At 43.4% G+C, this 288,358-nt stretch overlaps 2 protein-coding genes across 7 annotated transcripts; both read left to right on the forward strand.

The window, feature by feature from the left end:
• The first annotated feature begins 938 nt into the window (after positions 1–938).
• fam221a (family with sequence similarity 221 member A) lies at positions 939–58,344 on the forward strand. Of its 4 annotated transcripts, none has more exons than XM_078538909.1 (7): positions 939–1,136; positions 6,086–6,259; positions 22,248–22,438; positions 29,139–29,345; positions 50,072–50,182; positions 52,845–52,930; positions 58,028–58,344. In XM_078538909.1, the coding sequence occupies exons 1-7, from the start codon at positions 1,072–1,074 to the stop codon at positions 58,124–58,126; spliced, it is 933 nt and encodes a 310-aa protein (XP_078395035.1). In that variant the 5' UTR covers positions 939–1,071; the 3' UTR covers positions 58,127–58,344. The 4 variants fall into 4 exon arrangements, with proteins under 4 accessions (XP_078395035.1, XP_078395034.1, XP_078395037.1 ...); XM_078538908.1 differs by lacking the exon at positions 939–1,136 and adding an exon at positions 1,303–1,440; XM_078538911.1 differs by lacking the exons at positions 939–1,136; positions 50,072–50,182 and adding an exon at positions 1,303–1,440.
• Positions 58,345–74,276: 15,932 nt separating this feature from the next.
• stk31 (serine/threonine kinase 31) lies at positions 74,277–204,660 on the forward strand. 3 transcript variants are annotated; one of them, XM_078538899.1, is made up of 23 exons: positions 74,277–74,350; positions 76,126–76,177; positions 80,475–80,536; positions 84,420–84,518; positions 87,103–87,177; positions 92,248–92,406; positions 108,139–108,524; positions 112,065–112,242; positions 122,710–122,834; positions 130,955–131,114; positions 142,647–142,769; positions 166,545–166,661; positions 169,601–169,720; positions 170,303–170,434; positions 171,496–171,597; positions 177,841–177,921; positions 178,623–178,748; positions 178,985–179,110; positions 181,171–181,257; positions 184,090–184,239; positions 198,434–198,559; positions 199,740–199,808; positions 204,249–204,660. In XM_078538899.1, the coding sequence occupies exons 2-23, from the start codon at positions 76,138–76,140 to the stop codon at positions 204,465–204,467; spliced, it is 2,862 nt and encodes a 953-aa protein (XP_078395025.1). In that variant the 5' UTR covers positions 74,277–74,350; positions 76,126–76,137; the 3' UTR covers positions 204,468–204,660. The 3 variants fall into 3 exon arrangements, with proteins under 3 accessions (XP_078395025.1, XP_078395026.1, XP_078395027.1); XM_078538900.1 differs by lacking the exon at positions 178,985–179,110; XM_078538901.1 differs by lacking the exons at positions 198,434–198,559; positions 199,740–199,808; positions 204,249–204,660 and adding an exon at positions 197,900–198,106.
• The last annotated feature ends 83,698 nt before the right edge of the window (positions 204,661–288,358 follow it).

Here is a 288,358-nt window from a genome sequence, read left to right on the forward strand (position 1 = left end):
TGTATAGTATTTTACTGTATTCTCTGTAGAATATGCACTCTGTATAATATATTTACTGTGTACTCTAAAGAGTATATTTATTGTGTACTCTGTATATTTACTGTATACTCTTGTTTTCATTTCATGGGATGCGGGTGTCACTGGTAAGTCCAGCATTTGTTGCTCCAGCCTAATAGCCCTTGAACTGAGTGGCTCGCTAGGCCATTTGCTCGAGTCAACCACATTGTTGTTGGTCTGGAGTCACATGTAGACCAGACCAGGTAAAACAGCAGATTTCCTTCCCTAAAGGGCATTGGTGAAGCAGATGGGTTTTTACAACAATTGATGATAGTTATCATGGTCGCCATTTTTCTTTGGAAAAATATACTTTATTCATAAAATATCTGAAAGAACATTACAAAACATTTCTAAATGGCCATCACAAAAAGTGCAATCATATTCAACTTTTACCCGTGGGTCACGAGATACTTCAATATAATCAATGGATATTACAGTCATTTCAATATAATCATTACAGATAGTAAGGCAGTGCAATGATTTTGGAGTTATCGACATACATTATGTTGCACTCTGAGGGGCATCAATACAATTATGATACATTTAGTATTCACTACATACAATCATTGTGAGTTGTACAGCCTATACAACTGGGTCTATACAATTCCCAGCCCCTCGGTGCACTGTGGCAGATAGGACTCAGACAACGACCTTTCCCCATTGCGCCTTTGCAGTGCCTGCCCCAAGCTTTAGTGCGTCCCTCAGCACGTAGTCCAGACCTTGGAATGTGCCAGTCTGCAACACTCGGTCATGGTCACCATGGCTGAGTGTAGTGTACTCAGTATGTTTACTGTGTACTCGATACTCACTGTGTACTTTGTAGAGTATATTTGCTGCGTATTCGTTATAGTTATTGCGTACTCTGTATATTTACTGTATGCTCTACATTTACTGTGTACTCTTTATAGTTATGGTGTACTCTATATTTATTGTGTACTCTGCACCCTCATTTACTCGCTTCACCTCCGCGTCCCGCTGTGGTTGCTGGGCGCTCCGTCGCTTAGCAACAGGCGGATGGAGCGGATCAGACTGGACAAGGAGGCGGTGGCCGCCGTTGACTCTTATATCGAATATCGGAGGTTAGAAACCGCTCCATAACCGCCACCAGCTGACTGGGTCAGAGTGTGGGCCTGTCTTTCCCCGTGTTGGAGGCTGGGCTGGGGGTGGGTGCAGAGAGCGGTCAGGAGCGGCCCACACAGACCCCGGTGACACAGAGCGAGATCCCGGAACGGAGGCTGCCATTTACGCTGGCTCATTTTGTGGAGCCACAGTTAGGCTCTCCATGAGCAAACACATTCCGGATTTCTTGGCACAGTGGACAGTAGCTGACCTGGGTCTGTCTGGGACCGGAGTCTATCTGGACCGGGGTCTGTCTCAGCCGGGGTTAGTCTGGGATCAGGGTCTGTCTGGCATTTGGCTTTGTCTCTGACGAGGTTTGTCTGGGATTGGTGTCTGCCTGGGACCAGGGCTAGTCTTGGTTTGGAGTCTGTCTAGGATGGGGATCTGTGTGGGATCAGTCTGCTCTGTGTCGAAACCATTGTTGCCTTCATTCTGTTGGTTTTTGTGACAAGATGACATTTCAGTTCATAGACAGCGTTGTTTCACTAGGACAAAATGCCATTGATGGGAAACTAGTTCTGATGAGGCAGCAGACAGTGGGATTATTTTCACTGGAACATAAGAAGCTAAGTGTAGATTTCATGGAAGATTTTCAAATTATGAAGGTTTTAATAGTGAATAAGGACAACCTATTGTTTTGGAAGTAATTAATGAGGTATTAATTTTAAATAATCACTGAGAATGGGAGAATGGTTACTACAAATTTAGTTATGTAGAGGGCTGTTGGAATACAGGCAGTAATGGAAATATTACTTAAAATGGTGAGGTCTGGGAACTTGATATATAAGGATATATAAGGTGTTCAGAAAAGATAGAGAAGGAAGAAAGGGAGGTGGGGTGGTAGTAATAATTAGGGAAGACATTGTAGTATTGAAAAGAGAGGATTTTCTTGGGGGGAGGGCAAGGACAGAGTCTATTTGGTTAGAGTTAAGAAGCAAATAAGGTAACTTCACATTATTTGGGGTATTCTATATGCCTCCAAATAGTGAGAGAGAGACAGAGGAACAAATCTTCAGGAAAATTAAAGATGTGCAAGAACTGTAGAGTGGTGATATTGTGCACATTTAGTTACCCAAATATTGATTGGGATAATGTTAGAGTAAAGGAGGGGGGAAAATTTCTGAATTGTGTTCAGAACTTCCTTGATCAGTAGGTTCTCGGGCCAACTAGAAAGGAGGCATTGCTGGATCTCGTGCTGGGAAATGAGGAAGAAGCTAAGTATAGATTTCTTGTAGACAACTTCCACTACATTGCCTTAATCAACCTTCAGTTACTTCATCAAAAAATTCAATTTAGATTAGTCAAGCATGATCTGCCTTTTATAGATCTGTGCTGCCTCTCCTTAATTAACTCAAACCTCGCTAAGTGGACCAAATATCTGTGGGGAAGCATTTGTGTAAGAGTGATCATCGTATCATAAGGTTTAGATTAGTAATGAAGAAGAGCAAGGAACAATCTAATATAGAACTTCTAAATTGGAAGAGGGCTAAGTTCAATGCGATGAGAAGGGATCTAGCCAGGGTAAAATGGAACTGGAGATTGACAGGCAAAACTGTAACAGAACAATGGATGATCTTTACGGAAGAGATGCTTCAGGTAGAGGCTAGGTACATTCCAACAAGGGTGAAAGATAAGGAAACCAAAAGCATGTAAATAGAAAGCAGGTAGTAAGAGGTGGAGTGGGTTCGATTAGGGACAAAGAGAGTGATATATGCTTAGAGGTGCAGGGCAAGGCTAGAATACTTAATGAGTTCTTTGTATCGGTGTTTACTAAGGAAGAGGAATCTAACAAAGTATTGGTAAAAGTTGAGATAGTGGAGGCAATGGATTGTGTGAAAATTGAAAAGGAAGATTTACTGAAAGACTGGCTATACTTAGGGTAAATAATCACCTGGTCTGGATGGCTTGCATCTGCCTAAGGAAGTGGGAGTGAAGATAGCAGAAAGGCATGCCTTAATCTTTCAAATCTTCCCTAGATGTAGGGGAGGAGCCAGAGGATTGAAGCGTGGTCAATGTGGCACCTTTATTCAAGAAAGGATGCAAGGACAGTCCTAGCAACTACAGGCCAGGTAGTTTAACATCAGTGGTGGGTAAGGTTTTAAAATCCTTAATCTGGGAAAAAAATCAACAGGCGCTTGGAGAGGTTTGAGTTAATTAAGGAGAGCCAGCACAGATTTGTAAAAGGCAGATCATGCTTGACTAATCTAATTGAATTTTTTGATGAAGTAACAGAAGGTTGATTAAGGGAATGTAGTGGAAGTTGTCTATATGGATTTTAAGAAAGCGTTTGACAAAGAACCACATAAAAGGCTGGTTATCAAAGTTGAGGCTTATGGAATAGGAGGGCCAGTGTGCAATTGGATAAAACATTGGCTTAAGGACAGAAAACAGCGATTTGTGGTAGATGGTTGTCTTTTGGACTGGAGGGTGGTAGACAATGGTGTTCCCCAAATGCTAGGACCACTGTTCTTATTGCTATATAAAAACGACTTGGATCTTGAAATACAGAGTAAAACTTCAAAATTTTCTTGATGATACCAAACTTGGAGAAATGGCAAACAGTGAGGATGATACCAATCAACTGCAACAAGTTAGATAGGCTAACTAATAGGGCAGGCAAGTGGCAGATGGAATTTAATACAGAGAAGTGTGAGGCGATGCATTTTGGCAGAAGGGATGGGGAGAGGCAATGTAGACTTCATGACACAATTCTGAAAAAGCATACAGGAACAGGAGGACCTCGGAGTGCATCGACCAAGATGGCAGGACATATTGAGAGAGTGGTTATCAAAGCATATGAGATCTTCAACTTACTAAATAGGAGTACAAAAACAGGGAAGTTATGCTGAACCTTTATAAAGCTCTGATTCGGCCCCTACTAGAATATTGTGGCCAGTTCTGGTCACTGCACTTTAGGAAAGATGTGGAGGTCCTGGAGAGGAGGCAGAGAAGATTTACCAGGATGGTTTCAAGGCTGATGCTTTTAGTTACAAGGAAAGGCTGTGGTTGCTCTCCTTGGAATAAAGGAGATAGAGGGAAGATTTGATAGAGCTGTACACAATTATGACAGCCTTGGATAAGATACACAAGGTAAAGCATTTCCAATTAGCTGATTGTACAGGGGAAAGGTGAGGAAGAACATTTTTAGGCAGCAAGTGGTAATGACCTGGAACTCACTGCCCACAAGGGTGGTGGATGTGGAAACACTCAACGATTTCAAAAGGAAATTTGACGGGCACTTGACGGAAATAAACTTGCAGGGCAATGGATTGACTGGATTGCTCCACGGGAAGCTGGCATGAACTCAATGGGCTGAATGACCTCCTACTGTGCTGTAAATGACTCTCTGTCTCTATGCTTTGACACAGGTAATTAAATGATTACTATTGCATCTTATATGGCATCATTGGACAAATACCTGAAGCACAAAACTATGGGAAGAGGAGTGGGATTAGTTTTGGATTGCTCCACCAAAGAGCCAATGGGGTGAATGGCCCCCTAAGCTGTTAATATCTATTGTTTCAGTTACAAGTGGTTACAAATAGTTTATGAAAGAGGTTGCATCTGCATGGAAAAATTAACTTTTGTTCCAGACAGCCTGTCCTTTTCCAATTGAGCAAGGACTTTCTCAGTGAAAATGATGAAATGAACTGTGTTTCTGTTTAAAGTTTAGTCAACCTATCCTTTCTACAAGAAGTAGAATAGACCAAAATGATCAAGCATTTCACAAGAAATTATAATTCTATCCTGAGTGGAAGGAACACAGTTTTCAAACATAATATGTCAAGGGCAATAGAGCGGAGTTAAATTAAGCAGTTGGGTTCTAGAGTTTTTATCTTTATAATGTAAAACTCTCTACACTAGATTAAATAAATGGTAAAGTGCATGAAAGAACTGGTTGTAGGAAGAACAGCTTTAGGCTGCCAAATGACTTCTCTATTCCAAGCTTTCAAGAAAGCCATTCTCTCTTATTAGTGCGAGTCAAATGTAACATTTTTCATTCTTCCTTTTGAGTGTATGGTTTTTCCCTGCGTATCCTGTAGAAATGCAATATCTTGTATGAGGGGAATCATTAACTGCTGCACTGGAAAAGCATTCCCAACACATTCAAACATGGGAAGCAATGCTTTGGTACACCCTAATGTATTTCATAGCTTGGTGGATTCCATATTATTTCCTTAGCAGATAAGTTACCTTTTTACATTCTTTTTCAGTAATTCAATGAAATTTTAGAAAAAAAAATTGATCTCCCTTTCAGTCATCATTACAATTTGTTGTGAGGATCAAAAAAGAACTAAGTTGCAACCTGCCTCCGCAACATTACCAGCACTTTCCTGGTCACATTGTCAACAACACCCCCCCCGCCACCCCAAAACTTTTTCAGATATCCCACTGGCATATATCACCTCTGTTTATCAGTAATCTGTCTGATAAGCCTCAGGCCTTGACTGACTCTCCATTTCTGTTTTGTCTCATTCCTGTTTTTCTACTCACCCTTGAGCTCTACTCCTCAGCATGTAAGGAACTCTGCACAAGATAAACAAGTAAAGTAATAAGATTCATAGCCAGTCCCAACTGAATCTTCTTAGGAGGCCGGATGTATAAATCAAAATCATGATTAGCAACTTTTTTATGGTATTAGCAAAAGTTGAAAAAAATTGTGCAACCCTTTAGGGTGGGTCCACTATAAAGTTTATTAAAATAATGAAAGAGGAAGAAAATGGGGTTGATCTTTTCAATACATTTTGAAACAAATACACTTCCTGAATATTGCAAAAAAGAAATCAATAGTTTTTGTCTTCACCTTATTTAAAAATATAATAGCCTTTGAATCCATATACATTGCCAATTATTTGTTCATGAATTGAATTGGTGATTGTAGATTTAATTTAGTTATTTTTGTTCATAGAATTGTTGGTGAGGATGATGGTGGCACCCTCTTCACACCAGAGGAGTATGAAAGGTACAAGAAGGAAGTATTGTCAACACGATTACGAAATCGATTGTTTGTCAGCTGGACATCGCCCAATGGCATTGACTGCAAATTAATTGGTCCCGAATCACAATGTTTTTGTCGGCACAGGTAGTTTTTAAGATAGATAGTTTTTGTTTTTGTTGTTTATATTTTAAAAAAATTTTAGTATATCTTGTTTCCCTTTTGGGCGAACAGATGGTTTCAGCTATCAATCAAATCTCTCAGCATGCCAGTCAAGCATAAATGACCAAAATCAACAACTAACAGAAATTTCTTATGTTGGATTCTGCATAAAACTCTTCATGGTGACCTCCAGGGTATTTATGGTGGAGAATTTGGAGATGGTAATGTCGCTGACTATCAGGGTGGTGGTGGTTATACTCTCTTGTTGGATATGGTCATTAACTGGCACTTGCAGTCACGAATGTTACTTGCCTGGTCAAAGTAATAGTTCCATGCTCCAAAGACGATGATAAAAAAAGTGGTGCTGTAACCTCAAAGCACTTTTACTGTTTTTATTTTCATATTTTTTTCTTGCTTTGTTTTTCATTTGTTTATTTATTATTCATGTTATTTCTTTTTCATTTTGATATATTTACTTATGTGTTATGTTTTATATTTTTGCCTATGTCTTCCTTCTCACTCATACCTTCTACCTTTTATATGTATTGGGTGACTGAGTAGGGTTTTTTTATCACGGGATGTGTGTGTCACTGGCAAGGCCAGCATTTGTTGCCCACCCCTAATTGCCCTTAAGAAGACAGTGATGAGTCACCTGGAACTGCAACAGTACATGTGGTGTAAGATGGTCTAATGGTTATGTTACTGGTTTAGTAATCTGGAGGCCTGAACTCCAGGGATTGTGAGTCTGAGAATTTGAATTCATTTTAATATCTGGAAGTAAAAAGCTGGGTAATGTAAAAGTGACCATGAATCTGGCACATTGTTATAAAAACCCAACTGATTTACTAATGTCCTTTAGGGAAGGAGACCTACTGTTGTTACTCAGTATAGCCTACATGTGGCTTCAGTCCCACACAGACTGGTTGTTCACCACTTCAGAAGGCAATTAAGAGTCAACTATGGTGGTGTAGGACTGGAGTCACAGATAGACTAGTTGAGGTAAAGATAGTAGATTTGCTCCCTACCAGTGAACCAGTTGGGTTTTTACAACAATCTGACAGTTTCATGGGCACTTTTACTGATATCAGCTATTTATTTTCAAGTTTTAAGAAGAGTGGAGTTAAAATTCTCAAACTGGCATGGTGTGATTTGAATGTGTTTTCTTTAAATTATTGTTGATGTTATTCCTATACGAAGAGGGAGATAGTTCCCAGGTTCCCTTCTATAAACCAGTCAGCCTAATGTCAATTCTGAAAATATACTGGAATCTATACTAAAAGAAGTGTTAGAAGAGCATCTAGAGACAGAAAATATAATGCAAAAAAGTAGTCAGCATGAATTCCAAAAGACTAAGGGTGGACTCGTCCGGTCCCGTTGAGGTTGGACAGACGAGGAGAGACAATTCGGCGTGAGGAGCAGAAATCGGTTTCACGCCAGCGCGAAAGCACAGCGGGATCATCTGATGGGGTCTGCCATGGTGGAACGTGAATCTCGCTGGAGGCCAACGTGAACCCGATTTGCATCCCAGTAATTGGATGCAAAGTAAGGCCTGACCAGAATCGCCCCGCCATGGCAGATTTACTGTTACTCCGGCGGGAAAACACGCCAGCCCAGAACATGTCTGGACAAGTGTGACATGCAGAAGTTCCTTTCTCAGACCGTGGACATCCGAGGTGACGATGCTGGAGCCCTACAGCTATTGGACCCTGAGGAACACATGCATTGCATGCTGGGTGGATTCTCCTGGACTCTGGTGCGAAGCAGCTCATGGAAGGTGGGCGATCTCGTTGAAGGTTTCGGTTTGCTGGCCTAGCCAATGGCGCCCACATCCCATAAATGAATTTTAAAAAGCATAACAAAAGTACCATAGAATAGTACAGCTCAGAAGAAGGCCTTTTGACCAAACATGTCTGCACTGGCTGGAACCACTCCCCTGCTTTTCTTCCCCATATTCCTACAATTTTTCTTCTTCAAATATTTATCCAATTTCATTTTGAATCTGTATTCACAACCCTATCCTCAGAATGTTTTAAAGTTAAAAAGTTTTCCTCATGTCGCCTTTGATTCTTTTGGCAATCACTTCAAATCTGTGCCCCCTGGATAGCGACCCTTCAGCCACTGGAAATTGTTTCTCTTTATTTACTCTAAGCCCTTCAAATTTTTAAACACCACTATCAATTTTCCGCTTAGCTTTTTTTGCTCTAAGAAGAACAACTCTCTCTTCTCCGGTCTTCCACAGAACTATAATCCCTCATCCCTGGAAGCAATCCAGCAAATCTCTTCTGTACTGTCTTCAAAGCCTTCATATCCTTCCTCAGGTGTGGTGCCCAGAAGTGGACACTGTATTCCAACTACGGCCACAAAACATTTCAATCTATGTAACATCCAGGTTGGTCACAGCTGGGTGAGGAAATATTTCCTGTATTTAGTTATGTATAAATGAAGTACTAAGTGTCAAAAATGGAATTCAAACCCACGTATCCAGGGGAGGCTGTGACCGGATCACAGCACCTTAGACCACTCAACCATCCTGACATTAGAAAGCTTGCAGATTGGGCATTGCAGTGGCAATTTAATTTTAACACAGATAAGTTTCTTAAATGTGAGGTGATGTACTTTGATAAGAAAAATATTAACATCACCCTCACTGTAAAAAGTAAAAACAATTGGGGTAGGAAAGCAAAGGGAACTAGAGATACAGGCAAACAAATCGTTAAAAGCAGCATCACAACCTTGTAAAGCAATGAAAAATGTTAACAGATAACTCATTTATATCCAGGGATTTAGAATTCAAGGACATGAACTTCCACGGAGTGGCAATCAGAATTGGATTGCCACTCCGCTCCTAGTTACTTGCCTGGAAATCCAGTCGCTCCTTTATCACCTGAGCCGGGTGAGAACTGTATAGTGCAGCTCGCTCCTGAGGCCGTCAGTCGAGGACTGCAGACTCAGAGGTAAGGAAGTCATGCCCCCTTTTTTATGGAACCAGCTGGCGTAAAGCAGGTAAGATTAAAGAACTAGTCACTTTCAGAAGCCAGGAGAAGGTAAGTGGGAAGGTTTGGTGGGGGTGGGAGGGGGCATCAGTTGGTCAGGGGGCAATCGGTTGGTTGGTCGAGGGGGGGGTAGGGGGTGTCTGTTGGTCAGGGGTGTGGTCAGCTGGTCAGGGGGAGGTCGGTTGGTCAGTGTGGGGAGGTGGAGTTTTGGTGGTTATGGGGGGTTGACAATATGAACTATCCAAAGTTTGTGATTTAAATCGGATGGTTCTGATTGCAGGGCAGCTGCCCAATGGAAGTTTGAACTTCCCAGGCAATTGCTGGGCAATCCTTAGCTGAGGACTTCCAGGGGGTGGGGGCTGGCGCAGTTCACCAGTACATCTTTGGGGTCCCTGCCAGTTATGACTCCCGGAAGCTCGGAAGTTAATGGCTCAAAAGTACTAAAGTTATGTTAAACTTAGTCAAGCTGCACTGAGCTCAACTCTCCACAGATGCTGTCAGACCTGCTGAGTTTTTCCAGCATTTTTTGTCTTTGCACTGAGCTCAATTCTGGTTTCCGTACTACAAAAAGTACATTGAAGCATTGGTGAAAGTGCAAAAAGGATTTACAAGGATACTATTAGAACTAAAATGTTACATCTATTAGGAAGGATTGATAAGGTTGGGGCTTTTTCCTTTAGACAAGAGAGATGTAGATTTGAGCTGTTGGATGTCTTTAAATTATGATTGGGTTAGACATGGCAGAATGGAGGCAATGTTTCTACAAGCGAGAGAATCCAAAACTAGGAGCCATGTGTACAACATAGTTACTGATAAATACAATAAGAAAATAAGGGGAGATTTCTTTACTCAGAGTGTGGTTAGAATGTGGAAACTCACTACCCACAGGAAGTGGTTGAGGCAATTAGCTTACTTTCAGGAGAGAAAAAGGAACAGAAAGACGGGCTTTTATTTAATTCATTCATGGGATGTGGGTGTCACTGGGTAGGGCAGCATTTAGTGCCCATCCCTGATTGCCCTTGAGAAGGTGGTGATGAGGTGCCTTCTTGAAACACTGCAGCCCATGTGGTGTTGGTACACCCACGGTGCTGTTAGGGAGGGAGTTCCAGGATTTTGACCCAGCTAAGATAAAGGTAGATGGATCGGAAGGAGACTGGTTTTTGTTCTGTATGTCCTATCTAATATTCTATATTATTATTTCTGCAGTAACATTGCTACTGCATTACTGTAACCGTAGTCTACTGCTTGGCAAAAGTTTGAATTTGGGTTGTTGGTGACTGTTGTCTGATTCTGTTGGTTCAATTGTGATGGTAGATCAGAGTAGATTGTACTTTATGAGTAGATAAGCCCACTTACCTGTCTTGGCGTTGCATTGTTATAACATTCTCTATTTATTTTTTACTTGTCCATGGTATGTGGGTATTTCTGCCAAGGCCAGCATTTATTTATTGACCATCCCTAATTGCTCTTGAGAAGGTGGTTGTGAGTGGACATCTTGAGCTGTTATAGTCTGTGTGGTGAAGGTACTCCCACACTACTGTTTGATAGGGAGTGCCAGATTTCAGGGTTTTGAACCGGTGCTAAAGAAGGAACTGCAAAATTTTGTCCAAATCAAGGTAAGGTGTGACTAGGAGGGGAACTTGCAGGTGATGGTGCTGCCCTTGTCCTTTTAGGGAATAGAGGTCGCAGGTTTGGAATGTGCTGTTCTAGAAGCCTTGATTAGTTGCTGCAGAATGTAGATGGTACACACTGGAACCATGGTATACCAGTATTGGAGGGAGTGAAAGTTTAAGGTGGTGGATGGGGTGCCGACCAATGAGGTTGTTTTGTCCTGGATAGTGCTGAGCTTCTTAAGTATTGTTGGAGCCACACTCATCCAGGCAAGTGGAAATGGTATTTAACACCCTCCTGACTTGTTCTTGTATTTGATGGTAAGGCTTTTTGGGTCAAGATGTGAGTCACTTGCTGTATAATACACAGCCTCTGATCTGTTCTTGCAGCCATAGTGTTAATATGGCTGATCCAGTTAAGTCTCTGGTCAATAGTGACTTACAGGTTGCTGATGATTGGGGATTTGGAGATGGTGAATGATGTTGTTGAATGTCATGGTGATGTTAGACTCTCTGTCTTTGTTGTACGTGGTCATTGCCTGCCCTTTGTGCCACAAATATTATTTAACACATAACAGCCTAAGTCTGAATGTTGTCCTGGTCTTGCTGGATGTGGACATGCACTGCTTCATTATCTGATGAGTTGTAAAGAGAACTGAATTGCGTATTCACACCTCCACTTCTGATCTTATGACAGAGGGAAGAGCATTGATGGAGCAGCTGAAGATGGTTGGGCCTATGACACTGCTCTTAGTAACACCTGTAGTGATGCCCTGGGTCTGAAATGATTGGCTTTCAACAATCACAACCATCTTCCTTTCAGCTAGGTATGACTCCAGCCACTGGAGAGTTTTCCCCCTGATTCCCATTGATTTCAGTTTTGTTAGGGCTCATTGATACCACATGGTCAAATGCTGCCCTGATGTCAAGGACAGACACTCTCACCTAATCTCTGGAATTTAGGTTTTTTGTCCATGTTTGGACCAAGGCTGTAATGAGGTCAGGAGCCGAGTGATCTTGGCAGAACTCAACGAGGATCCATGAGCAAGTTATTGATGAATAAATGCCTCTTGTCAAAGACACCTTCCATCACTTTGCTGATAATTGAGTAGACAGATGGGGCGGTAATCGGGCAGATTGGACTTGTCCTGCTTTTTGTAGAGAGGATAAACCTGGGCAATTTTCCACGTTGTCAGCATTGTAATTGTGCTGGAACAGCTCGGCTAAAGGCATGGCTAGTTCTGAAACACATCTTCAGCACTAAAGCTGGATGTTGTTGGTGTCTGTAACTTTTGTTGCATCCAGTGCACTCAGCCTTTTATTGATATCACAGTGGAATGAATCGAACTGGTTGAAACCTGGCCTCTGTGATGGTTGGGATCTCAGGAAGAGGCCGAAATGGCAGTTCTGGCTGAAGATACTTGCAAATGCTTCAGTCGTGTCTTCTGCACTCACGTGCTAGAATCTGCCATCATTGAGAATGGGGATGTTCATGGATTTTCCTCCAACTGTTAGTTGTTTAATTGTACAGCATCATTCATGGCTGGATGTGGCAGGACTGCAGAATTTGATCTGTTTGTAGTGGGATCACTTAGCTCTGCCTATAGCATACAGTATCTGCCATCTAGCATGCATATATTGCAGCTCCACCAGGTTGGCACCTCATTTTGCTGCTACTGACATGCTTTTCTACACTCCTTATTCAATGGTGTTTGTTCCCTGGCTTGATAGTAATGGTGGAATGAAGGATAAACTGAGTCATGAGGTTACAACTTGGGGTGGTACAATTCTGCTGCTGTTGATGCCCAGTGGTTCCTCATGGATGCCCACTTTTGAACTGTCGTACCAATTCTGAATCTATCCAATTTAGCACAGTGAACATTCCACATATCACAATAGAGGTTGCCATCAATGTGAAGACAGGAATTTGTCCCCAAAAGGACTGTGCAGTGTCCACTCCTACCAATACTCATAAGGACAGATGCATCCACAGCAGTTAGATTGGTGAGGGTCAAGTAGGTTTTTTTCCCACATGTTGATTCTCTCACCACCTGCTGCATACCCAGTCCTGCAGCCAAGTCCTTTAAGACTTGGCCAGTTTGGTTTGTAGCTATCCTACCAAGGCACTCTTGGTGATGGACATTGAAATCCCCCACTGAGAGTACAATCAGTGCCCTTGCTATCCTCAGTGCTTCTTCCAACTGGTGTTCAACATGAAGGAGAACTGATTTATCTGATGAGGAAGAGTGGTAATCAGCAGGAGGTTTCCTTGGCCATGTTTGACCTGATGCCATGAAACTTCATGAGATACAGAGGCAATGTTGAGGATGCCAAGAGTGACTCCCTCTTGACTGTATACTTCTGTGGCGCCACCTCTGGTCAGTTTGACTTGTCAATGGGACAGGGCATATCCAGGGTTGGTGATGGAGTAGGCTGCGATGTTGGATTAAAGGTATGATTCTGTGGGTATGAATATTTCAGGCTGTTGCTTAACTCGTGGGTGGGACAGCTTTCCCAATTTTGGCACAGCCCAGATGTTAGTAAGGAGGGCTTTTCAGGGTTGATTGGGGTGTGTGTGCCTTTGTCATGTCCAATGCCAAGGTAGCTGCTGGATGGTCTGTCTGGCTTTATTCTTATTGTTCCTTGCAGCAATTTGACACAACTGAGTGGCTTGGTGGGCCATTTCAAAGGACAATTAAGAGTCAATTACATTGCTGTGGGTCTGGAGTCACATATAGGCCAAACCAGCAGATTTCCTTCCTTGAAGGACATTGGTGAAACAAACGGATTTTTACAGCATCCATTAGTTTTATGGTCTCCGTTACTTACACTAGCTCTTTGTTCCAAATTTTATTTTTTAATTAACTGGATTTAAATTCACCAGTTGACGTGTTGGAGTATGAACTTGTGTTTCTGGATCAGTAGTCTAGGCCTTTGGATTACTACTCCAGTAACATAACTATTGTGTACTTAATCACAATGTGTGGACATGTTCCTTTAACATAATCGTGCAAATTATACCTGAATATTGTGGTGCCTAGTATGAACTCTGTGCTATTCCTTACCCTCTGAAGAATGTCCTGCTTAAGTATCAATTGGACATTCCTCAGGTTTCTTTTGTGGGGTTAGCATCTTGTGGACTTTATATCTTGCTAATGTATGCCAGTTTTGCCTTTCAACAGAAGAATAATGACAATGAGACTGAATGGTGATTTAGCTTATTAAAAGTAATCTTTGCTGTACGTTCTGTCAGTCGCCATATGTTTAACATAATTTGTTCCTTTAACTTTTTTTTACCTTATTGCTACATTCCTGGTAACATTTTTTGTGTCAGTATAACTTTTTGGGTATCATTTATTTAAAAGTGTAAAATTGAGTTAGGTGTTTATTTTTCATCTGCTGCAAGTTACAGTAATATATTGACCTTGATCTTGGTGTTTTTCCTTCAGTCATGCAATATTTTCCCTCACTTCCTGCAATGTCCTTTAAGACCTGAAGTCTTTATTTACTGTCTAAGTGGCATTCTCCAACAAATGTCTTAATATCTGCTTATTTGTTTTCTTTGTTTAATTATTTTCTCTGCTTATTTATAACTCTTCCTTGCATGCCAAGTTTGTCATCGTGATACTCTTTACAGCACCATCAGAGATCTCTTGCTGTTTTCAACTGATGTTCGGTCACTTTCTTTGACAGCTCCAAATTTGGACACATTAATAAAGTTAGGAGGCTTATATTGGTTAAGGAGCTATGAATGATAATGTAAGGCTTCCATTCCTTCACTGCTTAGAAATTCGACTTTCTCCACTTATTAATGACAAAGATGCTCCAAAATAGCTACAGTATTTTATTTAAGGATATTCAGCAATTAACATGTTAAGTGAGTGCAGAGCAGCAATCCGTGAAGCAGCTATAATGCTGAATCATGTTACAAATGCACAGGAGTCTGGTTACACCACATTTTGTCCTGTAGACATTTTGATTACTGGAAACATTCGTTGCCTGGCGGTAGTGGGACTCATCACTAATGTTAAAGGATTAAGTCAGGAGAATTTTGGAATTCTTTCGTCTTGAAAGAAAGGAACAGAAAATAAACTTCAATGGAATAATAAAAATAAAGTAAACCATATCGAAAAGAGAAATCTGAGCATTATTTCAAGTAAACCTTGACAGAACAAAGTGACAAAGCATTTACAAATTATCTTATGTTTTTGAGACATTCCAAAATGCTTAATAAGCAATGAATTACTGTTAAAGTGTAGTCACTGCTATATGGACAAATTTGTGTGTGGCTAATTTAGAATTGTCAAGAAGTTCTTCTTTATGCAAAGAATGATTAACACTTCTGGGTAAGGTAATTGAGTAATTTAAGAGATAGATGAGTACTTTGGGGGGAGAGACAAGATGAATCACAGGTTAATAGCTAAAATGGATCAAACAACTTTCCTTATCTGGTTACGATATGTTTACACTTGACATTACTGCTTTTTAGCCTGAATGTTAGCATGTTACTGCCTAAGAGGATATTTAACAAAAATTGCAAATAAAAAAAAAGACAAGTAAGCAGATGTATCTCTAATGGCCAGATTTTAAAGTGATGTGGTGGGAATGTAGAGGCAGGACTGGAAGTGGGTGGCAAAGGTCCTCTTGCTCTGACCTCCATTCGCAGAGCAATCTCTGGCTGGGCAAGTAATGCTGGAAGGCAGAGCCGCTGACCACTCTGCTTCTGGAGGCAGGCCTTGAGGCAGCGACCGTGATGTCACCAGATGTGGAAGGAAGTACTGGTGACTTCTTTAAAGGGTCATCAACACCTGCACCCTGAATTGAGCTTTGGCTGGCAGGAAGCCTGTCACCAGCAACCAGCCCCCTTTGGCCTGAGAGCAGCCCCCTTCGGTCTGAAATCAACCCCCTTCAGCCTGACAATGCCTGATCCTGCGCAAGGGCAGTCCAGATTGGCCCAGTGCCACTTGAATGCCATTGCCTGGGGCACTTCAGCAATTGTGCAAAATGTTTAGACATTGTATTTGCTCTAGTGCGGCCACTAACATAATTCTCCTGTGTTTTTGGAAGAGAAAAGGTCCAAGAATACCAGGGAACAGGCTTGGATTGGTGGGGGCATGCTGATCATCACAATCCTGACTCCAGTGGAGAAGGAGGCTCTTCAGCTGGCAGGTTATCAGGGCAGCCTCTCCATTGTGGATGGTGAGACCGGAGTTCAATCACAGGAGGGCGAGTCACCTCCGAGCTGTGTACAAGGGAAGCATTAGACAAACATGAGGGCTGGTTGCGTCTTCCAGTGTACAGGCATGAATTTGAGCTGCAGACGACTCTGTGTATCCTGTCTGGTGGAGTGAGTGGCCCTGATCATTCTGTTTTCCCACAGAGGTCAATCGTAAGAGCATCAAGCCACCATCTCCTGGGGACATTTCTCCACTTCTGAGGAGAAAGGAGGGACCTTGAAGAGTGCAGAGACATATTCCCCCATAACGTCCAACAATGCAGATACTGTCACCACTCGCAAGTAGATTTGGGGTCACAAACTGATTCGAACAACACACATGCACCTGACCAGCTGTTGGAGGCTGTGACAGCTGAGGCTACTGACATTCTGAGGAGTGTGGAAGGCCAGGCCTATGCTGAGCCCCAGTATGAAGATGTGCCTTGGAGTTGTCTGTGAGGCGGTAGATGTTGGAAATACAGTGTGAGGTGTGTAAAGATCTGGAGGAGATTTGAGAGGATGTGCGCGGCCAGGCTGGAACATTGTTGGAGTCCATCCAGGCCATGAGTGCTGCGATAACATTCTCGTCTGTATGCTTGGCCTCATCCAATGAGAGATTGGCAACACTCAGGGAAGCCACATACAACAAACCAGTCAGTGGGTGCCGGGCACACACATCTGCATATCATCACCTTGTCCATGAGCTCAAGGGAGCAGTGGCAAGGCAAGAGGAGGATGAAGTATTTGGAATGTTCACCAGGTCTTCGTCCTTCTCAGGTCAGGAGGAGGTACAAGTGTGCCTTGCAAGGCAGGAGGAGGGCTGTGTTTGAATCTGGGGGCTTCTCTCAGTGTGCTCCAGATGTGGATAGTGGCTCTTTAGCCCCTCTGACAGTGATGCCAGTCTCTTAAGTTGCTGTAATGATAGAGGAGGTTCTTGTGCAGGACCCCTTCAGCTTGCAGGGGCCCACCAGACTTCAGGCAGCCAGATGACAGCCACCAAGGTCATCCTAGGTCACAGGGCAGCAAGGTCATCAGCCTTCCTCCACTGCAGCTGGCAGTGAAGGGGGAATACCATGTAGGAGCACACAAGAAATTTAAGAAAACATAGTAGGTGCACTTGGGCCTCACAGGGTTCATATAAGTACTGAATCACCACTTGTGTGCTGTGATTATTGTAATAAATGATTAATTTGATTTATAAACATCTCCCTGCAGAGTTGGTGGCCATTCAGCAGTGCAAGAATGGCATGTGTCGACCTAGGGGCTGGCTAGGGTTGACCATGGTGCGTGTGCTCATCATTTGCATGTTGCAAGATGCTGGTGAATGAGGGGGTCTGGCTTTTCCAACAGAGATGAGTGGCTTCTGTATGCTTGGAGCGTGGATCTTTATTTGTTTGGATGGCTGAAATAGTAAAGATCAGGCAAAAGGTGTGAGTTTATGCCTTGTGCCTGGATCTTGGAGCCCTCCAGCTGGTCCCTCATGTCTATCAGGATGCTGCCTCATCAGCTTCTTCATCTTCCTCTTTGTCTCGCGCCTCGTGCTTCACAATGTCTTCGGCACCATGGTCTCCCCCCTGCAGCACCAGCTTGTGCAAAGTGCAGCAAATCGCCATAATCCGGGAGACCCTTGCCTGGGCCATCTGATCAGTCCAAACACCTAATCTCATTTTGACGAGACCAGTGGTCTGCTCAATGGTTGCTCTCATCGCATTCTGGCTCATATTATAGTGCTCTGAGCATTCCTCTGCCTCAGTCCTTGGGTTCCTCACGAGTGTCAACAGCTACCTTTTCAATGGTAGCCCTTGTCGGCAAGTGGATGTCGGCAGGTGCATGGGGGATGAAAAACTGTGGCACCTGGAGTGTCAAGAATGTAGCATTGTAGCTGATCTCAGGATAATGAGCATATATCTGCAAGATCTATCAGCGGTGGTCACAGACCAGTTTGAGGGAATGAAATCCCTTCTGGTTAATGATGCCCACTGGCTAGCCTATGGAAACATTGATGGCCACATGCATGCAGTCTATGAGGGCTTGCACCAAGGGGAATCCAGTTGTGGTGCCAAAACCTCTGGCTCTTTTTCCCTGACTGTCTGTGTCACTTTGGAAATGGATGTACTGGTTGGCCCTGCTGAAGAGGGCATCGATCACTACCTTGATACAGTGACGTGTGGCTGATTGGGAGATGCGCAAATATTTCCACTGGAGCCCTGGAATGAAACTGAGGCATAAGAATTCAGGGCCATAGTAACCTTGAGAACCACTGGCATTGGATGCCCACCAATACAATCGGAACTCATCCCCTCTACTATTATGGCGCACATATCAGCCATGGCCTCTCAGGATAGGGGCAGTCTTTGGTGACACTGCTGATCCGATATCTGGAGGTAGCTCATCTGTTGTCTGTACACTCTGGTCTTTGGTACCCTCATCTTTGCACTGGTCTCTGTGTGTGGTTCCCTCTGTGGCCTTCTGCTGCTTCCCCATCATGAAGTTGCCCTTGCAAGTGGCCAGGACATTGCTGCTGTCCGGATCCATTTTCCCTCTCCTCTCTCCTCCTTAGGTTCTACTCCTTGCTGGAGGAACCTCTTCCATAATGCTAAATTCCCATGCAAGGTGGGCACTGTTGCTAGAATGGGGGCACCCTTCTGCTACCCTGACCACCACCCCCTCTCAAGTCTCTCTGCACTGAACTTCCTGCTAGGAGGAATAGCTACTCAAGGAGGCCCTGACTCCAAACAAATGGTTGCCCTACTCCTTCCCTGCAATGAAACGGAAATGCCTCGATGAAGCGCTGCCGAGTACAGCATCAGCTGCCAGCCTGTTGTTGGCCTTTAAAAGCTGCCAAGGCTCCGGCCCCCCACTTCCTCTGTTTCCCATGCACGACTTGCAAAATTCTGAGGCACCTGTAAAATCGGTTTCAGCTGCCTCCTGAGTCAACTTAATTACTTTTTAATTGCTTGTTTTGGAAATGCGAGCAAAGTCTCCATGTGGCTTGCCATCTGCCACTCGTGAAATTGCGACCTGGCGTGATTACGTTGGGGGCCTGACCCAATACCGTCTCCTGCAATTTCATGGCTCCCCTGCATCCATCACCATCCATTTTTGCCCCTGTAAAATCCCGAACATTGTTTCATTGTATTTTTATTTATTGTATCCGTTTCTGTGTGATTTATAGAACTATTTATTTGTTTCAGACCATTCTGCTTCCTGCCATGTTCAGTTTCTTTCCCAGCTTGCAGTTTTATCCTACAAAGGCTATAACCACGAACTGTCCTACTCCTATTTACATACCTTTGTGATCCTGGGTAATTTTGGGTCTCTAAGTAGCATTAATATTCACTTGCCAACCTGACCATGGGCATTCCTGTTGCCCTCAGATTTCAAGTGCACGTTTACATGCAAACCTGTCAGATGGCTGTGGAGAATTGGAGGGCATGGTGGAAAGAAGACAAGCAGCTGGGCTGTTAAATAGCAGGTCCCAGCCATGTGGCAATATTTATAAAACATATTGTTTATGTTATCATAGAATCATAGAGTACAAAAGGAAGCCATTGACCCCATAGTGTCTATGGTAGGTAGTTGAAAGAGCTATTCACTTTGTCCCACTGCTCTGCCCTTTCGATATAGACCTTGCAAATTTTACCTTTTAAAGTATATATTCATTTCCCCTTTGAAAGTTAGTATTTGACCTGCCTTTTCCATCCATTTAACAAAGCATTCCAAATCATAACTTGCTATGTAAACAAAATTCTCCTCTCCTTTTTTTGCCAATTACCTTATATATGTTACTGACCCTCCCACTAGTAGAAACAGTTTCTTCCGATCTGCAGTTTGTAGGTTTGATATATGGAGGGATTTTAATATATACTTTTATAGCAATATTTCACTATATATAACATCAGAGGGTCCTTGTTTTCCTTACCCACTTACAGTCCACTTTGATGGCTCACTTGGCCTTCCCTGTATGAATGCAGCTTGACTTAAAAACTGCGCAGGCTGTTCATTAATCACAAGCGAACCCACTGTCTGCTATTTCTCCATTCTCCAACTGCCACATCAGTGCCATTTATCCCCGACTTTAACCAGCTGTCTCTGCTCTGAATAATGTTTTCCTCCTCCTGGCTTCATGCCCAAGTTTCCACTTTCTTCGCAGATACTTTTCCACCTTTAACTAGAAACCTACAGCTTCCTGAATTAGCTCCATATCTCCATTGCCATGCTTTTATTATTGATATTTTTTCTTCACTATTCCAACTTCACTGCTCTAATGCTTCTCAGTCCTGTAAGTGACTCATTGAGTCATATAATCATAGAATTGTTACAGCACGGGAGGAAACCATTCAGCCCATCAAGTCCATACCGGTTCTCTGCAAGAGTAATCTAGCTTGTCCCAATCACCACCTGCCCCCGCTCCCCCACCTCTCTTTCCTGTGGCCCTGCAAGTTTTTTCTGTTCAGTTGTTTATCCAATTTCCTTTTGAAAGCCACTATTGAATCTGCCTCCACTACCCTTTCAGGCAGTCAGCAGTGAATTCCAGATCGTAATCACTCATGGCGTAAAAAGGTATTTTCTCATGTCACCTTTGGTCTTTTTGCCAGTTGCCTTAAATTTGTATCCTCTGGTTCTCAACCCTTCCACCAATTGTAACAATTTCTATCTACTCTGTCTAGAGACCCCTCTTGATTTTGAATATCTCTATCAAATCTCCTCTCAAATTTCTCAAAGAAGAACAAGCCTGACTTCTCCAATCTATCCACATAACCAAAGTCCCTTGTCCCTGAAACCATTCTTGTAAATCTTTTTTGCACTCTCTCTAAAGTCTTCAAATTCTTCCTGAACTATGGTGTCCAGAACTGGATACAATACTCCAGTTGAGGCCAAACCAGTGTTTTATAAAGGTTCATCATAACTTCCTTGCTTTTGTACACTATACTTCTATTTATTAAGCTAGGATTCGCTATGGCTTTTTAACTGCTTTCTCAACCTGCCCTGCCACATTCAATGATTTGTGTACATATGCCCCCAGATCTCCACTGGTATGCTAGAGGCCTTCCGCGATTGGTGGGCACCGTGGGGGCTGGGGTGCATCATCACCCAGGAAATGACATTTTGATTTGATTTTGTAAGTTTCCTTTTGCGCTTTTCTTTTAGTTGCAGTGCCCCACCAGGGGCTGTCACCCCCTCTCATTTATAGATATTTAGTTTCATTTATTGATTTTTGTTTCTCAAAAAGAGTCTATAAATAAAGATAGCTGGAACACTGGGTTGTGTAGGAGAGCTGTGAGACTGAACAAGTCAGTCGTTCCAGAGAGAGGGAGAGAGGAGAGAGAGAAGGATTTGCAGACTTAGTTCACAGTTCTGTCCTACATTGCCTGTGATTTCAGCCCATTGGGTGGGTTGAGAAAACTTTTTTTTTCAACTTAAATCCAACTGCGGAAAGCAGTTTTCTTTTTTTCTTTATGGAATGGATCCAGGAGCACTGTGAATCCACCAAAAGGCCTTCCAGCTACCCCTGAAGCCTGAGGCCTAGGGCCTAGAACCAGCAAGAGGAGGAGAGAGCGAGAGGGAGAGACAACAGACTGCCCCAGATCCCTCCATTCTTGAACCCCCTTTAGAATTGTGCCCTTTAATTTATCTTGCCTTTCCCCATTATTCCTATCAAAAGGTATCACTTCACAGTTCTCTGCATTGAATTTCATTTGCCATGTGTCGCCCATTCCACCAGACTAAGTCCTTTTGAAATCTATGACTATGCTCCTCACAATTCACAATCCCATTATCCCCTATTGAAAGTCATACAATTTAACCTTATTTTTATATTACCATTGTAAATTCTTATGTCCACGTTTGTTTGGACATTGCTTATGTAATTTGTACACCCTACCACCACTGCTAGTACTGCACATTCAGGAAGGTAAAAATAATACAGTACCAAGACTGCACAGGCAGTTTCTATTAGAAATTACTGCCTGCACTTATAATGGAAGAATTGACAGAAAATATGTAAATTTTTTATTATGTTGATAGATAGTGGGATATGTGAGCATATAATGTATGATGGTAAAAGTGTAGATCTGAGCTGCTTAATCCACATTTTTAAACCATTTAATTACTTAGACAACATTGTTGAAATGTGCCCCATTTTGTTCCCACAGATATAAACAGCACAAAACCGATTACAAAGAAATTCCAATAGAGCGTCCAATTTTGCTCCCCTGCAGAGTAACAGGTTGCCGGTGTATTTCCTTTAGTTATGTACCACTGAATGGAACTCATCCAATTCGTTGCAGGTGCAAACATTTTGCAGATGATCATAATGAAATGGCACCATATAAATGCAAAAACTGTGAGTTTTTTGTGTTATAGTTCAATATCAATAATAATTTTGTAATTGGGTAAAGACGTTTCTTTTAAACTCCCCTTTAGTACTTATCTTCCCTTTAATTCTAATCTTCTCTTTAATTCTTATCTCTTTAATTCTAATCTCTCCTTTGAGGTAACTGATCTCTTTTAACAATCTTGCTTGTTATTGGAAATAATCTATCATAAGCCTTCATAATCGTTAAGACCCCAACCATTGGTCTTCTCCATTCTCGTGAAAAAAGCCTTGACTTCTCTAGTCTTACTTCGTAATTGTAACCCCCATCCCTCACAACAAGTAATGAATTACTGGGCCAGAATTTGCTGTCAAAATAATGGTGTTGACATTTTTATGCATAAACACCATAGCAACTTTAGGTGAGGGGCAGATGTGCAGTTAAACATGAATGACCAAAGATTGCTGTCTAAGTTGCACCACTTCAATGTTAGCTGCACTGAAACAACATTTTGTTGCCTGCCTCACCATTGAAATGCATTGAATACTGTAAATAATAATCCTGGGTAATTTTAACTTTCATATCAATTGTTTAAATTGAATTGGCAAAGGAGTAGCCTTGAGGATGAGTCGATAGAGTGTATTTGGGTGCGTGGAGATTCTTAGAACATTATGTTGTGGAACCAACCAGGGAGCAGGCTATTTTCAACCTGGCAATGTGTAATGAGACAGCACTAATTATTGATCTCATTGTAAAGGATCCTTGAGGGAAGAATGATCATAAATGATAGTGTGTTACATTCAATTTGAGGGTGAGAAACCTGAGTTCGAAATAAGTGTAATAAACTGAAATAAAGGCAATTACAAAGGTATGAAAACAGAGTTGAGTAAAGTAGACTTGGAATAAAAGTTGAAGTAAAGGCAATTGCAAAGGTATAAAAACAGAATTGGGTGAAGTAGACATGGAAAATAGGTTAAAAGGTAAAATGGTAGATGAACAGTGGCAGAAGTTTAAGAAGGCATTTCATGACTCTCAATAAAGATATAATCCATTGAGAAAGAAAAACTCCACGATATGAATGACCTCAAGTTTGCGGAGGGTAGAATGTCAATGTGGACCAGGAGTGCAGTGGAATAGTCAAGCCTAGAGGTAGCAAAGACAGAGATAAGATTTTCAGCATCTGATGACTGGAGGCACTGAAAGAGTCAGGAGATGTTATAGAGATGGAAATAGGTGGTCTAAGTGATGGCATGGATATGTAGTCTGAAACTCATCCCGAGGTCATGTATGACATGTCTGTATCCCTTGGACTTGAGGCAGCAAAGATGAGAGCTGTACTGGGGGAATGGCCAGGGTGAGGGGGAGTAATAGTTTTAGTGGGGACTCTGGCATCACAGATGGAGGTGAGGTTGAGGTTGAGCAAATCAGTAGCTGCTGAAATGTTGAGGGGAATGGAGGGCTAAAGGCTAGACAGCTAGAATTTTGAAAATGCAGTTGTAAGTAAATTGGGGATTTTTTCCCCCAGGGTCAAGTACATATGGAAGTAGGGCTGGGAAATTGATAGGGATTGTGGGTGGAGAGTGATGCAAAGAAGTGATCAGGGATGGCCTTATCTGTGATTGAAGTTGCTGCATTTGCTTCGTAGATATAAACTAAACTTGCCACAGAAAGTTAAGTCTTGTCATTTCAAGTGTAGATACCCATTTAATAATGCGATATGAGTTATTTACTACTAATCGGCTTCTGGCACTGAAAATTAACCATTGGAAGTATGGAGTCTCATTCCTTCAGGTATTAATTGTTGGAATTTTTGAAAATGTAAAATTTTAAATGATTTTTTTTTACTTTTCCCTTTGGCCTCTTCTCTTAATATAATTTTTGTTTCCCTCTCTTTAGTTTTGTTTCTGTACTTGATTTTACCTTGAATTCACCCACTCTGATTTACATTTCCTTCTCAGCCCTTGCAATGTTTATTTCTCAATCCTTCAAACTGTTTTCCCTATTCACTCAGAACCCTCACTGCAATACTTTCAGTTCACACTTAGAGTAACTTGCCAGAGAGAAATAAAAAAAAACTGAATGTGCAAGGGAAAGGCAACTAGTTGCAAATGTTGTTGGATGCTCTGCCACAGCAAAATCCATCCCTATGTTGCACCTTTTCTGTTATGTTTATATCCTTTCTATATTGAGTTGATCAAAACATAGTATTTTCTAAATATGGTTTTGCAAAAGTTCAACATTACCTTCTTAATTTCTGCATCATGAGCCAATTTTAATCTCCATTACACTTGGAAACAGGTGCAGGCAGTTGTAATAATGCATAAGAATGGACAGAGATCAGTCCTGATGGACCGTCTGTACTAGCTTTGAGTGCTACAGAAACCTGTAAAACACATTTTTCTGTCCCGACACAGGGATGCGGGTTTTAAGAATAGTGGGGGTCCCAATTCCGGGATTCCCGCTCCCGTTCCTGTCACCAGCAATTTTGATCAGCCTTTGATAAGGGGATGGGTCGCCAGCCCGCATCTAGCTGTCCTGACATGCCGGCTCTATTGTGGAAGTGGGCATTTTAAACCCAATGGAGTCGGGCCGGTTTTGAAGGCAACCTGGTTCACACCAGCTCAGAGGTCTCATACACCACGGGGGAACCATGATTTAGAGTTGGGAACTGTGTGACAGGTAAGTTCAAAAGGTGCTGCCAGCTTTACATATCATAATGATATTCAATGTTATAAGTTATATATATTGTTAATTCAGTGATTGATGACATGGCTTTGTTTTGAAAAGATGTGACCATTAAATTAAGTAGCATTGTGAAAGTGGAATGTCTTCAGATTCATTAGAGTACATTATCTACTGAAGAAAATGTTATTTTGTATTGCACAAAAGTGAAATTCCGAATTGACTGTGTCAGTTGTCCTCTTTGCGTTGATGTTTTCCTTAAATTTCAGCTCAGCCATCCGCTAGGTTGTTTCAAAGCTTTGGCAGATAGCTGAGCCTCTGGCTGATTTCAAAGGCTTTGGTAAATTCAGCTCTGGCGGTTTTGTTGACATGGTTGTTGAATGGAGTTTCATTGAGTGCTTGGCTGAGTTCCAGACCCACACCTGGATTCAGCTCAACAGAGGCTGTTGACACAGTTCTTAAGGGACTTGGTTATATTGGTTATATTGACAGATTTATGAGCAGTTAAGAAGATAATGTTTCTAAAGTGCATTTGAAGTATTCTTTGTTTTTTTGGATAGATTTATGAGCTTCTCAAATACTTTATGATGTTATTATAGAGCTCACGAGTTCTGTATAGAGTGGATACTGGGCGAGTGGTGTGGGGGTGGTGAGGGTGTTATGGAGAGTATAGGAGTGATGAAATTTGGGGGTGAGAGTTATGGTAGGTATGAGAGGGTATGGGAGGTAGGCAGTGAATGTTCAGGGGCTCACACTCATCTCCAGAACTGGGCCATGTCCCTTGCTGCCTCAACATCCATCTGCATCCGTCTCCACCTTGGGCCTGCTGTCGGAGGCAATGTCCTCAATTTCAGCCCACACCCACCACAACGCCATGGTCGGGCACTGCCAGTCAGGAGGCAGGATCGGGACGTTGACAAAGCTCCCAACTTCTGATTCCCACTTCCAAGATGAAAATCTGGCCGTAAAGTATTAAAATGTTAACTATCAGTGCATCACAAATTGAGACCTCTGGTGGTGAAACCATGCAGTGATTTCAGCCAATGCTATCTGACTGAATTGGCTGTGCAATGTCTTTCTGTATAAAAGGCAAGATAGGATTCCAATTTTCTTGTGGAGAACTGAAGCAGGAGAGATTTATTGACATTGTTGTAGGCAGTTCATACAAATAAATTGCTGATGGAGTTCTTACCAGTTCCACCATCGAGACCAATGAGGTAACATTTTCCCAGATGTATGGGTGAATTATGGGTTGCTGTCAGTTCTGTTTCAGGTCATAAGAGTCTCTATCTGAGCAAGTGCCCCTCCACCTTCCTTTCCTCCCTGCCTCATGTGCATTGTTCTTTCATTCTTCTTTCCTTTATCTACTAGTATCTCTCTCTCTCTCTCCCTTTCTCTCTCTCTCTCTCTCTCACTCTCTGTGTGCTGGTGTCTCTCTGAACTAAAAAAAAACACCTGTTAGTTTTCCTATTAAACTTCACTTCAAAAAGATTCCAAAATTGATCTGCCAGCTTGTTTTCAAATCATTTGGAAGGATAATCCCTGATAATAGCCGGACAGGCTTTGAGTTTTATACCAATAAAAATGTATAAATATTTATGTAAACAATTGTTTTCCAATTCTGATTATAAAGAAGATGAAGCACAGGTGCATTAATCATCATCATATACTCATCTTTTTTCTTTGTCTGTCTCCTTTACCAGTCATTCAATCTCCAAAATAAATACTTCTAAATTGATACCTTAAAAAAGGTTCTAAAATTAATGGATCAGCTTGTTTTAAAATTATTCTGGGAAATTCTCCACACTGCATTTGTACAGACTGCAGCATCCTGGAAATTGCTGGCACAGGTATAGTTGGTAACTTTTCGGCTGAAAAAATTAGAGCTCCAGAAGAATATCAATTCCAAGCTTGGGTTTATGAAAGAGACTAAAGAATCAGAGTTAACATAAATAAAAGTAGTCAAAAGTTTTTTTAAAATTTGTTTCTCAGGTTGTGGGTAATGGTGGCAAAGCTGTACTTATTACCCATCCCTAGTTGTATTGGGAATGTGGTGGTTAGCCTACTGTTTGAACCACTGCACTTCTTGTGCTGGTTCTCCTGTGCTGGTGTTAGGTAGAGATTTTCAGCATCTTGATCCAGTCATGATGGAGGTACAATGGCATTTGCCCACGTCGGGGTGTTGTTTGACTTGGGAGAGAATTTAAAGGTGATTGTGTTCCCATGATTTTGCTGCTTTGTCTTTCTCACTGATGAAATTTGTTGGGTCAGTATTGTTGTAATGCTTGGTGAGTTGCTGCAGTGCTTCTGATAATTACAACATACTCCAGCCACAGTGTGCTGGTGGAAAGGGTGGATATTGAGTCCAGGGGCAAAGATGCCAATTAAATGAACTTCTTTCTCTCAAATGGTGTTGAGCTTGAGCTTTGTTGCAACTACACCCATCCAGCTGAATAGTGAAATTCCTGATCCCTGGGATGGCAGGATTGTCTTATGAGGAGAGATCGGGTCGAATAGGCCTATATTCACCAAAGTTTAGAAGAATGAGAGGGGATCTCATTGAAACATATAAAATTCTGACAGGGCTGGACAGACTGGATGCAGGGATGATGTTTCCTCTGGCTGGGGGGTCTAGAACAATGGGGTTACAGTCTCAGGATATAGGATAGGCCATTTAGGACTGAGATGAGGAGAAACTTCTTCACTCAGAGGGTGGTGAACCTGTGGAATTCTCTACCACGGAGGTCAAGTCATTCAATATATTTAAGAAGGAAATAGATTTCTAGACTCTAAAGGAATCAAGGAGTATGGGGAGAGAACGTGAGTATGGCATTGAGATAGAGGATCAGCCATGATCATATTGAATGGAGGAGCAGGCTCGAAGGGCTGAATGACCTACTCCTGCTACTGTTTTCTATGTTTCTATCATGTTTCTGACTTAATAGCTGGGATTTTACAGGGGTCCAAAAAGTGTGCTAGAAGGCAGTGGGAGGAGGGTGTAAAATTGGCTGGGATGGCATGTGGTAGCATGACTACAACTTTCCCACCACTGCTGTCATTTTACCAGGAAATGTGGCAGGTGGCATGCCCACCTTTAGGCCAATTGAGGCCCTTCGTGGCCTCACTGCTCTTCTCACTGCTGTTGGTATTTTATCCTGGGAAATGCAGGCCAAAGTTGCAGATCATGGAGAGGTTTTGATGGGTCAGAACGTAAGCCGCTCATCACTAAGTGTACAGCAGTCATAAAGGCAAGGGCATGAAATTTCTATGCTGCTGCTCTGCCACTGCAGCATCACAGGAAATGTGGTTAACACTCCATTAGATGCGTAAATGGGAATACCCGAATACCATCAACAAAGTAACTGCGGTGAGTGGAAGCAGTTCCAAGGAAATTCCGGGCCCTTCCCATTATGTCTCTCAGACTGAGATTTCCATGCCATAAATTACTGCCCAAAGTCAGTTTTAGTGCTTCCTTAGAATTGGTCTAAAGTGGAAAATATATTTTAATCCTCTTAAATGTACTCTATGGAGTACATTTTCAACTTGGTCTTGATTTGAAAGAACAGGTTCAATGGAATTAATCAGTCACATCTGCCATTCATAATAATTATTTATTCAAATTTATTTTAATCCACCAACACATGTTCCCAGGCCAGGCTATTGATCCGCTGCTAAGTCTAAGATGATGATGTCAAGTAACTGAGTGATAAAGTACAAGTAAGATGGATTTTCTTTTGATGCATCTGGAAGAAGTCTTCAATCGTATTTTCCATGAAGGTCTGGCTGAAATTGGAAACCTGATCACGTGTCTAAAAATCATTAATACAGCACATCATTATACCTACATGTTGATTGCTTCTATATCTTCATTTGTTAGATAACTAATGTGTTCCTTTGCTCAATGGAAGGATGCGGGGTTGAAATGTAATGCAGTTACTTTTTTAACTGCAGAAATGCCTAGTTGTACGTTTTTGCAAGTTCTGGATTTGTTCCGATATGTTTTTACAATTGACATTGCCTGCAGAACTTAAGGTTTGTTTCTTATAGGTGCAGGATGTGCTGGGTTTCACAGCTCCTTCACCTGTGGCTGTAGCCACCCAACATATGCTCATACAATGATTGTCGAAACCAAAGAAGAACGCTTGGCTAGAGGAAGACCTGTGGGACCAGATGTTCCCTATGCTGCCATGGGAGGACTGACTGGATTTAATGCATTGGCAGAAGGATATATGCGGCTAGACTCGAGTGGAATAGGTTTGTGGTTTCAGTGTTTTGCATATAGTAAATACAGGAAAGTGGATGGAGAGAACTGCAAGATTATACTTCTGATACAGCTGACTGATTCTGAGAGTCTTGTGTGCAGTGAGGGTTAACGTCCTAAGTTCTTGCTAGTTATTTACTATACTGAGTAGCTCAGTGAATACTGAAAAGAAACACAGCCATCTGATTGCTTGCTTGTTAAATTAAGAGCACTTATAGTTCTGAGCTGTACAGATCAGAAAAGCCCCAGGTTTGATCCTTAATCTGTTCTGGGTTAGTTGGAATAACAGTTGGCACATGATGTTTGACCATCGTTGTTCTAAACTAAGAAATAATCTGTTGGAGTTATCATTTCCAATGTTGCTCATTGGCAAGTAAACTTGCATGTAGATCAGATCAGGACAGGATTAGGATTGACTTTAAAACACCCTGTGATGAAGTAACCTGTCTAGACCCACTTGTGGACAGTACTGAATGGCATTGACATCTGTGGAGCTATACTTAGGCATAAAGAAAGGTTTTCAGGATAGGAGAGGAACTATGAGGTAGGTTAAAGCTCACAAAAAATCTAGGGGCAGAATCTTGTGAAGCTCCAGAAGCAGGAGATGTGGCGGGTGGGAGCACTTAATTGAGCCGGAGAGAAAATGTCAGCTTCCCGATGGTGGGATAAAAGTTGGTTATTAATTTAGCCACAGATTGAAGGTGAATCATGCTCCCTAATGGCAAGCTGCAGGAACCTATTTTTAATATATTAGCATTTCATGCATGCTCATTCAAAACTTTGCCCAATTAAATTGTACCTTTGGAATTAAGAATGCAGCAAACAAGAAACATGTATCATCATATTCATGACTGCTTAAAGGTGGCATACAGCAGGCAAGATTGTCTTCCTAGTGGATTTGGACTTGAGTAGGAACTGTTTTCTTGTATAGGAGCTTCATTGAAGCACAAGCAAGGAGGCATTAATGCATTGAGATCAGATGGTGGCTGTGAAAGGGGAAAGGGGCATGACTGACTGAGAGAGGGAGGGAGATGGCAGCCCTGCAAAGGCTTGTGGAGGACAGACACTTGACTACACGGGGAAGGTCAATATCTTCAGAGGGTAGTGAAGCATGATTGTGGGGAAATCAAGGAACATACAGGGGAAGTGAATGGTAAGGTCCTGAGAGTTGAAGGTAACAGAGAGGAGGTCAATGATGATAGAGGGAGGGTTAGGGATCATGGGTGGCAGGTTGAGGGTAATGGGGGGTAGTTCCAGTGTGCTTGGGAGTTGACTGATGGTGACAAGGGGAAGCTGTAGGGTGAATGATAGTTGCTTAAGAGTGATGGGGGTGGATTAAGGATTACCGAATGTAGGGCAAGGGTGATGGAGCAACAAGCCAGACAGGCCCATGACACTTTTGTTACTTCCAGATTCCAGCCAGAATGAGGTCCCTGCAAGATCTCTTGATCTCCTCATGAATTGTCACTGTGTAAGTGCCAGCAGATCCAGGGATTATAAACTCCTCAACAACAGCCTGAGTGATACTGCTGGATGGCAAGGAGTGGATGCCTGTCAGGTTGCTGTTCAAATATGGCACCCGAACCTTCGACCCTGTGATGCAACGGTGGGGTTGGCCAGGATCCTCACCTCTGCGTAGCTAATTTGCTGGCTGCCATGTGATTACATGTGGCCAGCTGCTTCCCACTCTGAGTGGAAGTTTTGTGCACTACTGGTTCCATTGTTGGCACTTTCAACGTGAGAAAATTTCCCCCTCTATCTTGGAATTAAAACTGAAAAATATAGCAAAGGGTCAGGCTCCTCATCAACATCCAGTGACTCATGGTGGGATCACATAACAACAAGAGTCACTTAGATGAGCAGGCTTCCTTTCAGCTGTACCCCAGAGTGTGTGTCCGCCTTTTGGAGAAAAGCAAATAAATATACCTGTTACGCAACTAGTGCAATTAAAGATTGACTAAGTTACTTGATAAATGTCATTCACACAATAGTAATGTGTTTTAAAATGTAACTGAAGTTTGTTAGGTATTTAATTATCAGAAACTGAAGTGCTGAATACTTTGCACAGCAAAAATGGGAAAATTGTTGCATGTTGAATTATTTTGAGTCTTTGTTATCAAACAGTTTAGAATATTATCTTTTAAAGCCATTATAGCTGATAATGTTGTAACACATTAATTAACCTTTTGCCAATTTAAAGAAGGTTCAACTTGCAAAATGCATACATCCTGTAAAATTTTCTAATGCTGGATAGGCAAATAAAGAATAGATTGGCCTAACTTTTCTGGATTGTCGAAATCTGGACTTAAGTCGGGACATGCGCGCCAAGATCCTGTGGAAGTTCTGATGCACATATGTGCTGAAATTATCCGGGAAGTTTAAACTTCTGATGGGCTGATTTCCACTCTGCAAACCTCTCCGATACTGAGCTCAGTGTCAGAGACTTGGTCCAGATACATGGGACTTACCCTCATACATAGTCTGGAAATGTTACACTGGTTAATGTGTTAGGAAATAGAAACAGTTTAAGTAAGTTATATTTGTGTTTGTGGGTGTTAGGAATGAGTTTTAGCTTTAATGTTTAAGTTTGATTTGTATCTCTGTATTTGTGTGTTAAGAAAAGGTCAAGTTAAGTTTTAGTTTCATTTTAAAAGGTGAAACCTGTGAATTAGTTTCATTTTTGAGGGAGACAGCAGGTTTAAAACTGTATACCTGCATTTCTGATGAGTTTGTTAAAGCAAATACCATAGGGAGACACACACACATGCGCACACACACACACTTCAAGCTTAAGGATTAAAGCAATATAGAGGCTTGTAAGAAGTCAGATGATCCAAAGAGACAACTGAAGGTCTGCAACTCTTTGCTATGGGCATGTGAAGCAGTGGTGTACTGTTGGCAGCTGAGTCAGTGAGAGAGAGTGTGCGGGAGACAGCTTGAATACCCGTCGTGACCTGGGGAGAGGAACATTGGAAGGAGAGTTCGAAACCCTGGAGGTCGACCCTTGCGGAAGGTGCCTGAGAGAAAGCGTTGCTTTGGGAAGCTAGGATCTATCAAGCCAGGTTCCACCCTGGGATCAGGCTTGTCGAGTTGTAACATCAGCTGGGATCATAACACAATTGAGCACCACAATTGATCCCCTGACCTCATCAACCCCCAACCCAATCCATCTATTCCCCCACCCGAAACCCCCTGACCATCCGACAACCCTCCGGCCCTGCACAATACCCCCCCCACCCAACTACCACCCAAGTACCCTCCCAACCCAACCCAACCCGATTGCCTCTCAACTACCTGATTACTGACTCAACTATACCCCTGACCTAACTACCCCCCAACTCCTTGCACCTGATTACCCAGCCCCCCTCCGAATACCCCCATGATCCTACCCAATCCGGCTACCACCCATCCCACCAACCCCCCTGACCTGCCCCAACTACCACCCCCACCCCACTACCCCCTCTGACCTGATCTGACTATCCATTCACTCATTCATTACCCCATTAACTCATTCATTAACCCACTCACTCACTCACCCACTCACTCACTCCCCCATTCCACCCACTCACCATTCACCGTCCCACTCACTTACTGAAAGACTTGAGACCTTTAAAAACTTACCTGAATATAGCAGGAAATATGTCATGAAAATGGGATGTGTTCTCTCTTCATCCATCTTTTCTTGTGCTTGACGGTCTTCTCCATAGATGCCTGTTCTGACCCATCAATGCTTTGGCTGACATCAGAAGTCCCGGCTGAAAAATTGCAAAAAGGTTGGGTCACAAAAATCTTTGTGGGCAGCATTATTGTGTGCAGCGTTGCCACTGACCAGAAGACCTGGCCCTTTATCTTTTACAGCTGCAATGTCTCATAGTTGAGTAATTTTTGTTGGAATTTAGATTATTTTCAGAGGATTTCAAAGCATCATTTGGTTTCTTTTTCTGGAAGCTGGCTGTAAAATACAAAGACTGTAATGCAGTTTCCACAGTGTATGGATCTAAACTGTGAAGTTAATCTTAATAGGTCAAACTGTGATAGGTGCATAATTTGTTTTTTAAACAAAATTAAGACAGTTGAAAATGTATTATCAATTGTAACCGAAAATTTGTTTGCAGATTGTATTGGCCACAATTCTGAGGTCATTTGAAAGCTTCTCTAATTTGATGTCTCTAATGGTTTATGATGCCACTCAATTAAGTTATAGCCTATTGTTAAAAAAGCATGATACAGTACTTATTTTGGAATAATTTTCCTTCCTTACTCTGATCAAATTCCATTTTATTTATCTACTTACAAATAATTAATTACAAACACAGCTGAATTTAATTTGGCTGGTTTGATTAAACCTTCTAAATATTTAGTAAAGTTTTTCTGGGGGTTATTTTGAGATTTGAAGTTGTATATAAAGAGCATTCAAAACAGGTTTGCAGAATTGGAAACTTATTGAAGGAAAGGTGCAAAGTGAGCTGAATAACTGAAACTTTACTAAACCAGGATATTACATTCTCAGAAAGAAATAAGGCTTGCTTAATGCAGCAAATGCAGATCAGGAAAAAAAGTCATTCTTTGACTGTTATTACAGACATCCCTTGTAGATAAGGGATGCCTGTAAAATGTGATAACAATGTTTTGGAGGATTTCAGTTATCCAGGTGTTGATTGAGAAAAGAGGAGATGAAAACCTAATGGAATAACACATGTTTGGTAAATGCTAACTGCTTAGTTGTTAAGCAGTGAATGTGGTTGAAGGTTATTCTGGATCTTATCTTTAAGCATTGTAAGTAAGGCACAAATGGAGGAGAATTAAGATCCAGTAATCATAATATCATTTGAAATTAACTGCTCAGAAGAGTATGAATAAAGCACATAGATGCACAAATGTTAAAATTAAACTTTAAAAAGAGACAGCTTTGAAGGAAGGAGTTTGAACAGGTTCATTGCGATACCATAATGGCTGGATAATCTACAGTAGAGGAGTGTGAATTATTTAAGGAACTGTTGTTGATCCTTCAATCACATTTCATCGGCAAATCAGTATAAAGGTCAATGGAGGCCAATGCAATTAAGGAGCAATGTAAAGAAACAGATTGAAGATAAACAGCTGACTTTTAAAACATATGTAGAACCTTATAGATAAGTTTTGGGTAGATTATAGAAACAAGCAAAACTAGTGATAACATTATAATTATATAAGTTAAGAGGAACATAGAACTTAAGACTGTTCAGAAGATCCAAAGTAACAATCCAGGCTTACTTTCCCAAAAAGCATTTACATATTTAATACAGGACCAAATAAAATACTGATCTACTAACAATGATGAAAGCTGCAGCATCTGTCTTTACCCAAGATAAGGAGGGAACATTGCCTATGTCACAAATCAAATTTCCATGAATGGTACATTTTACAATTAACAGTGGATATGTTTTTTAAAAAAGAACATTAGTTTGAAATGTGCAAAGCCCCATATCTAGACCACATTGATGTAATCTCAATTAATTAGAAATTGGCTAATAGAACTCTATTTTTAAAAAGGTCATGAGGCAAACTGGAATAATAGCCCCAATTTGGTGTGACTGGAAAAATTGGGGCTGTGCTTGTTTGTGATCTGGGCTGAACTATACTACCAGCAGGGAACACTGGTCTTGTTGAATTTTGCAAAGTGAGTCTCTCCTCGTCAGTTCCATGTGCTGCAATGTTTCCCTGTGCAGGCTAGGGCAGCTGCATATTGTTTGGCTTTGAGCCACAAGTTTGGGCAAGCCAGCAGCTCTTTCAGAGTCACTGCTGGTCATTATAAAAAGGTACTGTGCTCCTTCTCAGTATCACCAATGTCAGGAAGATATAATGATTCTGATAACGTTATTGGAATTTATTTTAAAGCAGATGAATAATGGGGTCTGTGTCTATTGGTCTGCGTCTGTGTGGGCATGTGACTTAATTGAATTAAAGGCAACTGGTCTGAAGGCTTTGATGTATTAGAAGATAAGGTAGGTTTGAAATGTTAAGTAGGTAAACATAGGGGTAAAGGCAACATTTGCATTTTTAAATAAACCAGACTAGATTGATTTCAAAGGAGGGGTGAAATGTGTCACCTAGCCAGGAGAAGTAAGAAACAGTGTGTTTATTTTTCCCAAAGATTACTGGTAAAATTGGAACTATAAGAGATTTTTATTGTCAGAGAGGTGAAGCCCAAAGACCTAGTGAAACAATGGGAATTTGCATTCAAAGGGGAAAATATGTATAAAGGAACGAGGGCTGTGTGTAAGGGTAGGCATTCTAAGATCTAACATGTGAAAAGCCTCCAGCATCTACACCTCAAGCTGCTGTCTACAAAGAACTGAAGTTAAGAAAACTCACATTGAATTGGATTGTTTAGGATATCATGTTTCTTTGCCTGGGTCTTTTAAAATCTGTGTCCTGCCTTAATGAAAGTGTAACTGGGATTTAGACTATTTAGGGGATTTAGAAGATATAGTAGTAATTTGCAGATCTACGTATGTACTTAAAATGATTTCTTCTATTAATAAAGGTTTAATTTAGTTTTGTAAGAAACCTATAAGTCTTGGTGGTCTTATTACTGCTGAATTCAAGGCATGCATCTCAAAATTTATACAAATTGCAAAACAGTTGTGGCAGATGTTTTAAGTTTCCCTTTGGGATTTGAGCAGTTCAGCATTTACCACTGGCTGTGCCATAATACCATTAAGGGGTGTAGTGGCTATGAAATGTTGTATCAGTGCAATATTGAATAGGCAAGATGAGTGTGACAAAGGCAGTGGAAGACCCAGGCATGTAGTATAGACTTCTTAGGGATCTTGTTGCATAATATGCAGCAAAGGATTGTAGCACTCTTTGGTGTTGAAGTCCAATTACCTGTTAAAGCAGAGGTGCAACGTAAATGAGGATGGATCTAGAGAGATAAATGCTCACTTAACTACATTCATTCATCATTCCTTGGATCAAAGACACAAAATTTAATAGCACATTGAGAAACACCAAGATAAATGTCTCTACCTTTGGGTAAATGCTTTCTCCTTGTCCATAGGAAATATAAATGTTTGTCTTCTACACCTACAAGAAGATAGAATGCACAACATAGGAACAGGAGCCTGTTCTGCCATTCAATGAGATCATGGCTGATTTGCGACCTAACTCCATTTGGGCCTTTACCCCTTATCTCTTAATACCTATAATTAGCAAAAATCTATCAATCTCAGTTTTAAAATTAACAATTGATCGAGCACCAATTGCCATTTGCAGAAGAGAGTTCCAAACTTTTAGCACCCTTTGTGTGTAGAAATATTTCCTAATTTTGCTCCTGAAAAGTCTGGATCTAATCTTCAGGCAATGCCCCCAGTCCTATAGTAGTGGACTGAAAACTTTAATCAAATCATCTTTTATCATATAAACTCCAGGGAATACAATCTTAGTTTGTGTAATCACTCCTTATAATTTAATCTTTGGAGTCCAGGTACCATGCTGGCAAATCTATACTGCACTATCTCCAAAGCCAGCATATGCTTCCCAAGGTGTGGTGACCAAAACTGCTCACAGGACTGCAGGTGTGATCTAATCAGGGATTTCTGAAGCTGAAGCATGACTTTTACCCCTTCGTATTCTACTGCATTTCAATAGCGCGTTTTCGTTTTAGTGTGGTTTTTAAATAACAGAACTTAGCCAAATAGGGCTGCCTCCATTTTCATTTTAGCGCAGCTACTGCGCATGTACAAAGAAACATATTGTAACAGCACATCCTCAGTCTGTTTTTTTTAAACCCACCACCGCTTTCCTCGCTGCCTCTCCCAACTCTCATTCCCTCCCACTCACCGTCTCTCCCTCCCCGTTGTTTCCTCCTGCTCACTGCATCACCCCCTCACTCCCTCTTGCTCACTACCTATCTTGCTGCTTCCCTCTCCCAACTCCTTCGCTGATTCCCACTCACTGCCCCTCTCCTGAGTGGGAAGCAACAAGAAGATCAGAAAGGGAAGCTCCAAGATGGGTAGCGAATGGGAGGGAATTGAGGGGTCAGGAGAGGGGCGGCGAGGGGGAGGGAGTGAGGGGATTGGGAGAGAGAAGTGGTCAGTGGGAGGGAGCGAGGGGGTTTGAAGAGGGAAGCAGTGAGTCAAAGGGAATGAGGGGATTAGGAGAGGGGCGGCGAGTGGGAGGCCATGAGGGGGTTGGAAAAGGGAAGCAGCGAGTGGGATGGAGTGAGGGGGTTTGAAGAGGGAAGTGGTGAGTGGGAGGGAATCGGGGGGTCAGAAGAGGGGCAGCGAGGGGGAGATAGCAAGAGGTTCAGGAAAGAAAAGCGATGAGTGGAAGGGAGCGACAGAGGTGGCGAGCAGGAGGCTGGGAGCAGCTTGGAGGAGGTAAATACAATAGTAATAGTAAGCTTATAAGAGGATTTTTGGGCCAGTTAGGTTCAAGGCAGCCATTAGGCTTTTAATGTAAACATTACAGGTCAGGAAGGTAACCCGCCCTTATTAACTGTTTTCTTATGGAAAAATGATTTTTCATTTCACACATTTTCATTTAGCATGCCCTTTTTAGGAACGCATTAGGAATGCTAAATGAGGCATAATTGTATTCCTCTAGATATAAAGGTAGCATTCCATTAGCATTTTTGATTATTTTCCTGTACTTCTTAATGACATTTTGATTAAATATGTACGTAGACCCCGAAGTCTCTTTGGATCTTCACTGGTTTTAGCTTTTCACCATTTAGTAAATGCCCATCTCTATCTTTTTTAGATTCAAAATGGATCACCTCACTTTACCTACATTGAAATTCATTTGACGCAGTTTTGCCCATTAATTTAACCCATCGATATCTCTTTGTAATGTTATGCTCCCATCTACACTGCTTTGTAAAGCTGCCTAATTTTGTGTCATCATGGATTTGGATTTGTGGCTTTCCATCCTATCCACTAAGTTATTCATAAATACAGTGAATATTTGCGGGCCCACCATGATTCTTGGTAGGACACCACTATTCACATTCTGCCAATTAGAGTACCTGCCCATTATTCCTACTCCGTCTCCTGTCTCTCAGCCAATTACCGGACTAGTTAATAATTTGCCTTCAATTCCGACACTCCTATGCACAACAGAAGCTGCAGGATCCCATTGCTGACAGATCCAGTAATTCTCACATGGGAGTTTAAAGTTCAGGTTGCAAAAACTACTGCCAAGCTGAACACAATTCTAGTTAATTTGCAATGTCCTGGCACCAGGCGGTTAAATTTTAGTGAACAGGGATGCTGTTTAGGATGCTTGGGTAGTTGCTATCATTTTCCTAAATGTGTTATGTTTACAGGTCAAGGCAGCACACAACCACCAAGAAAGGATAGTTAGCCATGCTTAGTAGCTCATTTACTATAAGGAAATGGCATTGGCCTTTTTTCGTGCAATTTTTTTGAGGATTGCCAAAGGTAATTTTAAAGCATGATGGCACCATTCAGCTGGCCTTTTATTGTTAACCTTCCTCTCTCGATCCTTACGGCAGTAGCTAAACTGCTAAGCAGATACATGATGCACAAAATACCTTACCCCTGTTTGAAGACATTGTCTTGGGGATGCATTGTTAATTGACTTTCTTTACTGTAAGTTCTTCCCCAGACAAGGAAAGAACAAGTGGCATTGTGGATCCTGGCACATCATAGCAGCTTGTGTCAAGCTCCCCACTACCTGGCATTTTGCACCATCACAGATACCAGCGCATTGGAAAATGTAGAGACTGTGTTTGAGAAAGTTGCACTGAGTGATTTTGGTCCACTCTCAAATTCTGCTCCTTATTCAATTGATGTAGCACCACATGAGCAATCAAAGGGATTCCCATCTTCCTGCTTTGTTCGCTGCAACTTATATTGTAGCAGCAATTGATGGTACTTCAGGAATTTCTTGATAACCAAACTGAAGGCTTAAGCATGAAGTCCTAAGTACACAAGGGAAAAAAATGTCAGTTTTTTTTGTAGAAGCATGCTCACTGAGGGGGTAAAAGCCTACAGATCAGCACTAACAGAAACACAAGTAACTTGTTTTAAGGATTAGTCCAAAAGAGATCGGTCTCACTGAGATGTTAGTTCCTCACTATCTCTGCCACTGAAGGTGGGCAAAGGTAATGTTTTTGCAGTCTGCCTGTAAACATATATCTCAAAAACTAATGGACACTTTTAGCGAAGCTTGAAACACAAATATGGTATGGCCTAAGGAAGAACTGATTAAGTTTGGTGAAGCTGTGGATCCGGATCTAGATCCTGGAATTTTTTAAAAGACCTGTTACTTTGGGAGATAGAGCGAATTGACTTTTTTTAAAAGAATGTTGTGGGTTTTATTTAGAATTTTGTTGATTGGTTTAGACTGCTGTGGTGCAATTTGTCACAGCTATCAAAACGTGAGCAGATTTTTCAGAGTAGGTTTCTTGATGTGGATTGGCCTGAAGCCTCGTTTAGATGGAGGCTCTTAATAAAAAGATTTCTTTCTTCAGCTTTGAAGTTACAAAGCATCAACTAGGCAGGGAAAATCCTTAAGGAAGAGATGTGTCATTGTAATAACTTTGAGTTAGCACAGCGTGCCGGAGGTATGAGCTCTACTGAGTGTCCTCTTCACTTGTTTCAATATGGATTAAGCAGAAACTTGCACAAGGTCATTAATAAGCATGGAATCTCATTTTAATAATTATTAAATGTGTTTTTTTAAATGTATTTATGGGATGTGGGTGTCACTGGCTGGACCAGCATTTATTGCCCATCCCTAATTGTCCTTGAAAAGGTGATGGTGAGCTGCCTTCTTGAACCGCTGCAGTCCCTGTGAGTAGGTAAATTCATGGTGCTGCTGGGGAGGGAGTTCCACGATTTTGACCCAGTGACAGTGAAGGAACGGCGATATATTTCCAAGTCAGGATGATGTATGGCTTGGAGGGGAACTTCCAGGTGGTGGTGTTTTCATGCATCTGCTGCCCTTGCTCCTCTAGATGGTAGTGGTCATGAGTTTGGAAGGCCTAAGGAACCTTGGTGAGTCCTGCAGTGCATCTTGTAGATGGTACACACTGTGCATCCTGTAGATGGTACACACTGTGCATCCGTGATGGAGGGAACGAATGTTTGTGGATGGGGTGCTAATCAAGAGTGCTGCTGTGTCCTGGATGGTGTTGAGTTTCTTGAGCATTGTTGGAGCTGCACTCATCCAGACAAGTGGAGAGTATTCCATCACACTCCTGACTTGTGCCTTGTAAATAGTGGATAGGCTTTGGGATATCAGGAGATGAGTTACTTGCCACAGGATTCCTAGCCTCTGACATGCTCTTGTAGCCACAGTATTTATGTGGCTAATCCAGTTCAGTTTCTGGTCAAGGGTAATTCCCAGGATGTTGATAGTGGGGGATTCAGCGATGGTAATGCCATTGAATGTCAAAGGGTGATGGTTAGATTCTCTCTTGTTGGAGATGGTCAATGCCCAGCACTTGTGTGGTGCAAATGTTACTTGCCACTTGTCAATCCAAGCCTGGATATTGTCCAGACCTTGCAGCATTTGGACATGGACCGCTTCAGTTTCTGAAGGGTTGCGCATGGTGCTGAACATTGTGTAACCATCAGCAAACATCCCCACTTCTGACCTTATGTTGGAAAGAAGGTTATTGATGAAGGAGCTGAAGATGGTTGGGCTTAGGACACTACCCTGAGGAACTCCTGCAGTGATGCCCTGGAGCTGAGATGACTGACTTCCAATAACAACAACCATCTTCCTTTGTGCTAGGTATGACTCCAACCAGTGGAGAGTTTCCCCCCTGATTCCTATTAACTCCAGTTTTGCTGGGGCTCCTTGATGCCTCACTCTGTCAAATGCTGCATTGATGTCAAGGGCAGTCGTTCTCACCTCACCCCTGGAGTTCCGCTCTTTTCTCCATGTTTGAACCGAGGCTGCAATGAGGTCAGGAGCTGAGTGGTTCTGGCAGAACCCAAACTGAGCAACAGTAAACAGCTTATTTCTAAGCAAATGCCACTTGATAGCACTGTTGATGACCCCTTCTGTCACTTTACTGATGATTGACAGTAGACTGTTGAGATGATAATTGGCCAGGCTAGATTTGTCCTGGTTTTTGTGGATGGGACATACCTGGCAATTTTCCACATTTCCGGGTAGATGCCAGTGTTGTAGCTGTATTGGAACAATTTGGCTAGCATCGCGGCAAGTTTTGGAGCACAGGCCTTCAGCACTATTGCCAGAATGTTGTCAGGGCCCATAGTCTTTGCAATATCAGAGCCTTCAGCCATTTCTTGATATCATGTGGAATGAATCGAATTGGTTGAAGACTGGCATCTGTGATGCTGGGGACCTCTAGAAGATGGATTATCCACTTGGCACTTCAGCTGAAGATTGTTGCAAATGCTTCGGCCTTGACTTTGGCATTGAAGACAGAAAATTGGCAAGTGACTCTGAAAACAGAAGAAGCAAAGATTAAAAAGTTTACAGCACAGGAATTTGGTAATGCTAAAAGATATTTATTTAAATGCAAGGAGTATAGCAAACAAAGCCAATGAGCTGAGGGCACAGATACATAGCAGCATGACATCATTGCTATAACGGAAATATGGCTTAAGGAGGGACAAAAATGGCAGCTCAACATCCCTGGATATAGGGTTTTCTGCCAGGATAGAAAGGGGGCTAAAAAGGTATGGGTGTAGCATTATTGGTTAAAGACTCAATTACAGTTGTTGAGAAGGGATGATATACTAAATGAATCACCAAATGAGGCCATATGGGTTGAGCTCAGAAATAAAAAAAGGACAGTCAAACTACTAGGAGTGTACTGTAGACCTCCAAATAGTGAGGGGGGGGATAGAAGAGCCAATGTGTAGGCAAATTTTTAAGTGCAAAAACGATAGGGCAAATAATAGTTGGGGACTTCAACTACCCTAATATCAACGGGGAAACGAACAGTGTAATAGGCACAGACGGCACAAATTCTTGAACTGCATTCAACAGAACCTTTTCAGCCAACATGTAGCAAGCCCAATGAGAGAGGGTGCAATTTTAGATTTAGTCTTAACAAATGAAGTTGGGCAACTGGATGAGGTAGCAGTGGGTGACCATTTTGGAGATAGTGACTATAATACAGTTGGGTTTAGCATAATTATGGAAAAGAATAAAGAAAACAGGAGTAAAAATCCTAAATTGGGGAAAGACAAATTTTACAAAGCTGAGAGGTGATCTGGTGAAAGTGGACTGGTTACAGGTACTTGAAGGGAAATCGGCGACAGACCAGTGGGAGGCATTCAAAAGAGAGATTCTATGGGCATAGTGTGGACATGTCCTCACAAAGAGAAAAGGCAGTAGAGCCCTCTGGTTAACTAGAAGCATACAGCGTAAGATAAAGCAGGAAAAGAAATCTTATGACAGTCACAAAAAACTTAACCCTGCAGAATGCCTAGAGGAGTATAGAAAGTACAGAGGTGAAGTAAAAAAGGTGATTAGGAAGGTAAAGAGAGGATATGAATAAATATTGTCAGGTAAAATCAAAGAAAACCCAAAAATGTTTTACCAGTACATTAAGAGCAAGAGAATAGCTAAGAAAAGGTAAGGGCCTAGCAGAGATGTACATGGCAACTTGTGCACTGATGCTGAAGATGTGGGCAGTATTCTCAATGAGTACTTTCTCTCTGTCTTCACTAAGGAGAGGGATGATGCCGACATTCTGGTTAAAGAGGAGGAGTGTAAAGTATTAGATACAATAAGCATAGTGAGAGGGGATGTACTGGAGGGACTGACATCCTTGAAGGTGGATAAAGCACCAGGGCTGAATGGATTGTATCCCAGGCTGTTAAAGGAAGACAGGGAGGAAATAGTGGATGCTTCAAGGATCATTTTCCAATCCTCACTAGTTACAGGTGAGGTATCAGAGGACTGGAGGTCTGCGAACGTTGTACCATTATTTAAAAAGGGTGTAAGAGATAGGCCAAATAATTATAGACCGGTCAGCCTGACTTCGTTGGTTAGCAAATTATTAGAATCAATTCTGAGAGGCAGGATAAACTGTCACTTAGAAAGGAACAGATTAATCAGGGATAGTCAGCATGATTTTGTTAGGGGAAGATCGTGTCTTACCAATGTAATCAAATTTTTTTAGGAATTAACAAGGAGGATTGATGATGGTAGTGCAGTGGATGTTGTCTACATGGATTTTAGTAAGATATTTGACAGGGTCCCACATGGCGGACTGGTCAGAAAAGTAAAAGCCCATGCGATACAGGGGAATGTGGTGAGTTGGATCCAAAATTGGTTCTGCAACAGGGAACAAAGGGTGATGGTTGATGGATGTTTTTGCGAATGGAAAACGGTTTCCAGTGGCGTTCCACGGGGCTCAGTGGAGTCCCTTAGTGTCTGTTTTATATATTAATGATTTAGACTTAAATGTGGGTGGCATGATTGTGAGATTTGCAGATGACACAGAAATTGGCTGTGTAGCTGATAGTGAAAAGGATAGACGTTGCCTCCAGGATTATATCAATGGTTTGGCTGAGTGGACGGCAGATGGAATTCAATCCAGAGAATCCAGAGAAGTGTGAGGTAATGCATTTGAGGAGGGCAAACAAAGCTAGGGAATACACAACAAATGGGAGGATTTTGGGAAGGGTAGAGGAAGTGAGAGACCTTGGCATGCATGTCCACAGGTTCCTGAAGGTGGCAGGACAGGTGGATAAGGTATAGAATACAAAAACAGGAATGTAATAATGGAACTGTATAAAATGCTGGTTAGGCTTTAGCTGGAATTTTGTGTACAGTTCTGGTTGTTCATTACAGGAAGGACATAATAGCTCTGGAGAGAATGGTGCAGAGGAAATTTATAAGAATGTTGCGAGGGCTTGAAAATTGCAGCTATGAGGTAAGATTGGATAGGCTGGGGTTGTTTTCCTTGGAACTGAGGAGGCTGAGGAGTGATCTGATTGAGGTGTACAAGATTATATGGAGCTTGGATAGAGTAGACTGTTTTCCCTAGCGGAGAGGACAAATACCAGCGGGCACAGATTTAAGGCGATTGGAAGAAGGGTTAGAGGGGACATAAGAAAATCTTCTTCAGCTAGAGGGTGGGGGGTGCTTGAAATTCGCTGCCTGGTTTGATGGTGGACGCAGAAATCCTCAACTTACTTAGAAGATACCTGGATCTGCATCTAAAGTGCTGTAACCTGCAAGGCTACGGACCGGGTGCTGGAAGGTGGGATTAGAACGGGAAGCTAGTTTTTTATTCTTTCCTTTTTGGCTGACGCAGACACAATGGCCTCTTTCTGTGCCATAACTTTTCTATGGTTCTATGGTTCTCTGATCACTGGTTGTTGGATCGCTTAGCTCTGTCTATCACATGCTGCTTATGCTCTTTGGCACGCAAGTGCCCTGTGTTGTGGCTTCACCAGGTTGACACCTCATTTCTAGATATGCTTGGTGCTGCTCCTGGCATGCCTCCTGCACTCTTCATTGTACAAGAGTTGATTCCCTTGGCCTGGTGGTAATGGTAGAGTGGGGGATATGCCAGGCCATGAGCTTACAGGTTGTGGTCGAGTACAATTCTGCTGCTCCTGATGACCCACAGCACCTCATGGATGCCCAGTCTTGAGTTGCTAGATCTGTTTGAAATCTATCCCATTTAGCACAGCGGTAGTGCCACACAACATGATGGAGGGTATCCTCAGTGTGAAGATGGGACTTTGTCTCCAAAAGGACTATGCGGTCATTACTTCTACCGATAGTGTCATGGACAGATGCATCTGTGGCAGGCAGATGGTGAGGATGAGGTCAAGTATGATTTTCCCTCTTGTTGGTTCCCTCACTACCTCCCGCAGAACCAGTCTAGCAGCTACGTCCTTTAGGACTCGGCCAGCAGTGGTGCTACCAAGCTATTCTCGGTGTTGGCCATTGAAGTCCCCCACCCATAGTACATTCTGTGCCCTTGCCACCCTCGGTGCTTCCTCCAAGTGGTGTATGACATGGAGGAGTTCTGGTTCATCAGGTGAGTGGGAAAGTGGTGGTGGGGAGGGCAATACATGGTAATCAGCAGTAGGTTTGGCTTGCTTCCTGTGCAATTTTCTCCCTTAACATCCAACCTCTCCACTGCCCACCTCTCAAAAAAAAAAATCAGATGTACAGAATTGTGCATGCAAAGCTGGGAATGTAATTTCCTGACCAATGCCTGACAGTAGCAAGACTTCATGGCAAAGGTGGAGCCTTATAAAATCTGGCCTTACAAATCAGAATGGTCACCATCAGGTGTAACCAAAATCTTCAAAACCAATTTGATAGATTTTATAAGTGAAAATGTAGAAAAATAGCTCTACTTAAAGACAGCTGCTAGCATTCAAGAAGAAGAAAGGAAATCTACTATCCTTATCCTGTCTGGTCTTCATGCAACTCCAGACCTACAGAAAAGTGGTTGACTCTTAACTGCCCTTTGAAATGACCTAATAAGTGGTATCAAGCACTTACAAAAAAGTCAAGAATAGAATAAACTATATGGACTGCTGGCAGTGTCCCATGGACCTTGCAAAGGCATTCTCACTAGCATTTGGGGATTTGCCTCAAAATTAGGAGAGCTGTCCCACAGACTAATCAAGCAACATCCATATATAGTCATATCCACCAAATTATACCTTACAGCCAATGTCCCAGACTCATCCATTAGCAACCCAGGGTATGTCCTGTCCCTCCGTAGGACAGACCACCAGATATGGTGGCACAGTGGTATACAACCAGGAGAGAATGGCTGCGAGACTCCTTAACTTTGATTCTGGATCCTATGAAGTTCCGTGGCATCAGGTCAATCGAGGGCAAGGGAACGTCTTGCTGATTACTGTGTACCACTCTAACTCAGCTGGTGAATCACTAATCCTTCATGTTGGACACCACTAGCAAGAAGCAGGGGATGGCTGGGGTGCAGAATGTACACTGCCGAGGGTTGGGGGGGACTTCAATGGCAATCAGCAAGATTGGCTTTGTAGCATTTCTACTGACTGAGTCCTGAAGGAGCTATCTGCCAAACTGGGCCTGAGTCAGGTGTGAGAGAATCATCAAGAGAGAAAAAGCTAATACACCTTGCCCTCACCAAGCTACCCATCGTAGATGCATCCATCCGTGACACTACTGGTAGGAGTGACCACCACACAGTCCTTGTGGAAACAAAGTCTTCACACAGAGGATACCCTTCATCGTGTGTGGCACTATCACCGTGATAAATGGGTTAGATTTAGAACGGAGCTAGCAGCTCAAAACTGGGCATCCACAAAGCACTATGGGCCATCAGCAGCAGCAGAATTGTATTCAATCACCATCTGTAATCTCTTGACCTGGCACATCCCTCACTCACCATCACCATCAAGCTAAGGAATCAACCCTGGTTCAATGAGGATTGCAGGAGAGCATAAAAGCAAAAAACTGCGGATGCTGGAAATCCAAAACAAAAACAAAAATAAAAATACCTGGAAAAACTCAGCAGGTCTGACAGCATCTGCGGAGAGGAATACAGTTAACGTTTCGAGTCCGTATGACTCGTCAACAGAACTAAGGAAAAAAAAAAATTGGGGAAACCCAGTACACCCATGCAAAAGACAAAGCTGAAGCTTTTGCAACCATCTTCAGCCAAATGTACCATCACAAATGTCAGTCTTTAGTAAACTCCATTCACTCCACATGATATCAAGAAATGGGTTCAGGCATTGGACACAGCAAAGGCTATGGGCCCTGACAACATCCTGGCTGAAGCACTGAAGATGACTTGTGATCCAGAACTAATCGCACCCACTAGCCAAGCTGTTCCAGTTGTGTTGGTCCGAGTTGAGTGCAATGCCTGACTTGGCGGCTGCGACGAAGGGCGGTGCGTCCTGCAAGGCGTCGAAACAGTCACTGATTAAAGTCACCAAGAAGCCGCCAAAGAAGCGGAGAAAATCTTGCAAGCAGAGCTCTTCCATTTACGTGTACAAGATGCTGACCCAGGTCCACCCTTCCACCAGGATCTCGTCCAAGGCCATGAGCGTTATGAATTCCTTCATTGTCGACATTTTCGAGCGCATCGCCTCTGAGGCGTCGCACCTCATTCACTACAACAACCGCCGCCCCATCTCGGCCCAGGAGATCCAGAGCGCCGTCCGCCTCATGCTGCCAGGGGAACTGGCCAAACACGCCGTCTCCGAAGGCACCAAAGCGGTCACCAAATACACCAACTCCGTTTAGGAAGACAATTCTAAAGATTATAAAAAAAAAATAACAGCTACAATGCTGGCATCTACCTGACACTGTGGAATATTGCCGAGGTATGTCCTGACCACAAAAAGCAGGACAAATCTAATCCAACCAATTACTGCCCCATCAGCCTACTCTCAATCATCATCAAAGTGATGGAAGGTGTCATTGACAGTACAATCAAGTGGCGCTGACTGAAATGTGATGATGGCTTTTTTACCTCTACTACCCTTTCACACAATGTGTTCCAGACCCCTGCAACCCTCTGGGTGAAAAAAATCCTCCTTAACTCCCCTTTAATCCTTTTGCCAATTATTTTAAACCTATGGCCCCTGGTTATTGACCTCTGCACTAAGGAAACTAAGTCCTTCCTATCCACTCTATCTTGGTCCCTCATAATTTTATACACCTCAATTAAATTTCCCCTCAGCCTCCCTGTTCCAAAGAAAACAACTCTAGCCTATCAAATCTTTCCTCACTGCTACATTCTCCATTCCTGACGTTATTCTTGTAAACCTCCTTTGTACCCATCTAATTTGATTACACCCTTTCTGTAATGCAGTGACCAGGACTGTACACTGTACTCTATCTGTGGACCAAATAGTGTTTTATACAGTTCTAGCACAACCTCCCTGCTCTCATGTTCTATGCCAACTCATAAAGGAAACTGTTCCTTAGGCCCTCTTAACCACTTTACCCACTTATCCCACCTAGGTGGATATGCACTCCAAGGTCCCTCTGCTCTTCTCCTACCATTTATGATGCATTCCTTTGCTTGGCTTGACCTCTCTGAATGTATTACCTCATACTTCTTCAGACTGAATTCCATTTGTCACTTCCATGCTAACTTGACCAGTCCATTGATATCTTCCTGGAGTCTAAAACTTCCTTCTTCTCTATCAACCACACAACCAATTTTGATCATCTACAAACATTTTAATCATATCCCCTACATTTAAGTCTAAATCATTGGTAAATACTACGAAAAGCAAGGGACCGAGCACTGAATGACATGGAACCCCAATAGAAACAGCCTTTCAGCTGCATAAACATCAGCCGACCATTACTCTTTGCTTCCTGCCACTGAGCCAATTTTGGATTCAAATTTTCACCTGCCCTTGGATGCAATGAGTTCCTACTTATCTGATCAGATGGCCATGTGGGACCTTGTCACAAGACCAGCTAAAATCCATGTAGACTACATCAAATGCATTACCCTCATCAACCCTCCTTTTTACCTTAAAAAATTCAATCAGATTAGCTAGACATGACCTTCCCTTAACAAATCTATGCTGACTGTTCTTGAATAATCTGTGACTTTCTATATGACAATTAATACAGTCCCTCAGAATCTTTTCCAACAATTTGCTCACCATTAAGGTTAGGCTAACTGGCTTGTAATTATTCAGTCTATCCTTCCTCCATTTTTGAACAATGATACAACATTATCAGTCCTCCAGTTCTTTCTTTTGCGTCACCGCAAAGCTCCTGATCTTGAACATCTACATTGAGAAAGAGCCAAGTTTTGGATTGTCATGAGGAGAGAGGAGAAAGTAATAAGTGGGTACATACAACATCCGCAGCTTCTAAGTCAGAAGAGATTGACGGAAAAGGGAGAAGTGGGATGAGTGAAGGTGGATTAAGTATACGGATACACTCATCACCGATCACATTCACCCAGCCGATGTACAGGGCCTCAGTGATGTTGCTTCCCATGATGGCCAGAACTGTTTCCTCCATGGGGGTAAAGTTTGCAAGTGTGCTTGTGCACCTCTAGTTCTTTGGTGCTTCCTGCTGTCATTTGCCACATTTTCCTACAAGAAAGACCAATGTGTGTCAGTGAATGTCCAGCAATATGTTTCGGCAATGGGATAGTCAGGGTAGAATAGCTAGCTGCCAGTGTGTACGAGCTGTGAGTTGTGGTGTGAGACTTGTAATAGTGTTATGTATGTGTGAAGGTGAAGTAAAGCATATGAATGTTCGGGTTGACTAAGGATTGATAGAGATTTTTGGTAGATGGGTGATGCGGGTGTAGTAAGTTGAGCAGTGGATCAGACAAGTAGTGCAGCTTGACATCTCATATGAGATCATTTAACCTTCTTCCCGTACTACATTCAGATTCTAGGAGCAACATCCTGTGTGGAAGGCCTTCTCCAGGATACTTTTCTTGTTTTCCATCTCTTCTATCAAGGCCCCCAGAGCCATTCCAACCACTTCTTGAAACCATAACGTACCTCCCCTTCAAGAGGTGCAGGCTACCTAAAGTAGCACTTTCTACTCACGATGTCAAGCCCCTTGGTGATCGGTGCAGCCAAGACAAACCCCCACTGTTCATTGGCTGCATGCAGCAGTCACGTAAAACAACAGGCAAGCCTGCAACACAATTGGGCATGGGTTAATTCCACAGCATAACTTCAGTGCCTGTTTTCAGGTCTTATCCAATTTAACTCCCTAGATGCTTATTCAAGTCTTTGTTCATAAAGTGAAGTATTCATTCTTTCAGGGGCACCAAGCAATGAAATTCTTGATGCACCTTCTACTTCAATGGACCACCCTTTTCTGAGAGCTTATGGACCACAAATGGATGCAGTAAATGCTGGACAGTCTCCAGATGGTAAGAAATAAAATAAAAGACAATTGCACAATTTCAAATTATTTTAATTATTGAAAATTGTGTATTTTTTGTGAGGTTACATGAAATTACCTTTTTTATACACTACAGGATTTCACGTGCATTAGTGAACAGAATTAATCTAAATGTAACTTATAGCTTTGCACACTTCATATTGATGTTGTCATAATGAATGTTTCAATAAATTAATAAATACTGTTTACGACAGCCTGTATTATTTTAATTTTCTTTCATACAAGTAAGAATTGTAGCTCAGTTAAATTATATGTTCTTACCGGTTTGTGCAAAATCTCTCGTGAAATCTGCTTAAAGTGGAACTCAAGCAGTTCAAAGCTCTCTATTCCAGAATTCTATTTTCAGATAGACAAAATTTGATGTTGATATAATTACTGAATTGCAAGAATGGCACACTTGAAACTTTAGCCAGGAAGAGAGGACTGAAGAGAGGAAATAGAGTGGGAGGAGAAGGTATGGAGAAAACAATAAGTGGGGAGAAAGGCGGAGAGGGAGGCAAGAAGAGGTGATGCAGGAAAATAAAAAAAGGATGTGGGGAGAGAGGGGAGGCAAGAGGAAGAGGTAGGGAGTGTCATGGGATCTTTTACATCAACCTCTGATAATGCAACACTCCTTCAATAATGGTCTTAATGTGTCAGCCTGGCATATGTGCTCAGATCCAAAATGGGGTTTGAACCACAACTTATGACTAAAAGACAAGAGTGCTGTCAGGCCTCTATGGAAAAGGAGGAAGCAGTGCTGAAAATAGCAGTATTTCCCCTCAGAAAATTTTCACTTTTAATATATAAAATACTCCTCCTTGACTCTTATTTAAGTGGAAAGACATTTTTAAAAATCCAAAAGGTACAGAGTTTAACAACTTGCTTTTATATAGTGCAAAAAAAAATTAACATAACAAAACTTCCCAAAAACCTAACAAGAGTGTTCATAATAAAAACGTTCTTGACATTGAGTAACAAGCTAGATTTTAAAGGAGGTGAGGTGGAGAGAGCAAAAGACTTAGGGAGGGAATTTCAGAGTTTAGGGCCAAGGCAGCTGAAAGCTGAAGGCAGCCAATGATGGAGTGATTAAATCAGGGATGTGCAAGAGGCCAGAACTGAAGGGTTATAAGGCTGCAGGAGGTTGAAGAGGGCATGGAGGATTTTGAAAACAAGGATCACCGAGGCATGGATGATGATTTCAGCAGAATATGAGTTGAGGCAGGGTCAGAGTCAGGCAATGTTACAGAGGTGGAAGTAAGCAGTCTTGGCGATGGAGTGCATATGTGGTCGGATGTTCATCTCAGGATCAAAGACAACACCTAGGTTGCAATTAGCACCTAGGTCTGGCTCAGCTTCTTAGAGTTTCCAGGATGGAAACAGTAGTCAGGGAATGGCAGGGACCAATGACAGTGGCTTCACTCTTCCTGATATTTGCTGGAGGATATTTCAGGTCATTCAATATTGGGTGTTGGAGAAGCAGCGTGACACATCAGAGACAGTGGAGGAATCAAGAGAGTGGTGGTGAGATAGAGCGGAGTGCGGTCAGTATATATGGAATTTGATGTTGCATTTTCAGATGATATCACCAAGGAGTAGCATGTAGATGGAGAATGGAAGGGGGCCAAGGATAGTTCCCTGTGCGACTGCAGAGGTAATGGTGCAGCTGTGGGAAGGGTTACAAGGTGATTCAATAGATCAGATTGGAGCCAGGCAAGGGCAGTCCCATCTTGCTGGATGACGGCATTGGAGAAGGATGGTGTGGTCAGCTGCATCGAAGATTGCAGGTGGGTTGAAAAAAGGTGAGGAGGGAGAGTTTACCATAGTCACAGTCACACAGAATGTCATTTGTGACTTTGATAAGGGCCATTTCAGTATTTTGGCAGGTGTGGACCCCATCATTGGAGGGTATCAAACTTGCCACCCTCCCATCCCTTACCTTGTCCCAGGACCTGATCCAGAGTGCTCCCCACCCAGTTGGAAGCCAAGCCTGTCAATCAGGCTGACTTCCGGACAGGGGACCTATCAGGGCCAAAAGACAAGTAAAACTTTATGAATGAGGGGAAATCTGGAGTTTCTGTTCAAAATTTCATCTCCCCCATCAACACCCCACCCCACCCCCCCCACCCCAACTCTGCCTACGTAAGCCAGAGGCTTGCCAGGCCCACTTGTGTTCTTGTGGAGCATGAGCATAATAAATTGCTAGGTGACATGTTTAAAAAAAAGAAAAAAGCACACGGACAAAATTTACATTATGTCAATATAAATATTTATTTGTAAAAAGAAATAAAGATCTTTTAATACATAAAATATAATAGAACATACTTGGGGGAAAAATATTGTTCTACTCTGCTCACAGTCAATCCACAGCAAATTCCTGGTTCTTCCAAATACTAAATTACACTGCCGCAAATAGTAATAATCTATAACAAACATTTCTGAACAGCTATAATTGTATCACTTCTTTTCCCTTCTTTTCTCAAATCTTCTTAGTGTTGAAAGATGTATGCAGCTTTCAACTTAACATAATTTTGCACCAAAGATACTCAAATATTTATACCCAATATAAAATCTCTACAAATTAAACTATTCATGTTGTTGAATATGTGAATGAATAACTTTATTTCATAAACTTTCTGGTATCTCTGCAGATGTTTATGGTTTAAGTCGATTCGCTCACCTTCCCACAGCTGAGGAACGAGACATGGCTTACTTTGAAAGCCGTTACCAAGAACGGGTATGGTCACATCAGTCTAGTAAATACAAAAAGAACCTATGAAGTATTTCATTGAGTAGCAATATCATTTTTTTGAATAGCTTTTCTAAAATGCAAATTTATTCTTTTATTGGAGACAAAGAGCAGCTAAGGGTGACAAACAGTAGTGGCTACAAAAGAGGGGTATGAAAAGAAACTTGCAAAGGAAATGAAAATTAACACAGCTTTTACAATTAGGAAAAAAGATAGTGGTTAAGAGCAATGTGGGTCCTTTAAAAACTGACAATGATGATATAAATTAAAATAAGGAACTGGGGAACATATTAAATAATTACTCTGCATCAGTATTTACAGTAGAGTAAAAGGACAACATGGTGGACATTGTAAGGAAACTGGTGTTGAAACAGGAATTCACTAAAATTTAACAAGTTAATCAAATTAACAGTAATTAAGTAAATAATGCCATTAAAGGTGACAAATCCCCAGGACCAGATGGTTTTCATTTGGGTATGTTAAAGGAGGTAGGTGAGAACATTGCAAAAGCCCTAACTATAAACTTCCAAAGTTCTCTCCATTCAGGAACCATTCTTTTAGATTGGAAAGTTGCATATCAGTTCGTTATTTAAGAAAGGTGAGAACGTGAAATCAGGGAATTCTAGTACAGCCTGTTGTTGGGAAATTCCTAGAATCTATAATTAAAGCTAGAGTGATTGAACAGTATGAAAATTTTCAGCTGGTCAGGGAAAGCCTGCATGGACTTGTACAGGATAGGTCAAATCTGATTCAATTTTTTAAAGAGGTGACTGAGGTATCAGACAGGGGAATGTCTATGAGTGTTATTATGGACTTCCAGAAGGTATTTGATAAAGTCCCGACTGTTAGCTAAAGTTGAAGCTTATGGAATTGAGGGCAAATTATTAGCCTGGTTATGCAATTGGCTGAGTTCCAGGAGAAGAGAAATAGTGGCCAAGTACTCTAATTGGCTGGATGTGACAAGTGACATCCTACAGGGATCTATGCTGGGACTTTAACTATGCATTTTATTTATTAACAACATAGATGACAGGATAGAGTGCTATATATTTAAGATTGCTGATGATGCAAAGATAGGCAGCATTGTAAGCAGTGTAGATCGTACAAAACAATACCAATAGATTCAGCAAATGGATTTCGATATGGGAAATTGGGAAGTCTTCCACCATGGACCTAAAAAGGATAGATCGTAGTACTTTCTAAATGGTGAAAAGTTAGAAGCACTTGAGGTCCAAAGAAACTTAGATGTCCATACACCGATTTTAAAAAAATGGACAGGTGCAAAAAATAATCAAAAGGCTAAGGAAATGCTGGCCTTTATAGCTAGAGACTAGTATACAAAGAGGTAGAAGTCATGCTGCAACTATATAAAGACCACACCTGGAGTATTGTGTTCAATTCTGGGCAGCACACCTTAGGAAGTATATATTGGCCTTGGAGAAAATACAATGTAGATTTACCAGAATGTTATCTGGGCTCTAAGAGTTAAACTACAAGCAGAGACTACACAAACTACAGTTGTATTTCCTGGAATTTAGAAGATTTAAAGGTATTCTGATCAAAGTGTTCAAGCTATTAAGGGGAACTGATAGGATATATAGAGAGAAACTATTTCCGCTGGCTGGGGAATCTAAGACAAGGGAACATAGCCTAAAAATTAAAGTTAGGCTTTTCGGAGTGAAATTAGGAAACACTTTCACATGCAAAGGATGGTAGAAATTTGGAACTTCCTTCCGAAAAAAGTAATTGATGTTGGATCAAATGTTAATTTTAAATACGAGGTTGATCGATTTTTTGTTAATTGAAGGAATTGAGGGATATGGGGCAAAGGTTGGAGTTAGGTTGCAGTTCAGCCATCATCTCCTTGAATGAAGGAACAACCTGAGGGACTAAATGGTCTACTCCTGTTCTTAGAATCTGATTTTTGAGAGACATGAAGGGACTTTGCCAAGAAGTCGGAACAATTCCATCCAATCTTGCATCTAAGGGCCCTGAAACATGAAAAAGATTATCTGAGTTCATATTTTTAAAGCTTTGAAGGATTTGCTGACAACCACGGATCTAAAAGATGCTTCATTACCATCCGGAAGCGCCATTGAGAGTGCAGTTTCAGAGTACTCCTTGTCATCTAGAGCTTTCATTGATGACTTGTCTATAGTGCAGGGCAACTTAGGTTGCAATATCTTTGTTTATTCTTACTTGAACAACTAGGTAATCGGAGATTATGATCAGCAGTCCTATGCTTCTTAATTACCTACAGAAATATCAGTTTAAAACTGGAGTGCTATTCTGACCCTCAATGGTCAGTTTAGGGCTCACAAGGATGGCATATACTATCAAGAAAGAAAGAAATCTTCCTGATCAAGCCTTATAGAATCATAGAAACTTACAGCACAGAAGGAGACCATTTGGTCTGTTGTACTTGTGCTGGCTTTTTAAAAGAACAGTTGTGCTTAGCCACACACCCCTTTTTTCAAATCTATAATCCTGTAAGTTTCTCATCCTCAAGTACAATCATCTCTGTCCTTTCTTGAATTTGTATATATAAATTAGATACATATAGTTGGACTAATGGGTACCACATATTTTTAAAGAGGTGGAGCTGTGTGTTCTCAGTGTCATTGTGTAAGCTCACCCAATGTCTATGGATCATATTGGCAAAGGCCTACAAGGAGACAAGGAAGAGCAGGAAACCAAGGGTCTTGGCGTGGTGGTGCTAAGCTGTGAAGAGAATATATTACAGGATATGCTAAGGTGATGATTTGATAGAAAAGATTGGAGCTAAGTGAGGGCTGTTCCAAAAAGCTAGACAATGGAGGAGAGGTATGGAGGAGGATGGTGTGCTTAATTGTGCGAAAGACTGTAGAACAATCAAGTGGAGATAATGCATCATAATTGTAGTACTAATAATTTCGTTTGTGACTTTGGTTGGGGCTGTTTCGGTGCTGTGGGAAGGAAAACTGATTGAAGGAGTTCAAATAGACAGTTGTGGAATAGATAGTTATTGAACCACCAGATAACAAGAAGAAAGAGAGGTGAGGGGGAAGTGGCAGTTTGTAAGTACAGAGGAGTTGAGGGTGAGCATGTGGTGTTGATTGATTTTGAAAAGAAGAAGGGGCAACAGCTAGCATGGAGGCCAGAAAGGAATGTTGGATGCTCAGGAGTTTCTTGGAAATGGGATCAAAGAAGAAGGTGGCTCTTATGGATAAGATGAGCTCAGAGAGGACATGGAGAGAGATGAGAGAGAAACCAGGGGAAGGATTTTTTGAATGCCAAGGTTTCCCTCCCCACCACCTGAAGAGTCAGTGGGGAATGCATCCCTGCCAATCACAGCAGCCCCACAGCATTGGAAATGGGACTTTCACACCTCATGGTGGCAGCAATGGCCAGGGCTACAAGCAGTCCCTGGATTCTAAGTTCCAGAGTCCAGGACTAGGTAAGTGTGGGGGATCTCAGGGCAGGGATAGGAGGTGAGCCCCAAGGGGAGAGGGAACACACCTTGTTGGGGGGCGGGGGGGTGGTGGCACATGTGTTGCCCGATGTGGAAAGGGGGCTGTTGAGAGAGGTGCCTTTCCCCTTTCCTGCCCAAGAGCCCTGCAGAGCTTCTCCCCTGCTCCTGAGCTCCTCCCACCAGCTTGTGGGCTTTAAGTGGCCAATAATTGGCCCTAGGCCTCGCCTACCCCGCGTAAAATTGCAGACATGTCGGGGGTCGGTGGGAGGGCGGCAAAAAGGCCACTGTCAACCTGCTGGTGGGGGACCGTAAAATTCCGCTGCAGGGAAAAATTGTAGAGAAATAGCCTATTCAATGCCAGCAACAGTTAACTTTGGTAACATATGTTGGAATCGGGTGCAGTGAGGCAGTGGTGCTCACCTATAGGGAGAGTGAATGCATGGTAAATAGAGACTGGCCAAGTTCATCTGATGTATTAAGCATCTCTACCTGTAGAGTAGTAATATTAACCTTAGAATACTTCCAACCGCATATTCAAAGAAGCTCAATGTGCATATGGCCAGACACCAAATGGTAGTGTACTCCATAAACCAGCAGAGATTTGCTCACTTTTCTGTCTGACTGTGGTCCATCTAGCTCATTGCTGAAATAAAAATATCACTTCCTTGCTAGTACAGTATCTCACAGAAATAAGCAATAAGATGACAATGATCTCAGTCACCTGACCACTACCTGCACAAATGGAAAATCCACCAGGAGGTGATCCACCATATATTTCCAGCCTGCAGATTCCAGGGACAGACCTATTTAGCTTTCTGGACAATGATCAACATCTATATTTATGCTTCAGAATGAAAGCTTGAGACTGAAAGGTCCTCCTTTTGTGGACAAAAGTTTATGCCCACTTTAATTTCCCCTACAAATACTTTTGAATTTCACCTAGTGTGGTGAAAATCATCCTGTTAAGCCCCTATTAGCTCAACTTTTAAGATGTTCTTACATCCGTGTTCTGCCCAAGAATACTGTTCCACTACCCCACAAGAGTCACTTATTTCTTGGCTGGCGAATCAGATATTTCATCCGAATCCAGGCACTTGGCCATCGACAATATTATGCATTACATATTTTAACAGTTTTTATTATGCACTACATATTTTGAATACACTATTTTATATAACTTATTTCACTTTACATAGTAACTAAACAGTATTTCAATATACTCTAAACAATTTCTAGTTGTGTATAATTTATGTCTAATTAAAGCCATGCAGTTATCACTAAAAAGGAATTTTGTGCCATTTGGAGCTAAACTAGAAAAGCACAGGTATTATAATATGTCAGAAGGTATCATGAAAATGAGTATAGATGTTGCACCTACAACTTTACGCTAAGTAGAAAGTGCTAAAAAGTTGCTTCTAGGTGCATGACAGGTCCAAGTCAAACAACAAAGTTTGCAAAGTGAAGATAATCTATAATGCCCTGTCAGAATGTGGATATGAGAATAGTTAATATTCAATCATATGACTAGATTTTAGTTGATTGTGGGTGTAATGCATTCATGCAAATTAGTTTTACCCATGGTTGTTGCAGTATTACATTTATTATGATAGATAATGCACAATCCTATATTTCAGCTCAAGATGGAAAAGGCTGCTGCTAAGCGACAGAAAAAAATTCCTGCATCTAAAGGTGAAACTTCACAAGTGCCGAAACCTTCAAGAGGACCAAAATAATGAAAGTCTTAAGAACGTACATGCATTTGAATTTGCCTTCTTACTTGCCATGTATGTAAGAACATCATTGATGTCCTTAACCCATTCTACTCCACACTGCAAACTTTCATTGTTGTCAATTTCAGAGTTGAAAATAGTTAACTGGGCCTCATCAACACATGTACCTTTGACGTTGTCATTCTGATACAAATAAACATCTTGGACGTGAAAAATGTAAATTGTTTAGAAACTTCTGCAAAGTCATTTCTGAGAAACAGATCTTTTTAGGCATTTTTACGATATTCATATATTCAGGACAAAAAATGTGCCAAAAGAATTGCTAAGTTGCTGTTTTTCATAGGTATTTGAACAATGGGCCTCATTCACATTCAATAAGAGAGGCACATCCTCATCAGTTAATAGCAGCGGGAGGATCACCCTTTTTCTTACGGCTGGAGAAGTTATGGGTAAGAAATAATGGGAAAATTTTTGGACAAAATTCAAAGATAAAATAGAAGGAAGCGTTTTGAAGCAGGATCTGCACCTGAACCATTAACTGATCTCTTCTCTCCAGTTCCCAGCTGACCTGCTGAAGGTTCTCAGCATTTTCTGTTTTTGTTTCTTAGTTCCTTTCTCAACCCAGGAGGTTCCAAATGAATTAATTTTCCACTGTAGGCATCATTATTTTGAGATACACATGGCAGCCAATTTGCACACAGCAAAATCCTACAAACTGCAATGAGATACATGACCAGATAATCTGTTTTGGTGACGTTGGTTAAGAGATAAATGTTGACCAAGATACTAGAACTCACCTGCTCTTCTTTGAACTGTTTTTTTTAGCATCAACAACAACCACGTGCAAATATGTAGCACCTTCAAAGGAGAAAAACTGTAGCAAGGCACTTCACAGAGCTGTGATAAAAAAATTGACAATTCAAGGAAGCAGATATGTGGAGGGGTGACAAAAAGCTTGTTTAAAAATAGGTGTTTTAAGAAGGACCTAAAAGGAGGGGAGAGGCAGGGAATTGCAGGGCATGGGATCTGTGCAGCAGAAGCTACCACTAATAAATGATGGGACAAATGGGTGGCGGTTGGAGAGTTGCACAAGAGGTCAGTGTCAGAAGACTGGAGCGTCTGAGGGGAGGGTGGGAGTTGTTGGGCTCGAGGGTAGGGTCAGCTATGTCTATGAAGGGATTTAGCCATGAACATTTTAAATTTAAGACATTGAGGGACTGGGAACCAATGTAGGTCAAAAGAACATGGGGATGAGTGGGATTTGTGTAGTATGAACTATAGATAGTAGAGTTTTGGATGAATTGAAATTCATGGAGGATGGAGCAGCAGGCAGAGAGCATTGGAAAAGAGATCCACCTGAGCAGAAAGATTGGCTTAACATCTTGCCAAAAATGGCACCTAAGACAATGCAGAACTTCTGCAGTTGTAAATGGAAGTCTGGATTATGTGTTTTGAGACATAGGGCCAGATTTTCATGTTCCCAGTCAGGATCAAATGGAGGTGGGACTGGAAAAAAACTGGCTGCTGAGTGAGGTGGCCAGAGCTCCCACCTCCATCCCAGCCCTCAGTTATTTTTGCAAGGGCAGGGAAAGAGGAAGCCCTGGAACCTGCCCCTCGTATGAAGAATACTTGAGAGCCCACCGCAGGTAAGTTATTTAATTTTCATGGAGGCGGCTGGACTTCCACCAGTTGCATGGAGGCGTGAACCATGGATTTGAGGTAGAAAGAGTTTAAAGGGAAAATAAAATGCTTTTGCCTCCTTTACAGTTCATTGTGAAATGTTGTAGCATGAGTTATATCTGTGTTCAGTATGGTGAATTATGATAGTCCTGTGATTAGAAGATGTAGCTATCCCTTAAACAATGTACTTGCCAAATTGTTACTTCTGCCAACTGGCCAGCTGTCAAATAAAAGGTCAACATTTTAAATATGGTAAAGTCTTCAGCTGAGTTAAAGTTCATCTAATAGATAAAAAGGTAGAGTACTTTTGAAAGGGTAGCCTCATGTGATAAGCAAGTGTAAATGTTTAATCTTTTCCCATTACTTTTATGTATTCCATTTAAATATCTATTGAGATAACAGTTGTGAATTCTGTTTGTTTATTCAAGAGTTTCATGGGCTCTTGGCTGCAATCCTTGACATTATTTAAGTAGCTTGTTTGAAGAGTCTGTTTGTTTACTCGGGAGCTAGTCGATGGCTTCCAACTGTTACAATAGGGCTTATGAATTCTGTTCATAAAGTGGATAATGGGTGAGGGGGGTGAAGGTGAGGAGATGAGGTGGGTCAGGGGGTTTTAAAGTGATCAGAAGGTTTCAATTGGACATAGATGTGCCACTGATTGCCTCAGAAACACTGAGCCAAGGATTTTTGGGCATGGAGGCAGGCCTTTTAACCTGCCTGCTTTGGACTTGGCCCACCTTGAGACTGATACCTGCCTCCAAGCCACTTACGGCCTGGACCCTGAAAGATCCCGCCTGCCAGCAGTCTCAAGACGGAGGCAGGATTGCGATGGCTGTATTAGTCCCGTCTCCTGATGCCCGCCTCCAACATGAAAATCCGGCCACTGGAGTACAATTTGAACCCAGTACCTTTGACTCCGAGATAAATGTACTATCTTTGAGCCAAGCTGACATCTACCAGGAAAATACATTCTTTAGTAATAAAAGGTATTATTCCAAAGATATCTAGTTTCAAGTACTCTAGCATATTCACACATTTGTTTGCTAGTCAGTAAATGTCAAGCACAAAAACCCATTATCATGCTTTTGAAGCAAAGCTACAGAAACAGCCACACATTTAACAATTAACTTGCACTTTGTGGAGTGTAAGCGCTCTCCCTTATGGTCATAATTTAGGGGAGAGGCGGTGGCATAGTGGCAATGTCACTGGACTAGTAATCCAGAGGCCCAGGCTAATGGTCTGGGGACACAGGTTCAGAGTACCAGGCAATGACCATCTCCAACAAGAGGATATCTAACCATTTCCCTTTGACATTCAATGGCATTACCATTGCTGAATCCTCCACTATCAACACCCTCAGGGGTTACCAATGACCAAAAACTGAACTGGACCAGCCATATAAACACTGCGGCTACAACAGCAGGTCAGAGGCTGGGAATTCTGCAGCAAGTAACTCACCTCCTGACTCTCCAAAGCCTGTCCACCATCTATAAAGTACAAGTTAGGAGTCAGATGGAATACTATTCACTTGCCTAGACGAGTGCAGCTCCAACAACACTTAAGGAGCTTGACACCATCCAAGACAAAGCAGCCCGCTTGATTGGCCCCCCGACTACCACAATAAACATTCACTCCCTCCATCACCGGTAAACGATGGCAGCAGTGTGTACCATCTATAAGATGCACTGCAGCAACTCAACAAGACTTCTTTGACAGTATCCTTCAAGCTTGCAACTTCTACCACCTAGCAGGACAAGGACAGCAGATGCATGGGAACACCACCACCTGCAAGTTCCCCATCAATTCTTACCTCCAACCCTGACTTGGAACAATATCGCCGTTCCTTCACTGTTGCTGGGTCAAAATCCTGGAACTCCCTTCTTTAACAGCACTGCGGGTGTACCTACACCACTTGGACTGTTCAAGAAGGAAGCTCAGCACCACTTTCTCAAGGGCAATTAGGGATGGGCAATAAATGCTGGCCTAGCCAGCGACTCCCACATACCATGAACACATTTAGAAAAAAATCACATATCAGCTTGGAGAGCTTAGGTGCAGGTTGGCAAGAGCCAATGCTTAAGGATCTCCAGTTGAGGCCAGAATCACGAATAGAGCTTAACCATCAACAATCAGTTTACCATCTGTGTAGAGATAGCAAAAGGCACATTGCTGGACTTAGTCATTCCAAAAGACACTTTAAATTATTTCAGAAAGTTTCAATATGCGCTGATGTAGGGTCATGAATATTTTTCCTGTATATCCAATGACTACATAAACTACTTCCAGATCAGTTGTGGTTTGCTGAGAGCTATCTGACAATGAACAAAAAAAAACATTTTTACCTGTAATATGTACTTTTTAAAATTCTTTCACAGGATGTAAGAATCGCTGGCTAGGCCAGCATTTATTGCCCAACCCTAATTGCCCTTGAGAAGATGGTACTGAGTCGCCTTCTTGAACTACTGCAGCCTATGTGATATAGCTACATCCACAGTGCTTTTAGGAAGGGATACTTCTCTGAATCTGACTGTAGACTGTGAATGAACCCTCACTGGAATGGATTTAATCTTCCTGAAACTAATATCTGCCATCAATGATTGCCAGAAAGTTGCCACCTTTATTCACTCCGGGTTAGAAGGATTGAATACAGGTTTGGGAGGTGAATACACCATACATTTGCTAAGAATATTTTCATGGCAACTAGACTAAGGATTTCCGCTTATGATGTTGAAAATCATGTAAGTTCTTTTGAGAGCCATCATATTAAGATGCAATAAGTTTATTGATGCAAACATTTATCTTTGTGAAAATATGCAGTGTTGCTTGATTAACCCTGAATGTAGATAGACTATAACTGTACAAGTAATATAAATCCTGAGTTTTGTACATTTTTGGCTTGCAACCAAACTACCAAGCTACTGCTGGAAGTACACAGCATCTCTCTCAGGATCTGTACATAGATTGTGACAGACCTACTCTGTTTATCCAGTGGTTGCTATTATTTCAGAGTCAGCAATTGAAGGTTTTTAACCTATGAATAAACTGCTGTGATAGAAATGTTATAGTAAGCAATTTATATTTATGTTAAGCAGCTTTTGACCCCTCCATTGCTTCTGATTTGTCACATTACTTGTCCATTAGGGAATATGCAGAAATTTTTTCCAGTTAAATATTAGGAAGATTGAAGCCATTGTCTTTGGATTTGGCAGCCTCTGTGGGGAGAGAAACAGAGTTAATGTTTCAGGACTGTGACCTTTCATAGAACGCAGACTTTAAATATTACCTCTTTCTCTTTAACATTCAAGGCTATGGGCCAAGTGCTGGTAAATGGGATTAGGTAGGTAGGTAAGGTGTTTCTCATGTGTCGGTGCAGACTCGATGGGCCAAAGGACCTCTTCTGCACTGTGATTCTGTGATGCTGTGATACTGGTAAGATTCTTGCTGCTTGTCCAAATAGTACTATTCTATCATTGGGGCAATGTCTTGCAGTATTAGATGAAGCCAAATAGAATGAATCTCAGTTCCTAGCAACAGAAGTATCCCTCCAGATTTTATTATTGAGCCAAGTTAGTTGACTCCTGTATCTGATTAGTAACTGCCATAGATGATTAACTCATTGAAAAACTTCATTGCCAACAATATCATCTTGGAACAAACCCACCCCAAAAATAACTATATTCCTCCTGCTTAAGATGATAGTCATTAATCACTATTTTGCCATTAGAAAATCAACAAGTACAAGTTTGAGTTCTTGCTTGGTAGATAACATACCAGAAACATCTCATGGTGAGCAGCATAATTCACTATAAAACTTGAATATATTATCATCATCCTCTTGATCACAGTATGAACACAAACAATATCATCAACTGCTAGTTTTGTTATTTGAAAATGTGGAGTTTGGGAACAACTGCTTGCTTCTCTTCAGCCTAGTGATTGTCAGCACTGAACCTTGGTTATATGAGTTTGTGTACTCATACGATGCCTTCAAACAGCTATTATCCCAAGATACAGACATTACCAAGCTGCTCTGCAAAAAAATTCTGCTTGATAGTGTTACAAATATAAGGTTGATAAGATTGTTATGTTTTGGGACTATGTCTTTAATTTAGGATATAAGGAAGGGGATCATTTGACCTGTTCTGAAGCCTGCCTCACAACAAGTCTAGGTGACATAGCTAATAGGGACTAAAGAGAGGCATGGGTTGTTTTGCTGAAAAGGTGTAAGGTGTTCATGTTTGGAGACACAGCATCTGTGTTTACAGTCATTAGACTGCTAGGCTCCAAAATCACAGGAAGGTGTTGAGAATGTTGGGTGAGAACAGCTATGCTTTAAACAGTCTGTTTACTCACAGATAAAAGAGAAATGGGGTCTCAAGGATAGCCAATCAGCATTTCTACAAGGATACAAAGCCCATTTGATTCATGTTACCATGAAGATAGGCTTTGAGAAGGCAAAAGTTTCTAAGATAAAACTTACAGACACAGGCAATCTGCCAGGATCTGGGAGAGAGCAACTAGAGGCCAAAAGTCTCTGTGGTTCACCGCACAGGAATGTGGGTGGGAGCTCGCACTCAGATTAAAAAGACCAAATTCGTGAGGAGTTAAAATGAGGTTGGAAAATTCACCTAGGTTGTACCAGAGAGAGAATCTCCAGGAAAATTCTCAATATGAAGGGCAGTTCTGGAGTTACAAATTACCAGGCTGTGAGAGGAAAAGAACAGAAGTAAACCCTCAGAAGATAAGGATCATTTGCACTGGTTCCAGGAGAATTGAATGTCTACTTAAAGGACAATGTAATGTGTACCTGTAAAGTTGGGTTTTTTGGTTGTGTTAACAGTAAAAGGGGAAAATTCCGTTCTGTAGTTTGCAACTCTCAGAAGTTATTGTGCTGTGACTATTGCTATATAGCTAAAAGCAGCATCTAATTTGTACACATGATCAGACAACAACCATTGAGTTAGTTTTTTGAGAGAAATGTTGGCCAGAGAACATCTTGCTCTTCTTCCAAAGATGGGAGTGTTAACATCCACATAACTTAACAGAATAGATAGATGGAAATTCAAATTAGTGTCTCAGCTAAAGGATTTTGATAAAGCAGAATTCCGTAAGTACTACACAAGAGTGTCAACCTAGATTTGTGCTCAAATTCCACAGTGCTTTATTAGTTTTCATCATTATGATCCTGGATCTCACTATCATTTACATAGATATTGGGCAGAAAAATGTGCATTTTTTTATCATAGAGGACATGTTGTCTGCTTATGGAAGTGGCTTGTGACACCGAATCTGAGAAAATATCATGCATAGAAAACATTAAATACTGCCAGAGAGGGGTCATGCCACAAGCACTACATCTTACCATGCCTCTTAATTTTACAGAAAAAACAGAAACAAATAGAAGAAATGTCCCAAATCACTCAAGTCAGCAAACCAGGGTTGCTCAAACAACACTTTTTCAAAAAAATGATAATTTATAAGATACAGGCTTTGCTGGCAAGGCCAGCGTTTACTGCCCAGGATTTTGATCCAGTACTAATGAAGAAATGGCAATAGATTTCAAAATCAGGATGGTGTATGACTGAGGGAAATTTGGAGCTGGTGGTGTTCCCTCGTGCTTGCTGCCTTTGTTCTTATAGGCAGTCGAGGGTGTAAGGGTGGGGTAGCACCTCTTACAGCTGGGCTCACTGCACCCTTTGGAGTGTCTCATCCTGTACTGGCCCTCACCCAGCTCTCAATTGCGGCTTCAAGTAGTTGTTAGGATGCAACAGTGGCGAAACCCTGATGAACTGCTTTGACAGGTGGGCCAAGCAGGTGAGGGTAGAAGTCAGGTCTCCTATCCTTGGCGACTTAGAAATTTGTCTACCCTAGCATGTGAAGACTGATTCAGGCAGACTAGGCGAATAAGACCACAGGAATATAGGAGCATGGGTAGGCCATTCAGCCTGTCAAGTCTCCTCTACCGTTCAATTAGATCATGGCTGATCATATCTACCTCAACGCCACTTTCCTGTGCTATCCCCATATCTCTTGATGTCATTAGTATCCAGAAATCTGTCTTGAACATGCTCAATGACTGAGCTTCCACAGCCCTCTGGGGTAGAGAATTCCAAAGATTTACCACCCTCTGAGTGAATAAATTCCTCCTCATCTCAGTCTGAAATGGCCTGCTCTTATTCTGATACTGTGACCTCTACTTCTAGACTTACCAACCATCCTATCTACATCTACCCTGTCATGCCCTGTAAGAATTTTATAAGTTTCAATGAGATCACCTCTCATTCTTCGAAACTCTAGAGAATACAGGCTCGGTTTCCGCAATCTCTCCTCACAGGACAATCCTGCCATCCCAGGGATTAGTCTGGTGAACCTCCATTTCACTCCCTTCATGTCAAGTATATCCTTCCAATCTAAGGTCCAACAGTCTTGAAGGCAGTTCAGCACCATGTTGTGGAACATATAGAGCTCGACAAGGCACAGCGGATGTCCTAGTCACCTCCTGAATCCAGATTCTGGATTATTACCTGAGCCACGTGCAAATTGGCATAGGACAAATAGGATTAGAGAATTGAATGCGTGGCTCAAAGACTGGTGTAGGAGAAGTGGGTTCCGGTTTGTGGGGCACTGACACCAGTGTTGGGGAAAGTGGGGTGTATACCGTTGGGATGGTCTACACCTGAACCATGTTGGGGCTGGTGTCCTCGCGAGCTGCATAACTAGGGAAGTAGAGAGAGTTTTAAACTGAATAGTGGGGGCAAGGGGTCAAGTATGGGAAGATGTAGTAAACCAAAGAATAGAGTCAAGGCAAGAGAGAAAGGTATTAATATGGGAAATGATAAACAGACAGTAACAGGAAGGGACAGAGAGTACAATTCTAAGAGTAAATCAGCAGATAAAGTTAGATGCTACAAAAATAATAAAAGGACAACACTAAAGCTCAGCATCTATACGCACATAGCATTCGAAACAGAACAGATGAACTGATCGCACAAATAGAAATAAATATGATCTGATAACCATTACAAAGACATGGCTACAGGATGACATAGATTGGGACCTAAATGTTGAAGGGTATGTGACATTTAGGAAGGACAGGAAGTTAGGAAAAGGTGGAAGAGTGGCTGTGTTAATTAATGATGGTATTAGCACATTAGAGAGGGATGACCTAAGTTCAGGAAACCAGGTTGTAGAAGCAGTTTGGGTTGAGATGAGAAATGATAAAGGCAAGAAGTCACTTGGGGGAGTGGTGTACAGGCTCCCAAATTGTAACTACACGGTAGGACAGAGTATAAAAGAGATAATGGGAGCTTGCCAGAAAGGTACAGTAATAATCATGGAGGATTTTAATCTACATATGGACATGAAAAATCAGATGGGAAAAGGTAGTGTAGATGAGAAGTTCATAGAATGTTTTCAGGATACTTTCTTAGAACCGCATGTTCTTGAGCCAACCAGAGAGCTGGCTAGACTTGGTATTGAGCTAGGCCAGCGATCATAATACGATTGAATTTTACATTCATTTTGGGGGAGAAACGAGTGCGTCCAAAACTAGTATTTTAAACTTAACAAAGGGTAATTATGAGGGCAAGAAAGCAGAGCTAGCTAAAGTGAACTGGCAAATGAGGTTAAGGGATAGGCCAATAGAGGTTCTTAAAAAAAAATCAGGTGGCAGGTCAGAAGATTGGAAAGAATATAAAGAACTGCAAAGAATGACAAAAAGATTAATAAGGAGGGAAAGAAAACTAGCTAGTAATATAAAGATGGATGTTGAGAGTTTCTGTAGATACTTAAATAAGAAAAGTTAACAAACTTTTGTCCTATAGAAAGTACGTCTGGGGAATTGATAATGGAAAGTAGGGAGATGGAAGAAGAATTAAACAGGTATTTTGCTTCAGTCTTCACAATAGAGGACACAAGTAACATCCCGGAAATCGTTGTAAATCAGGAAATGGAAGGGAAGGAGGAACTCAGGAAAATTACAATCATCAGGGAAGTGATATTAAGCAAACTGTTGGGGCTGTGCGCTGACAAATTCCCAGGTCTGGATTGACCTCACCCTAAGGTCTTTAAAGAAGTGGCTAATGAGTATTGGTTTTAATTTTCCAAAATTCCCTAGATTCGGGGTAGGGTCCAGTAGATTGCAAAATAGCAAATATAACTCCTTTATTCAAAAAGGGAGATAGTAAGCAGGAAACTATAGGCCAGTTAGCCTAACATCTGTCATTTGGAAAATGTTAAGACGCTATTATTAAAGATGTTATAGCAGCGCACTTATAAAAATTCAAGGCAATCAGGCAGAGTCAACATGGTTTTGTGATAGGGAAATCATGTTTAACCAATTTATTAAAGTTCTTTGAAGCAGTCACATGTGCTGTGGATAAAGAGGAACTGGTGGATGTGCTGCACTTAGACTTCCAGAAGGCATTTGATAAAGTGCCACATCAAAGGTTATTGCAGTGGGTAACATATTGGCATGGATAGAAGATTGGCTAGCTAACAGGAAGCAGAGAGTTAATATAAATGGGTCTTTTTCTGTTTGGCATGATATGACGAGTGGTGTGCCACAGGGATCAGTGCTGGGGCCTCAACGTTTTACAATTTATATAAATGACTTGAATGAAGGGACCGAAGGAATGGTTGCTAAATTTGCTGACGACACAAAGATACGTAGGAAAGTTAATTGTGAAGAGGACTTAAGGAGGTTAGAAAGTGACATAGATTAGTTGAGTGGGCAAAGATCTGGCAAATGGAGAATAATGTGGGCAAATATGAAATTGTTCATTTTGGAAGGAAAAAAGAGAAGCTTATTATCTAAATGGTGGGAGACTGCAGAGCTCTGAGATTCAGAGGGATCTGGGAGTCCTAGTGCATGAATCACAAAAAGTTAGTATGCAGGTGCAGCAGGTAATTAGGAAAGATAATACAATGTTATCATTTATTGTGAGGGGAATTGATTACAAAAGTAGGGAGGTTATGCTTCTGTTGTACAGGGCATTGGTGAGGCCACATCTCGAGTATTGTGTACAGTACCAGTCTCCTTATTTAAAGAAAGCTGTAAATGCGTTAGAAACAGTTCAGAAAAGGTTTACTAGACTAATACCAGGCATGGGCGGGTTATTTTACGGGACAGATTAGGCTTGTATCCACTGGAATTTAGAAGAGTAAGAGGTGACTTAATTGAAACCTTTAAGATCCTGAGGGGACTTAACAGGGTGGATGTGGAGAGAATGTTTCCTCTTATGGGCGAATCTAGAACTAGGAGTCATTGTTTAAAAATAAGGGGTCGCTCATTTAAGACAGAGATGAGGAGAATTTTTTTCTCTCGGAGGGTTGTGAGTCTTTGAAACTCTCTTCCTCAAAAGGCGATGGAAGCAGTCTTTGAATATTTTTAAGGCAGAACTAGATAGATTCTTGATTAACAAGGGGGTGAAAGGTTATCAGGGGTAGGCAGGAATGTGGGATTGAGGTTACATTCAGATCAGCCATGATTTTATTAAATGGCGCAGCAGGCTTGAGGGACCGAGTGGCTGACTCCTGCTCCCAATTCGTATGTACATATGTATCTATCTCCAGCTGTCTAGATTTGTGTTGCTAGTGAACCAAGATAGATCAGAACGAGAGACTGAGGCTAAAGATGCGCAACTCTGCTTCACTATAATCCAATTCACAGGTTCATCATCTTTCTATCATCTGTCATTCATCATCTATCTGTCACAAGTCCTGTGGTGATTGGGGTGTGCGACGTAGCAGCAGGTGTGGATTCACTGGGAGCTGTAGCTGCGAACCTTCACACAGCCGGCTCCAGCCATGAGATTTTTCTGGAAGCAGAATTGGAACTCGGCAGCCCCTTGAGCCACTGAGCGGCTCTTTTCAGGATCACACCGCTCACCTCCTTAGGATGAGGAAGGGGCCAGAAAAGATGCTCTAAACAATGTCTACTTCACCTCCCTGACCAGCAGGCTGTAGTTGGCAGGGATCCCTTCAATGTGGTTGTAAGTCAATCTCAAAAAAAAAGTAAAGGTGACACCGATCATCATTGGCGCATGGAACATGCACCCCTTCATGGACAACGCCACAGCTGACAGACCTGAGAGAAGAACTGCTCTTGTCGGTACAGGGCTGGCTAAGTACAATGTCCAGGCGGCTGCCCTCAGTGAGACTAGTCTACCTGAGGAGGGTCAGCTCAAGGAAATCGATGCAGTTTACACATTCTTTTAGTATGTCCATGGAAAAAGAGAATAACACGAAGCTGGCATAGGCTTAGCTGTCATGAACCACTTCATCAGTAAGTTGACTTGCCTTTCCAAGGGTGCTTAAACTCTGCTGCATGGCAACAGGCAAGCAACTCTCATCCGTGTGCACACCCCTACCATAGCCAACCCTGATGAAGTCAAGGTATATGATGACCTCCACTCCTTAATTGCTACTGTGCCAAAGCCAGGAAAGCTAATTATTCTTGAGGACTTCAATGCAAGAGTTGGTGCAGATCACTAGGCATGGGAAAGAATCATCGGAAGAAATGGACTTCTCTTGCTGAAGATATGTGCTGAGCATGAGCTCTTATATCACCAATACCGTTTTCCACCTCCCTAATCACTCAATGTCTTGGATGCACCATCCGTTTTATGCATTGGCATCTAATTGACTCTCATCACCAGGCAGAGGGACAGACAGGATGTGCATGTAACGAAAACCATGTGCAATGCTGACTGCTGAACTGACCACCATCTTATCATTTCAAGCTAAACATCAAGATCTATCCCCTAGATGCCCCCAAAGCATGAAGGTCCATAAGCATCTCAATATCTCAAGGCTCAAACAGGCAGCCATGAAGGAACCTGTCTCAGAGAAACTCAAGAGTCACCTGTGTACAGCAAAAATGGACACCCACTGCATTGAGGATGATTGGATGACCTTCAGGGATATAGTGTACTCCACTGGTCTAGATCTTGACCCTACCTCTCATAAGCACTAAGATTGGTTTGATGAAAACAATAAGGTAATCCAGAAATTACTGGGGGAAAACATCACCTCTACAGGGTTTTCTTCAATGACAAGTCATCACTATCCGAGCACGATGCCCACCAAAACATCGGCAGGCCTATCCAACGCAAACTCAGAGAGATGCAAGACAACTAGGCTGAATCAAAAAGCAGATGAACTTTAGTCGTATGCAGACCTTAAAGAGGAAGAGATTCTACGAAATCTGTCTATGGAGCCTAGTCTACTGCTTCATCATCAATCTTTGGTGCCAATCGGTCAACAGAAAAGGCCCAAATTCTAGAAAGGTGGGCAGAGCACTTTAACCGCATCCTCAATTGGCCTTCATCCATCAACAGGTTCCACACGTTGCCATCAACTGCTCTCTTGATGACCCTCCCACTCTGTTAGAATGACAAATGCAATCAAATTCTTGTCTGGTGGCAAAGCTCCAGGAGCTGATGCTATTCCAGCTGAGGTCAACGTCTGTCAGAAAGCTCAATGAACTGTTTCACTCTATATGGGAGCAAGGAATCATCCTGCAAGAATACAAAGATGCCTACATTGTCCACTTGTACAAGCAGAAAGGAACTCGACAATCTTGTGGCAATCATGGAAGAATCTCACTCCTCTCCATCGCCCACAAAATCTTTGCCAGCATCCTTCTGAACCACTTAGTGCAACATTTCAGTTCCATGGGTCCATCCTCGACAACTTTGGCCTTACGATTAGCGTGAAGAACACTGAAGTAATTTACCAGCCTGCTCAAGGAAAGCCCTATCTCAAGCTCAAGGCTTCAGTCCATGACCAGAAACTATCAGCAGTGGATAAGTTCACTTATCTCGGCTGCATACGCTCTTGACGGTCTACATTGATGACGAGATACACGCAAGAATTGTCAAAGCAAGTGTAGATTTCCAACATCAGTGTGGAAATGAAGAGGAATAAGTCTGCCTACCAGATTGAAAGTCTATAGGGCAATGGTCCTTCTTACTTTGCTCTATGCATGTGAGACTTGGACTGTGTATCAGTACCATGCCAAGTAGCTCAACCACTTTCGCTTGAGCTGCCTTCAGAAGCTTCTGAAGATCAGATGGAAGGACAAAATAACAAACATTGAGATGTTCACCTGAGCTGGCATGCCAACACCCGCACCATATTGAGACAGTCACAACTGAGTTGGGCTGGTCATGTGGCCAGAATGCCTGACACTCGGTTACCAAAGTGAATCTTCTATGAAGAGCTTGACTCTGGGGTGTGCTTTCATAGCGGTCAAAGGAGGCACTTCAAGGGCGCTCTGTCGGCTGCACTTAGGAGTTTTGATATTGACTTCAAGTCCTGGGAGAAGCTCATCAAGGATCACTGCAAGTGGCGCAACCAAATAAAAACTGTGCGGCCTCCTTCATAAGCAAACTCATATCAGAAGCGGAGAGAAAGCGCAGAAGAAATTCCAAGCCAGCAACTCATCCAAAACTCAATTGTCTGTGGTATCCTGTCCTATTTGCAGCAGAGCCTTCTGGGTGCAGATCAGCCTTAGCAGTTGCCCACATACCCAACAGAACCTTACCAAACACTCCAGATGATGAACAAAATCACCTTCGTTTCAAAGGACAAGGAGGCAGTCGTGGTCGTAGGTTGGGAAGTGCTGTTGAGTTTCAGGAGTGCATCTTGGACAGCTTCTTAGTCTATTAAAAATATAAACAATATCATTATACTGACTTGATTTCCACTTGCACTGTCGATCCCAGTACTAGATTTGTTAAGTGACCATCAGTCAAACTAACTGAGCAATCCCCACCCGTTAGTTATGTGACAGGATTATAGAGATGGTCTGATCCATAGTCAAACCATGTAGGCACATCAAGTCATGTAATTTTTACATATGCTGTGTTGTAATTTAGCGAAAATACTATGAGATTGTCTCTGAAGTAATCTTGAAAACAGTCTTCAAGCTACAATCGAAGTTCAATCAAAAGCTTAAGTGAATTAATTACTGCAGTACCAAGGGAACTTGCCCAAAATTGACAGCTTTAGATGATTAACCTCGCATTGGATTTGTGACAAGGGTATTTACAGCACATCTAATGGTAGGTTATAACTCAATAAAACATGCTCAAAATTCCCATGAGAAATTGTTGAATGTAAGGTAGGCTCTTCACCACCAGATTACTCTGTTGCAGGGTTTTCCTATCATTTGTAACTTTCTGATACTGCAATTTAAGGCAGAAGTTGAGAGGGGATTTGAGGAAAATATTTTCACCCAGAGGGTGGTGGGGGGAGGGTAATCTGGAACTCACTGCTTGAAAGAGTGGTAGAGGCAGGAACCCTCACAACATTTAAGAAGTATTTAGATGAACACTTCAAACACCATAGCATACAAGGCTACGGGCCAAGTGCTGGAAAATGGGATTAGAGTAGATAAAGGCTTCACGACTGGCGCGGACACGATAGACCGAAAGGCCTCTTCCCGCGCTGTAAAGTTCTAATGGCAACGTTGCAAATTTTTCACCTTGCAGTGCGTTCAACGCGTGGGAAGCCCTTTTTCCACCAACCAGGTTGACGTCAGAAACGGCTGCGCGTGCGCATTTGGCCTGCACGGCAGCCGCCGGCGCATGCACAACTGATCCTAAAGCCTTTTCACTTGGTGGCTCGAGCATCAGTGTTACCCAAATCCAATTTTTGCACAGTCTGATGGTGAATAGGGCTCTTAATCCCAGAGTCATTGTATTGAGCCCCACATTAGGCAATTATTATTATTTTTAATATTTTCTATTTATATTTTATTCAAAACCTGAAAAATGAATGAAGGAGGCAGCTGCAAGAATTATAAGCAGTGAACTGCCGGGAGCTTCCCGGGAGAACCAAGCTACCAAAGAATACATTCATTTATAGAAAATAGTGAATGTTAATAAATAATGCAAGATATTATTTTGCATTAATATCTGCACGTAAGGCTGCACGTTCTGATGCCTTTCAATGTCTTTTTGATAGCTTCCGCAAAAAGTCCAATTAAAAATGCAATACCCTGATGTATTTCCGGTGAGAACTTTAATAATAATAATGACTGACAAACGAACAGAACATTTTGGGGAACAGTCAATCCAAACGTGATTCTGTTTCAATTTGCTCCCGAATGCCAGGTTTCAGTTTGCATCTGAAAACTTAATTTAGGATGTCTGTCTAGTTCCGAATCATAAATCAGTTATAAGACACCAGTTGCATTTAAAAGCAAAAAACTGCGGATGCTGGAAATCCAAAACAAAAATAAAAAATACCTGGAAAAACTCAGCAGGTCTGACCTCCCTCCGCAGATGCTGTCAGACCTGCTGAGTTTTTCCAGGCATTTAAAAGCATGTCTCATTCCCTGATAGGCGCACTGCCTCTGCGCATGTGCAGGAAGTGCTCCCCCTAGTGTTGCGGCGGCCCGGGTTGTTTCCCTCCACATTTGGGGGAAGGGGGTGTTTTGGCGGAGTGTCTGAGGACGGGATGTAAGGCGGGGAAGAGCGGTGCACTCGTCGGTTTATCCAGCTTTCCACGAGGGATCACAGCCTGGAGGGAGCAGCGCAGGTTTAAACTTGTTATTTGCTAGTTTTTTTTTAAATTTACTATTATGCTAGCAAGAAACACAGAACTTTCTGCTGTTGGGGGATGTGCTCGGGTTTGAATTTAAATCTTATTTAAAAAAAAAACGCTGTGTTTTGAACATTATGTCGGACTTGATTGTCGGTATTTTTAAACACGGCCTTGCAGCTCGCGGCGACAGTAAATTTTAGCACGTGCTCTACATTATATTCACACCCCCGGTACGTGTTGGTAAGATGATGTCTGAGAGAATTATAATGGTGTAGTCAGGGTTCGTGGCATGATTGTGCCTATACTGGGAGCAACGCGAGTCGAAGAATTGCAGCAATTTGTTTTTTGATTCTGAGGGGCAGTCAGATAGGGAAAAGAGTAGAGGAAGGAGGTCCTGCTTTAGCAGAAGTCAGTTTGGGGGTGCTGTGGGCCTTTTATCAATTAGCTATTTGCTGTACTGAGTGGGGAGGGAGAGAGCCGGAGCCTGGACCTCCAGGTGAGGTTGTATTTCTCAAATTCTAGGCAGAGGTTGAACATTGCTCGCTGTCCCGATTATTTTTAAGTTCTGCTTTTTAGTAGATCTGTAGAGGACCCCACGGGCAGAAGCATCTTGCAATTGGTTGTGCTAGCCTGTTGCAGGTAGCCTTTACTGACCTTGCTTGGGTCATCGAGATGTGCAATCACAGTGGTTGAGGGAAGGGGGCTGAGGGGGTGGTTGGGGAAACTGGAACAAGATTTAACCTAAAGAAAAGTATTTCAATTTTGTTTTAAAAACAAGTATTTTCCCATTTGCTTTGCACTTAGACTGGTGATCTACCTTGCTTCAAAGCTTTATATCTTTTTCAGCTAATGTATTACATGACACTGATCTGGTTACTAGGATTAGCATGTAACTTTTGAGTTAAACTAAGAGAAGTAGAATAGGCTGAAAATGTTATGAGGTGAGGGGGTTGTGATAGAGAAGAGCTTTTAATGGTATCTATCTCAGAACTATTTGAGGACAATTGAGTTTTCTATGCTGGTTTCAGTTATTCCATCAGTAGTCTGTTTTTAAACAAAAGTGTTCTTAAAAAAATTGTTTACAGTTCCTTTTATGAAGAGACCTTTCTAATGGTGGATGTATGGTTTAGTGACAAAATAGATTCCAACCAGGCTGTACGTTGACTCAAATTAAAATTTTCTTAGGCATGAGAGAGCTATTCACTCATGCTTTACATGTACATTGTCTGCTCCTTGTAGCTATTAAAGAAATGTTTTGAAAGTACTGGTGGGAATTTCCATCCCATGAGTACATAAATCCTTGGATAAGCTTTACAAAACATTCAGGTTCTCAGCCCTAGATATATTTTGACCTAGTTTGACTCTGCACCGTAGTTACATCATTACATGGCTATGTGGCAACTTCAGCATTGAAGTGAATCAGTATTTGGTAATTAATGCTGTGGAATAAAACACACCCTGAGATATCCAGAATGACAAATGGAAGTGTGTTTTTCCCCTCAGAAAAATGTTTTAATGCTCCTTTTTATTTTGAAGGATACTTTGAGATTCTTGATCTAATGTTGATGCTGTGAGGCAGTGCTAAGTACTAGGTATTCCTCACAAAGAGGAAACTGTACCGCCTCTTGCATACCTCCTGATACCTATAGAGTGGTAGTGATATAACTCTTCAACTGTCAGGACTTGGATAAGTTTATTTCATGCAGAAAGCTTGGGGGAATAAATATCTTTATGTATACATATAATATACTTTTCCACCTTTCTTCCAGCAAATTGTCAAGATGGATGACGGAAAGGAAATGAATGTTTCTGAAGCAATAGGTTCAGGTTTATTTACTTATTTATACATTTACTCTGTAATTTTCTATGTTTCCAAAATGGTAATAATAAATTGTACATAACTATTACATTGTTTAACAGAGGTAGGTGGGAGAGGAGAACAAAGACAAGAGCCGTTGTTGGGTTATGCCCTACATTTTTTGCTCAGCATTGGTAAATGTTTGGAAGCAAGTCAGTTGCCAAAACACTGACTGTGTATTTTGAAGAAACTAAGGAGTGTCGCCCACTGAGAAAAATTTCACATTCTCAAGAAAAAGTTGTAAAACCATACATGTTAAATAAATTATATACTGTTATATAAGAATGCTTAGTGACCAATGTGTGTTATAGTTTTAAAGGGGGCATTTACTTATGTTGTGGATGCTGGACTAGTGCTACTTCCCCACACTGTTATCTTGAATTTTTGTTACTGGAAAAACATCCAGCTGGTAGAATTGGAAATTCCAGTAGTACCAGGACAAGTGCACAGTCTTTTGCCAATTGCCTTGAGTAATGTAGTCATTTAATGTGTATAACTTTCCTTTCATTTGTCATGTCACCATCATATTATCGGTTTAATTAAACAGAAAATTAAAAATAGTTTATTTATTTTAAATTGCTAAATGTTTGTCCATTAGGATAATTGGATATTCTTTTCCTATTTAGAACAAATAATTGGGCATTGAGATGCGGTTTGGAGCCATTGATAGCATGGTGGGGGCATGCAAAATGAATATGCACCCAGGGCACCTATTATAGTGAGTCCAGTCATCCTTAAAGCCATGCATATAGCTCTTAATGGCTGTTGTTTCATTTGTTGCTGTTCCTGCTTCCTGCCTTGAACAAGCATTTGTCTCTTCAGCTCATGATCACATACCATTAATTGCAGTGTTGGCCAATGAAAATGACATTCCTAGTCAACAAGCATTGAACCAAAATGATGCAAGGAATCAGCTGAAACTGTCTTTCTCTTTCCAGTGCCAACTGGCTTCTTGTCCATTTCCAGCATTTTCTGTTCTAATTTTGTATGTTGTTTAGTGTAACTTTCAGGCTTTGTTTTTGATTGTAGATAACACCATCAGAATAAAAAGATACTTGGTCTCTTCCACTAAGAGAAAAATGATTGCATTATACAGAGAGTTTTGTATATGGAATGTCAGTTTTCAGGTTGTGGAAATGTTTTTATCAATTCAGGTACTTGGTGTGCCACTTGATTCTTCCATGTTCACCTTGTATATAGGAGGATTTCAAAGAATGGAATTTACTTGAATTTCCACTTCAAAAACAGAGCAGTAGCTATAGTAACAGTTGTAGATCTTATTCTTCCAAATTTTTATTGTCTAGATAAAACATTTCAAATTGTGGAACATTCAGGTGGGTCATTCCTGGGAAAGGAACCATTTCTTCCTTTTTAATTCCATATATGTGAAGGACTGAGTGCCAGAAGTGGGATTTAAACTCATGCCTCCAAGGGATACAGAATGTAGTACCTTAGATTGTTTGGCCATTTTCAAACTATCACTGAATTTCCCCACTCAGGTCATTGAAGAGACAGTACTGAGTACTAAGATAAAAGCAAAATACTGCGGATGTTGGAAATCTGAAATAAAAACAGAAAATTTTGAAAAATCTCAGCAGGTCTGACAGTATCTGTGGAGAGAGAAACCGAGTTAACGTCTGTATGACACGAAATGTTAACTCTGTTTCTCTCTCCACAGATGCTGTCAGACCTGAGTTTTTCCAGAATTTTCTGTTTTTATTTCAGTACTGAGTACTATTGGGACAAATATGGTCAAAACTAGAGTAGACTTTTTTTCAACTGTAGATCTTACATGAGCTCACCAAAAAAAATTCACTAAAATAACATTGGGATTTTTCCAGGTCCCATAGCAGCCTGCATAGCAGCAACCATTGTAGCCTGAGTGGGCTGAGAAATTTTTTGCTCAAGTGGTTGTGAACCTTTGAAATTCTTTACCCAAAAGAGCTGTGGATGCTCAATTATTGAGTGCGTTCAAGTCAGAGATTGATAGGTTTTTGGTCCTAAGGGATATGGAGATAACATAGAAGATTAACCATGATCTTATTGAATGGCGGAGCAGGCTTAAAGAGCCTAATGGCCTACTCCAGCTCCTACTGCTTACATTCTTACTAAGCCAGAGATTTCTGGAAATTATTTCTTGATCAATCAGCAGCTAAAAGACAAAGGTAGTTTGACATTTCCTGTATTATATTTTGAAAAATTGAAAGCTAGGTGGCTTGTCAGCAAAGTTGAAGCTCATAGAATAAAAAGGACAGTGGCAAAATGGATCCAGAGTTGGCTGAGTGATAACTAAAAATAGTGGTGAACTGATGTTTTGGATTGGGGGAAGGTATACAGTGGGATTCTTCAGGGATTGGTATTAGGACCATTGCTTTTCTTGACTTGGGTGTCTAGGGCACAATTTCATTGTGGATGACCCACAACTTGGAAGTTTTGTGAATTATGAGGGGGATAGTGATAGACTTCGAAGACATAGAAAAGTTGGTGGAATGTATGGACACATGGCCAATAAAACTCAATGCAGAGAAGTTTGAAGTTATACATTTTGGTAGGAAGAACAAGGAAAGGCAGTAAAAAAATAAAGAAATAATGGATACAATTCCAAAGAGGTTGCAAGAGCTGAGGGACCTTGGGGTATATGTGCAAAAATCGTTGATGATAGTGGGGAAGTTTGAGAAAGTGGTTAATGGTTTGAGATCCTGGGTTTTATAAATAGAGGCATAGAGTATAAAAGCAAATAAGTTATAAAACAATGGTTTGACCTCAACTGGAGTATTGTGTCTAGTTCTGGTCACTGCACTTTAGAAAGGATATGAAGGCATTAGAGAGGGTGCAAAAAAGATTTACGAGAATGTTTCCATTGATGAGGATCTTCAGTTATAAGGATAGATTGGAGAAACTGGGGTTGTTCTCCTTGGAGAATAGAAGGTTGAGAGGAGATTTGATCAAGGTGCTCGATCATGAGGGCTGTAGACCGAGGGAGAGACTGTTTGCATCAGCGGAAGGGTCGAGAATTAGAGGACACTGATTTAAGGTGAATGGCAAAAGGACCTTGGCTTACATGAGGGTAAACTTTTACCCAGCGAGTGGTAATGATCTGGAATGCACTGAGAGCGGCAGATGAAGATTCAATTGTGACTTTCAAAAGGGAATTGGATAATTATCTGAAGAAAAATAATGCAGGGCAATGGGGAAAAGGTGGTGGAGTGGGACTCACTGATTTGCTCTTGCAGCGACACAGCCTGGGCCTCTTTGTGACCTGTAATAATTCTTTCTCTTCTTTGATTCTAAAAGATAAGTAAGCTGCTTATTAGGAAGGGGAAGAAACGGTAGATACTTTAATTAGAAAGGAAGTTAATGGGTTAAAAAACTCCACAGCACTTAAGAAAATCTTGGATGATTAAATGAAAACAACAGCTGTGGAGAGACAAACTGAGTTAATGTTTCCCTTAACTATTTTTCTCTCTACACAGATGCTGCCAGACCTGCTGAGTTTCTCCAGCACTTTGTTTTCATTTCAGATCTCCAGCATCTGCAGTATTTTGCTTTTAATCTTAGGTGATTATTTAATCGAGGCAGTGGAAGTTCTTAAAATAATAAGAGAATGTAAAAACCAAGGGGGAAGTGAAACAAGATGAAAGGTGCATGCAAGATATTGGAGATATCATAATAAAAATCTGGAGAACTGAAGGAAGATGGAAAATGCTGAAAATACAGTAGGCCACTGGTACCAAAAGTGAAAAAGACAGACCCACCCCCTGAGCACAGACTTTTTTCTAACTAAAATTGTGATCTGTTAATCTAAACCTGAAATGTTAAATCAGCTCCCACTCCCCAAATGATGACTGTCATCCATATTGCCATGCCGCAAAGAAAATGGTAGATATAACTAAGGTCTGTGGTTATTAAAGTTAATGATCAGAGGCTGCAGGGAAAGTTGAGGCACTGGTCCTGATGTTGCAATGAAGAAACTTGTATCCCATTAAGATGTATTGGATTTAAACTTGGGAACTAGCACTGGAATGACAAGGTATCACCTAGTGCCTCAAATAACCTGAAAGCTGTGCAAGTTGAGTTCATTCAAAATTATCAAGTTTTCATGCTATACTAAAACATAAAGGTCAGCAGCAAAGCTCCTTAATTGAATGAATTTATTTCATAGTCTGTATTTCACTATTTTTATGTTTGTTTCACACTGTGTAAGTTTTGAATATTGAAGAATTATGCTTTTTGGTAATGTCAAATGTTTATAATTTCTAGTATTAAAAGTTGAAGATGTAATGGGAAGTCACATTGAAGACCCAGTTACCTTTTGGGGTCAGGTAATTCAAGTTCAATTCCCTTTATGTACAACAAATGCAGTTTTCTGTTATAGATTATGGAAAGAGTTTGTGCATGTATAGTTTAAGGATACTATGAGGAATTTATCTAACTCAAAAGCTCCACTTCATATAAATTATACAATGTTCCTTCACAGGTCTACGTTAACATTTTTATTCACAAGCTGCTTAGTCTAATCTCACTCTTGTTTGTTGCCCATTGTCTTTTATTATGCACCATTTTATGCATCATTTTCCCCAAGCATGATTTTTTGAAAAAATGTTATGGATTTTACAGGTTGTGGCTGATAATTCCACATTATGCCTATCCTCTACGTAAAAGCAAAAATTAATGGTGAGGTTAGAGAATTTATGATGTGATTATCTTAAATTTGTGCTCTCTTGTTATCATGTGGCTGACAAACAGAAGCAAATTATTGCCATTTGTTTTACCAGATCATCTATTAACATTTGCAGCTCTAGTGGGAAAAAGAACCTGTCAAGGCTCCTCTTCATAGCTGTAGCCCTTCATTCCTGATAATTTTCTAGTGAATCTATGCTATCCTGTTTCCATTGGTTTATTATGTCTACTGTAATGCGCTGCTCAGAACTGCACATAATCAGCAGTAGCCTAATTAACGTCTTGTACAAGTTCAGCACTACCTCTTTGCTCTTGTATTTTATGAAATCAAGGATTCCACTTTATGCAGTCACTTATGCTGCCAAATTTACTTACCCATGCATCTGCCCACCTAGGTTCCTTTATTTTAAAACCTTACTACCTGTTGGTGGATTTCCTGTCGTTACAGTCACAATAGAGGGTTGTTAACCCTGCAATAATAACTTCCATGTGATTCAGGGTTGAGTGGTATTAAACAAGTTTTTATGTACGTTAATATTCTTCTTATACAACTATTCTATTGTATTAATTAAATTACAAGCAGTTATTGCGGCTTGTTTTCACTGAAGTTCAAGATGATCAGACTGATCCTTCTCATGCTATTATTCAAAGCAAATAGACTTCCATCCATCGCAAGAGCTCTATCTTAAGGAGGAAAGAGGCTCTATGTTTATACTGTTCAGCTAACTAGGGCTGCACACAAGTATCTGTCCTTATCTCTCAGTCATTAATTCTAATAATTTGACTGACAAAACATTTTGAACACACTGCAAAAAAAGACTTCCTATTTCTCACCGAACACATTTTCTCTCTGTCCATTTTAGATCATTAAGTCTTCTACAGTTACAATTCTATTGTTAAAACACATTTGTCTAACTTTGTTTCAAATTTCATCCTTAATTTCTTTTGAACTGTTCAACAGTACACAGTCCCAATGACGTATTAGTTCCTTGCTAGTCTTCAATTTAATCCAAAGAGATTCTGCTTCGACTAGTTTTATATTTAAATCCTTGTGTGTCAGTGAGATTATATTGTTATTAACTAATACAGCTACCCACTTCCTTTTCTTTCTTCCTTTTAATATTGTACTTTTTGGTTTATGCTAACAGTACTCTCATCCACAGGGTAGCTCAACTAAATACATTTTAAAAAGTGAATCTTCAATTTGCTCACTAAGTAAAAGAAAGAATTTGCATTTCTATAGCACCTTCCTCAGGATGCCCCCAAAAAAGCCAAAGAAGTTCCTTTGAAGCACTTTTTGACAGGTAGACAGGGCACTCATTTTAACATCTCATGCAACAAATGACACTTCCAACAGTGCAGCACACCTTCATTACAACACTGATTATGTGCTCAAATCTTTGGAGTGGGACTTGAACCCATAATCTTTTGACTCGGATGAGAATGCAACTACGGAAGCAAGGTGATATGCCCTTTTTATAATGGCTAGAGTATTATGCTATGTAACATTTGATTTGTATTATAATTGATCTACCTTTTGCTCATAGCTTTCCTATTATAAAATATTTGTATATGTGCATGAAGCAATGGGTATTTGAGCTGTCAGGTATGTATGATGAACAGTTGACACATGGAAGACTTCTTGAGGTGTGGTATTTTATCAAGTGCATTATCTCCTGAAACATTAACTTTTTCTTTTTGTTACTGATGCTGTGTGACTTGCTGAGGGCTTCCAGCTTTTTTTCTCAAGTTTCCAGTATCTGCAATATTGTTTGTGTATCTCCCAACTGTTCAGTTGTATTTGATGTAGTTGTATTCTCCCTGCTAAGTTGGAAATTGAGAGTTTGAGGCTCATGTAAGAAAACTTTAAACTTCACACTCTAGTGCAGTGGTAAGAAATTTGGATTGTCAAAGATGCTGACTTTTGGATGAGATTTTAAAATGGGCCTTTCACTTCTGGTTGATATTGAACTCATTACACTGAAAAAAAGCTGGGTGTCCCAACTGCACTTTAAAAACAAAATCATGTTATGAAGTCCTTTTCAATGTTTTTTTCATGTGAAAGACATTATATAAATGCAAGTAGTATTGTTGGTTTACACCTTTGCTGGGAAGTACTTAAAACTGGTCCATTAGAAGATTCCATCTCCAATATGGCCTACCTAGTTTATAGGAAACTCTTGAGACACTAAATTGGAAGCAGGTAACCTCCTGGGTGCCATTTTTAACTAATTGCTTGACAGTATTTTAGTAGTTGTACTCATTTGTATTAGTGTTGAGCTCTAATCTCTTTCTGTCATAAATATTAGTGGATGATAGCTTAATGAGTTCTTCTGACGTTGAGCTCTTAATGCATGCACAAAAGGATTAATGGGTCCAATAAAATAACTGACTGTAAAATGTAAATTAATACATTGGGTGAAATTTAGTGATCCCGCCCACTGGTGGGAGACCCACATCACTTTTCCAGGAATCAGGTACTTACCTGGATGGCGTCAGGCCTCCCATTGAGTTAAGCCTGGTGCCAGGTGGAAATCCCTCCGCTGAGAGCTGCTGCCAATCAGGGAGTGATGTGGTGGATCCTCCCAATTTGTGGTGGGCTTCTCAAAGAGGGGGTGTGGCTTTGAGGCAGGGAGGGGGTCAACAGCAAGGGCAGGGGGATGGCTTCCTGTGGGGCCCCTCCTTCCCAATGCTGGGTCCCTTGATCAGGCACAGAGTTCCTTTGAACCCCCAAGAAGGCCACAGGCAAACCTGACAGGTTGGTTGAATATCAGCTGTTTGAATACCAGTGGCAGTGGGTGAGGCCCTTGGCCATTTATGGATCTTGAGAGGTTTTGGTGAGCACTCTTACACTTCCCTGGCTCAGAAGCAATGCTCTTAAAAAGCATGGACCTTGTGCAGCCATTTAATCCCCATGTAGCTGCTGAGCTTCCCAAGGCCTGAGAAACCTGGCTGGCAACCATTAAATTTAAATCAGGCTCCCAATTGCAATGGGCCCCTGATTTTAATATTATTATAATAAGGTGTCCCACTTCTCCAAGACGGGATGCAGGCACACCACTAAACCTGGTGCCATTAAAATGGCAATAGGTGCGAATACAGCAAATTGAGGCTGCATTATTCAATTTAAAAGAAAAAAATTCCCAGCTACTTGTCACGAGTTGGGGTTCATATCGACCCTATGCCGTTCTGTTAAAGGGTCATGAGGACTCGAAACATCAACTGTGCTCTTCTCCGGCGATGCTGCCAGACATGCTGAGTTTCTCCAGGTATTTCTGTTTCTGTTTTTGCCATGCCTTTCAGCCCCAGGCCCCCTTAGTAATGGAGTTCGCCATGGGCATTGAGGTTACCTTTAGAAATAGTAGATATTAGATGGCAGGAGGTATTATGCGTGATCTAGTTTTCAAACACTTCTCTATTATGTATTGAGCTCTATAGTTGAATCAAGTGCACAACGCAGCCTTCAACCTGAATTCTAAACTGCTAAAATTTTAAGTTTTAATTTTGTGTATTTTTCATACCCAGACTATTGAGTTAATTGAAGACCTCCTTAAGCTATCTACTGCTTTGACAGAAATTTGCCCATTCGCTGCCAAAGTATTTGGAGATCCTGCTCCTGAAAAGGTATTTTATTTATTAAGATAAATTGAATGAAGGAGCTGTTAAAGACTGTGAACTTATCTCCCCTCCCTACACTTTGTGCTTTCCTCACCTGCATCATCCTCTAACAGAGTAGCTTATAAATTCTTGGTGCAACAGCATGGTACTGAATTTACCTCCATTTTGGTATAAATGTAGCACAGGTTTCTGGGTTTGAGTGTACTGATTGATCTAGGCAGACAATTGGTATTAATGGCCTTTGTTCTGCATGGGGTCTGGTTACTAATGGATCAGTGTTAAAGCCTTTGCTCTTCATTCTATCAGTGATCTGGATGAAGTTGTCATGGGAACAGTTTGCAAGTTTGCAGACTATACAAAGATTTGTGCAGGTGATCAGACTTTAAGGGAGAAAAATAAATTATCAGCAGATCTGTATTAATTACAGGCATATAACTTAATACGGATAAATGTCATGTTATGCATGTGCGTGGGAATACTGCAGGACATGTGTTGACATGCAGGGTGGTGATCTTGAGGATGTTGAATGAGGAGAAAGACTTAACTTTCATAGTACATGAATCTCTGAAGGTTCATTACCAGTACTGTCAAGCTGTTGCAAAAACAGATATGGAGCATTAAGGTGTATGTCTCGGACAATCAAATACAAAAACTATACTGTCCTTGTATAAAACTTTGGTTATGCTTCACCTGGAATACTGTGTCTAATTTTTTGGTCCTTTCACTTGGTGGGTAATATAGAGCAGGAATTCTCAATAGGGGCCACTCAAACCTTTCAAAGGGCCCAGCAATGTGTAGGCAAAGGTAATATATTTTTCACCTAAATGAAATGTGACAGTACTCATTCTCATATCAGCCCAACCCAGCCTGTGGTACAGTGAGGTCACTGGAAAGAGGTCAGTGATTGGAAGCTATCAGCAGCAGTGCGATGTTTGAGAAAGGTGAATTGTTATAAAGCAGCATATGGAGGTGAAGGATGCACCAGGAGACAGACAGTGCTGTTTAGGAATAGTCCTAGCAACTTGCCTGGAAACAGTAAGGCCATGACTTCTAGATAAGTCCCATCTTCCCTTGGGTGAGGAAGGTGTGGGTGGTTGATGTTATTGATGGTTGACACCCTCCCTGCTTCCCTGAACCCCACACCCAGATCCAGTCTTTACCACAGACTCTGCCTTCCCCTGGCCAAACTCTGGCTGTGTTGATGTTGTGATTTAGTCATTTTCTCTGCCTTTTTGTGGAACGTGGAATATTCATTATTCCGGTCCTACTCAGGCCCCCTCCCTCATCTTTCTCCAGTACATTGATGACTGTATTGGTACCACCTCCTGCTCTCGCTATGAGCTGGAAAACTTAATTGATTTTGCTTTCAATTTCCACCCTTCCCTTACCTTCGCCTGGTCCATCTCACTCTTCTCTTCCCTTCCTTAACTTCTCTAGCTCTATTTCTGGAGATAGGCTATCTACTAATGTTCACTATAAACCCATGGACTCCCACATCTACCTCGACGACATTTCCTCACACCCTGCCCCATGTAAGGACTCCTTTCCATTCCCCCAGTTTGTCCGTCTCCATTGTACCTGTTTGCAACCTTCCACATCAGCAGTTCCAATATGTCTTCCTCTTTCCTCAATCAAGGATTCCCATCCAACGTGGTTGACTGGGCCCTCCACCATGTCCAATCCATTTCAAGCAATTCTGCTCTCACCCCTTCCCCTTCCTCCTGAAGCGTTCCCTTGTCCTCACCTGCATATCACCAGCCTCTGTATTCAATGGATCATCCTCCTCCAATTCTGCCAGCTCCAGTGTGATGCCATCACCAAATACATCTTCCCCTTTCAGCATTCCGAAGGGACTGTTTGCTCTGCGATACGTTGGTCCACTGCTCAGTTTGGTATTTGAATTTCAGTTTGTGGTGTTCTTTGTAATCCGTTAGACAGCATCAAATTGAACAGAAGTATGTACTTGGTTTCTGTTATGTATTGAATGTCTTGTTTGGCTTGCCATACTTTGTAAGCCAGTGCATTATGGGATCGCAGAATCCATGTTGTTTGGTTAGTTCTGTTACTGTAATAGAATAATGAGAGCTGCAATGTTCAGTCACCCCCATGCCTCTGAGTATTGATTAGTCCTTAAAAAGCTATCGGCTGTACCAGTTTGAAACAGTTTCAAAACCAGATTTCCGAGTAATGCATTTCTTCATCGGAATGTTCAAATTAGCTCTCAGGAGGTGTGTTTGCACCTCTCCTAAATCTCACAGCTGAAAAATTGGTATGTGGGAAATCAAGATCAAATTTGTACCCTGCTTGTACAGCAGTGATTAATGCTCCCCTGGATGAAGTGTTCTCTGAAAGTTTGTCTAAGCTCACATCTTGTGCTATCTGAAATTTTTGAGGAGATCTGAAATTTATTTTATTTTATACTTAAATTTAACCATGCAACCTATAAACCCAACTGCAATTTTTAAAGTTAATGATATTGGGTATTAGTTTAAATCTTGTCCTGGACAGAACACATTTATGTTACTTCCATATGTATGATGTAATAGTTATTTTAGAGGGATCCAAAACACAAATGTTTTTATTCTTGCAGATTTATGGTGGATTATATTCTGAAGACCAGTGTTGGTATAGATGCAAGCTGAAAAAAATGATGACTAATGAAAAGGTATTGCATACATGGAAATACTGCTCCTCTTCAAAAATAGAGGTTTAATTAACCCAATCATCCAACCAGTCTTGCAACATGGCTGATTTTGCTTTGGAAGGTGGCGGTTGTCTCAGGTGACCCAGAGGAAGTGACTTTGAGATGTTCATTTAATTATTTAGATATAACAAAGTATTTTAAAATGCTCAGAAGTAATTTTGCGGACCTGGGTGGAAAAAATATTCAGTTCCCAAGCCTTGACATTGTTGGAAATATCTATCGTTTGCCTTTTCCTTGATCATAACAAGGCTAAAACCCATAAAATATCAAAGTCTAGCAATTTCCAGTTATCAACTTGACAACATTGTGCATGAGTCAACCCTGGATTTCTGAATATTGTAACCTGAATGTGTATTAACTGGCACCAATGACATTCAGTGGGTTAAATGAATACTAGCCCATCTTTCTTGAAGCAGCATAATTTATGATTCAAAAGCTAGTGATGGCCATTACTGTTTGTTTTATACATAATAAGATGCACCTTTGCATTTCCTAACTTCCATGTTTGAAGCCTCTGTCCCCAAAAATACCTGCACTCTTTCACGTGTCAGTTATTTCTCATGTTATGACCCCATATTCACTCCATGTCCAGGGCACAGACTTCACCGTATCTGGCACACAATTGCTCTCGTGATTTATTATCAGATTGGCTATACAGGGTCAAGCGCTACTTGCTCCTTCTGCCAAAATCATTCACTACTCCAGGATTATCTTGGAGTGCAAAAATAACCCTCAGCTTCTTTACTCTACTGCCAGCTGTCTCATTATATGCCTCTTGAACTCCCTTCATGCTCAACAACATTTGACAGCAGTTCATGGACTTTTTAAACTTTAAGATTGAGACCATCTGTTCAACTGTCTCTACTCGTTCCTCCCACTCTCTTGCTCACGAAGCTGTTAGGCAATAGAGATAGTTTAAGTAAATTACATTTGTACTTGTGGGTGTTAGGAGTGAGTTTTAGCTTTAATGTTTAAGTTTGATTTGTATTTCTGTATGTGTGTGTTAAGAAAAGATCAAGTTGAGTTTTAGTTTTACTTTAAAAGGTGCCTGCATTTCTAATGAGAGTTTATGACTGAGAAGCTAAGCAAACACAAGAGTAGAAAAACGGGGCTGTTGCCTAGCGACGGATCCAGACAGGCAGGTCCCTCCCGCAGGCGTGCGTACAAGAAACCAGGACAGCAGTTTTTGAGTTCAGTTTTGAAGACAGCTGTCAGGCAGAAGCAGCCTAGAAGGCACAGATAGCCAGTTCCAAGCTAAAGTTAGTTGAAAGTAGCTGCCAGGGACAGACTGGAGCAAACGGGACAGATAGCCAGTCTCAAGCTAAAGAAGAAAACCCCCAAGAATCCAGGGGAGTGGAACAGGTGAAAGTCCCAATCAGATCTTCTAGCCAAAGGAAGGACAGGAACCTGGAAAAGGTTCTGTTAAGTGAAGTTAAGAGTGAGGGGCAGAGAAAGGCACCAAGTTTCAAGCTTAAAGCTCCAGGCTGCAGGAAGCAGAGTCAAAATGATATGCAAATGGTCCAAAGAGGCAAGTGAAGGTCTTTGCTATGGGCACGTGAAGCAGTGGTGTACTGTTGACAGCTGAGTCGGTGAGAGAGTGTGCATGGAAGAAAGCTTGAATGCATGTGGTGACCTAGGGCAGAGGCAGTTCGGAAGGAGAGATCGAAACCCTGGAGGTGAACTCTTGCGGAAGGCATCTGAGAGAAAGCATCGGTTTGGGAGAAGATTCCAAGGTGGGTTCTTTGAGCGTTAAGATTGGAAACCCTCGTGTGAAAGACAGAGTGCAGTGAGACTGGTTGGCTCACGGTGTAACAACCATCTGTGGGGGGAGTTGAGGAGAGATCCATAGCATCTGTCTGGGGTGACATCTGTCGCTTGGTTTCAGAATGTGGTGTGTCTGACCACAGGTTGCTAATTAGCTTACATGGATTGTACTTACTGTGAACATAAAGTATAAGATAGCTTTTGTAGCTTGTGTTATCCTTACAAATCTGTATATATCTGTAAAGGTATAGTTGTGGGTGAAGAAGTATTGTAATGTAGTTAAAACATTTATTAAACAAGAAAAGATTAGGCTTTTGTTAAAAGTTCATTAGCTGGCTCCGGTGTCTGTTCAGTAGCTCCGCTCCATGTATCTAAACAAATATAAGTTAGGATCTATCAAGCTGAGTTCCACCCTGGGGTCAGGTTTGTCCAGTGATAACCTCAGCTGGCAATCATCATAAAGCCAAAATTATCTCCAGGCTCCCTTCAAAAACATTGATTGCCACCTTCTTATATTGGTTCCAATGTTAGCTAATGTTACCAGTTCATTCTCCTTCAGTACTGCTCTCCTAAACAAAACTGCTGTCATCATACTCCCTCAAATAACACCCCCCCCCCCCCCCCCCCCCCCCCCCCACCCCCCCCACCCCCGAGCCTTGTAAGCCACCATCATATCTTCAATCACCTTTCCTTTCAAATCCATGACTGTGTTGTCCCCTTCTGGGTCTTTGTGCATCTTCTCCACAACTCTGTGTTTGAATCTGTCCGGTTAGATTTCCATTCGTTCTATAGCATTGCATCCACTTTAACTGAAATACAGAACAAATTCAGTAAGATGATACTGGGAATGAGATATTGGTTATGATGAGAGTCTAGAGAAATTGGGCCACATTTCATTACAGCAGAAATTAAGAGCAGATCTGATCAGGTGCTTAAAACTTTTTTTTAATTATTCATTCTTGAGATGTGGTTGGGCCAGCATTAAGTGCCCATCCCTAATTGCCCTTGGGAAGGTGGTGGTGAGCTGCCTTCTTGAACCACTGCAGTCCATGTGTAGGTACACCAAGTCAGGGTGGTGAACTATGAAGGGTTTGATAAAAATGAAATGACTATATCTGCTGACTGGTATCTAGGTACCATAAATTGAAGATCATCACTAAAAGAAATAATTAGGAGAGTCCTTTACCACGCCCCCCACCCCCACACCCCAACAGAGGGTTGTGATTGTAAAGACTTAGGGCGGAATCATCCCAGAGTTGCACAATGTGTGCTAGCGGGCGTGAGAAACAACGTTTTATCCACTGGACACAATGGCAGGTTTTTGCGCCATAACGCCTGCTTCCCGACCCATTAATTATGCAGCCACAGGAAATGTGCCATTTCCCTCTGAATTGCCCGTCATGCCATTAGCTCACTGTTTCCTCACTCTGGGTGCCATATCTAAATTAGCCACATACACAGTTCTTAATGCTTGCAGCCAGGACTGCTCCAGTGAATACATGGCCATGAAAATCAAGAAGAGTCCAGTGACCCATCACTGGAAAGTTTTTGAGGCCCACCATGATGTCCTACCTATGTTCTGGCTGCAGGAGGTCCAGCAATCTCTCTCCACTCCCGCTTGGAAGGCAGTGGCAGTGGTGGTCAGTGCCAAAGATGCACAGAAGAGGTTGGCCATCCTGTGCAGAAAGAGGCTGAATGATCTCATCTGTGCGCCAGGGTAAGGCAACCATCTCAGTACTCTAAACTCTCACTCAAGGCCATTACACATTCACTGGCATCTCACTCACTGCTAGCTCAAGGGACATCACTACCCATTCTCACTCACATACTCCCACATTCCCATCTGGCCTCATTTCGTCTCAAGACTGCCTCCTCAGCCCTCACCATCTTGAGGCCACTTGCACAGATCAACATGTGCCCCCACATACACACTGGGATACCCCCCTCCCCAAGTACAGCCCTCGCCCTGAAGTCTCTTCCCTTGCCTGAAGCCACTTCTCCCCCTTCCTTGCAGCCATTGAAAAGCCACCTCCGCCTTACTGCTGGTCTGGTAGGTAGAGACCTGCCAGTGAGCCCCTCTAAAAGTGATGTGGTACTGCCTGTGAAGCATGGCGCTGATGACCATGAGTGCTACCTGAAGCAAAGTAGGCAAACATATCTCCGAGTCTCCAGCAAAATGCTGCTTGCCAAGTGCTTGTCACTTATGTACAGTTGCAAAACATGTCAACATGCAGTCATGCCAGTTCAGCATCGGTGGGGGGAATGATCCCAGCGAGCAGGGCTTACAACGAGATACTGAAGTATTGAAATTAGGTTCCCAACGTACAGTGGTGGGAATCATGGCCCACCATTGATCGGTGGAACGGACGATTGCAAACTGGTTTCATAATGGCATAAAACCCGTTTTTGGCCTTCTCGCCATATTGTTCGCTCACGCTTGCCACCAACAGGAACAGAAAATTCTCTCTTAGGTTCTTGGGCAGCAGTGACCCAGATTATTTTTGTGCATCCCTGGGTGTACTTCTGCTCCTTCAAGACCTACAAAAACAATTCAAGACTTAATCATCGCTGGGCGCCTCTTTTCCCATTGCCCATGGAACTGGTTGAAGTTTGCAATGTGCAGGCTGGGACCAGTCCTTACATAAGGTGGCAGTCAGTATCCTAGTTATGTTTTAACTAGCCAGGCACTTTGGAAACCCAGAAGCAGGTCTTTTTTCAAATGGTGCCAGCTATGTTACTGGTATGAGTAGAGCTAAAAGGCTACCGATTCCACCTCAAGGCCATTATCACCAGGCAAATGGAGTGAAAATTGACCCCTGTATCTAAAATCTGGCTTTGGAATGCCTATTTTAATGAAGCAGACTGAAATTAAACCTTCAAAAATAGAACATCAAATTGTGCAAGTAGTGCAGCCTTTTACGTGATGTTGGGATGATGTGAACATAACTTGGAGCACTTTTTTTCAAGATTTTTTGTTTTAAAACGTAGGAAAAAAAGTGTTTCCTCACTTTCTCCGATTTCCTTACTCTTCTTGGTGGTTTCTTCCCCAGGCCTTGGCCTACCATTTCCTAAGTTAGTTGATATTGTGCAGGATTAGCATGTGGAGTATGAGAATAGATTCATGGCACATGGCAATTTGATGTGGCATATTCAGCTGTACAGTATCAGCTAATTCAAACTAACCTTTAAAGAATCTGACTAAACTGATTTTTAAGTGTTTGTGTATAATTTCATTTTGAAAAGATGCCAAATTTTTTTATCTTTCAGTGTCTGATGACTTATGTCGATTATGGAAATTCTGAGACTCTCAAAAAGTCATGTATTGTTGAACTTCCAGAAGACTTGCAGTATCCTGGATTGGCCAGCAGGTTCAGACTTTGGGGTCTTCAGATTCCAACTAACCAAGATGTAACTCCATTTGATCAGGTACATACAAACATGCATACAAATTAGGAGCAGGCGTAGGCCACTCGGTCCCTCGAGCTGCTCCGCTATTTAATAAGATCATGGCTGATCTGATTGTAACCTCAAATGTACATTCCCACCTACCCCCATAACCTTTCACCCCTTTGTTTATCAAGAATCTATCCACCTCTGCCTTAAAAATATTCAAAAACTCTGCTACCAAAGTCTTTTAAGGAAGAGAGAAAAAGTTTCCCCTCACCTCTGTCTTAAATGGCGACGCTTATTTTTAACTCTCCCACAAGCCGAAACATCCTCTTCACATACACCCTGTCAAGACCCCTCTGGACCGTTTAAGTTTCAATCAAGTTACCTCTTACTCCTACAAATCCAGCGGATACAAGCCTAGCCTGTCCAACCTTTTCTCATAAGACAACCTACCCGTTCCAGGTATTAGACCACTAAACCTTCTCTGAACTGCTTCCAACTCATTCACATCCTTCCTTAAATAAGAAGACCAATATTGTACACAGTACTCCAGATGTGGTCTCAGCAATGCCCTAAATAACTGAAGCATAACCTCCCTCCTTTTGTATTCAATTCCCTTTGCAATGAATGATAGCATTGTTAGCTTTCCTGATTACTTGCTGTACCTGTATACTAACCTTTTGCGATACATGCACGAGGACATCTAGATCCCTCTGCGCCTCAAAGCTCTGAAATCTATCACCATTTAGATAGTATGCTCCTTTTTTATTTTTCTGGCCAAAATGGAAAATTTCACCTTTTCCCACATTATACTTCATTTGCCAGATCTTTGCCCACTCACTTAACCTATCTATATCCCTTTGTACCCTCCTTATGACCTGTTCACAACTTACTTTCCTACCTACCTTTGTGTCATCAGCAAATTTAGCAACCATACCTTTGGTCTCTTCATCCAAGTCATTTATATAAATCATTAAAATGTTGAGGCCCTAGCACTGGTCCCTGTGGCACACCACTCGTTACACTTCGTCAACCAGAAAAAGACTTGGAGTTTGGTGAGAGGGGAGTTTTAAGTGTTAATTTTGTTCTTAAATTTTGCTCTTAAAATCTAATCTAGTTTGTAATTAGCAGTAAATGTAAAGAACTGTGTAGCAGGCTAAGTTCGTTCTTTCTTGCCGTTCAGACAAGGTAAGCTCACTCTCAGCTGTAGGAGCAGAGTAGTTAATTAGCTAACTGGCTGAACCTGGTTACTGTAGCCCCCTTTCAGTTTATTATAAATTCAGGATTCTTTAGTGCAGCCTTGACTAACAGAGTGAAGACTTGGGACAGAATTTTGCCTTCGTTGGGCGGGTGTGACAGGCAGGCCCGGGAGTGGTCGAGAAGTTGACTGCCTGTGACTGCGATTTCACGCTGACTAGCCAATTAGCGGCCATCCAGTGTGAAACGAGCACAGCAGCGCTGCTGGGTTGGGGGGCATGGGAGGAGGGTGGGCACGGATGTTCGTGCATGTGCACGAGTGCGCACAGGAAAAGCTCCCTGAGGCACAGAGCTGCCTCAGGGAGCTGAAGATTTTTTAACAAAAATAAAGATATTTAAAATAATGAAAACATGTGAATCTGTCACATGAGCAGGGACATGTTAAATAAGAGTATTAAAAGTTTTTTTATTTTTTAAAATCACTGGTCGAAACCTCGTCCCGTCCGTGGATGAGGTTTTGCCAAAAATGCAAATGCTGCTTGGCTACCTTGCCCATCCCCCAACCGAATGGTTGGACGTGGGGTGAAAAATTCAAATCAATTAATTGATTAAGGGCCTTAATGGGCCGCTTAATTGTCAGCTGCTGACTCCTGTGCGTGCCCGCTGACCGAAATATCACGTGAGTGTGCGATGATGTCGGTACGCTTGCCTGACGTCATTGCACGTCATTTTATGCTCGTTCGGGTTGGCCTGCGCCCACCTGATGAGGCAAAAGTTATGCCCCTGGAGTTTGGTGAGAGGGGAGTTAGGGGGAGATGGAGTTTATTCCCTCTATCTTTCTCACCCCATAGAAATTGGTTCTTGCTCTACTGCAGGGAAAGGAGCCAGCTGTCTGGTGAGTATCTGGTAAGTGTGTAAGTTCTAGTCTATCCCTTAGCTTTAAAATAGTACATAATTTGGTGGTAAATATATAAGAAAGCAGCATTAAATAAGTGATTAATATAATTCAGTAATTATTTAAAACACATTAAGGATTGCAGGACAGGTGATGTGTCAAGGCTGCAGCATGTGGGAGCTCCTGGATAATATTGTGATCCAGGGCAAACATGTCTGCAGTGTTTGTGGCTTGAGGAACTTCTGCTCAGAGTCATTGAGCTGGAGGCTGAGCTGCAGACTCTGCGACACATCGGGGAGGGAGAAAGTTACCTGGATGCTTTATATCATGAGGCAGTCACACCACTTTGGAAAGGGTCTTCTGATTTGGTCAGTGGCCAGGGACTAGAGGGTGTGACTCCGAGTGAGGCAGGTAAGGGGACCCAGAGGGCAGGAGTATGAGCCTCTGCAATTGTCCAACAGGTTTGAGGTCCTTCTCCTAACTATGCTTCAGTTCTGCCGAAGGGCCATGAAGGCTCGAAACGTTAACTGATTTCTTCTCCGCCGATGCTGCCAGACCTGCTGAGTTTTTCCAGGTAATTCTGTTTTTGTTGAGGTTCTGTCAGCTTGTTTAGATGAGAGTGGGGACTACAGGGTGGATGAGCAAACTTGACTATGGCACCGTGGCACAGGAAACCATCCAAGTGGGGGGAGCAAAAAGGAATGTAGTGGTAGTAGGGGACAATGTAGTAAGGGAGATTGACACAGTTCTCTCTAGCAAAGAGCGAGAGTCCATACAGCTTTGTTGCCTACCCGGTTCTAGGGTTCAGGACATCTGCTCAGGGCTGGAGAGGAACTTGCAATGGAAGGGGGAGGATCCAGTGGTTGTGGTCCATGTAGGTACCAACAACCTAGGCAGGACGAGGAAGGAGGCTCTGCATAGTCCATATGACGAGCTAGGTGCTAAATTAAGAAGCAGAACCTCAAAGGTGGTACTTTCTGGATTATTACCTAAGCCATGTGCAAATAGGCATAGGACAAATAAAATTACAGAAATGAATGCATGGCTCAAAGACTGGTGTGGGAGAAATGGGTTCTGGTTTTTGGGGCATTGGAACCAGTGTTGGGAAAAGTGGGATCCGTACTGTTGGGACAGTCTATACCTGAAATCAGCTGGGGCTGGTGTCCTCGCAAGCTGCCTAACTAGGGAAGTAGTGGGTTTTAAAGTGAATAGTAGGGGCAGGGGATCAAAGTTTGGAAGATGTGGTAAACCAAAGAATAGAGACAAGGCAAGAGTGACGGGTATTAATATGGAAATGATAAACTGACTGTGACAGGAAGGGACAGAGAGTACAATTCTGAAAGTAAATCAGGTAAGGCTAGAGGCTACAAAGATAATAAAAGGACAAAACTAAAGGCTGTATCTAAATGCAGGTAGCATTTGAAATAAAACAGATGAACTGATAGCACCACTAGAAACAAATAAGTACGATTTGATAGCCATTATAGAGACATGGTTAAAGGATGACATAGATTGGAACCTGAATATTGAAGAGTACATGACATTTAGGAAGGACAAAATTATGAGGGGGATAGCGTGGACAGGATAAAATTGTTTCCCTTGATGGAGAATTCTAGAACCAGGGGACATAGATTCAAGATAAGTGGCAGAAGGTGTAGGGGGGACATGAGGAAGAACTTTTTTACGCAGAGGGTAGTGGGTGTCTGGAATTCGCTGCCCAAATTGGTGGTAGAGGCAGAAACTTTAAACTCATTTAAAAAGTACCTGGATCTGCACCTAAAGTGCTGTAAGCTGCAGGGCTATGGGCCGGGTGCAGGAAGGTGGGATTAGAAAGGGCACCTGGGTGTCCTCGGGCTGGCATGGACAAGATGGGCCAAATGGCCTCCTCCTGTGCTGTAACTTTTCTATGGTTCTATGACAGGGAGGTAGGAATAGTTGGCGGGATGGCTCTGTTAATTAATGATGGTATTAGCACACTAGAGAGAGAAGACCAGGATGTAGAAGCAGTTTAGGATGAGATGAGAAATGATAAAAGACAAGAAGTCGCTTGTGGGATTGGTGTACAGGCCCCCTAATTGTAACTACACGGTAGGACAGAATATAAAAAAAGAGATAATGGGAGCTTGCCAGAAAGGTATAGCAATAATCATGGGGGATTTTAATCTACATATGGACTGGAAAAATCAGGTGGGCAAAGGTAGTGTAGATGAGTTCAGAAAATGTTTTCGGGGTAGATACTTGGAACAGCACGTTCTGGAGCCAACCAGAAAGCAGTCTATACTAGACCTGGTATTGAGCAACGAGATGGGATTAATTGACAGCCTCATAGTGAAGGCATCCCTGGGTACCAGCAATCATAATATGAATGAATTTTACATTCATTTTGGGGGAGAAATGAGTGCATCAGAAACTAGCATTTTAAACTTAACAAAGGGCAATTATGAGGGCATGAAAGTGAAGCTAGCCAAAGTGAACTGGCAAATGAGGTTAAGGGGTAGGTCAATAGAGATTCAGTGGCAGACATATAAAGGGCTATTTCAGAATACACAGAATATAGGCATTTCAACGAGAGAGAAAAATTCCAAGGAGAAGGTTAAACATCCGTGGTTAACTAAAAAATTAAAGATAGTATCAAACTTAAAGAAAAAGCATACAATTATGCAAATGGGGGCAGGTCAGAAGATTGGGAAGAATATAAAGAACAGCAAAGAATGACAAGATTAATAAGAAGGGAGAGATAGCTAGCTAATAATATAAAGATGGATAGTAAGAGTTTCTGTAGACATTTAAATGAGAAAAAGAGTCAACAAAGTGACCATTGGTCCTATAGAAAATGGTTCTGGGGAATTGATAATGAAAAATAGGGAGATGGCAGAAGAATTAAACAGGTGTTTTGCTAAGGTCTTCACTATTGAGGACACAAGTAATATCCCGGAAATAGTTGTAAATCAGGAAATGGAAGTGAGGGAGGAACTTGGAAAATTACAATCATCAGGGAAGTGGTATTGAGCAAATTGTTTGGGCTGCAGTCTGACAAATCCCCAGGTCCAGATGGATTTTACCCTAAGGTCTTGAAAGAAGTGGCTAATGAGATGGTTGATGCACTGGTTTTAATTTTCCAAAATTCCCTAGATTCAAAGGAGGTTCCATCCGTTTGGAAAATAGCAAATATAACTGCTTTATTCAAAAAAGGAGGTAGATAGAAAGCAGGAAACTATAGGCCAGTTAGCCTAACATCTGTCTTAGAGAAAATGTTAGAAGCTATTATTAAAGATGTTATAGCAGGGCACTTTGAAAAATTCAAGGCAACCAGGTAGAGTCAACATGGTTTTGTGATAGGGAAGTCATGTTTAACCAATTTTTTGGGAGTTCTTTGAAGAAGTCATGTGCTGTGGATTTGATAAAGTGCCACGTCAAAAAATAAAAGCTCATGGTGTAGGGGGTAACATTTTGGCATGGATAGAAGATTGGCTAGCTAATAGGAAGCAGAGAGTTGGCACAAATGGGTCTTTTTGTGGTTGGCAGGAGGTGACAAGTGGATCACAGGGATCAGTGTTGGGGCCTCAACTTTTTACAATTTCTATAAATGACTTAGATGAAGGGACTGAAGGAATGATTGCTAAATTTGCTGACAACACAAAGGCAGATAGGAAACTAAATTGTGAAGAGGATGTAATGAGGCTACAGTGTGACATAGGTTAAGTGAGTGGGCAAAAACCTGGCAAATGGAATATAATGTGGGCAAATGTGAAATTGTTCATTTTGGCAGGAAGAATGAAAAGGAAGCTTATTATCTAAATGGTGAGAGACTGCAGAGCTCAGATTGAGAGATCTGGGCGTCTTATTGCATGAATCACGAAATGTTAGTATGCAGGTACAGCAGGTAATTAGGAAAGCTGATAGAATATCATTTATTGTGAGGGGAATTGATTACAAAAGTAGGGAGGTTATGCTTGAGCTGTACAGGGCGTTGGTGAGACCACATCTGGAGTATTGTGTACAGTACGGTCTCCTTATTTAAAGGAAACTGTAAATGCGTTAGAAGCAGTACAGAGAAGGTTTACTAGACTAATACCTGGAATAGGTGGGTAGTCTTATGAGAAAAGGCTGGATAGCTTAGGCTTGTGTCCACTGGAATTTAGAAGAGTAAGAGGCGACTTAATTGAAGCCTTTAAGATCTTGAGGGGTCTTGACAGGGTGGATGTGGTGAGGATGTTTCCTCTTGTGGAGAATCCAGCAATCAGTGTTTTAAAAATAAGGGGTCGCTTATTTAAGACAGATGAGAATTTTTTTCTGAGGGTAGTGAGTCTTTGGAACTCTCTTCCTCAAAAGATGGTGGAAGCAATGTCTTTGAATATTTTTAAGGCAGAGCTGGATAGAATCTTGATTAGCGCTGTGGTGGATCTTCCAGGCTGCTTTTCCAGCTCTTCAGTGGAAGTTGTCCCTTCTTGGCTGGAGGTGAGGACCTGGAAGGAGCTGAGGGATTGGCTAACTGAAGGCGTCGGTTGCTTGGCAGAGCTCCTTGGGAGCCAAGTAGAGATAATTAGTGCAGCAGAGCCACAAGCAGGAGACAGAGCGCTCACAGTTGTGTTGAGAGGGATGATGTGGTGCAGGATCCTCGTGGGTGTTTCCTGTGGACCTCACCGTTGCCACAGGCACAGTCCACATCCTCACCAGTCAGCGCAATGACACACTCCTCAGAGTGAATGAGGGGCCTAATGTGGGCCACTCCATCCCGGTCTGGGATCTCTCCCTACTGTTGTGAGCCATTTTCTTCCACATGAAAACACATGGAGAGATTGTGAGCATGATGCATGGCACTGGATGGAATGTTTGTGTAGTGAGCGGAGCCATGGATGGGATGAGGACGTTTGCTCCAGATGATATGAACCTGATGGAGATGTGAGGGTGTGTGAGAGAGTTAGTGATGTCCCTTGAGGTGTGAGATCCCTGTGGATGTGTGATGGGTTTGTGAGTGTGAGAGTTGAGAGTGATGGGGTGGTTGACTTATCCTGGCGGAACAGATAAGAGCATTCATCTTCATCCTGCGCTGGATAGCTGACCACCTCTGTGCTCTGGTGGTGCTGACTGCCACTGCCACCGCCTTGCAGGCCGGATTGGTGACTCTGGTGGACCTCCTGCAGCCACAACGAGGGTAGGGGACCTCGTAGCAGCCTTCCACTGCATCCAAAAGGCATTCCAGAGAGGCGTCACTAAATTTGGGGGCTGCACCTTGTTTGCTTTCGGGGGCCATCTGTTGCCTGAAGCAATTTGAAGACAGGAAGTAAGCATGCGCTTTAAATATGGCACCCGGAGCGAGGGAGCGCTGAGGTCACAGCGTGGCTGGCTAATCCGAGCCCGCCCACCAGTGATCAGATGCATTTCCTGTGAATGCATTATTAATGAGGCCGGGAATGGGGTGATACGATGTGAAAATCTGCCATTGCGGCCGGTGGGTAAAACTACTTTTTTCGCACCAGCTACTGCACTTTGTGCAAATCTGGGATGATTCTGCTTAGTGAGTTGGGATATAGGCACAGAGTTAGAAGGAAGTGATTAATGGTGTCCCACAAGGATCTGTGCTAGGACCTCAACTATTCACTGCATTAATGACTTAAAGTAACACAATAAGAACCATATCATAGAATGGATAAAGAAGGAGACCATGCAACTCGTGCCTCTGGTGGCTCTCTGCAAGATCAGTTCCCCTTGTGCCATTTCCTTGCCTTTTACCTGTAGCCCTGAAAATCCTTTCTCTTCAGATGCTGGTGGAGGGTATGGGTAAGCGCTGTGGTGGATCTTCCAGGCTGCTTACTTCCAGCTCATCAGTTCTCTTTTGAAAATTGCGATTGAATCTGCCTCCGCCACACTCTCAGACAGTGTATCCCAGATCCTAACCACTTGCTGCATTAAAAAACTTTTTCCTCGTGTCGCCATTGCTCCTTTTGCAAATCACTTTAAATCAATGTCCTCTGGTTCTCAATCCTTCCACCAATGGGAACAACTTCTCCCTATCTGCTCTGTCCAGAGCCCTCATGCTTTTGAATATCTCTACCAAATCTCTTCTCAACCTTCTCCAAGGAGAGCAGCCCCGACTCCTGCAATCCATCCACGTAATTGAAGTTCCTCATCCCGAGAACTATTCTTGTAAATCTTTTCTGTCTCCTCTTTATTGCCTGCACAGTTTTTCTAATTGTGGTGCTCAGAGCTGGATGCAGTACTCCAGATGAGCCCAAACCAATGTTTTATGCATGTTTATCATAACTTCCTGGCTTTTGTACTCTGTGCTCCTATTTATAAAGCCCAGAATGCTGTATGCTTTTTTAACCGAGTTCTCAACCTACCCTGCCACCTTCAATAATTTATGCACATATATCCCCAAGCCCCTTTGCTCCTGGACCCCCATATGCAAGTTTACCAATGACACAAAGATTGGTGTGTTGTATGTAGTGCAGATGAGAGTATAAAATTACGAAGAAGCATTGATTAATTGAGTAGGTGAAACTGTGACAGTTGGATTTTAATGCAGGCAAGAGTGAGGTCATCTATTTTGGAGTGAAAAAGGATAAAATAACTTTTTAAATGGTGAAAAGCTAGGCTAAATGGAGGTCCAAAGTGATTCAGGGATCCATGCACATATCACTAAATTGTCACTAAATGTGAGGTATAAAAGACTAATGGAATGATAGCTGTTATCTGGAAGGCTAAATTGTAAAGCAGAGGAAGTTTTGCTACAGCTCTACAAAGTCTTGTTAGACCCCATCTGGAGGGTTATGTACAATTGTGGGCACTGCACCATAGAAGAGGTACATTAGCTTTGAAAGGACAGATTTATCAGAATATTACCAAGGCTTCAAGTTTAAATTGAGGAGAAATTACATACTTTAGACTTTTATTCCATGGAAATAAATTTTAAGAGGTGATTTCATTTGAGGTTTTTGCTTTTAAAAATAATTGATAGGGAAGATAAGGAGAGACTTTTTTTGCTGGTGGTAAAGCCTAGGACGAGGGGTTAGATCTTTGAAATCAGAGTCATGTCTTTCAGGAGAAGTTAGGAAATAGATCTTCATGTAAAGGGTGGGAGAAGTGTGGAATTCTCTCCCACAAAAAGCAGTAGATGCTAACTCAATTGATAAGTTTAAATCAGAGATAAATAGATTTTAGGCAGGTAAGTGGAGTTAGGATTTTAATTAGTTAGGATCTCATTGAAGGGTTGAACAATCTTGAGGGGCTCCAATGCCTACTCTTGTTTTTCTTTCTTTCATGGGATGTGGGCATCTCTGGCTTGGCCAGCATTTATTGCCCATCCCCAGTTGCCCTTGCGAAGGTGGTGGTGAGCTGCCTTCTTGAACCGCTGCAGTCCAAGTGGTGTTGGTACACCCACAGTGCTGTTAGGGTGGGAGTTCTAGGATTTTGACTCAGCTTCAGTGAAGGAACGGCAATATAATTCCAAATCAGGATGGTGTGTGGCTTGGTGGGGAACTTGAAGTTCCCATGCATCTGTTGACCTTGTCCTTCTAGATCATAGTGGTTGTGAGTTTGGAAGATGCTCTCTAAGGAGCTTTGGTGAGTTGCGGCAGTGCATTTTGTCGATGGAGTGAACTGTTGCCACTGTGCGTCAGTGGTGGAGGGAGTGAATGTTTGTGGATGGGGTGCCAATCAAATGGGCTACTTTGTCCTGGATGGTGGTGAGCTTCTTGACTGTTGGAGCTGTGCTCATCCAGGCGAGTGGAGAATATTCCGTTGCACTCCTGACTTTTGCTTTGTAGATGATGGGACAGGTTTTGTGGAGTCAGGAGATGAGTTACTTGCCACAGAATTCCCAATCTCTGACCTGCTCTTGTAGCCACAGTATTTATATGGGCATTCCTGACTTTTGCTTTGTAGATGATGGGACAGGTTTTTTGGAGTCAGGAGGTGAGTTTCTCGCCACAGAATTCCCAACCTCTGACCTGCTCTTGTAGCCACAGTATTTATATGGTTGGTCCAGTTCAGTTTCTGGCCAGTGGTAACCCCAGGATATTGATAGTAGGGGATTCAGCGATGGTAATGCCACTGAATATCAAGGGGAGATGTTTGGACTTTGTCTTGTTGGAGATGGTCATTGCCTGGCACTTGTGTGATGCAAATGTTACTTGCCGCTTAACAGCCCAAGCCTCAATGTTGTCCAGGTCTTGCTGCATATGGGTACAGACTGCTTCAGTATCTGAGCAGTCGCGAATGATGCTGAACATTGTGCAATCATCAGCGAACTTCCCCACTTCTGATCTTATGATGGAGGGAAGGTCACTGATGAAGCAGCTGAAGATGTTTGGGCCTGGGGCACTACCCTGCGGAACTCCTGCAGTGATGTTCTGGGACTGAGATGATTGGCCTCCAACAACCACACCATCTTCCTTGTGTTAGATATGATTACAACCAGTGGGAGGGTTTTCCCCCTTATTCCCATTGCCTCCAGTTTTGCTAGGTCTCCTTGATGCCACACACTCAAATACTACCTTGATATCAAGGGGAATCACTCTCACCTCATCTCTGGAGTTCATCTCTTTTGTCCATGCTTGGACCAAAGCTGTAATGAGGTCAGAAGCTGAGTGATAAGGTAAAGAGTGCATTTGTATTTGTTGAATAAATCATTCAGAAGAAGGGAGTAAAATCTTGCACCTAGTTAGGAGACACCAAGCAATATATTACTAATAAAATTGGTGCTATGAAGGGGGTTTTATTGTTAGAAGAGGAGGAGTTCAAAGACTTAGTGATACTTTGAGAATTTACATTCAAATGGAAAACGAGGTGTAACTCGACAGGAGTTTTGTGTGTGAGGTCAGAGGCATGTAAGAACTAAGCAGCCTGTAAGCCCTACAACTGCCTGCAAAGGAAACAAATTGAAAGCAACCTCATTTTCAATTCGTAAGATAAAATGTGCTTTGCCTGATGTCTTTTTAAAGTCTATGTTGTTGTTGCCTTGGTGAAGATTTACCTGGGAGTGATTCGTTTGGGGATTTGTTTAAGAGTTATTACGGTAGTAATTTGTAGACGTGTATGTGTTTAATTTCTTGTTAAATTAATAGATGTTTAATTTATATAGAAAACCTTGAGGCTTGGTGGCTTCATTTCTGAATTCAGAGCTGCATCTCAAAAATAGCAGTTGAAGATACAGGTTATGACAGTTGTTCAAGTTTCCTTCTGGGATTTAAACAACTCTGCCTTTATAAACTGCTGTGTCATAACATATGTAAGTGCCACTTGATAGCACTGTCGATGACACCTTTTATCACTTTGCTGATGATTGCAAGTAGACTGATGGGGTGGTAATTGGCCGGGTTGGATTTGTCTTGCTTTTTGTGGACAGAACATACTGGCAATTTTCCACATTGCTGGGTAGATGCCAATGTTGTAGCTGTACTGGAACAGTTTGACTAGGGGCATGGCTAGTTCTGGAGCACAAGTCTTCGGTACAATTGCCAGAATATTGTCAGAGCCCATAGCCTTTGCAATATCCAGTGCCTGCAGATTTTTTTTGATGATATGAGGAGTGAATCAAATTAGCTGGAGACTGGCATCTGTGATGCTGGGGACCTCAGGAGGAGACCGAGATGAATCATACACCTGGCCCTCGGTTCCTATAAACATGTTTACAATCTCATTATCAAGTTCCAGCAATAGACTTTAGTTTAATCAATACCTTTGTATGGGAAGGAATCTTTTCCCCCTGCTAGTCTTAGACTGGTTTTATGGTTTTGTCAGTGATGATTGTTTTTTTTCTTCATGTTTCTCTTTTTGAGAAAAATTCTTATTTAATAAATTCCACCAATTTTTGACAGCCCAAAAGGATTACTCGTATTTTCTGACAAATAGAAAGCCAACCTATTGTTAATGAAAAAGCATAGTACACTAGCGTTTGTTCATGCATTTGCATTTACTGTATTCTTGTAGTTTGTAACTAAACTTTAAGCAAATACAGAGTACAATCACATTACACAATACATAATACAATTATGCATCACAGCATAATGAAAACTTGACCGTACACCTGTCACACCATAACCACGTTCCTTCGCAAGAATATACTTTTAAAAATTGGTTTGGATATTCAGCCTTTTGCACGGAATTTGATTTTGGAAAAACTACGTTTTGGTTAGCATATTTTGATGTATCAAAATAAACATGTCATATATTTTGACATATGGATAATTGTAATCAAAGCAAGAGGCATTGCAGTGACTGGGTTAGGCTACTCGATAGCATGCTGTAGGACATGATGGACTACATGGAGAAGTGAGCTACTACAGGAGTAGGCAGGCGGATGGGTACATTGGATGGAAAGGAATCGGTGGAGCGGTGAGTGGGTGAACTTGTAATACCAACAACTTATAGTGCCTTTGATGTAATAAAATGTCCTGTTTCACAGGAGCATTACAATGCATAGTATGACACTGAGCCACAAAAGCTTGGTCAAAGAGGTGGGTTTTAAGTAGCCTCTTAAAGGAGGAGAGGGAGGTAGAGAGGCAGGGAGGTACGAGGAGGGTATTCCTAGCCTTGGGACCTATGCAATTGAAAGCACAGCCACCAATGGTGGAGCACTTAAAATCAGGCATGCAGAAGAGGCCAGAATTAGAGGGGCACAGATCTCATGAAGGGTTAGGCACCTAGGAGATAACAGGTAGGAGGGGTGAGGCTATGGAGGGATTTCAAAACAAGAATGAGAACTTTATAATTCAGATGTTGCTTGACTGGGAGCCAGTGCAGGTGAGCGAACACGGGTGATAGGGGGACGGGACATTGTGCGAGGTAAGACATGGGTAGCAGAGTTTAGGGGTGACCTCAAGTTTACAGAGGGTAGAATGTGGGAGTTGAGCCAGGAATGCTTTGGAATAGCCTGGTCTAGAGGTAATGAAGGCATGAATGAGGGTAGGTCAGGATTTGGGATGGTAGGGAACGAGAAAACAAATTACATTTTTAAACAAAGTAAGTTTTTTGCTTTAGTGGAATAACAATAAGAGGTGCCTAGAAATTTATTGGGTAGTGCTGAAACCTAGGGAAGCTGTCCAGCTGTATCTGGCGGAAGAGCTGAACTGTTGGTATGTCAGAAATTATTCATTTTGGCTCAGTTTTAAAATAAATTCTGTTAGTGATAACTGTAGACATGATGAGAAGTTGTAACATTTTAATATTGCAAATTCCTTTAAAAAATGTATTTGCTTATATTCTGAGAAGAGTGCCAGACCCCTACATGAATTTTAATATAGATATGAGGATATTTGTTGCGAGAGACAGTCTCCTAATTTCTATTTTCCTTTTCATAGTTCATTTTTTCCAAAGTTGGAAAATTTCATGGTGACGCTCAGCTGCCTCCTGGATGGAGAAGATTGTGGAACAGTGACTATTTACCATTGCTTTTGCAGGAAGAATAGAAGAGTAGTATTCTATTTAAATGGAGAAAGTTAGTATGCAGGCACAGAAAGTGATTAGGAAGGCAAATGGAATGCTGGCGCTTATTACAAGAGGAATGGAATATATAAGCATGGAAGTTTTACTACAGCTGACCAGAGCCTTTGTGAGACTATATCTGGAGCATGGTGTGCAGTTTTGGTTTCCTTATTTAAAAAAGATATAATTACTATAGAAGCAGTTCAGAGAAAGTTCACTGGACTCATTCCTGGGATGCAGGTTAGGCCTTTACCCATTGGAGTTTAGAAGAATGAGAGGTGATTTTATTGAAACATAAAAGATCCCGAGGGCACCTGATAGGGCGGATACTCGGAGAATGTTTCCTTTTGCGGGGGAGCCTTAAACTAAGGGACATAGTTTAAAAACAAGAGGTATCCCTTTTAAGACAGAGATGAGGGGGAACTTTTTCTCCCAAAGGGTCTATGGTGTGTGGAATTCTCTTCCCCAAAATGTAGTGGAGGTTGGGCCTTTGCCTTGAATAAATTCAGAGTTCGACGGATTTTTGTTAGGCAAGGGAGTCAAAGGTTGTGGGGGGCAGACAGGAAAGTGGAGTTGAGACTGCAACCAGATCAGCCATTATCTTATTGAATGGTGGAGCAGGCTTGAAGGGCCAAATGCCCTACTCCTCCTATGTTCTTATAAGCACACACTTGATACAACTGCATAAACAAAACTTATCTCAAGATGGTGGAAAGTGTTACAGGCAAAATAATGTGAATGAACTTCATTTATTACCATTAATTAGTTGGAGCCTGCCTATTTTTGTAGAACATTGAGAAATCTGTTTATGCCATGATGTTCTTTCTCAATTCGACTTGTCAGTCTGATTTCAGTACAAGTAATGAGCACATTGATAACTTTCCAGAACTTGCCTCCTGCCCCCATCTTATAAGGCTGTTTGTCACCACTTTTTGCCAAAGGACAGTTGGTGCTACATAGTGTTTTATACATCAAGTAATAAAATGGGAAAGATGAAAGGAGTAGTAGTGCGGGTTTAAATAGTAAAGTTTATAAATTTGTGTTGCATTACTGATTTTCATTATGCTTGTGCTGTGCCAGCAGGGCCCTGCTTTAAGTTAGCTTAGATGGTCTGTAGCAAATTTGTGATGGATTTATAAGTTTAAGAGCAAGTCAAACCCCACATTAAGAAAATAAGTGTTTTTAACTATAAAAGAAGCATAGTGAGCAGTATTATTGTTTGACCACTGGATGTCACTTCTGCACTGAAAAGAAGATTAACCAGCCACAAATCATGGTTTACGTATAAGCAAGGTAAGGTGAAGTTCTAGCAGAGAGCTTGAGAAGGTAATTCTAGATAAAAGAGCAAGATCTGGAGACCAGTTATCTTAATTACTCCTGGTGTCATTTGTGCTGGGCAGGTTAAGCAGGTCAGCTGATTAAAATGATGTAGAAGGGAGGATTTCGGATTCCCTCAGGACATTGGGACAAATTCTAGGGCAGGGAAAACTATATAGATGGGATGGGATGGTCTTTACCTGAATTCAATAAGTACCAATTCAGAGAGCATAAATATGGCAATGAGAGAGGATTGAAGCTAGAGTGGAGGGGCTAACGGGCAGAGAAAGATAAAGTAATGATGTAGAAGTGATGGTGAACCTGGATGTATGATACAAAGCAAGATGATGGTCAAATTCAGACACTGATGCAGCTGATAAATGTATACAATCTAAGGATTTGACCACACAGGGTGAGAATGACAAATTTAAAATCACCAAATCCATCTGTCTAGGAAGTAATTGGTGCCTAGAAATTACATTTCTTTAAGGTAGAAGACTTAGAGATAAAATGGAAGTATGGTGTTGGTGTTCTTGCTCAAGCAGGGAAGCTATGATATCACTGACATGACATACATTTGGTCTAACAGTGCTACAGGGTTGAATAAATGAAGAAGGATATAGATTACTTCATAGTAAAGACAAACTGCCTTTAATGACCAAAAGAACTGGGCCAATCAGAATTGGGTGTGGATATTGTGAAAACCCTCTGCATTGGGTTGAAAGGCACAAGGGAAAGGAAACAAACTCTGGATATCTGCCACAGAAATAGATTTTGTTAAATTTTTTCTATATGTTATTTTCTTTTCCTTCATCTTCCTATCCTCTGATGAAGTGTTGCACATGAGTTCCTTATTTACTGGACATCCAGCAATGGATAGTTAACCCATTTTAATTGTTCTAATGCACGGCTTTCCTTTCTCCTTTCTTCAGGGAAGAAGATTTCTGGCCAGTTTGATAAATGACAAAATAATCCGGGTCAGTCACAGAGATACAGCTCAGGATGGAGCCTTTCTTGTCAATGCACAAAGTGATGCTCTAGATGTTGGTCAAGAAGTTATTGAAAAGGGGTTTGCTGAAAAATGCAAGGCTGCTTCTATCCTCAACTATGAAGGAATAAAGAGTAATTCTGCCCCACTGATTTCTGGTTGGAATGCAGAGGGGTTTCAGGGACTCAACTGTGGTTCACAGAGAGTGAAGAGTATGCTGGATTCAACAAATGATCAGCTGGGAAATGGCTTAAAGGGACGGGTTGACGCTGTAGAACATAAAAATAGACATCTAAAGATGGATCAGGAAAATTCCCTTTTACGTGCATTGTAAGTACAAGATACTTAGTACACTGCTGTTTAGTTAAATTGGTTTTATATAGGCTCTTGTAAGCAAGGTACAACAATAATAAAGGAGGCTTGTAAGAAAGGTACTGCAGTAATCGTGGGCAGTTTTAATCTTTGTATAGATTCTGTGAATTACATTGGTAAAGGTAGTCTGACAGATGAGTTTATAGATAATTTCTTAGAGCAATGTGTTCTAGAGCCAAACAGGGAACAGATTATTTTAGACCTGGTAATGTGTAATGATTAATTAATTACCTCATAGTAAAGTAGCCTCTAGGTAACAGTGATCATAACATGATAGAATTTTATATTCCGTTTGAGGATGAGAAATGAAGTAATGGAAGTAGAAATGATGGTGAAACTGGATGTACAGTAGCGAGCAAGATGGTTATCAAATTCGGACACTGATGCAGCTGATAAATGTATACAATATAAGGATTTCACCGCACAAGGAGAGAATGACAAAATCACCAAATCCATCTATTTCAGAAGTAATCGGTGCCTAGAAATTTTACTTATTTAAGGTAGGAGTCTTAGAAATAAAATGGGAGCTGGTATGTTCCTGCTAGAGCAGGGAAGCTGAGATATCACTAACATGACACAGATTTGATCCAACAGTGTCACAGAGTTGAATAAATGAAGAAGGATATAGATTACTTCATAGTAGTAAAGACAAAGTGCCTTTTAATGTCAAAAAGAACTGGGCCCATCAGGATCTAAGACAATTGTCTTAAGCTTAAATAAAGGCAATTACAAAGGTATGAAGACAGCATTGTCTAAAGTAGACAGGGAAAGTAGGTTTAGAAGTAGGATGATAGAGGAACAATGACAGACACTTACGGAGATATTTTAACTCTTAAAGTTACATTCCATTGAGAGACTCCATGAGAAGGATGCACCATATGGGGCAAACTAGTTAAGGACAGTATTAAATTGAAAGAAAATGTACAATACTGCAAAGATTAGTGGTAGGTCAGAAGATCGGACAAATTTTAGAAACCAGCAAGGACTGACTAAGGATAATGTGGGAGAAATTAGAGTGTGAGAGAAAACTAGCTAGAAATATAAAAAAAAATGTTGCTACAAGTATATGACAGCTAAAGTGAGTGTTGGATCCTTAGAGGGTGGGACTGGGGAATTAATGGAAACAAGAAAATAGTGGAAGTGTTGAACAGATATTTTGTCAGTCTTCACTGTCGAAGATATAGAAACCATTCCAAGAATAGTTGAAAATAAAGAGAGAAAGGGAGGGAGGAACTTAACATAATCACAATCATTAAGGAAAAGGTACTGGGAAAACTTGGGACTAAAGGCTGATGACAATCTTCTGGACCTGATGACTTGCATCCTACGGTATTAAAGGAAGTTGCTGCAGCAATAGTGGATGCATTGGTTTTGATCTTCCAAATTTCCCTAGATTCTGGAAAATTCTCACTGGATTGGAAAACTGCAAAAATAACACCTCTATCCAAAAAGGAGGGATACAGAAAGCAGGAGGCTGTAGGCGACTTAGTCTAATGTCAGTCATTGGAAAAATGCTTGAATTTATTATTCAGGAGGTAGTAACAGGGCACTAAGGAAATCCTATTATAATCGAGCAAAAAGGAAAAGGGAAGTAGTGTTTTGACCATTTTCAAGTTTTTTGAGGAAGCACAAGCAGGGTGGATAGTGGGGGCACCATTAGATGTGATGTAAAGCCATTCAATAAAGTGCCATTAAAAGGTTACTACACAAGATAAGAACTCATTGCGTTGGGGGTAACAAATTAGCATAGTTAGAGGATTGGTTAGCTAACTGGAAGCAGAGAGGATAAATGTGCCATTTTCAGGTTGGCAGTGGAGTGCCACAAGGTTCGGTGCTGGGGCCTCAACTATTTACAGTCTTTATCAATGACTTGGATGAAGGGCCTGAGTGTATGGCAGCTAGGTTTTCTGATGACATAAAGGTAGGTAGAAAAGCAAGTTGTGCAGAGGATACAAAGGATCTGCAAAGGGATATAAATAGGTTAAGTTAGTGGGCAAAAATTTGGCAGATGGAGTATAATGTGGGAAAATGTGAGCTTGTCCACTTTGGCAAGAAGAATAGAAAAGCAGAATATTATTTAAATGGAGAGACTGCAGAAATCTGTGGTTCAGACAAAGTTCACTTGGCTGATTTCTGTGATGAAGGCATTATCTTATGAAGAAAGGTTGAGCAGGCTAGGCCGATACTCATTGAAATTTAGAAGAATGAAAGGTGATTTTATTGAAACTGAGGGGACTTGACAGGGTGGATGCTGAGAGGATGTTTTCCCTTGTGGGGGGAGTCTAGAACTAAGGGGCACTGTTTTAAAATAAGGAGCCTCCTATTTAAGATGGAGACGAGGAGGATTTTTTCCCCTCTAGTTGTTAGACTTTGGAATTCTTTTCCCCAGAGAGCATTGGAGGTTGGGTCATTGTCTAACTCAGCTTTGAATACATTCAAGTTTTTTGATTGACAAGGGACTTAAGGCCACAATCGGATCAGCCATGATTTTATTGAATGGTAGAGCAGGCTTTTGGGGCGGAATGGTCTACTCCTCCTATTTCTTATGACCGGCAATTGCATTTGTGATCAAGTTATTAAATGGTGCCTATCAGATTACGCCATATACTTGGATGTTACAGAATTTCTAAATGACGATTTGTGTTGGGTCAATACCTATGACAGGAAGAATTATGATCATCTAACCTTTAATTAATGGACTTACTAATAAGATAAGTTGAATGACACTGACTATTTAGAGATGTTTAAAATAACTAATATGTCTAATAGTCAAAAGTGGGAGTAGCTAAAATAAAGGAATTTTTTTTATCCTTCCCTATCCCACAAGTTAGTAACATGGCAGTTCCACCAGGTTTTTTTATATTCATTCATGGGATATGGGCATCAATAGCAAGTCCAACATTATTTGCCCTGAAGGTGGTGAGCTGTCTTCTCAAACTACTGCAGCTGAAGTGGTGTAGGTACACCCACAGTGGTATTAAGTAGGGAGTTCTGGGATTTTGACCCAGTGATTATGACCTAGCAATGATGGAATGGCAATATATTTCTAAGTCAGAATAATGTGTAACTTGGAGGGGAACTTGCAGGTGCTGGGCATGTTCCCATGCACCTGATTCCTTTGTCCTTCCAGCTGGTAGAGGTTGTGGATTTGGGAAGTGGTGAACTAATGCATAATCCATTACTTGGAACGGGCAGAGTTCTCAGCCCTGCCAAATTCAGACACCTTTTGAGGCCCTTCCTGCATAAAAAGATAACCACAGCGTTTAGTCCTTTAATTGCCACTTTTGCTGCTTCTTAAGCAGTTAGGCAAGTATCTCAATTTTTTTTGTTGAATATTTGCAAAAAATGGTTTGGCAGATCTGTTGTGCAAAATGCTCGTTTTTTTACTGTGTTTAAACAAGTTACGTAAAGTTGAAAGTTTTAATGCATAAGGAGTTAATGGATATTACAGAGAAATCTAAAACTATTTCAGTAACCATTTTAAATCCCCCTTTTGAGGGAGAGAAAAACAACAATTCAATGTCGTTCAGGTCAAAAGCTCAACATGATCAAGATGCAGCATGATCAAAGATTACTAGAAGATCAAAATGAAAAGTTGAGAGCAAAAAATAACAATTATCTCCAAAATTGCCATTTACTGGAAGGGCAGCTTAAGCAGCAGCAACTTGAATTGAAGGTAAGCTGTTGTTAAGTAGATGTGATCACTTACTTTGAGACTCTCTTAATTTCGCTGTAAAAATGTTCATTTTAGTTTGTTTGAAAAGTTTCTATTGTTGGTCTTTCAGCTTTGAAGCTAGTTCTAAAAGTGGTGAGGCTTAGCTTTCAGGTAGCTGTTGCAAGGTTCAAAACAAAATACTAGCATTTTAGCTCGTGTTATATAATTTATTCATGGGATGTGAGCATCGCTGGCTATGCCAGCATTTATTGCTCATCCCTAATTGCCCTTGAGCAGGTGATGGTGAACTGCTGCCTTGAACTGCTACAGCCCATGTGGTGTAGGTACACCCACAATGCTGTTAGGGAGGGAGCTCCAGAATTTTGACCCAGCAACAGTGAAGGAACGGTGATATATTTCCAAGTCAGGATGGTGAGTGGCTTAGAGGGGAACTTCCAGGTGGTGGTGGCATCTGTTACTGTATAATCTTAAAGATGTGTTAACAATGAACTGGCTTAACATGTTTCTGATGTAAAGGAAGAGGCTATCAATGCAGGAATATAAAACCAAAATCTGTAAAACACTACAGTTTGTAGTCCAGAATCTGAGAAAAGATGTTTCCAGTAAAGAGAGTTTGAATTATGAAAAGAAGGCAGGAGAGCCTCTGTGTGTAGTGTTAGAAAAGGAGTAAATGTGTGTGTGGGTTATGATTTACTCAAACCAATGGGCTCACAACATTGAATACCAGATGTTACTGATTTAAGCATTCAATTATTAAGTGTACTCAGCTGGAGAAGTCAAATGTGTTACAGTTCTAAGCTTGGTGTACAGGTTGATCAGACCTTAATCAAATTCTGAAGTATCTGTTCCAACACTAGTGAATTGTCGTAAAGAAGGGGTACATGTTTCCCATTCAGAATCATTCAATACTGATTTAATTATGCCCTGTCCTTGCAACCTATCAATATATAATTCCCTCTACTTGACTCATTCCCTGGGCTAAAAGTTCAGCAGTGTCGGTTTACGGGATCGAGTTGCACAATTTCTTCACGCCCGCTAAAGGCCTGCCTGCTTATCATGGTTGTTATTATGGTGTGCAACCCTGCACTAAACCTGCTGCTGACTGGCTGCACACTCAACAGGTGGCCCAGGTGCATGGCACAAGTTAAAGTGAGCCAGCATTTCTGAAAGGGGAGGTGTCTTCCAGCTTCAGGAGGAGGTGAGTATGTCTTTAAGAATGTTTTTCACAAGAGTAAAAGAATACCGATGGGAGTAGAAGGCCAATAAGAGGGCTCCCAATTTCTCTCACGTGGCCTTGAAGGTCTTAGTCCAGAAGGTGGATAGGAGGAGAGACCTGGTTTTTCTGCAGGGGGCAAAGAAGACTCTCAAAGTACACATTGTGAAGGGAGTGAGAGCAGGTAGCCACAGAGGACAGTTCAAGGAGTTTGGCCCCAAGGACCTGGCTGCAGTGCTGCAAAAAATGCTGCAAAAAAGTTCACTGACCTCACATGTGGTCAAAGTCAGTGAATGCATAATCAAATGCCCTCTCCTACGCACTGAACTAGCAACCTTCCACATTACTGAAACGCACCACACCATCACTCACCCATCAGCAATCCCTAGCAGCCAAGCACATTGCATAATGTTCTTATCCTCCACCTCACCGTCACACACAGCACTGCTGCAAACCTCACCCCTCATAACTCTTAAATACATCCAGTGATTCAATTTTGACAGGGTTGTCATCCAAACACATTGTAATGCACTCACTGACAATCTTCCTTTCCCCTTTAAGGGCATGGTGGTGCACAACAGCAGGGAGCAACAAAGAACCAGCAGGAGACAGGCTCACGCCTGCACCTCCTGAGCCTGTTGGAGGAGATGGTGCTGCAAATTAATGGGTCCGCACGTGGTGTTGCTGAGAACACCTAGGATAACAATATGTTACTGCCTTCTCAAATTCCATTTCACCCTCATCCAGGTATCTGGCATGAACTACAGACTGTTGAAGGTGTGACCATGGAACTCTTGCTTTGCACCCAACTCCCTTCCCTCAACTCAGCCCTTCCGTTCTGCATTTATACTTTCAGATACCCAAGAGCTGCCACCTGGCCAGCAAGCGGAGTCTCACAATGAAGGACACAAGCAAGGACAGATGTCGATGATGAAGCACTGTCACTTGTTCTGACTCTTGTAACCACCAACTTAGATACTGGCACTACCCATACTTTAAAGGGTAATATAGAAGAGGGATCAGCATGTAGTGAGTCACTGGGCACAACTGGGCTGCAGCCAGAACAGGAGGAAAGGATGGCACGTGCCAACCCCTGGTAGGCAAGGTCATTATCTATGTCTGTTGCAGAGGATTCAGATGAGGACTTTGCTGCGTACAGGAGAAGGTCAATGTGCATACACACCAAAATGCTGGCTATATTGCTACAGAACCTTCTGTCACTATTGAGGAGCACGGAGGAGCCTGGCTCCAACTTGTCATCGGTCTTCATGCAGAGCATGGAGACCATATTTTCCAGTGTGGAAGTGATGGCCAACTCCATGAGAGTACTTATGGACTCAGCAATGATACAGTGTCTGATGGTTGATGTCTCAGCTTCCATTGTAACACAGGCAGAAGCCACTCAATGTCTGAGTGTTGCAGTGGAAGCTCAGGCTGAGGTCATGAGATCCATGGCTGATGTTATACAATCTCAATGTGTTGTTATGCAGGCTTAGACTGCTGTCTTCATAGCTGCAGATACCAATGCTCAAAGACTCTCACAGCAGACCAGCAATCTGTCCTCCAACAGGTTACGAGGATTGCTGAACTATTGCCGCCGCCTCTGGGGAGTGGCAGTGGTTCTCTGATGCAAGAACTTGCTGCTCCCTCTCAGCATGAAAGCATTGTGCTCCCACCACTGCCATGTTGCAGCTGCCTCTCAACCAACCAGCCTAGACTGCCTCCATCCATGCTGAGATGATGCAGTCTGAAGCCAGGCCCTTGAGGCTCAGAGCTGCTCAAGGTTGTCCTGTATGGTCATTTATTATAATCTCACATTGAAAGTCAGCAGCTTTCCATCAGTCAAGCATCAGCCACTGAGGTAACACTGTGCAGGAGCACCAGGACAAAGGCATCCACAAGACAGGCACTATGGGGAAGCACAAGGCTAATTAGTTCAGTATTGTATGTGTTATTGGAAGTGCTGTTGGATAAAGTTGTTAAGGAACATTTTTTTTGTGCAGTGTCTTTTACTTCAGGATTTTGACCAAGAAGATGTTGTGCTAGTCTAGTCGCAGAGGGATGGAAAGATGAGAATTTTGGAGCACGGATAACCTTCGGGATGCTTTCAGACGAACCAGAGTCTTGATTAATTACTCCTGGACAGCTGGTCTGGAGCGATGGTGTCCTGATGCCATCACCCCTTCCTCCTCCCAAGGCAAAAGTTCTAGTGGTAGGGGCTGCGCTCTCATGGAAGCCAGGTTGTGTAGAACACAGCAGACCACCAGGAATTCAACGACACACACTATCGAGTATAGTAGGACATCTCCCAAGTGGTCGAGGTTGTGGAACCGTTATTTTAGAGCACCCGTGGTTTGCTCCACGACATTTCAGCAAGACATGCTTACGTCTATTGTGGTTGGGTGGCAGAGGAGATTCATTATCCATGTGTGGAAAGGGTAACCCTCATAACTAAGCAGCCACCCCCTGGTTCACCATAGTAGTTTAAAAAATGACGCTAATAGCTGTCTGATGGAGGATAAAAGCATCATAGCTGCTGCCAGGATAATGGGCATCAGACAACATGGTGCACTCTTGCACACCAACTGTACATTAAGGGGGTAGTGTCTATGCCGTTCTAATTACATACGTACATACAAATTAGGAGCAGGATTAGGCCATTTGGCCCCTCAAGACTACTCCCTGTGGCTCGTCACAGCATGCTAGCCCGAAAATAGCCCATTTATGCTTACTCCCTGTTAGCTAAGGAATCCTCTATGGTAGTATGTTACCCCTGACACCATGAGCTCTTATTTTGCACAGTAACCTTTGATGTGGTACCTTGTCAGGTGCTTTCTGGAAATCTAATTTCAGCATGCCCACAGGTTCCCCTATATCCACATTGCTTGTTACTTCCAATAAATTAGTCAAACATGATTTCCTTTTCACAAAACCATGATGGCTCTGCCTGATTGCATTGAGATTTTCTAAGTCCCTGTTATAACCTCCTTAATAATAGATTCTAGCTTTTGCCCTATGATGGATGTTAAGCTAACTGGCCTTTCTTGCTTTGTGTCTCCCTCCTTGAATAGAGGACTCACATTCGCTATTTTCCAATCGGTTGGGACCTTTCCAGAACCTAGGGAATTTTGGAAAGTTAAAAGCAATGCATCTAATATTTCAGCAGCCACTTCTTTTAAGACCTGAGGATGAAGTCTATCAGAATCTGGAGACTTGTCAGCTTTTAGTTCGAATAATTTTCTCAATACCCTTTCCCTGTTGATTGTAATTGTTTTAACTTCCTCCCTCCCTTTCACCTCCTGATTCACGTTTATTTCTGGGACGCTATTGTACCCTCTGCAGTCAAGACAGACACAAAACATCTGTTCAATTGGTCTGCCGTTTCCTTATTTTCCATTTTTAATTCCCCAGGCACACACTCTAGTGGACCAACACTCACTTTACTTTTTTCCTTTTTAAATACCTGTAGAAACTCTTACCATCTGTTTTTATATTTCTAGTTAGCGTCGTCTTGTACTCTAATTTCTTCCTCTTTATTAATCTCTTAGTCAATCTTTTCTGTTCTTTATATTCTGCCCAATCCTTTGACCTGCCACTCAACTTGGTGTTATATGCTTTTTCTTTCAATTTGATGCTATCTTTAGCTTAGTTAGCCACAGATGGCGTGCCCTTCCCTTAGATTCTTTCTTTCTCACAGCTCACTGGAATGTATCTTTTCTGAGTATTCTAAAATATCTCCTTAAATGTCTGCCACTGCATCTCTGCTGAACTATCCCTTAACCTAACTCTCAAGTTCACTTCTGTCAGCTTTTATTTAATTCATTCAAGGGATGTGGAGTTCACTGGCTGGGCCAGCAATTATTGCTCATTCCTAGTGGCCATTGAGAAGTTGGTGGTGAGCTGCCTTCTTGAATTGCTGCAGTCCATGTGGTGTACGTATACCCACAGTACTGTTAAGAAGGACGTTCCAGGATTTTGACCCAGGGCAGTGAGAACGGTGATGTGTTTTACAATTCAGGTTGGTGAGTGACTTGGAGGGGAGCTTCCGGGTGGTGGTGTTTCCAGCTATCTGCTGCCCTTGTCCTTCTATATGGTAGTGGTTGTGGGTTTGGAAGGTGTTGATGAAAGAGCCTTGATCAATTCCTGCAGTGCATCTTGTAGATGGTACACACTGCTGCTACTGTGCGGCAGTGGTGAAGGGATTGAATGTTTGTGGTTGTGCCAATTAAGCGGACTGCTTTGTCTTGGATGATGTCAAGCTGCTTGAGTGTTGTGGGAGCTGCACTCATCCAGGCAAGTGGGGAGTATTCCATCACACTCCTGACTTGTGCCTTGTAGATGGTGGACAAGCTTTGAGGAGTCAGGAGGTGAGTTACTCATCGCAGGATTCCTAACCTCTGACCTGGACTTGTCACCAGAGTATTTATATGGCTAGTCCAGTTCAGTATCTGGTCAGTGGTAACCCCCAGGATGTTAGTAGGGCATTCAGTGATGGTAATGCCAATGAACATTGAGGGGCGATGTTTGGACTCTGTTGTTGGAGATGGTCATTGCCTGGCACTTGTGTGGTGCGAATGTTGCTTGCCACTTGTCAGCCCAAGCCTGGATATTGTCCTGATCTTGCTGAATTTGGACATGGACCGCTTCAGTATCTGAGGAATCTGGAATGGTGCTGAACAATGTGCAAACATCAGTGAACGTTCCTACTTCTGACCTTATGGAAGGAAGGTCGTTGATGAAGCAGCTGAAGATGGTTGGGCTGAGGACACTATCCTGGGGAACTCCTTGATGTCCTGGAACTGAGATGATTGACCTCCAACAACCACAACCATCTTCCTTTGTGCTCGGTATGACTCCAACCAAGAGTTTTCCCCTTGATTCCCCTTGACTCCAGTTTTGCTAGAGTTCCTTGATGTCACACTTGGTCAAATGCAGCCTTGATGTCAAGGGCAGCCAGTCTCACCTCACCTCTGGAGTTCAGCTCTTTTGTCCATGTTTGAACCAAGGCTGCACCGAGGTCAGGAACTGAGTGGCCCTGGTGGAACCCAAACTAGATGTCAGTGAGCAGGCTATCGCTAAGCAAGTGCTGCTTGATCGCACTGTTGATGACCCCTTCCATTACTTTACTGACTATCGAGAGTAGACTGATGGGGCTGTAATTGGCCAGGTTGCATTTGTCCAGCTTTTTGTGTACAGGACATACCTGGGCAATTTTTCACGTAGCCAGGTAGATGCCAGTGTTTTAGCTGTACTGGAACAGCTTCGCTTGGGGCATAGCAAGTTCTGGAGCACAAGTCTTCAGTACTATTGCCAGAATATTGTCAGGCCCCATAGCCTTTGCACTAACCAGTCCCTTTAGCCGTTACTTGATATCGCGTGGAGTGAATCGAATTGGCTGAAGACTGGCATCTGTGATGCTGGGGACCTCCGGAGGAGGCAGAGATGGATCATCTACTCGGCATTTCTGGCTGAAGATTGGAGCAGATGCTTCAGCCTTATCTTTTGCACCGGTATGCTAGGCTCCTCCATCATTGATGATGGGGATATTTGTGGAGCCTCCTCCCCCAATGAGTTGTTTAATTGTCCACAACCATTCACAACTGGATGTGGCGGACTGCAGAGCTTAGATCTGATCCGTTGGTTGTGGGATCACTTGCTGCTTCTGCTGTTTGGCACACAAGTAATCCTGTGTTATAGCTTCACCAGGTTGACACTTCATTTTTAGGTATGCCTGGTGCTGTTCCTGGCATGCCCCCCTGCACTCTTCATTGAACCAGGGTTGATCCCCTGGCTTGATGGTAATGGTAGAGTGGGGGATATGCCGGGCCATGAGGTTACAGATTGTGTTGGCATACAATTCTGCTGCTGCTGATGGCCCACAGCGCCTCATGGATGCCCATTCTTGAGTTGCTAGATCTGTTAGAAATCTATCCCATTTAGCACGGTGGTCATGCCACACAACACAATGGAGGGTATTCTCAATGTGAAGGCAGGACTTCGTCTCCACAATGACTGTGTGGTGGTCACTCCTACCGATACTGTCATGACAGATGAATCTGAAGCAGGTCAGGGATATTTTTCCCTCTTGTTGGTTTCTCACCATCTGCCGCAGACTCCAGTCTAACAGCTATGTCGTTTAGGACTCGGCCAGCTGGGTCAGTAGTGGTGCTACCAAGCCACTCTTGGTGATGGACATTGAAGTGCCCACCCAGAGTACATTCCACGCCCATGCCACCCTCAGTGCTTCCTCCAAGTGATGTTCAACATGGAGGAATACTGATTCTTCAGCTGAGGGAGGGTGGTATGTGGTAATCAGCAGGAGGTTTCCTTGCCCATGTTTAACCTGATGCCATGAGACTTCATGGGGTTTGGAGTTGATGCTGAGGACTCCCAGGGCAACTTACTCCCGACTGTATACCACTGTGCTGCTACCTCTGCTGGTCTGTCCTGCCGATGGCACAGGATGTACCCAGGGATGGTGATGGTGGCGTCTGGGACATTATCTGTAAGGTATGATCCCGTGAGGATGACCATGTCAGGCTGTTGCTTGACTAGTCTGTGAGAAGGCGCTCCCAATTTTGGCACTAGGCTCCAGATGTTATTAAGGAGAACTTTGCAATGTCGACGTGGCCGAGTTTGCCGTTATCGTTTCCCGTGCCTAGGTCGATGCTGGGTGGTCCAAGCTCTGTCTTCATGCCCTCATAATTGCACCTAGTTAAGTTGAAGACACTAGTCCTAGGTCCACACTGCTCTCCCTCAAACTGAATGTGAAATTGAATCATATTAAGATCACTGCTACCTAGGCACGCCTCCACTATGAAGTTACTAATTATCCAGTCTTATTGCACATTACCTGATCTAGTGTAGCCTGCTCTCTGGTTGGCTTTAGAATGTGCTGCTCTAGGAACTGTCCCGAAAACACTCTTCTAAACTCGTGATCTAGGCTACCTTTGCTAGCCTGATTTGTACAATCTATATGTAGATTGAGATCACCCATGATTATTGCTGTACCTTTGTCACATGCCCCTATTATTTCTTCCTGTATGGCCCGTCCTACAGTGTGGTTACTGTTAGGGGGCCTATAAACCACACTCATGAGTGACTTACCTTTACTATTGCTCATCTCTACTCAAACGGATTCAATGAGCAGGATTTTACTTGGGTGCAAAATCACAACGTCATTGCACGCACTCGTGATCTTTCAGTTGGCAGGTGCGCCCCCTGACAATTGAGGCCTATTAATGCCCTTAAGCAGGTAATTAATTAGCATTTTTTGCTGTCCGCTCAACCGTTTGGTTGGCGGGTGGGCAAATAGGCCAGGTGGCCTTTGCATTTTTTATGAAACCTCATCCATGGGCGGGATGAGGTTTTCAACAGCAAATAAAGAAGCGGAAAAATGTTTCCAACTTCATTTCAAACATGTCCCTCTCCATGTGACTGAGTCACATGTGGGGACATGTTTATATCACCTTTTAAATCTTTATTTTTGTCTCTCCAGTTCTTCAGTTCCGAGGCAGCTCTGTGCCCTCAGGGAGCTATCAGCGCGCGCGTGCGCAGACTTGTATGCTCGCCCTCCCCCCACCCCCAGCAGCGCTGAGCGTTGCTGCGCGCGCTTCACGCTGGCTGGCTGTTAATTGGCCAGCCAGCGTGAATTTGAGGTTGGGGCCTGATCATGGGCAGCGGACCTTTTCCCGGCTGATCCTGGGCCCACCGCCTGCCCTACACCTTGATCTCCAGAACTAAGGTAATTGCTGTCTCTTTACTAATGTCATCCTTAATTAACAGAACTACCCCTCCACCTTGTCCTAGCTTCCTGTTCTTTCTAAATGTCATGTACCCTTGAATGTTCAGTTTCCAGTCTTTATCATCTTGCAGCTATGCCTCTGTAATAGCTTTCAGATCATACATATTTATTTCTTGTTGCACTCTCAATTCATCTGTTCTGTTATGAATGGTACAATCATTTAGATATAGAGCCTTTAGTTCTGTCCTTTTACTATTTTTGTAACCTCTAGCCTTATCTGCTGCTGCACACTTAGGTTTGTACGTTCTGTTTCTCGCTGCCAAGCTCTGATCATCATTTTCTTTATTGCTACCCTCCTCTCTTACTTTTTCTTCCTTTAATTTATTACACCTTCCCAAACTTGATTCTCATCCCCACTATTTAGTTTAAACCTTGCTCTTCTGCACTAGTTATATGACTGGCCAGAACACTGGTCCCAGCACAGTTCAGGTGAAGGCCATCCTAATGGTGCAGCTCCCACTTTCCCCAGGACTGGTGCCAGTGCCTCATGAATTGAAACGCATTTTCCCACACCAATCTTTAAGACACGCATTTAACTCTAATCTTATTTACCCTACACCAATTTGCTCGTGGCTCAGGTAGTAAACCAGAGATTATTACTTTTGCTTTTCAATTTAGCCCTTCACTGCTCAGTATCCCTCAGGCAGAACTAGGAAAGAAGTTCTGCTATGCTGTAGATACGTGCATGGACCATGACCCACTGGATCTTCACCCCACACTGCAGGTTTCTCTCCAGCCCAGAGCAGATATCCCGAACCCTGGCACCAGGCAAGCAACACAGTACTTTGGACACTCGGTCTCGGCTGCAGAGAACAGTGTCTATCTGCTTGACTATAGTGTCCCCGACTACCACTACATTCCTGTTCGCACCCTCTGCTTGAATAGCTTCCTGTGCCATGGTCAGTTCGTTCATCCACCCTGCAACCTCCGCTTTCATCCGTACAGGTTGCAAGTAACTCGAAGCTGTTGGACAGTTGCAAAGGCTGAGGCTCCTCCACTTCTCGATCCACACGACCAGACTATAATTCCCAACATGCACCTCAGCCTATTAATAGCAGAATTTCTTTAATGAGTGGTCATAAGGCTTCTGCCCTAGAGCATTTCTGTTTTCGAAACTTGGCTTCCTACGTCATTTCTATCCCCTGATTTAAAAAAAAAAAAATTTTGTGGCTGGCAACAACTTTAGCCCTCTGTTCCAGCTGTGTCGTTGGTGTCAAACGGGTGTCAGGTATTTTCTTCTGGAGCTGAGGAAGACCGCTGTTACATATCAAATGGTAGCTGAGTCAGGACCAATGACAGGCTGATGGCTGCAGTTTGTGTATGGCTTGGAGATAAGAAGATACAAAATGAAAGTTTATTTAAAATTTGTTTTTGAATAGAGTCATATCATAGTTGTTAGAACAATAGTTGAACATGGTGAAAGTCATCATTATATGCGTTCTTGTTCTAGAAAATGGAAGAAGAATTAAAACAACATCAAGAAGCAGAATTTAAATTAGCAGATGAACTAAAACATGCTGTTGAAATGAAGCTCAAATGTTTGACGAGCAAGGTTGAAAAACTCAGACAGGTTAGGTAAGAGTTTACATTGCCTGCTTGCCAGGTATATATTAATTTTTATCAATGCCACCTGGAGTTTTGACATTTTAGAGACCATTGTGTGATAATATAGTTGGTTGGCAATGCCAAACACTCATGACTGAGAAGTTATTTAAAATTTCAATGCACATTCTTGCAAAGAAAATGTACTGAACATATGACTAGAATTTATGGAGTATCAATTTTGGAACTTTCTTGTGGTTCCAGACTTGAGGAAATATGTAACTTTTCTCATTTTAAGGTTGTTCACAAACCACACATAAAAAGCTATGTTGTGAATGGGGAGACCTGCTATACCTGAATTTTATTGGGAACGAGTCTAAGAATGTAGATCAGTCTGCTAGCACCTCTGCTGTCTTTCTGTTCTGTCGAGGCTTCCTGGGCACCAGGGGAGCAGGAAATTTGTTTGGCATAGTTGTACTGTGGCAAGATCAATAATTTGATGATACCCTGGCGTTGGAGTACAGGACAGAATTTTTGTTCTATGGTGCACTCCATTTTTTCTCCTTCTGCAATTTTTTTTCCCCCCAATAGTAAAAGTACAAATTAGGTTACAAGTACAAAATGCAGATAAACATAGAATTTACAAGACTCAAACAGGGCCAGCCCTTGCTGCTGTTTCCCCTCCACATGAACAAACATAAGCAAGTTACCTGCCATGTTTCATTATCCCTTTTTTCCTTCATCCACCTATCCAGTCTAATCTTAAAGGTTGACATGGATTTTACTTCAACCACTAACCTTCGAGGTGAATCCAAAGCCTCAGACTATAAAGATGTTTTTCTGGCTGTCTGTTCTAAATTTTTATTTATTTTATCTTTATGGACCTTTTATTCTAGACTCATGAATGACTGAAAACAGTCCGCTTCTAACAGACTTGCCCCATTCTTCATAATTTTAAATTAATCTATTGTACTCCCTATAATTAGTGCTGTTCTAATGTAAAAAAAAAGCCTCAATTTTTAAAGCCTTTTTGTATTTTTATATCCTTATACTGGACAGATTCCATATTGTACCTTCTCTGAAGCCTCAATATTCTTCATTTAGTATGAATCCCAAAATTTTACACAATACTTCAACTTAATGTTTTACATAGGCACAGCATTACCGCTTAACATTTATGTCCTGTATCTTGCGATGAGACCTAAAAGTCGATTGGTTTTCTTTAAAGACTTCTTCGATCTGAGGTGCTTCCTTTAATGCTCTGAGAATCTGCACTCTTTAATCCCTATGTTCTTTCATAGCACCAAGCTGACTTCCATTCAGAGTATACTTGCTGCTATTTTTAACCAAAATGCATCGTGTCACATACTCTTGCATCGAGTTATGCCTGTCGTCAGTTGTAAAATGCCCCAGTCCAAATAGTTCAGTTGACCCCCAAGATTCTAATTCCCTCTAACTTTCATTGTTAATCTCCCTGCGTCGGGGATAGATGGGAATGTGGAACACGAAACGCAAACAGATCAGCCATGATCTTACTGAATGGTGGAACAGGCTCAAGGGGCCAAATGGCCTACTTCTACTCCTATTTTGTATGTTCATATTTCACGCATCGAATATTTGTCAAGCATATGTGAAATTCATAATCCGATTATTTGCAAAGGTTCTGAGTCTGGCACTTTCCAGCCAACAAAGTAATTTTGTAATGTAGGGAAATGAGACAGGCAAATTGCAAATAGCAAGGTCCCACAATCACCAATGAAACAAATGGCTGGATATTCCACTTTAGTGCTGTGGCTGTGAAATAGATGTTGTCCAGGACACCCCTCCTGTTTTTCTTTGAATAGTACCATAGGATCTTTTACAGTTCTCTGAGTGGGCAACGAAGGCTAGATTTAATGGGCGGAATTTTCCGTGCCTGCTGGCACCGGGCGTGATAGATGGCGTGCGTGGACAGTATTGCGTTATCAGTTTCACGTCTGCGGGAAGGCAGGTCGCGATCTTCCGCTCAGCCCACCGATGGCGGGTCATGGTTTCCGCCAATGGTCGTCGAGGAGGTCATTGTAACACATCAGAGCATCATTTAAAGACCACCCTGCCAGGCTATTGGACCCCACCGGATCGTCCGTCCACATCGGCGGGAAAGCACATTGATGTGTTTCACAACAGCACACAGGTGGCGTGTACTTGGCAGTCTTCACATTGGGGGAACTGTTGCTGTTGTCGAGGTGTGTGGGGGGCAGAACCTCTGCCCTGGCGTTGGATCCCACGCACAAGAAATCAAAGTGGGGGGCAGGGTAGGTGAGGGAAGTGGCCACACAATAGGAACACCTGTATAAACTGACCATTCCTCTGCAACTGAGACAGTTCAGGCACAGCCACAGTGAAGCAGTTGGGACCCGGCTCCTGGCCTGCCCGTCCACATAAGCAATGTGGAGGCATCGAAATGCCACCAAGTGCTCCAGATCTTAGCCCCTACCCCCTCTGCCCCCTGACACGTGCGCACACCACGGCACAGACTGCGAGTCCGCGACCACTTTACTGGACCGCGGGGCAGTTGGACTGCACACGTTGTACAATCTCCTCAACAATGCTGGCCATGTAGCAGTCACTGCTGGAAGTGCTCATAGCCCTTTGCAATCTCAGCAACCCGGTTAGGAGCTGTCTTCCCCCATGTTGCAGGCTGACAGGGCTGCCATACAGTGCACTCATCTGTGGCCATCCGAGTGGTGGCCAGCACTCTCCGGGGAGTGTTAAGGGGCTGTCACACAGGGCCAGGAAAGGTGCTAAGTTCACCTATGTTAACCACGCCTGTCTCTCTTTCGTGCCACAGGAGGACCACATCAGGAGCATGGAGCCTGGTGACCTAGATATATGCCTGATGGCCTACAGGAGCGAAGAATACTGAGGAGAGAACGACTGAGGTCCCTGCAAAGGCAGGAGCAGAAACCTCTGGAAGAAGGGGTTGCTGGGGCTTCCTCATGCACTGCCCAGGAGCTACAGCGAGCTGTGGCTGGTCGGCGCCTAGCGACACCCAAGGTCTATAGACTCGACCATCCTGCAGATGACTGAGAACCAGTGATGCTGACGGTTGCACATGTCTAGGGACCTGGCCGCTCACATCTGCCACTTACTGCAGCACTTGGCGACATGGAGGGCATCCGCTGCCAGTGGCTGTGAAAGTGACTGCAACACTCAATTTCTATGCCAGTGTCTCCGTTTAGGGCTGCACAGGTGACCACCCACAAATGCATCTGTGAGGTCACGGAGGTCATCTTCTTGAGAGCACACAGGTTTGTGCATTTCGCCCAGGACCGGGACAGCCAGAATGCAAGGGCCATTGGATTCGCCCAGATCTCTGGATTCCCACAGGTGCAGGGTGCGATCGACTGCACCCATGTGGCGCTCAGGTCTCCGTCGCTGCACACAGTGGAGTACATCAACCGCAAGGGATTCCGCTCACTGAATGTGCAACTGGTATGTGACCACCAGAAACGCATCCTGCAGGTGCGCGCACGGTTTCCAGGGAGTGAGCACAACACTTACATTCTCGATCACAGATCCCTGGAGCCTTCCAGGGTCCTCAGAAGCTGCAGGGATGGCTTCTTGGGGACAAGTACTACTCGCAGAGGCCATGGCTGATGACACCCAAATGGCGGCCTCAGACAGCAGCAGAGCAATGGTATAATGAGGCTCATGCTGCAGCTCACAACTTGGTGGAGCAGACTATTGGGATGCTGAAGATGAGGTTCCTGTGCCTGGACCAAGGCCCCCATGGCGGCTGCCATTCTACCAGTGTTGATCTTGGTGTGTTGGCATGCTGGCATTATCATAAGATCATAAGATGTAGGAACAGAAGCAGGCCATTCGGCTCATAGTCTGAACTGCCATTCGTTGAGATCATGACTGATCTGATAATCCTCAACTCCACTTTCCTGCCTTTTCCCCATAACCCTTGATTCCCTTACTGATTAAAAATCTGTCTATTTCAGCCTTGAATATACTTAGTGACCCAGCCTCTACAGCCCTGTGCGGTAAAGAATTCCACAGATTGACTACCCTCGGAGAGAAGAAATTCCTCCTCCTCTCTGTTTTAAATGGGCGCCCCCTGGTCCTAGACCATCCCACAAGGGGAAACAACCTCGTGGCATCTGCCCTGTCAAGCCCCCTAAGAGTCTTACATGTTTCAATAAGGGCACCTCTCATCTTTCCAAATTCCAATGAGTACAAGCCCAACCTACTCAATCTCTCCTGCATAAGAAAGTCCCTCCATACCTGGGATCAACCTAATGAACCTTCTCTTGACTGCCTCCAATGCCAGTATATCTTCAGCCTGAAGGCGGACGGACTCCTCCATCGTGCCTTGCAATCTGAGGAGTGCAGCAGACACCCCTTCCTGGTCTTCTCGAACTTGCCTTTGCAGCTCCAGCAACTGTGACATAACAGAGTCCAGAGACTTGTCACCTGTCTTGGACTCAGCAAATTTCTGGGCTCCAGCAATCCTCGGAGTGCCAGACCCCTGGGAAGTCCCTGCCACTGTCTGCTGTGGTTCAGGTAGTGTGATGTGCTCACTAGATTGTAATCCCGTGTCGGTTCTAAAGCTAAGTCCCACTGAGGTGTGTGTCTCTGTGCTGGTGGAAGGTGTGGGTGAGTGCTGTGATGGAACTTCGAGGGGGATGTCTTCAGATTCCCCTTTGGAGGTTTTTTTGGGACTTGATTGGAGGCCCCGGATCATCGACTCTGTTGGTTGTTTGGCAGATGTGCCTTCGAAAGCAAGGAGAGACAATTCGTCTATGGCAATGGCCTGTGAATGAGAATACATCATTCACAGCATGGCTGTCTGATGGATGTTGCACTACTGGATTCTCACTTGGTAGAGCAGCGACAACCTAACCATCAGCACAGGACTGGTCCAGATCCTCGCCGGCCAGCTGGATGGCTCTATTTTCAAAGTCCGTGAGGACCTTGATTTCGGGCATTCCGCCACTGGTATGTGACCTCTCTCTCTTGTGTGCCAGTTTGCCCTGCTTGGATAGAGATGGAGAAAGTGTAAGCAGGACGCCTGCCAGGCCAGATGATCAATGTGCCTGGCCTGTGCAGGTGGGGAGTGGCCTCATGGATGGGCTGAGGACAATGAAGGCGTGTGTGAGTGTGAGTGAATGGCGATGTCCCTTGAACTGGCAGTGAGTGAGGACCCTGTGAATGTGTGCTGGGTTTGAGAGTGAGAGTTGAGAGTGATGAAAAGAGTGACTTACCCTGGCGAAATGGAGGAGATCATTCATCCTCCTGCGGCACTGGGTGGCTGTCCTCTTCTGAAGGGCGTTGGCGCTGCCACCGTCTCCTAAGTCAGATTAGTCATATTGCTGCCCATCCTGTGGCCAGAGCAGGGGGTAGAGCACATTCTGGCGGGTCTCCACGGCATCCAGCAATCACTCGGACTCGTCATTAAACCGAGAGGCTGCAATCTTTTTTCCTTTGTTGGCCATGTTTCCCGGGCAGCGGTGGTGAGCTGGTAGCAATGAGCTGGCGGCTGCCTTTTAAACATGGCGGCTGGTGTTTATTGCAATGGTGAAGTGATGGCGCGAGAGTCAATGAGAGCCTGCCCGCCATGGAAACAGCGTGTTTCTTGGGAATGCATAAATAATGTGGCGGGCTTGAGACAATATGGCATTAAAACCCACCATTGCCATCGGTGGATAGGACGCCATTTTGCCTGCGCGCTACAGCACTTTGGGCGGAATTTTCCCAAGTTTGCATTATGTCTTATCTGAAAGACACCACTTCCACCATTGCAGTACTGAACTAAAGTGTCAGCCTAGGTTAGCAGCTCAAGGCTCTGGATTGGGCCTTCAGCCCAAAACTTCTAGCTTGGTAGCAAGACTGTGACCACAGAAACAAAGCTGACACCTAAGTGGATAAACAAAATGAAAATCAGTGGGCATTTGACAATTGGTGCCTATTGGTTACCTTCTGTTAAACCTAGATTTTTTATTTGGCTAGGTCAAAAGTTGGGTGAGATTCCTAGTTAAGTGGCAGTAATCACTATGAACCGCTAAGAAGCACATGGGGATAGAAAAAGCTAAGTATAATAAATTGCTTGTAAATAGACTACAATATCTGATTTTTCTATTGAAAACAGAAACTGTTAGTTTAACACTTTTTATACAGTATTTTAAAAAATAGCCATATGAATTCTGACAGATCTTTTACAGATAATGTTCTCGTCATCAAAATTTGGTTGGTTGTGTGCTGAGTTTCTATGAACTATGAGTATAATGAATGGACAAGGTATATAAACCGTGAATACCCTTTTGGCACTGCATGGTGGTGCCCTTTTCATCTGCACTAGCCCAATGCATTAAGGTTGCTTTTAGAGTTTTGCTGGTGCTGATAGATATTTTTAGTGCCATGGCACAGACTGATGTTTCTCCTTAAGGAAATATTAGATACCACGAGAAAAATTAAATCTAGTGCTCTCCAGGGTTGCAAGGCATGGAATACAAAAAGAAGAACATTATGGTGAACATTTATGAAATACTGGTTTGGCCTCAATTGGAATATTATGTCCAATTCTGGGCACCATACTTTAATTTGATGGCTTTAGAAAGGGTGCAGAAAAGTTTTACGTTAAGGGACTTCCACTACAAGGGTGGATGGGCGAAACTGAGGTTGCTCTCATTGGAGAAGAGAAGGTTAGGAGGAGATTTGATAGAAGCGTACAAAATGATGAGGGGTCTGGACAGAGTAGATAGGGAGAGGGGTCAAGAACCTTGACCAAGGTAATTGGTAAAAGAACCAAAGGATACATACGAAAACATTTTTTTTAACACAGCATGCTGTTAGAATCTCGAATGCTTTCCTGAGAGTGTGGTAGAGGCTGATTCAATTGTGGCTTTTCAAAGAGAAATGGATAACCACCTGAAGATAAAAAAAAATGTGCAGGGTTACGAGGAAAGGACAAAGAGTGGGATTAGCTGAATTGCTCTTGCAGAGAGCAGGTGTGGGCTCAACAGACCAAATGATGACCCCCTATACAGTAACCATTTTATAATTCAATCATTATAACTGCTTGGAACCAAACATCAGCCACCACTGTAAATTCCAGAACATCTGGTTGTGATATGCAAAATTTGACTACACCCCTGATACTGCACCAGCTCTTAACTCTGCTTTCTGAGAGCAGGATGGGCAATATTCTTAGCAGCTGGGACTTGGCTTCAGTTGTCTTTTATGTACTTTGTTTTCCATTGGTTTGCTGAGTTTCCTTATATCCTCTAGTTTTGCATACTCAATCCATGTTAAATGATATGCATGGATTGCATTATTCATTCTTTTCAACTTTTATGAAAATAGACATCATGCCCTTTTATATTAAAATTTTTTTTAGAATTCTCACTCTTGTTTTTAAGTCCCCCCATGACATCACCCTTCCCTATCTCAGTATCTTCTCCAGCTATATAATCCTCTGAGATCGCTAAGCTTTAACTCTGGTCTCTTGCACCTCCTAATTTTAATCACTTCACCATTGGTAGCTGTGTCTTGAGCTGCCTAAGCTCTGGAATTCCCTCCTTAAATCTTTCTACCTTTTGCATTCTTTAAGATGTTCCTTAAAACCTATTCCATTGACCTAGCTTGTGGTCACATGTCCTAATATCTTGTTATGTGGCTCAGTGTCACATTTTATTTGACAACAATCGTTAGCACTTTGGGATATTTTACTAGGATAAAAGCTTTATATTAATACAAGTTGTTTATTTTTCAGCAATGGAATTGAGTTTTGGCTCCTCTGATGGTTGAGTGAGGTTTTCCAGTAACTAGTTGAGCCAAATTGAAAATCTAATATTTGACCCTTGGTCACCATTGTTGTTGATTGCAGATAAATAACTTGCATGGATGAGGTTTTAGATGGTGGTGGAAAAAATAGTAAGGAAATAAGAAAAGTCCTGTTTTTTTCACAACTGAAAACTGTTGTTACTGAAAATTTGTAACTTTCTGTTCTACTTAAGTTATATATTAATCTTTTGATTGAACTTTCCTTAATATGAAAAGTTAAATAAAATATACTTTGTTTCATTTAACAAAAGCCTCACATGTAATACCCAAATCAGTTCTGAAAATTCTTCTTTAAAACTGTTTTTATCTTGTTTGAACATTAGGAGTGAGTTCAATGAGAATCATTTTGGAGATGACCTATCTGAAGCAGTGAAAGTAATCACTGAGGGATGTCTTTGCGCAGTACACTCAATGAAGGATCTAGAAAGTGCTTGGAATGAATATAACTCTGCTCAGGAAACACTTCAAACATGCAAGTCAGTGGTGAGTTGGATTGATGTCCGGGCTAGTTCATTTTGTTAACTGAATTATATACATACAAAGGATGTTTGGGGCATGTGGATATCTTTCAGTAAAACATGCAGCAGTTTGTCTCTTGCATTGTAACACATTCTTGAATTAGCCCACAATTCATTGACACATGTTTTTATTTGATAAATCTCAATGCCAGGATTAAAAAACTGTAGTGTTTGTATTCATGATAAAACTACTATTCAGTCTGAAGGGCCCAGGCAGGAAAATGGTCTTGCATTCATTTTGTGACACATGATTTTGGGTGGAGAAAGGAACCAGCTTTACAGGCAAACCAGAGGTAAATTAGGCCCTATGTTCAGTGATGCCAGTTTCCACATGTACACCGATGATACCCAGCTCTAACTTACCACCACCTGTCTCAACCTTTCTACTGTTTATAATTGTCAGACTGCTTGTCCAATTTCCAGTACTGGATGAGCAGAAATTTCAGCCAATTAAATATTTCGAAGACCTTTGTATTCCACCACACTACAAACTCCATTTCCTAGCCACCAAGTCCAGCCTCTCCATGGAAACTGTCTTGAGGCTAAACCAGGCTGTTGGCAAACTTTGGGTTATATTTGACTGAGTTGAGGTTCCGACTACATAACTCTGCCACTACGACCACTTACTTCCACCAATATAACATTGCCTGAGTCCACCGCTGTCTCAACTCCCCTGCTGCTGAAAACTTCATCCATGCCTTCGTTACCCTCTAGACTTCTTTATTCCAATGTACTCCTGGCCAACCTCCCAATTTTGACCCACCGTAAACTTCAGATCATCGAAAACACTTCACTCTCTGTCCAACTCTCACTAACTCCTTTACAGGCACTTTACAGCCTTCCGGACTGAATATTGAGTTCAACAATTTTAGATCATGAACTGTCTCCTCCATCCCCACCCCCTTTCCGATTCCCCCCCCTCCCCCCAGCTTTTTTCCCCAATAATTTATATAGATTTTTCTTTTCCCACCTATTTCGATTATTTTTAAATGTATTTCCATCCATTGTTTTATCTCTACCTTTTAGCCTATTTCGATCCCTTCCCCTCACCCCACTAGGGTTATCTGTACCTTGCTTGTCCTGCTTGCTACCCTTAATTAGCACATTCCTTAGATAATGTCACCACCTTCAACACCTCTTTGTCCTTTTGTCTATGACATCTTTTGGCTATCTCCACCTATCACTGTCTTTCTATCCAGCTCTTACCCCCGCCCCCCAAACCAGCTTATATTTCACCTCTTTTCTATTTTCACTTAGTTCTGTTGAAAAATCATATGGACTCAAACCTGCTGAGTTTTTCCAGGTATTTTTATTTTTGTTTTTTCTCACTAACTCCTGTTCACCTATCATCCCTATGCTCGCTGCCCTTTTTGGCTTCTGGTTAAGCAACACATCTATTTTTAAAACTCTCACCCTTGTTTTCAAATTCATCCACAGTTTCACCCCTCCTTATCTCTGCACTCTTATCCATCTGCACTGCGCCGCTTTAATTCTGGTACTTTGTGCATCCCTGATTTCCATTGTTCCACCATTGGTGGCTGTACCTTCGGTTGCCTAGGTCCTAAGCTCTGGAATTCTCTTCCCCCCCCTCCACCTAAACCTCGCCTCCTCTCTATTTCTCTTTTCTTTAAGACTTTAAGACGGTCTTTAAAATTTACCTCTTTGACCAAGCTATGATCATCTGCCATAACATCTACATATGTAGCTCAAATTTTGCTTTATACTGCCCCTGTGAAGCATCTCTGGATTTCCATTGTTTTAAAGGTACTGTAGAAATGCAGGTTGTTGTTGAATTTCATGACTTGGGTTGATATTCTGGGCCCTGCATTTTATCCAACCAGCACCTGTGATCTGTATGTTATGCAGAAGCTCGCAATACGTGCAGTCTCAAAAAAAATGAACAAGTGGCTGTTAGAAAACATGAGGCAGAATGCTTAGGTCGGTGTGTGGATGTGCGCCTGACCCAATTGGACGCAAAATCGCACGAGATTATGTTGGGCAAGCATTCTGACATCATCCCTTGCTCGTGTGATACTTCAGTTGGTAGACATGCGCAAGTGTCGGAAGCAAGTCTGCCAACAGTTAAAGTTGTTAAAGTTCCAATTGTCCCTGATTTTTCATGGTCTGTCCAGTCTTACGGTTGGCGGAAGGGTGAATCTGCCAGATGGACTTTGCAAAATCTTATCCAAGGGCAAGATAAGATTTCTGTTATTAAATAGAAAACAATAAAAATGTGTGGACAGAATTTTCATCATGTATATGTTCAGGTAACTGATTGTGATGAGTGGACGTTTTGCTCCTGATTTTAAAAACACTCTTAATTGTTTTCAAGTCTTCAATTCCCTGAGGCAGCTCTCTGCTTTCAGGGAGTTTTCATTGTGTGCTCACCCGTGCCTATGTCAATGCCTGCCCTCCCCCTGCCCCCGTTCTGGCAGTTCTGAGCATTTCAACGTGAGCTTCGTGCTGACTGGATGTTAATTGGCCAGCCAGCGTGAAATCACAGTTGGGTGGCGATCTGTTCCACGGCTGTTCCTGGGCCTGTTGATTGCGCCTGCACGCCAACCTAAAAATCCTGCCCATGGTTACTGATCATGTAGGAAAGCACAAGTACAATAAGGACCATGCTATGACCTGAAGTATTGCTAGCATACCACGGGGGGGGGCAAAGCTGCGATTCAGATGATTTGTTGCTCACACATGGTGTTGTTGTATAGAGCAACCAAAAATCCAAATCGTCATAAGTCTGTTGCAACCTGCACAATTTTGCGATCCAAAAAGGAATCCGCATGCAGCAGAGCAGTGTAAAGGTCCATGAAGTTTTAGGTGCATGGAAGGAGGATAAGGAGAGTAAGAAGTCACCATAGACATGACTTACTAAATTGATATAATTGATATGAAATTATGTGATCACAAACTACTTCCAGGAAAAGACACTTTTGACACTTCTGCTTTGCTTCTGCTGCAAGGCAAATCCTCATGTTTTCTCACCCCTCAGAATACGCCACACATTTTGTCTACCAAAGTTGAAGCACCATTTTCTTTTGCCTTATATATCATTTATCTGTGCCCCTGTTTCAGTCCCTCTGCTGCTGCACCCTCATCCACACCTGTTACCTCTGGATTTGACTATTCTAATGCTTTCCTTGCCTGTCTCCCATTTTCCACCTCATAAGTTTGAGCTGATTTAAAACTTTTCTGCCTTTGCACCAAGTCCTATTCACCCATCAGCAATGCTTTCTCCAGTGCACAGGCGATTTCTTTAAGTGTGCAGCCTTTATAATTGTTCCTAAAATTAAAGGGGCTGATTTGTGCCTGTCATATGCCACAGTCGTGCAACTTAAAGGGAATGTTGCCTGTCACCCTATGCTCGCTGACTTACATTGGCTCCTGGCCCACCAATTTTCGATTTATTGTTTATCTTTGTTTTTACAGTTCACATCCTTGTTCAAAGTCCTCCAACTCCTCCAAGAATTGTGTGCGCCTCCAACTCAGGCCTATTGTGCATCCCATACTTCCTTTTCCCCATTATTGGCAGCTGTGCCTTAAATCATCTTGATCCTAAGCTCTGTAATTCCCTCACCAGGCCCCTCTGCCTCCCATCTCTCTTTGCTCTTTAAGATGCTGTTAAAATCTACCTATTTGACCAAGCTTTTGGCCAGCTATCCTAATGGGACATTTTATTATGTTAAAGCTGCAATATGAATGCAAGTTTTTGTTGCATACAATGGATCTCCAAAGCAATGCCTTCAAAGAGAGTTGTGATTATAAGATGTTTTGTGAATCATGAACAAGCCTGGCAAGCTTAGCCCTTGCTGTGGAATATTGAAAGATGACTGTGACATCAACTAGAATTCAATGAGTTAAGTTTCAATGTGATGTCTTTGAAGTTGACTAATCAATCCAGTTTGAGTGCTAAGAGATCTGTTGCATGTTGGATACATGTGTTATTGGTGTTGAAGAGGTGTTTGTAGTTCTGGACTTGTGAAGCTCACGTTTCCTTTTGGCCAGTGTGACTGTTCTGTTCATAGGAAGTGGTGTCTTTGCTGACGAGATGGCGGTACATAAAGTGACCCTGTATGAGGTTCTCCCATGTCTCAACAGTGATGTTGAAATTCTTCAATGAGACCAGCAGGGTGTCCTTGAAGCACTTTTTCTGGCCACGTGAACATTTTCCTCCAATTAGCTCGCCGTAGAAGAGATTTTTTTTTGCAAGCACTTATCAGGCATTCTGGCAACATGTCCTACCATCTCATCTGAGTTCTTTTCAGCAGAGTGTGTATGTTGTTAATGTCGATCAGGGAGAGAGTATCAGCATTAGGAGCCTATCTTGTCTGTTCTTAAGCAGCTTAGGCAAGCTAGTCAGATGAAAGTGGTGTAGCTTGTTTGTGTGCTTGCAGTAAACTGTCTGTGTCTCACAAGCATACAAGAGACAGTGGGAAGGGCAACTGCTCTTTATACCTTCACTTTTGTTGAAAGACTGATTCCTCTTCACTCCCAGTTGTTCGTAGCTTACCACAGGCAATGCTGGCCTTAGCTATTCTGGCATTGACTTTGTCATTCATGCGAACCACTCTGGACAGAATGCTGCTGGGGCAGGTAAATTTGTCGACTGCATCAAGCCTTTGACCATCGAGTGTAATAGTTGGCTTCATGTACTGCTTTTGTGGGGCAGATTGGTACATGACTTTTGTTTTCTTTGGTGCCTGTGGTGAGACCAAAGTTATTGTGTGCAGATGAGAAGTGGTCCATGCAATGTTGCATTTATTGATCAGAACAGGCATTTAGGGCACAGTTATCAGCGAAAAGAAGTCACAAACCTCTCCTCAAATTGAAGACTTTGCCGTCTATGCGATAACAGAAGTGGCATCCACATTAGATAACACAGTGCTTCAGAAAGCACAGTAGTGTCTTTACTAGAAGGTCCTGTTTGAGATGTCGGGCCTGAACTTCCACAGAGTGGCAATCAGAGTCAGACTGTCACTCTGTTCCTAGTTTATTACCTCAAAATCCAGCCGATCCTTTCTCACCCGACCTTCTGACTTAGGCAAGGCGAGAACTTTGTAGGGCAGTGTGCATCTGAGGCCTTCGGTCAAGGGCTGCAGAGGCTGAGGTAAGGAAGACATGCCCCCTTTTCATACCTGCTTTACGGCAGCTAATACTGTTATGTTTAAAGGTCCAACCACTTTCAGAAGCCATGATGAAGGTAGGCTTGTAAGGTAAGTGGATAGGATTTGGGGGGTGTGGAGGCAGTTGGAAGTGAGGGGGGGAGGTGGCGCCAGGTGGTCGTAGGGGTGGGTTGGTTGGGTGGGGGGGGATCAGGGGGTCGGTTGGGGGGATTGGGTGGTCAGTGGAGGGGGTCAAGTAGTCAGTTGGAGGGTTGAGTGAGAGTTGGGGGTTCAGTCAGGTGGACAGTGGGGGTGCGTTGGGTGGTCAACGAGGGGGGAGGCGGGAGGTAGTCGGTGAGGGGTGCTCCTTTTGGGGAGGTGGTGGGAGTCCTGTGGGGGTGGTTGGGGGTGTCAGTTATATGGTTACCCAGGAGTTAAGAGTGGTTTTAATTATTCTAACTTTTCCTGGGCAACTATTCTGGTAAGACAGTCGGAAATTTAAAATCATGCTTTGGGATGGTTCCGATCGCAGGGGAATTGCCCAACAGAAGTTTGAACTTCCCGGGTAATTGCTGTGCAATCCTTACCATGGGACTTCTGGGTTTGGAGGTGGGGGGAGTTCCCAGCGCACCCCCTGCCCCCCCTATCCAGTTATAACGCCCTGGAGACTGTAATTTAGGGGCCGTAGTGTCAAATGGTTTAGCAGGACTCGTGCAAGTATTTTTCTTGCAGTGCACAGGAGGGAGGTTCCTCAATGGGTGTTGAAACCTCAGTAGTTTTCTCTCCTTTTGTGAAGGTGGCAACTGATGCATCTTTGAATTCCTGAGGAATGGCTTCCTGCTTCCACATTGCCTGGAATAGTTTGGTGAGTTTGTCAGTGAGTATTGTGCCTCCTGGTATTATTTTACCTGATATTGCATCTGATTCTGGTGTCTTACTGCTCAACAGGAGACTGATAGCTTTCATGATCTCAGCTTTGTTAGTAGTGTCAGCAAGTGATATGCTGACTTCGATTTGGGACAAGCAGGTCATTGCCTCAGCATTGATTATTCAGGGCCAGTTCAGAACATCGGTAAAGTGTCCTGCTCATCTCTGCAAGATTTTGGTTGTGTCTGTAATCAATGTGGTTTCTTCAGCGCTGAGGAGTAGTAGTAGTTCTGGAAGCCTCTGGACCCAAAAATTGCTTTCAGAGAATCATAGAAGAGTTTACTATTGTTTCTATCTGCGTAAGATTGTATTTATTCTGCATATTTGCTTGGCCAGTGATACTGCCTCTCTCTCAGCTTTGATGGGATGATTTTACAGATGTTTTTGAAGGCTTCTTTTGGAGCGAATGAATGGTCATTTTGGTAGCCTCTGAGGAAACAGTGGGTTGAATTTATTGGCTGTGGCGGTGGTCCGTCCACTGGCTGAAAGCTGGGGGCCACCCTGCCGGGGCCATTTTCTGAAGACTGACTTCAGTGGCAATCAGGCAGTTAACTGCCTGCTGTTGGGGCTTCCATGCCTTTAAGGGCAAGGATCCTGCTTCCAAGAACTTCTGGCTAATCACAGAGCTGGCAGCTCTTTTGTCCCAACAGCGCCACTGACAGCAGTGGCCACTGTTGGGACTGGAGCAGGGCCCAGACCAGTACAGCATGGAGGAGGCCCTGGAGTGTCAGTAACTTGGGCTGAGCTTGCCAGGGTCAGTCACGCAGGTCCTAGTAAGGGATTGGAGGGGTGGGGGGTGCGATGGTCTTCCGGCAGCGGGACCAGTGGAGGCAGGAAGAAACCCTTGAGAGGCCATTAATTGGTGACAATAACCAGATAGGGAAATGTATTAGCCAATTTGTGTGCAGCAAAACCCCACAAACAACATTGTGATAAATGACAGTTATTTATTTTTAGTGACGTGAATTGAGAAATGAATATTAGTGAGTTTACTGGGCAAACTTCTCTGTTCCTTTTCTAATACTGCTGTGGAATCTTTTATGTCAACTCAGTTTAATGTCTCATTTGAAAGACAATGAAACATTCTGATATTGCACTGAAACATCAGTCTAAATCATGTGCTAAAATCTCTGGAGCGGAGTTTGAATCCATGAAGTATTGACCAAGGTCTTACAGCATTGATGCTGCGCTCATTGCCGCTGACTGCGAAGTTTTCTGTGCCCCAACCATTATTTCAGCTGGGACTTCCAATCCCAGCTGCAGCAGTGATGGGTCAGCGTAGACTTCCAAGGGCAAGACCAGTGAGCACAGGAGAAGAGAGGACAATGCCCCCTTTTTGACATCATTAGCTGTCGTATTTGGGTAAGTTTTTAAAAGTTCTCAAGTCTTTGTGGTCGAAGTGGATAGTCGGGTGGGTAGTAGGGGTGGTGATGGGGGGGAGGGGGGCGCGTCAGTTTTGATGCTCCGTTCAGTTACGCTGGACTTCTGCAGGATCCTGAGGTGCAACAGTAACTTTAAATTTTGCTGCTCTGGATCTCGGAAGATTCAGGCCTCTGTCTCAGAGTCAGGCTGACACCCTAGGTAAAAGTTCTATCTCGCTGTGTTTAGGAGCCCAAATGGTCTTATGAATGCCATTAATAATTCCCTGTGTTTTAGATGATCTAGCAGTGTGATGAAATGGGGGAGTTCATTAATGCAGCTGCTGCTTTTCAGTGGGAAAAGTAATGAATGAATGAATTGAACTTGCTGAATAGTGTTATTCTGATATTTTAAACAGGCTTATTTTGCAGATTCCTGTGCTGCCCTGAAAACAGCCAATCTTTCAAAAATTGAGGGTAGCCAAGACTTTTTCTTTCAGCTCTGAATACAAGCCTGTAGTACAACTGCTACAACTCTTCAACTGAAGTTTATAGGGGCAATTTTGCTGTAATCCTATCAACAGATACATTTGTAGGGATAAATTCTTGGGCATGATTAGTTTGGCCTGTACACCTCCAAATGCAGTCTGATCCCCATTGCTTCTTTGTTTATCATCTTTTTCTATCAAATCTGGTAATTGTAGAACATATTCCAGTTTTCATGACATGAAGTGCAACTATAATTTGACATTATGGAATTTAAGTTTAGCTTTAAGAAATACCCTCTATCCAGGTCAGAATCTAACCATTCTTTAATGTCTAGCTTTAATTTGCATGCTGAACATACAGTGGATGTGCATCTCCAACTGCAGGGTCTTGTGTTGGATAATTTGGCCCTTATTTGCATGAATTTCTCTGGTCATTGCGGATTCTCTGCATTTTGTACAAGAGTAAAAGAAGGTTATTGGATAACCAAACCTGCAATTTTAGAAGTGATTCATTGGAGCAGGGACTCGTTAACTGAAGTTGTGCTCTTAAATTCAGGACCTATTGAATAAAATGCTGAAAAGACTGATAATGGATTTGTGGTTGAATCGCCAGCATAAGTGATAGAGGATAGAATTATATGGTAGAGATGAAGTTATGCATTTTAATTGTCCCAAAGATATAATAATTAAAAATATTCATTCACTGAAATGAATGAGCTTGTGGTGTCAAGTGCAACAAAACATGGACATATGTAAATAGGTAAGAAAGATTTAGAAGTAGAATGAGACCAAAAATTCGCTGTTTTAAGCATCTTTTTGTTTCTTACCTCCCATTATAAAATGCTGATACATTAAAATAACACACAAATGCACTCGTTAAGTGACTGCTATGCAAACCTCCCATGCAAGGCTGTATGATTTTCACAAGCGAATGTTTAATGACCTTAGTAGCCACTTCAGTGCATTTTTGTGTTTGTTTAATATATTAGCATTTTATAATGGGAGGTAAGAAACAAAAAGATGCTTGAAACAGAAATTTTTGTCGCATTCTACTTTCTTACCTATTTACTTATGTCTATGTTTTGTTGCACTTTCCAATTTATTGTGTGAAATGCAAATTCTGGTCGATAGCTCCCATTGACCGACAGCTATCTTAGAATGGACTTATTTCCCAAGAACTAGTCTTTTGAGATTAGAAACTTGTTGTGTAATATTGAGTATTACATACAAGCTCTTTAATGATTAAACATGTTTGTGCTGTTGTATACTGATCAGGGTATCTGTTTATAATGCTGTCCCCTGTCCCATTTTTGAATAACTTAATGAGACCCACTCAGTTGGCAGAATTGATTTTTAAACCCAAGAATATTATTTTTTATGGGCCAGTTATTTCTACTTTTCAACGCAACTTTTGGTTTCCCTTGATTAGCTTTTTGAGGTTTTGAAATTTATGTGGTACTACCTCTGGTATTTAAAACCTCCCGTTTGGTGTGTAAATTAGTTAGCTGTTCACCATTATATGATATTTGTGTATAAGGTGAGGCCTGAAAGTCCATGTAGCTCAAAAGATTAGTGAGGTAAGGGAGGGAGGGCAAGCATTGGTGGGAGGTTGAAGTGAGGGAGGGAGGGCGAGCATTGTCAGGGGGTGAGGTGGGGGAGGGTGGGCGAGCATTGTCGGGAGTGGTGATGGAGCGCGGACGAGCATTGCTGGGGTTTGAGGTGGGGGAGGGCGAGCATTGTCAGGGGGTGAGGTGGGGGAGGGCGGGCGAGCATTGTCGGGAGTGGTGACGGAGCGCGGACGAGCATTGTTGGGGTTTGAGGGAGGGAAGGTGAGCATTGTCAGGGGGTTGAGGTGAGGGAGGGCAGGCATTGCCCAGGTGGGGTGGTGGGCAGTGGGTGGGAGGTGAGGGAGGGAGGGCAAGCATTGTCAGGGTGGGGTGGTGAGGGAGGGTGGGCGAGCATCGTCGGGCCAGAGGAGCAGGAGGCTTGGCAGTGTCTGGGGTGACAAAACCATTTAAAAACACTACCGCCAAGTTGGTGAGCTGCAGACAAACTTTGAGGGGTATGCCTTCAGTTCATGATGAGAAAGGGGGACGTGGCTTCACTTCAATTGCACTTTGCCATTCGGCCTTCCCAGATTGCCCGTCACTGGAGCCAGGCCCAGAAAGTCCAAAGGGCCCAGTGTAAAAAGATAAGTTGGTAGCTTTAAATGTTGCAATAACCTTTTGACCTGGAAGCAGCACAGTAAAGAAAATTTGTAAATTTTTAAAAATGTCTGTGGGAATCTGTAATTGTTTAAGAATGTTTGAACAGGACTTAAGAGTTTACATCAATTGTATAGGGATGAGGTATAACTTCCTTTCATAATAAATACCGGTCCATGTGACTTGGCGACCCTCTACCTGGAAACCAACAGGAAGGAAGTTGAGACTGAAGCTGTGTGGTTGGCAGACACAAAGGAAAGCTGGAAGCAGAAGGTGATCAACACCCAGGTGCAGACACACAAATGCTGCAGCAGGGACACAATTATCAAACTCCTGGTGTGATCAGGAGTAAGCTGAGTTCTCTACAAAATGGTCAGTTTTCTGTTTGACAGGAAGAAGAAAAATAGAATTCCAGAAGCTCTTGGGGAAGTGATAAACAACCAAACTGAAAGGGACTGAATCTTCAAAGCGGTATGACTGCCTCAGGCATGTGGAAAGCTGAGAGCTTGTATCGTAAGACTAGGTTGTGAACCGGGTATTGTTGGTTGGAACTCTGGACAGTTACGCTGTCAGGACTGACTTGACCTGAGAGAAAGAGGGTTTGTAGATGTGTACCTTGTCGTTACTGACCGTATCCAGGGACCTTGGATGGAATACAGCTACTGGTGAACATAACTCCAGGGTCGAATTGATTGAGTGGGAAAATGAGAGATGCTCTGTACCAGATGTTGAGTTGGAAAGACTGAGATTGCACGTGGTGTCACATTTGTGTAGGGAGCGATGCGTGTGCTTGTGGTTGCATAAGACGTATCTTTGTTGTATTAACTATTTAAAGTGAAATTAACTTTATTTGAGGTATCATTTTCCTGTTAACTCATGTAATTTGCACTGATTCTGATTTGTGTTAAATTAAAAGCAACAAAAAGTGGAATTTTGTAAGTAATTTCTTCATTTAAGGGGTAATTTGTTAAATTTAGTTTACGGCTTCCCTGTGTGGATCATAACTACGTGGCCATTAGCATGTGCTCCTGCTCCGCCACTGACTGGAAGATCTGGGCCATTGTGTTGAGCTCAGAATCCAAATGCCTGGTTCATTGACTGGCGAGCTACAGTAAAGCTGGAGTGCTTAATGATACCAATTAATAGAATGAGAATACCACTGAAGATTTTATATGGAGTATAATAAGTACTGCAGATATCAGTGAATAAACTACCTATGCAGTTTATGAAAGCGAAGAATGAAATACATATTACGTTTGTTGCAAAGGCTTTGGAAGTGTTATGTCTTCTACCTCTGTGTGTTTTCCAAAATTATTTTAACAGTCCATATCTGAAAGTCATTGTGAGGAGACAATTAACTGTAGTTGTATATATTGTGTGTAATATTTATGGCATATTTTGATTATAACTCTCAGGATGATGTGCGCAGCCTAATGGACAAGCGAAATGAAATGCGCAGCACACTTTATGCTGCAGCAGAGGAGTTTATCTCTGAAGTAGACAAGTTGCCTATTGAGGATCGTGTGAATGTTCTAAAGGTTAGAATTTTTTGTTTTCAGCTGATTCCAAGCATAAGATTCTGTAGTATTAATAATGAGCAATAACGGTTGAGTGCTAATTTACCACTTCAGTGGGTGCTGAAAAGCTAATTGAAAGTGGTAGTTGTTGCAACAGCCATTTCCTCGGTTACTTGGCTTATTAACATTTAATAGGAAAACATATACTGGATTTACAAAGATATGAGTGATGCAAGGATGCATTGATTTTATATAACACAAAATGCAATAAAAAGCTGCAATGCTTGCATATTGCAATCAGTGACCTTTTGGCCTTTTATTTCCTTGCTTTCTTATTCTTCTCATACTGCTTAATCTGCATTACTGGAATGAGATAACCCTAGCCTCTCCCAGTGCTGTTGCTAAACCAGCACTAACTTAGATTGCCTGGAGATGAGCTGATCATGTTTCTTCACCCTCCTAGTGGAATTTGTTGGCTCCACTAACTTAAAGACAGAGCTCGGCAAGCTGGGGTTAAAGTGACAATCTTAAATTTCACTGTCTATTCAGCTCCAATACACAGTACCATTGTGCTACATTTCTTTTCCTCCTCCAAATAAGTTAATGATCAGGTCCCTATGGGAAAAGAGTTGCTATCCTTCAGAAAGGATCTGAAAAAAACGTGTTCATATTTTAAGTTCTGGTAGAAGCAGGATCTCTTGTGTGTGCTTTTGGAGTGGGAAACAACTGTCATAAACCATTTTTGCAATTTGTATGCTTCGAGATGCAGGCTTTGAATTCAGTAGAAATAAGACCATCGAGTCTCAAGAGGGTTTTTATAAAACTAAATTAAACATTTATTAATACAAGAAAGATTGTAAACACATACATATATCTACAAAATAACTACTATAGTAACTACAAAAATCCCTTAATTAATCTCTCTTACATCCCCGTTAAGGCAACAGTAAATCTCTTCGATTTAAAGGGACACCTGGCAAAGCATGACCTGGACAGTCGCATTCAAACTGAGTTTCTTTCAGCTCTGGGTCCATGCAGACAGACTTGAGGCTTAACAGGCGAGAGGCTTCACACACTTGTTGGATCTTAAAATGCCTCTCTTTTACACACAATCTCCTTTTATACATATCTTTGTCTTTGAATGTAAATTTTCCATTGTATCACTAGGCTTTTAATTTTACCTCTTCTAACACTAACATCCTTTGATTCCACCAATTTTATTAGTAAGCTGAAAAAAATAAACGTATTGCTTGATATCTTCTAGCTAGGTACAAGATTTCATCCGGCCTTTTGAATAGTTTATTTAAAAATGCAAATTTCCCCCTTGACACCTATGTTTCTAAATTTTCCTAAAAGCAAAAAACTGCTGATGCTGGAAATCCAAAACAAAAATAGAAATACCTGGAAAAACTCAGCAGGTCTGACAGCATCTGCGGAGAGGAACACAGTTAAAGTTTCGAGTCCATGACTCTTTAACAAAACTAAGGAAAAATAGAAAAGCGGTGAAATATAAGCTGGTTTAAGGAGGGGTGGGACAAGTAGAGCTGGATAGAAAGACAGTGATAGGTGGAGATAGCCAAAAGATATCATAGACAAAAAGACAGAGGTGTTGAAGGTGGTGATATTATCTAAGGAATGTACTAATAGATGACACTAAGGGTAGAAAGCAGGACGAGCAAGTTACAGATAGCCCTAGTGGGGGTGGGGTGGGAGGAAGGGATCAAAATAGGCTAAAAGGTAGAGATAAAACAATGGATGGAAATACATTTAAAAATAATGGAAATAGGTGGGAAAAGAAAAATCTATATAAATTATTAGAAAAAAGGGGGATCGGAAAAGGGGTGGGGATGGAGGAGAGAGTTCATGATCTAAAGCTGTTGAACTCCATATTCAGTCCGGAAGGCTGTAAAGTGCCTAGTCGGAAGATGAGGTGCTGTTCCTCCAGTTTGCGTTAAGCTCCACTGGAACATTGCAGCAGGCCAAGGACGGACATGTGGGCATAAGAGCAGGGTGGAGTGTTGAAATGGCAAGCGACAGGGAGGTCTGGGTCATGCTTGCGGACAGACCGAAGGTGTTCCGCAAAGCGGTCACCCAGTCTGTGTCTGGTCTCTCCAATGTAGAGGAAACCGCTTTGGGAGCAGCGAATGCAGTAGACTAAATTGGGGGAAGTGTAAGTGAAATGCTGCTTCACTTGAAAGGAGTATTTGGGCCCTTGGACGACGAGGAGAGGGGAAGTAAAGGGGCAGGTGTTGCACCTTCTGCGGTTGCATGGGAGGGGGTTGAGGTGTAGGGGGTGATGGAAGAGTGGACCAGGGTGTCCTGGGGGGAACGATCCCTGTGGAATGCCACCCGGGGGGGGAGTGAAGGGAAGATGTGTTTGGTAGTGGCATCATGCTGGAGTTGACGGAAATGGCGGAGGATGATCCTTTGAATGCGGAGGCTGGTGGGGTGATAAGTGAGGACAAGGGGACCCTATCATGGTTCTGGGAGGGAGATGAAGGTGTGAGGGCGGATGAGCGTGAGATGGGCCGGACACGGTTGAGGGCCCTATCAACCATCATGGGTGGAAAACCTCGGTTAAGGAAGAAGGAAGACATGTCAGAGGAACTGTTTCTGAAAGTGGCATCATCAGAACAGATGCGACGGAGGCGAAGGAACTGAGAGAATGGGATGGAGTCCTTCCAGGAAGTGGGGTGTGAGGAGCTGTAGTTGAGGTAGCTGTGGGAGTTGATAGGCTTGTAATGAATATTGGTGGACAGTGTATCACCAGAAATTGAGACTGAGAGGTCAAGGAAGGGAAGGGAAGTATCAGAGATGGACCATGTGAAAATGATGGAGGGGTGGAAACTGGAAGCAAAATTACTAAATTTTTCCAGGTCCAGACGAGAGCATGAAGCAGCACCGAAGTAATCATCGATGTACCAGAGATAGAGTTGTGGGAGGGGGCCGGAGTAGGACTGGAACAAGGAATGTTCCACATACCCCATAAAGAGACAGGCATAACTGGGGCGCATGCGGGAACCCATAGCCAGACCTTTTATTTGGAGGAAATGAGAGGAATTTAAGGAGAAATTGTCCGCAAGCATGACCCAGACCCTGTCGCTTGCCATTTCAACACTCCACACTGCTCTCATGCCCACATGTCCGTCCTTGGCCTGCTGCAATGTTCCAGTGAAGCTCAATGCAAACTGGAGGAACAGCATCTCATCATCCAATTAGGCACTTCACAGTCTTCCAGACTGAATATTGAGTTCAACAATTTTAGATCATGCACGCTCTCCTCCATCCCCACCCCCTTTCCGATCCCCCTTTTTTCCAATAATTTATATAGATTTTTCTTTTCCCACCTATTTCCATTATTTTTAAATGTATTTCCATCCATTATTTTATCTCTACCTTTTAGCCTATTTCGACCCCACCCCCACTAGGGCTATCTGTACCTTGCTCATCCTGCTTTCTACCCTTAATGTCATCTATTAACACATTCCTTAGATAATATCACCACCTTCAACACCTATTTGTCCTTTTGGCTATCTCCACCTATCACTGGCCCTCTATCCAGCTCTACTTGTCCCCCCCCTTAAACCAGCTTATATTTCACCTCTTTTCTATTTTTCCTTCGTTCTGTTGAAGAGTCATACGGACTTGAAACGTTAACTGTGTTCCTCTCCGCAGATGCTGTCAGACCTACTGAGTTTTTCCAGGTATTTCTATTTTTGTTTTGTTTCTAAACTTCCCCATGTTCATCTAATTACCATTTCAAACCTGCTTCTTTCTATGCATCAAAGCCTCTCGACCAGCTGGCCTTAATCCAGTTAAAATACACACGCATACACAGACACCACTAAACTCTATTTTGAAAAATAATTTCCAATAACACTATAGACATTAATATCTCTTCATGACTGGGGGTAGGAAGAGGTGATGTTTGCAGTTCGGGGATGGTCCAGTAGAACAGTATACACTTAATTCCAGCTACTGCCCATGTACTGATTTGCGATTTAGAGGGGGGAGATGAAATTAGAAAGGAAGGGAAATTATGGAGAGAGAAAATGCAAAAATGTGCATGTGTATTTTTATGCATTGCCTATGATGAGGAAACTGGCCATTTTATGTCTCATCATTTCTCATAGTGAGATTTGTACAAATAGATATCTGAAAAAAACAGACATTTACCGACAGCCCCAAATAATTTACATTATAATAGTTATAAACTGCTGCTCGAAATGACAGACGCTTCCAAATTATGAACTACAAACAGCCTTCAATGTCGGTTTCCCATTTGAAACACTGGACATGTGGGTAAATCACAGGTGGCAGCAGATGGGAAAAACAACTTTTGTGTAATGCAGATCTCTATGTAGCATACATAGTGAAAGAGGACCCCTGACTAAAATCTCTGGGATTGAATGCTTGCACAGCTCTATCCCAGGGATAGAGGAGCTTCTCTTCCACAGTGGATGCTGGGTAAAAAAAAATCCTCATTACACAAAATCCAGGAAATGCTGGTCGGGGGCAAGGAGCTGGGAATCATAACCCCTGAATTCATGGTGCTGAGAGCTGAAGCTCTGGGGAGTCGAGTTGGGGGAAATAGAGACTAGAATGTGGTCCGTGGGACAGAGATGGAGAATGAGAGCTTGGGAGGAGAGGGAGAATGATTTTTCTTTTAGCCTCCCTTCTGCTTCACCTGTTCCTGGTGGCCTCCTGGTTCTTGGGAACTTATACAACAGCTGCTGGTGTGAAACCACAAATATTCTCAGCTACATGGGATCCAACCGTTGTAAAGTAAATCCAATAATATTTGTAGTTTCATGTGATGATTTGTGATGTCAAATGACCTGTGGTCAGAACATCATGTGATCAAACCTCCAGGAATGCCTCCAAGTAGAGTTGGCAGCCCTACTTCACCAGTCTGTTGGATGCTGATGGATTGCCAATAGCTCCCTATCCAACCTCCCAGCACTTCAAACATTAGTAGCTTGTAGCACATGGAGGGAAGGTGTCCTGGATAGGAGTCTGCAGGATGTTACCCCCTCACCCCACCAAATTTGTCTGGGATCTACCAGACATTCTGGCCCTGCAGCAGCTGCCTGCCCTCACTTGATGAAGAAGGATGCTGGGATGGCAATAAATTAGAAAATCCAACAACAGATAATGAACTGAAATCAAATCCCACTGACAGGGCTCTGGAATTAGGCATGAGGGTGAAAAAAGAAGTGCTGTAGAAGATAAAGCTGATCCTGGAATATTTGGCTTATCTGATTTCCTGTGCATAGAATGACCATTTTGAAAATAAAGACACCAGCACATAAAGGACATCTGGTACAAGTCCCTTAGGTATCCCCAATATATGGGTTTCATTGTATGAATAAGATAATTCATTTATAATTCAACGTGGATTGTTCTATTTAACTTTGTACAGATCCCCAAGAACATGTTCATATAAGATTCCTATTAAAGCAAAATGGTTGCTCTCTATTATCACCAATTTAAAGAATTGAGAAACTGCATTCAAACCTGAAAAACATTCCATGTGCACTGGATATATTTTACACTGTGTAAATCAAAAATTAAATGCTTCAGTGAAGTGAATAATTATTGTACATTTTAAACAAAACAAGATTTCAATTTTTCTTTCCAGCATTTACATTAACCAAGTTTGAACTTGTATACAGGGTCAGTTTAACTTTGGACTAGTGTAAAATGGACAATTTCAGATCAACACCCCATTATACATCTCACTTGTCTTTTGAAAATCAAGTGGGGCCTATAAAGGGGCAGGTGATTCCATATCACCCATTGTACACTATTGCTGAAAGTTAAAATTATCCTATAGTCTGTACCTTCGTTTCGGATTTAATATCAATCTAAGCCACATTTTATAGTACAAATCTGATAGTTGCTTCCAGATGATTACAGTTAGAAAATTCACAAGTGTGCTGCAATCTCTTGTAAATAAAAATAATGAAGTGAAGCTAAGTGTTCAAAACCACAATGTGATAATTGACATGCATTTTTCTTTAGTTTTTAGCTTGTTCACTGGATGCTGCATATGGCCCTTATGAAGTGGAGCACAACTCAAATGAAGCGTTTGATCAGTTTTTTGAATGGAGGAATAGTAAACTACAGGAGTTCAATAATATTAAGCATAGGACGGAGAGTTCTCTGCAACTGTTGTCTGAGTGGTTCAGTAAAACCATGAAGGTAACTATCTGGTTAACTTATTTGCAAACTTGCTATAATCATGCTAAATTTAAAATACCACAAGAAAATGTACCACAGATTGTTAGGATCAGAGTTTGTACCTGGAGCTTCAGCACGTTGTGTCTGTTTTAATATCAGTTACGCACCAGACTTTCAGAAGGATATATTAGCCTTGGATGGATTGCAATGTAGTTTTACCAGAATGATATCTGAACTCCAAAGGTTAAATTATGTGAAGAGATGACAAAAACTATGATTGTATTCCCTGGTTTTTAGAAAGTTAAGGAATGATTTCATCAAGGTTTTCAGGATATTAAAGGTAATGCATCGGGTAGGTAGAAACAATTCCCACTGGTTGGGCAGTTTAGGACTAGGGGCATAGTCTAAAATTTAGAGCCAGATCTTTCAGGAATGAAATTAGGAAACGCTTTTATGCACAAAGGCTAGTAAAGTTTGGAAGTCTCTTCAAATGGCAATTGATGTAAATCAATTGTTCATTTTAAATCTGTTAAACAAAGGTATTAAGGGATATGAGGCAAAGGCAGGTATACCTAGTTAGGTCACAGATCTGCCATGATCTCATTGAGTGGCAGAGTAGGCTTGGGGCGAAATGGCCTACTCCTGTTCCTATGTTGCTGGTGTGTCTGGACTATGATGAGTGTTCCCTACAGAGAGAGAGAGAGAGAAGGAAACTTAACTTGAAGCCACTGTATCTGTCATAACCTACAGCCTGTTGCAACATTGATGGAAGTTTTGGGATAATTTTCTAACCTGCTCTTGGCTGGGAAAAACACATAGCATGCAGACTTCATATATTAGGAGGGAAGCACTTTTGTTTTTTTTTAAACTCTCTAAAGCTGATAACTCCAGTCTCCCTACTGTAGGAGTTTGAATATAACTATTTATTTCTTCTCCAGGTAAACTCTATCTTGAATATCTTTGCATACTATTGGCCACTCTTTTTCCTTTTTGGTGCTGCAGCAACCTCCCTGAGGCACTTAGTACAAGGAGATTCATGATTTGGGTTGACAAGTGGGCAGGATACACCACCAGGATGTGATTTTTCAAGCAGTTAAATCTGTAACACTCTCCATTCTCCACTAGATCCAGTACTCAGTATGATTTATTGACCTAAGCTTCTTGTGCCTGGAATAACCAGTAATACTTGTAATACTTACACTTTCTACTTTATAGTTACCTTCATGATGCAGACACCTTTGAAAGCTTACAGAGGTTGTGAAAGAATTTATTTTTACTGTAAATGTCATAGCTGGAAGAAGTGGTGACCATTATCTGCAATATAATGAGGCTGGGCCAATTTAGAACAATACATAAAATATAGCATATTGTAAGATAATTTCTATTTCCCCAGCCTCATTCTGCCATTATAGGAAGAGCTGCAGCCAACAGCGTGCACTGCTATGCAGTGGAGTGAATTGTAACATTTAGAGCCACTCACTGCAGGGGAGGTCAGCAACAGGTCAGGAACCTGGAACTTCAAGGAATGGATTTTACAGTGGCTCTTTAACTGAGCCACGATATTAGCATTCTACTTTCAGGTTTCCCAGCCATTTAAAGCAGGTGGGTGTGATCACAATTTTCACCTGCCCGTTGAAGCTTCAATATTTAAAGGAATCCTATCAAGAAACAGATGGGACCATTCTACAACTGGTAAGTGAGACAGCAACTCGGATGATTGACTCTCAATAAGGGAAAGCTGCCCTGTGATTCTGAGTTATCCCTGGACATCATGCTGCAGGCTATAAGGGTCTGCAGAGACAGTTTGTTCCCAGTTAAGGGGAGGAAGAAGTCTGCCTCAGAAACAAGGAAGGCGTGGCTGAGGAAGTGAACAACAGGAGTAGGCCATTTCGCCCCAAGCCTTCTGTGCCATTCAATGAGATCATGGCAGACCTGTGACCTAACTCATGGGCTGAGTGCCACAAGAATTTCAGTGACCTCATCAGGGCAGGATAGATGAGTGACATGCTGCATTTTCCAGTCTTCTGCACAGCACTTCTCAGATCAACACACCATGCAGCTCCGCTTAGTCATCTTGCTGATGAACTTCCTCACACCCCCACCTAAACAGGCACCACTATCATTCATCATCGCTTTATTGCCACTTCAGAGCTTTCCTGTAACCTTAATCATTCCATCCTCTCAAAGCATTAGGTGGAATTTTCCACTCCCGCCAGTGGCAGGTGGGGGCACATAATTTGACATGATGGCAAAAGTCGGTTTCCCGCCAGCGGGAACTTAGTTTGGATTTTTTTTCTTCCAACTTTCATAGCGGGTTAAAGGAGGGTTTACTTTCCTGCTGATCTATGTCAGGAACCACATTTGCATCCATTTCCACCTCCTGAATACTCGTTAAAAAGCCAACTTTCCAGAATTAAATTCTCCTTTCTATTGAAGGAGGAGAGATTTTGATTGCTTGTTTCACAAGCTGTGCCAAGGCTGGGCACAAGAGGCAAGACCAGTGGGGAGGGGGAAATTGGAGACAGGACTGGGTGGGGGGTGCTGGGGGTGGGTGGGTGGGTGGTGTACAAGGAATAAAATGGAGTAGTGACAGACTGTCCTGGGCCAAGAGTTATAAGACTGTCCAGGGGAGAGTAAGAGACTGTCCTGGGGCTGAGGCCATGTTATCGGGGCTATTTTGAACAGATTGTTCTGTGACTATGCTGGTCATGCTAGAGGCAGCTGGCACAGTCACAGTCAGGGGAGGCATCGTTTCACTCTTTCAATGTCCAACCTACCTGTGATCACAGAAAGCAGATTATGCATGTTTGTGCTAGGGACCCACAGAGCTCTCATGACTCTTGCAGCTTGAGTCACTCGCAGGTGCCACAGATCTTTGAGTGCCCTCAGTGCATAGAGGGTTAGCTCCTTAATGATCAGGGTTACCTCTAAAGATTAAGTTAACGACGTCCACTCAACGTCCATAGAGTGCATCTGAGGAGAAATGCAATGCAACACATTCAGCCACAATGTCCTTAATAGAGCAGACTATTGGCCTCTTACAGATATTTGGGCTGTTCAGTACTCAGAGGGTAACCTGCATCATTGTTGTTTGCTGCACCCTGTACAACCTAGCACTGCAAAAGGGGGGCGCATTACCAGAGGGAGACCTGGAGAAGCTACACATCTCCTCGGATGAGGAGGATGTTGAAGGTGATGAATTTGCAGAGGGTGATGATTCAGACTAGCCACATGAGGAAGTCATTGCATGTGCACGATGTGGAAGATGTGCCCCTGACAACCTCATAGCTACAAGATTCCAGGAGGAATAATGTGAAGACAAGTCGATATGAATGCAGTTCTGCTCCTGCTTCGATGCAGGGGAGACAATAAGACCTTCATTGTCATCTTCAACATCTCCATGAAAGGTCATCAGTCTGAAAATGATAATGGAGAAAGCGTTGAACCCTAACTTATGGGGGCACCCTTGGAAGGCGCAATAGCCTAAGGAGCATGTGGCTGCTGTGTAAGGAGATAAGCACTCCACAAGGGCACAACATTAATCAACAACGCATACTACTGTCCTTTCAACCATGGAGCGCTAAGTCAGTGGCCATGGCAGCCTTCAAGACGGAAAAGCGCTATTGCACACCTTGATGCACTCATGCAAGTGTGACAGGAGCGTAGCAAGGCAGTTCTGAGAAGAAAAAATTCTGTCATTGGTTATCACTTGACTGTCTAAGATGGAGCTACATCTGGACAGCACCATCTCTCCAAACATCAGCTCTCTTGATATTGAGCCCCAAAATGCCATCAGATATCAGAAGGCAGCGATCCATAACGTAGCAACATGGATGCAAACCCAAGAGTTATGTTAGCATTGTACTCTGGTTCAGCAGGACCATTGTGTGATTATTGTCAATCACTCATGAACCTGCATTCGTTGGAAGCCTGCCAAGTTTATATCCTGCATTGCCTTGGCACCTGGGAGAGATATGGCCCAGTCAGTTTTGAAACAGCAGTCAATGATGACTTACTCCCTTCATAGATATTGATGAGCACTTGGGTGATGTTTCGGAGCATTGCTTTCATATCATTACAGTCCTTTTAAATTGTTCATCTCACAAAGGTCAATCCTTGCTATGAACCCTAGGGCATTGCTCAGTCATATAATGAAATCCATGTCGATTGGTGTTCCGTTACCTCAATAAGGGATTCCGTCAAAAAATGCTTGGCAGCCATTTAGGAGCAAAGTAAGATCTTTGCAGGTAATTGGATCACTTCATCAGGATGAGTACACACTTTTGACATCACAGGCTCATGCTTGTCACGCAGACGTTTAAAATGTCATCGAGTGTAACCAACTTGCATTGTTCAACATCTTACATGGGGAGAGTGGGAACTAATAAAGGAGTAACGTTGAGCCTTAAAAGCAGAGACGAAATAATGCTGCATAGAGGCATGAAAGACTATGGTGGTCCACGATGATTAATACTTTTACCAAAACCTCTGTCATAAAATCAAAGCCATTAGGGATGGCCAATAAATGCTGGCCTAGCCAGCAATGCCCACATCCCCTAAAATGATTTTTTTTAAAATTAGAGTGCAATTGGGTGAAAAGATTCCAACCTGGGTCGCAATAAATACTTGTAACAATCACAAAGAACAGACTTCAATTGGCAACATGAGGATAATCACTGACCTTCCACGAACAAATCTCATGAGGTCACAAGGTGAGCCTCAGATGAAGGGTTGTTTCTGCATTGCAGAACCATTATTTCCAGATAGGAACTGAGTTTGTTCATGTCGCTTATGTGGAACTAAAGGTGATTGACTGAGTGAGTTCACGTAGAACTGAGACACAAGATGGGAGATAATTGGTGGGGGGGGTTGGCATTTGGTATCCTTGAATGAATGCAGGACATTGCATCACATGCATAAGTCATTCAATACCTGAGACTTGGAGAGGCATAAATGTGAAATATATTTACAAAAGTGAAAAGTATGTACAGTGATTGAACACCTGTGCCACCATTGTGCATTCACAACTTCTTAATTTTCCCTACTCTACCAGCCCCAACATCAGCAGAGATGGAGGCAGCCTGATGATTACCATGCCATCTTGTCTTAGATGACTTTATCTCTTCTGGTGGCTCGAGGCCTGCAGGGCCCTGACCTGCTAAGGGTCTCCTGCTCCGGGGCAGGTGCATCCTTCTCAGCCTGACCCACTAGAGTTGATGGGTTCGCAGGCAGAGGGGATTTGGAGCGGCAGGACACCCTTGGAGACTCCTGGGTGAATGCCTCTGGGGTGTCTGGCTGGAACTCCTCCTCCCTTTGGGCTAGAGGGGCCCCTCCCCGACTCCTTGAGGCGAAGGGGCACCTGGAGGGAGGTTGAGGTTTCCCGTCGCCCTCTTGCCTAGCCACTTCTGGAATGCACCCATGCCCAAATCCAGCAGAAACTGCTGGATCTGGGTTTCCAAGATGGCCGTCACCTTTCCCATGGAGACTTCTATGTGCTCGCATGCCAGAGCCAAGACATTAGGCAGAATATTTATCGTCCCCTCCATCCTTCGTTCCAGCCTGGTGATGGCCTTTGACAACCCTACCTCATGTTCCCCTGCCTGTCTTTACATCTCCACCCTTTCTCTCAGGACCCATTGCAGAGGCTCATCATCGGACTCAGACTTTGCAGGGGCCTGGTCTCCTGCAGTCCTCTGAGTGTCAGAGACTTCGGCTCTCACTGCCTCCACCTGCTGTGGACATGTGTCGGTGAAGTGATCAGCAGATTGTGAACTCGATGCTACTCTAGAACTAGGACCCCCACCCCAAGGTGTGATCTGCGATGGCGGAGGGTGCAGGTGAACACAGTGATGGGTCTTCCTTGGATGCTTCCTTAGAATCCTCATTTGAAGGGGGCTGGGGTTGAGGCATTTGCTGGAACTTTCCCTCCGCCTTGTTGGTGGCTGGAATAGAGGAAAGTGATGATTAATGATTGACTAGGCAGGCTCAAATTATAGGTCACTCATGGTCTTTGCCTGCATGTTGTTGATGTAAACTCTCACTGACTTATTGGGGCTGGCTGATTTTGCCTTCCGTGCAAGAAGAACCCCTAACTTCTCCAGCCGGCTCTGCCTGTTTCTTATATGGGGAGAGTGCCCTCAACTCTGGGATCCCCTCTCCAGTCTTCAATCTCTCCCTTTTGTAGTGGGAAATCTTATCCTGCATGAAGACAGATGGATTAACTGTGAGCACTACAGATGGAAGAGCAATTCAGAAGCATGCATGCTTGTGTGTTCTGAGCCCTCTCCAATTAACTGACGACGACGCTGTTTGTGCAGGATCTTACAGGAGATGATAAAGTGGCTGGCAGACATTCAGTGCTGATGTCCCATCTGCTGGTAGTGTGTGACATCCCTGTGAACTCTAACCTTTAGACTGCCTGATGCCCTTATGAGAGTGAGAATTTGGAGTGAGGAGAAGGTTCACTTACCCTGGCAGAACAGATCAGATTATTCATCCTTTTCCTGAACCTTAGAGCAGTGCTTTTTTGTGGCCCACGGGCACTGACCTCCCTGGCGACCTCCTCCTAGGCCATCTTGGCCAGGTTGGTGGATGTCCTGTTCCTGTCCCTCGGCAAGAGGACCTTTCCTGTGCGGCCTGGAGGAGAATCCCGAGGGAGGCCTCGCTGAACGATGGAGCGGCGGATTTGGGTCTTTTCGGCGCTATAGAGAACCTGAACGACGCACCTGACCTGTAGTGCGTGAATGTCTGTGCGGTTGCTGTTTAAATATGGTGCAAGGACCTTTGACTCCATGAGGTAACAGGGAGGCAGACAAAGTGCCAGCTCTGTCACAAAATTCGGCAAGCTCGTCGCTGATGCATAAATGAGCTGAAAAGTGGAAGATCTGGTGGGAAAATCCACTCCACCACCCAACGGGAATCACTCCAGTTTTTCCGCCTGTCACCAAAATGGAAAATTCCACCCATTGTATTTCTCTCACTTTCTTCTCAAGCAAGAAAAGAAAGAAGAATAGAGTGCAGAAGGTCAGGGAGAGACAGAGAACTGGGGGTAGTGACCCTCCAGTCACAGGCACCATGCCCTCTATGGAGAAGACGCACTGGAGATAAGCAGAACCTCAACATGCAGGGTCATTGGTGATGGAAAGGTGGTGGTCCCCCAGCTATCTGATGATAGAAGTAGATATTGTACAGGCATAGGGCACGGAACATTAACTCAATTTGACTTGATGACAGTAGTCACTGAAAATTGATGATCTGCACCAATGATGACTTTGAACCGTTTCCCCTTTATTAGCGCTGATTGAAGTCTTTCATCTCCCACAGGTTCATCAAGTGTCATTCAGGAACCAGTGGCAGAGGAAGCTGAAGAGTCATCAGAGGAGTTTGCGCATCCTGAGGAAACACTGTCACATGATTCAAGCACCTTCCGTCAGCGCAACTTGGAAGGGGTGGGTCTCCAAGGCAGGTAGCTGGGTTTTCATGTGGTGAGCTACATTTATCAAATGAGCATGTGTTGGGGACAGGAACAGCAGTGGAGACTTCCTTTTAGGGCGCAGAACCCTCCAAGCTCTGCTCAGCTGGGCGCAGTTGCTGAGCTTCGGGTCATCGATTATAAGGACAATCCTGGAGCAGCAGCAGAAAATGTGCAATTCTGTCTGTGTTTCCATAGGCAATGCATACCCTTGGAGAGAGATTGGAGGAATCCATCCTCTAGCCTAACTACCATGATGTGTCAGGCCTTTCTGCTGATGTCTACCTCCATGGAATGAGGGACCGCTTGCATGGAGCATCAGTCACGACAGGCAACTGATTGCATTGTTGGACTTGATGGCTGCGCACACGCCGTCAGCTTAAATAGGTTAGATGATAGCCTCACTTTGGCCATTGGTCATTCAGCCCCTCAGTGAAGCACAACGAAGTATTCACCAGCTCTTGGCTAGCAGAGAAGCTCTACAGTCCTGCCACATTCAGTCGTGAACGGTGGATGGCAATTAAGCAGCTCACTGGAGGAGGAGGTACCACAGGTATATCCATCCTCGATGATGGGGAAGCCCAGAACATCAGTGCAAGACATGAGACTGAAGCATTTGCAACAATCTTCAGAAGTGTCGAGTGGATGATCCATTTCGGTCTCCTCCAGTGGTCCCCAGCATCACAGATGCCAGTCTTCAGCCAATTCGATTCACTCCACTTGACATCAAGAAACGGCTGAAGGCGCTGGATACTGCAAAGGCTATGGGCCCTGGCAGTACTCCGGCAATAGTACTGAACACTTGTGCTCCAGAGCTTGCATGCCCCTAGTCAAGCTGTTCCAGTACAGCTACAACACTGGCATCTATCGGGCAATGCGGAAAATTGCCCAGGTATGTCCTGTACATAAAACAGGACAAATCCAACCCAGTCAACCCAAATCCAATCCAATACCGACCCATCAGTCTACTCCCAATCATCAGGAAAGTGATGGAAGGGGTCATCAGCAGCACTATCAAGCGGCACTTGCTTAGCAATAACCTGCTTGCTGATGCCTAGTTTGGGTTCCGCCAAAGGCTACTCAGCTCCTTATTACAGTCTGGTGCAAATGTGAACAAAAGAGCTGAACTCCCGAGGTGAGGGGAGAGTGACTGCTCTTGACATCAAGGCAGCATTTGACTCTGTGTGGCATCAATGAGCCCTAACAAAACGGGGGCCAATGAGAATTGGGAAAACCCTCTGCTGGCTGGAGTCATACCTAGCACAAAGGAAGGTGGTTGTGGTTGTTGGAAGTCAATCGTCTCAGGTCCAGGACATCACTGCAGGAATTCCTTAGGGTTGTGTCCTATACCCAACCACCTTCAACTGCTTCATCAATGACCTTCCTTCCATCATAAGGTCAGAAGTGGAGATGATTGCACAATGTTCACAGTTTGTAACTCCTCAGATGCAGAAGCAGCTCATGTTCAAATGCAGCAAGACTTGGACAATATCCAGGCTTGGGCAGACAAGTGGCAAGTAACATTTGCACCACACAAGTGACAGGCAGTGACCATCTCCATTGTCCCTTGACAATGGAGCAAAACAGTCAAGTCAGAGGGAGTACAGCTGCATTAAATTTCAAGGGAGTAAGGTATGGCTGGATGGCCTCTAATGTCAGGAGTATTACTGGTAAAACGGATGAGTTAAGGGTGAGGATTGACACGTGGAATTGTGATATAGTAGCCATCACAGAGACATGGTTGAGGGAGGGGCAGGATTGGCAGCTCAACATTCCGGGATATAGAATCTAAAGGCGAGACAGGAGAGGGGATAAAAGAGGAGGAGGCATTGCATTATTAGTTAAGGAGTCAGTTACTGCAGTAAGGAGAGATTATATCTTGGAGGGGGCATCGAATGAAGCTTTGTGGGCAGAGTTTAGGAATATAAAAGGGGCAGCCACATTGTTAGGTGTTTATTATAGACCCCCAGATAGTCAGTGGGAAATTGAGGAGCAAATATGTGCACAATTTGCAGAGATGTGTAAAAACAATAACAATAGGGTAATTATATTAGGTGATTTCAACTTTCCCAACATTAATTTGGATAGACATAGTGTTAAGGGCATGGATGGAGTGGATTCCTTGAAATGTGTACAGGAGAACCTTTCAGGTCAATATGTAGAGGGTCCAACAAGGGATGGCACAGTGTTGGACCTAATTCTGGGGAATGAAGCCAGACAGGTGGCTGGGCTGGTGGTAAAGTTTAAGTTTGTTATGGACAAAGAAATAGACAAGTTGCAAAAAGTTGTTTTGGATTGGGGGAGAGTGGATTGTAGTAAAATAAGGCAGGATCTGGCCAAGGTAGACTGGGAACAGCTACTTGTGGGGAAATCTTGAGGAGCAGTGGGGAGTGTTCATAAAGGAAATGGGCAGGGTACAGGCTCAACATATTCCCTCTAGGGTGATAGGAAGGAATAACAAGCCCAGAGAACAATGGATGACCAGAGATATTCAGGTAATGATGAGAAGAAAAAGAGGCTTTTAGCAGGTACAAGGGAAGAAAATCAGCGGAGGCATTAGTGGAGTACAGAAAGTGCAGGGTGGAGCTTAAGAAAGCAATTAGGAGAGCAAAGAGGGGATATGAGAAAGCTCTGGCTGGTAAAAGGAGAGAAAATCCCAAGATATTCTATAAGTATTTCAATGGGAAGAGGATAACCAGGGAAAGAGTAGGGCCCATAAGGGACCAAGGGGGCAATCTATGGGTGGAGCCAGAGGACATTGCTAGAGTGTTGAATGAATACTTCACATCCATCTTCACCCAAGAGAATGAGGATGAAAGTATTGAACTCTGTGAGAGAGACTGTGACGTTCTTAAGCAAATTGATATAGGGAGTGACAAGGTATTGGAGGTTTAAAAGTGGACAAGTCTCCAGGTCCGAATGATTTGAGTCCCAGACTGCTGAAGGAGGCAAGGGAGGAGATCGCAGGAGCTCTGACCCAAATTTTTAATTCCTCTTTGGCCACGAGGGAGGCGCCAGAGGACTGGAGAACAGCTAATGTGATTCTGCTTTTTAAGAAGGGTTGTAGAGATAGGCCAGTGATTCTCCTGTCAGTGGTAGGGAAACTATTGGAGAAAATTCTGAAGCCACAGATGGAATTTAACCCTGAAAAGTGTGAGGTGATACCCTTTTGGAGGAGTAATTTGACAAGGAAGTATTCAATGAACAGCATGACACTAGGAAGTTCTGAGGAACAAAGGGACCTTGGCAAGTGTGTCCATAGATCTCTGAAGGCGGAGGGCATGTTAGTTGGGTAGTGAAAAAGGCATATGGGACACTTGCCTTTATCATCGAGGCATAGGTTACAAAAGTAGGGAGGTCATGTTGGAGTTGTATAGAACCTTGGTGAGGCCACAGCTGGAGTACTGTGTGCAGTTCTGGTCGCCACGTTATAGGAAGGATGTGATTGCATTGGAGGGGGTGCAGAGGAGATTCACCAGGATGTTGCCTGGGATGAAAATTTAAGTTATGAAGAGAGGTTGGATAGACTTGGGTTGTTTTTGTTGGAGCAGAGATAACTGAGGGGGTGAAATTATCGAGGTGTACAAGATTATGAGGGGCATGGACAGGGTGGATAGGGAGCAGCTGTTCCCCTTAGTTGAAGGGTCAGTCACGAGGGGACATAAGTTCAAGGTGAGGGGCAGGAGGTTTAGGGGGGATGTGAGGAAAAACTTTTTTACCCAGAGGGTGGTGATGGTCTGGAATGCGCTGCCTGGGAGGGTGGTGGAGGCGGGTTGCCTCACATCCTTTAAAAAGTACCTGGATGAGCACTTGGCCCGTCATAACATTCAAGGCTGTGGGCCAAGTGCTGGTAAATGGGATTAGGTAGGTAGGTAGGTCAGGTGTTTTTCATGTGTCGGTGGAGACTCGATGGGCTGAAGGGCCTCTTCTGCACTCTGTGGTTCTGTGACATTCAATGGCATTACCATCGCTGAACCCACCAATATCAACATTCTGGGGGTTACCGTTGACCAGAAACTGAACTGGACTAGCTATATAAATTCTGTGGCTGCAAGAACAGGTCAGAGGCTTATGAATCCTGCAGTGAGTAACTCAGCTCCTGACTCTCCAAAGCCTGTCCACCATCTACAAGGCATAAGTCAGGAGTGTGCTGGCATACCCTCCCCTTGCCTGGATGAGTGCAGCTCCAACAACAGTCAAGAAGCTTGACACCAGGACAAAGCAGCCCATTTGATTGGCACCCCATCCACAAACATTTGCTCCCTTCACCACTGACGCACAGTGGCAGCAATGTGTACCATCTACAAGATGCACTGCAGGAACTTACAAAGTCTCCTTCGACAGCACCATCCATACATGCAACCACTACTATCTAGAAGAACAAGGGCAGCAGACAGATGAGAACACCATCTGGAAGCTCCCCTCCAGGCCACTCGCCATCCTAACTTGGAAATGAACTGTTCCTTCACTGTCGCTGGGTGAACTTCAACCGTCCCGTCCCCCCCCCCCCCCCCCCCCCCCCCCGTCCCTCCCCCCCCCCAACCAAACCAGCACTCTGGGTCTACCTACACCACATGGACTGCAGCGGTTCAAGAAGGCAACTCACTACCACCTCAAGGGCAATAAATGCTGCCTTAGCCAGTGGCACCCACATCCCATGAACAAATAGAGAGAGATGGGCCATATAGGAGAAGATGGAAAAAGGGGATTCTGCTCAAAGTACTCCTCCCTTGCTCCTGTCACTCAGAGCTGCTTCATATCCCAATGGCCAAGTCTGTACCTACACAGGTGCAGGTGGAGGTTCTTTGACAGGACCCTCGTGGGCTCCAACACACAGAGGACATCAGCCATGACCATCTCTGCTGTTAAAGCAGGGAACAAACAACCTACCTGTTGCACTGCTGAAGCCATGGGTATTATCACCATGAAGTAATTGGAAAAGGAAGAAAATGACATTGTAGTTTCACAAGGGAAATCACTTGGCTGTTTAAAGGTTTGTTAAATTGTCAGTTTTATTGTCTGTGTTTATGCACCACCAAGTTTGTCAGTGCTCCATTGCCTGATCATCCCTCTTTATTTTCTGTCACCTGCTAAGTGGCTTTCAGCCTTGTAGAAAATAGTATGATGAGTAGAAGACAAGCAGTGGGTGTCAGTGAGAGGAATGGATTGTTGATTGAGACAGCATTGTGCCAGGGGCTGGAGTGGATAGAGTGGTTTCAGCTTTGGTGTGCCAAATGACTGAACTGCTTCAGATTAGGTGAAGCATGCCTGACTATGTCCACTTCGTGCCTCCCTGGCAGTTTAGTTTGCAGCTGCACGTACCCTGGCCATATTGGTCTCTTCTGAAGATGCAGAATGGTCGTCATCTTCCCCCTCCTGCGGCTCAAGTCCCCTCTGCTGTGCTATGGTGTGCATGGTGCAGCAGACCAGTATCGTTCTGGAAACCCTTGCTGGTGCATACTGAAGGGTGACCCCAGATCTATCCAGGGACCTGAATCGCATCTTCAGCATCTCAATGACTTGCTCAATGACCACTGCTATGTTCATGTGGCCTCTGTTGGACCTTTGCTGTGCGTTAATGCAAGGGCCTCCCACAGGGGTCATATGCTTAGAAGGTAGCTCTTCCCTGCAAGGAGCCACCTGCTGACTCTGTTTGGCGGTACATATATAGAGTCATTACTGCACAGAAGAGGGTTATTTGGCCTGTTGAGTCCATGCCAGCTCTTTGTAGAGCGAGCCAGTCAGTTCAATCCCCTGCTGTATCCTGGTGACCCTGCAAGTTTATTTCGCTCAAGTGTCCATCCAATTTTCTTGTGAAATCATTCATCATCCCTGCTTCCACTACTCTCTTAAGCAGGTCATTATGTTGTTGTTCTATACATTCTCCCCACCCCTTGCATCTCTTGCCCAAAACCTTAAATCTATGTCCCCTAGTCCTGGTACCATCAGCTAATGGGAGCAGCTTTTCTTTGCCTACCTTATCTAAACCTGTCATAACCTTGTAAGTCTGTACATCTCTATCACAAGTCATCTTGACCTACTTTGCTCCAAGGAGAACAACCCAAATTTCTCCAACCTAACCTTGTAGCTAAAATCACTCATCCTGGAGTAATTTTGGTAATAAAAACAAAGTGCAGAAAAAACTCAACAGGTCTGGCAGCACCTGTGGAGAGCAAATCAGAGTTAATGTTTCAAGTCCAAGATGACTCTTTTCTTTAGAACTCTTTTCTGGTAAATTTCCTCTGCACCCTCTCAAGGACCTGCACATCCTTTGTGAAGTATGGGAATGAGAATTGGATGCAAAAAGCTAGTTGTGACTGAACCAGAGCTCTATGCAAGTTCAGCATAATTTCTGTTATTGTAGTCAATTGATCTCACGTGCTTTGTGAACTACTCCCTCAATATGTCCTGCCACCTTCAAAGCTTGATGCACGTGACTCCCAGGCCCCTCTGTCTCTGCACAATATTTAGAACTGTGACATTTAGTCGGTATTTCCTTGCCCTATCCCTTCTGCCAAAATGCAACTGTTAGCTTATCTATGTCCTGTTGCAGTCAGTTGGTATCATCCTCACTGTTTGCCACGCCTCCAAGTTTAGTATCATCACATTTTGAAATTTTACTCTGTATTCAAATATCCAAGTCATTTTATATCAAAAAAGCAGTGGTCATTTCCAGGCTGAGAAACAACAGTTTACCATGACTAGCTGTTTTCTGTCCTTAAGCCAATATTTTATCCAAGTTGACACTGCCCAATCCTATTCCATAAATCTCAATTTTATTGACCAGCTTTTATCTGGTTCTTTGTATGGATTTAAAGAAAGTGTTTGACAGACAACATGAATTGCATTCTCTTCATTAACCGCCTCTGTTACCTCTTCAAAAAAAATGAATTTGACTAGTCAAGCATGATCTGCCATTTACATATCCATGCTAGCTCTCCTTAATTAAGCCTCTCCAAATGCCTGTTTTTTTTTTGGTCTCTGATTACCGTTTCGAAAACCTTATCACAGATATTAAACTAACCAGTCTCCCTTTCTTAAATAAGGGTGTCTCATTTTCCACTCTCCACTCCTCTGGCACCTCCCCCATTCCTAGGGAAGATTGGAAGATTATGGCAAGTCCTTTTGCCAACTCCGCTCCTATTTCCTTTAGCAAATGGGGGTGTGAGCCATTCAGATCAGGCAACTTATCCACTCGTAAGCATAGTCAGCCTTTCCAGTACACCCTTATGAATTTTCACTCATCCATTATCTCTACCATTCCCACTTCCACCTATGTTTTGTTGGCATCCTCTTCCTTAGGAAATGTCAACACAAAGTACTTGAGTGTTCTGGACTTTCCCTGTGTCTAAGCATAATTTGCCCTCCTTGTCCCTAAGTGACCCACCTGACTTCTTATTACTCTTTTACAACTGACATGCCAGTAAAAGATTTTTGGGTTCCCTTTTGTGTTCACTGTCATTCTATTCTCATATTTTCTCACTTCCAGACTTATTTTCCTCTTCTCTTCCCTTCTCAACCTGTTTTATTCGGCCAGGATCTCGCTTGAAGATTGACCTGACATTGGTCGCAGACCCTCTTTTTTTGTTGTTGTTGTTTGTTTGTTTCCTCATATTCTCCATCTCCCTTGACGTCCAAGGAGCCCTGCTTTAGGTTCCTTTACATTTCTCCCTTATTGGATTGTGCCTAGCCTGTATCTGAAACATCTCCTCCTTAATGATCATCCATTACTCTGTTATAGTTTTTCCTGCCAGTCTTGGGTTCCATTTTACCCTGGCTAGGTCCACTCTCATCCCATTGAAGTTAGCCTTCCGACTTAGAAGTTCTACTTTAGATTGTTCCTTCATCTTCTCCATTACCAATCTAAACCTTATGATACACTGATCGCTCTTGCTCAAGTATTGACTGTGCAGAATGGATGATGTATTTTTTGAGTAAGGGTAGCTAGATGTCACTCGGGTGATAATCTGATGTCTCACCAGTGACCTCTGGTTACCCTTACTCAGGAAACACATTTCGACCCAATCTACAAAGTTGACCAATCGGCAGCAAGAATGTTAGCATGTACCAACCCTATTACAAACAATAGCCTGACCAATCAACAGTAAGATTCCATCCATTTCTCCATCCTCCATCATATATAACGACCACTTTTATCTGTTCCAGTCATTCCTCCAGACGGCAGGCAGAGTATGTTGTCTGAAACGTTGAGGCCTACCGGTTGTTCAAGGAACTCTTAAGGTAACACTGCTCTTTTCAGAGCAAATTTCACATGGTGTAACTGCAAAATCATCTTACTCAGTCTTCCTACCCTCACTATGAAAACGTTCAAACAACTTTTGATGTCTTCTTTAATCACCACCTCCCTTTTTCCCTTTCATATGTTTTCTGAACACTTCAGATTCTTTTAATGTTAGGCACCCGATCCTCACCATTTTTAGCCACATTTCCATTATTGCCACTACGTCATATTCTCACATGGCCATTTGTTTGTAGCTCATTAACCTTATTCACCACAACTTGTATGTTTACATACATGCATTGTAAACTTGTCTTTGTACTTCCCATTGCCCCTCTTAGTCTGCTTCTGTCTAACATGGTATACTTCCTTCTTTATTACTATTTGATATTCCCACTCCTTTATGCACCATATTCCTCTTGTACTTCTATACGCTGGTGCCCATCCCCTTGCCAATTTAGTTTAAACTCTCCTCAAGCAGATTAGTGAATCTCGCTGTGAGTACTTTTGTCACAGTCCTATTGAGGTGCAACCCATCCCTTTTGAATAGGTGCCTCCTGCCCCTGAACTGGTCCCAATGCCCCAAGAATCTAAAACCCTCCCTCCTACACCATGCCTCAAGCCACACATCGATCCTGCTTGTCTTCCTATTTCTATTCTCAACAGCATGTGGCACGGGAATAATCCAGAGATTAATACCTTGGAGGTCCTTTTTTAAACTTGCTTCTGAAAGTGACCGCAAGACCTCAATATTTGCTCTCTCTGTCGTTGGTACCGACGTGTACCACAACTTCTGGCTAACTCCATTCCTGTTGTAGAATATTCTACACCCTCACCTTGATGTCCTTTACCCTCGCACCAGTGGGACAACACACCATGCAGAATTCAGGATGATGATGTCTGTGGGAGACTTGACTATTGAAAGATGACAGCATCATGGCAGCTGCTTGGGTATCTTTCACAGCCATGCATGATAATGTTTTGGTGATTACATACCAGCTGAACATTAATGGAGTGGATTCCATTTTGATTGACGAATCATGCTGGGTAATCTAGGATCTTAATTGCCATATGGGTGCAATCTGTCCTCTCTGGACCTGTGGGAATGCAGCCAGCGCAGCAACTCTGATTTTGACTGGACTCAACTGTAGCAGAATGGACATAAATGAAGGCCCAGGCAAACGTGGCATCCATCACCTGGGAGATTCTATAGATGTCACCAGCAAATCCCTGAATGGAGCTGAAGGTGAAGAGATTCAGGTTTGCATTTACATTGACAATGCATGGCCACCGGACCATCATGGGAAGAGATCTTCCAGGAGGCTGCAAACATCAGCGATGACTGGACATGACATGAGAGTTTGAACCTCCTGGTGCTCAGTAATGTGTCAAAAGATCTGCTTGTGCATCCTGAGCTAGGTGATATTGCCTCCTATTAACTGGAACTGTGTGTCTATCTCCTCTGTCCCGTGGAACAGTGGTTGGCTAAGGAGAAGACAGCTGCTGCTCCAGCTGATGATGTTCCTGCAACTGGTGGTGCTGAGAACTTCACGACAAGCCTTCCTCCAGAGCGAAAAACATGCATTAACCATTATTCTTGTTTCCTGTCACTCAGCCAATTTTGTATCCTTTACAACAAGAATTTTAATATACTATTTTAATCAAACAGTTGAATATAGGTGCTGTATTTCTTTTTGCTTTTTTAAAATTACAGATATTAGAATTATGGAAATACAAATGATTCCTCACATATCTCAACTAATTATCAGTGAATAGTTTGTACCTAATTTGGACCTTTTCTGTGATATGCTGTTTGTCAGATGTTTTTTCACGTTATTTCAAGGCTGCTTATTGGATCCATGTGTGCTCAAGCGTTCAGGTAACTTTTTTGTTTTTGTTCCAGTTTTTTGACCTGAACTCCAGCGCTTCATTGTCCTCAATAGAGGTAATCGGAGGTGCTGATGTTTTACTGAATCAAGCTGAACATGATGTTTGCAAAGAACTTGAAATTTCAACTGCAGTAAGTTTTCATCCAGTGTTGTAGTTTGAAGAATTTTTGTTACATAAATGAAAACTAAGTATCGTTATTTTTTTCTGAATTCACATTAGAGTAGATTTTCTTTTGTAACATATTTTTGTTTCCAGCTAGAGCACCTCTTTATTAAATAATTTTGACTAGCATGCTAAGAATTAATTTTTGTGTGGGAATGGAAAGCTTTTTGCACTTGGTGTTGATATCGTCAAGCCTGATTAGGCATAGGTTTAAACTGTTTATATGTGGTTCAAGCAATATGCTGAATTGAAATTTAAAGTATCTTCCCATTGTCGTAACCTGTATCAGACTGTCTTGGCATCCGGTGGTTAGAGAACCAACAGGAGGGAAAAACCCCCTTGACCTTGCCTTAACCGATCCACCTGTTGCAGATGCCATGATAATATTGGTAGGAGTGGCCATTGCCTAGTCTTTGTAGAGATGAAGTTGCATCTTCACAGAGGACACCATTCATCATGTTGTGTGGCACTACCACCACGCTAAATGGGATAGATTCAGACAGAACTACCAGTTCAAAACTGGACATCCATAAAGTTCTGCGGGCTATTGTCAGCAGTAGAATTGTATTCAACTAACAACTGTAACCTCATGGGCCAGTGTACCCCTCACTCTGCCATTACCAACAAGCCTTGGTTCAATGAGTGTAGAAGAGCATGCCAGGGGTGACACCAGGCAGACGTAAAAATTAAGGTGCCAACCTTTTGAAGCTACATCACACAACTACCTGCACGTTGAACAGCGGAAACTGCATGAGATCGACAGACCTAAGCCGTCCCGCAACCAATGGATCTGACCAGAGTTCTGCAGACCTCTGCCACATCCAGTTATGAATAGTGGTGGACAATTAAACTACTAACCAGAAGAGGCTCCAAAAACATCTTCATGCTGCATGATGAGGGAGCCCAGCACCTCAATGTGAAGACGAGTTTGAAGTGTTTGTGATCATCTTCAGCCAGAAGTGCCAAGTGAATGATCCATTTCCACCCCTTCCAAGATTTTCACAATCTTAGATGCCAGTCTTCAGCCAATTTGATTCACTCCAAATGATATCAAGAAATGGCTGAGAGCACTGGATACAGCAAAAGCTAGGGGTCCTGATAATATCCTACCTGGCACATTGAAGATTAGTGCTCCAAAACTAGCCGCGCCACAATATACAATTATTTACAACATAGGCATCTATCTGACAATGTGGAAGATTACCCAGGTATATCTGTCCACAAAAAGCAGGACAAATCTAACCTGACCAATTACTGCCTCATCAGTCTACTCTTGATCATCAGCAAAGTGATGAGAGGTGTCATTAACAATGTTATCAAGTGACACTTGCTGAGCAGTAACCTGCTCACTGACGCTCAGTTTGGGTTCCACCAGGGCCCCACAGCTCCAGATCTCATTAGAGCCTTGGTTCAAACGTGAACAAAATGGCTGAATTCCAGAGCTGAGTTGACAGTGGCTTACCTTTACATCAAGATAGCATTTGAGGGAGTGTAGCATAAAGAAACTTCAGCAAAATTGAAGTCAATGGGAATTAGAGGGAAAACTCCACTGGTTGGAGTCATACCTTGCACAAAAAAGATGGTTGAGGTGATTGGAGGCCAATCATCTCAGCCCCATGACCTTGCTGCAGGAGTTCCTAAGGGTCGTGTCCCAGGTCCAGTCACCTTCAGCTTCATCAGTGAACTTCTCTCCAACATAAGGTCAGAAGTGGGGATGTTTGCTGGTGATTGCAGCGTTCAGCACCATTCACGACTCCTTAGGTACGGAAGCAGTCCTGCCCAAATGCAGCAAGACCTGCACAATATTCAGGTTTGGGCTGATAAATGGCAAGTACCATTCGTGCGACGTAAGTGCCAGGAAATGACCATCTCCAACAACAGGGAACCTAACCACCTCCTCTTGAAGTTCAACAACATTACCATCGCTAAATTTCCTACCATTAACATCCTGCGGGTTACCATTGATCAGAAGCTTAATTGGACTAGCCATATAATACTGTGGCTACAAGAGGAGATTAGATACTGGGAATTCCCCAGCGAGTAACTCTCCTCCTGACTCCCAAGCATGTTTACCATCTACAAGGCACGTCAGGAATGTAATGGAATACTGTCCATTTTCCTGGATGAGTGCAGCTCCAGCAACACCTGGGAAGCTCAGTTGATCACCCTATCCACCACCTTTGTACCATGGCAGCTGTGTGTACTATGTACAAGATGTACCCCAGCAAGTTGCCAAGGCTCCTTTGACAGCACCTTCCAAACCCATGGCTTCTGCCACTTAGAAGGACAAGGGCACCAGACACATGGGAACACCACTGCTTGCAGGTTCCCCACAAATTGCACGCTATCCTGACTTGGAACTATATCACCATTCCTTTGTTGCTGGGTCAAAGTCCTGGACCTCCCTTCCTCTTGGCACTGTGGGTGAACCCATACCATCTGCAGTGGTTCAAGAAGGTGGGTCACCACCACCTTCCCAAAGGCAATTAAGGATGAGCAATAAATGCTGGCCTTGCCGGTGATGCTCATACTTCAAGAATGGATTTTTTTTGTGTTTTTTTTTGTGAATTGATAGTTTTCTCCTCTGCAATCTACAATCACTAGGACTTGAATTGAGTTCCTAATCTCACTTCATTTAGAACCCTTAAGAGGCTTTCGTCCAACCAGTTTGGGTTGAATTGATGCAGAATTCCAGAGGTGAAAGAGCTGCTCCCTAACGTATTGCAATCCAATTCCTGCTTTAGCGCAACTGTTTAATATTCTTCTGTAACTGTCCACTAGCTAATACCTACATTCATTATGTGCATCAACATATATACGAATTTCGATGTTTTTATTGGTTGGGGAAAAGGAGAATTTTTGGTCATGGAATAGTAACCTCATAATGCAACTTTCCTCTTTTTAAAGCAAAGAGATGAAGCTGATATGAAGATAATCCGTAGTGCTTTTATTAAACTGATGAAGAAGATCAATGAGGAGCAGGACTTCCTTCTGGTTGTACAAAATAAATATGCAGCCAGTATTCAGGTAAATTTATTGTTGTATGCTCGACACCTGACTTCATTTTTTTGTAAATCCATTTTAGTGGTAGTTCCAAACTGGCAATAAATCCATTAGAACTTAGTTTACTTTTCCTCCTTTCTGCTACTTAATACATAAATATGTTTCACTTAGAATGCTTCGTGTTTGTTTATATGGACACCTTGAAAACATGGAAAGGAATAATGTGTTCTTTCTGCATGCTATTAATGCTACTTTTGGTGCACACTCTGCAAATAACAATGGAAATTCATGAATGTTTCTGTTGTGAACTACTGTGTAGAGTATTCTACTTCTTCTTCCTATCTGATCACTGATCAAATTCCAACAGGGCTATAAATTAATTGTACTGGTAGTTTTGTTTTCCTATCAAATAATCCTTCCTTTTTTGATGCCTAATAAATATTTCAATGTTTATAGTGACAAATGATATTTGTATTTCTTCTTTTGTCATGGCTGTTTCAATTTTCAAGGTGCGTTCATTATAAAATATACTGGTTTCATTTTTGATATTTTGGAATTAGTGTCTTCCTATTTTTTTTATTTCCCTTTGCCCTCCATCCTTTATAGTTTAAGGAGCAAGTTGGTCAGTGGCTTAATACTTATCCCAGTGTTGGAGATCTGTTGTCAATCAAAAGATCAGTGAAGAATCTTAAAGCTCAACTGAGGTGGAAACTCGTTGAAAAGAACAATCTAGAAGATGTACGTACAAATTCTGAGTACTTGTTAAATGGTGAAGCTAGTATATATTTATGTCTGTCACACTTCATAAGGCTCACCTGCAAGAATTCTATGTCCTACTTTCATTTATAAATTAAAAAGCTATAACAGTTGCTATCTGGCCTTAAATTGTCCTAAGAGCCCACAAAAAGAAAGACTTTAATTTATATAGCATCTTTCACAACCACAGGATGTCCCAAAGTACTATGGATCCAATGTAAAGTAATACATTTTTGAAGCGTGGTCACCCTTGTAATGTAGGAAACACAGCAGCCAATTTGCACACAGCAATGTGATAATGACCGAAATAAATTTTTTTTAATGTAGATTGAGACAACTAGCTTCCAATACGCTGCACATGATATAAAAATGCTTTCAATTGAAATCAGGAATAATGGTGATAGAATAGATGTAAGAAAGAAGTAAGCCTGGTTTCTAATTGACCAGAATACCTGTTGAGATAAATTTCAGAATGTAGTTGATTTTGAGATCATTGTGAAGTTCCAGCCTTGTATTACCCACCTACCAAGTTAGAGTTACAAGTCTCTTTGCGTTTTTCATAATAGTCAACCCTCCTGCCTTTTTATAAAACAACACATCCTCTTAACTTATTGTGAAGAATACCATGGGAAACCCATTGATATAATTTAAACATTTTTGGAATGTTAGGCTTGTATAAAATTTCACTCCTTGCAGACTGTCATTTGAAAAAGATTCTGCATGTCTCTTTTTAAATTGTCATTGTATCAATAGTCAGTGTTACTGATTTTTGATTTGAAGGTCTGAGTTTGGAGCAGTAAGTAAACCAGCTGTAAACTTCAAATATTGTTTCCTTGTAAATGGATTCCAGATCTTTCGCTTGAGGCACTGTTGATATACCTGATACAAATTGAATCTGCTTGAATAGTGGTGATGGGAAATGCAATGCTGCAGTTTAACGTGATGTCAAGTGATCTTGCACATTAATTAGAATTTAGTGTATAACGAATAAGTTATTTTGCTCTGTATGGATGCTGTGTAACGTCTACACAAATTTCTTGTAGTTGGGCAGTTATGATGAAGTAAAGATGCAGGGGATGAAGGAAGAAATACGCAGACTTAGAGATAACATCTATGAAGAGATCTGCTGTGAGCAAAGAGAATATGTAAGGATTTTGAACCAGTGTTTATATGCAGTATTTGAGACTATTTTATTGTTTCTTTATATTAGGTACTGAATGACTGTTGTTTACTTCTGTGATGTAGGTTAATGAGACAAATCATTAATAAATAGAGCATAAAAGCAAAGTACTGTGGATGCTGGAAATCTGAAATAAAAACAGAAAACGTTGGTAAAACTCAGCAGGTCTGAGAGCACCTGTGGAGAGAGAAAATTAACGTTTTGCGTCTGTGTGATTCTTCAGAGCTAGAGAGAAGTAGAAATGTGATGAAATGTATACTGTTTAAGGGGGGTGGAACAGGTGAAGCTGGATAGATGGTCAGCGATTGGTGGGGACTAAGGAGAGATTGACATTGATGTGGTTGACATCCCACCCGATGTGGTTGACAGGGCCCTCAACCGTGTCCAACCCATCTCCCATGCCTCTGCCCTCACATCTTCCCCTCCCTCCCAGAACTACGATAGGGTCCCCCTTGTCCTCAACTTTCACTCCACCAGTCTCCGCATTCAAAGAATCATCCTCCGCCATTTCCGCCAACTCCAGTATGATGCCACCACCAAACACATCCTCTCCTAACCCCCACCCCCCTTAACAGCATTCTGTAAGGACTGCTCCCTCTGGGACACCCTGGTCCACTCCTCCATCACCTCTAACATCTCATCCCCTTCCCATGGCACCTTCCCATGCAATCACAAAGGTGCAACACCTGCCCCTTTACCTCCTCCCTCCTCACCATCCAAGGGCCCAAACACTCCTTTCAGGAGAAGCAGCGCTTCACTTGCACCTCCTTCAATTTGGGCTACTGCATTTGCTGCTCCCAATGTGGTCTCCTCTACATTGGGGAGACTAAACACAGATTGGGTGACCACTTCGCGGAACAACTTTTGTCTGTCTGCAAGCATAACCTAGACCCTGTCACTTGCCGTTTCAACCTTGTTCATCCTGCTCTCATGCCCACATGCTCGCCCTTGGCCTGCTGCAATGTTCCAGTGAAGTCCAACGCAAACTGGAGGAACAGCACCTCATCTTCCGATTAGGCACTTGACAGCCTTCCGGGGACTTAACATTGAGTTCAACAACTTCAGACCATGAACTCTCTCCTCATTTCACCTTTTTTAATTCCTTTTTTAAATTTATTTTTATTTTTTATCCACTTATTTTTATTTTTATTCATTTATTGATTATTTTAACTCCTTTTTATCCCCGTTTTTGATCCATGCTTGGACTCCACACCTGCCCTTTTGGTCTGCTTCCTCCCGCCCTTTTGGTTCTCATCCAGCCGCCTTGCCCGTCCCCCTTTTTCGCTCGCCCCCTTTTTCTATCCTTCTTCCCCAACCTCTGCCCCTTCCCCCCACCCCACTCCCAAAATGGCCATCTGTTACTTGTTCCATGTTGTTCTTTCACAGAGTGCTGACTCTTGTTCTGCTATTCACACATTCTGCTTTCTTACCTTTATGCCACTATCAGCACCTTTGGCCTTTACCACTACCATTAACACTCCCCTTGTCCTTTTGTTTATGACATCTTTGTCAATCTCTCTTTAGCCCCTACCTATCGCTGCCCTTCTATCCAGCTTCACTTGCTCCACCCCGCTTAAACAGTATAAATTTCATCACATTTCTACTTCCTTTAGCTCTGAAGAAGGGTCATATGGACTTGAAATGTTAACTCTTTTTCCTTCTCCACAGATGCTCTCAGACCTTGAGTTTTTCCAGCATTTTCTGTTAATGAATTTGGCATGTTTTGTGATCAACAAAAGACTAAAATTGCAAATACTGCAAATTTCAAACAAAATCAGAAAATGCCAGCAATGCCCAGCAGGTTGTTCAGCATCTATGGGCAGAGCAGATAAGTCCCATTTGTTCTGATGAAGGATCCATACTTGAAACGTGAACTTGGTTGTTCTCTTCCCAGAGGCTGACTGGCCTGCTGAGTGCCACCTGCATTTTCTGTTTCTGTTCCATCTATTTGTCGTACTGTTTACATCACCTTTTGTTTTGAATTTAAATAACTAACTTTCAAGAACAAAAACTGGAATAAACTGTCTGGCAATGGCACTGTTTCAGTGTAAGGTAAGAGATGTGGAAATAAAAGTTTTATTTCACTGTTATGTGAATGTTGTTCTTCCTAGTGAATTTGAAGGAATACTTGAAGTGTACAAAATCCTATTTGTGAATGCACAATAGGTCAGGCAGCACTTGGGGGGGCAAAAGGAGAAAATAATTGGAATGGATGTAGTAGCACTTATAGGGATGAGGAAGGAAGTGAGCTGGTGATTGAGATGGGGATCCCCAGTTGGTAAACTACCAGTGCAGTAGTCTGCTTCTTTCCACTTGTAATGTGTTCTGCTTTGCCAGTTTTTCATGCTTTGCACTTTGCCAACCTGCTTTAATTGGTCACATATTTCCAGTCTCTTGTATACATTTTCAATTTCTCTCATTGTCTCCTTTTCTTGTTATCACTTCTATCACTTGACCATCTCCTGTCGCCATCTAGTCACTTTACAAGTCATCATTTTTCTTCTGTATGTTGTTTTTCCCGTCACTTTCTGTTTCTTTTATATCTTTTTAAAAGCTGTTCATCTGTAATATATTCCAGCTCTGACAAAAGGTTCTACATGAAACTTTAAGCTTTTCTCTTTTCTATAGATGATGCCTGACCTGAATGTTTTCAGCATTTTCTGTTCTTGTTTCAGATTTCCAGCACACACTGTATTTTGCTGCTTTTTTTCATTAGATTTGTCTTTCATCTAATGTTGGAACCATAATTCTCTGTGAATTTCAAGTGTTGAGTCATGATCTACAATTCTGAAACATAATCTATAACCCTGAACTACAATCTAACTCTGATGCACTTGATCCGATTTATATTGTTGTTAGAAGAGTTTTGTAGATTTTAATTAATACAAGTCTGTGAAATCACAAGTTCCATGCATAAAATATTGCAGTTCCAAATCCATCTTGTGTAAAGGGATGATGAGGGGAAAATTGATGCACAGTCGTGTACCGTGGAGCAGAATATTGCAGTGCCGGAGGCTTAGTGAGATGCAAGTTCTTTATTGCCACTCTTGGCTTCCTAGTTTCCTTGTTATACAGAGATCCTGAGCAGAAGCCAGGCATATTCACTTAAGGAGGCAGAAAAAATTGGAAGTGTAGGGGGTGGTGGTGTGTGTCAGCTTCACCTCTGACTTCTGAGCGGTCCAAATTGCTCCCACTCCCTGGGTTCTAGACCTCGGACTTATTTGGGGGTTGTGACAAAGTGCATCAGACAACTGGTTTTGGTGCAAGAAAAAAAAACTGGGTTTATTGAAGTCACAAATGAACTTTTAATATTAGGATTACACTGAGATTATACAGACCTACAAAGTACACTTAGTTAAGAATGGGGAACATACAGCATAACGAGGGAAAATCACGCTACTAATCCCCTTACCCTTGTCCCATCCCCAAAACCTAACTAAATTGAACTAGGAGAGGTCAGGGATCATGCTCACCAACCAGGGTTCCTTGACAGTTCGAAATCCAGCCAGGTAAGCTGGTTGCAGTTTTGGGGTTCGCTCTTTGTGTCCTCTGGGGCCTGCCGTCCCCACGTGGTCCTGGTCTGTGGAATCTGCGAAGGTTGTTCAGTTGGGTGGAGGGCGCGGTTGTGGGTGGTCGATCTTTGTGGAGGGATGCGATTGCGGCCTTGTTGTCTTCGGTTGAGCCTGCCACCCCGTGCCCCTCGCCGTGATGTTGCCTGCGGGCCTGCAAACTTCCAGATCTCCTCCCTCCGCTTGGCTCAGCTACCTCTCCCTGCTTAAACTCCGCTTCAACCGCTCCTAAACTGCTCACCCTTCGTAACTGGTGGCCCAGTTATACTGTTTTTCGAATTTCTTATCTCAACCCAAATCAAGGTTAGTTCTTTGTCTGATTTTGGTGGGCTTCTTCAGGTGATTGTTGTCTCATTGTTTTTAATGGGCTCGCATGATGTTTGTCATTGTCTTTCTGCCCCCGAAACTAGTCTTGAACTAAAAGCCATTGTATATGTGGAGTATTGATAGGTTCGCATAATTGCATTGATTGCTGCCTTCCTGCCTTAGTAGTTAGAAGCGATTATTCAGGCAAGATTTTGATGGGCTTTAGTTTCATGTAAGATGAAGTCTTTCTCTGGGTTGATTGTTTTAAAGGGAAGAATGCGTATTCTGTCTCCTCTCGTTGTCTGGCTTCAGGCAACAATCCACACTGCACTCAACAAGCCCGGGCATGTCCAGTCCTAGGCATTCATGGACCTAGCCTCCTGTCTGTAGGGTTCTACACTTAACTCAGCAGTTGGGTCCTCTGCCATAAAATTCCAAAAGTCATATCCTTGTTGTTGATATGAAAAATGTGGGAATTTTGAGAACCCTTCAGCCGTCAGCTGTCTTTTCTGTTTATCCATGGATGTGAGCATCACTGACAAGGTCAGCATTTATTGCCCATCCATAATTACCCTTAAGATACAACTGAGTGGCTTTCTAAACCATTTCACAGAGCAGTTAAGAGTCAACAATATTACTGTGGATCTGAATTCATACAATGGCCAGGCTGGGTAAGAACAGATTTCCTTCCTTTAATATGTTATTGAACCAGGTGTTTTTTTTTATATGATAATCTGGTAGCTTTTTCTTCCAGGTTTTATTGAATTAACTGAATTTATATTTCGCAGCCTCCACACTGAGATTCAAACTCACAGGCTGAATTTTAGGGAAGGGGGGCACACTTCCGCCCAGAAGGAAAGTTGGTGCCCGCACTGACTGATGCTTGATAAGGCTGTCCTGCAACAATAAGACTGCGGGTGGCCTTAAGCTTTTGAGAGTTGGACTTCTGCCCCTCAGTGAAAGAAAGTCTTGCCTTCAAGAGCTGCCAGCTAATCAGATTGTCTGGCAGTTCCAGCAGCGCCAGAGCTCGGTAGTGGGCACTGCTGGGACTGCAGGCAGGGTCACGGAGAAGATCAATGAATCCCGGATTAAGTTAAATCGTGGGCTTTTAGGGTGGGAAGGAATCAGGGAGCCAGGGGCAGTGGGTTTTCAAGGCCAGCTGGGGAGGAATACTGAGGGGGTAACATCTTGGGGGGAAGGGGACCTGAAGTGCACAGGGCACTCCCCAAAAGATGGACCACTTCTTTCTTCCTGCCTTTATTCCACCGTTATTTAAAAGATGGCATTCTGAATCATGCCTGTCTGACCACACCAGCTGTTTTATGGTGAGGGCACTTTATTATTTAGGCCAGTTGGTTTGTTAATGAGCTCAATTACCTGTTGTTTATTTATTTTAAAATGGTGAGCAGGCTGTCGATTTTGGCCAATTATGTTATGGGGACTGGGTTGGGTGGGTAGGAATGCGGTGTGCTAGCCACCTGTCATATTTTAGCTGTCCTCCCACCAAAAGTACACCTAGTATCCTTGGTTGGGTGGGGGGGGGTGCGATGATGGTGGCTAAATCCAATCCACACCTCCGGACCATTCATCTGGGCCTTTGGTTCACTAATCCAGTAGTGTAATCATTATGCCCCTATACCCTACAAAAGCCCTGGACCTTAAGCTCTGAAATTCCCTCCCTAAACCTCTCCTTGCCTCTAACTTAAGGAGCATCTAAGAGGACATAAAAACTACCTCTTCAGCCAAGCTTTTGGCCATCTGGCCTAATATTCCTCTGTGACTTATTGTCAAATGTGGTTTGATAATTCATCCGTGAAACATCTTGAGATGTTTTACATTATTCAAGGTACTATATAAATGCATGATTATTGTTTTCAACTACTGTCAGAATGGGAATGGTGGATAGACCTGAATGTAGTTTTGTCTAGTTGGTGCTTTAGACAAAGTAGGGGACAAATTGGGAGTTTTTCATCAACATAGATCAAGATTCAGGTGAGGCACCCTTTAAAACAAATCAAGTGGCATTACGACTTTAAGTGATTTGGTCACTGTAACTTGCAACAGCTGTCTCTGCATCTGTGCTAAAAGTTAGCTCAGTCCTTGCTCTTATAATCCCTCGACCTGCTTCTAGCCAGTGAGTATCCCTAAGATTCTGACCCCAACTCCAAGAGCTGAAAGAATGAGAAATTTACCTTGGAATTTACATATGGGGGCTTGTAGATGCGAATTGCAAGATTGCGTGTGCATCTTTAAGGCATTTAAGGGAAATATGCCTAAGCTTGCATTAATTTTGCCAACTCTTCTAGATCAATGCGTCTGTTTATGCTTTTCAGGAAAGACTTGACAATGTAGTTCGGAATTGGTTTCCTGAACTTCCTGTCCTCCATCCTGAAGCAGCAATCAAGACTTACATGGTAATTAGATTGAGTGTGTCTATTTGAAGGCATAATGATGCTTTTTGAGGAAAATGTTGCTCCAAATCATTTTTTTAAACTGGAAAATTAATTTCTATAGTACTAACATGCTGTCACCGCATCAAACTTGAGTGTACTTAATATGCTGGGCACAAATTGACTGACCTAGGATATAGTAGCTCTCTTTTGTAGGGAAGCGGGAAAGTAAACCTAATAAATGAAAAAGCAGATGTGCACTGATGGTTTCACTGTGTGTATCGAAGAGAGAGTCCTAAGGATGTTTTCTAGTTTGTATATTCTAAGTTTTTATAACGCTTATCAAGCCTAAGATGAACTCTGCCCCTGACCCCAAACACACAATTGCACAGCCCCTGTCAATTATGTACCTGGTAACCTAATATGTGTTTAATATGCTGCTTGAGTATATAATGTCTAATTCATAACAAGCTGTTGTGGAATTGGAAGGATGACGGAAGTTTGGTTATAAAAAATGAATTAAAGTTATGGACTGAAAATTCTGCTGATGGGATATAATGGTAACATGTGGCTGTAACTTGCAGATGAAAAAAATAAATCAACATTTTATTTTATGTGTTCAATAGATATTCCTCCCCCTGACCCTGCCCTCACCAAAATAGAAGGAGGGTATCTTTTTCATAGTCGTTAACATGCTCTGGTATTGCCCCCCCTTTTTTTTTTAGCAATCTGCTGGACTATTCACTGACAGCCTAGAGCGTGATTTGTTTGATCCAGAACCCATGAGAGAACTGAGCAGCAAGCGACCATTGGTGTGCTCTGAAATTAAATCCCAAAGAATCCTCTTGAAGGTAGTATTTGTTAGAGGTAGAGTTGTAAATTTAAAAAAAATATAATTCCCTTTCAACCTTTCTATAGAATATCCCATTCCTCCTCCTGCACCCTCTTTCCCTCCATCCCAACCCCTCCATATTATTTCTGAATTCATAAATAGCTTGGGGACAGCTTTAACTCTTGCTCTTATGTTGTTGTGGACATGTTTTTTTTTCTTGAGTTCCCTGATAAAAGTGCTATATTCCTTTATTAGGGCTATTCTGTAGATACTGCCACAGAAGCCAAAATGATAGAAAGAGCTGCAAAATATCACCAAGCTTGGTCTGTGTTGAAAGAAGAATCTGGGCTTCTACCTATTCTGTACTTGTTTGCTTGCAAGGTGGGTTAAAAAAGCACTATAATAAACTAGGAGAGACAAAAGCAACAACAAAATACATTTATATAATGCTTTCAAAGTAGAAAAAGACGCCATGTACTTAACATTTGGCATAATCAGACAAAAATTGAGGCAGAGACAAAGCATGGGAATTTTAAAGATTGGTAACCAAAACCTTGGTCAAAGAGTGCATTTAAAGCAGATCTTAAAAGAGGGGAAAGAGGTGAAGATAATTTAAATGTGTGTCTAAGCACGCATCTGGAGTGAAGGAATGAATGGTGGCGCAAGAAGCCAGAATCAGAGGAATCCAGTTCTGTAGGAGTTTTAGAGTTAAAGAAAGTTACAAAGATGAGGAGGGTAAAGGCCATGAAGGGACTAAGATGAGAATTTTAAATTGGGTGAGTGGAACTTGGTGCAGGATAGAATACAGGCAACAGAGCTTTGGCTGAACTGAAATTTGCAGGGTATGGAGAATTGAATCTTGGCAGGAGAGCATTGAAGTAGTTAAATCTGGATATAACAAAAGTATGGATAAGGTTTACAGCAGCAAATAGGGGGAGGCAGATTGTGTTATGAAGGTGAAAATAGGAGATCTTTCTGGTAGAGATGATATTAGATCTGAAGATCAGCTTGGGATCAAAGAGGTAGGGGAATGGAATTAGTTGTGAGGGTACAGAGTTTGTGGTAGGGGCTCAAGATGATGGCTTTGGACTTCCAATGCTTAACTGGAGGAAACAGAGGCTCGACTAATATTTGGATGTCAGACCAGTAGTCTCGTAACACAGCAACAGGGGAAGGGTCAGGGTAATACGAACATACGAGCAAGGAGCAAGTATAGGCCATTCGGCCCCTTGAGCCTGCTCCGCCATTTAATAAGAACATGGCTGATCTGATGTAACCTCAGATCTGCATCCCGCATTACCCTGATAACCTATCACCCCCCCTCTCTTACCAAGAAACTATCCACCTCTGCCTTAAAAATATTCAAAGACACTGCTTCAGCCGCCTTTTCAGGAAGAGTTCCAAACACTCACGACCCTCTGAGAAAAAATTTTGCCTCACCTCCATTTTAAATGGGTAACCTCTTATTTTTAAACAGTGACCCCTAGTTCTAGATTCTTCCACAAGAGGAAATACCCTCGCCACATCCACCCTGTCAAGACCCCTCAGGATCTTTTATTTTCAATTAAGTCACCTCTTACTCTTCTTAACTCCAGTGGATACAACCCTAGCCTGTCCAGCCTTTTCTCATAAGACAACCCACCCATTCCCGGTATTAGTCTGGTAAACCTTCCCTGAACTGCTTCCAACATCCTTCCTTAAATAAGGTGACCAACCTATCCTATTTAGCACTGTGGAAGTGCCACACTACCCTCGATGGAGGGTATCCTCAATGTGAATGGAGAGAGAGAGAACTGCATGCCATGAGTATATATGTGGAATCTAACCCCATGTCTTTGGATAATGTTGTCACCGCTGCATTAGAAAGAGGAGGGCACAATGGATTGATTCTTGGCTCAAGTGTAAAGGTGAGGGGGCAGAAAGACTAACTATTTTTGGAGATACTCTGGTGATGATTTCATGCGTTAAGAGTGGGAACAATTCAGGGTGGTTCCATTGAGCTGAACAGTGGAGTGAAGGCATTGGAGGAGAGTGATGTTTTGTCTGTGTCAAAGACCGAAGAGGACAAGGAACAAAAATACACCATGATCAAAGTCACTGTCAATGTTAACAGTAATTGCTATAAATCAGAAATATATACCAGAAATACTGGAAATACACAGCAGGTCTGCTAGTGTCTCAAAGAAAAGCTAATGGTCCAGTGGGACACTGCTAAAATTCAGAACCTTTTTTTCTCCACAAAGAGTACTACGAAAAATATTAATCTGCCTTTTTGTATACTGATGGACAACTTGTGTATTTTATTTTGATAAATATGTAGCTTAGTGTAATTGTTACAGTGCATTCAGTAATAGTAAAATCAGTAAATATAAATATTACATCTGAGTAAAGATCATTTTTGTTGACTGAAATCGTGTTCCTATTTCATATTTTTCCCATAGTCTGAACCAGTGACATACGTTATGGTGCCATTTTATCCAGGATGGTGTTTGAAAACTTTGCAGGCCACCAACCCTCTAATCTCAGTCGTGAGTTTCATTTAGTGATTAATCTGATCTTGATACCTAGAGTAAATGGGTTAATAATTTTATTTAAAATACTTCATGGATAAATTCTAGGATTAATAGCCAATGAGATAAAAATAAGATTCAATTGAATTTTAATTCCAAAACCTCTTTCAGAATGTCACGGCAGCGTGAGATTTCCATTTGGTTCTCATAGCGGAAGCCGGAAACTGTCCACCGGGACTTTAATGATATTGCAATCTTATCTTTATGTTGCTGATCAACTGGAACTTCAAGCTCCGCTCTATTAACATTCACAGGGCAAGTATTTTGGATTGCTGCTGCCCTCTAGATGGTGAAGTTGTCTAGACGAGTGTCTTGTGGTATCTATTTATGAAGGGCACGTGGAAATTGGGTTTTTAATTTAGCTCCTCCTCATAATAAAATTAGGCATTTAATTCAGTACCTCTCCATACTAAAATCCTATCACACCAACCTCTATTTTGAAATATATTAAAGCTTTGGATATGCACAGTAGGCCACAAGATTGATGCATTTGGAGAAAACCGCACTCCTGACATATGCTTTGCTAGTGATGGAATGACTTTGGGATTCGGGATGTAAGCCATTCGCCATAGAATATCCATCGTGCTCTGGTAGCCATGATGTTTGGGTGACTAGCCCAGTTGAGTTTCTGGTCAGTGATGACCCCATTGAGGATACAGTTGGACATTCAGCAGTTGTAATGGTATTGAATGTCAAGAGGAGGTGTTTAGGCCCTTTTTTATTGGAGATTGCTGGTCGCTTGTGTGATGGGAATGTTACTTGCCACTTAGCAGCTCAAGCTCCTGAAATCAAGAACTAGGTGTTGAGTGTTTTTGAGGCGGAGGTATGTGGTTAGAACCTGGCAAGAGGTAGGTCAGATCCTGGGGCTGTTGCTTTACCAAATTCCTTTTTTTTTACAGTTAACATTAGGGTTGGGGAGGCCATCTGGCGCAGTTGGTAGAATTCCTACCTCTGAGACAGAAACTCCAGGTTCGACTCCCACTCCAGAACTTGATCGCCACAGAAGGTGTGTACGTAACATCGCCAAACAGGTTGATGGTCAACCTGCTAGCATTTCCTATGGTAAGAGCAGGAGAGACTCCTGGTCAGCCATATTTGATGCAGAGTGGTGTCCCTCTAGCTTCAGGCCTTTAGCTTAATACATTTCCATTAATTCAGGCTAGCAACCTGTTCCAGGAAAAACAAGCTACGGAGAACAGACATAAGTATCTGCTTTGCCTGACTCTGATGTTTCTAGAAGTATTTTAAAGTTTAAGCCTCTTTAGGGTTGTTTCATTCAGTGCAGCCAGCTGCTTCAGGTCAAGTTGCTATTGCAGCAGGGATTTGAAGCAGATGTTGGGCTCTTGAGTTTCATATGCAAAGTACCTAACTTCCTCCTTGGGCATGGGTATAGGACAGCTCTTGTTGCCCTTTTCCAATATGGTGGCTGGTGCACTTCTGTCAGAAATATGCGCGGGCTTCGTGCATGTCATTTTAGGGTTTTGGGAGGCTGTATAGCATCTAAACAAATATCTTAGTCTAAATATCTCAACTTATGAATAGAAACATGGAGTAGAATGGAAGTGCTGATTCCTATGGTGTTGGGACGAATTCCTGCACACTAGCTTCATGGATTTAGCACTGGACTAGATCATGAACTCAAATCTCAGCATAGCAATTGTGAAATTAAACTTGAAATCTGGTAATTAGTGGGCTAATGCCAGAAAATGACTGCAACATCTGGCAGAATATTGTAAAAACCCAACTGGTTCTGCAGTTTTTTTTAAGGGAAATGTACCTGTCAATACGACCCAGTTTGGCCTACATGTGACTGCAGTTTTAGAACTGCTGGTTGATTCTTAATACCCTCACAGTAACTAAGGATAGGTAGCAAGTACCATTTTGCCTATGTTGCACACCCCCAACCAAAGAACAAATACAGCCAAGGCTTCATCTAAACTGAATTTGTATCAACTCCCATGAGTTGGTAACTGGGATGCCTTAAATTTAAAATCATCAAAAGAACAAAGAGAGCAGCTAGGATCAATCTTGGTAATGGTGATAACATTAAAGTGGCAGCCATAATTGTCAAGAAATGTTAGAGTATTTTAAGTAACTTCTGAGCCCATACTCTAAAGTGATATGTTTACACCAAACCTTTGCTTTTTTTTCTCTCATTTAGTTTTTGCTACTATATTTCCTGTCAATCTGCATACTAAATTCTGCCATAATCAGTGTTCTTGCTGAGGAATTGCATTAAATAGATAAGTGTGCAATGGTGGTGTAATTATTACTTGCATAGGCACAATTATTGCCTCATGAAAGTGGTGACTCAACATTTCTGAAATAGCAGGCCCGATATTTTAACAAACTTGCTGGTAAGCTTTGCTGGAAGCCATCGCTAGTATTAAAACTTGAAAATTGCTATGCACCATTTTGAAAACTGCGTTGCTCGATGCAGGGTTTGAAAGATTTATTTTGAAACCTTGTTTCTTGGCCATGATAAGTTTCCATATAAGATGGATTTGGTTTTATTTCATGTGTGATAAGATTTCAGAATCTTAGTTTATCTTAGATATGTATGTAGATTCCTATTGTAAGCTAGTTTTGAGTTTAAACTTTTTGTGAGGAACCTAACCATCCAGCAATATGTATTGGAAAACTGTGTGTGGATTGCCAATTAATACGCTGTCCAAAAATAAATAAGTATAACATCAATTTCCAGAAATCAATTCAGAAAATTACCCTATTTTCAATAAACAGATCAGGTTGCCTACTTAAAATGTATTCCATTTGCATTTATGTTTTAAGGAGGTTACTAAAGTGATGAAAGGTGTGGCAGTTGGCCTACAGACACTTCACAACTCAAACATTGTTCATGGCGCACTCCATGCTCACAATGTGTTTGCTGTAAACCGTGAACATGGAATTGTTGGAGACTTTGATTTTACCAAGACTGCTGTAAGTATTTGGGTGTGGCGCAAAATTTGCTGCAATTATGTACTTTCTGAGAATTGCAACCTGATGTCTCTTTTTTTCTGCATTTCACTTTTTAAACTTCTATTCTTTTATTTCCTCTTTTATTTTCTGAATAGTTTTAGCTAATTTAAAAGTCTCTTTTTGACTCTTTCATTGATTTTTCTGTACCACAAATCACCCAATTTGAATTTCACTGTACCAGTGATCATTCTAGGTGGTGAAACAAAAACACAATGTGTAAAATTTACAGAAGGTTAATCAGCACCTGAAAGAGAAAACAGTGTCAATATAATTCTTCATCAGAGCTAGCAGAGTCAGGCTGGGAATCTCTAAATCTGATCATGATAAGTCCGGACATGCACAGGATAAAATAAATAATAAGGGGGAATTAGAAATAAGCTTAAAAATTCAGAGCTCCAAATTACTTTTGCAAAGAGTTGGCTAATGGGTACGATAATGTATTAATGCCACAGGAAAAACATTTAAAGTCTTGTACACAACAAAAATCAAGTCAAATAGGGGAAGGATGGCTTGGTATTTGATATTTTCAGGAAAAGGCACAAAAGTCTAGAGCAGGTATATCATGTGACTTCCATGATGAAAAATGTTTATTTTTAAAAAATCATTCACAGGATGGGGGCATACTTTGCTAGGTCAGTATGCGTTGACCATGCCTAATTGCCCTTGAGATGGTGAGCCGCTGCCTTGAATGGCTGCAGTTCATGTGGTGTAGATACGCCCACAATGCTGTTAGGAAGAAAGTTTCAGAATTTTGACCTAGCAACAGTGAAAGAACAGTGATATAGTTCCAAGTCAGGATTGTGTGGCTTGATGGGGAACTTGCAGGTGGTGGTGTTCACATGCATCTGCTGCCCTTGTCCTTCGAGGTGCTAGTGGTCATAGGAAGGCGCTTCTGAAGGAGCCTTGGTGAATTACTGCAGTGCATCTTGTAGATGGTACACACTGCTGCCTCTCTGGGTTGACGGTGGAGGGAGTGAATGTTGAAGGTGGTGAATGGTGTGCCAATCAAGTAGGTTGCTTTGTCCTGTATGGTGTTGAGCTTCTTGAATATTATTGGAGCTGCACTCATTAAGGGAGTTGGAGAGTATTCCGTCACACTCCTGACTTGTGTCTTGCAGATGGTGGATAGACTTTGGGGAGTCAGGAGGTGAGATTCGCTGCAGAATTCCTAGCCTTGTCGCCACAGTGGTCAATGGTAACCCCACACAATGTTGATAGTGGGGGATTCAGTGACAGTAATGCCATTGAATATTGAGGGGAGCTGTTTAGATTCTCTCTTGTTGGAGATGGTCATTGCCTGGCATTTACGTGGCGCGAATGTTACTTGCTATTTATTAACCCAAGCCTGAATATGGTCCAGGTCTTGTTGGATATGCTCATGGACTGCTTCAGTATCTGAGGAGTCACGAATGGTATCGACCATTGTGTAGTCATCGGCAAACATCCCTACTTCAGATCTTATGATGGAGGGAAGATCGGTTTTGTAGAGGCTGAAGATGGTTGGGCCTGGGACACTACCCTGAGGAACTCTTACAACGATGTCCTGAAACTGAGATGTTTGACCTCCAACAACCACAACCGTCTTCCTTTTTGCTAGATATGACTCCAACCAGTGGAGAGTTTACCCCATGCTTCCTATTGACCAGTTTTTATAGGGCTCCTTGATGCCACACTTGGTTAAATGCTGCCTTGATGTCAAGGGCAGTCACTTTCACCTCACCCCTGGGGCAGGATTTTCCCCTCGTGAGGCTGGCGGGCCTGGGAATGGCTGTGCAACGGTCCGCTGCCTGTGATCCAGCCCCGACCACAATTTCACGCTGCCTGGCAAGTTAACGGCCAGCCAGCATGAAACGCCTGCCGGTAATCTCAGCGCTGCCGGGGTGGGGGCAGGAGGAGTGCGAGCACTGAAGTTTGCGCACGTGCACTCAGTGAAAGCTCCCTGACGGCACAGAGCTGCCTCAGGGAGCTGAAGATTTTTGATATCAAAAATAAAGATTTAAAATAAGGAAAGCATGTGCCCACATGTGACTCTGTCACATGAACAGAGAAAGGAGTTTTAAAAATTTTTATTTTTTTTTAGTCAGTGTTGGAAACCTCATCCTGCCTGTGGATGAGGTTTTGCAAAAGATGCAAAGACCATCTGGCTTATCGCCTGTCCACCAGCTGTAATTTAATTGGCTGATTCATGGGTTTAATAGCCCTCTTAATTGTCGGCGGGCGCACATGAACTTCAGCGCACCCATTGACTGAAATATCGCGTGAGTGTGCAATGATGTCGGGACGCTCGCTCATGTGAGTAACATCCGTAGACATTTGCTGTCCACTAGTCATCATTTTTAAAATTTGTTCATTGGATTTGGGCATAACTGGTGAAGTCAGCATTTATTGTCTTTTCCCTAATTGCCCTTGAGAAGTTGGTGGTGAACCATCTTCTTGAACTGCTGCAGTCTATGTGTTGAAGTTATTTCCACTGCTTTTAAGTAAGGCTTTGTGGAGTTTTGACCCAGCAACGATGGAAGAACAGCAATATGTTTCCAAGTCAGGATGGCAAATGTCTTGTGCACTGTACAATCAGCAGTGAACATCCTCATTTGTGACTTTATGATGAAGAGAAGACCATTGATGAAGCAATTAAAGAAGGTTGGGGCCTAGCCTGAGGAACTCCTGCAGTGATGTGGTGGGGCTGATATCAGTGGTTTTGAACAACCACAGCCATCTTCCTTTGTGCTAGATATGACTTCAATAGAGAATTTTCCAATGATTCCCACTGACTTCAATTTTACTAGGGCTCCTTCATGTCACACTCTGCCTTGATGATAGGGCAGTCACTCTCTCTCACTTCTGGAACTTAGCTCTTTTTTTTCTATGTTTGGACCAAGGCTATACTAAAGTCTGGACTTGAGTTGTCCTAGTAAAACTCAACCCGAGCATCAGTGAACAAGATGTTGGCTTAAGAGCACTGTTGACAATACCTTCCATAACTTTGATGCTTGAGAGTAGACTCATGGGGCAATAATTAGCTGGAATTATCCAGCTTTTGGTGGACAGAACATAGCTATGCAATTTTCCACTTTGTTGGGTAGATGCCAGTGTTGTAGCTGAATTGGGGCAGCTTGTCTAGAGGTGTGGATAGTTCTGGAGCACAAATCTTCAGTAATACCACTGGGGCATTGTCGGGCCCATAGCCTTTGCTGTTTCCAGCGCACTCAACAGTTTCGTGACATTGTCATTCATAGCTTTTTTTTGGGTAACTGGACCTCATCCCCTTTAGGTATAAATTGGTTCTGTATAACATTAAGTTCTCTCTTGAACACCTCTAGCTGATCTTCTGCCAGTTTATTCATTAATAGATTTCCTAAGTTAACTTTTCTGACAGCCTGTCTCATCCCATTCTCATCCCATTGAAGTCAGCCTTACTTAAAACTAGAATCTTGGTAACTGTTTCACATTTTCCCTTTCGGATCCAATGCTGAACTCAATTGTATTGTGACCTCTATTAGATAAATATTAAACTACCCAAGACATTCACTACATGTCTGTTTCTCCCAATCCAAATGAAAGTTAAAATCCCCCATTTAAACCACTGTGCGTTACATTTTTCAAAATTATTTGAAGAAAGTTAGGGGATGAATTTTTTAAAAATTGCTTTATCCAGTTTTTTTTCCCTGAATATCTGTGTGTGTTTGAGAAAAGATGATTTAATACTATTTACAGACTTGCTTCTGTTTTGTGTTCAATTAACTTTGAAAAGCTGAGTGGTGGTGGGGAGGTGGTAGTTGTGGTGGGTAGAAAATTGTCTGTTTTGATAGAATCAGAGCAGAACTAATGAGAATTTATTTCAGCTGGGACTGGTTATCCTTGGCCTGTGGCCTGTTCTATGACATGCTGGGGTTTCTTTAAGGACAGCATTCAACGGTTCTTTGTGTCTGCCCCCTTGCAGCTTGATATCTGATATAGATATGGAATGAGCAGGGTGACATTATCCATCAAAATTTCTGGTAGCCTCCAGTGCTCCCAAAATACTTATACACTTGCAGAAAAAAAGTATATAGATATTCAAAGGCAGAAATGGGGTCCACAGTATTGTTTCAGATTGAACCCAGTACATTAAAACAAGCAATATTTTTCCACTGAAATTACCATCCCAGGAGACCATTAATTTGCCTGAACTGAAATCTTCTTCTGGACCTGTTACTGATACTCCCAAAAGTTTATCCAGTGCCACATCTTCCTTATCCTCCATTTTCTTCCCCCTCCCCACCAACCTACTTATTGAATGCCTTAACTCTGTTAATACTGATGTAGGCACCTACCAATGATATGCTAATGACTTGACCCTCTGAATTTTAAGTTAGATACATTAGGCTGAATTTTCATCCCATGTGAGCAAGGTGATAAGTGGAAATTGTGTGCCAGTAGCCGGTGTGCCAGAATGCCAGCATATTTCTACCTCTGATCTATTTTCTGGGAGGCGACTTCTACGGAGTGATGGCTACCTGCCTGCCAAAATGTAAATATTCCTTACCCTCTCCAAAATTGACATGTTAGCGTAACAGAAATAAATTATCTTTTGAAACTTAAATCAAACAATTAAGTTCAATTTAGAAAGCTTTTATTTTCTGTTTTTATAGTAAATAAAATATTTATATTTTCTTACAGTTGTGAGAAAGAGAGACACAAAGTCAGACACCAGTGCACGTCCAAGGATAATCAGAAAACATCAAATTTGATGTTTACAGAAGTCACTTGGAAAGCTGGAATAAAAACAGAAAATGCTGGCAAAATTCGGGTCAGGCAGCATCTGTGGAGAGAAGAGTCACATGGACTCAAAACATTAATTCTGTTTCTCTCTCCGCTGGTGCTGCCAGACCTGCTGAGTTTTACCAACATTTTCTGTTTTTATTTCGGCATTCTAGCATCCCCGCAGTATTTTGCTTTTATCACTAGGAAAGCTGCTGGACATGAGCCAATCCCTTTTCTCCCCTCACTGCTGACAGACATCAGGGACTAAAAATTAGTGTACATCCTTTTTTGGGTCCAGTGGTAGTGATTCACCACCTCCCTGTATCAGTTCTGGTGGAGGTAGGTAGCAAATGAATTTGGTGCTGCCACTTCATTTACCTTTATTGCAATGGAGGGTTAAGTGTCTACTGCACTGATGACTGCCTCTGGGATCAGCAGGGAGTCAAGCAGTGTTTACTAGTAGCACATCGTACAATCAGCCTTATTCTCTTAGAAGGAGTCTGTCTCCCTTGAAGGAAAGTTGCACTGAATTAGGGGAGATTGTTGTTGAATACTATTGTTGCAATTCTAATCGAAGAAAATGGAACACCAGGGACAGCGAGGAGGCTCCATGCTCTCAGATGTGGTGCTGAGGTCTTAGTGATGGAAGTGGACAGCAGAGTTGCCATGCTACTGCAGAAAGCTGGGAGGTCCTCAAGAACAACCCTCAAAAAGGATTGGGAGCAGGTGGCCAGGGATCAGTTCCCATCACCTGGACCCAAGGACCTGGCAGCAGTGCTTCATGTGGGTAGTCAAGGCCAGTGAATGCATGTTCACATGACATCTTATATCCATCAGCCTCTCACTCTGCATGTGCAACACACGCAGGCGCTAGTCTCTGCTACTCAGCATTCATGCGTAACAAGTAGCATACAGTTGCATTGGACATGGGCGCCTGCATTTCCTGAGCCCTATGATTGAGGTGGTTCCTCACATCTTGAGGCTGGCCGTGGCAGAACCTGTTGAATTCAGCATTGCTGAGAACATTGAGGACGATAGTATGTTATTGCCTTTTTGCCCCTACTGAACTCCCAGATCATCTGCTAGCTGGCATATTGAGCGAGCTTACAGATGTTGTCTCCACCCCACGCTCCCTTCCCTTATCCAACCTTCCTTTTCTGATTTTCTGCTTTCAAACACTCCAGAATTGCCATGTGACCAGTCACAGTAGTCACAAGAGGAGGAGGAAAGAGAGTTAACAGTACAGCACTGATGAAGGACCCTCATCACTTGATCAGACCCTCGCAGCCTCAGATATTGGCACTTAAAGACTAGTATAGAATTAGGATCAAGTTGTGGTGAGATAGCAGGTGCACGTGGACTGCAGACAAGCCCGGTTTAATGGAACGAAAACAAAAGTAACTGGAAAAACTCAGCAGGTCTGACAGCATCTGCGGAGAGGAACACAGTTAACATTTCGAGTCCGAATGACTATGGATCAGTTCACTGGAGGTCACAGAAGTTCTACTACAGAGGACTTAAATGAGGACCTCAATAGAGCAGCACACAGGAGAACTTGCACATCAAGACTTTGGGCGCATTGACTGCCAGATAATTTACCGTCACAGTCAAGAAGTGTTGAAGGATTCAGGCTGCAACTTGCCAGAGGGCATCACGAGGAGTTTGCCCTCTCCGTAGCCTCTGCTCCATTTCCCCGTTGTGCTGTAGACCCAGAGGCTACTGCTGCCGCCCCCCCACCCCCAATACGTGCTGCAGCCTTTGTGTGGACAGCTCACCTACTGCTCTGCCGTCCCTGTGAGGATGCAGAATATAAGAACATAAGAAATAGGAGCAGGAGTAAGCCATTCGGCTCCTCAAACCTGCCCTGCCATTCAATAAGCTCATGGCTGATCTGCCCCAAGCCTCAACTCCTCTTTTGTGCCAGCTCCTAATAGCCCTCAACTCCCCGATATTTCAAAAATCTACCTCCTCTTTGAATACTTTAAGTGATCTAGCCTCCACAACTCTGGGGTAGAGAATTCCAGACATTCACTGCCCTCTGAGAGAAAGGAATTCCTTCACATCTCAGTTTTAAATGAGTATCTCCTTATTCTGGCAACTATGCCCCCTAGTTTGAGATTCCCCCACTAGTAGAAACATCTAGCAAATTCAGGAACCCACCCCAACACCTCCAAAAACAGGGGAGCACTTTCAGACACTTTGCAGTAACAGATCTTTTTCAAAATCACCTTCCCTTCGAGTTGGGTGCCTGGCCCTTTAAGTAGCATTAGTGCTAGGTCCCTTTTGCAGTTGAATGCTTGAATGATGTGTGGATTCGTTAAATTGACCTGCATAGCCTAAAATTGGAAAATGCACATCATATTCGCCAGTAGGGCTGTGTAATGTCAAGATATGACCAGTTCAGTTGATTCCAGCCCTCACAAAGGATGCCCACGTAAGCATCCTTCTCAGGATGGTGCATCACAACGGCTGCACCCACGGGCTGGCGCACCCCCAGGAGGTCAATTGGCATCCAATGCTACAGATCTGAATTTTGTTCCTTGGGAATCCACCAGTAAACAAAGTATCACATTCCACTCCCAGTTTTGTCTGATCACAAGTTTTCCCTCCACACTAGCAGCACAAGAAGTTCTTAGATTTAGCATAAAATTCCAGACTACTGCAGTACTGTTAAACTTGAGGACCCCCATCCCAATTCTGTCAAAGCTCAGGAGCGTTTCCAGGGTGCATCTCGCTCGAAAACCGTTTTTCTGTGTTGGAAAATGGTGAGAGTGACAGTTCCTCTGGGGAGTGCAGCCACGCTCATGGCACTGTGACTGGCTCAGCTGCACGGTTGGGAAGTGAAAAGAGGGGAAGAGCAACAGTGGTAGGAGACTCGATAGTAAGGGGAACAGACAGGCATTTCTGCGGTCTTAGACGTGACTCCAGGATGCTATGTTGCATCCCTGGTGCCAGGATCAAGGATGTCACTAAACGGTTGCAGGGCATGGGGGGAGGGCAAACAGACAGAGATCATGGTACACATTGGTACCAACAACATAGGTAGAAAGAGGGATGAGGTCCTGCAAGCAAAATTTAGGGAGCTAGGAAATAGATTAAAAAATAGGACCTCAAAGGTAGTAAACTCTGGATTATTTCCGGTGCCACGCGCTAGTGAGTATAGAAATAGGAGATTAGTCCAGATGCATGTATGGCTGGAGAGATGGTGCAGGAGGGAGGGCTTTAGACTTCTGGGACATTGGGATTGTTCCTGGGGGCGGTGGTACCTGTACAAGCTGGATGGGTTGCACCTGAACCAGAATAGGACCAACATCGTTGCGGGGAGGTTTGTTAGTGCTGTTGGGGAGGGTTTAAACTAACTTGGCAGGGGGATGGGATTCTGAGAGGAGGTTCAGCAGGGGGAGATGCACAGCCAAAATTAGAAGAGAGAGCAAATTAGTCTGGAAGGCATAGAAATTATAGGCCAGTTAAGGCACAAGGGAGTTTGGCAAGGTTGGATGGCATTTATTTTAATGCAAGGAGTCTGATGAATAAGGCAGATGAGTTGAGAGCACAAATTAACACATGGAAATATGTCATTGCTGTCACAGAGACATGGTTGAGAGAGGGGCAGGATTGGCAGCTCAATATTCCAGGATATAGAGTCTTCAAGTGAGACAGGGAAGGAGGTAAAAGAGGAGGGAGTATTGCAATATTGATCAAGGAATCAATTACAACAGTAAGGAGGGGTGACATAGAGTCACAGAGGTCTGCAGCACAGAAAAAGGCCCTTCGGCCCATTGAGTCTGTGCCGGTCAAACAAGTACCTAACTATTCTAATCCCATTTTCCAGCACTAGGCCCATAGCCTTGTATGCCATGGCATCGCAAGTGCACATTCAAATACTTCTTTAATGTTATGAGGGTTTCTGCCTCTACCTCCCTTTCAGGCAGTGAGTTCCAGATTCCGACCACCCTCTGGGTGAAAAAAATTCTTCCTCACATCCCCTCTAAACCTCCTGCCTCTTACCTTATATCTATGCTCCCTGGTTATTGACCCCTCCACCAAGGGGAAAGGTTCCTTCCTGTTACCTTACATATGCCCCTCAATTTTATACACCTCAGTCATGCCCCCCCCCCCTCAATCTCCTCTGCTCCAGGGAAAATAACCCCAGTCTATCCAATCTCTCCTCATAACTAAAACTCTCCAGCCCAGGCAACATCCTGGTAAATCTCCTTTGCACTCTCTCTAGTGCAATCACATCCTTCCTATAATGCGGATTCCAGGACTGCACACACTACTCTAGCTGTGGCCCAACCTGCGTTTTATACAGTTCCAGCATAACCTCCTTGCTCTTATATTCTATGCCTAAACTAATAAAGGCAAGTATTCTATATGCCTTCTTAACCACCTTATCTACCTGTCCCGCTACCCTAAGGGACCGGTGGACATGCACACCAAGGTCCCTCTGATCCTTGGTACTTCCCAGGGTCCTACCATTCATTGTGTATTCCCGTGCCTTGTTTGTCCTACCCCAGTGCATCACCTCACAACATTTATGACACTCATAACATTTAAGAAGTATTTGGATGTGCACTTGCATTGCCATGGCATACAAGGCTATGGGTCTAGTGCTGGAAAATGGGATTAGAATAGGTAGGTACTTGTTTGAATGGCGCAGACTTGATGGGCCGAAGGGCCTTTTTCTGTGTTGTAGACCTCTATGACTCTATGACATTTCTAATGCAACTGAAGCCCTGGACTCCCAAGGGCAACGGAACCCATTTCTCCTCACTCACTCTAACCTGTCTCCCTCTGAACTTGCTGCACTCTTTCCTCAGGTCTAACTCTGACTTTATCGAACCTGCTAACAATTGGTACTGTTGTTGTCTGGCATACCGACTTGTACCTTGCAGAGGCTGAGCACCAACTCTCCAACACTTCCTCCTACTTCCCCCTGAATCATGATCCTACTACCGAACATCAGGCCATTGTTTTCGGGACTGTCATTGACCTAGTCTCCTCTGGAGATCTTCCCTCCACAGCCTCTCACGTCATTGTCCCCCAACCCCGTAGAGCCCACTTCTACCTCCTTCCCAAAAACCACAAACAGGACTGTCCTAGTAAACACATCATTTCAGCCTGTTCCTGCCGCACTGAATTGATTTCTCCCTATCTTGACTTTTTTTCTCCCCTTGTCCAGTCTCTTCCCAGCTGCATCCTTGACTCTTCTGACATCCTACATCATTTCAACAATGTCCAGTTTCCTGGTCCTAACTGCTGCCTCTTCACCGTGGACATTCAATTTCTCTATACCTCCATTCCCCACCAAGATGGTCTGAGGTCTCTCCATTTCTTCTTTGAACAGAGGCCTAACCAGTCCCCATCCACCACCAACCCCTTCTGCCTGGGTGCACTTGTTCTTCCATTGAACAATTTCTCCTTTAACTTGTCCCACTTCCTCCAAATAAAAGATGTTGCTATGGGTACCTACATGGACTCTAGTTATGCCTGTCTTGTGGAGTATGTGGAACATTCCTTGTTCTAGGAAGGCCTCTTCCTCCGACTCTTTTTCCAGTACATTGACTGTATCGTGTTCTCACCCAGAACTGGAAAACTTAATCAACTTTTTTTTCCCCCAATTTCCACCTTTCTCTTGCCTTCACATGGTCCATCTTCGACACTTTCCTTCCATTCCTTGACTTTGTTGTCTCCTTTTCTGAAGATAGAGTGTCTACTAATATTCATTATAAGCCCACCAACTCCCACAGCTACCTCGACCACACTCCCTCACATTCTACCTCCATTCTATTCTCCCAGTTTCTCCGTCTCTGTACATTTGTTCTGATGATGCAACTTTCCACAACAATGCTTCAGACATGCCTTCCTTTTTCTTCAACCGAGGAAACCCCCCGCCCCACAAACTGTGGCTCACAGGCTCTCAACCGTGTCCAACCCATTTCCTGCACTTCTGCTACTACCCCTTCCCCTCACTCCCAGAACTCCAATAAGATTGCCCTTGTCCACATTTTCCACCCACCAACCTGCACATTCAAGGGATCATCTTCTGTCATTTCCATCGCCTCCAGCATGATGACACCACCAAATACATCTTCCCCCTCCCCTCCACTGTCAGCACTCCAAAAGGACCGTTCCTTCCATGACAACCTGGTTCACTCATCAGTCACCCCGCAACACTTTGCCCCCTTCCCATAGTATCTCCCCATGCAATTGCAGACCTCACCATCCAAGGCCCCAAACACTCCTTCCAGGTGAAGCAACGATTTGCTTGTACGTCTTTCAATTTAGTCTACTGTATTTGCTGCTCACAATGCAGTCTCCTCTACTTTGGGGAGACCAAATGCTTTGGGGAACAACTCCACTCAGTTCTCAAGGATGATTCTGAGTTTCTGGTTGTTTGCCATTTTGAGTCACCACTTTTGCTCTCATGTTCACATTTCTGTCCTCTGCCTGCTGCAGTGTTCCAGTGATAACACAAGCTCGAGGAACAGCACCTCACCTTCCGATTAAGCACTTTACAGGCTTTTGGAGTCAACATTCAGTTCAACAATTCAAACCATGAACTCTGGTCACCCATTTTTATCCTTTTTCATATTGCAATATGTGCTGGTCTTAGACTTGTTTTGTCATGTTTTTGCTTTCTCACAGAGCTGTTCGTTATTCTGCGGTTCACACTCACTGTGACCAATACTTTGTCTCCACTCCCTTTGCCTTTTGTTCCATGACATCTTTGCCATTTAATCTCTTCCACTCTCTACCCTATTCCAGACCTTCCCTTTTGTTCTACCTCCCCCTCCCCCTTTCAGTGGCATAAAACTCATCACATTTTTATGTTCCTTCAGTTCTGAAGAAGCCATATTCAGCTCGAAATGTTGACACTTGTTTCCCTCCCCAGAGATGCTGCCAGACCTGCTGAGTATTTCCAGCACTTTCTTTTATTCCCCATTTCTTCTCACTGCTAAATACCAGATTTAAACCTCCATTTGGAGCATCTTGTGTACTAAATGTATGTTTTCGACATGAAAAATTAAATATGGAGGTAAAGAATTGAATAGGGAACAAAGGCTATTTATTTGGTTTTCACAGAGTAATGACCAGAGTTGTAAAGTTCAGTCCCCAAAGCGCCTATAAAAATCCAATACGCAGTTTAATTTTTAAAAAATGATTTATTTAGTTGCTGTAAATCAGTGGCCCTAATGTCATCCCTTAAATGACATGAACATCCCTATTTATTACAAACCAGTGAATTCTCTTAATTAGCATGAACAATACCACATGACATCTTTGTGTGTATGTGCGTAATAATCTTTTAATTCACAAAATGTTTTTAATAGTAGATTCCTCTGCATTTAGAATATAAATTGCCTATCCAACTTGTTTTCCATAATTACACACCTTACAACACGTGGAAGCCCTGCAGTGTCACCACTAGTAGATTGGTAAAATTACCATGTGACCAGTTTACTTGGGTTGTTTGGACATAGAAAATTCTAACATTAATTATATAAACAGGGAGGGAATGCATGGCTTTAAATTGTGCACTGCATTATCTTTGCAGGTCCTGGTCTGATCATCCTTGCCCTCTAGCCAAGCTTTACCTGGGGCAGAATTTTGCCCTTAGTGTGCAGCGGCAGTTGGGAAGCCAACCACTGCTCGTGATTGACATCGCTCTACGATTTTGCATGATAAGCAAGCGGCAACGCTGAGCGCTGCCTGTGCAGACGCGAGGGAGGAGGGCGAGCAGGTCAAGCATGAACTTGGCACATGCGCAAGAGAGAGCACAGAATCTCTGAGGCACTGAGTTGCCTCTGAGATGAAGAGATATTTTAAAAAATAATAACGATCATAAAAATGTAATGAAACATGTCCCCTCATGTGACTCTGTCACATGAGCATGGCCATGTTTTTAATTAAAAAATAAAAGTTTTTTAAAATTTTTATTTGCTTTTGGAAACCTCATCCCACCCATGGATGAGGTTTCCAAAAATATCCAAAGGCCGCTTGGCCTTTTCGCCTGCCTGCCAACAGTTAGGTTGAACGGGCAGTGAAAAATTAAAGTCAGTTGATAACTTAATGGCCTTAATAGGCCTTTTAATTGTCAGCGGGCATGCTGCTGGCTCTGGTGCGCGTGCGCCGACTGAACTATTGTGCAACTGTGTGTTGACGTCGGCATGCTTGGCCGACATCATCGCGTGTCATTTCACGCTCGGTCGGTTTGGGCGCGCAGCCACCCACTGAGCTAAAAATTCTGGCCCTGGTCTTGACTCCGTGTACAGCACTGTGGGATATTAACTGTCAGGCATATAACAACCACTCCCTCTTTTCACATTATTTCTATTGCGTTTGGCTGCTGTATTTCTGTCAGGAAAGAATATGGAAATAAAAATTAGTGAAGCTAGTTCATTCAAAGACCTAAAACATATACTCTGAGCCAAATGGATTCTGTAACGGTCTATGATGTAGAAATCCAACAGGAGAGTGAGTTTAGACTAGGTTGCTCATGCGGAGGTAAATTCCAGCAGAGACTGGCCTGCTTCAGTGCAGTGACTTATAGACGTTTAGAGCACAGAAGGAGGCCATTCGGCCCATTGTGTTGACGCCGGTCAGCAAAGATCTGACTACACTAATCCCATTTTGCAGCGCTTGGCCCATAGCCCTGGAGGCTATGGCAACGCAAGCGAATATCTAAATACTTCTTAAATGTTGCATTCTATGATTTGGACTTAGTTTGTTTGGCAATGGACAAAGTGAATTGTAACTATCAGGATGCTATCTGCTATATTTTTATAACTGGGAATTTAATAACTTAGTATATATACCTGTTTATCATTTGTGTCTCAACTTAGAAATATATCACCATTTTGTTCACTGTTATCAGGTCAAGATTATGGATCTTCCTCCCTGTCAGCACTGCCAGTATACCTACATTGCACAGACTGCATCTTCTTGAGGGCAGTTAGGAATAGGCAACAAATGCTGGCCTTGCCAGCGATGTTCACATACCATGAATGAATTAAAAAGAAACACATCTGATGAAGCTTATTTTCCTGGAGCCAATTCAGAAATGGTCAATTTTCATTCTTTATAATGGCAAAAAGTCCAATTTCTGAGCAATTTGACCTCCATTTGCCACTGTCGACAGGTTAATATAAGTTTCAGCAATAATGAACTACACTATAGTGTTGCTATAGATTGAAAACCTCACAAAGCACAGCAAAGAAATAAACCTGTGTGAAGAATTAAGTACCTATTCCAAAAAGAGAGACGTGTATTAATACAGTGCCTTTCATGACCTCAGGATGCCTCAAAATGCTTACAGCCAATGGAGTAAGTCACTTGTAATGCAGGAATGTAATGTAATTGAAATGCAATGTATTTCAAAAGTATAACTGCATTTTTTTTGTGTACATAGGATCAACGTAATATTGCTAGCTGGATGGTAGCTGATAAATTAGATCTTGTAGCCCCAGAAGTAAGAAACGGCCAATCTGCTGTGCCTGCAACTGATGTTTTTGCTTATGGCTGCCTGCTTTTGTGGGTATGTTCTAATTTATATCAAATGTAATGAATTTGTAAAGGTAGGTCATGCCTGAACAACCATGATTTTTTTTATTTGAAGAGGTGAGTAAAGTAATATCTATGTATGTTATTTATGTGGACTTGGAGAAGGCATTTGATAACATCACTCGTAAGAGATTGTTAATCTAAAATTGGCACTCCTGGAGTTGAGGGCAAATAGTCAACAGAGTTGGACAATTGTCTGAGTGGCAAGAGACAAGAGTAGGGATATTGGGCAGTTTCTCTTTATTGGCAGGGATTTGTGTAGGGGCCTCAACTATTCACTGTATTTATTAAAGACTTTGACGAGAATAGGGAGCTACGCATCCTAGTTTGTCGATGACACAAAGATAGTCATGTAGATGGGGGCATAGAATACTAAGAGGTGCTGATAGCTGATGAAAGCTAGACATACCAAAAATCCAAAGAGACTTTGGGGCTTCAGATACATAGAAGGTTAAAATGTCATGGAGAAGTACAAAAAATAAATTGAAATTGCTAATGGAATTCTGGCTTTTATATCAAGAGGATTATAATACAAAGGGTTAGAAGTCATGGTAAGCTATACAAAGACCATACCTGGAGTACTCTGTTCAGTTCTAGGCACCACATCTTAGGAAAGACGTATTGGCCTTAGAGGCAATGCAGCATAGATTTACCAGAATGATACCTGGATTCCAAGGGTTAAATTATGAGGAGATATTATGCAAACTAGGGGTGTATTTCCTAGAATTTATAAGATTAAAAGGTGATTAAAAGATATGAAGGAGAACTGATAGGGTAGATCAAAAAAAAAAAATTACTGGGGACATAGCCTAAAAATTAAGCCAGGTCTTTCAGGGCCAGATCTTTCAGGAGTGAAGTTAGGAAACACTTCTACATGCAAAGGGTAGTAGAAGTTTGAAACTTTCTTCCGCATATGGCTGTTGATGCTGGGTCAGTTGTTAATTTTGGACCTGAGATCGATAGGTTGATATTAACTAAAGCTATTCAGATATACAAGGCAAAAGCAGATGTATGGAGTTAGGTCACAAATTAGTCATGATCTCATTGAATAGCAAAACTAGCTCGAGGGGCTCTTGGCCATTTCTAGGTTCCTAATTAATAGGACGTCAAAATGTTCATGTTTGAAACTATTATATTGTTTCATACTTTTGCAGCTGAAATTCCCCAAGAATGACTTCACAATAAACCCTGATGGAACTCCAGATGTTAGTGAGCTAAGTATGGTAAGCAAATTTATGACTATTAAGAAAAATACTGCGGGTGCTGGAGATCTGAAATAAAAACAAAGTGCTCCAAAAATTCAGCAGGTCTGGCAGCAACTGTGGAGAAAGAAAAAGAGTTAATGTTTCAAGTCCAATATGACTCTTTGGAATGTTTTGTTTCTCTCTCCACAGATGCTGCCAGACCTGCCGAGTTTTTCCAGTACTTTGATTTTTTAAGGGCTAATAAGGTTTGGTTTCAGTTTGTAACTTTTTTACATTTGCTGACTTTGAGAGTTGACTCATGCCTCATCGTTCTTTTCATCGCTACGAGCAAGTTTAGTTCTGTGAAACTATATTTCTAATTAGATTTCAGATTGTAGAATTTATTGCTGTCTATACTCCTGTACAGTGCAACATGACCATAGGTGCAGTCAGTTGGTGAAACTTCTTTTGTCAAATGGGATAAATGTTAATTTCCATCATTATTTACAATCCATTAACAAAATTGTGTGGACCAGTGATTTTGAATTGAGTACCTGAGAATACAATTTACTGAGCTGAAATGAAAAAAAATAGTCAATTGCTAAGTCATTGCAAAAGCTATACTGTACATTCCCATGGTTAATCTTAGTTTTTGGTATACCCCAATTTCAGGTGCAGACTGGGCACAAAAACATCACTTTTGATGTTTGCTGCCTAGCTTTGGCTTCACTCTGTTCTGTAGTTGGGTTTTGACCAGCTGTTGGAAGCTCTTGTGCTAAGCAAGTAGGAATTTCATTAACGTTTTTGAAAGAAAGTAAAGATTGCAAAAGAACCAAAGGCAACATGACAAAAATACTTTTGCACAAGTGAATAGGATCTGGAGATATACTGCCTGAGAATATGGTGGAGGTAGCTTTAATCATGGCCTCCAAAAGGGAATTGGATACTTATCTGAAGGGAAAAAAGTTGCAGAAAATATAAGAATAGAATGGCAATTAACATTTAAAATCAAAAAGCTTTTACCGGCATGTAAATAAGAAGTGGATAGCAAGTGGGACCTATTAAGGACAAAGATGTATGCTGAGGCGCAGGGCATGGCTAGAATACTTAATGAGTACATTGTATCAATTTTTCCTAAGGAAGAGATGCTGTCAAAATATCAGTAAAAGGAGAGATGCTAGAGGCAATGAACGGGGTGAAAATAGATAGGAAGAATGTACTGGAAAGGCTGGCTGTGCTTAAGTGTCGATAATTTGTCAGATCCTGATGGCTTGCATCCCAGGCTGCTGAAGGAAGTGGGAGTGCAGATTGCGGAAGGACTTGCCATAATCTTCTAATCTTACCCCAGATACCAGCAAAGGTGCCCGAGGATTGGAGAGCAAATGTGACACCGTTATTCAAGAAAAAGTAAGGACCTTCCTAGCAACTACAGGCCAGTCAGCTTAACATCAGTGGTGGGTAACGTTTTAGAAACAGTAATCAGGGGAAAAAATCAACAGATTATTGGAGAGGTTTGAGTTACTTAGAGAGCCAGCACGGATTTGTCAGAGGCAGATAGTGCTTGACTGATCTAATTTTTTGATGAAGTAACAGAGAAGATTGATGAAAGGAAAGTAATGGATGTTGTCTATATGGATTTTAAGAAAGCATTTGACAAGTACCACATAAAAGGCTGGTTAACAAAGTTTTAGCTACAAGGTAAGATTGGAGAAGTTAGGGTTGTTCTCCTTGGAGCAAAAGAGTGCAGGGAGATTTGATAGAAGATGATTATGACAGGTTTGGATAAAATAGACACAAGCTGTTTGTATTAGCTGATGGTACATGGACAAGGAGACACAGCTTTAAGGTTTTTGGCAAGAGATAAAGGGGGGGTATGTGAGAGCTCAGCGAGTGGTAAAGACCTGGAACAGTTGAAGTATAACAGTATCTCACCAAGATACTTGGCGAAGTGTAAAGTGAAACACTTGAAAGGCATGAAGTTGCAGTACTTAGTCACCAAACATGGCAGGAAAAGTTATGGCTGGTGCATTCAGTAAGTGAGTGTTTAACAATTTTAGTTATAATTACTGCCTAACAATGTTTTTGACTCTGAAAAATTTATTTTATAAATGTGGAGCCTCATTCATTCAGCATTTAAGTAGTGTTGGAGACTTTTTAAAAAAAAAAATTCTGACTATTTTATCTTTTTCTTAATCCCATCTTTTTTTTCCCATCTCTATTTTGCTTTCTGTACACCATTTTTACATTGAATTAAATTAATTTTAAACTTCCTGATTTAGACTCTGCAGGAGTATTTTTAAGCACAGAAAATAGGTGGGGAGGGGATGGAGGTGAGGGACAGGGAAATGTTAAAATTAAAACAAAAACCTCAAATTTGTCTCTGATCTGCCCGCTTCCTGTTTTAAAAGACTGGGCAGCCAGGGATGGGTTGACCATTTAAATATATTGAGACTGTGCCTATCTTCCAAATTTAACCTTGCAATTAAAGGGAAGCGAGGATGGCTTTGTCATAAAAGTAATTGCCTTTACAGCACTGTGGACAAAGAGGAACAAGAGTGCTTCTATTCAGGTCTCCAAGCTTGCTTTCTTCCCCACCTGCCATCAGACCAATACCTTTCCTGGGGTTTGCATATCGAGATTGCAAAGTGGATCTCACTATCTCTCTCTCCCCACCCGCAACCTAGACAAGATCCATTAATCCAACTGAAGGCTCCCTACCAGCTCCTGGGCTACAGCATTCTCCACCTGACAGGGAGCGAAGTCCATCTGTCAGGCTTTCTGGGCGGGGTGTCTACTTATAAGAAGAACCTCATTGTCAGACTTTCAGGTTTCCTGAACATGTATTTTCATACTCAATCCCCAAAGATCTCGCCCCGCTCAAGATCCTTCATGTCTCAGTGAGGATTCTTAAGTCTGTTGAAGACTTATTGTCACTCGACCTGTGTTCTCACACCACTGATTCCCTGTAGCAGGTATCACCACTGGATCAGGTGTCCGATGGCAGAAAACTGCTACTCAAAGGCCTGTAATCAGTTTTCAGCAAGATGAATGCAAACACCATTCCTTCATCATTGACCACAAAATCTGCCAATATATGCATTTTAACAATTAAAATGAAACTGACATGGAGCTTAATTTTGAGGGGCGTTGGACCTAAATTTACCTCTCCTGAACTATTCAGTTTCAGCATTTTTCCTTTGGCATACCCAACTGAATATAGCGCTGGGTGACATTTCCTGTAGAACCTCAAATTCATGCTTTTCTGAAGTTTCATTGAATCTTTTTGATTTCTACAAGGAAACAGATGCTTCATACAACTTCTGGAAAAGAAACCCTTATTCTTAGAGCCTTACTAGCTTGTCAGTCACTGTGCAGAGTGATTACAATATGCGAGAGTTGATGCACTTTATTGATAATATCTTCATAGAAACATAGAGCACAGAAGGAAACCATTCTGCTCATCGTGCCTGTGCTATATCTTTGAAAGAGTTATCTAGTTAGTCCCATTCCCCTGCTCTTTCCCCATATCCCTCAATGTTTTCTACTTCAAGAATTTATCCAATTAAGTGTTATTTTAAGAAATTAACTCTGTCGTCGATATCTATACATGTTCAGTGGTGTTAGTTGCTCCCCTAAGTAATCTGAGTATTATCTTTGTGGGGTTGATTCACACTGCCCTATATCTACTTGAATGGTAGTGAGACCAAAAAAGCATTGCCTTGCATCCTGGGCTGGATATCTTTTTTTTGCTCATGTATTTGATTTCTTCAAGGTCTGAAAATGGACTGAAGTAACACTGAATGTTGAAAAGTGTTATTGGATTCCTGTATTCCACAATGAGGGTGAACAGTTATGAGCTCTTATTAGTATAGTGGGTGCAACCTACATATGATGAGAAATAAAGAACATCTGACTCTATCCATTTTGGTTGACCTTAAACAGAGGAAACCCTCTGCATTCTGTCCTGTAGTCTGCATTCATTGCAGCCTTCTGCCTCCCCATGTTGAATCCTATGCCAAAAAAGGGCCTGATTGCCTTTTGATGTCCATTTCTATTATTAAAAATCTGACTACTTCAACTGTTAGTCAAAACTGACGACCTTCCCCAAACATCCCTCCCACCAGCCCCCTCCCACATCCACAGGCCAATAACCTTTGCTGAGTTCAAACTAATGGAATTGTCCTAGTAACAAAGCACACGAATGGTGGCTGGAATGTCACATTTACTTCCGTGAACTCTAGGATGTTGGTGCCAGATGCCCCATTTGAAACCTAAAACAATTTACTGCCAACCCTTTAAGTTTTGATTAAAATAATATTTTAAAATAACAAATACCTTAACAATTTCCTGTGCTGTGGTGGGGGGTGGGTGCAGAAGTGTCAAAAATACAAATCCATGATACAGTGAATCAAGAGTACCTGTAATAGAATCATTTCCTATTATTAGTACTGAGGAATAATTTTTCCACTTTTTTTAAAGGATCCAAAACTGCTGAGCCTGGTGTCGAGATTGATTTGTTTCAAGCCTAATGACAGATTGAGAATTGACCAGATGTTAAAGGAAGATTGCTGTTTGGAGATTAAAACTCCTGACCCTATTCATGAAGAAACCAAAGCTTCTGCATCTGATGAAACCATTGTGACCAATGTATTTGCAGATGAAACCAAATCAGAATTGTTGGGTGAATATTCAACATAACACCTTTCTCAGATTTATGCTTTACAGCTTATTTTCATTAATTGTGTCAAATATGTTTTGCATTAATGTTTCTGGTGATTTCAGTAGGGCATGAGGTTGCCTCTCAATGCTTAGTACAACTTTGGGAAAGTGTTCCCCTGAATAATAGTAGGTGGGGTAGAGTTCTTTTCATTTTTAATTGTTTTTAAATTTCTCCTGAATTAATTTGAGAAAAATCTAGGTTTTTTTGCAAAAAGATACTAGAAAATGACCAGTCCAATCTATGTTTATTATTGGTGCCATTTTTTCATTCAGAATACGCAGTTATTTTCAAAGGAAACCAGGGGACAAGCTGAAGCTTGGTGTGCTCTTTTCAATGATTAGATGAAAGTACTTGCTGATGACCTCTGTACATAGGCAAGCTGCTGAAGGTGTTTCTGCCAGGGCCAAAACCTTTTAATGCAGAGGTTAACAAGTGGTGCATGCTTGTGCCACTAATGAGAGACCTGTATTGTGTATTGGCTTAATGTGTACTTTATGGGGAGGGGGTGGGTGAGAAGGGGAGGGGGGTGGTGGGGGGGTGGGAATGTATGTGGCCTTCAAATAATTGTGAATATGATCTAGGGAAAATTTAAAAACACGTAAGCTGGGATTTTCCAGCCCCGTCATGGGCGGGACCCCATGCGGGCGAGGCAGCGCCCCAGCCATAGGCGGGACCAGAAGATCACGGCGATGGGTGGGTGTGAAAAACCCCGCCCATAGTTACAGCATAAGAAAAATCAGCGTGCACCCTTGAGGAAGAAAGAGGCAAAAAAAAATACACAACTTTGTTTCAGAAGCAAACATTAAAGTCAAAAAGCCTTTCCAGTTTAGTAATATTTTGTATTGCAATGTGTTGATCTGTTCTAATAGTGTACTTAATAAAGAATAAAGGCTCTCTGACTGCTGTTGTGAGCTCAATAATAACACCTCAAATGTTGATGGTAGTAAATGGACTGGTACTATTAGTGACAAAAACTCCTTCAGAACAAGTGTCCCATTTGAAGTTTCTAAGAACCATTACAATGTGATGCTTGGTCCTGATTGTAAGGACGTTCTTGGAGGTGCACAAAGGCAGGTTTTGAAGGTGGGGAGAGATGTAACAGAGCAATGTGATTCAGGAGGATAATTTCTGAATGCAGTCATTGGCAGTTGAAAACTCTTGGCCTGTGGGTGAAACATTGCATAGGGAAGGGTACAGTGTGAGTGAATGCTGGGACATAGAATTGGAGATTATTTCAGGAACAAAACCTGCACCTTAATATTATTCATATCTGACCATTTTCTTGTGTCCCTCAGCACCACATCCCCTATCCCCTTCCACCTCCCTTCCCTACTGTGTCTGTCACTGGAAAAACCTTCTCCAAATCACTTGCAACTGCATTTTCTAAATCTTATCTAGCTAGCCTTTCAGTCTCCATTCACCTCTAGTTCTGTAGCTATTAATCTGCTTAACCACTCTCATGCCGACCTTTGGTGCACTGGTCCCCATCAACACCTTTACTCTCTTTTCCATCCTGGCCGATTTCCATGGCATAGCCCCCAATTTCCCTTCAGGTCTAAGGGGTGCATACTTGATTATATCTGGTGTTGCACAACTTTTTAAGCCATCTGCCACCAGATCTAGCTGGAGCACATCAAATGCTTTTGTGCCTCGCTCTTATATTACATTGAAACAGGCAATTCAGCCAACTGGCCTATACTTGAATTTATATTCTACACAAGCCACTTCCCCCTTTAATTACCACTTCTCACCCTGTTCTCATAGCCTCCCTATTCCTCTCTTTCATGTATACATCACGCCTCCGCATAAGTGAGTTAATGCCATTTGTTTCAACCATGGGCCACTGATTCCCACATTCTCACCACTCTAAAGAAATTCTTCCATTTTTTTGCACAGTGGTTATTTTATATTTATGTTGTTTTGGTGTGTGGACTCACCCATAAATTGAAACAGTTTCTCTGTCCATCCTATCAATCCCTTCGTAATTTGAAGCACACTGATCAAGTTTCCTTGGTCTTCATTTTTCCAGAATAAAGATGCCAACCCTAGTCCGTCTTTCCTGACAGTTGCATCCTTTCAAATTTGGCAACATTCTTGTAAATTTGTTCCGTCCGCAAAATCTGCTTACCCCTTACAAATGCATGAAACTTTAGAAATCCAGCCACAAAAAAAAGTTACAGCAGAAGAAAAGTCAACTTGTACACGCTTGAGGAGGAAGAAAGGGACAAAAAGAAATACACAACTTTATGCTACTGAGCATAGAGAAATGCAGTGTGTCAGGGAGACACTGGCAGAACATGCTGGTGTGGACTGAACTGCTTCAGTCAATGGAACTTGAATGTTGTGAGGATAAAAATAGTGCATGTCCCTGGGCCCAGTTGGGGAGGGGTGGGGTCGAGCAGGTGGAAGGGAGAGCAGTGGGAGTTCTTCAGAGCTGGAAAAAATCATTGTCATGTGACAATCCAGTGAATGTCAGATGAAAATGGAATACAAGTTTTCCACTGGGGAAGAAAATCAATTTCCACTAAACTAGTAGCACAAGCCCCAGTGGTACTGAATTAGAAAACAGGAGCAGTCTATTAGTAGCTTGAAAGATACAGATTGCTTAGATGTAGGCTTAAAAGCAGAGCATCACAGAGGTTACTGAAGAACTGATGCTCACCTTTCACCAATTGGGTACCAGGTCCTAGGAAAAATGAGTCACTTTTCTGTGGGCAATTTTGGCTTTCAAGATGTAAAACTATCAATTTACAGAAAATCTTCTCAAGCTAGAAATAAAAAATATTTCAACCTCTGCTCAATCCAAACATTTTAAACAGATTTATCGGAGTGAAGTTCAAGGTGATAATGATACGATAGATCATTGAAATGGTATGAGTTGGATGTTTGCCTCAACAATGTATGCTTTTATAAAGGGTTTTTGGGAACCCTGTGTAAATGGCTACTTATGCCACTTCCACTCATTTTTGGTTAGAAATTACAGCAGCAAAGAACTTCCATTTAACCTTGTGATTACTTCAATTCTGAAAGAGTAAATGATTCATGCAAAGTGCTACACTTGGAGTTTAAATGAGCAATGGGGGCGGGGGGAGGGCACTGGAGAATTTTAACTTGCCTGGGAGGAGGATGTCCAAAGTTAAAACATCAAAAAGTGCTGGCATATTGGGAAGTCGAAAGGTACCCACCAAATTTTTTTATAAGGAAGAAAAAGTATGCTTATGACAGATGTCAGATAGAAAATACAATTGAGAACCAAGTTGAATATAGAAGACTGAGGGGAGACGAAACAGCAATGAAGAGAAAGTGTGAAAAGAGACAGGCAGCCAACATAAAAAGAAATCCCAAAGTCTTCCATAAGTAGATCAATAGTAAAATGGTGGTAACATGGAGAGAGAATATAAAATAAAGGGTACAAGGGGGGTATATGTGCATAAGTCATTAAAGGTGGCAGGACAGGTTGAGAGAGTGGTTAATAAAGCACACAGTATCCTAGGGTTTATTAATTTGGGGAAATAGCGTACAAGAGCAAAGAGGTTATGTTGAACTTATTTAACACACTAGTTCAGCCTCAGCTGGAGTATTGCATCTAGTTTTGGGTGCCGCACTTTAGGAAAGTTGTGAAGGGATTGGAAAGAGTGCAGAGAAGATTCACAAGAATGGTTTCAGGGATGAGGATCTCCGGTTATGAAGATAGATTGGAGAAGTTAGGATTGAGAGGAGATTTGATAGAGGTATTCAAAATCATGAGGTGTCTGGACAGAGTAGATGGGGAGAAACTGTTCACACTGTTCTTGAAAGGATTGAGAATGAGGGGGCACAGATTTAAAGTAATTTTCAAAAGAAGCAAAAGCAATATGAGAAAAAATCTTTTTCATGCAGTGAATAGTTAAGGTCTGGAATGGGCTGCTTGGGAGTGTGGTGGAGGCAGGTTCAATCGAAGCACTCAACAGGGAATGAGACCATTTTTTTTTCAAAAAGGAACTGCAGGGATATGGGGAGGAAGTGGGAAAATGGCACTAAGTAAATTGCTCATTCGGGGAGCTGGTGCAGATACAATGGGCCGAATGGCCTCCCCATGCACTGTAAAACTTCTGTGACCTGCACAATTTAACTTAAGCGCATTTGTGGGTGTGTGAGAAACCCACAATGGACAAGCAGGTCTGTTGTTAACATATGCTAAAAGCTAATTGTACCTTGAACCATTGATTTTGGCTTTTAATATAAGCACATGTTTTCCAGGCCTCCCGGAGCTGGTTTGATTGAATGAGACGAGAGGACAAGCAGGCATTGATAGCTCTGAGAAACTGACAAGTTTGGAAAGCCGAACTTTCCTTTGGGAAGCCTTTAAGTATAGATATATGACAGCTGATTCTTTGCCTAGGTGAAAAACATTTGCTCTCAGGGCTTGTTCTGAGCATCTCTTCTCTCTGTTTAGGGGATGAATTCCAAGACTTTGGAGATCATTTCTGCTAGGCTGGAGTTTGTAGCCTTTGATCTGCATTTCCAGTTGTCAGTCTTCAGAGTTGTCAGCCTTCCAATCAACATCTCAGCTCTGAATTCTGCTACATATTCAGCTCGTTGCAATAAAGGAGAAGTGAATCCTACATAGAACCTTGTAACTACATAAACAAAGCCATGTATTTTGAATAACAGTGTCTATCCATTTGGACTCGAAGTATGTTTCATTCTATTCATACGGAAGTTTCACTAATGAAGCCTTGAAGACACTTTAGACTTTTATTATTACCTAAGTCGTCAAAAAAAAACAGTTGATACAAGCAAAGTTAGCTTACCAAGAACATATTGAGTTCGATATTTGATATTTTTATCTGGTAGGCCACAGTTTTGGGGACTTTACTAAGAAATGGTTCAATTAAATCTTTGCAAATATTTGAAAAAGCAACTGCTTCTGTTCTCTCATTTTCCTTTCCATGGTCTTCAAATTTCCATCATTGAATAATGGAGCTATGGTTTTCCGGTAGAGTGAAAGCTTTCATTATAAACAATTGCCAAAATAATAGAGAATGAGAACACTATCTTATTAAGTCTAAAACTATAGAGTGAGCTGAAACTTTGAACGATTCTTCATTTTTAAACCCACTCAACCTTCGAGGAATAATTCCTTCAGTTACAGGATTTTTAACATCGACATTGTCTTTTGTTTGAACATTATTATTTACCTTTTCATGACCTGTTAGTAACTCAATCATTTAACTTAAAGAACTTTACCTAAAGATGTGCTAGGTAGGGATTTGGACTCTATACTAATAAAGAAAATTCTGATTGAGGAATAACCATATTGGCAAAAAGGACAATCACTAGTTTAGACAATTGGACAATAAAGATTGATACTTAACATTTCATTAACCGGGGCATGGCAAGATACGTAAGTTCAAAACGGGTTGGTGTGTCTTTCCCATGGATCCCGGGACTTCTGGGGTATACTCTTCTTGGTTCCTTGAACCTGGTCTCTTGACTCACGAAGGCCTTTGAAATTTTAGCTTAGCCAACCAAACTCTAGCATACTTTAAAATGCCTTTACAGCTTTAAAATCGCAACTCTATTAGATTATTTTCCAACGCACAACTTCCCAGTTTACCTTTACTGCTGAAGCTTCCAGTCCACCTTCACTGCTGAAGTTACACACTTCACAGCTGCCTGAGTATTTTCTCTCTCTCTGGTGGAAACAGCTTTCTAAAAAAGACTGTAACTTTCCCAAAATGACTTCACTACCGACACTCCCAAGCTAGACTTTAACTGACTGATTCTTCAGCAGCTAATATATGATCGGAATCCCTTCCAGCTGGACTTTATTAAATATAAAAACCCCAAGACCTCGCTTCATGGACATAAACTCAAAGCAAAACAAGCCAAACCTCAACACAGAGGCAGGCTGTACCGCAAGGGGTTAATCTTCAAACATGTCAATACTGAAACCAAATCGATACTGGGGCATTATTATCTCAAAGACACAAAGCAGGTGCAATCAGACAATCCAATTAAAGAAACTGGGAGACCATCACAGCAAATGGCCTTAAACAACAGCCATCACACAAACAAACATAGACAACAGCTAAGGAGAAATGGATCTTATCACATGCACGTTTACTTGAGATCCAAAGACGTCACACTGGGGTGGGGCCCATTGTTTCGGTCGTGGAAACAACATTGCGATGAATGGGTTGTCTAAACCAAGGCAGGAACCAGGCTAATGAGATTAAAAGGTGCTAAGCACCGACCATCCAGACTGTGCTCCAGGAAAACAAGAACAGAATTACCTGGAAAAACTCAGCAGGTCTGGCAGCATTGGTGGAGAAGAAAAGAGTCGACGTTTCGAGTCCACATGACCCTTCAACAGAACTGAGTTTGGTTAGGAGAGGGGTGAAATATAAGCTGGTTTAAGGTGGGGGGGGGCGGGGGGAGAGAAGTTGAGGGTGGGGTGGTTGAGTGTCCTGCTATCCATTCTTAATTAGCACTTTTCTTAGATAATATCACCACCTTCAACATCTCTTTGATCCTTTTGTCTGTGACATCTTTTGATTATCTGCTCCTATCACTGCTTGCTTGTCCCTACAACCACCCCACCCTCAACTTCTCTCCCCCCGCCCCCCCCACCTTAAACCAGCTTATATTTCACCCCTCTCCTAATTAAACTCAGTTCTGTTGAAGGGTCATGTGGACTCGAAACGTCGACTCTTCTTCTCCACCGATGCTGCCAGACCTGCTGAGTTTTTCCAGATAACTCTGTTTTTGTTTTGGATTTCCAGCATCCGCAGTAGTTTTTTGTTTATCTCTGTGCTCCAGGAAACGTACTTTGATACTATGAACAAGATTTGTAATAAAAAGGCCAAGGCCGTGGGGTCTAGCACTGCAGTCACCAAGGAGGATCAACCTGATTGACGGACCTACAGCTCGCACTTAAATGACCAACCATGTGGGGAGTTGTAAGCACCAGCCAGATCCACGGATTTTGGTGCTGATAATTGAGGATATCTTTAAGGGTAGTAACTAAATCCTGAAAGGGGGTTTGAGTTGGACCGAGTAAGTTTTGGGGCAGAAACGTGGAGTTTTGCCTGTGGTTCTACTTTTCAGTGGAGTTTTATAAATGAGTTTATGATTTAGAGTCAAAAACAAAAATAGCTGGAAAAACTCAGCAAGTCTGACAGCATCTGTGGAGAGGAATACAGTTAACATTTTGAGTCCATATGACTCTTCATCAGAACTAAGGAAATATAGAAATGAGGTGAAATATAAGCTGGTTGAGGGGGGTGGGACAGGTAGAACTGGATAAAGGGCCAGTGATAGGTGAAGGCAAAGAAGAGATTGCCCTCTATCACTGGCCCTCTATCCAGTTCTACCTGTCCCACCCCCCTCAACCAGCTTATATTTCACCTCATTTCTATATTTCCTCAGTTCTGATGAAGAGTCATATGGACTGGAAACGTTAACTGTATTCCTCTCTGCAGATGCTGTCAGACCTGTTGAGTTTTTCCAGCTATTTTTGTTTTTGTTTTAGATTTCCAGCATCTGCGGTATTTTGCTTCTTTGATTTAGAGTGTTGTGTGGCATCATTACACTAATTTAGAACTCTTGTATTAGGGGCAGTGGAGGTGTTCTGTCAATAAATAAGTTTGTGGCCTTTGTCCTAAGAGTTTGCCCTTAAATAAAATCCTAAAGTCAAGAACCAACAGTAAAGGTAAACGAGCACTGATCAAACCCCTTACACTAATTGGTTATACATTTTCTATTCGCTTTCCCTTAAGGCAATTATTTAGCCCTGGAAATCCTGTCAATACTTGATCCACTGATCTCTATTCCTGGATTCTTATAGCAACTCTCCAACCTGTGACAATTATTTTAGTCACTAAGTCTAATGCTAGTTTCTTATGGCAATCCCTGAGCCCATGAAAAATACCATTGACTGGCAATGTCCTACACAAATGATAACTCCCCAACAAGCACCCTAGCCCTGGCAAATGCCCTACTCATAACTCTCTGTCCTGACAAACGTTAACCCTTGGAAAGTGCAAAGACCTCAGTGATGCACCCTTATTTTTATGCCCTTTTTGCAAGTAGCTTTGTAACATTTAGTCCAAATATGTGCACCTGGATCAACACAACTAACACTTTCTAACCTGATATTTTCAACTCTTGACCAATAGCAAGAGCATTTCTAGCTCTCTCAGAGCAATCTACCCTTAATTTATAACTCTAACCAGAGGTCCTCAGAATGTTCAAGCCCCAAGACCATTCTTCTAGTCAATCAGTTTTGCAGGCTTGACTTCCCTTCTAAGTGCTAAACTATAACTTGTGTTTTTTACCGGAGGTCCTGGAATATCTGGTCCTCAGGCCACCTTCCTGGCCAATCAGCTTTGGCTTCTGTTTACTGCTAAGCTAGACTCGCCGGAGCCCAAATGTGTCCTAGCCATGATTTCAGTTCAACCCCCAAAGGCCCCATGTGTTCTTTCTTAAAGCTACATCACAGCGTTTGGCACTTAGCTATTCCAATTTAAGACTCTATCAACAACATACCCCAAGATTCATGATACAATTTGATAATTGCATAAATTGCCAATGAGGTGAAGTCTAACAGCTGTGTTAATTGCTTCATCCAGTTACTACTAGTCCAGTGTTATCAAATGGACATTGCTGACAAACCATAGGTATGGCTAAGGTGACAGCACTTTAGCCATGTGCACTAATATTTGTACAAAATGTCACATACACTTGCACAATTCAGGTAAATAAACCTTGTGTATATATTTACTTAACAAACATCTACCACTATTCAGCAACTAAGGAAGTGATGCACTTTCAATGATCAAAAACACTTGCACATATTGTTTTTCACATTACAATTTTACCAACAAATGCAGACGAAGGGTAGAGTGCACGTAAATATTGGTACTGAGATCATGCAAAAGAAACTAAGCTGACATGAGGACAATTTTTATTTGTGCAGTGATTGGTTAGGATCCGGAATGCACTGCTTGAGAGTGTGTTGGAAGCAGATTCAATTGTGGCTTTCAAAAGGGTATTGGATAATTATCTGAAGAGAAAAATATTCAGGGGAAAGGTGGGGAGTGGGACTAGTTGCTCTGGCAGAGAGCCAGCACAGACACAGTGGACCAAATGGCTGCCTTCTGAGCTATAGCCATTCTATGTTTCTGTTCTATGTGCCCAGGGATGAATCTATTACTCATTTTTATTTACTAATCATAAATGTAATTCACAACATCTGGGTTCCCAATTAACCACATGAGGTTAGTGGTTAATCTATAGGGCAACACAGTACTAGTCAACTATTGATGTATGGGCACTGGCATCAAGCCGAGTTGAAATGTATCAAATACTTTCCATTTATGAGAATACCAATGTAAAAGAAACTGAAATTAAATGCAAAATGCTCATCCAAGTATAAAATGTTCTCTAATTATTTAGTTTTAATGTTTAGTTCATTAAGTATAATCAATTCTCTGCAAAATTTCCTCCAGTAACTGCATTCTAAAAGCTTAATTTCTGTGTACAATAAATGATTTCAGTGTCTTTGGTTTTTATTCAGAATGAATTAATGAATCAATAATTAATGGTGTGTGTTACAATGTATCATAAATTGGTTGTTTATACCTGTAGTTTTCTTTAAAAGGCATTCTGATCTAACCATAGCTTTGAGCTAGGAATACTTTTTGGCTGCCTAGCTACAACTTCAACAAATCTTTTCTTCATCCATTTTACAGCCTAAAAATAATTACATAGCTTGAAAGTATATTTTCAGCTCAGTAAAGATGAAATAGCTTATACAATATGATTTCAATCGGCGACACTCTTGAAAGTTTATGTTCTATTGTTCTGAGGCTATACACAGTATGCTTACTTCAGTTACATTTTGAAAAGCTTCATCATTAAAATGCAAGTGATTCTACATTGTGAACTTATTCAGGTATTAATTTTAAGTAATGTTTGCAGTTGTTTGATGATTTATGTTGCTGGAGGGTGTTGTGCAAATGTCCTTTTTCATCTGTAATGTCTAATTTCTTAGCTTTCAATTACTTTAACATGAAAAGAGTATTACCACTAGATAACAAAATTATCACATCAACTAACTCCAGGGGTCAACATACCTCCGTTCATGTAGCTTTACAAAACAGTAGCTGTGGAAAAAAAGAAAGTGTTAAGAACAACAACTTCCATTTATATAGCAATTTCAATGCATTGAAAACATCTCTAGGCTTTCAAAGGGGCATTATCAAACAAAATTCGAAACTGAGCTACTTAAAGCTCAGGACAGATGGCCAAAAGCTGGATCAAAGAGGTAGATTTTAAGGAATGAATTAAAGGATAGAGTAGTGGAAAGGTTTATGGAAAAATTCAGAACCTAGGACCTAGACAGCTGAAAGTGTAGCTCCTAATGGTGGAGCAATTAAAATCAGGAATATGCAAGAGGCCAGAATTGGTGGAGTTCAGAAGCCTCAAAGGGCTGTAAGGCTAGGAGAGTTTACAGATGTAGAGAGGTGTAAGGCTATGGAAGGACTTGAGCACAAGGTTGAGAAATTTAAAATCGAGGTATTGCCAAACCAGGAGTCGATGTAGGTCAGCGAGCATAAGGGTGATGGGTGAATGGGTTTTGGTGTGAGTTAGGATACCAGCAGCTGAGTTTTGGATAAGCTCAGAGGCTGGAAGGCCAAGCAGGAAAATATTAGAATAGTTGAGTCTGGAGGTAGTAAAGGAGGTTGAGTGTTTGACCAGCAAATGAGTTGAGGCAGGGTCAAAGATGGGTGGTATTACAGAATTGGTAGGTGGTCTTCGTGATGGGGAGGAAATGGAGTCAGAAGCTCGGTCCGAGGTCAAATACAACACCAAGCCTGCAAAAAGCCCAGTTTAGCCTCAGACGGTGGCAAGGGAGTAGGATGGAGTCAGTGGCTAAAAAACAGAGTTTGTGGTAGGAATCAATAGGAGGAGATGGCAACGTAAATGGCTATACTTCACAAAATGTGGTTGAGAGGGTTCCAACATGTTTGTGAAAAAGGCAGTTGAACTTAACAGCTTGTTAGGTGCTGTGTTCCACAATTATGGGACATGGTGTAAGGTGAATTTCTTACCAAAGTGTAGACCTGGAATAAAAAGAAAAAATAATGAGATTCCATTTATTTAAAACAATTTAAGTCCTCAGGTCATCACAAAGAGTTTCACAGCCACAGAAGTAATTTTGAAGTATGACCTGGGCTTGCACATGACGATCATAGGATTTGCATTTTCAGAATTGTACCAGCCCACTTGAAGAAAACTGCACAGCAGGGACATTTTAATGGAGCAAGATGCAGCTGCTGTGGGAATTTAGTTTCCTAATCATATGCAGTATAAGCTTTTAATTATATAGGCCAGGATTTTCCGTTTGAGGGGGAAGTGGGCGCAGGTAGGCGTGGACCCGTTCGCCACCTGCGATTGGGTCCACGCCGCCATTTTACACAGGTGGGCCAATTAAGGCCCGCCTAGCTTATTTGCCGACTCTCATGAATAGCGGGAGTATGCGGGCGGCGGTGGGCATGCACAGACCTCCGGGTCCAATGGCGACCCGGCAGTCTGTTTAAAAGAAGGCCTGGCAGCCTTTTATAGGCTGCTCACAATGGTCAGTTCTAGGCCGCACCAGAGGAGTTTGGGTGAGCAGGCCAAGCTGGAGGGAAGGCCAGAGGAGCAGGCCAGGCTGCAGGGTAGGCCAGCAAGGGGCCAATGTGCCCCTCATTTTTCTGATGAATGCCTTGCTGCCCTCCTCGAGGTGGTGGCAGCACGGCGGAAAGTGTTGGTCCCCCCGGGATGAGAGGAGGAAGCCTCCCCCAACATGACCAAACGTGCCTGGGAGGAGGTGGTGGAGGTGATGAGCTCCCGCAATGTGGTGTAGCGTACCTGGATCCAGTGCTATAAGCGCTTCAACGATTCGTTGCACTCTGGCAGGATGAGTACCATGTTGGCATTGGGCATTTAACCCAGCAGGTGGCCTTACCATTTGAGGCCCCCACCCCGCCCCACCAAGTCTTACTGTTGTGACTGCATTGAATCATTTAGGGCATTTTTCCTTTGCTGTGTGGGCAAGCAGATAGTGCCCATGCTGAGGTCAGCCTGAGTGGGTCATGAGGAGATGAGTTCTCTCCCGCACCATGTGTTGTTCTTAGTCCCACATGACCGGTTTGGGGACAACCTGGAGGAGCTGCACCTAGGCGCTGTGTTAGAACTCCAGGACATGTCCTATTCAGAGTGATGAGATGGTAGAAGGGGAACCTCAAGGTGGTGTGGCAACGAACCACATGCTGCCCTCTAGCTGCACGTGGTTGCACCTCCTTGCTATGGGAGGAAATACTATGTGGTTCCTAATGTGATGTAGGCAGCATGTGTCCAAGGGGGCACTGGGGTGGGGGGGGGGGGGGGGGGGGGGCGGCGGGGAGGGGAGCAGGCCTAGCATCTTTATCTGAGTGATCAGCAGCAGCAGGGAGAGGAGGCACAGGAGGCCTGATATGCCCCACGCTGGTTGGGGTGGGCCGTGTGTGAGCAGAGTCCATGTGCAATTTGCCCTAATCAATGGTCTTCTCTCTTTTTCAGGAGAAAAAGCTCTGCATATTAAGCCGCTTCAAGCAGGAGGACCTTGAGCTGGAGAGGTGCCATGCACCCAGGTCTACTGGTGTCGGTGAGGCTGGGGTGGCACGGCCAGGTATTTAAGGCCAACAGCGAGATCCGCATTGTCCTCCCAACAGCAATAGCACTGATGATTGTTAAATTAGTTATTGTTGCAACATTGCTGGGCCATTAGTTATGGAAGGTTGAGCGCATAATGAGCTGGGGGTACAGGGATGAACTTTGTCACTGTCTGCACGCTAACTGATCCACTGTCCTTATTCTTCCTTTCAGCATCATCAGAGCAGGGCAGGGAGGAGGAGCAGCAGATGCCCCCTCTCACACCTGAGGTCCCTGAAGTCTCACCAGCATCACACCATTTCTGCGAGGCAGGCACCAGCGCAGATACCAGCATCTTGGTGGGAATTTGAACATCGGCTAGTGTCCTGGGGCATAGTGGTGAGGGCACTTCACAGCTACTGGAGGAGCTGGCAGAGACAGAATGCCAATGACGCCAGCAGTCGGAGGGCTGCAGGGGACCAGGCACATGCTCAGTTGGTGGCTGATGATGTGCCTCTGGAGTCATCCGCGATGCAGCAGGTGCAGGAAATGTGGCTGGGTGTGTGGGAGCGTCTGGGAGTGATACACGAGGCTATGCTTGGCTTGGTCTCTGTGGTGGAGGAATCTACACAGACAATCGCCGAAGCAATAAGCCACATGTCTGAGTGCCATGCGTCCTCCATGGAGAGAGTGGCAACTCTCGCGGACAGCCTACTCCAGGAGACCCTTCAGGGCTCCCTGGGGATGTGCTCTGACCAGCAAGCCCTCACATTGGCAATGACCTGTTGGTCACTGCCAGTGTGGGAGATGGTGTGGGCATCAAGCTTCCCAGCTCGTTGCCCATCCATCCACAGCGCGCAGGGAGGTCTGAAGTGACCTCACATCGGCGCAGCAGTTGCCTATCGTCTCTGCGGGCACCTCTCAGGGCGCTCCGGAAGAGGGCGGCAGTTCCTCCCCCTCTCCCAGTGACCATATCATCTGGTGAGGCTGTGATGACTGGGGAGATGCCAGCTGTGGAACTGGCAGCTCCCACCCAGGCAGGGCCAGCACTGGCTCCACAGGCCAGAGGACGACCGCCAAGATCATCGAGGCCAACAGGACAACAGAGTCAGCAGGCTGCCTCAGATGAGACTCCAAGCAATGGGCCATAGCACCCGGAACCGAAAACATAAGGCACCTTAGGCAAAGCACGGGTTTTTCACTGGTGCTTTTGTGTTGGCCCGAGATTAAGTCCTTATGATTTCTTTTTGATTGTTTACGCTATTGTTTAATAATTGTGATAACTTCTGATTCACACTTTAAATGCCAGATGTGTGACCATGACTGAGGGTGCCTCATTTCTTCTGCATGTGTATGTTTAAGAAAAGTGTCATGAGTGTTTCTTTGGACATTCAGCTTTATTTACAAGGCCCTTAGTTAGTGCTGATGACCTGGCAGATTTTGCACTTAGGTGTCGAGTATCGAGGCGGCAGCCCAGGCTTGTCCTGGTGATCCATCTGTGTTGTGCTAGCTGAAAGTTCGTTGGATTAAAGCCTCCCGGGTGTCCTTGCCTCCCTGGAGTATGCCCGGGTCAGCGTCTACCCCCTCAACATTTCCCTGTGCATGCTCATCCTCAGAATCACTGCTGGACTCATCGTGTGCAGCCGCAGCCACTGCGTCGAGGTCTTCATCGTCCACAGTGTCCCCCCTTTCCAGCACAAGATTGTGGAGAGTGCAGAATGCAACCACTATCACCGAGACATGACCTGGGGGGTACTGGAGTGCGCCCCCTGAGCGGTCCAGGCATCGGAAGCGCATCTTGAGAAGACCGATGGCTCTCTCCACCACAGCCCTTGTGGAGGCGTGGCTCCTATTGTACCGCTCCTCAGCTTCTGTTCTTGGATGGTGGAGAGGCATCATGAGCCACCTTCTAAGGGGATAGCCCTTGTCACCCAGCAGCCATCCATCCAGCCGGCTGGAGCACTGAAAAGCCCCGGCACGTGGGAGTATCTGATGATGTAAGTGTCGTGGGAGCTGCCTGGATACCTTGCACAGACTTGCAGAATCTGCATCCTGTGATCTCACACTATCTGCACGTACATGGAGTGGAAGCCCTTCCTGTTGATGAAGGCACTGGGCTCACCTGCTGGCACCTTGATGGCCACATGTGTACAGTCTATAGCACCCTGGACACGGGGGAAGCTAGCAATGGCTGTGAAGCCTCTGGCTCACAGTGTTTGGCTGGCATCGTCCCAGTGGTAAGTGGATGAAGGTCAATGCACGCCTGAACAGAGTGTCTGTGACCTGCTTGACACAAGTGTGTACAGCAGATTGGGAGACACCACAAAGATCACCCATCGAGCACTGGAAGGAGCCAGATGCATAGAAGTTGAGGACAGCTGTGACATTCAGAGCCACTGGCATGGGGTGTCCACCCACACAGTTAGCGGAGATCTCAGGCACAATCATCTGACAGATAGAGTTGACTGTCTCCCTTGAGGGATGGAGCCTCCTTTGGCACTGCACTTCAGACATATTGAGGTAGCTGCTTCTCCGCCTGTATACCCCAGCAGCAGGATAGTGGCGTCTTCCGCAGCCCCTTCCACCTTGGACTACCTCTTGGCCCTGCACCCCATGTGCTTGCTTGTACTCCCAAAGGTGGCTTCCCTGGAGGCTGAATGTGCACTCCTGGCCCCCTCCCCCTTCTAGCCCTTGCTTCCTCCTCAGAGGAGCTGCCTCCAGTGGACAGATCAGATCTCATTCCCAGGCTAAGGGAAGGCTTCCTGAAACCTGCAGGCCCAGAAAAGATTCCTCACTGCAGAGTGCTGACCTGAAGGTTAAGAGTCCAGAAAAAGCTGCTGGGATGCATTCTGAAGTACTGCAGGTCACACAGGCAAGTTTTCAAAACTTTCTCCAATAAATACCTCACAGAGCAGATTCATGACCCCACTGAGCCTTCTTATCCCGCCCACGGATGAGGTTCATAGAAATGTCTACCTGCCCGTTGACCCGTGCGCCGACCCAATGGTTGCACGGGCACCGAAAAATCGGCATTGATTGAAGACTAAGGGGCCTTTATTGGTCTCTTAACTAATGCTGGGCGTGCGTCGGACTTCATCTCGCGCCCGCCCAGTGAAATATCGCGATAGCGCCGGGTGATGTAGGGACGCTCGCCCAAAGTCACCGCGTGTTATTTTATGTGCAGCCATGTGGGGCCTGCCCGCTGCACGTCAAACAGAAAAAATCTGCCCATAGAATTATTTTTGTGCGATGATGATTGCAGTTGGTCATAACAGTGCAAAAAATGAGGGTTTTTCAGCAAAGCATTTTTTATTAAAATTTATTGTAAAAATTAATTGGTTTGAAAACTGGTGAACTCTTCAAGTAAAGGTGACAAACCATCACAGTAAAATGCCCATTCCGTAAGTGCCTGATTTAAGATACCATAAATTTGGATATAATGCATGTGCATGTGCACATTGCCACTATTTTCCTGACCACAGCAGGAATGCACTACCACCCATCACCCACACCCCACCTTGTCATCACTCCAGCTCCTGTCCCCCATTAGCCGGTAGATTTTCCAAGTATAGATGTAGGTCCAGAGCTTTAGTAGCCTCTTTGCAGCCCATTTATAGTAGGTAGAACTCTTATTTGGGTAGATAACATAGGCTGATACTCCCATGCATTATTGAATGTGTGATGCATATCAGAGATGTCAGACTGGGATTTCATGGAGTTGGGGAGACTCTGTGGAGGGGTGAAAATGTCAGTGGGATTCCTAACTCTATTCCCAGGTTTTCTGATATTCAGTAGAGCCTTTTAAGGTTGCGGGCTGGACCGGGTTGCGAGCCCACACCCTACACTCCCGACCTGGCCGGCTCTATTGCAGGGATAGGCATGTTTTAGACCTCCACAATTTTCATGAAGTTGGGTCAGCTTTTCAAAGAGTCATAGTTCACAAGGCCTCAGAGGTGTCATGAACCACAAACTGCATGAAGGAACCTTTAGAAAGGTAAGTTCATAAGGTCCTCATGCTTCCCATGCCAAGGTATGCCCTCTACCTACTCCCTATGGCCCCTCATGCCTCCCATGCTAAGGTATGCTCCCTACCCACCCCTCATGGCCCCATGCAAAGGTATTACATTTCCATGCCCATTCACCCACTATACACTGTAGAGAACCAATGAACCCTATAGTGACAATAGGATGTGTTAAAAAAAAGCAATTAAAAAAGCCATTCATTGATAACTTTCCACTTTCTTTAAAAAAAACTCCTTTTTACTACAGGGCAATAAAAGTGTCAATCATCCTTTAAAGTATCAAGAGCAGAAACTGTATGCATTTTAAATCTCTTTATTTTATGTAAATCAATATTGTGCAATTGATAGAAGAAATTAAAGAGCCGGAGCTGTCAATTAAACAGTGTTTTCCCTGGGGCTCAGGCGTTCCAGTACTCTAATAGATTTCTGGGGTCTCAACTAAGAATGCAGAATGAGGCTTGGCTACATATAGTGTATAGTGTGTGAATAGGTATGGAGGTGCCATAGCTTGCCATGGAAGCATGAGAGGCCAGAGGGGATAGGTGTGGGCATGGGGTGCTTGGGGGATGTGGGGAGCATACCCTGGCATAGGGGCATGAGGGACCATGGGGTGTTTGTGAGAGGATGTGAGGGATCCATTTTTACATTATAACAGGGACAAAGCCCCACATTACCAAGGCAGGATTTTAAACAAGCCGCCTGAGCACCTGGCAGTCCCTGTAGCTTGCCCCTGAGCCCTTCCCTGGGTCAACTGGCCTGACTGCAGCCCACACCCAACCACCCATCTGCCTACCACCCCACCCCCCCAGCCCACCATCTTCAAAAGAGATGTGAACCAACTTGATTGTTCAGGTTGACCTAAAAGATGCCCTAACACTATTTGATGAGCAGTGGGTATTTGTGCCCTGTCCTTCAAACACAATCACCAGAACAGATTTGGACATTTGTCTCATTTGGTACTTGTGGGACAATGCTTTATTTAAATTAGTTGCCATGATTGCCTACGTAACAGCAGTGGCAGCATTTCAAAAGCAATTCAGTTGTTGTGAAGCACTTTGGGATGTCTGCAAGACATGCCAAAAGCTAAATAGGTGCTATTTCTTTAATAGCTATAGATTGATTGCACAGTTGTGATAGAATTGCTTGATTTGAAACCATATTTCTTACAAATAAATCAATAACACATCTTAAATAGTGAATCCAGTTTAACCTTCAGAGCATTGTTGAATTTATACTGTTTTAATTGTTTGGTAGACATCTGGCATATGTTTAAAGGCATCTTGAGGGATTTGAATGAGTTGGAATGAGTTAGCCCTGAAAACATTTGATTAAGCTCTTTTTGATGTTCCAATTTGGATTTTCACCTTGGGCAGAATTTTGCAGCCCTGGGTTTGCAGGCAGCAGGGCGGCCCATAAAATTCCCCAGGTGGCCTTCATGCTGCCTTCCCACCCACCCCTGACCTGTCTGCAATTTTATTACCATGTAGTGGGCATAGGAGCTGGAATGATGGCAGCAGTGGAGGGGGCTGGTGGTGGTGGGTAGTAATGTATCCCTGCTGTGGTCAGGAAAATGGTGGCAATGTGCACGTGCATTGTATCCAAATGATGGTAACTTAAATTAGGCACTTAAGGAGAAGGCATTTTTACTATGATGGTTTATCACTTTTTACTTCAAGATTTCACCAGTTTTCAGGCCAATTAATTATTACAATAATTTTTAATAAAAAATATTTTGCTGAGAAATCCTCTTATTTTTCTGCACTGTTATGACCAACAGCAATTATTGACCTCTTAAGGGCTGCTTCCCACCCAGCCTCAATTTTGAGGCTAGTGGGAGGAGTTCAGGGGTTGGGAGGAAGACAGGCAGGTGATCCTGCTTGGGCCTTGGGCAGCAAGGTGAAGCACCTCCCTCAAGACTCCCCTTTCCACTGGGCGACCATTCAAAGGTCTGCTCTCTACGGGTGCTTCCTCCCTATCCAGGCATCTCCATCAGGACCCTCAGTGCCCTGTCCCCACCCCTCCCTGCCATGAGAGCCCTGCATTTACCTGGTCCTGGACTCTGGAACCACTACTTGTAGTGCTGCCACTTGCACTGCTGGGACTATAGACCTGATAGCCAATCAGATTGGCCAGCAACTCTCTGAGGTAGGACATTTTTTTTTGTTTATTCATTCACGAAGTGTGGGCGTCACTGGCTAGGCCAGCATTTATTGCCTATCCCTAATTGCCCCTCAGAAGGTGGCGGTGTGCTACTGTCATGAATCGCTGCAGTCCCTGTGGTCTGTTGGGATGGCGTTGGTTACAGAATGTGTCTGTTAAATAAGTCTCCGTAGTCTTCTGTATGTTAACAACAAGTCTTTATTAACTACTTATAATTATATACAAATATACAGTAAAGGGTAGAGGCGTTAAGCTATCTTCATCCTAGGTCTTAACACATCTCTGGCCAACACCACCCTGACTCTAGGTCATGTGCCTTCTTAGATCACTGTGTGGGCGGTACTGTACTCAGCCCCATATTAACTCTATGCGCCAGATGCTTCTACTAGACCTCCCCGCAAGTTTTCATCTCATGAATATGGAGTTACTTAGTTCACTTCAAGTCTTACATTGTTATAAGTCTTATGCATTTACCTTATTGTTACAACCTTAATGCTAGTCCAACATTTTTGCTATTACAATATTAGTATTAACAATATTCTCCTAACCTCATCTTCCCCCTTCAAATCATAGAAGTTAGAGTTTCAGGCGGTTTAGAGGCCTTATTACCCTTCCACATCTTGTTTACCATTCTGTTGGGAGAGTGGTAGGCTCTGTTGGTTCTGGTTCTTGCGGTAGGCTTGGAGGTTGGACTGGATTTAGGTATGCTTTCATTCTTTTCCTCCATTGCTTTATGTTGAACCATGCCTGGTTAGTTCGGCTGTTGTGTTGATGCATGGTTGCTGTTACTCTCGATGGTTTCCTGTGAGGTGACCGACGATGGCATTCATCTCCTTGGCGCTGCTCTTTTTCCTTCTTTTCCCATGTAGGCCATCTCAAAGCCCTCTGAGGCTGAGGAAGAGCGTTTCTGTGGCGAGAAGGTGATTTGATGGTATGCTCACTTCTGTTTTTTGTTGTTGATGGTATAGACTGCTGCCCAGTTGCTGCAGCCCTTGTGGTTGTGACATGCTGGCTGGAGGTTGCAGTGTGTGCATCGTGGTTGATGTGTACCATCATCAGAATTGGAGGTTGAGGCTTCTCAGACTGCTGATCAATCTCTGGTACCACTTCCACCAGAGGTACCGTGGTAATCTCATCAGTGGCAGGTTGACCTGACCATTGGGGACTCTCTGTGACCTGGAATGATAATGGACAAATGTGATCTGCAAAGAGAGAAGAGGGATCAAAGGTGAAATCCGAGTCTGAATATTCTTTAGTGTTTGAGCACTCAGGACCATGCTGTTCTGGCAGGTGTTATAACAACAGTGGTAGTCTTTACATCCTCCGTCATCTGCAGGAGATCCAGGGCGACGCTCATGAAAGAGAAAGGCTGGTTACGATGACATACATCCGCTCAGAGATTTGTTTGCTGCCGTACCTCTGGTTCCAGGATCATGCCAATGACTGGGTGTCAGCCACCCCCTGCGACGTAAAGTGGAGTGTTTGTCGTTCGAAGCCAGAGGTCTTTCAGCCATGGTTCCTTGGCTGGCAGGACTGTCACGCCGGCACCTGAATCTAATTTAAAATTTGTTAGCTGACCATTTACCAGGATGTCAACATTCCAAAATGAAGAACCACAATTTTTAACCTCACCCAAGAAGCATGGCTGTGTGTCTTCTGGGTTTACGGTCTTGACCTCGTGGATTACCTTCGCGCTGTCTGTGTGGTACTGGGGTTTTGACTTGCGCAATTTGCCAAAGTGTCTCCCTCTGTTGCAGCGGAAGCATTGGGCTGTACTTGCAGGACATTGATCTCTCCTATGAGGGTGCTTCACACCACAGCGCTGGCAAGGTCACTCTGCTGGGCAGCTCAGGAATTGCTTTCCCTGACTTTGATGGTCCCTGTGTCTTTGTGACCTGATAATCTGGACTGCGGGTTGGCTTCTGCCCCATGTTGTATTCTCTACCCTTAGGGTGGTCCTGTGTTTGCATATGGCTCAGACTGTCTAACTAGTTGGATTGCCTTGACCAGGGTAAGATTATTGTCCAGGATAAGACCAATTTCAATTTGTAGGAGGTCGGAGAGTGAATCGTCAGTAACACCCACTCCGGTTCTGTCTCGGATGAGCTCAGACTTTAAATCTCCATATTCATGTCCCTCTGCCTTCCTGTAGAGATCATTTATGAAGGAATAAATATGTTCCTCAGGGAGTTGAACTCTCTTATTGAATTTAACTCTTTCTAATATTTTGTTGGATCGCAAGTTGAAATAAACGTCAAAGAATTTTAAAGTTAAAGCCTCCTCAAATTTGATGAATGACTGTCATGCAGTGGTGTTATCTGTAATTGGCCCTATTGCGTAAAGAAGCGTGTTTACTATTTTCGTTTCTGATTTTTTAATTTAAACCTGAAGCAATGTTACATCTTAAAAATATTTTCCTCCAAAGACTCCAATTTTGTGACTGTTCTGGGCCATGGGTGAGTCCCAGTGGAGTTGAAAGTGTGGAATTGTGATGCACGTTGAAGATGTACAGCTTTGAGGGCTCACAGGCTTTCAAGATGGCGTTCCCATTCACTGCAAAACAATGGAATTCCCACACTTGGTGGTTTTGGGGCACTTCGCAAAATGGTGGCGGCACTCTTCGAGAAGAAGAATTTTCAACACTGGCTGCATGGGTTGGAGGTCTGCCGACTCAATTCAATCAGCGATGCAGAGCTGCAAGCAGCAAGATGTCCAAATGATTCGCTGGCTTGTTGTTCAAGGACTAGGACAGTCGCAAGGTTCCTGAGAGTTGAGTAAGTTAATTATTATTTTTTTCTGTTTAACTCGGGAGGGGGCAGAGGGGCCAGGTTGAGGCTCGGAGTTGGGGAATTGGGATTAGTGACGGGTTCCGTTTAAACGGCACTTCTCCAGGGCTTCTCCAGGACTGGTTGCAGCCTGGAAGTGAAAAGGATTTAGCTCACCCTTGCAAACTCTGAATTTTTTGTGCTTAAGCTGGACTTCTAAGGGAGGTTGTGTGGAGCCTTCTGCTCCAGTGAAAATTCTGCCTTTATCTTCCAGCTCTTCTATCTGGAACTTTTTCTCAGCCTCTGTAGCTTTAGTTGGGAACTTCTTTCAGTTCAGAATTTGTTGGAAGATGCCCTTTGTCTTAGTCTTTCAGCATTTTTGAGGGGATGAGGGCTTTTGACCTGGAGCTGCCACCACGTTGGGATGGTGTTGGTTACAGAACGCGTCTGTTAAAGAAGTCTCCATAGTTTTCTGTATGTGAACAACAAGTCTTTAACTACTTGTAACTATATACAAATATATAGTAAAGGCTCCAGGCTTGGAGCTATCTCCACCCTAGAGCCAGGATTTTACAGCCCCTCCTTGCTCCACAGGATATTATGGATCCACTGAACTGAACGGAGATTTAAATGGCTCGCTGCATCCGCCGGGGTGGGGCCTTAAAATCCTGGACTAGGGCCAGAAACTTACCTGTGTCGGGTGGGCTGGGCGGGTGCGGGCTGGGCGGGAGCGGGCAGGGATGGGCACGGAACCCGTGGGCGGGCCAATTAAGGCCTGCTCAGCGTGACACACAGCTGATGGTGCTTAGTGCCACCTGTGCGGGCGGGGGAGGAGGGAGGGTCGGGGCCTGTGCTCTTTCATGCATGCCCGCGAAAGAGTGCAGAAACCTCTCTGAGGCACAGAGCAGCCTCAGGAAGATTAAGTATATATTGAAATTTTTTAATAAAGAGAGAGAAAAATTATTTACACATGTCCCCTCATGTGACAGTGTCACATGAGCTGGGACATGTTTGTCAATTTAGCAAAATTTATTTATTGATTTTATAAAACCTACAGGAAACCTCATCCCGCCCGTGGATGAGGTTTCCTGAAAAATGTGAAGGCCACTTGGGCTCTTCGCCTGCCCACCAACCTTAAGGTTGGACGGGCAGCGCTGTTAATTATCTAAATTACTTCCCTAATGGCCTTAATAGGCCGTTGACAGTTCGGCGGGTGCCAGCCGCCTCTGGCGCGCGCCTGCCGAATGAAAGATCTAAATGATGCACGAAGATGTCATGACGTACGTCCGACATCATCGCGCGTCATTTTGCACGTCGGTGTGTCGGGCCCGTCCCCGGATGCCGACAGCAATATTCTGGCCTAGGTCTTACATCTCTGGCCTACACCACATTGACTCGAGGTCTAGGTCATGTGCCTTCTTACATCACTGTGTGGGCGGTACTGTACTCACATTAACCCACATTAACCCTGTATGTGCCAGACCCCTCTACAACATGTACATTCACAGTGCTATTAGGAAGGAAGTTCCATGATTTTGACCCAGTGACAGTGAAGGAATGGTGATATAGTTCCAAGTCAGGACAGTGTGTGGCTTGAGGGAATTTGCAGGTGGTGTTGTTCCCATACATTTGCTGCCCTTTTGCTTCTAGGGGGTTTGGAAGGTGCTGTCAAAGGAGAGTTGCTGCAGTGCATTTTGTATATGGTACACACTGCTGCCACTTTGGGTCAGTGATGGAGGGAGCAAAAGTTTAAAATGGTAGACGGACTGCTTTGTCCTGGATGGTGTCGAGCTTCTTGAGTGTTGTTGGAGCTGCACTCATCCAGGCATACAGAGAGTGTTCTATTGCACTCCTGACTTGTGCCTTGTAGATGGTGACAGGCTTTGGAGAGTCAGGAGGTGAGTTACTCACCATAGAATTCCCAGCCCCTGGTCTGCGCTTGTAGCCACAGTATTTATATATCTGGAATTCAGTTTCTGATCAATGGTAGTGGGGGATTTAGCAATGGTATTGCCATTGAATGTCAAGGAGAGATGGTTAGACGTGTTGCCTGCATTCAACATGAGAATCTGTAATATTAAATGTGGATTTTACAAACAATATTGTGTCAATGTTGAATCTTTGCACCAGAAATAGCAGTCAAGCAGTTAAATGGCTACCTGAAAAGTGTGAAAGCAGCATTATTAGAGGTATATTGCAACTGATCAAATGTTTCACAAAAGCATGGAACAATCAGGTTCAGCTGCCATTTTGATTGACAGTTATTGCATTATTGGTTCTCTTTCCAAGGAAATAGATGAAAGCAGTTTTAAATAAAAACTGTAAGGAAGTCTCATTAAGTTCTAGTGCTATCTAGTTTCTAGAATTAAATATGCTTCTATGTTTCATTTTAATTTTTATGCACCATTGGCCATCCCCATGTCAGAATTAATGCAGTTGTTGCACAAATTGCTGCATTCATTGGAGTTCCACAATGCTCGAAAATATATGAGACATCTAGATGGTAAAACTCAACTTTGATCAGGGTGCAAAACCAGTAGTAGTGGAATAGCCAGCCTTTATCTATCCCATCTGATTTTTGTCTCTATTGAAGCTGAAGTTGGTTTTGAGCAGTGGGCTAGGTTGTACCTACACCCTAGGCCGAGAGGAAGAAGGTGGCCAGGGAATTCATTGGAAAGGAACATCAGGTAGTGTGTATAACCAGTTGTCCGTTTCGAGGCACTGTTAATTTTTGATTTTCTCACCGCACTCCCATCCCCAACCCCACTATAATCTGTCATTTTCCTGGCTCTGCTGACATATGCATTGTAAAATTATTATACAGCACATTAGTAGGCTGTCCTCTTAAATATTTCTGATGAAAATATAAAAGAATTGCCTCCTGTATGAGCAATGTATTGCTGTAATAAAATTCAATTTTGCTCCATTACTGAAGTCAGGGGAATATATCCCATTTTGGGTTCTGATGTGCTTTAATAGTAAGGGATAGAAAAGCAATGTGATTGCTGTAATCATCCTGATACGCTAAACAGGCATCGGTGGAATAAAAATCCTTAAGAATTGTAAGTACATTTAAAGTAAACTCATGATCTTAGAAAATGTCCAATTCAGGATAAGTCTCAAAAATGTAATATTTATGCATTTGTAAAAGCGATGATCTTTCTTTACAAATAAAATAAGCAAATCAGCTTATAAATTAAGGCTGGTATGCAGATAGGAAAGTTTCTGCAAATGTTTCAGGTAAAAAAATAAAAACTGACAGCAGACAAATGTAAAAATTGACAACCTGTCAATGCAAAACCTAAATAATCTAGCAGAATTTGATATTCCGCTCCGATAAGAAGAATGCAAAATTTGTTAACGCTTCCTGTTTTCTGTAAGATACTTTGGCCCAAATCTTCCGTCCTCCAGGTAGTCAGAGACCGGACATACTACCCAAGATGCACTACGGGACCCCTCAGAAATCCCAGTGCAATGACTCTGGAAATTGCCCGGGAAGTTTGAACTCCCCTGCTCCCTGAGTTAGAGTCGGAGACTTCGGACGGTTCCCACTTACTTACCTGGATAAGGAACTGTTAGATTAAAACCTAGTCTAATGCCTGTGTAACTATAAAACTGACCCCCCCCACGCCTACCCCGCCGACTCCACAAGACATTCCTTACCCCGGGCTCACCACTCGACTCCTGACTCCCTCAAAACTGACTGATACCCTGACTCCCTCAAAACACGACCTCACCCGACTTCACCACCCGACTCCCCACTGATACCCCAACTCCCCCAAAACATGACCTGACACGGCCTCCCTGACCCAACCTCACCTGATATCACCACCCTAGCCAGCTGCCGCTGCCCCATCTTACCCACCCCTGCCCCCTTACCCATCCTACCCCCTTACCCATCCTACCCCCCTTACCCATCCTACCCCTTACCCACCCCACCCCTTACCCATCCTACCCCCTTACCCACCCCTACCCCCTTACCCATCCTACCCCCCTTATCCATCCTACCCCCTTACCCATCCTACCCTCTTACATACCTTGACCCCTTACCCACTTACCCCCTTATCCATTTACCTCTCCCACCCTACTCACTTACAAACTCATTTTCTCTTCTTAACTTTTCAAATGAGCTTGGGGACATTTAAACTCTTTGCTTACCAGTATTTGACAGCTAGTGCCATAAAAAGGGGGCGTGGTTTGTCTTGCCCCGATGATCCAGCAAATGGAAGAAGCAATTCCATTTCAGATATGCTCCACATTTCTGGGGAATCTGGGATTGGAAACCCGACCAGAAGTGCAGAGCTTTGGCATGGCACAGAAAAGTAGTGCCACGTGGCGGCCTGACGGTGATTGTCACTCCTTGGGAGATTCAGGCCAATAAAAACTAGATGCTAGTAGGCAAGTCATGATTGAGGTGATGACATCTGTTCAAGCTGAAGAACTACGTACCCTGTGCTGGCAAATAGAACCGGATAGAAGGGTCACTTATAGGTGAAGGCTGGAGTGTTAAATCACCCACAATACCTTTAGTATATTAATGATAAATGTTTGAAACATTCCCACAGTGTTAGGGAGGGGAGGAGTTAGCTGGCAGATATAGTTCCATGTATTTTGAGAAGCTGTGGCTGTCTCCTTACATTTATCTTGTAAAATCATTAAATTTATGACACTGAATTGTCATGCGATGGTCATGTAGTTGATGCCGAAGGCCCTCACTCCTCCTTCCTGAATATTATCCCTGAGAATCTCCTCCCAGTTCCAAATGGGGCCCCCATTCTCTGCCTCAGTTGGGTCAAAAGCTCTTCCACTGCAGCCTCTGAAAACATTGGGCCTCTGTGGATGGCCTTATAGATAATGTGCACAGCTTCCAAACCAAAACTGTTTTTCTGTTGATGCCTGACCTGTTAAGCCATAACAGGCATTTAAATCGTACACCAGCACCTCATTTCCCAGTCCAAAGGTTGAACCCAACATCAGATACATTTTCAGCATGGAGCCAGAAGCTTAAGCAGGCTCAGCACTGTGATAATTGGGTGGATGGTAATTCTATCCCACTACACTGCCATTGGTGATGGTAATTCTATCCTGCCACACTGCCATCGGTGATAATAATTCTATCCCACCACGCTACAGGGATCAGTGCTGGGGCCTGAACTTTTGACAATTTATAAAAATTACTTTGATGAAGGGACCGAAGGAATTATGGCTAAATTTGCTGACGACACAAAGATAGGTAGAAAAGTAAATTGTAAAGAGGACAAAAGGAAGCTACAAAATGACTTAGATAGGTCTAATCTAATTCTATCCCACCACACTGCCGTCGGTGATGGTAATTCTATCCTGCCACACTGCCATCGGTGATAATAATTCTATCCCACCACACTGCCGTCGGTGATGGTAATTCTATCCCACCATGCTGCCGTCAGTGATAATAATTCTATCTCACCACACTGCCATCGGTGATGGTAATTCTATCCCGCTACACTGCCATCGGTGATGGTAATTCTATCCCACCACACCACACTGCCATCGGTGATAATTCTATCCTGCCACACTGCCGTCAGTGATGGTAATTCCATCCCACTACACTGCCATCGGTGATGGTAATTCCATCCCACTACACCACACTGCCATCGGTGATAATAATTCTATCCTGCCACACTGCTGTCGGTGATGGCAATTCTATCCTGCCACACTGCCATCAGTGATTGTACCAAAGTTCCAGGCTGATTTTTAAGTGTAAAACTCAATAGTCCCAGCCTTGCTGTCATTCAATCCGTTTCATTTTAAGAACATAAGAACATAGGAAATGAGAGCAGGAATAGGTCTTTCAACCTTTCAAGCCTGCTCCATCATTCAGTACGATCATGGCTGACCTTCTACTTCTAATTCACCTCCCTGTAGTATCTCCAAATCTTTAATTCCCTTATCATCCAAAAATCTATTAATTTCTATTTTGCATGTGTTCAATGACTGAGAATTGACAACTCTCTTGGGTAGACAATTCCAAAGATTTACAATTCTTTGAGTGAAGAAATTTCTCCTCATCTCAGTCCTAAAAAGTCAATCACTCGTTCTGAGACTATGATCCCTGGTTCAGGACTGCCAAACCAGGTGAAACATTCTCCCAGCACCAATTCTATGAAGCTCCTTCAAAATGTTATCTGTTTTAGTGAGATCCCCTTTCGTTCTTTTGAATTATAGAAAATATAAGCCTAGCCTACTCGACTCTCCTCATTGGACAATTCTACACATCCCAAGAATCACTCCAGTGAACCTTCATTGTACTTCCTCTAAGGCAAGTAATATCCTTCCTTGGTTAAGGAGGTCAAAACTGGTTAATCTAGGTGTGGTCTCACCAGGGCCCTGTGCAAATAGTATAAAACTTTTGTACAATTGAGCTCCAACTGCTTTGTAATAAAGGCTGACTTACCATTTGCTTTCCTAATTACCTGCTGTACCTGCATGTTAACTTGCTGTGATTCATGTACAATGGGCACCCAGGTTCTGAATGCCATCATTTCCCAGTCTCTCACTATTTAATAAATATTCTGCTCTTCTGCTTTCTTTCAAAAGTAGATAATTTCAAACTTTCCCACGTTACCTTCCATCTGCCATGTTCTTGCCACTCACTCAACCTGTCTATAACCCTTTCGAGCCTTTTTGCATCTTCCTCACAATTTACTTTCACATCTAGTTTTGTATTGTCAGCAACCTAGGCTCCATTACACCCGGTTCCTTCATTCTATGTCATTGATACAGATTACATATAGCTGAGGCTCAAGCACTGAGCTTGTGATACCCACCACTACCATCCCCCGATCCCAGCATCAATGATATGTCCTTCTGTGATTGAGAGGCAATTCAGTATTGAATAACTTTTCCTTCGTGCAAAAAGGCTAACAAAGTAAGAATTGCAAGAAGACATCATAAGTTCTTTATATCTGTGGCTCAATACTATACCACGCATCCTACTTTTATTTATTCATTGGATGTGGGCTTCGCTGGCTGGGCCAGCATTTATTGCCTATCCTTCGCTGCCTTTGAGAAGGTGGTAATGAGCTGCCTCCTTGAACTGCTGCAGATCCTGTACATAGGTACAGCCACAGTGCTGTTAGGATGGGAGCTCCAGGATTTTGACCCAGTGACAATGAAGGAACGGCGATTTATTTCCAATTCAGGATGGTGTGTGACTTGGAGGGAAACCTTCAGGTGGTTGTGTTCCCATTCATCTGCTGCCCTTGTCCTTCTAGGTGGTAGTGGTCGTGGGTTTGGAAGGTGCTATCGAAGGAGCCTTGGTGAATTCCTGCAGCGCACTTTGTAGATGGTACACACTGCTGCTACTGTGTGTCGGTGGTGGAGGGAGTGAATGTTTGTGGATGTGGTGCCAATCAAGCGGGCTGCTTTGCCCTGGATGGTGTCAAGCTTCTTGTGGGAGCTGCACTCATCTAGGAAAGTGGGGAGTATTCCATCGTACTCCTGACTTGTGCCTTGTAGATAGGGAGTCAGGAGGTGAGTTTTTTGTTGCAGGATTCCTAGCCTCTGACCTGCTCTTGAAGCCACAGTATTTTTATGACTAGGCCAGTTCAGTTTCTGGTCAATGGTAACCCCCAGGATGTTGATAGTGGGGGATTCAGTGATGGTAATGCCATTGAACATCAAGTGGCGATGGTTGGATTCTCTCTTGTTGGACTTGGTCATTGCCTGGCACTTATTACTTGCCACATGTCAGCCCAAGCCTGAATATTGTCCAGGCCCTGCTGCATTTGGACATGGATTTCTTCAGTATCTGAGGTGTCGTGAATGGTGCTGAACATAGTGCAATCATCAACGAACATCCCCATTTCTGATCTGATGATAGAAGGAAGATCATTGATGAAGTAGCTGAAGATGGTTGGACCAAGGACTCTACCCTGAGGAACTCCTGCAGTGATGTCCTGGAGCTGAGATGACTGACCTCCAACAACCACAATCATCTTCCTTTGTGCTAGGTATGACTTCAACCAGTGGAGAGTTTTCCCCCTGATTCCCATTGACTCCAGTTTTGCTAGGGCTCCTTGATGCCACTCCATCAAATGCTGCCTTGATGTTAAGGACAGTCACTCTCACAATCACCTCTGGAGTTCAGCTCTTTTGTCCATGTTTGAACCAAGACTGTAATGAGGTCAGGGACCGAGTGGCCCTGGCAGAACCCAAACTGGGCGTCAGGGGGAAGGTTATTGCTAAGCAACTGCCACTTGATAGCACTGTTTAATAAGGTAGATAGAATTTATTTCCGCTGGTTGGGGAGTCTAGGACAAGGGGGCATATAATCTAAACATTAGAGCCAGACCTTTTAAGGGTGAAATTACAAAACATTTTTGCATAAAAAGGGCTGAATTTTGTGTGTGCAGCTTAGATCTCAGTGGTGGTACTGGAAGAGGTTGTCGTTAGCACACGAGAGAAATGCGGCTGGCTGATTGCAATCATATGGCTTTTGGCCAACTAACGGCCAGAAAAGATGGGGCCCCTCAACAGGTTGAGTGGGGATGGACCTCAAGGCCGAATCTCAGTGTCACCCGATGCAGAGGCAGGTGCTGATGCCATTTGTAGGTGCCTGTCAGCCCTACATTCTGTGCAGCTTTGTTGATTCTTATCACTGCAGCAGCTACCCTGAGGAAATGTTTGCTTTCAGTGTGCACCCCTCCACCTCTGTGCCTGAAGTCTGCACCCCTCAATCGAGGAATCAAGGAGCAGACCAAGATGCAGCAAACATACTGGAAGGAAGACACAGGGTGGCCCTACGGTTTAGTGATGCCTCCCTGCAGGCCCTCTTCCAGGTTACAAGGAAAAGGCGGGAGGTCCTCTTCCCAGGGGACAGCAATAAGAGACTGTCCTGTCTGACCATGCAAGCCTGGACGAAGAGTGCACAGGAGGTCAGCAGCCATGGGATCATGTCCCCGGCCTTGGGTGCAGTGCCTCAAATAGGTCAGTGACCTCCTTTGTTCTACCAGGGTGAGTTCTCCATACTGCTCTCCTCTTTGGGACTTGCATGTGGCCACATGTGTGGGTACTCTAGAAGGGGAGGGAGTAACCACCCAGGTGGTGGTAGTAGCAAAAGATTTCTTCTGATGCATGGCGGCATGTTGGCAACAACCAACCATATCTGGCTTTGCTGACCCTCATCACGTCCCTGGACAGGGAATGTATGGAGGAGGCATTCGGGAATCCCCATCATGGGCCAACAGGCTGCCACCAGCATAAGTGTTGTGCTGGACATCGTGGGGAAATTCATAGTGCCCCTCCTTCTTCTTGCAGGAGAAAGGGGTGCAAAATAACGAGTAGACTGGTGGAAGGATCCCCAATATTCGATGTTTGTGTCCTATAGAAAGTGAGTCTGGAGAATTGATAATGGAAAACAAGGAGATGGCAGATGAATTGAACAGGTATTTGGCATCAGTTTTCACTATATAGGATACAAGTAATATCACAGAAGCAGCTATAAACCAGTCAATGGAAGTGAGGAAGGAAGCCAGGAAAATTAGCCACCAGAGCAGTGGTACTGAGTAAATTGTTGGAGCTGCGGGCTGACAAGAGCCTGGGCCCTGATGGACTTCATCCGAGGGTCTTAAAAGAAGTGTCTAGTGAGATAGTTGATGCATTGGTTTTAATTTCCAAAACTCCCTCGATTTGGGGAAGGTCCCGTTAGATTGGAAAATAGCTCATGTAACTCCATTATTCAAAAAGGGAGGGAGACAGAAAGCGAGAAACTACAGGCCAGTTAGCTTAACATCTGTCATAGGGAAAATGTTGGAAGCTATTATTAAATAAGTTATAGCAGGGCACTTGGATAAGCTCAAGGTTATCAGGCAGAGTCAAGGTGGTTTTGTGAAAGGGAAATTGTGTTTAACCAACTTCTTGGAGTTCTTTGAAGAAGTAACATGGATAAAAGGGAACTGATGGATGTACTGTACATAGATTTCCAGAAAGCATTTGATAAAGTCACATATCCAAGGCTGTTGCAGAAAATAATAGCTCATGGTATAGGGGTAACATATTGTCATGGATAGAAGATTGGCTGGCTAACAGGAAGAAGAGAGTAGGCATAAATGGGTCTCTTTCAGATTGGCAAGATGAAATGAGTGGCATGCTACAGGGATCAGTGCTGGGACCTCAACTGTTTACAATTTATATAAATGGCTTGGATGAAGGGATTGAAGGGATGGTTGCCAAATTTGCTGATGACACAAAGATAGAACCATAGAAAAGTTACAGTGCAGAAAGAGGCCATTCAGCTCATCATGTCTTGCCGGCTATAAAAAGATGAAAAAGAAACTAGCTGCTCATGGTAGGAAAATAAATTGTGAAGCGGAGATAAGAAGGTTACAAACAGATATAGATAGGTTAAAGGAGTGGGCAAAGATCTGGCTGATGGAGTATAATGTGGGAAAATGTGAAATTGTCCATTTTGGCAGGAAGAATAAAAGAGAAGCATATTATCTAAATGATGAGAGATTGCAGAGCTCTGAGGTGCAGAGGGATACGGGTGCCCTGGTGCATGAATCACAAAAGGCCAGTGTGCAAGTACAGCAAGTAATTAGGAAAGCTAACAGAATGTTATCATATATTGCGAGGGGACTTGAATACAAAAGTAGGGAGGTTATGCTTCAGTTGTACAGGGCACTAGTGAGACCACATTTGGAATACTGTGTACTCTATTGGTCACCTTATTTAAGGAAGGATGTAAATGCTTTGGAAGCAGTTCAGAGAAGGTTTACCAGACTAATCCTGGAATGGGTGGGTTGTCTTATGAGGAAAGGTTGGACAGACTAGGCTTGTGTCCGCTGGAGTTTAGAAGAGTAAGAGGCGACTTGATTGAAACATATAAGATCCTGAGAGGTCTTGACAGGGTGAACGTGGAAAGGATGTTTCCTCTTGTGGGAGAACCTAGAACTAGGGATCACTGTTTAAAAATAAGGGCCTGCCCATTTATAACAGGTGACGTGAAATTTTTTCACTCAGAGGGTCGTGAGTCTTTGGAACTCTCTTCCTGAAAAGGTGGCGGAAGCAAAGTCTTTGAATATTTTTAAGGCAGAAGTGGATAGATTCTTGGTAAGCAAGGGGTGATAGGTTATCGGCCGTAGGTGGGATGTTGATTTCAAGTTACTATAAGATCAGCCATGATCTTATTAAATGGTGAAGCAGGCTTGAGGGGCTGAATGGCCTACTCCTGCTCCTTGTTTGTATGCACTGGTAGACCTTCCTTTTCAAGTTGTGAAAAGCCCTTCTTGGCTGCAGAGGATTTTGGAGACATAGCCGACTGGCCTTTCGGAACTATCTTCCATCCTGTGTGACAACACAGCTCCCATACCGTAAGGAGATATATCACAGGTTAATATTAATTATTTTGATGGGTCATAATGTCCCAGAAGACAAGCTGAATGTAATTGCTTCTTGACCTTCATGAAGGCTTCTTCTTGTTGTGTATTACATGGCCAATGATGTTTCTTTTCAATAATAGGTGTAAAGGTGCTAACACTGTTGATAAGTTTGGCAAGAAACGACCATAATAATTTACCATGCCCAGAACAAGACTTGAGCTCAGTGACACTGGTATGAGAGGGCTCCTCTTTGATTGCCCTGACCTTCTCCTCTACTAGATGTAACCCTTTGGCATCCGCTCGGTAACAGAAATAAGTGGCTTCTGTTGCTTGGAATGTATAATTCTCTTTCATCAATTGTACACCAGCTTCCAAAAATCTTCTTAAAACCTCTGCTAGTTTGGCCAAGTGTTTGGCTTCCGTTGATCCTGTGATCAGGACATCATTCAGGTACACTACTACTCGGGTAAGTCCTTGCAATAGGCTTTCCATGATCCTTTGGAAGATTGCACAGGTAGATGATACACCAAAGGGTAGGCGCATATATTGTAAAGAACATATCTTTTTATTTCTGTTGGACAGTGGATTAAAATTACAATGGCTGCAGTTTGAAAGACATATCTACTGGAACAGTGTGAGGGATATATACAATGTTGCTGCCCTGGAATAGAGTGTGCCATGAAAGACAGGATGGTGCCGAGGAGGAGTCTGGTCTAATGGGGAACTACAAAGCAACATTTTTAATTGGCTCCTGACTGGGAGGACAGTGCAGCAGAAAAGCTTCTAGCCTGAAAAGAGAAAGGACCTAAAACCTATTTCTCCTGTGTGTGTTAGATTCCAGTAATTCTACAATAATAGCTAACTGTTTTTTATCCCCCATATCTCTATAATCTGTCCTCTCTCTGAAATACCACTGTCAAGAGGAGAGGGGAAAATCACCATTAGAGACTTGAGAAGCAAGTGCTCAACCAGTGAACTAAAGACTGAAAGTGCTGGGAAGACCACCTCGTGTCATCAACAAAGAACTGAAAGGAATTTGGAAGACATCGATCAAAATCAACCCATCGAATCCTGTACTCCGGAGTTGATACCATTGAACTGTTTTATCCCACCCTTAAAATCCATTTTTTTGCTTGTCTTATGTGGCTTATAAGTGTGTGTATAGGGATTGAGGAAGGGATAGAGTTTAAGTTATAGAGTTAGAAATTAGCAGTTCATATTTCTTTCTTTTGCCACTGGTTAAAGACAATTTGTTCAATAAACAGCTATTTACTTATTAAGTTTACAATCCTAGTGCTCATCTTCTGTTAACCTAAATTAAACAATTAGGTAGTTTGATCAAACGTTTCACATTTGTCGCAGCTTGGGGAGCAGTGGGGCTTGATATTGCAGTGCACTATCCCCAGTGAGTCATGACAATATTGATACAGGCCCTTGTGCATGTCGATGGTTACTGTGGTAATCTGAGGTGCAATACACCCTTAAGAGAATGTGAACAGATTGACCACATGAATATATGACCCAAAAGCTATGCAGCGTGGGCTACAATGTTAATGTTAGTCTAGAGTGGGGTCTGGTTGGAGAAACACACATTATGTCTGTGTAAGTAAATAGCATGTGCTTCACCTAACATTGGTCTCTGCGTCTGCAGGATATTGTTATCAACTCACTCGCTGACAGATAAGCATACAACTGGTTCACAAGCAAAGTGACTCCACAGTAGAACGTTACAGCTGGCAATGAGGAAAAACACAACCAGTCGACGACACCAAGGAAAGCCGTGAAAACTAAACTGAGGTGAATCAGCCGTGCCTTGCTGGCCGATTGTAAGTACAGCCCTCACCATGGTCGTCAACGTTATCTCCCTCCAGTATGCCACAATTTGGCCGCATCGAACCATGAATGCCTCACATTTTTCTTTTTGGCCAACAACATATCGGGGGAGGAGATGAGGTGAGCAGTCTTCTTATCGACATGTGGCAGGAAAACATATGGCCTAATTCATAGTCTAATGGCACCCAACGCCCCAGATTCCAAGGGCTTTAATGATTTGGTGAATCTTGTGAAAAGCCACTTTCAGCCAAAACCCTCAGTAACAATGCAGCATTTTAAATTCAATTCGAGGTGTTGTGCCCCTGGAGAGACAGTCGCTTGCTATGTAGCAGCCTTGAAACAACTGACAGAGCACCGTGAGTTTGGGACATTGATTAATGATGTGTTAAGAGACCAATTAGTATGTGGGACTATCAAAGATACCATTCAAAAAAAGTTGTTGTCAGAAGCAAATTTAGATTTCAGCAAGGCGTTGGAGTTATCACTCGCAATGGAGAGCGCAGTCAGGGATTCAGAAGCAATCAAGGGAGCACAAAATGGCGCCGTCCTTTGTGTCGGGAGGGAGGCACCGGCTAGAAATGGTGCAGAAGTGCAGGGCTCCGCAGAAAGGCGGGAAGCAGCCACCATTAACAGACCAGCAAAAAATATGATTTAATGTCTAAAACCCACATTAATAATGCCAGAAATAGAACCAGACAGCCTGCAAACAAACGACAATTTAAAAGAATCGAGTGTTTCTACTGCCATTGCAATGGGCATATTATGTGATATCGCAAAGACTAATTGAGACAAAATTTCAAACAAAAAGGCAGAAATCGTGAAATTCATATAATGGAGATCCAGCAGTAATAGAGTCAGATATTTACTCACTACACAGCTTAAGAATGGGTAAAATAGAGCTAATCTACATGACAGTAGAAGTCAACGGAAAACCCATCTGAATGGAGGTGGATACAGGGGCATCCATGACAGTCATGGGGAACACACTTTTAAGTATCTGAATGGAGGAGGCCACTCACTAAAGCTGGAAAATTCAGATGCTAAATTAAAGACGTATACTGGCGAAGACATACGAGTAAGAGGTGTATGCAAGGTTCCAGTACAATATGGAAGCCAGTCTGCTAATCTACCCCTCATGGTGATAGCAGGCAGAGGACTGAGTCGCCTCAGAAGAAACTGGTTAAGAGAGATCAATCTTGAGAGATTGCTGAAATCTCTATCAGAAGCAGGAAAAGTTGCTGTTTGGAAAAAGGAGCATGTAAAGCCTCAACAAAAGGAACTCGTAGAACTGATGTTTCAGGACAGAGTTCGAGTTGAAGTCAGTAACCTCCAAAAAGAAAAAGAAAACCTGGTAAAGGATTTTTGCATATTGCAAGATTCCCTCAGATCCCAATTTGTACCACTAAAAAGGTGTGAGGAAGAACAGGAAGAATTCAGCATATCTCTGGCTGAGATGAAGAATCAATTAACCAAGAAAGCACAATAATACTTAATTCTCCAAAAAACAACTAACAAATATAAAAAAGAAATGGAAGAGCTAAAGAATCAGCTATGTGGAAGCCAAGAAGCTTTAAAAATACAGACCCTTGAGTTTTCAAAGGAGCTGACAGATGAGGAAATGCTGCAAGACTCAACCACTGAGTTCACTCAAGTTGAGCTCATACCTGAGCCTAGTGTGGCCAATAGGGAAGTTGAAGAGGAAGCCGAGGTGAAAGTCAGCGCTGCCAAGAAGAAAACCCATAAAAGAAGACACGTAGAAAGAAAAAGTAGAATTACTAACAAGGCCCTGAAATTTTTTTTTCACACAACAGGCAGCTGATCATTTCATGCTGCATTTAACCTTGTCCAACATCCTAATTCTCAGAACCTGCCTGACAGTTGCCTTTCATATTGTTGAATTAGGAGGGGAGGGGCAGCAGGAGTACATGCGACGGGGCCTGAAAAAGTGTGAAAACATTCCCGTTGGAGTCTACATCACCGGCAAGAGGAACTCCTCTTGCTTTGCAGGTACCTGTAGGACCCATTAAGCCTGAGAGAGTCGAGGAGGCAAACCTACAGATTCCTACTGGAGAGCCTAGTGGACAGATAACTCCTGAGAGGGAGGCCTCAGATAAACCATCTGAAATCGTAGAACTACGATGGTAGACATGTTTGAAAAAGCCTCTAGAGAGACTGAATTTGTAAGTAGTATATTTATGTAAGTAGTTAATTTATCGTAAATTGTACTTTCAAGTAAAGGGGGAGGGATGTGATAATCTGAGGTGCGATACACCTTTAAGAGAATGTAAACAGATTGAACACGTGGCTGTACGACCTAATTGCTGTGTAATGTGGGCTACAATGTTAATGTTAGTCTAGAGTAGGATCTGGTTGGAGAAGCACACATCATGTTAGTGCGCTGTTGTCTGTGTAAATAAATAGCATGTGCTTCACCTCACATTGGTCTCTGCATCTGCAGTATATTGTTATCAACTCACCCGCCGACAGATAAGTGTGCAACCGGTTTGCAAGCAAAGCGACCCCACAGCAGAACATAACAGTTAAATACCCTCTGGATGTGCTGTCCAGCTGTAGCTGTTGGTATGCATGGCTCATGTCCAGTTTGGTATAGGATTTTTCTCCAGCTAGCTTAGCGTACAAATCTTCTATCCTTGGGATAGGATATTTATCTAGTTTAGCTGCCTTGTTCACAGTTAATTTGTACCCTCCACAAATGCGAATAGTTTGATCTGGTTTCATCACAGGGATTATGGGTGCTGCCCATACCAAACATTGGACTGGTTGGATAATGTCTAGCTTCTCTAAGTGGCACAATTCTGCATCCATCTTCTCCATTAGGGCATAAGGCACAAGTCTGGGTTTAAAGAACCAGGGTGTCACCTCTAAATCTACATATCTTTTTGCTTGTAAGCCTTTTATCTTTCCCAATTCATCACGAAATATGGTGGTGTACTTTCTTAACAGCCCAGGAATTCCTTCTGTTCTCACTTGAAATATTTCTGACCAGTTGAGTATAATTTTTTGTAACCCAGAAGGCTAAGCCTTTCACCTGCCACAATGATCACTGGCAGCTGGGCTGTCTGTTACCTATAGGACACAAGTACTTGGCAATGCCCTTTATGCCCCAGTGTATGTCTTCAGCTGAGCTGTGGTTTGCTCCAGATTCAGTGACTGAGTACCTTCATTTAGGTATATAAATGTATGTTCTCCCACCACTGTGGTTGAGGATCCTGTGTCTACCTCCATGACTAGAGGCTTCCCATTCACTTGAAGGGTGACGGTGATTGGTTCAGTTTTTATTGCTTTGACATTATATAGGGAATAGATATCAGTATCAACAGCTTCTGGTTCTGTTCTGTTGTGCACGTCATTCATCTTGGTCTGCTGTCTGATTGGCTGTCTTGATTTCAACCTTCATTGCTTTATTATGTGTCCTTTTTTGTGGCAGTAATGGCATTCTGCCTCCTTGAATCTGCAGGTGTCCGGTACATGGTTACCCCCACATCTGTAACAGATTAATTTCTGAATCGCTGCTGAAATGCTTCCACTATGCCTTTTTGTTTTTCGAGCAGCAGAGACTGTCTCCTGCTCCGCGGCTGTCTATCTGGTTTTCGCGCCACGCCTGGCAGTAGGTTCTCGTCCCAACTGAAGAATGGCTCCGTGTTGCATGCTCTGTAAAGCCTGTTCAGTCCCTCTCAGCACTCTCCATTGCTAGCGCTATTTCCATGCCGTGCTTCAAATCGATGTTAACTTCTGCAAGTAAACAGTGCTGAATGGCATCGTTGTGAACGCCACAAACCAATTGATCCTGCAAAATGTCATTGAGTGTATCTCCAAAGTCGCAGTGCTCAGTCAATTGCTTCAACTTTGCTATATAAGTTGCGATGGACTCTCCCTTACTTGAGTTAAATTTAAACCTCTGCATAATTACTGATGGCTTCAGCTGAAAACGCGCCTTCATGAGGTCTATCAATTTGTTAAAAGATTTAGAATTGGGAGCATTTGGGGCCGTCAGACAATGGATGAGGTTATATGTCTTGTCACCACAGACACTTAAAAAAGTTGCTTCCTGTTTCTCCTCCACTGTTATTTCATTTGCCACAAAATAAAAACCTAGGTGCTCTATGTACTGGCTCCAGTCTTCTATGGACGAGTCATAAGGATTGAAGAGTGGCATGACTGGTGAGTATATTTTTCTTTCTATCCTTAAGAATTGATACTCACATTCACAAGGCGAGGTGCAGCGTCAGAATTATTTATCCTTATTGCCAATTGTAGAGAACTTGAGGTACCGGACAGGTTTCTTACTTGAAACAGATAACTTTATTACAGAGCTCTTTTAGAAGCTACATTCTTGAACTAGGTCCACAACTAGAAAGCTCTTCCTGAAGATTACCTGCGCTTAAGGCTCATTCGTCAGTACAAACACGTGACCCCTAAATGCAGGAGGAAAGGTTATGCTTCCAATCACTACAGGAACAAAATCTGCCATCTCTACCTGGTCTGGCCTACATGCGACTCCAGATCCACAGCAATGTGGATGACTCTTAATTGCCCTCTGAAATGGCTGAGCAAGCCACTCAGTTCAAGGGCACTTAGGGATGGGCAAAAAATGCCAGCAATGCTCACATCCCATTAAAAAAATGACTTTCTTTGATGAGCAGCCCCTGACTGTAAGAATCCATCCCTGAAGACACATGCAGGACGAGAAAACTGTGGCACCAGGGATTGCCAAAGTATCTCGGAATGGGAGCTGCTTCCCAAGAACCGTGCAAGAGCAGTGCACACAGCTGAAGGATCTGCTTCTGGTGGTCGCAGACTAGATGGACGTTGAGCAAGTGGAAGCCCTTCCCATTGATGAAGGTCATTGGCTGGTCCATGAGAACCTTGATGAACACACGAATGCAGTCAGCGCCACCCTGCACCTGTGTAATCAAACCCAGTGGGCAGCTCTACCTGACTGCCCAGTTCGATTTGGTACCACACATGGTCACCAGGCCTCTTGAACATGCCATTTGTCACCTCCTTGTTGCACTGATAGGCCACAGCATGGGAGATCGCATACATGTCCGCAGTGGATCCTTGGAAAAATCTGGATGTGTAAGTTAAGTGTCACGGTGATCTTAAGGGCCATGGTCATTGTGTGTCTACTAAAGCCCATGGGTCCCAGATCATCCTGCGCATAAGTCAGTGACAGCCTCTCTGCAGGGCCTTTGGCTTCGCTGACATTGTTGGTTAGACATCTGTACGTACTTGATGAGAGTCTGGTACAGTCTCTGTCAAAGATAGCCCCTTTGAGTGGCAGGTTGTTGTCACTCTGCCCATGCATGCTTCTGCAGTGTGCCCACCCAGAGGCAGGTCCTTTTGCTGCTCCTGCTATTGTTGCTGTGGAGTTGCCAGTGCCTGGTGGTCCCTCCCTCTGCACTGGTCCTCCTTCGCTCAGGTGGGACCATGGAGACTGGGTGGATGAGTCTCATGCACTGTTCCTGGATTCGACCTCCTTGCTACTTCCTTTTCAACATGTGCCAGGGTCCCTCTGCATCCCTTGAAGATTGCCCGCCACTCTCACAATGGTTGATTTCCAGAGGCAGCACTGAAACCTCACCTCGTTGCTGCCAGCTTTAACTGGTCAGGGGCCTGAAGGCCCGTGATCCCCATGCACTGTTCATTAAATACAAAATGGTATGGAAAATCACAATCAATTGCTATGTATATTCAGGTACTTATGATGCCAGGCTACCAGGCAAGGGTGGCCCCTCCCCATTTTTAGGCCCTCCGCACTTCCCTTCCTATCCCGCTCTTTCAGGCCCCAAAATATTCAGCCCAAAGGGTGGTAGAGGTTTGGAATTCTCCCTCAAACAGCAATTGGGGAGACTTTGGTTCTGGATTTTACAGGCAGTGGGAAAGATGGAGGGCGTGTAGCTGCTGCAATGCAGCAGGACATCCAGTTAGCTCATTGAGAAGGAAATAACCTGAATTTACATAGTAATTGAATGTGTTTTTCTGTTGCATTTTGTATTTAATGAACAGTGGATAGAGCTCACAGGCCTTCAGATGCCTGACCAGTTAAAGCTGGTAGTAACAAGGTGAGGCCTCAGTGCTGCCTCTGGAAGTCAGCCATTGTGAGAGTGATAGGTGATGCTAGATCAACTGTTAATTTTAAATCTGAGATTATCATTTTTGTTGGACAAAGTGTTAAATGATATGGGACAAAGGTGAGTATATGGAATTAAGTCACAGAACAGCTGTCACCTTGTGATCTGGTGGAACAGGCTCGAGGAACTAAATGGGCTTCCTCCTGTTTCTGTGTTCCTATGCAGTGCATTACCTGAGCAGATCAGCCCAAAGCTGGATCTAAATCACTTATAAATACAGTTTTTTTATGGAGCTCCAACAAGTTATCCCCAAATAGATCTTGCAAGTTAACACACCCAGTGCTGACCTTCATCCATTTAAATGGATGGAAATTCATGCAGGGCACACTAACATTCACACCAAAATTCCCAGTCTGCGCTTCCAATGAGCAAAGTTCTTTTCTAACCGGACTAATTTATAAAAACTAACTGCTAAAATCCTGAAATTAAAATAGAAAATGCCAAAAATTCTCAGCTGGTCTGGCAGCATCTATACAGAGAGAAACAGAGTTTACGATTCCAGTTTAATATGGCTCTTCTTTGGAACTGGGATTCAGACGCTGAGGAAGGAGATGTGGCTGCATGAAAGTGAATTTTGGTAGACAGCTTATCGAACAACAGGAGGGAAATGGAAAGCAGTGAAGCTCAACAAGGTAAAAGAGACAAATTCCTGGAAGAGAAGTGGCAGTGAATTAAACACTAAAATAAAAGCAAAATATAGTGGATGCCGGAAACATAAAATAAAAATAGAAAGTTCTAGAACTACTCAATGGGCCTGCCAGAATCTGTGGATGACGATTCGAATAGAATATGGCTCTTCTTCAGAAATGCAACTCCAGATGCCATTGCAGTACGTACTGTTTTTATTTCAGGTTTCCAGTGTCCACAGCCTTTTGCTTTTACTAAAATGCTGAATTGGGGTCACACTTTGGAAGGCTGGGACTAAATACTCAGCTGTTCAGGTGGATAGAGAAACAGTGTTAACATTTCAGGTTGAGAACCTCTCATCGGAACAGCATTTCCTTATCCCCTAATCCTCTGCTCTCAGGGGAACAACCCCAGCTTCTCCAATCTCTTCATATAACTGAACTCCCTGATCTCTGTGATCATCTTGGTAAACCTCCTTTGTATTCTCTCCAGGCCCCTGGCATCCTTACTAAAGTGTAGTGCCCAGAATTGTGCATCATTCTCCAGTTGAGGCCTAAATAGAGATTTGTAAAGGTTTATGACGACCTCTTTGTTTTTGCATTCAATGCCTCTATTTACAAAGCCAAGAATGCTGTATGCTGTAACTGACTTATCAACTTGATCTGCCATCTACAAGGATTGGTGAATATTCACCTCCAGGTTGTTTTGCTCATGTGCCCCCCTCACAATAGCACCATTTAGATTATACTGCCTCTCCCTGTTGTTTCTTCCAAATTGCTTCACTTCAAACTTACTCACATTAAATTTTATCTACCATGCATCTACCCATTCCATCAGTCTGTCTTTGTCCCCCTGAAGTCTGCTGGCTATGCTCACTAATTATTACATTGCCAAGTTGTGTATCATGTTTGAACTTGTACTCCCTATACCAAGTCCTGGTCATTAATAAGTAGCAAGAAAAGAATGGTCCTAAAACTGACCATGGGGGACCCCACCACATACTTCTCTCTAGTCAGAAAAACATTCATTCATCAATACTCTTTGCCTCCTATCCCTTGGCTAATTTCATACTCAAGTCACCAACATCCTTTTTAATATCATGTACTTCTATTTTATGAATAAGGTACGACATCAAATGCCTTTTAAAATCTATATATAGAATATCAACTACACTATCTTCATCAACCCTCTCTGTTACTTCATGAAAGAACTCAGTCAGGTTAGTCAGACATGATTTGCCTTTAACAAAGCTTTATTAACCCATGCTTCTCCAAGTCAGAATTAATTTTGTTCTTAACTATTCTTTCTAGTAGTTTTCCCATCACTACTATTACATGCAGGAGAGGGTTTAATTTCAAGCAGCCCTGGTTTCTCCTCTCACCACCCTTTCATAATCAAAAAGGTGTTTTTGATTTTTTTTATTTCCCCCTTTATGAGTGGTAGTATATTTTCCCCAACCCCTCAGTTTTGAAGTGATTCAATCCTCTACTGGTAACCCCACAACAAACTTGAGATGGAGTAAAATCAGAGGATTAGTTTATTTCACACACACTCAAAATGCAGGGAGAGGGTGTCGCCATGTAACCTCGGTACATTCACACAATAAAAGAGGGATAAGGGAAAGAAAGGAACAGGGCAAAGGCCACAGAGAACATAAGAATTATTGCTTCACGCGAGTCCAGAGTCCAAAATATAGGGGAGAATTTTCTCCCTGTCGGGCGGGCCGGTTGGGAGCGGGTGCGGGCGGGCGCGGAGTCGATTGTTGCCTGCGATCGTCGCCCGCAATTGTCTCCGTGCTGCCATTTTACGTGGGTGGGCCAATTAAGGCTCGCCCAGCGTGACACACACCCGGTAGCGCTGCGGGCAGGGGGAAGAGGGAGAGTCAGAGCCTGTGCTCTTTCGCGCGCATGTGGCACTTTATCAAATGTCTTTTGGAAGTCCACGTACACCGCATCAATTGCATTACCTTCATCGATCCTCTTGGTTACCTCATCCAATAACTCAACCAAGATAGTGAAACATGATATGCCTTCAACAAAACAGCTCAAAAGGAAATTACTGCTGATGCTGGAGAATACTGGAGCTATTCAGCAGGTCAGGCAACATCCGTGCAGAGAAACAGGGTTAATGTTTCAGGTCAATGACATTTCATCAGTTTTTATTTGCCTTTAGCAAGTCCATGCTGGCTTTCCTTAACTAATCCATATTTGTCCAAGTGATGTTTATTTTGCCCCAATTATCATCTCTAAGAGCTTCCTACCACCAAGTTTAAACTGATTGGCCAGTTGCTGGGTTTACCCTTACGCCCATTTTTTGAACAAAGGTAAAACATTTACAATTCTCCACTTCTTTGATACCACCCCTATATCTAAGGTGGATTGCAAGATTATGGCCAGTTACTCTGCAACGTCCTGTTCTACTTCCCTCAGTATCCTCGGATATGTCCCATGTGGTCCTGGTACTTTAAGCAGAGCCAGCCTTTCTAATACCTCCCCTTCATTACTTAGCCCATCCAGTGTCTCAATTACCTCCCCTTTCAATGTAACTTTGGTAGTATTTTCTTCCTTGTTAAAGACAGATGTAAAATATACATTTAATACCTCAACCATGCTCACTGCCTCCATGTGTGGACCTTCTCTTTGGTCCCTAATCAGCCCAACTCCTCTGCTTACTGCCATTTGCCCATATGCCCATAGAAAACTTTTGGATTCCTTTTGTTGCTGATGTCTTCCTGCTTCATTTTTCACTACCCCTTTGAGCTTTCTATATTTAACCTGGTTCGGGCATGTATTATCAATTTGACATGTGTCTTATACACCCTTTTTATGCTTCATCTTACTTTCTATCTCTTTCATCATCCATAGAGCTCTGGATTTATCCTATCTCCCCCTGCCCCCACCCCCTGTGGGAATATACCTTGACTGTACCCAAACCATCTCCTCTCTAAAGACATCCCATTGTTCTGCTACTATTTTGTCTGTCAATCTTTGATTCCAATTTAGCTGGGCAAGATCTGTTTTCACTTCACAAAATTGGCCTCTTCCAAGTAAGTATTTTTATTCTGGATTGCTCCTTGTCCTTTTCCAGAGCTAATATAAACCTCATGATACTATGATCACCGTTCCCTAAATGTTCCCCTGCTCACACTTGATCCACTTGACCCACCTCATCTCCCAGAGCCAGATCCAGCAATGCCTCCTTCCTCATTGGGGTAGAAACATACTGATCAAGAAAATTCTCCTGAACACAGTCAGAAACAGAAAAAGACTAAACTCTTCACACCCTCTATCCTGGAATAACACCATAGATGAATTTAGCTGATGGTACCCAGTAAGAAGGTGACTATAGCATATCCACAGACTTTGATTTAAGTTTAAGACTGAGTGTTTTAGGAGAGGCATGTCTCATTCATTGTTGGTAACAAAGTGTAATCTTTTTTTGCAGATACCAGCATCAGGGAAGAGTTATCTAGATTCCAGTCTTGAAAACCCATTTTTTCTTGTGTTGAGGTAGTATTGCACCAAGTTAGGTCTTCTAAAACTCCTTGGGCAGAATTTTCCATGCCCTCTGGCACTGGGCGTGTTCGGCGGCATGAACAGACAATATGGCGAGAAGGCCAAAAATCAGTTTCACAACGTCGTGAAAACGGTTTGCGATCGTCCGCTCAGCCCGTCAATAGTGGGCTGGATTTGCCGCCATTGGGAACCTCATTGTAATACATCTGCATATCATTATAAGGCCAGCCCGCCGGAATCAGCCCCCTCCGCTGGATTGTCCTCCCTGCTGATGTGTTTCACAACGGCATATAAAAGGAGTGCACTTGGTGCCCTGCACTTTGAGGGGGAAGTCGGAGGTGAGTGCACAGTAACGTTGCGCAGCACTCACAAGGGTCACCAGTTGGACTTCAAGGTTGAGGCAACTTGGGGCTGGGGGGGGAGGGGTGCAAGGGCTGGGCTGCCCCGCGATTGAACGTGATGCACAAACACATGCGAGGTTGTGGGGGAGGGCAGCGGCCACGCATTAGGGAAACCATGCTTAAAGTGACCATTCCTCTGCAGCTGAGACAACTCAGATGCAGCCACATTGTCATGTGTGGAGTCCAGCTTATCTGTCCACTCAAGCAATGCAGAGGCATGAGAGTACCACCAAGTGCTCCAGAGCTTTTCGCCCCTCATGCACAGTCTGCAAACTAATGGGCGTTTTTGTGGACTGCAGAACAGTTGGACGACTGGGTACGTTGTACAATCTCCTTGCTAAAGCTGGCCATGGAGCAGTCACTGCTGGAGGTGCTCACAGCCCCTTGCGATGTCAGCATCCTGGTTTGGACCAGTCTACCCCATGGTTCAAGCTAACAGTGCAGCCTTGCAGTGAGGGTTAGGAGAATGCCTGCACCTGAGCTGAGAGCACAGCATGCAGTCCAGTGGGCGAAACTGCCACCAATCAGTCAGGTGAGTGGGGCGGAGGTGGGTGGGGTTTCGGGCAGCCATGCAGCGCACTAATCTCTGGCCATCCAAGTGGTGGCCAGCACTCTCCGGGATGCATTAAGGGGCTTTCACACTTAACCAAGAGAGGTTCTTAGTACACCCAAGCTAATGGACGTGTCTCTCTCTTTTATCCTGCAGGAGTACATCAGGATCATGGGTGCCTCAAGGGGTAGAGTGAGTGAAGACAACAGAGAAGAGAGTGACTGAGGCGCGTGGCTGTGCAGAGGGAGGAGCAGCACCCTCAGGAAGAAGGGGCAGCTGCAGTTCCCGCACACGCCGCCAAAGAGCCACACTGAGCCGTCGCTGGTCAGCGCCTAGCTAGACCCAGGGTCTATAGATGCCACCTTTCATTCCTGCAGATTAATGAGAACCAGTATTGTGAAGACTGTGCATGTCTATGGGACTGGTTGGTCACATCTTCCAGCTGCTGCAGGATTTGGCGCCACGGGGACATGGAGGGCATCCACAGCCCATGGCAGTGAAAGTGAATGTGGCGCTCAATTTTTACACCAGCGCCTCCTTTCAGGGCTCAACAGGTGACTTTTCTGGGACATCGCAAGCCTCCACCCAATAATGCATCCATGAGGTCACGGATGCCATCTTCACGAGGGCACACAACTTTGTGCATTTAGCCTGGGACCAGGACAGCCAGGATGCAAGAGCGATTGAACTTACCCAGATCTCGGGTTTCCCTCAGGTGCAGGGTGTCATCGACTGCAATCACGTGCCTCTCAGATCTTTGTGGCAGTAAGCGGTTAACTATGTCAACCGCAAGGGATTCCCTTCACTGAATGTGCAGCTGGTGTGTAACCACCACAAATGCATCCTGCAGATCAGCACATGGTTTTCAGGGAGCGTCCACGACGCCTACACCCTCAGTCGGTCACAGATCCCTGACGTCTTCCAGGGTCCATAGAGGCTGCAGAGTTGGCTCCTCAGAGACAAAGGCTGCCTGCAGAGGAGGTGACTGATGACACCCATGCAGTGGCCTCAGGCTGCAGCAGAGCAAAGGTATAACGAAGCTCATGCAGCAACTCGCAACTTGGTGGAGCAGACCATCAGGATGCTGAAAATGAGGTTCTGGTGCCTGGACCGGTCTGGTGGAGCCCTGCAATATAGTCCATCTGACTGACACGAACACTGCTCAACAGAACAGGGAGCCTTGGCTGCGAGACATTGTTGAGAGTTTAATTACAATAGTGAACATTATGTACAAGTGGTTAACACTCATGCCCAGGCTGTACAGCTACATCTTTTTAACCATCCTAACCCTTTTGTTATGCCTTGGTGCTCTCTGGACATCCACAGTGGAAGTGGAGGCAGCCTGCTGACTGTTACGCTCAATCTGTGATGATCTTGATGGGCGTTCTCTGGAGGGCTGAGACCTGGAGGGCCCCGGCCTGCTTTCGGCGTCCTGCTGTGTGGCAGTGACACCCTCCTCGGCCTGTGGAGCTGGAGCTGCTGGGTCACAGAAAAGGGGGTTCCGGTGGGCTGGACACTCGCGGAGTCACCTGCTGATTCTCCTCCCTATGTGTGCCCAAGGGCCCCTGGCTGACTCCTTGAGGAGAAGGGGAAGCTAGAGTGAGCACCCCTCTCATGTACACACTGTTGGAGGCCAACTATGGCATCAGCAATGGGGTTCAGCCTACGCAGCAGAGCAGGACCGAAGTCCTTGACCAAGGTCTCCATGGCAGCCGCCATCCTACCAGTGTTGACCTCAGTTTGTTGGCATGCCGGCATTATCACCTCAGCCTGAAGGCGGATGGACTCCTCCATCGTGCCTTGAAACCTGAGGAGTGCAGCAGACATCCCTTCCTGATGTTCCTGAGCTTGCCTTTGCAGCTCCAGCAACTGTGACATGCCCGAGTCCAGAGGCTCGTCATCTGACTCAGGCTCAGTAAATTTCTGGCCTCCAGCAGTCCTTGGAGTGCCAGAAGCCTGGGAAGCCCCTGCCTCCACCTGCTGTGGATCAGACAGTGTGATGTGCTTGCCAGATTGTGATCCCGAGGCTGCTCTAGATCTAGGTCCCACTGAGGTGTGTGTCTCTGCGCTCATGGAGGGTGTGGGTGAGCACTGTGACGGGTCTTCAATGAGGGTGCCTTCAGATTCCTCTTCAAAGGTTTCTTCTGGGCTTGATTGGAGGCCCTGGGTCATGGACTTTGGCTGTTTCCCAGATATGCCTGCAAAAGCAAGGAGAGATAATTAGTGCATGGCAGTGGCCTGTGAAACAGGACACATCACTCACAGCATGGTTGTCTGATAGATGTTGCACTGCCGGATCCTCACTTGGTAGAGCACCCCCGACCTCACCGTCAGCACAGGAATGGCCCAGATCCTCACTGGCTAGCTGGATGGCTGTTTTCAAAGTCAATGAGGACCTTGATTTCAGAAATACCTCCAGTGGTCTACAACCTCTCCCTCTTGTGTGCCAGCTTGTCCTGCATGGATAGAGATGGAGAGAGTGTAAGCAGGATGCCTACCAGGCCAGATGATAAGCATGTCTGGCCTGAGTGGGTGGCGAGTGGTCCCATGGACGGGATGAAGACAATGAAGGTGAGTGTGAGAGAGTGAATGATGATGTCCCTTGAAAAGGCAGTGAGTGAGGTCCCTGTGGATGTGTGCTGGGTTTGTGAGTGTGTGAGTTGAGAGTGATGAGAAGAGTGACTTATTCTGGTGGAACAGAGGAGATCATTCATCCTTTTACGGCGCTGGGTAGCAGTTCTCTTTTGTAGGGGCGTAGACACTGACCACAGCTGCCGCCGCCTCCCATGCTGTATTGGTGATGCTGCTGCCCCTCCTGCTGCCAGAACGGGGTAGAGGACATCACGTTGGGCCTCCGCGACGTCCAAAAGGCGCTTGAGGCATGCATCGCAAAACCGGTGGTCTGCAATTTTTTTGCCTTGCGGGGCCATCCTGTCTTCTGTGTAGCAGCCCTGGGCTGGAAGCACTGAGAAGTGGGCGTGCAGCTGCACTTTAAATGTGGTGCCCAGTATGATGAAGCGGCGAGGTGATGGCGTGGCAGACGAATGAGACCCCGTCCGCCATCGAAATAGTGTGCTTTCCAGGAATGCACAATTAATGTGGCGGGTTTTGGGCGATACGGCGTGAGAGGCTGTCGTTGTGGCTGGCGGGTGAAGCAATATTTTCCCCTCCCGCTACCGCATTTAGTGCAAATTTGTGATGATTCCACCCCATGTTTGTCTTTGGAACTGCAATGCTGTTCTGACTAACTGGCTTGCTATAGTCATGTAATTATGCCATGATGCACACTGCCACTGGGGCCAGACATCTTAAGATCAGTTCAGTAAAGACCCCTCACAGGCACACACTAAAGGAGACTGCTGTTCTTATACTTGACATATGGTGTACAGAAGTGAAGAAAAAATAGATTTTTAAACCCTGCCAAATGGATCGGAGATGACACTGAGAACCCAGGAACACAGCAAGGTTCAAAGCTGCAAAAAAAGGTTACTGTAAAGAACAAAGGAAAAGAGACAAAAGCTGCAAGTGAGACAGCTCAAAAAGGCAGACAGAATAGTACAAATCTACAAAAAAGCTGCTGAAAAAAGAACAAAGGAAAAGCGCGCACAGGCTGCAAGTTAAATTACTGGCTGCAGAGAAAAAGGACAAAGGAAACACAGACAGAGGCTGCAATTAAAAAATACTGAGTCAGTAAACAATGGCTGCAGCAAATTTTCGAAACCCATCTCCAGTAGCATTAAAAAATGTTGCATGGCAAAACTGGCAGTTTTTCCATTCACAATGCAAAACTATGAGATTGCAACAGACTTAATGAACAAGCCTGAACCAATAAGAATAGCCACACTGTTAACATTGCTGGGGAAGGACTGCTACAAAGTGTATACCACTCTACATCTAACAGATGAACAAAGAAAAAAGATGACAGAGATTTTGAAAGCCTTGAATGCACGTTTTGAACCCCGAGTGAATGTTGTATATGAAATTTATGTATTCAACATGAGAGCTCAGAGTGAAAGTGAGACCATTGAGCGATAAGTGATGGCAGTAACACAGCTGGCAAAATAATGCGAATTTGGACAGCTAAAAGATGATCTGATTAAAGATAGATTGGTCTTAGGTAATAGATCCCTCAGTGGCAGCAAGTGTACTAAAAGATGAGAAACTGACACTAAAGAAAGTGATAGATATGTTGAAATGCGGAAGTTGTGTAGGTTGAGGAAGGAAGCTCTGCATAGTCAGTATGATGAGCTAGGCATCAAATTAAGAGGCAAAACCTCAAAGGGAATAATTTCTGAATTATTACTTGAGCCACATGCAAATTGGCATAGGACAAATAAGATTAAAGAAATTATTGTGTGGCTCAAAGACTGGTGTGGGAGAAGTGAGTTCCGATTCGTGGGACACTAGCACCACCAGTATTGGGGAAAGTGGGATCTGTACGGCTGGGACGGTCTACACCTGAACCGTGCTGGGGCCGCCTAACTAGGGAAGTAGAGAGAGTTTTAAACTGAATAGTGGGGGCAAGGGATTAAATTTGGGAAGATATGGTAAATCAAAGAGTAGAGACAAAGCAAGGAAGAAAGTATTACTATGGGAAACAATAAACAGACTGTGACAGGAAGGGACAGAGAGTACAATTCTAAGAGTAAATCAGCAGATAAGGCTAGATGCTACAAAAATAATAAAAGGACAAAACTAAAAGCTCTGTATACAAACATACATAGCATTCAAAACAAAACAGATGAACTGATAGCACCACTAGAAACAAATAAGTATGATTTGATAGCCATTATAGAGACATAGCTGCAGGATGACATAGATTAGGACCTGAATATTGAAGGGTACACAACATTTAGGAAGGACAGGAAGTTAGGAAAAGGTGGCGGGTTAGCTCTGTTAAATAATGATGGTATTAGCACATTAGATAAGGATGACCTAAGTTCAGGAAACCAGGATGTAGAAGCAGTTTGGGTTGAGGTGAGGAATGATAAAGGCAAGAAGTCACTTGTGGGTGCACAGGCCCCCTAATTTTAACTACAGAGTAGGATAGAGTATAAAAGAAGAGATAATGGGAGCTTGTCAGAAAGGTACAGCAATAACCATGGGGGATTTTAATCTACATATAGACTGGAAAAATCAAATGGGCAAAGGTAGCATAGATGAGAAGTTCATAGAAAGTTTTTGGGATAGTTTCTTAGAACAGCACATTCTGGAGTCAACCAGAGAGCATACTATATGAGACCTGGTATTGAGCAATGAGATAGGATTAATTGATAACCTCCTAGTGAAGGCATCCCTAGGTAGCAGCGATCATAATATAGTTGAATTTTACATTCATTTTAAGGGAGAAATGAGTGCGTCCAAGACTAGTATTTTAAACTTAAATATGGGCAATTATGAGGGCATGAAAGCAGAGCTAGCTAAAGTGAACTGGCAAATGAGGTAAGGGATATGTTAATAGAGGCTCAGTGGCAGAGATTTAAAGGGATATTTCAGAATACACTGAATATATACATTCCAAATAGAAAGAAAAATTCCAGGGGAGGACCCACCATCTGTGGTTAACCAAAAAAGTTAAAGACAGTATCAAACTTAAGTAAAAGCATAGAATTACGCAAAGATGAGTGGCAGGTCAGAAGATTGGAAAGAATATAAAGAGCAGGAAAGAATGACAAAAAGATTAATAAGGAGGGAAAATTAGAGTATGCGAGAGAGCTAGCTAGTAATATAAAGATGGATAGTAAGGGTTTCTATAGATATTTAAATAAGAAAAGAGTTAACAAAGTGAGTGTTGGTCCTATAGAGAATGTGTCTGTGGAATTGATAGTGGAAAGCAGGGAGATGGCAGACAAATTAAACAGGTATTTTGCTTTAGTCTTCACTATAGAGGACACAAGTAACATCCTAGAAATAGCTATAAATCAGGAAATGGAAGGGAGGGAGGAATTACAATCACTAGGGAAGTGGTATTGAGCAAATTGTTTGGCTGCAGGCTGACAAATCCCCAGGTCCAGATGGACTTCACCCTCAGATCTTGAAAGAAGTGGCTAGTGAGATAGTTGATGCACTGGTTTTAAGATTCCAAAATTCCCTCGATTCAGGTAAGGTCCAATTAGATGGGAAAATAGTAAATGTAACTCTTTTATTGAAAAATGGAGGGAGACAGAAAGCAGGAAACTATAGGCCAATTAGCCTAACATCTTTGTCATAGGGAAAATGTTAGAAGCTATTATTAAAGATGTTATAGCAGGGCACTTAGAAAAATTCAAGGCAATCAAGCTGAATCAACATGGTTTTGTCAAAGGGGAATCATATTTAACCAATTTATTGGAGCTTTTTGAAGGAGTCGCATATGCTGTGGATAAAGGGGAATGGGTGGATGTACTATACTTAGACCTCCAGAAGGCATTTGGTAAAGTGCTACATCAAAGGTTATTGCAGAAAATAAAAGCTCATAGTGTAGGGGGTAACATATTGGCATGGATAGAAGATTGGTTAGCTAACAGGAAGCAGAGTGTTGGCATAAATGAGTCTTTTTCTGGTTGGCAGGATGTGATGAGTGGTGTGCCACAGCGATCAGTGCTGGGGCCTCAACTTTTTACAATTTGTATAAATGAATTGGATGAAGGGACTGAAGGAATGGTTGCTAAATTTGCTGATGACACAAAGATAGGTAGGAAAGTAAATTATGAAAAGGATGTAATGAGGCTACAGAGTGACATAGATAGGTTAAGTCAGTGGCAAAGATTTGGCAAATGGAGTATAATGTGAGCAAATGTGAAATAATTCATTTTGGCAGGAAGAATGGAAAGAAAGCTTATTATCTTAATGGTGAGCGATTGTAGAGCTCTGAGATTCAGAGGGATCTGGGTGTCCTAGTGCATGAATCACAAAAGGTTAGTATGCAGGTACAGCAAGTAATTAGGAAAGCTAATAGAATGTTATCATTTATTGTGAGGGGAATTGATTACAAAAGTAAGGATGTAATGCTTCAGGTATACAGGGCATTGGTGAGACCACATCTGGAGTATTGTGTACAATACTGGTTTCCTTATTTAAGGAAAGATGTAAATGTGTTAGAAACAGTTCAGAGAAGGTTTACTAGACTAATATCAGAAATGGGTGGGTTGTCTTATTGTTGTAGGGTGGCCAAGTTGTGCTGTTAATGATAGAGTTGATCTGCAGACATTTGTTGGGTGGAAACATTAAGTTTATTTACGACATACTCAGCAGCAACTACACGTGTGCTTTCAACTCCGACTCTATCTCTACACTGACTGCTGAGGTAGCCCACACTACTCTCCTATTGGCTACTACAGATCATGTGATCTTCCTTAATAAGTATTATTCTTAAAGGTACATTGTACACTAAATAAAACCATAATTATTACATTCTTCCCCCTTTACCCTGGCTATACATGTTATATTTACAAGTACATATTCTTCAAGACAACATAATATTTACACTGGCTAAGGAATTTACAAGTTCAGTCTTTCAGATGGTTCCCTGGTACATGTGGAACGTTGCAGCTCCACAACTTCAGATTCTTTGTCAGGAACCTCCTTTTCCAGAGTTGCCTGAACATCAGGTGCTTCGGTGGGCACTTGCAGTTCTGTATCCTCACCTCTTACAGGAACATCTGACATGTCAGTCTTGGGTTGAGAATCCTCAACGGGAAATGCAGACCCTGTCATGATCACCGGTGGAACCAAATCTTGGTGATTTATCTTTCTCTTCCTTAAATGGTCCACATGTTTATGGATGATCCGGCCTTCCACCTCCATGTGGTAAGATAGAGGTCCAGTCACCGCACTTATTTCACCCGGTAACCACTTTGGTCCTTCCCTGCAGTTTTCACATGTACCAGCTCTCCCACGGTAAATTTCCTGTCGCGACTATACCAGTCATGTCTGGTTTTGTGGCTTCCCTGACTCCTTTCCACCTTCCTCTCTAAATTCGGCATTATTAAGCTCAATCTTGTCTTGAGACGGCGTTTCAACAATACCTCCGCAGCCGTGACACCTGCTCTTATATGAGGGGTAGTCCTCATAGCTTCATAGATGTTTACAGCACAGAAAGAGGCCATTTGGCCCATTGTGACCGCGCCGGTCAACAAGGATCTGACTACACTAATCCGATTTTCCAGCGCTTGGCCAATAGCCCTGGAAGCTATGGCAATGCAAGAGAATATCTAAATACTTCTTAAATGTGTCGTGTGTTTCTGACTCAACCATCCTTTCATGCAGCAAGTTCCAGGCTCCCACTACCCTCTGGGTGAAAAAATTTCTCCTCAACTCCCCTATTAGCCTTCTACCTCTCACCTTAAATCTATGTCCCCTTGTTATTGACGCCTCTACTAATGCAAAAAGTGCCTTCCTATCCACCCTATTTATGCCCCTCATAACCTTATACACATCTATCAGGTCCCCTCTTAGCCTTCACTGCTCCAAGGAAATCAACCCCAGTCTATCCAATCTTTTATCATAGCTCAGACCCTCCAGCCCAGGCAGCATCCTGGTAAATCTCCTGCACCTTCTCCAGTGCAACCACATCCTTCCTATAATGTGGTGACCAGAACTGCATGCAGTACTCCAGTTGTGGCCCAACCAGCATTTTATATAGTTCCAGCATAAACTCTCTGCTCTTGTGTTCTATGCCTTGGCTAATAAAGGCAAGTATCCCATATGCCTTCTTAACCAACTTATCTACCGGCCCTGCTACCTTCAGGGATCTGTGGCTATGCACACCAAGGTCCCTCTGACCTTCAGCACTTTCCAGGGTCCTACCATTCATAGTGCAATCCCTTGTCATGTTCGCGCTTACCAAGTGCATTACCTCACACTTTTCCAGGTTGAATTTGATTTGCCACTGCTCTGCCCACTTGACTAGTCCATTGATATCATCCTGCAGTTTATGGCTATCCTCCTCACTATTTACCACCCTACCAATTTTCGTGTCATCCACGAATTTCTTGATTATATCCCCCACATTTCAGTGCAAATCATTTATGTACACTACAAACAGCAAGAGCCCCAGCACGGAACCCTGCAGAACCCCACTGGAAACAGACTTCCAGTCACAGAAACATCCCTCTAGCATCATCCTCTGCTTCCTGCCTTTCAGCCAATTCTGGATCCAACCTGCCACTTTGCCTTGGATCCCATGGGCTCTTACTTTCTTGACCAGTCTGCCATGAGAGACCTTTCTAAAAGCCTTGCTAAAGTCCATGTAGACCATATCAAATGCATTATCCTCATCAACCGCAGCCAACGCAACTCAGGAGGGAATCAAGGAGAAGGACTCTTGCACTCAACAGGAGGAAGAGCATCCAACAGACGGCGCTGGTGAGAAGTGACTGAAGCATTCTGGGACAAATCACCGCAGCCACCGTAACTCAGGAGGGAATCGAGGAGGACCCACTGTGAAAGAACGGAATAGCCCCAAACATTACATTGCTGTAGTGTTTCCATCCCTCCCTCGTCCTCAAACCTAAAAAAAAGAGAGGAAGAGGCAGTGCCTTCAGGAGTGCACCAGACCTGCGAGGGACACTCTTCTGAAAGTGGATTTTAAAGAAAAAGCAGCTGATTGGTGAGTAAATCCTGGGAGCAGACTCAGAAGATGCAGCACCGGAGCGGTGAGTATAACTCTAGCTTCCCTCGGTGATTCGCAGCCTTGTCTCCAGGGAGCAGACTCCCTGGAGGGAGGAGCACCGGAGCGGTGAGTATAAATCTAGCTTACCTCGGGGATTCGTGGCCTTGTCTCCAGGGAGCAGACTCGGAAGGAGGAGCACTGGAGCGGTGAGTATAAATCTAGCTTACCTCAGGGATTCGTGGCCTTGTCTCCAGGGAGCAGACTCAGAAGGAGGAGCACCGGAGCGGTGAGTATAAATCTAGCTTACCTCAGGGATTCACGGCTTTGTCTGTAGGGAGCAGACTCAGAGGGAGGAGCACCGGAGCGGTGACCTCGGGGCACAGAGTAACTGAAGACAAAACTGAAAAAGTGACAAAGGAAAGCTGTGACCTGATTGGTTGGTAGGAAATCTGCACCAAATTTGAAAAAAAAACACTGCAAAGCTAATTAATAAATTAATTAACTAAGTCGAGATGGCTAGGCAGGTGATGTGCTGTAGCTATATGATCTGGGAGTGGCAGATCCCATTGTGAGCCGCAGTGACCACATCTGCAGCAAGTGTTGGTTGCTGGAGGAACTCCGGCTCAGAATTGATGAACTGGAGTCCGAGCTCCGGACGCTGCGGCACATCCGGGAGGGGGAGAGTTACCTGGATGCTTTGTATCAGGAGGCGGTCATACCCGGTAGATTAAGTACCTCAAATTTGGTCAGTGGTCAGGGTCAGCAGGGTGTGACTGCAAGCGAGGCAGGTAGAGGGATCCTGTGTTCAGGAACAGAGGAGCCTCAGCTCTTGACCTTGTCCAACAGGTACGAGGTACTTGCTCGCTGTGTAGATGAGGAACAGGGCTGTAGGGAGGATGAGCCAGCTGACCACGGCACCGTGGCACAGGAGACTATTCAAGACGGGGGAGCAAGGAGACAAGTGGTAGTTATAGGGGATTCTATAATTAGGGGAATTGATAGCATCCTTCGTAAGCAGGATCGAGAGTCCCGTATGGTATGTTGCCTGCCCAGTGCCAGGGTGAGGGACATCTCTGACCTGCTTGAAAGGATTTTGGAGAGGGAGGGGAGGATCCAGTTGTTGTGGTCCACGTCGGGACAAATAACACCGGTAAGACTAGGAAAGAGGACCTGTTTGGGGATTATCAAGAACTAGGAACTAAATTAAAGAACAGGTCCTCAAGGGTTATGATCTCCGGATTACCACCCGAGCCACCTGCAAATTGGCATAGGGACGTGAGAATAAGGGAAGTAAACACGTGGCTAAAGGAGTGGTGTGGGAAAGAGGGGTTCCATTTCGTGGACACTGGCATCAGTATTGGAATAGGTGGGATCTGTACCATTGGGACGGTCTCCACCTGAACTGATCTGGGACCAATGTTCTAGCGAAAAGGGTAAATAGGGTAGTCAATAGGACTTTAAACTAGAAAATAGGGGGTGAAGGGAAGAGTAAAACTCCAAGAAGTATGACTAATGGGAAACAAAGCAGCAGGTTAGCGTGTGGTGGGGTGGATTCAACTTCGTGGAAAATTATGAAAAATCTGAACAGAAAGGAGAGCCCAGGAGAGGCTATTAAAGTCTCCAGAACACAAAATAGGACAGAGTGTTTGGAAAGAGCTAGGAATCTAACTTCAAGCACATCAAATAAAGGGACGACAATGAGAAAAGGGACGGGAAATGCAGGACTGAAGGTGTTGTATCTGAATGCACGCAGTACACGAAATAAGGTAAATGAGCTTGTGGCACAGATTGAAATTGGCAGGTATGATGTGGTGGGCATCACGGAGACATGGCTGCAAGGGGATCAGGACTGGGAGCTTAATATACAAGGATATACATCCTATCGAAAAGATAGGCAGGTTGGCAGAGGGGGTGGGGTTGCTTTGTTAGTAAGAAATTAAATTAAATCAATAGCAAGAAACGATGTAGGGTCAGATGATGTAGAATTTGTGTGGATAGAGTTGAGGAATCGCAAAGGTAAAAAAACCATAATGAGAGTTATGTACAGGCCTCCGAACAGTAGTCAGGATGTGGGGCACAAGATACATCAGGAGATAGAAAAGGCGTGTAAGAAAGGCAGGATTACAGTGATCATGGGGGATTTCAATATGCAGGTAGACTGGGAAAATCAGGTTGGTAGTGGATCCCAAGAAAAGGAATTTGTGGAATGTCTACGAGATGGCTTTTTGGAGCAGCTTGTGGTGGAGCCCACTAGGGAACAGGCAATTCTAGATTTAGTGATGTGTAATGAGGCAGATTTGATAAGTGAGCTTAAGGTGAAGGAACCCTTAGGAGGAAGTGAGCATAATATGATAGAATTTACCCTGCAATTTGAGAGGAAAAAGCTGGAATCAGATGTAACAGTATTACAGTTGAATAAAGGCAACTACAGAGGCATGAGGGAGGAGCTGGCCAGAATTGACTGGGAGATGAGCCTAGCAGGAAAGATAGTGGAACAGCAATGGCAGGAGTTTCTGGGAGTAATTTGGGAGACACAGCAAAATTCATCCTTAGGAAGAAGAAGCATAATAAAGGGAGGTCGATGCAACCATGGCTGACAAGGGAAGTGAGGTACAGCATAAAAGCTAAAGAGAAATCATACAATGTGGCGAAGAGCAGTGGGAAACCAGGGGATTGGGAAGCCTACAAAGACCAACAGAGGACAACTAAAAAAGAATTAAGGAGGGAGAAGATTAAATATGAGGGTAAACTAGCCAGTAATATAAGAGAAGATTGCAAGAGTTTTTTTTAGATATGTAAAGGGTAAGAGAGAGGCAAAAGTGGACATTGGGCCACTGGAAAATGACGCTGGAGAAGTAGTGGTGGGGAACAAAGAAATGGCGGAGGAACTGAATAGGTACTTTGCTTCAGTCTTCACGGTGGAAGACATGAGTAACATCCCCAAAGTTCAAGAGAGTCAGGGGGCAGAGGTGATATGGTGGCCATTACCAAGGCGAAGGTGCTAGGAAAACTGAAAGGTCTGAAGGTGGATAAATCACCTGGACCAGATGGATTACACCCCAGAGTTCTGAAGGAGATAGCTGAAGAGATAGTGGAGGCGTTAGTGGTGATCTTTCAGGAATCACTGGAGTCAGGGAGGTCCCAGAGGACTGGAAAATCGCTAAAGTAACCCCCCTGTTTAAGAAGGGCGTGAGGCAAAAGACGGGAAATTACAGGCCGATTAGCCTGACCTCAGTCGTTGGTAAGATTTTAGAGTCAATTATTAAAGATGAGATTTCAGAATACTTGGAAGTGCATGGCAAAATAGGGCAAAGTCAGCATGGTTTCATCAAGGGGAGGTCATGCCTGACAAATCTGTTCGAATTCTTTGAGGAGGTAACGAGTAGGTTAGACAAAGGAGAGCCAATGGATGTTATCTTCTTGGACTTCCAGAAGGTCTTTGACAAGGTGCCGCACAGGAGGCTGCTCAGTAAGATAAGAGCCCATGGTGAAGAGGCAAGGTACTAGCATGGATAGAAGATTGGCTGTCTGGAAGGAGGCAGAGAGTGGGGATAAGGGGGTCCTTCTCAGGATGGTGGCCGGTGACTAGTGGAGTTCCGCAGGGGTCAGTGTTGGGACCACAACTTTTCACTTTATACATTAATGATCTAGATGAAGGAACTGAGGGCATCCTGGCTAAGTTTGCAGATGATACATAGATAGGCGGCGGGACAGGTAGTATTGAGGAGGCGGGGAGGCTGCAGAAGGATTTGGACAGGGTAGGAGAATGGGCAAAGAAGTGGCAGATGGAATACAACGTGGGGAAGTGTGAGGTCATGCACTTTGGTAGGAAGAATAGAGGCACAGACTATTTTCTAAATGGGGAGAGAATTCAGAAATCTGGAGTGCAAAGGGACTTGGGAGTCGTAGTCCAGGATTCTCTTAAGGTTAACTTGCAGGTTGAGTCGGTAGTTAGGAAGGCAAATGCAATGTTGGCATTTATTTCGAGGACTAGAATATAAAAGCAGGGATGTGCTGCTGAGGCTTTATAATGCTCTGGTCAGACCACATTTAGAATATTGTGAGCAATTTTGGGCCCCGTATCTCAGGAAGGATGTTCTGGCCCTGGAGAGGGTCCAGAGGAGGTTCACGAGAACGATCCCAGGAATGAAAGGCTTAACATATGAGAAACGTTTGAGGACTCTGGGTCTATACTCGATGGAGTTTAGAAGGATGAGGGGGGATCTGATTGAAACTTACAGAATACTGAAAGGCCTGGATAGAGTGTACGTGGGGAAGATGTTTCCATTAGTAGGAGAGACTAGGACCCGAAGGCACAGCCTCAGAGTAAAGTGAAGACCTTTTAGAACAGAGATGAGGAGAAACTTCTTTAGCCAGAGAGTGGTGAATCTATGAAATTCATTGCCACAGAAGGCTGTGGAGGCCAAGTCATTGAGTGTATTTAAGACCGAGATAGATAGGTTCTTGATTGGTAAGGGGATCAAAGGTTACGGGGAGAAGGCGGGAGAATGGGGTTGAGAAACCTATCAGCCATGATTGAATCGCGGAGCAGACTCAATGGGCTGAATGGCCTAATTTCTGCTCCTATGTCTTATGGTCTTAACACTCCTGGCTACCTCCTCAAAAAATTTGATCAAATTTGCCAAACACAACCTTCCCTTAACAAATCCATGCTTACTATCCCTGATTAATCCATGTCTCTCTGAGTGCAGATATATTTTGTCCCTCAGAATTCTTTCTAGTAACTTTCCCATCACTGAGGTTAGACTGACTGGTCTGTAATTTCCTGGTCTATCTATTCCTCACTTTTTTAATAATGGAACAATGTTAGCAGTGCTCCAGTCCTCTGGCACCTCACCTGTGGCTAGAGAGGATTTGAAAATTACTGCCAGGGCCCCTGATATCTCTTCCCTTGCCTCCCTTAACAGCCTGGGATACAGCTCATCTGGGCCTATGGATTTATCCACTTTTAAGCATAAAAGTTTGGAGATTTTGGAGCAAGTACCTCCTCTCTCTCCATGTCAATTTCCTCTAATATTTCACAGTCCTCCACCCTGATATCTATACCTGCGTCGTCCTTTTCCATTGTGAAGACCGCGCAAAGTATTCATTGAGGACTGTACCCATGTCTTCCGGGTCCACAAAGATTAGCTCTATGGTCCCTAATTGGCCCTACTCTTTCCCTAGTTCTCTTGCTCTTTATATATTTAAAAAACCCCTTTTGGTTTTTCTTTATTCTACCCATCAATACTTTCGCATGCACTCTCTTAGCTTTCCTAATTTCCTTTTTAAGTTCCCCCTTGCACTTTTCATACTCCTCTAGGGGCTTTGCAGCATTGAGCACTCGGTATCTGCCATAAGCTTCTCTTTTTTTCTTAATCCTAACCTTTATGCCCCTTGACATCCAGGGTTCTTCAGACTTGGTCCCCTCCTTTGTCCTTATGGGAACATATTTGCCCTGTACTCTTTCTATTTCATCCTTGAATGCCTCCCACTGCTCTGACACAGTTTTATCTGCAAGTAGCTACTCCCAGTCCACTTGGGCCAAATCGTATCTCATCTTAGTAAAATTAGTCTTTCCCCAGTTTAAACTTTTATTCCCGGCCCAACCTTATCCTTTTCCATAACTCTCCTAAATCTAACTTAGTTATGGTCACTATCTCCAAAATGCTCGCCTACTGATACGCCTTCCACCTGCCTGGGCTCATTTCCGAATATTAGGTCCAGAACTGCTCCCTCGCTTGTTTGGCCTTCTACATACTGGGTAAAAAGGTTCTCCTGGATGCAACTTAAGAATTTTGCTCCCTCCCTACCTTGCACACTAAAACTATCCCAGGTAATATTTGGGTAGTTAAATTCCCCTACTATTACTTCCTTATTATTCTTACACTTCTCTGAAATGTGATTACATATTTGACCCTCTATCTCTTCCTGATTGTTTGGGGGCCTATAGTACACACCCAACAGCGTGTTTGCCCCTTTTGTGTTTTTTACTTCTACCCATATGGCCTCATTTGATGATCCCTCCAAGATATCATCCCTCCTCACTGCTATAATTGATTCCTTGATCAATATTGCTACTCCCCTCCTCTTCTATCCCCCTCTCTATCTCTTCTGAATGTCCTGTAACCAGGAATGTTGAGCTGCCATTCCTGCCCTCCTTTTAGCCAAGTCTTGTTCATAGTTATGATATCATACTCCCATGTGCCTATCTGTGCCCTCAGTTCGTCTGCCTTATTCCTCAGGTTCCTTGCATTAAAATATATTCCATTTAGCCTAGCTAAACTCACTTCTTTCTTATCCAGCCTATGCTTCCTCTGTCTTCCAGAATCATTTACTAGCATTTTAACTTTTAATTCCCCATCTCAGCTGCTCTCCCCTCTGAACTACTTTTTAGAATCCTATCCTCCTGCCAGTTTAGTTTAAATCCACCCCAGCTGCATTAGCAAACCTCCCTGCGAGGATGTTGGTCCCGTTCCTGTTCCGATGTAACCCGTCCAACTTGTACAAGTCCCACCTCCCCAAGAAATGGTCCCAATGCCCCAGGAATCTAAAGCCCTCCCTCCTTGCACCATCTCTCCAGTCACACATTCATCTCCTGTATCCTTCTGTCCCTACTGCATGGCACCAGGAGTAATTCAGAGATTACTACCTTTGAAGTCCTATTTTTCAATTTCCTACCTAACTCCCTAAAGTCTGCTTGCAGGACGCCATTTCTCTTTCTTCCTGTGTCATTGGTTCTAATATGGACCACAACCTCTGGCTGTTCACCCCCCCCCTTCAGAATGCCCTGCAACTGTTCCATGACATCCTTGACCCTGGCACCCGAGAGGCAACATACCATCCTGGATTCACATCTACTCCCCGCAGTAACGAATCCCCTACCGCTAATGCCCTTCCACACTTCTTCCTTCCCACCTGAGCAGCTGAACCACCCACAGTGCCATGGCCTTGGCTTTGGTTGGCCTCCACAGAGGAACTGTCGCTCTCATCGTTTTCCAAGGTTGAAAAATGGTTTGCCAGCAAGATGCACTTGGGTGGGGGTGGGGCCGGGGGGCTCCCTCGCTACCTGACTAGTCCCCTTCTACAGTCTCATCGTCACCCATTCCCTCTCTGCTTGCACTTCCTTAAGCTGCAGGGTGACCACGTCCTGAAACGTGCTATCCACAAACCTCTCAGTCTCATGAATACACCATAGTGTCCCCAGCTGCCGCTCAAGCTCCAAAACCCAGAGCTCGAGTTGCTCCAGTCGGAGGCACCTCCTGTACACATGGTCAATAAGACTTCCAGGAGTGTCTAGGATTTCCCACATAGCGCATGTGCAAATCATGGGACTGAGCTTCCCAGACATATCTCAACTAAATAGAATATGGACCCTTACTTTTATTTTACCCTTACTCCTACTTGAGGATAGACTAGATGCTAGATCCTCTAAATAGACTAGGTCCTCTAGGTGCTGCAGACTGCCTGTCCCAGCGTCCTCCTCTCACACTCTCCTCACACCTCTCCTCCTCTCCCTCTCTCTGTGCTTTCAGCCCCTGCTATTCTTGCCGACTCTCAGCATGAACTACCTCTCTCCCTCTCTGCCCTTTTATCCCCCGCTGTTTTCACTGACTCTCGGAGTGAACTTCTGCTCTGTCTCTCTCTCTCTCTTTCCCTGGCTCGAAAGCAGCAGGGGCTAAAAGCGCGAAGAGATAGAGAGTGGGAGTTCACTCCGAGAGTTGGCGAATGAGTCACCAAGAGTCTTCAAGAGTCCTGTAATGAAAAAGTAAGCATGCTAGTTTGGTTGCCAAGGAATCACTAGTTATCCTTCTCATGCCTGCCTTGAATGTTTGAACTGCCCTTTTGGCCAGTCTGTTTGAGGAAGGGTGGTACGGTACAGTTTTCACATGAGCGATACCATTGAGACTGATAAACCATTGAAACTCAGCATTCGTAAATGCTGTGATGTTATCTGAAACAACTACTTCTGGCAGTCCGTGAATGGCAAAACCCTGACGTAGTTTCTTAATTGTAGCAGCCGACATTGGTGACTTCACCTCATATACATCCAACCATTTTGAATGGGCATCAACAATGAGCAGAAACATTGTTCCCAGGACAGGTCCAACGTAGTCGATGTGTAGCCGTACCCAGGGTCTACCTAGCCACTCCTATGGGTGTAACAGAGCTGTCACTGGCAGCTTTTGCTGTTGCTGACATTGCACAAAGCGCTTTACTAAACTCTCTATTTCACCATCTATTCCCGGCCACCATTGATAGCTGTGTACTTTGGTCTTCATTTGGGAAATTCCTGGATGGGCACTGCACTGTGTAGTTTGATTAAAAGTGGCTCCCTTCCTTTTGGAGGAACTATCACTCGTGCTCCCCACAATAAGATGCCACCCTGGCTGGTTATTTCATGTCTTCTGTTGAAATACAGTTTCATTTTGTCAGATTATGGGCCAACCATGTTGCACTTGTTCTCATACTTAAGACAGGACTGAGTCCCGATTTGTCCATTCTCTGATCGGTTGAGCATATACCGGAGAGAAATCTAAGAAATTTAACAGTAAAACAAGTTCCTGTGGAACTGGGATGTGCTCATCATTTTCTTGTAAAGGCAAATGACTAAGGGCATCAGTGTTTGCAATTTGATTGCCAGGCCTATGTACGAAAGTGTATTCATATGCTGCCAGAATTAAAACCCATCGTTGTATTCTTGCTGAGACTATGGGTGGTATAGCCTTGTCCTCACTAAATAATTCTAGCAATGGTTTGTGGTCCGAAACGTATGTAAAATGGCAGCCGCGTACGTACTGCTGAAATTTCTTGACACCAAGGATGATGGACAGGCCTTTTTCTATCTGTGAGTATCCCTTTTCCGCTGTGGTGAGTGTTCTTGATACATAACCTATTGGCCGTTCCGTGTCATCATCCATCCGATGAATGAGCACTGCTCTAACTCCATAGGGAGATGCGTCACATGTCAGCACCAATTCTTTCCATCTGGTCATAATGCACTAATAGATTGGACGAGTGCAACAATTGTTTCACCATTATGAAAGCTTCTTTCTGGGGTGCCTCCAAAGACCAACGTTGGTTCTTTTTGAGTAGAGAATGCAGGGAGGCCAGCACTGTAGACAAATTGGGTAAGAACTGCTCATAATAGTTGATCATTCCTAGGAATGATTTAAGCTCTGAGGTGTTCTTTGGTGCAAGTGCCTCTCTTATGGCTCTCACTTTCTCCTCAACCGGGTGGAGGGCTTGTGAATCTACCTGGTGACCCAAATAGATTACCTCCCTCACTTGGAATGTGTACTTTTCTTTTTTTAAATGCACTCCATTTTGCAAAAACCGTTTTAAGACTTCTAAGTTTGCCAAATGCTCTTTTTCAGTGAATCCTGTCATCAATGCATCGTCTAAATTGACTACAACGTGGGGCAGACCCTGCAGTAAGCTTTCCATTGTTCTCTGAGAGATGGCATATGTGGAGGAGACACCGAAAGGCAATCGTGTATATTGGTACCACCCTTTGTGGCTATTAATTGTGACAAATTCCCAGGAGGCATTATCCAACTCTAGTTGTTGATAAGCATGACTCATGTCAAGCTTTAAATACGTTGTCCTTCCTGACAGCTTGGCATACAGGTCTTCAATTTTTGGAATGGAGTACCTGTCTAACTGAGCTACTTTATTAACCGTCAGTTTGTAGTCTCCACAAATTCGGACACTTTGGTTGGGTTTAAGGACGGGGACTATGGGTGCTGCCCATTCTGAGAATGAACAGGTGGTATAATGCTCAGTTTCTCTAGTCTGTTCAGTTCAACGTTAACTTTTTCTCGCAGGGCACATGGCACTGGTCTCGCCTTCATTAAGTGAGGGGTTGCTTCTGGATCCACATGAATCTTGGCCTGCAGGCCCTGGATTTTCCCAGCTCATCCTTGAAAACAGTGGCGTATTTGCTAAGTAGCTTTGGTAGCCCATTTGTTCTTAACTGGAAAATTTCAAAACAAAAACAAAAATACCTGGAAAAACTCAGCAGGACTGACAGCATCTGCAGAATTTCAAACCATTCTAACTTAATCTCTGTTAACCAATTTTGCCCCAGGAGGCTTGGCCCTTCACCTGCTACCACCATCGAGGGTAGCTTTGTTGATTGGCTTCCATAATGGACAGTTATTCTTATTCCTTTTACTTGAATGTCTTCACCTGTGTATGTTTTTAGCTTGGCAGCTGTTTCTTCTGAACTTAATTGATCACCATTATTCAAATATCCGAAGGCATGTTCTCCACTTACTGTAGTGGAAGCTCCCATGTCCACTTCCATTCTAACAGGTTTGTCATTTACTTTCACTGTGACAAATATTGGTTCTGTCTTTCCAACTTTCAGATTAAACAACGAGTAAATGTCTGAATTTGTTGTTTCAGGATTTTCGACATTGTAGATTTTATTGGGCTTCTTCTTTTGTTTACAAGCCTGCTTGAATCTTTCCTCGCATTGCTATGTCCATTTCTATGACAATAGTAGCATTCGATTTTTTTAAACTGCCACTTGCTAAAAGATTGATTGTTTCCACCTGTATTAAAATTATTCTTTGACTTCGCTGCCAAGTTATTTTTCTTTATTTTTGGCTAGCAGAGTCTCGATTTTTCACGCCTCTTTTGGCTGAGGTTTCCCGCCCGATGTGGAGGATGGCACCATTTTGTGCACCCTGTATTGCTTTTGAATCTCTTACTGCACTCTCCATGGCCAGCATTATCTCTAGTGCCTTCTTGAAATCCAGATTCACTTCGGACAACAATCTTTTTTGAATAGAGTCCTCTTTCACACCACATACTATACAATCCTTGAGCACGTTGTTCAGAGTCTTACCAAACTCACAATGTTCTGTTAGCTGCTTCAAATTTGCCATGTAGAATGCAATTGTCTCACCCGGGGCTCTATTTCTCGAATTAAACCTGAACCTCTGCATCGTGACTGGGGGCTTTGGTTGAAAGTGACCCTTCATGAGATCCACCAATTCATCAAAATTCTTCAAATCTGGAGCACTGGGTGCTGTCAAACTTCAAATCAAACCATAGGTTCTGCTTCCACAAGTACTCAAGAGGATCGCTTGCCTCTTCTCTTCCCCCGTAATCTCGCTCGCTTGAATAAAGAATGTGAGGCATTCTATGTATCGAGACCAATTGTCTGTGGCAGGTTCAAAAGGATCAATTCTCCCAAATTGTAGCATTTTGAGAGGGGATAACTTCTTCAATTCTGAGAGAGCTTGCTACTTACAATCACTGAGCAAGGTACAATGCCAATTTCTTTTTAACTTGATTTCTTCTGTTCAATCCTGTTTTATCCTCGTCGTCAGTTGGTTGTAGGGTAGCTGAGTTGTGCTGTTAATGATAGAGTTGATCTGCAGGCGCTCCTTGGGCGGAAACATTAAGTTTATTTACAATGTATTCAGCAGCAACTACACGTGTGCTTTCAACTCCAACTCTATCTCTACACTGACTGCTGAGGTAGCCCTCACTACTCTCCTGTTGGCTACTACAGATCATGTGATCTTCCTTAACAAGTATTATTCTTAAAGGTACATCGCACACAAAATAAAACCATAATTACTACATTCCTCCCCCTTTAATCTGGCTATACATGTTATATTTACAAGTACATATTTTTCAAGACAACATAATATTTACACTGGGTAATATTTACACTAAATAAAACCGTAATTACTACACTTATGAGGAAAGTCTGGACAGGTTAGGCTTGTATCCACTGGAATTTAGAAGAGTAAGAGGCAACTTAATTGAAACCTTTGAGATCCTGAGGGGCCTTGGCAGGGTGGATATGGAGAGGATGTTTCCTCTTGTGGGAGAATCTGGAACTAGGGGCCACTGTTTAAAAATAAGGGTTCGCTCACTTAAGACAGAGGTGAGGAGAAATTTTTCCTCAGAGGGTAGTGAGTCTTTGGAACTCTCTCCCTTAAAAGGCGGTGGAAGCATTTTTAGGGCAGAGCCAGATAGATTCGCAATTAACAAGGGGGTGAAAGGTTATCGGGGGTAGGCAGGAATGTGGGGTTGAGTTTAGTTTCATATCAGTCATGGTCTTATTGAATGGAGGCGCTGGCTTGAGGGGCTGAGTGGCCTACTCTTACTTCTAATTCATATGTACGTATGTGCGTCAGCTGGAGCATATGTATGGCAGAGCAGGCCAGGAGAAATATTATGCGGAGAGACAGTCCAGAAGCACTTACAGACAAAGGGCAGGATGCAAATACTGCAGAAGACAGCATGCACAGAGGAAGAAGAATTGCCCAGCATGAGGAAAGCAATGTTTTAACTGCAAGAAGCAAAATCATTTTGCCCACAAGTGCTTGGCCAGAAAAAAGCAAAACAAACTGCTACAGATGGCCACTTCAGAGATATCTGCAGGTGAGTCTGATGAACGACTATATACAATACAACAGGTTGGTTCTGTTAAGTCTATAGGCGACAAATGGTTTGTAACTGTTACAATGATGACCCTAGGAGAGTGTCAAGCGAATTAGAAAAGTCAGATAGACACCTGTGTGCCATGCAACATAATGACCTTCACAGACCTGTACGAAGTGACTCAACATGGTGATCCGAAAATTAAGCCCTCGAAAGTAAGATAGAGGCTATATGATGGCACGATACTCATACCGAGAGGTCAAATGAGTCTGACAGCCCAATGCAAGGCAAGAAGGAAGATCTCGAGCTCTAGATCATAGATGGGACACAACGGCCACTCTTTTCAGCTGAAGCAAGTCTGAAGCTTGGACTGGTAACCCTGAATGTGCCAGAGATTCACAAAGTGTCAACACACAAAACCATTGATGACAGAACAGACCCTAGAGGAGTACAAAGATGTGTTTACAGCATTGGGATGTCTACCTAGTGAATAACACCTCGAAGTAGATGAGAGTGTAAGAACAATTCAGCATCTGCTGAGAAGAGTTCCAGCTGCCCTCAAGTCCTGAAGAGCTGGAAAAGAGGGGAGTAATCAAGAAAGTGACACCTCCTACAGACTGGATTAGCAGCATGGGAGCAGTGAAACAACCTGGAAAGCTGTGAGTATGCTTAGACCCAAAGGAGTGAAAGAAAGTGCTGAAGCGATCTCACTACCCACGCCAATCATCAAAAGAATTTTGCCAAAACTTGCCAAAACAAAGATATTCACTACGCTAGATGCGAAAGATGGTTACTGGCAGGTGAAGCTGGATGAAAGCAGCAGCTTTCTAACTACATTCTGGAAGCTGCTCAGGAAATACAGGTGATTGCTCATGCTGTTTGACATTTCCACAGCTCCAGAAGAGAATCAACGCAGACAGCATGAGATTGTCAGTGATCTTCCCAGAGTGGAAGCAAGAGGGGATGATCCACTAGTCTATGGATATGGAGACACAAGGGGAGAAGCTATAGCTGACCATGATCAGAATTTAACACAACTGCTAGAGAGAGCTAGCCAGATGAATCTGAAGCTGAACAAGAAAAAATTGCAACTGAAGATGCCTGAAGTCAAGTACATAGGTCATATATTGATGGCGAATGATCTTTGCCTGGATCCTGACCAGGTGAGAGCTGTAGCAGTGATGCAGTGACCAACAGACGTGAAAGCAGTGCAACAATTTGTTGGATCCGTGAACTATTTCACAAAATTTTTGCCTAATTTGTCCGCAGAGCGTGAACCATTACGCGAGCTCACTGCCAAGAAGGTGCTGCGGTATTGGTGCACAGAGCAAGAAGCACATTCACTAAAATCAAGCAACGAATGAAACAATGCCAGTGTTGAAGTGCTATGATGTCAATGATGAAGTCACCTTGCAGGGTGACACCAGCAAGGCGGGTCTGGGAGCAACTCTGATGCAATGAGGACAACCAGTCGCATTTGCATCCAGGGCACTTACGCAAATGGCACAACGCTATGCTCGGATTGAGAAACAGTGCCTTGATATTGCTTTTGCCTGTGAGCATTTTCATCAATACCTGCTTGGGAGAGACAAAGTAACACAAACCACTTCAAAGCATTTTTCGCAAGCCGCTACTCCAAAGCAACTGCAAAGAATGTTACTTCGCATACAAAGATATCACCTGGACATGACATACAAACAAGGAAAACAGATGTGCATTGCAGACATGCTGTCAAGAGCAGCGCTCCCCATGAAGAAAATTGAGGATGCTACGCCAGAATGCGACATCTTCCAGATTCAATGTGTAGCAGCAGCTAGACATGATCTGGAAGCCATCAACCCAGTAGAGACATTGAACCTGACAGACAAGTGCCTTCTTAAATCAAGTGAACTACCCAACAAGATGCAACTTTACAATTGCTACAGGAAGTGGTGATGAAAGGATGGCCTGAGAGCATCAAGGACACACCTATGGTCACAAGACCATATTGGGCACACCAAGATGTTTTGACAGCCCAATATGGCACCTCGTACAAAGGAAATAGAGTCATCATCCCTAAAGAAATGAGAGGAGAGATGCTTCCATGCAAGCCATCAAGGAATTGAATCAACTCTGAGGTAGGCAAGAGAAGTGCTCTACTGGCCAAACCTGAGCAATGAAATTAAAGACCACATGGGCCAGTGTGGTGCTTATAATGAGTACCAAGTTAAATAAAAATCACTAAAGGGCTTGTCAAGAAATTGAACAAATCCAGCACTGAAGTGTAAGAGGCAACCCTTGAGTAGAGAAACACACCGGCTGAATGCATGGAAAGTAGCCCCGTCCAGAGACTGATGTCATTTTGCATGCAAACTACTCTTCTAATAGCAAAAAAGCCACTGAAACCAAAAGTAGTAACAAGCGGAGTGAAAAAATCAAGATGAAATGACAGCCAAATTTCAGTTTGACAAGACTGCCAAACCATTGCCAGAGCTGAGCCTTTGAGAACTAATCAGGGTGCAAACCTTCAACGCTCTCAACAGGAATCAGCCCATGTGGAAATTTGGCATATGTATAGAGAAATTGTCATCTTGATCGTATGCAGTGGAAATGCGGCACAACTGCAGCCATATCCAAACAACTAGTGAAACTGCTCCTTCACAGCAATTGGGCGGTCAGAAAGAAAGGATCTCACCAGCTGTACTGAGTACAGAATTACCATCAATCCCAGAAGCCCACGAGTCCCCAACAACGGCAGTGGAACAACAACAGTCACCAAAGCAACATGTGCCACGGGAACAACACTCTCCAGACAAGGAACATCACCCAAACGAACAGCCAATGTCAACGCGCACGTGTTCCATTAAGAGACCTTCTCTCTCAGACACACTAAAGAAGATTACTGCCCTTATACTTGAAACACTCCACAAGTGAAGTGGAGATTGACAAATTGTTTGATAATGTGGTGAACAGCTGCATTTCATTTCAATAATAAATGGAAATTCCATTTGGGCTAAATTCTCCTGAACATGAAATTGTCACCTTTCTGAAGAAGTTAATTTTATTAATTTAATAGCTGTAATCTAATTTAAAGAAACTGGGAAAAGGGAGGAGAATGTTCCATTACTCACCAGATAGCCAACCCTTACTCTGACCGGGCCAAAAAAAATCTAAACTAAGAAGCTGCAACAATTTACTAATAGCTGTTTATTTTTTGTTTCATAATTCAACTTTTTGTCCTATATAGAGCATATGTCTTCTGAACATGAAGAATTCATAAATCCTAGTGAGCTGACATGATCACACACACACCCTGAAGAAATTCTTCCTGTCATGCCATCTGTGCTATACCACAGTTACAACTTCAAACAGGGCACAATCTAACAATTTATTTTCTCAGTTCCTCTGTTTATCATCAGTCATGTGCATCAGATACATTCTGAAATGAGCAGCAGTGAAAATTGAACTAATTGTAAGTTCAGTTCTTTTAAGTTATGCTAATTGAAGAATTGCAAAAAATTGGGAATAGCCAAGGTCTCTCTTTGAACTGTGTTTAATGTTGTTGAGGCTAACCTATCCTGAATGACAAAGCCCTGAGTTGCAGCATATGCACCCAATCTTTCTGTCTATTTGGGCCACTTAAGTACTTATCCTGAAGCCCCCTAGGCCACATGGAAGTCTGAATCACTGTTCCCATTCATCTATAAGTTTTTCAAGCTGCTGATACCACCATATAGAGTCATAGAGGTCTACAGCACAGAAAAAGGCCCTTTGGCCCATTGAGTCTGCACTGGACAAACTATTCTATTGAGGATGCTACGCCAGACCTAACTATTCTAATCCCATTTTCCAGCACTAGGCCCATAGCCTTGTATGCCATTGCAAGTGCACATCCAAATACTTCTTCAATACTATGAGGGTTTCTGCCTTTACCACCCTTTCAGGCAGTGAGTTCCAGATTCCCATTACCCTCCGGGTGAAAAAATTCTTCCTCACATCCCCTCTAAACCTCCTGCCCCTTACCTTAAATCTATGCCCCCTGGTTATTGATCCTTCCACCAAGGGGAAACGTTCCTTCCTGTCTACCTTATCTATGCCCCTCAATTTTATACACCTCAATCATGTCCCCCCTCAATCTCCTCTGCTCCAGGGAAAATAACCCCAGTCTATCCAATCTCTCTTCATAACTAAAACTCTCCAGCCCAGGAAACATCCTGGTAAATCTCCTCTGCACTCTCTCTAGTGCAATCACATCCTTCCTATAATGCGGATTCCAGAACTGCATGCAAACTCTAGCTGTGGCCTAACCAGCGTTTTATACAGTTCCAGCATAACCTCCCTGCTCTTATATTCTATGCCTCAGCTAATAAAGGCAAGTATCCCATATAACTTCTTAACCACCTTATCTAACTGTCCCGCTACCTTAAGGGACCGGTGGACATGCACACCAAGGTCCCTCTGATCCTTGGTACTTCCCAGGATCCTACCATTCATCGTGTATTCCCGTGCCTTGTTTGTCCTGCTCAAGTGCATCACCTCACACTTATCCGGATTAAATTCCATTTGCCACTGATCAGCCCATCTGACCAGCCTGTGTATATCCTCCTGTAATCTAAGGCTGTCCTCCTCACCATTTACCACTCCACCAATTTTCGTGTCATCCGCGAACTTGCAGATCAACCCTCCAACATTCATGTCTAAATCACTTATACATACCACAAACATCAAGGGACCCAACACCGATCCGTGTGGAACCCCACTGGACACAAGCATCCGGTCACAAAAACACCCTTCGACCATCACCCTCTGCTTCTTGCCACTCAGCCAATTCTGGATCCAATTTGCCAAATTGCCTTGGATCCCATGGGCTCTTGCCTTCATTATCAGTCTCCCATGCGGGACCTTATCAAAATCCTTGCTGAACTCCAAGTAGGCTACGTCAAATGCATTGCCCTCATCTACACACCTGGTCACCTCTTCGAAAAATTCAATCAAATTGGTCAGACATGACCTCCTCTTAAAAAAACCATGCTGATTGTCCTTGATTAATCCCTACCTCTCCAAGTGTAGATTAATTCTGTCCCTCAAAATTGCTTCCAATCGTTCCCCCACCACTGAGGTTAGACTGACTGGCCTGTAGTTCCCTGGTTTATCCCTTCCTCCCTTCTTCAATAACGGTACCTCATTGGCTGCTCTCCAGTCCTCTGGCACCTCTCCAGTGGCCGGAGAGATATTGAAAATTATTGCCAGCACCCCTGCTATCTCCTCCCTTGCCTCACTCAACAGCCTGGGATACATTTCATCCGGGCCTGGAGATTTATCTACTTTTAAGCCTGCCAGACTACTTAGAACCTCCTCCCTTTCTATGCTAATTTCTTTAATTATATCACAGTCCTTCTGCCTGATTTCCATACCCACATCGTCCCTTTTGCTTGTGAGCACTGACACAAAGTATTCATTTAGAACCCTATCTACATCTTCTGGTTCCACACAAATTACCACTATGGTCCTTAATGGGCCCTACTCTTTCCCTAGCTATCCTCTTACTCTTAATGTACTTGTAAAATAACTTTGGATTTTCCTTTATTTTACCTACCAATGTTTTTTTCATGCCCCCTTTTTGCTCTACTAATTTCCTTTTTAAGTTCTCCCTACACATTTTATACTCCTCTCAGGCTTCCGCTATTTTGAGCCCTCGGTATCTGCCATAAACCTCCCTTTTTCTCTATATCCAATCTTATATATCCCTTGACATCCAGGGTTCCCTGAATTTGTTGGCCCCACCCTTTGTCGTTACTGGAATATTTTGGCCCTGTACTCTCTATTTCCTTCTTGAATGAATCCCACTGCTCTGATGCAGATTTACCTAAAAGTAGCTACTCCCAGTCCACTCTGGCCAAATCATATCTGATCTTATTAAAATTGTCCTTCCCCCAATTTAGAACTCTGATTTCTGGCCCATCCTTGTCCCTTTCCATAACAACCTTGAATCTAATTGAGTTATGATCACTATCTGCAAAATGCTCCCCCACTGATACCTCTACCACTTGCCTGAATTCATTCCCTAAAATTAAGTCCAGGACCACCCCCTGTCTTGTAGGACCTTCTACATACTGGCTTAAAAAGCTCTCCTAGATGCATTTTAAGAATTCAGCTCCCTCTAAACCTATCATGCTATGACTAACCCAGTTAATGTTGGGGAAGTTGAAATCCCCCACTATTACTACCTTATTGTTTTTGCACTTCTCTGAAATTTGCCTACATATCTGCTCTTCTATTTCTGTCTGACTGTTTGGGGGCCTCTGGTACATTCCCAGCAATGTGATTGTTCCTTTTTTGTTTTTAAATTCTACCCATATAGCTTCATTTGAGAAGCCTTCTCAGATGCCATCCCCCCTTACTGCGGTAATTGATTCCTTGATCAATATTGCAATAGCCCCTCTTTTACCTTCTTCTCTGTCTCGCCTGAAGACCCTATATCCTGGAATATTGGGCTGCCAATCCTGCCCCTTTCTCAACCATGTCTCTGTGACAGCAATGACATCATACTTCCATGTGTTAATTTGTGCTCTCAACTCATCTGCCTTATTCGTCAGACCCCTTGCATTAAAATAAATACCATCCAACCTTGCCAAACTCCCTTGTGCCTTAACTGGCCTATAATTTCTATGCCTTCCAGACTCACTTGCTCTCTCCTCTAATTTTGGCTGTGCATCTCCTCCTGCTGAACCTCCTCTCAGGATCCCATCCCCCTGCCAAGTTAGTTTAAACCCTCCCCAACAACACTAGCAAACCCCCCCCACAAGGATGTTGGTCCCATTTCTGGTTCCAGTGCAACCTGCCTGGCTTGTACAGGTCCCACCGCCCCCAGAAACGGTCCCAATGTCCCAGAAATCTAAAGCCCTCCCTCCTGCACCATCTCTCCAGCCGCACATTCATCTGGACTAACCTTCTGTTTCTATACTCACTAGCGCGTGGCACTGGTAGTAATCTAGAGATTACTACCTTTGAGGTCCTGTTTTTTAATCTGTTTCCTAGCTCCCTAAATTCTGCTTGCAGGACCCCTCAATCCACTTTCTACCTATGTTGTTGGTACCAACATGTACCACGATCTCTGCCTGTTTTCCCTCCCCCTTTAGAATGCCCTGCAGCTGTTCAGTGACTTCTTTGACCCTGGCACCAGGGAGGCAACATATCATCCTGGAGTCACGTCTACGGCTGCAGAAATGCCTGTTTGTTCCCCTTACTAGCGAGTCTCCTACCACTGTTGCTCTTCCCCTCTTTTTCCTCCCCTCCGTGCAGCTGAGCCACTCATAGTGCCATGAGCATGGCTGCGCTCCCCAGAGGAACTCTCACCGTTTTCCAACACAGAAAAATGGTTCTCAAGCGAGATGCACCCTGGGGATTTCCTGGCTACCTGCCTGACACCTTTCTTCTGACTGATGGTCACCCATTCCCTCTCTGTCTGCACTTCCTGTAAGCTGTGGGGTGACCATGTCTAAAACTTGCTATCCACGAAACTCTCAGCCTCACGGATGCACCTCAGTGCCTCCAGCTGCTGCTCAAGCTCCGAAACTCGGAGCTCAAGTAGCTGCAGCTGGTGGCACTTCCTGCACACGTGGTCAGTCAGACCGCAAGGAGCGTCTAGGACTTCCCACATGTTGCAGGCAGTACATAACACGGGACTGAGCTGCCCTGCCATGCCTCTCGTTGATAATAAAACCCCTTACTTTAAGTTAGATATAGTAAAAACATATCGGGGCTCCAGTGCCTCCTCACCCTGCTGCTGCCAAACACACACACAAAGATGTTAGGCTTGCTCCCACCCCCCACCCACCCCCTTGGCTACATGCTGCCTACATCACATTCGGCACATGGGTGCAGTCAATCATGCCCAACATATTACCATGGAGGCAAATCCTCAGGCCTTCTGTGCCTGACTGGCTGTGGCTGTGCCAAATACGATGAAGTCCGTGGCAACTCCTTCACAAAAAGCACTGAATTTTCTGGTTGGCAGGGGGGTGGAGCGTGAGCAGGCGTGGGCGGGCGGGTCCGCACCGTAATTTTACGCAGGCGGGCCAATTCAGGCCCGGCCAGTATAATGCGCGACTACCGAGGATAGCGAGAGTGGGTGGGTGGCGGCGGGAGTGCATTGTCCGCCAGGTCCAACGGTGGCTCATTGGCCTGTTTATCTGAAGTGCTGACAGCCTTTGCAAGGCTGCTCACAATGGCAAGTGGAAGGGCTCACCAGAGGGCTTCTGGTGAGTAGACCAGTCCAGAGGGTAGGCCGGTGGAACAGGCCAGGCTGGTGGGTAGGGCAGCAGGACAGGCCAGGCCAGAGGGTAGGGAGGGGGGCCAGTGTGCCCCTCATTTTTCGGATGATTGCTTTGCTGCCCTCCTCAAAGCGGTGGCAACACGGCTGGTTCCCCAGGATGGGAGGAGGAGGCCCCCCCACATGACGAAACATGCATGGGCGGAGGTGGTGAGTTCCCATGATGTGGTGTGGTGCACCTGGATCCAGTGTCGCAAGCGCTTCAACAAGTTGTTGCACTCTTTCAGGCTGCCCCCCCCCACCCCCAAAGTCGGAGTGTAGTGACTGCATTGAATCATTGATAGCATTTGTCCTTTGCTGGGTGGGCCAGCAGATATTGCCCATGCTGAGGTCAGCCTGAGAGGGTGATGAGAAGATGTGTTTTGTCCCCGCAGCATGTGTTAAACTGAGTCCCACATGACTGGTTTGGGGGCAACCTGGAGGAGCTGCACCTAGACGCTGTGTTAGAATTGCAGGACATATCCAAGTCAGAGTGATGAGATGCTGGGAGGGGAGCTTCAAGGTGGCGTGGCAACGAACCATCAGCTGCCCTCTGCGCTCCACGTGCTTGCACCTCCTTGCTATGGAAAGATATACCGTGTGGTGCCTAATGTGATGTAGCAGCATTTGGCCAAGGGGGTTGGGAGCAAGCCTAACATCTTTGTGTGTGTGTTTGGCAGCAGCAGGGTGAGGAGGTACTGGAGCCCCGATATATCCCGCTCTAGTTGGGGTGGGCCGTGCACGAAGAGAGTTCATGTGCAATTTTTACTAATCGATGCTCGTCTCTCATTTTCAGGAGAAGAATGCTCATAACACGGCAGAGCGTGTGAGGACTGGCGGCGGCCAGGCGCAGATCACCATTCTAAGCCATTTCGAGCAGCAGGCCCTGGATCTGGAGAGGCGCCATGCACCCAGGTCCACTGGTGTCGGTGAGGCTGGGGTGCCACGGCCAGGTATTTATGCCCAACAGTGAGGTCAGCATTCTTCTCCCAACAGCCATGGCAGTGCTGAATGTTAATTGATTTAATTTTGCAACATGGCTTGACCATTGGTTATGGAAGGATGAGTGCATAATGATCCGGGGAACAGGGATGGACTTTGACATTGTCTCCACGCTAACTGATTCACTGTCCTTGTTGTTCCTTTCAGCACCATCGGAGCAGGGCCAGGAGGAGGAGCAGCAGAGATCCCCTCTCACACCTGAGGGGCCTGAAGTCTCACCAGCGTCACACCATTTCTGCGAGGCAGGCACCAGCGTAATTAGCACCTCGGTGGGAATTCGAACATCGGCTAGTGTCCCAATGCACAGTGGTGAGGGCACTTCTCGCTGGAGGAGCTGGCAGAGACAGTGAGTGCTCAAGGCGCTAGCAGTCGGAGGGCTGCAGGGGACCAGGCACATGCTCAATTGGTGTCTGATGATGTGCCTCTGGAGTCATCCACAATGCAGCAGGTGCAGGAAATGCGGACAGGTGTGCGGGAGCATCTGGGGAGATACATGAGGCTATGCTTGGCTTGGTCTCTGTGGTGGAGGAGTCTACGCGGACGATCGCCGAGACAATGAGCCACATGTCCGAGCGCCATGCGTCCTCCATGGAGGGAGTGGCAACTCTTGTGGAGAGGCTACTCCAGGAGACTAATCAGGGCTTCCTGGGGATGCGCTCTGGCCAGCAAGCCCTCACATCGGTATTGACCTCAGCGGGTCAGTGCCAGTGTGGGAGATGGTTTGGGCATCAACTTTCCCAGCTCGGTGCCCATCCATCCATAGTGAGCAGGGAGGTCTGAGGCAACCTCATGTCAGCGCAGCAGCTGCCTGTCGTCTCTGCGGGCACCTCGCAGGGCGCTCCAGATGAGGGCGGCAGCTCCCCCACCCCTCTCCCAGTGACCATAGCATCCGGTGAGGCTGCGACGACTGGGGAGATGCCAGCTGTGGAACTGGCAGCTCCTTCCCAGGCAGGGCCAGCACTGGCTCCACGGGCCAGAGGACGTCTGCCAAGGTCATCAAGGCCAACAGGACAGCAGAGTCAGCAGGCTGGCTCAGATGCCAGTGCCAATGAGGGGGCAGCACCAAGACATAGCACCTGGAAACTAAAACATAAGACACCTTAGGCACACCACGGGTTTAATCACTGCTGCTTTTGTGCTGGCCTGAGATGAGGTCCTTATGATTTGTTTTGATTTGTTACACTCGTCTTTATTTTGGAATAAGTTGGTTTGCTTGACATATTAAATCAGATATGTCACCATGGCTGAGGGTGTCTCTTTTCTTCTGCATGTGTATGGTTTCCAAAAATGTTAGAAGTGCTTTGTGGGACATTCAGCTTTATTAACAAGACCTTTAGTTACTGTCCCTAACCTGGAAGATTTGGCACTTACGTATCGAGTATGGAGCCTACAGCCCAGGCTTGTTCTGGTGGTCTGTTTGTGGTGTGCTAGCTGAAGGTTCGTTGGATTAAAGCCTCCCGGGTGTCCCTGCCTCTCTGCGTCTACCCCCTCAGCATTTCCCTGTGCGTGCTCATCCTCAGACTCACTGCTGGACTCATCGTGTGCAGCCGCAGCCACTGTGTCGACGTCTTCATCCTCCACTGTGTCCCTCCTTTCCAGCGCAAGATTGTGGAGAGCACTAGCACCGAGACATGATCTGGGGGGTACTGGAGTGTGACCCCTGAGCAGTCCAGGCATCGGAAGCACACCTTGAGAAGACCGATGGTTCTCCCCACCATAGCCCTTGTGGCGCCGTGGCTCCTATTGTACCGCTGCTCAGCTTATGCTCTTGGATGGTGGAGAGACATCATGAGCCACTTTCTGAGGGGATAGCCCTTGTCACCTAGCAGCCATCCATCCAGCCGGGCTGGCGCACTGAAAAGCACCAGCACCTGGGAGTGTTGGAGGATGTAGGTGTCGTGGGAGCTGCCTGGTTACCTTGCACAGACTTGTAGAACCTGTATCCTGTGATCACACACTATCTGCACGTTCATAGAGTGGAACCCCTTCCTGTTGATGAAGGCATCGGGCTCACCTGTTGGCACCTTGATGGCCACATGTGTGTAGTCTATAGCACCCTGGACGCGGGGGAAGCCAGCAATCGCCGCAAAGCCTCTGGCTCGCTGTGTCTGGCTGGCCTGGTCCCAATGGTAGTGGATGAAGGTCAATGCCCGTCTGAACAGAATGTCTGTCACCAGCTTGACACAAGTGTGCACAGCTGATTGGGCGACACCACAAAGATCACCCACCCACCTCTGGAAGGAGCCAGAGGCATAGAAGTTGAAGGCAGCTGTGACCTTTAGAGCCACTGGCATGGGGCATCCACCCACACAGTTAGTGGAGATCTCAGGCCCCATCATCTGACAGATATAGTTGACTGTCTCCCTTGAGAGACGGAGCCTCCTTTGGCACTGCAGCTCTGACATATTGAGGTAGCTGCTTCGCCGCCTGTAAACCCTGGCAGCAGGATAGTGGCGTCTTCTGCGGCCCCTTCCACCTTGGACTACCTCTTGGCCCTGGACCCCTTGTGCCTGTGCCTGACCTCCCAAAGGTGGCTCCCCTGGGGGCTGAATGTGCACTCCTGGCCTCCTCCCACTTCTAGCGCTCCCTTCCTCCTCAGAGGAGCTGCCTCCAGTGGACAGTTCAGCTCCCATTCCTAGGCTAAGGGAAGGCTTCCTGAAACCTGCAGGCCCAGAAAAGATTCCTCACTGCAGAGTGCTGACCTGAAGGTTAAGAGTCCAGAAAAAGCAGCTGCTATGCGTTTTGAAGTATTGCAGATCACACAGGCAAATATCAGTAACTTTGGAACATCAATATTTGACAGAGCACACTCGCGATCCCACTGAGCCCTCTTATCCTGCCCATGGATGGGGTTTATACAAACGTATTCTACCCGCCAGCCCATTGTGCAGATCACACAGGCAAGTTTCAGAAATATATACTTGACTGTCCACATTCACGATCCCAGTGAGCCCTCTTATCCCGCCCGTGGATGAAGTTAATACAAATTTCTCCTAACTGCCTGCTCGTTGTGCCCGTGCGACGACCTGAAGAAATCGGCATCGATTGGTGAGTCAAGGGCCTTAAGTGGCCTGTTAATTAATGGTGAGCGCGCGTCGGACATCATTGTGTGCCCGCCCAGCAAAATATTGCGATGACATCGGAACGCTCACCCGACGTCACCGCGCGTCATTTTACACAGCGGTGTGTGGGGCCCGACGCCAACGGGAAAATTCTGTCCAAAGTGTACCTGTCACCTGCGTTATGCTCCTTTGGGCTCCGATTGTGAGATCCTACGGAGGTCCTGCTGCTGACCCTGAAACGAGCCAGATGCCAGAAAGCTCAAGGCCACTGTCACCTTGACAGCTACTGGTGCCTTGAGGCCTAAGGTTGTTCTCTGTGCATGTGCACTGATCAGCCATCACCTGCCTTGACAGGGGAGGCCTTCGGCAGCTTTACTACACAGACACGTTCGTGAAGCTGAACATTTGGTGGTACAACCTGTGTTGCGGGTATCATCTTCTTGCCCCTCCTGTCCTTTGCTCAGCATTGCTGAGATTGCCTGTGTTTCTGAGGCTGCTGCTCCTCTGCACTGATCCAAGCCCAACTCTGACTACGTGGCTCCCATGTCCCAACACAGCCTCAATCACGTCAGCCTCAGATGCAGAAATTACTTGGCATTTTATTGCGACGAAGATTGATCAGGACTCCAGTAACTACCACCGCCCCCACCCCAACACCGCCCCCCAATGCCCCACCTTGCCCAATTCAGCGCTCTCACTAAAGAGCTCAGATTCTTTAGTGAAAAATCTGTGACAATCCATGAGCTCCTTTGCGCATTTTCACCCTTTAAACAAACTATTGAATGGCTGCTGCTTAACTCAATTGCCTTCTGCTGTGCAGCTGCCTCAGCTGCTTGTATGAGGTTTTGACACAGTATGGGGCCTTTGCGTGTTGTCAAAATTGCAGATGAATGGCAAAATACCCCCCAATTGGCTGCCTAATGAGTTAAATTGATGGCCCGTGTTTCCCGGAAGTTAGCCAGCCTTACTGAGGTGGACCCTCTAGAAAAATTGCTCGGAAGTAGCAAATATGTCGGAAAACCAACGTACTACACCCCTGCACAAAATTGCTGGCACGCCCTACTCCAAACCTGCCTCCATCTCCGCAACCATCTTCAGCCCACTCAGTGTATTGCACTCGCTGCGTTTTTTTAGGTCAGAAACATTAACATTCATGAAGTTTTTGTGTCCGTAAAGTCACAGAATGTGACATTGGTGTAATTGTTAGCGTCACACGCATTGGTGCCCTCCAGCACTGATCCCACTGGAGCTTGTGCAATCATCTGGACTGTACATGCCTTTAGTGCCTGTCTGTCTATGGCAGTCAGATTTCAGTGTCCGATAGACCACGAATAGGGAGGAGGGTGGGCCAATATTGTCCAGACCACACTCCCTTCAGCCCCTGTAAGCTAATCAATACTATGTCCTGAAATAATCCCTTTTTGTGGTATAAAAACAGAAAATGCTGGAAAAACTCAGCAGGTCTGACAGCATCTGTGGAGAGAGAAAAACAAAGTTAAGGTTTGGAGCCCATATGACCCTTTTCCAGCTCTGAAGAAGGGTCATACGGACTTGAAACGTTAACTTTGTTTTTCTCTCTCCACAGATGCTGTCAGACCTGCTGAGTTTTTCCAGCATTTTCTGTTTTTGTTTCAGATTTCCAGCATCGATCCAACAGAGGGCGCTGGTGAGAAGTGCCTGAAGCATTCTGGGAGAAGTCACCGCAGCCACCGCGACTCAGGAGGGAATCGAGGGGAAGGACTCTTGCACTCAAGAGGAGGAAGAGCATCCAACAGAGGGCGCTGGTGAGAAGTGATTGAAGCATTCTGGGAGAAGTCACCGCAGCCACCGCGACTCAGGAGGGAATCGAGGGGAAGGCCTCTTGCACTCGATAGGAGGAAGAGCATCCAACAGAAGGCGCTGGTGAGAAGTGACTGAAGCATTCTGGGAGAAGGCCAAGGAGATCTACCTCAGCCCATCCAAAGTGAAGGAATTTGAGCTCACTACGGGTATGAAGGAGCAGACTAAAGGTCTGGGACTCTCAGAGACAGTGGGTTTGGTAGGAGAATAAATGCTTTAAAATGGGTTTAAAGATTGTATCCATAAATGTGCGTAGCATTAAATCTACTACGCGATGTGTTGCGACCTTGGACTACTTAGCCAAGGTCAAAGCTGACCTGTTGTTTCTGCAGGAGTGTGCGATACCGCACCTCAGCTCCTACAGGCAATGGTCACGATGGTGGTCCCACGGGCCATCGATCTGGTCGGGCGGAAACGACTCTCGTTCCTCCGGCCTGGGTATTCTGCTGCGGGGAGGCAACTTCACCGTCTCCGAGGTCAAGGAGGTGGTGGGCGGGCGACTCCTGGTAGCAGACGTAATGTACAAGAACGCTCCACTCCGGTTAATTAACGTGTACGGCCCGGCACAAGGGGCTGAGTGGCTGGAGGTTTTTCAGCAGCTCCCACTGCTGCTGGCGACCTCCAGGCCGGTCATTCTGGGCGGGGACTTCAACTGCATCATCGATGCGGCTGGACGATCCGGCAGGGCCGGAAGCAGATTGGACGCTACGTCCAGATCCCTGATGGAAACAGTTAAGGATGCCAAGCTGCACGACGTCTTCAGCAACCCTGCAGACGGAGCGCAGCGTAGATACACCTGGTCGCGGCCAGACGGGTCCATTCGTTCCAGGATAGACTTCCTGTTTGTGTCCCGTGCATTCACAGTCAGATCCACCGAGGTCAAGCCGGTGTTCTTCTCTGACCACTGCCTCCTACTGGCGGACTGCCACTTGGAGGAAGACCTGAGGGTGGGCAGGGGGGCATGGAAGCTAAATGTGCAACTGCTGACCCCAGAGAACATTGAGGAGCTCAAGAGGGATTACAAAGGTTGGAGAACCGTGAAACCCCTCTTTGAGTCCCTGACACACTGGTGGGAAGTGATCAAGGGAAGCATCAAGAGGTTTTTCATCCGCAAAGGCACCCAGAAAGCTAGAAAGGAACAGAGGGAAATGTCCCGACTCCAGGAAAAGATGCAGAATCTGCTCCGGCTGCAGTCGATGGGGGTCGATGTCAAGGAGGAGCTCCAAGAGGTGAAGGGCCAGCAAGCCTCGCACTTTGCCTCGGAGGCCTCCAAGATCATCTTCCGTTCCAGAGTCCGCTCCGTGGAGCAGGATGAGACGTGCTCACGTTTCTTCTTCCAAAAGGTACACAGAGAGCGCTCTGTGATCAGCAGCCTGAAGGAAGAAGACGGCTCAGTAAAGTCATCACGGTCCGACATTCTGAGGATCAGCAAATCCTTTTATGCCGGACTGTATGACGTGAAGCCCACGGACAGCACGGCCTCCCAGTCCTTCCTGTCCTCTATCACGGAGGTCTTAGACCACAGTACGCGGGAGAGCCTAGACAAACCGCTAACTCCTGACGAACTGACTAAGGCCCTCGAGTCCTTCGAGAAGAGTAAAACTCCCGGAAGCGACGGCTTGCCG

The sequence above is a fragment of the Cetorhinus maximus genome, chromosome 3, assembly GCF_964194155.1.
Source record: "Cetorhinus maximus chromosome 3, sCetMax3.hap1.1, whole genome shotgun sequence".
NCBI classification, from domain to species: domain Eukaryota; kingdom Metazoa; phylum Chordata; class Chondrichthyes; order Lamniformes; family Cetorhinidae; genus Cetorhinus; species Cetorhinus maximus.

Bases quoted from the DNA above. Each gene is read 5' to 3' on its own strand.
- fam221a (XM_078538908.1), top strand. From the start codon at position 1,340: ATGAGCAAACACATTCCGGATTTCTTGGCACAGTGGACAGTAGCTGAC. The intron at 6,260-22,247 runs GTAGTTTTTAAG...TTGTTCCCACAG, and splicing joins CAATGTTTTTGTCGGCACAG to ATATAAACAGCACAAAACCG. The intron at 29,346-50,071 runs GTTTGTGGTTTC...TCATTCTTTCAG, and splicing joins GCTAGACTCGAGTGGAATAG to GGGCACCAAGCAATGAAATT.
- stk31 (XM_078538899.1), top strand. From the start codon at position 76,138: ATGGATGACGGAAAGGAAATGAATGTTTCTGAAGCAATAG. The intron at 112,243-122,709 runs GTAAGCTGTTGT...TTCTTGTTCTAG, and splicing joins AGCAGCAACTTGAATTGAAG to AAAATGGAAGAAGAATTAAA. The intron at 166,662-169,600 runs GTAAGTTTTCAT...CTCTTTTTAAAG, and splicing joins AACTTGAAATTTCAACTGCA to CAAAGAGATGAAGCTGATAT.